This window comes from Pecten maximus, chromosome 15, assembly GCF_902652985.1.
Source record: "Pecten maximus chromosome 15, xPecMax1.1, whole genome shotgun sequence".
NCBI lineage: Eukaryota > Metazoa > Mollusca > Bivalvia > Pectinida > Pectinidae > Pecten > Pecten maximus.
The window spans coordinates 17,208,082-17,457,507 of record NC_047029.1 but is presented as its reverse complement, the minus strand read 5'-3'; the positions used below and the strand labels follow the sequence as shown (position 1 = coordinate 17,457,507).

The window sequence follows — 249,426 nt, the reverse complement described above, 5'->3', positions numbered from 1 at the left end:
GGGGAACCCCTACCTGGGGAATTCCCGCCTTTTTACACCTCGAATCCTACGCCATTCTATTTTCAGTAGAAGTGTATATTTTTGATTTTCCAAACCTCAAGACCCTACACTTTATTCTCGTATATAGAAAGTACCCATTTCATATGTTATTTACTCAGGAAAACAGCTACAAACCTAAGAAACACATTTTCCTCAGGGACTTGGTTCGGGTGAAACACCGGCTGATTTAGTTGTGCGAGTCCTTTATAAGACTGCTAACATGGTACGGGTCGTGATATTCGTGTTTTTGTTTAATTTTCTTTTCAAATGGATTGACTTTAATCATATTTCATTGCCAACTACCTGATTACATTGAAATAGGCATAAACATAAAATAGGCATTTAAAATATAGACACTGGTCTATTTCCTGTTATACCATCTTTGCCTAAGGAATTTTAATAGTCCGTCAACCTGTTGACCGTTGGTAATTAGATGGGGGGGGGACACGTCGGGATGCTAGTCCGTGAAGTAATCAATTCACCACGCCCGTGGCAGTAATCGTCTGTCCGGCTCCCGTTCATGTTTATTGTCCCTGTCAGAGAGGTATTAATCGCCTCTCATCCGTATTACCCACTACAAATGGCTGGACCCGTCTGGGAGTTCAAGCGATGCCCCATCTATATTACACATGGTCAACATTTACTCGCGGCTAATTGTTTTTCTAAGTGTTGTGCACATTTGTAGTAGAGTGATTTAAATTTAATTTATCATGTTCTCAGTTACATTGGCGCCCATGTAGGGACCCGGGAAAAATACTCAGCCTTGCTCCACAAGCATCGCTGTTACCCCTGGAAACGCGAGGACGAGTTCTTTCTTGTATCGATTTGTGGAATAATATAGCTGGAACTGAGTACAGTGTATCAAGGTATTCTAAAAGTAAGTATCGTTAGTTTTCCTCTTCTTTGATTGAGAGGCCATACATTACCCATGATGCATTGCTACGTCATTTTCCGGTAATTGATTTCCGTATTCTGCTTTAAAATTCCGGTTTCAAATATTTTGTAAACAAAACTAAATCTACTTGATATTATTTTGTGTTTTCATATTCTGAGTTGATTTCAAGCTTAGTTTGAATTTGTACTTTTGTTTATTTTCTCAGGTTTACTGGTAATATGATGATGATTATCTATACATCCTGTGAGTTATTGTGACAAGCATTTATTTTCTAGTGAATAACTTGAAGGCGGTTAGGTTATCGAGTTATCATACTTAAATTTATTTTTTCAGTACTTAAATTACTTGTAATTTTTTTTTTTTTGCGTTTAATTTTTTTTTCTACCTCGTACACTTAGCATATGTTTTCCCCTTGAGTACTATGTTTTGTTGCTAGATTATTTTGGGAACTTGTTCATCGCTTTGTAACTGGGTTATTATAGTGACTTAGTAGAGTTAAGTAGGATCCAGTATAGAGGTTTAGATTGAATAGATTTGTGTTTTGTGTTGCATGTTTTATGTTCCAATGTTACATGTTTCCTTTGGTGTTGTTTGTATCATTTATATTGAGTAACACATCACTGGTAAGTAAAATGGAAGACTTTACAGAGGATGAGGTGAGTCGCTTAGTATCATCTTTTAAGGAACTAGGTGTTAAACCCAAAGCTGATACTGCAACTGACTTGAAAGATTGGATAGAACAGTTTACGAAAGCAGCTGTAGTTAAGGAGACATCATCTCAGGGACTTAAGGAAACTGTCCGTGTTACTCACAATCCCAGGATTTCACCTTTTTCTAGAGAGGGAGGAAAAGGGGAAGCAAGCTTTGACTTATGGAGGTACGGAGTTGAGTGTTTACAGGAGGAGAAATCCTACCCAGATGATACCATTAAGCAGGCCCATAAGGAATTCTCTTAAAGGAACAACAGCTCGCATCGCCATGCGTTTAGGATCCAAGGCATCTGTAACAGAACTCCTGACAAAACTTAGGAAGTGTGTATGGTCCAGTGGAGGTGACTGAAACACATGCACTGATGGCGAACTTCTATGGTGCTAGACAGAAAGCAGATGAAGATGTATCTGCATTGGGCTTGTCGCATAGAAGATCTTTTGATGAAGGTAAGTGAGCACACCCCACTTGGTGGTACAGAGATTGATAGGATGCTGAGGAATGTGTTTTACACAGGACTTCGACAAGAGTTGAAAGACATCACTGGTCATAAGTACGATTCCATAGACGACTATGACAGACTACTCATAGCTGTTAGACAGGTAGAGAAGGATCACAACCGGGACAAGGAATTGCCAGACAAACCGAAGCAAGCTACGTCGAAGATGGCAGCCGCATCTACTGAGCCAAACCAGATACAGCAGATGCATGCAGTTATCAACCAGCTGAGTACTGATTTCACATCCTTCAAGGCTGACGCGGAGAAACGAGATCAGGATTTAAAGAAGAGACAACAGGCATGGGAGAAGAAAAACCAACAACAGCGTGGGTACAGACATACTGACGATGATCATCGAGATAGACAGTGGGATTACAGACAAGATCATGTAAGAGTCATGGTCAAGGGAACCGTGGACCTGTATGTTGGCGTTGTGGACAGCATGGCCATATACGCTACGACTGCAAAGTAATCATGGATCATAGCAGGCGAGATTTAAATGGATGAACTCCTGTGATGGCAGTCAGACCATGGGAGTTTATGCTCAAATGCCTGATAGTACTATGAAGACAGCCAGGAAGATTCCAGATGATTTGATTGGAGAAGGGAACGAGACTGAGGTGTTTGTGAATGGTTATCCTTGCAAGGCTTTACTAGACACATGTTCCACAGTGTCTACTGTAGGTGAGACATTCTACAAGAAATCACTAAGTCACCTGGAGTTATATCCCTTGGATGGTACCTTAAACATTGAATGTGCAGATGGTAAGTATTTACCCTATCTGGGTTACATTGATGTTTTGATTACAGGTAATGGATCATCTGAAGTACCCTGTCCATTACTGGTTGTACCAGATAGTGCGTATACTATCCGTATACCCATTTTACTTTGAACACATGTGTTTTGTCGAAATTTTTGGATTTCTGTAAGCAGGAACATGGTGCGAGGTTTCTACAGACAGCCAACTTGCATACACCATGGTATCTATCATTCAGGAGTATGGTCCTGCAGGAGAGACAGTTGAGGAGTTTGGGTACCTTGGGACTGATTCGGAGCAAGGAAAGTGATCCGGTTATGATAACACCCAACAGTAGTATAGTGGTACGTGGATATGTTAGTAAAGGACTATCCTACCCGAGAGTCTGTGCAGTATTACAGCCAACTGAACATTCTGCTGTCCCAGATGACTTCGAGATTTCACCAACCTTGGTAACTTATACAGCAGGACATGGACATACTGTTGATGTACATATTTCAAATGTTACAACAATGACTGTTGTACTACAGCCTAAAGCTGTTATATGTGAGATGCAACCTATATCCGTGATAGGACCCTGTACTGTTCCTAAGGATGTTAAAGGAGAGCGTGCAGATGTACTTGACCAAGTATCCATTGACAAGACTTACCTGGCAGATGATGAGATTGATAGAGCAACAGCTTTAGTTCTCCAGCACTTGGATATATTTTCCAGAGGAGATCTCGATCTTGGCCATTCCGATGCTGTCAACCATAACATTGACAGGATTGTCGACCGTTTAAGCAGCGTCATCGTCGCATCCCACCTGGCATGTTGGACGAAGTTAAGGAGCACATTCAGCAGCTCTTAGCTTGTGATGTTATACGGCCGTCCCACAGTCCTAGGTCTTCAAATGTGGTTCTCGTCCGTAAGAAAGATGGTAAGCTGAGAATGTGTGTTGACTACCGCCAGCTGAACGCACGGACTACCAAGGATGCATATGCGCTTCCACGAATAGAGGAGATTTTAGACACATTGAATGGAGCCACATACTTTAGTGTCCTTGATATGAAATCAGGATATCACCAAGTTGAGATAAGGGAGGAACATAAACAGAGAACAGCTTTTACCGTAGGCCCCTTAGGATTTTTTGAGTACAACAGAATGCCGTTTGGACTGTCGAATGCGCCAGCAACCTACCAACGATTAATGGAAAAGTGTTTGGGAGATTTACACTATAACATCTGTTGCATATACTTATTAGGCTACCTGGTGATTTTAAATTGTTTTCAGACGAGCCTTGACAGAGACTTCCAAGGCCTGTATTAACATCTGCAGGTCCGTCAAGATATGTATTTGAAATATTACATTTAAAAACTGACGAACCGGTTTGTCCGCATAAACGAACAGGCCCTAAGCCTACATATAGTATTTTCCAAGACCTATGAGGAACATGTGGAGCGTCTGAACAGAGTGTTCAATCGTCTTCGAGAGTGCGGGTTAAAGTTATCACCCAAGAAGTGCCACTTGTTCCAACAGAAGGTGAGATATGTAGGATACATAGTGTCAAAAGATGGTATAGAGGCAGATCCGCAGAAGGTCCAGAAGATAGAGACATGGCCAACACCAACCATCCCGGAGGAGGTACGTTCATTTTTGGGTTTCGCTGGATATTATAGGAAATTTGTCAAGGATTTCTCTGCCATTTCAAAACCTCTGTCGGAACTGATGCCAAAACCCTCCAAGTCTAAGAAGAAAGGTGGAAAGTCAACTGTTGTGGAGTCATGGAAATGGGGTGAAGAACAGGAAAGAGCATTCACAGAGCTTAAGGAGAAGTTATCTAGTCCACCCATTCTGGCCTATGCTGACTACGCAGTACCATTCGAGCTACACACTGATGCGAGTCGTAAAGGTCTAGGAGCGGTACTTTACCAGAAGCAGGATGGACAACTCAGGGTTATAGCTTATGCTAGCAGAGGTCTAACCAAGGCTGAGAAGAACTATCCTGTGCACAAACTAGAATTTCTGGCGATGAAGTGGGCGATTTCGGAAAAGTTTCATGATTATTTGTACATGAATCCTTTTGTGGTATTGACTGACAACAACCCCCTTACATACATCCTTACCAGTGCCAAGTTGGACGCAACAGGTCATCGCTGGCTGGCAGCCATTTCATCATATGATTTATCTATCAAGTATCGTCCTGGAAAGAACAACTCCGATGCTGATGCATTATCACGGTTACCTGATGAACAACCTGATGAGCCACTACAACAGATTAGCAAAGACACTATAGCTGCTCTTTGTAGTTCATGCCAACAACCGTTCGTGGAGAGTTTATCCATGTCAACCGATGTTGTGAATCAGCTAGACGAGGTTTCAACAGATTTGAACTCTATGACGATGAGAGATTGGAAGAAAGCCCAGCACAGAGGTGTGAATCTATCATGCATCATGAACCATCTATTAGCAGGAACAACACCAGTGCGCAGTCAATTCCCTGTATCGCGTGAGATGTCTACTCTTTACAAGAACTTTCCGAAGTTTACTATAAGGAATGGAGTATTATTCCGACGAGTTACCGTGGAAGGAGAAGAGAAAATGCAACTGGTACTACCTGTTAGTTTTCACCATGACGCATTGGGTGGACTACAAGATGACATTGGCCATCTAGGACGTGACAGAACTATGTCTTTAGTGAGATATCGTTTCTTTTGGCCGGGAATGACAACAGATGTTGCACAGTATATACGTAAATGTGATAGATGTCTTCGAAGATCACCAACAACCCATAGGACACTAATGGTAAGTATTCAGACTACACAGCCCCTAGAATTGGTGTGTATAGATTTCTTGACCTTGGAGCCATCGAAAGGAGGATATAAGTACATACTTGTTGTGACCGACCATTTCACTCGTTTTGCGTCAGCTATTCCAACTCGTAATATGTCAGCGAAGACTACTGCAGAAGCATTCTACCAGCAGTTTGTGGTTCACTATGGTCTTCCGCAGCGTATTCATTCCGACCAGGGAGCCAATTTCGAAGGGCGCATTATACGCGAGATGTGTAACATTACTGGCATGACAAAGTCAAGAACATCACCATACCATCCAATGGGAAATGGATTGACAGAACGCTTCAACCGAACTCTCATAGGAATGCTAAGAACCCTCAAGCCGAACGAGAAACATGATTGGAAAAGTCATATAGGACCGCTCGTCCATGCATATAATTGCATTCGTCAGGAAACTACTGGACATTCCCCATTCTTCCTCATGTTTGGACGAGAGCCTAGATTGCCTATAGATCTAGTATTTGGCCTAGAGAGAGGTAGCAGTCATGATTCCTTACCAGTACGGAGGCAGCTAAAGATGCTCAAGGTCGTCAGAAGGTCAACTACGACAAAAAGATACGTGGAGCAACAGTATTGCCAGGAGACAGAGTATTAGTGAAAATACTAGCATTTGAGGGAAAACATAAGTTATCAGACCGCTGGGAGGAAGATGCTTATGTGATGCTTAATCAACCAAACGAGGGAATTCCCGTGTATGAAGTACAGAAGGAAAACATATCTAGTCGGAAACGGATCCTACACAGGAACCATTTAATGCCCATAGGAGGGATAACCGAAGAAAGACTGGATGTAGTAGAAAGGACAACCGTTAAGGACAAACCTGTTCCAACACCAAGGTATAGAATACCTACCAAACAGATTCCTGAAGAAACAGACGGTCAGTCGGATGACTCTGAAGATGAATCTGGGTATGAGGTGGTGCATGTCGTTCATCAGGATGAGTTAGGAGATGATGTATCATCTGCATCATTCAGGGACCTAGCTTCGGTGGATTCAAGTGAGTCCAAGACGCCAGTAGACTCAATCATTGCAGAAGACGAGCCCGCTGCAGAATTGGATGATGATGGTACCACGAATCAAGAATCTGATGACGATCAAGTTGAACAGGAATGTATGCCAGAGGAGCCACGTCGCTCTGGGAGGAATAGGCAGCAACCCGCCTGGATGACCTCGGATACTTATGTGATGGCAACACAGGGTGAACCTGAATGGATGCAGAAGATCCGACTACTTCAGACATTGAGTTCAGAGGGAACATTCAGCAATTCTGAGCCTGAGGTAACTAAGGCTATCATAAACATTTTAACTACAAAGTGACGAGGACGTCATTTTTTTATGGGGGAAGTATGTAGTAGAGTGATTTAAATTTAATTTATCATGCTCTCTGTTACACATTGTTATTTACACATTTAAGCCACCGGAGCGGAAGGCTCCGGTACAGGTGTGCACCGCTCCGGCACCGCTCCGGCAGGGCTCCGGTAGCGCTCCGGTAGGTTTTGGTATAAAAGGGGTGAAAGCGAGAGCGGAGGTGGAGTTCAGTTCAGTGAGTTCGTGGAGTTAAGAGAGTTAGTTGAAGTTCGAGGGAGAGATCGAGTTGGAGTGCCTAGGTGTTACTTTGCTTGATGTTGCTACATGTACGTATGCTGATGAAAGCGAGAGCGGTGTTGCCATTTATTTATGCTCTGTACACTGCTGATGTTGCTGAATACATAGACTGAAACTTAACGACGGTGTTGAATTGTGATTCTCGACGACCCACACTATTTATTTCCAAACTCGGGTATTGTGGCGGGTGTCTGACGCTACCTCGACTAGTTCCCCGGCTATTTTCGCTACAAATATAAGAATACCTACCAATATTTATTGCTGTATTTAGTTTAAACTTTATTTTATTCAATAATCTACATGGCGATATAATACATGCAATATTATTTCAAAAAGGATTCAGAAACAATTTCTAAGTACTTATGTAAATCTGTCTCCTTGTAGACATAAAGTAGCTATGGAACAGTACTGACAATACTATTTGGATATATATCATAGAGCATTTAATTACATTTTAACATGTGCATGCAATATAAAGAGAAAGTGTGCAGGGGATTCTCACATATACTCACATATCTCTTATTTTTGCATTACGCGTTTTGTCTGCATACACCTTCCCTTTTCCTTTTTGCTCGCTGTCGCGATCGCGTACCCCAACATCATCTTCCGAAAACTCCTCAATGTCGTAGTCGCGTTCTAAGTTTACGCTTAAATAGAAGCTCAGCAGGGGTTACACCTGTTACTGTGTGAGGGGTTGTCCGGTAACTTATCAAAAAGTTGTCAATTTCCTCTCTCCAGTTGTTTTTAGCTCACCTGCCCGAAGGGCAAGTGAGCTTATGCCATGGTGCGGCGTCCGTCGTCCGTCCGTCCGGCCGTCCGGCGTCAACTTTTTTCATTTAAACAACTTCTTCTCAATAACCAAGAGGCCCAGGAACTTCATATTGGGCATGTAGCATACTGGGGTGAAGAGCTTCCAAGTTTGTTCAAATAATTGACCTTGACCTTCATTCAAGGTCACATGGGTCAAATAGGCTATAATCTTCAAACGACTTCTTCTCAATAACCAAGAGGCCCAGGGACTTGATATTGGGCCTGTAGCATGCTGGGGTGAGGGGCTACAAAGTTTGTTCAAATAAATAACCTTGACCTTCATTAAAGGTCACATGGGTCGAATAGGCTATAATCTTCAAACAACTTCTTCTCAATAACCAAGAGGCCCATGGACTTGATATTGGGCCTGTAGCATGCTGGGGTGAGGGGCTACAAAGTTTGTTCAAATAAATGACGTTGACCTTCATTCAAGGTCTTATTGATCAAATAGGCTATATTCTTCAAACGACTTCTTCTCAATAACCAAGAGGCCCAGGGACTTGATATTGGGCCTGTAGCATGCTTGGGTGAAGGGCTACAAAGTTTGTTCAAATAAATGACCTTGACCTTCATTAAAGGTCACATGGGTCAAATAGGCTATAATCTTCAAACGACTTCTTCTCAATAACCAAGAGGCCCAGGGACTTGATATTGGACCTGTAGCATGCTTGGGTGAAGGGCTACAAAGTTTGTTCAAATAAATGACGTTGACCTTCATTCAAGGTCACATGGGTCAAATAGGCTATACTCTTCAAACAACTTCTTCTCAATAACCAAGAGGCCAAGGGACTTGATATTGGGCCTGTAGCATGCTAGGATAAAGGGCTACAAAGTTTGTTCAAATAAATGACATTGACCTTCATTCAAGGTCACATGGGTCAAATAGGCTATATTCTTCAAACAACTTCTTCTCAATAACCAAGAGGCCCAGGGACTTGGTATTGGGTCTGTAGCATGCTTGGGTGAAGGGCTTCCAAGTTTGTTCAAATAATTGACCTTGACCTTCATTCAAGGTCACATGTGTCAAATAGGCTATAATCTTCAAACGACTTCTTCTCAATAACCAAGAGGCCCAGGGACTTGATATTGGGCCTGTAGCATGCTGGGGTGAAGGGCTACAAAGTTTGTTCAAATAAATAACGTTGACCTTCATTCAAGGTCTTATTGATCAAATAGGCTATATTCTTCAAATGACTTCTTCTTAATAACCAAAAGGCCCAGGGACTTGATATTGGGCCTGTAGCATGCTGGGGTGAAGGGCTACAAAGTTTGTTCGAATTAATGACACTTGACCTACATTTAAGGTCACAGGGGTGAAATCGGCTTAAATCTGTAAACAATAATTTTGCGATAGCCAAGAGCCTCCTAGACCAGATATTAGGCCAATAAAATGCTGGAATGAAGGACTAGAAAATTTATTGATATGAATAAACCTAGCTTACTATGATAATCAGCATAGTATCTGTAGAAATGACCTCAATCAACTTCAAAGTTGCTGTAGAGCCAGGTGAGCGATACAGGCCCATTGGGCCTCTTGTTCTCAATTTGCGCGATCCTGACGCGTTTCAATAAGGAACGATTTTGTCTCTCAACTTCCCCATTAGCTTGAGGCCAAAGGGGGTAACTCGTCTGTGTTCAATACCTTGTTTGATTAAGTACTCTGCAAACACTTCACTGATGATCTGTGGTCCATTGTCCGTTGTTATGGATATAAGAAGTCCATGGGTCAATAACATCTTCTTTAGACTCTGTACAATGCGGTCAGCTGTAGTTGACCTCATTATGTTAACCTCGAAATATCGACTGTAGTAGTCCACAACTACAAAAAAACTTTCTCCTGATGGAAGCGACATAAGGTCTGCTGATACACGCTGCCAAGGACCTGTTGGTAGTTCCGTAGTTTTAATCGGTTCAGGTGCCTGAGGCCTACTCACCACTTGACAGGCATGACAAGTTTTACAAAAGTTTTCCACATCCTTGTCAATTCCGATCCACCAAACTTAAGTACGAATCCTACGTTTCATACATACTATTCCCGGGTGTCCCTCATGTGCTATCCTAAGAACTCGATTGCGCATGTTCTCTGGAATGACGATTCTTGTACCCCGTAATACAAGTTGTCCTATAATACAAAGTTCTTCCTTTATGGGCAAATAATGTTTGTTTTCCATTTTGTGCCACTGATTGTTCCGAATACATTTCCTCAAATCAATCAGTTCCTTGTCCAATGCTGAGGCTTCCTCAATTTCACGAGTAGTCATAGCCCTTGGAGTGGAGTTGTGAGCCACGAATCTAACATACTCATCCTCTCCTGATTTGAAGTTGTCCGTAAGGCTACACGAGTTGTCTCCCTTGCCTTTGTCATTTATCAACCTGGACAAACTATCAGCAATGTTCTGACTTCCTGGTATATATTTCACAGTAAATCTATAGGGCTGAAGTCGAAGTACCCAGCGATGAATCCTGGCACTCGATTTACCAGTAGATAACGCGGAATAGATACGTTCCAGTGGTTTGTGGTCTGTATGTAGTTCAAACTCTGTACCATAAAGATACATATGTAGGCGCTCGCATGCCCATACTTACCCTAGAGATTCCCGCTCTGTCTGAGAGTATCTACGTTCTGTACTGGTCAAGCTTTTGCTGATGTAACATATTACTCTTTGTTCTCCGTCGATTTCTTGTACAAGAACAGCACCCAATCCGACAGGACTAGCATCAGTGATCACAATGGTCTTCTCCATCAAAATAGCCTAATGTCTCTGTATTGGCCAGTCTTCCTTTCAACTCACGGAATGCTGTCTCCTCAGATTTCTCCCACACAAATGGTTCACCTTTTTTAGTTAGTCTACTCAAGGGCTCAGACACTGTAGATAGATCAGGGATAAATCTTCCGACATAGTTAAGTCCCAGAAAGCTTCTTACCTCCCCTGGACGCTTATTTTAATAGAGAGCAAATCAGATTAATTTTTTCGATAAGTTTTATTCAATTTGTGTCTCTTGAAATACGCACATGTTTGAAATGTGTTTTTGGTTATCGAGGATATTTAATATAATGGACAGAAAGAGAGAGGTTTGCTGAACATTACGGATACGATAAACTGGTGTATTCAACAAGGAATGTGAAAAGTTGCCAGGCGGGCAAAGCGCGGTTGAATGCTGCTGCTGTTTTTTTTTTTTTTACAGACTTCAGGAGAAATCTCAAAAAAATTCTTGTTAAAAAAATTGAAGATATTGCGTGTTTGTAGCCTCGCCCTGACCCATTGACTGTTTTAATTATCAATTGATTATCACATTCATATATTCGACTATGGCAAATGTTTGTAAAGTCTCCATGCATGGTAGCTGTGTATCGATGATAACGATGTATACCCACCTGACCATATAGTAAAAGTTAAGATATATATATCTAATATATTAATATGAAGAATTAATTTTTTTTTACAGTTTTAAGTGTATAAAATATGTCATGTAATGACTTCCGGTTCCGTGATGAACGAGTGAAGGCAGGCTTGCACGTGGAGGAGCTAAATTCCCCCAGGAATGCCATATGTGTCTAAGAAAACTAAAAACAATAAGCCTCTTGGTCGCGGTAACATCTCTCAATATATGCTGAGAAGTTCAACCAGTGGTGACAGTGACGACAAACAGCGTGTGAACGCAAAAAATACACATCGACCAGAGACGAACGATTCCAAGATGGCGACTGGGGAGACCGTAACAAACCAGGACCTAAAAGACTTGATTCTGAGCTCTACTGGCAAATTATCTAGCCGCATTGAGGAGGTAGTGAGGACTTTTGGAAAAAGAATTGAGAGTCTAGAAGAAAATTATCGGAAAATTGACGAAAAACTGTCCAAAGTTTCCTCTGAACAGCTTGAGATACAGAATAGCCAGGTTTTCTGCAATGACAATTTCGAGCGACTAAGTTCTCTGGAACCAAACGTTTCCAAGCTACTTCAACGCATTGAAACACTTGAGGCAGAAAATAAGTATCAGGAGGCTCGAAGCAGAAAGTATAACCTTCTGATATATGGTGTCCACGAGACAAAAGACGAAGATACAGAACACGTGGTTAGGAATTTTCTGAAGGAAAATTTGGCCATGGACAACGCGAGGGCAGACCAAATGTCCATAGCGAATACACACAGAATTCCAAGGAATCCAAATACTTTTATTATGGATTCAGCTACTGACAAAAGGCCAAACGCTATAATTGTGAAATTTATTCGAATGAAGGACAGAAACGCCACACTGGCAGCTGCTAAAAATCTCGATAGGAATTCAAAGATGTCGGTGAGAACGGACCTACCAACCGAGCTGAAAAAAAGACGATCTAAACTTTCAAACATTGCATACAAAATGAGGAGAGAGGACAAGCTACAAACTGCGATAAGAGAATCGGCGAACGATGTCTGGCTTGAATTCAGGAAGGAGCGAAGTGCCCAATGGACGAGATTTCGCGATAGTACAACGTAAATGTGAATGAAGGACGAACACGCGTGTGTCGTGGAGTAAATCTAGTCCTCTTTAACAAAACAACTTTTGTTTATAACAATTTATTCCATTTATTCGTTTATGTCCCCACATGTTTTCAGTTTACAAGACGTTAATCTACTTCAAAAATGGCGCTTTTATTTGTGTTATGGAACTCTCCGGGAATGGTGAATAGGAAGGTATTGGCAATGGTTTCCGGTCAAAACAAACCGGCATTGAGACTGAATACTTTACACACTTCATGATAATATTTATGACAACGTTTATGTTTTAAGTAAGTCTAACTTTCAGAATATGACTGGTCGCATAGACAATTATCTCTCCTCTTTCTGAAAGGTATATTTTGTCTATTGAGACTTTATTTTAGCCCACAATTGTTAATGAAGTGGGAAGATCCCCGTGTATATATACGATGTGAAATACTTACCTTATGTGAACAATAGATAGTCTAGCAATATTGAAACTACCTTTTCTAAAAATAGAGTTGTCAGTGCCATCTGGCGACGTTTTTGGCATTGCTACTATGATAGTCAATATATATGCTATCGTATTTACAAACAAAGAAACCATGTATATGTGATGTAAAAGTACAGGAGGGTCTAATGTAAATTCTTACTCAATATAATAGATGACATACCTGAGCCTTGGAGCTCTGAAGGGAAAAAAAGAAGTCATTCTAGCCTTGATTTAAATAAGTTGTGTGGAATAATCTGAATACACAAGACGGTTTTGTTTTTTCTACAAATTATTTTTAAAATGAATAATTCAAACTTCAATCAAAGGTTGAATATTCAATAAGTTAATTAAATACAAGTTGGTCCTCACAAAGTATGTGAACCTCCAAGTGTACGTCATATCAATATGACTTTTCTTGCTTCATTGAAAGAGTCAATGAAGAGGGAGTGTGTGAAATACGGAATTAGAATGATATATTTTTTGTCTTTGTATGTTTTGTATGAGTGTGTGAAAGAAGTAGTATATTTAGTTGCCACCATGAAAACTTGTTCTAATGTAAACATCATATTTAAAATTAAACCAAATGGATAGTGTTAATATTATGAGTCTAAACTGCAGGGGACTGCGGGATGCAAACAAACGTAGAGATGTTTTTAATTATTTAAGGAAAAAAAAATTCTCTCTATACTGTCTCCAAGACACGCACTTCACAGAATCAGATGAAAAATTAATTCGATCGCAGTGGGGATATGAGTGTTTATGCAGTCATGGTACTCATAACTCGAGGGGAGTGTGTATCTTAATAAATAATAATTTTGATTACAAATTAATCTCTGTTGATGCAGACAAAGATGGTAACTATTTACTAGTGAATATATTGATAGAAAATAAATTTACAATTACTTTAGTGAATGTCTATGGACCAAATAGAGATGATCCAGATTTTTACAAAACATTGAAAGGAAAAATATTAGAGAAAGAGGAAGAATTTATAATTTTATGTGGTGATTTTAATATGGTTCAAGATTATGATTTAGACTGTCTTAATTATAACTCGAGAAATAATGTTAGGGCTAGTGAAGAGCTACAAAACACTGCAAATGACTTCGGCCTTGTAGACCCCTGGAGAGTCAAAAATCCAGATTTAAAATGCTACACTTGGTTTAAAAAGAACCCTATAAAAAAATCCAGACTAGACTTTTTCCTTATTTCTTCCGAGCTGTTAACAAACATAGGTAAAACAGATATAATTCCAGGTTACAAAACTGATCACTCAGCAATCACCTTGCAAATAATAATATCTGACTTTAAACGCGGTAGGGGATTCTGGAAGTTTAATAACTCCCTCCTGAAAGATACTCTTTATATAAATAAAGTAAAAGAAACCATTTTGAAAACAAAACAAGAATATGCTCTGCCGGTTTATAATATTTCAAATATACCAGAGATAGACCCATCTATGTTTCAGTCATCACTCAATGACCAATTATTTTTTGAAATGGTTTTACTGAATATACGATCCATGATTATATCTTATTGCTCTAAAAAGAAGAGGAAAAATAGGGAAAGACAGATACAATTGGAAAACCTTATCAGAGTCACTGAAGAATTAACTCTAGACAACATTGACCCTAATCATATTCTAGTAGAGATTTTAACTGATCTTAAGTCCGAGTTAGAGGACCTCCGGGAAAATCAAATGAATGGGCTGCTAATAAGAGCAAAGGCTCAGTGGATCGAAAGCGGTGAAAAACCCACAAAATACTTCTGTAACTTAGAAAAACGTAATTATGTTAATAAAAATATCACAAAAATAATCCAGGGGGATGGTAAAATTATAAGCGATCAAGATGATTTGCTGAACGAAATAAAAAACTTTTACGTAAATTTATATGCAAGTAAAGATAATGAATTAGAAGAAGTTGATTTGGATACTCTTCTCGGGGATTATGAAGTGCCTAAAATAGACAATGAAACTAAATCAGAGTTTGATCGACCAATTACCATGAAAGAACTAGCTCATTCAGTTAAATGTCTTAAAAATGGCAAAAGTCCCGGCCCAGATGGGTTTACAACAGAATTCTATAAGTTCTTCTGGATTGATCTCAAGTTTTTTATCACGAACTCCTTAACTATGGGTATTCAAAAAGGCGAGTTATCACTTACACAAAAGCAAGGTGTTGTATCTCTACTACCTAAGGGTAATAAACCTAGAGAACTCCTAAAAAATTGGAGACCAATATCTCTTCTTAATGTCTCCTATAAAATACTCTCTAATGCAGTTGCTTATCGATTAAAAGATGTTTTAAACAGTATAATACATGAAAATCAAAGGGGCTTTTTAAAAGGTAGATTTATTGGTGAAAATGTTAGACAAATTTATGACTTAATGCAATATGCAGAAGAGAAGGAGATACCTGGTTTATTATTATTAATAGATTTCGAAAAGGCCTTCGACTCTATTTCATGGAACTTCATAACAAAGGTTTTAACATATTTTAACTTTGGTAATTATCTCAAAAATGTTATCCATACTTTATTCCAAAAGGCATCTTTATGTGTTACACAACATGGTTTTTTCTCTCAATTTTTTAATATTGGTAGAGGATGTAGACAAGGCGATCCGCTGTCACCCTATCTTTTTATTATGTGTGTGGAGATACTTGGCATATTAATAAGAAATGATAAAGACATAAAAGGCATCAAAGTCGGTAATAAAGAATTCAAGTTATCGCAGTATGCTGATGATACTGGTCTCACATTAGATGGCTCAGACAAAGCACTCAAGAAAACTTTAGATCTTCTTACTCAATACGCCAAATACTCTGGGTTAAAACCCAACATCGAAAAAACAAAGTGTATATGGTTTGGAACTAAAAAATTAAGTACGGATAGGATATGTGCTAATAATAACCTTTCTTGGTCAAATGAACCATTCACGTTCCTAGGAGTGAAATTTAGTCCGAATCTGTCAGAGCTTGCTGACTTGAATTACTGTGACAAACTTAAAGAAATTAAAACTCTCATTCACATATGGTCAAAGAGGTGTCTTAGTCCAATAGGTAGAATTACAGTTGTTAAAAGCATCATTCTTTCTAAATTAACACATTTATTTATAAGTATTCCAAGACCTGATAAGGACTTTGTAAAAATCCTAGAAAGACTTTTATACAATTTTATATGGGGCAGGAAAAACGACAGAATCTCGAGAAACCTGATAGTTCAAAATTACAAAGATGGCGGTCTTAAAATGGTTCAAATTGATGCTTTCATTAAATCCATGAAACTATCCTGGATAAAACGCCTGTTAACAAATGAGAATTCATGGACCTACCTTTTTGAAGAAGTGATTGGCGAATCAAAATTTACTATTATTTCATATGGGGCGGACTATTGGAGAAAAAAGTCGAAATCTATTAAAAATCTGTTCTGGAAAGAAGTCCTTGAAAATATACATTGTTTTTTGTACCTTCCATGCAACGAAGAAAGTGTTTTGTATCGTCCCTTGTGGCACAATCCAGAAATAAAGATTGATAACAAGACCTTACATTTTAAACAATGGTCACGAAAAGGAATATGTTATGTGTATGACTTATGTAATGACCAAGGTAAATTAATTGAAAACTATGAAGAATTTTGCGAAAAAGTTTCTTTTTCACCAATACTAACTCAGTTTTATGGCATCAGGAATACCATTCTGTCTAAATGGCCTTTTCTGAGAAATTATAATTCCACTATTATACTTCCACATTGTCAAAAGTACATTTATCACATCTTAACAAATAAACAACGAGGACTCTCGATATATAATCTTTTTATTAAAGATTTATCTACAAACGATAAATACAAAGTCAAATGGTCACTTGAACTTGATATACATCAAAATCAATACTGGTGGGAAAAGATTAACTTTATAATATTTAAGTTAACCTCGGACTCAACACTTCAATGGTTCCAATACCGAATTACTCACAGAATCATTAGCACAAACAAATACCTGCGTATGATAGGTGTAATTAACTCGCCTGTATGCTCATTTTGTAAAGCAAATATAGAATCAATAATCCACTTGTTTTGGGAATGTACTCTTGTTACAAAATTTTGGCAAGAATTCACCACATGGGTAGAAAACAAAACCGGGAAAACTCTGAGTTTGATTAATTCAGATGTTATCCTTGGGAAAACGGACAACGAAATAAACAACATAAACTTAATTATTGTTTTAGCAAAATTGCACATATACAAGCAAAAGTATAAAAATCATCTGCCTGCTCTATTTATATTCAAAATGGAACTGGAAAAACATTACAAAATTGAACAGTACATTCATAGGAAAAATATGACTGTCCAAAAATTTGAAAAACGATGGGTTGATTTGAAAGCACTTGTAACGTAACAAATCAAAAAAAGAAAAACTTGTTATTGTTACTTTTAGAACTCTATTACTGTTAAAGTATGAGTCTGTGCATGTAAGAAGTCTTTATGTATGTTTTTGTTTTCTGTTTTTTGTATATCTACATGTATAAAAAGTTTTCTTCTGAACTAATATGGCAATATCCTTACCTGAGGTATACCACAAATAGCTATAGCAACACAATAAAAATATATATATATATATATATATATATATATATAAAAGAGCATGTTCTATCAGCCACATTACACAATGAGATAATATGATATCGTGATGAACACTTTCATTTTATACGATTGCACGATTTAATGTATTGGGACGAAACTGCATCTGAGGTATACTTCATGTATTGATGAGCGAATTTTTTATTAAGCGTATGAAAAAGTGTAATTGTTGCGATTAAATATACACCAATATTATGTATTGCTACGTGTATGCATATGTATGGAAGAAAATAAAAAATTTTGAAAGATAAAAAATATGTCATGTAATAGTATCATGAAAACAGATATACTCAAGTATATGTATGGTATTGCACATTACAGCAAAATGTAAGGTTTGTCATTATGTAATTACGTACAATCAGATACATATGGTTCTTTTTGTGAAAAATCATAGTATATGTATAAGAAAATACTGATATATTATAGCCGTACACAAGATACATTATATCATTGAATGCCAGATTGGGACCGCGAGTTTCACGTGCGGCTGTACACATGGTATATGTATTTTTTGTAATGCACTTTCAGTGTGACCCGGGGTAGCCAGGACGCATATGCATCCAGCTGTGTAACAGTTGTATTATGTTTTTCATCAATTATTTCCAAGTATTATATACGTAAATCTAGTTTGGATATATGTAAAGCACTGCTTACAGATGTCTACTTGTACACGTTTTCAGACTCCCTCTATACACGAAGAACTAATCTCCTTATAATTATGGCCGTAAAAAGCAACATTGGGGTTCATGTGGGCTCGCTAGTACATTATATATCTATCAAACAGTATACAGTAGCTTGTGTGTACAAGTTTATGTCCTCGCGGACATACATTACGTTCTTCCGTGAAATGTACGCGTAAAATCATTAGTACGTGTACAGATGGTCTCGCGTCTGCGTGCTTACATTTCTCATTATACTCTAGGAGCAAATATTGTATGTTAGATTGTATGTTTGAAACCCCATATATATATATATAACCGCATTAGTATGTATAAAACTTACCTATTCCCATATGCTCTCGATAATGTTCTATTTTTTTTTCATATGCATCATATCTCGCCTGTGTTTTATGTTCCTTTCTCTATCCCTTCTCAACTCTACTGTGTCCCTAATTACTTGTAGTCTCACCTGTCCGCATAAACATATTGTTCACGTTTTCAACACATGTACGTTCGAAAGTAGGAGAATGTCAGATCGCATCCGACATAGTCGTGAAATTTTTGATAATGGGTAATTAGTTTAATGTGTCATAGGATTGCGATCGGACTCTTCTACATTAAAGCGCATAGTTTGTCTATGAAAAAAACAAATATTTGTGATTAATATTTCAGTACAACTTAGTAATATTATGAAATGCTCTAAGTATTTTTGTAAATTGTCCTATTATACATGCAGATTTATTTAAACAATAACGTATTTCCTATCATCTTGATAACATTAATACGTATGTGTATGGATGTTGAGTTAAATCCAGGCCCTGGCATTAATGGTATGTCCATTTTTCATTTGAATGTTCGTAGTTTTCGTAATAAATGAAGTTATATTGAGGATATAGCAAGTGAGTATAGTATTATATCTCTTACAGAAACCTATCTCGATCACAGGCGCTTGCATAGAAAATGCGATATTAAAAAAAAAAATTGATATGACAGTGGTATGTGTAATCTGTTAAGCTCAAGTGAGCTTAACAGATTACACATACCACTGTCATATCAATTTTTTTTTTAATATCGCATTTTCTATGCAAGCGCCTGTGATCTCGATGATAATATCTCTATGTGTGATATTAAATTGGAAGGTTTTACAGACCCCTTTAGAGCTGATCGAAATTTTGCGGTGGTGGAATCTTAGTTTACGTTTCTGAACAAATTAAGGCAATTAGAAAACCAGATCTAGAATTCCCCAATGGTGAACTGATATGGCTACAATTAGATTTTCCTCAGTACTCTATATTATTGTGTACTATCTACAGACCCCCAAACTCAACAAATATATTTTGGGAACAACTATATTCATCTTTAGTATCAGCAATAGACTCGTGCCCAAATATAATTATTGTAGGCGATATAAATGTAGATATGCTTACAGTCAACCGACATGCAGTTTTAGATTTAATGGCAACCTATGGTTTAAGAAATGTTATTCATGCCCCCACTAGAATCGGCAATACGAGAGCTAATCTTCTTGACCCAATTCTTTTGTCAGAACCAATTAAACGTATCGAATCAGCAGTTTTACCTATAGATAGAAATATTAGTGATCATGAAGCTTGCTTGGTATACGTTGATATAAATAGCAACTTATCCTCTTCTTATAAGCGCGAAATATGGTGTTATAAACAAGCGGATTTTAATGAATTTAATAGATTGATTGATGCCTTTCCGTGGGATGAATTATTATTACAGTCGATAAATGCAAATGAAGCTTGCACAAATTTTACCAAACATTTTCTAATTATGGCCAGGAAATGTATCCCCACCAAAACTGTTAATATAAGACCCAAAGATAAACCGTGGATGACGTCAGAGTTAAGAAAAATTTTATTATCCGTTACAGAACACTGCAAAATAACATGAGTTACAAAATCTGTGTAGAAAAGGCCACAGTGGTGACATAAAAGCTGAACATTACTTACCCGAACAGTTACAATCAATTTCATTATGTATCCAATATTATAAAGACAATTTGGATGACGGAAAGCTAATTGCCATAAATAATGAGGTTTAAGACCATCATGCAGCAATAAAAATCCTGTGAAGTCTGCGTCATTAGACATTCTATGCAACCAAGCATTAGTTTCATAATTTGATACAGATTTATAAATCAATGACTTCCAGAGTATTTTGTTTGGAAAGCTACCATCATCAAGAAAAAGTACAATATATTCATATCAGTTATACTTCTTAAGTATTCTAACGATATCGGGTATAAAACCGTTTTGACTACAGTTGTTCACTATGTACATAAAAAATCTCGAAATGAATACTCTGCAGATTAAGTTATTTCTGTTCATTCTGCAGATCCTACCTAAATACAAAAGTTTTTTAATATCAATGTACGCTTCTATAGAGAGCCATCCAATCAAGGAAGTACACATATCAGTTCTTGTTCTTTTTCCAAAACCTTGAGTTGACTTTACAATAAAGTGTTGAGCTCTTTCTAACATCAATAATTCAGTATTTGAAAGTACCCACAGTTCACATCCGTAGAGTGCAGATGGGTATACTTTAATTTTTACAATTTTAGCAATAGTTAAAGGGTTTAATGCGCATTGATGTGCCCCAGATCGTAAAAGGGCCATAGTGCCACTTTTTAATTTAGTGCATGCTTGTTTTGTTCTTTCAATGGAATTGTGTTTATCATTTAATAAGATGCCTACATGAGTAATCTCCGAAACAACTGGCAATATGTTATCATAAAAGCGTAAAAACAGTTAATGGTTATGGTTCTTTTATTTGAAAATACAACAACTTTACTTTTTGAAGCTGAATACAAAAATCGCCATTTTCGACTGTACGATTCAAAAATAGTTAACATTTTATTTAAACTTGTAATATTTGTTTTACTGAACATATATCGTCTGCTTTGGTTGGAATATTTACAGTTTTATCGATAATCATAGCGCCCCTACCACATCTTTCTACTTCATCCAATAGATCATTAATAAAAATTAAGTACATTTTGGCTGAGAGAGCCCCTCCAAAACTGTTAATATAAGACCCAAAGATAAACCGTGGATGATGTCAGTGTTAAGAAAAATGATTAGAATACGTGATAGATTACACAAGAAAGCTAGAGTAAACAGCCGTTTGACTGATATTGTAAATTTTAAGCGTGCACGAAATAGAGTGAACAACATAAAAACATACGCGCGGGAATCCTTTTATGAAAATCTAGATAGTCTTTTTAAAAATTACGTCTCTTCTGATCCGAAACAGTATTGGAAATTATTGAGAAGAATTTTCAAGTCTAGTAGTCACTCTGTAGAAATTCCACCTCTTACTGATCCTCTAAGCGGAAACATAATATATGATGATAACGAAAAAGGAAAATTTATTGAACAATTATTTTTCATCTATAAGTAATTTAGAAGATTCAAACATCTGTGTTCCGACTATCGATCTTAAAACAAATTCCTCTATTAGTACAATAGATATTACTCTAGAAGAAATAGTAGATGTATTGGAGGTACTGAAATTAGGGAAAGCCTCAGGTATAGATGGCATTAGTCACCACATGTTAAACTATACAGCAAAAACTATATGTAAGCCATTAAGAATTTTATTCAATAGAACAATGTCAGAGAGTATGTATCCAGACCTGTGGAAACAGGCTCTAGTTATGCCTGTATTTAAAAAAAGAAGAAAAAGACTTGCCGTCAAATTACAGACCTATATCATTATTATCAGTAGTAGTAAAAGTCTTCGAACGTGTTATTGTTAAACATTTACATAATTATTTCTTAGAAAATAATCTATTTTATAGTAAATAATCTGGTTTCCTGCTCAGTCATTCAACGGTACATCAGCTTATGGAAATTTACCAAAATATATGTCTAAATATGGAAGGGAAAAAACATACATGTATAGTTTTTTGTGATATCTCAAAAGCTTTTGATAGAGTATGGCATAGAGGTCTTATAGCAAAACTTAGGTCATATGGTATTTCAGGAAAACTTGTACAGTGGTTAGAAAATTATATAAGAGACAGGAAACAAAAGGTTTTTATCCGTGTAATCAAACTTTGAAGGCAGGTGTTCCTCAAGGTTCAGTGCTAGGACCCTTGTTGTTTTTAATTTTTAACAATGATATTGCAGATAAATTACAACGTGTGTCTAGACTATTTGCAGACGACACATCTATGATGTATTCCTCTTCTTCCTGTATTGAAATTGAACGTGTAATAAATCATGATCTGAAATGTATAGACGATTGGTCAAAACAATGGCTTGTCACATTTAATCCTAACAAAACAAAAGTATCATTTATCTCTAACATAACACATGATTATGACTTTGAGTTACATTTCAATGAAACTATTCTTCAATTTTCAGAAAACCATAGGCACTTAGGTGTTACGCTTAGTTCAAATGCCAAATGGAATGATCATATAGAAAACATCTATTAATCAGCGTTAAAAAAAGTCAATGCATTGAGAAAGCTAAAATTCTTAGTAAACAGAAAAATACTTAGTAAAACATATTTATGTTTCATATTTCCAACCTTGGAATATGCTTGTGAACTTTGGAGTGGGTGTTCTCAATACCATATAGATCTGTTAGAAAAAATTCAACTCGAAGCAGCTAGAATTGTTACAGGACTGCCTCGATATGCTAGTAAACAATCTCTTTATTATGAAACTGGTTGGGAAACTTTGAAAAGTAGGCGAGAAAGAAGAACACTTAGTTTATTTTATAAAATGCATAATAAAATGACTCCTCCATTAATAAAATGACTCCTCCATACTTCTATTATTTATTACATGGTTTAGTTGGTGAAAGAAACCCATATTCATTGAGAAATAATAGCAACTATATTATCCCCTTTTATAGTTTAACAAATACTCGATTATCTTTTATACCAGCTACGACTAGACTTTGGAACAATCTCTCGGAAACTGACAGAAACCAGCCATCTCTGAATACTTTAAAAAAACATTCCCCCCCCCCCCCCCCCCCCCCGCCTTATACTTTTCTTAATTTTCATAAATGACATTGTTAATAACATTAGCTGTGCCATAAAACTGTTTGCTGATGACACATCTCTGTATGTCATCGTTGAATCTCCACATCTTAGCGCTAACCTGTTAAATGATAACCTTAGTAAAATTAACGAATGGTCTAAAAACATGGCTTGTTAACTTTAACCCTTCTAAAACTCCAACAATGACCGTAAGCAAAAAAACTGGACTGATCATTTACAGCACATTATAAGTAAAACCTCTAAAAAACTTGCTGTCCTTAGAAATCTCAAATTTAGCATTGATCGGAAATCCCTTCAAACTTTATACTGTTCATTTATTAGACCTTTACTAGAATATGGAGACATTGTCAGGGACAATATAACATTAGGCCAAAGTAAATTATTGGAAAGTATACAACTTGAAGCTGCTAGGATCATTACCGGGGCTACAAAACTTACAAGTCACGACCGCCTATATTTAGAGTCTGGTTTAGATACTCTTGTTAACAGAAGAAGAAAACATAAAATTATTAAATTTCATCAGATGGTTCATGACCAATGTCCTACCTACTTAACAAACTTGCTTCCAGCTCGCCACTCCAATATCCACTCCTACAACACAAGAAGAGCCGACTCCTTCAAATTAATTCCCTGCCGAACTAATCTCTTCAAAGACTCTTTCCTTCCCTCTTCTGTTGTTCTGTGGAACGCACTCCCTGAGGTCATAAAAACTAACCCCTCTATTATTAATCTTAAAAAATTCCTCAATGCTGGCACTGAAACCGTACCCCTATATTACTATCGTTGTAAAACTAGACACAGTCAGATTCACCACGCACGACTCAGGATGCATTGTAGTTCTCTGAACAGTCATTTATATATACGCAATCTAGTTAATAGTCCCCTGTGTTCATGCAACTTATCTGACGAAACTACAGAGCACTTCCTTCTTCACTGTCCAAACTACGAGGTTCACTTTTTGTCATTTGCGAGTTGCGAGTTACAAAATGCGAGTTGCGAGTTGGAAAATGCAAATTGCGAGTTACAAAATGCGAGTTGCGAGTTGGAAAATGCGAGTTGCGAGTTACAAAATGCGAGTTGCGAGTTGCAAAATGCGAGTTGCGAGTTGCAAAATGCGAGTTTCGAGTTACATAATGCGAGTTGCGAGTTGCAAAATGCGAGTTGCGAGTTGCAAAATGCGAGTTGCGAGTTAGCTCATTACATTTTCACATTAGTGTCTTCAACATTTAAATATAAAAATTAGCACATCATATCGCAGAATACCAGCAATTGGCAATTGCAATAGATATTGTATATACGACTTATCTGGTATACTATATGTATATGTACGATGACCGATAGCAGCCTGGCACTAGAAAGTAAACAATATCTGACCTTACAGTTCCCCTTTATGTCATTTTGTGTCACTTTATGTTCCCCTTTTTGAGCATGGGAAAAAAATGTCTGTAATTTATTTGACAGTCAGAAAAACAACACTTACGAACGTTGTACGTTTACGATCAGTTTTGCTATTTATGAAAAAAGATGACCGAGTGCATGAGACAATTTTTATTTTCTAATGTAGAGTTTCCTGTTAGCGCAGATTTTGAAATAAAAATTGCCGGATGTCAGTGCATGGGTACTTCGGCAGAATTAGTTAATGGCCTGTTTTCACCTGATAATGATTACAGATGGCATTACATTGCATTCATATCATTCAGGCGCGGATCCAGGAATTTGAAAAGATGGGGGGTCCAGTAATCTAGTGGTAAACAATTTTCCTCGTTCGAAAAGGGGGGGGGGGGGGGGGGGGGTGTTCTCTGACCCCAGGAACCCCCTCCCCCTCTTGGATCGGCTAGTGTCATTGTTCAGTCCAATATCAAGGCTTTAAACAAGGCATACATGTGACGGGATTAAATATTTACAGGCCACATAAGTGTTGAGAGACATACCAGCCAGGGGGGGGGGGGGGGGGGGGGGGGTGTTCTCTGACCCCAGGAACCCCCTCCCCCTCTTGGATCGGCTAGTGTCATTGTTCAGTCCAATATCAAGGCTTTAAACAAGGCATACATGTGACGGGATTAAATATTTACAGGCCACATAAGTGTTGAGAGACACATACCAGCCAGGATACTGGAGCTGGACAAGTCTGGTTTGTTTTCAGATAAAACAATGCGACCATTAATGTACATGTAGTTCAAACATTTATATTAGATATACTATCTTCAATAAAATAATGGGGAATTGTATTGTATGTTAATTCTTAGGGCCTATTTTAATACAGCACTTAACTGTGCCACTCTAAAACGTCTTATCCCTTGGGTGTAATGGTAATGGAACATTCTATTATCATGGGTTATAAATACGAGGTCTAATATCCTTATTTCTTTCCTCAGAATGATCAACCGGCAACACGTGGTTCCATATCTTTAGAATTGAATCGCAATTAATTAAGGAACTGGGATATTAATTATATAAATATTCACAAATTGCATCCTGATAAGACGACTCAGTATCTAAAATTCTACAGAGCCGACAATGTCGAGTAATTTTGATCTACCTATAAAAAGATAAGACTTTTGCACAAATATAAAATAAGTTAGATACTCTCTGCTTTTAACGCCCTCCAAAAAAAAAACTTCCTACTAATAACTTTTTAACTTAAAATAATCTCGCATTTTGCAACTCGCAACTCGCATGCATCCGCCCATTTGTTTTGATATCTATTTCCTAGGTTTTAACGATAAAATGAAGCATACGATGAAAATCAGAGGCTTTCGGGAGTTGTATGCTTTAAAGACTAACATTTTGTAATGAAAACATAAATAATGGCATTTTGTAACTCGCAACTCGCATTTTACAACTCGCATTTTGCAACTCGCAACTCGCATTTTGTAACTCGCAACTCGCATTTTGCAACTCGCAACTCGCATTTTGCAACTCGCAACTCGCATTTTGCAACTCGCAACTCGCATTTTGCAGCTCGCAACTCGCATTCTGCAACTCGCAACTCGCATTCTGCAACTCGCAACTCGCATTCTGCAACTCGCAACTCGCATTTTCCAACTCGCAACTCGCATTTTCCAACTCGCAACTCGCAACTCGAAGAAAAGAAACCCTCCCAAAGAACCAGCACATCAGAATTCAATGTTTTAGAAACTTACCTCCCGACTACAATGTTAACATTGTATTATATAGTAACCCTGATATGCCAGACCAGTATAACGAAAATATCTTTGATATTGTTCAAACATTTATGATACATTCTAAAAGATTCTAGAGTCACTGGTACACGTCTAACATCGCATTCTTATAATGTGTGCTTTTTTATATGCGCAATATCTATACGTACCGAAAACACCATACGATTCCATACCACAGACCTGGTTACCGATATAAGGTTGTAAAGTTGTAATACAATTATTTTGGCTAATACATGTGCAAATATATTTATATAGGTAAATCCATGTAACAGTTTCCTCTTCTCAACCCCACACGCTTTCCTCCCGGTACGACGATTTACCCCAAAACACCCAAAACTACCCCAAAACACCCAAAACTACCCCAAAACACCTTAAACCTACCCAAAAACACCCTTAAATGTTGAGATAAACGCATTATCATATTAAAAATGGGTTTAAAAAAGTTTTTTGCCGACTTGATAAACTACGATTTTGATTTTTGATTTCTTGTTCGTTATTTCAAGACACAAAACTACCCAAAAACGCACAACAACTACCCAAAAACACTCCAAAACACCATAAACCTACCCAAAAACACCCTTAAATGTCGAGATAAATGCATAATCATGTTAAAAATGGCTTTGAAAGAGTTCTTGGTCGACTTGATAAACGACGATTTGGGTTTTACAATTTCGAAGCGCCCTATTCGAAGGGGCATAACTCTAGCCTGTACTCTTACAACACGGCCACGTGGTTAGTTCTTGTGTCATAAGCCGACCTTTATTTTTTGAACAAATAAACAAGTTCTTGTTCTTGATTCTGATATTGCTTTAATATTTGTAAATGAATTGAAGTAAATCTGTTTTTATTTTTTTATTTTTACTACTTACTTGTTTTTCATATTTCCATCGTAATTTTATTTTATTTTTTATTAACGCTTGGCATCTATATCAAAACTCTGTATATGGTACGCTCCATATAGGAAATATATAGAAAGTATTGGAAACAAACGTGAACACGTGCCTGCAATTAATGCGAATTAGATAACAATTATGTAAGGGCTGAATAAACTTTTTGAGTTATATTTGTGAATTAGTTATAACAAGTGCTACCAGGGACATAATGTTCTGTTAAAACTGGCCATATATAACATGTAACATCTTATTAATTTTCTATTATAACGAGCCGTATACAACTTGTAACATCTTACTATTTTCTATTATAACGGGTCAAATACAAAGTGTATCATCTTACTAATTTTCTATTATAACGGGTCATATATAACATGTAAAATCTTAATAAGTTTCTATTTTAACGGGTCGTTGTAACATGCATAGCATTTAAATAACGGGCCGTTTATAACATGTAACGACTTACATCATATAGCCTTTATTATTATGAGGGCATGGTTTGTTGCATACCAATATTTATTTCAGTTATAATACTTCTCTGCTTCTAGTAATAGAAGTTTAAAATGCAATTCATACATGATGTGAAATAAATTCTGAAAATTTAGAATTTTTACTAGCCAAAACAGCAATGGATACGTTGCAAATCTACTTCGGAAGATACCGCTTTTTGTGATTTTCGGATCATTTGTCCGAACTTGATAAAACTTGTCCATGAAAGATTAGTAACTCCCAGGCAAGATTCATAGAGTAAATTTTTCAACATCGTGGGTATATGAATGAGCGAACTTAGGTTAATTATTCTATAGGCAAACCTTTGATATACGAATTTGTTTTGCTTGTAGGGAAAACGAAACTCACAGAATTCCAAAAATAATGTATTTGATTTCAAAAACTTGAAAATATATTCCCTATAGTATAAACGCTATTCTTAAAGAAATTCAAGCTCAATTTTCGGATTTTGTTTGAAGTGTATGCAAACCAAACGCGTCAACTCACAAGCAATTATCGGCGCGTGCCGATTAGAACACCAGAAATCGCAGACACCTGTGGTGCAGTGACAGGTGTGACGAGCTTGTGGACCGTAATTTCACACCTGGTAATTGTTTAGCGGTATACTAACCCACTCAAACTTGAGAATTCGTAATTCTCCGAACATGTTTATATATTTCTTAAAGTCCTGTTTTAAGAGAAGACAGGATTTGCGACACACGAATGGAAAGTAAAATCACAAGGATCTCAATCACTTCACGATAATTACACAATTACAAAAAGAAATGATTTTTTTTTTTAAATCGTACACTTTAATCATTGCGAGTTTAATAAGCTTTAGTATTAATTATGATTAGTCACGATGAACTAAATTGTAAGTTTTTTTATCATAAAAAACGGAGCTAAAATTATGGTTTTAATAAGTACCTTATATATGTACCTGCACGAAAACTATCAATAATATTATAATTGTTGCGAAGCACTTTTATATTATTTCACTGACAACGATCGTATATATGTATATCTTTCTCAAGCATTTAATCGTTGGTAATCCATGAGACAATGGCATGTTAAAATAAGGGATAAAATCTGGTGTGTATAAGTACGTTGTAGGCTCCAACACTGGTTTTCATACGGGAGAGATATCGTTAGTCAGTATAATAATAAGTCTATTGTAGATCATGATGAATCTATTTATTAATTTCTGAATTAAGTGACCTTCACGACAGGTGCAATTCGCGTACTTCGATGTGCGATATTTCGGCACTCGGTGAACAGATTTTGATGCGGTTCGCGACATTCTTCTTTGGTGGTTACATAGAATAACATATTTGAATATCGTTTTTCGTTCCAGGTACACTTTAATGACGCGAGTGGAGAAAACAATTACCGAAACTAAATATACACGTCTCTGCCGAAACTGAGAAATAATGCGGTTTAATTAAATTGGCATTATTTTCGAGGAATGGACCCAAATATATGTTCTTCATTGCACAACTATATCATACGTAAAATATTAGGGTTTTAAATGACCGAGAAATATCTAAATTCATTTTTATTCATTCGTGTTTCGCGGTCCGATTGCCGTCTGAGTTGAATATTAATTTAACAGTTCTATATTTTAATGAAAAAAGCATGTGTTATAATTCCAACATCCTCATTCTGCAAATTCTACATGAACTTGTAAAATACGAAATCAGAATCAATAATAATGATTCAATATATTATCCATGGTTATACATATTACACAATATGCAAGAAATAATAAGTGCAGGATACAGTACTTTACCTTGATGATAAGTAAGATTATGAACTATATATGATCAGAGACTTGTGATATACAAGTCTCTGATATGATTGACTACTCAGATTCATTTTCTGTATGAAATATTTGTTTACTTTGCTTTACTGGACAATAAAGACATTCAACATATTTCAACTATATATATTACTCCATCCTATTCTTTTAGCTGCCTAATACATTCACAGATATGGATGGTAATTTCTACAATATTTGAAGATCAATTTCTCACACCTGGGGAGATGATTGACATGCCTGTATATATCTAATTGGCCAGTGTATTGAAAGATTTCCTGAGGCTATACCTGAACTGTCCGGTAATAAAATGGTGTCACATCTGTATCAGCAGGTGTGGGCAGAGAGAGGAGGGGGATCTTTTTCACTTTCACTTTATTCACTCTAAGCCTGACAGCTCATAAGCATACTAAAAGATTACATCATATGATTTACAATCCTTAATATATAATACAAATTAACGAAAGATGGACAGCATTGATATAATTACTTTACATATACAATAGATCTATCAAAATATATCATATTGAAAATAAATATTAAAGTAAAGTTACAGATGTTTAACGTTTCTGAGCGGCAATATCGAATGGATAAGTGAGTGGGGTATACAATAGTGTAGTCAGGGGATAGACGGCTATAATGTTGGTAAACTGATATGAGTGAAAATAATATAAGCTAAAGCTGTGATCTAGAACGTGCTGTAAAACACAATTTAAAGTACTTCCCGAAATTAAAGCTCTTTCCTATTACGTACTTTGAAGGTTTAAAGATAAAGTATGATTTATCATTTTGTATCGGATAAGAAAACTGAGCTAGTTACACTTCTTTTGCATTAAAACATATTTACTTGTGCAATTAATATTGAGTACAAAAAAGTTGAATGCAAAGGTAATCAAATCATGTTTTTATTTCCTGTTGATTTAACAGTATTCGCAATAATACATACAAGCTGTTACAAATCCATTTCTTCTGAACTAGTTTTACATTAAATATTCCATAATTACATTACAATCATAGTAAATATTATATATCTAACATGATATAATATAAGCAATATTAAGACCAAGCTATTACAGTCATAGAACATTTTACCAAAATAACATATCCAATATACTTATTTTAAACCATAAGTTGTACAATATTATAAAATTGGTTATTTAACAGAACGCTTAAATATAGACTCTAACTGATAAAAGAGGGCAAAATATCACCGAAAACGTAAACAACCCTGGTGTTTACTATCATTTGTATATTCAGTCTCAGTTTCCCCGTATCGAAGTTATACTTTTAATATGGTGATCTAGACTGCTATAAAAACAATTTTGTAAGCATCAAATATTGTCAAAATTTGTTTCGTGATAATTTATGTACATATATTTTTCGTACAAACTAAGTTAGCTACATATTATTGGTTTCCGCGTGTCTGAGCCATACTTTATGGTCGTCTATAGACCGATACTAGCTAGATTAGTAATATTTCAAACTTTTTGTTTGAATACCTTTAAATATGTAGTATTTCTATATCAAACATATTGCAGTATAAATGCATAATTTTATGTATAGTTCCAGTATTAATATGGTGTTCGCTATGTTATTGGCAAGCATTATATTTCCAGTTTTAGATTCATATTATGATAATTGATAATAATTACTCTTTGTAATCACATTTATGTATGTGTATCGTTGTCATATTTCCGATACAGATGTGATAATCTTGCATTATTTTAGCTATAAACAGTGTTCTCTTAATAAATTAAATGTATCTATCCATATAATTTCAATAAGTTCGGATGAAATTCAGACTTTATTGACACATTTTTTATAGGTTGCATATATTATTGTTTAAATGTATATTTTTAAACGCTATATTATCATTATTGTTGTGGTGATATATTTAATTTTATTCTGAATAAATGTCAAGAACTGGATCCTCAGTTTTTTTTTTCTTATTCTTCCACGAGGTATGTTTGAAGTCTTTGCTTGTTACAGCTACCTCCCTTCGAATATACTTCGTTTCAATTTCAGAACTGAGAACCGAAATCAGCACTAATAAAGTTGGCTAAGAATCTTTTAAATGTCATAATTAAACTTGCCATGCATTTATCTCGACATTAAAGGGTGTTTTGGGGTAGGTTTATGGTGTTTTTGGGTGGTTTTTGGGTGTTTTTGGGTAAATCGTCGCGTCAAATATAGTCTTTGCTTGTTAGAGTTACCTCCCTTCGAATATACATTTTACAATTTCAGAACTGAGAACCTGAATCAGCACTAATCAGGTTGGCGAAGGAATAAATGTCATAATTAATGTTGCCATGCATTTATCTCGACATTTAAGGGTGTTTTTGGGTAGGTGTATGGTGTTTTTGGGTGGTTTTGGGGTGTTTTGGGGGTAGTTTTGGGTGTTTTTGGGTAAATCGTCGCACCCCCTTTCCTCCCCTCCCCCGCACCCCCTCACTACCTGTATTAAATAATGTAGTCCACTTTGTCAGTACCGTCATTTTGCCAATATGTTACAACTTATGGAGACAGATTAATATAAGTACACTGTACTTGTTTCTGAATCCGACCATTTTCATTTATGTTGCTGTACTACATGTTGTATTGAATCACAAATAAAATACAATTTAAACTAATCCATTTGAAAGGAAAATTAAACAAACCAACAGGTTAGCATCCTTATAAGGGAGGTAACCCCTACTTAATTTTGTACATTAAACCAATGGACAAAGACCGGTAGATCTACGTAGAATCATTATAAAATGTTAAAAACATATTTTTAATAATACGTTATTGATGTAATAGATTTCTATATTGATTTGTGTAGAATATATTGGTAGATTTCGGTGGATTTGGGTGTATTTGGGTAGATTTGTAGATGTGGGTAATTCTTTAACCGCTTCCGGAAGTATTGTTACTTACAAACCGGAAGTGTTATTTGTTTTTAAAAAAATCGAACGGAATATTATTTGTAATTTTCCGTATAGTTTTTCATTTTCGTTCATACTTGTACACCAAAACACTTCTCCTTTCATATTTGAAGCTGTTAATCGCCAAACTAATGAACTATACCTTTCCACAAAATGAATTTTTTGTTTCGTTTCGTTTACTTATGTCACGGATTACGCATTTCCTGGATACGACGTTGCTAGGAACATCAGACTGTTGATTGTGTTGTTGCCCAGTGGAGTAGGTCTATTTGGTACAACCACAGTCAAACTAAAGATGTCTTCGTTCACAGTGTACGATCTTATTCCCACAGAGGAACTTAAAAAACAAAAACCACCTAGGTAAGTTGATTTAATTGTTAACAAATTGTGAAATAGCAGTAGATTCTAGCATGTTATGATATTTTTTTGTCGACGACAACATCACTGAACATGTAACGTTACCATCGACATCGTTGACAAACATAAATGCTCTGTTAGTATGTGTTTTAACTTTTATGCGAACTTGCATGTCAGCGCCATCAGGGGAAATGTTTATTATCTACAGGCGACCTTTGTTGATCGCAGCTATCTCATTATTCTACGTTTTTTTTATGCGAAATGATAACTGAATTATGCAAAAAGCATGGCTCTTATAAAGTCTGCTGTTTTTATATATTACCTTAGTCTAATCTTAACACATATTTAAATATATATGTAAAATAAAACCGTAAGTATTGTCCATGTGATTTAATCCATGATACTTAATTAATCTTATCTGTTTACAGACATGTATCCAAATTCAAGCTCAATGTCAAACAGGAACAAAAAGATAACAGAGCCAATCACAAAACAATGGGACAGGCTAATGTACCTGTTCCCACCACAGATGATTACCTAAAGAAGCGGTCAAAGGAACCAGTCCTTCCCGACAGTAAGTATGCATGTTTGACACAGATTTATTTATGTATACTGAGTATAGATTTCTATATACATGTGTAAAAGTTCAAGGAGTAGTAGTGTGTAGCCAGCCGGGATCGAACCCGCAACCCTCTGCTTACTGGTCCGCCGCTCTACCGACTGAGCTAAAGGGAAATTCCCCCTAGCTGGAAGCTAGAAGGTGACCATACAACTATGTACAGTATTTACAATTAAAACCCAGCCTGCTACACATGTACGTTTGTATATAGTTCACATAAATGATAGAATCACGATTCACATTATAGCTGCTTTGCGATCTTTAGCTCAATCACATGAGCACCAGACTATCAGTTTTGGGGGTTGGAGGATTAAAAATCCTGAGACCATCCCATGGTCTGGGGCTCCCTAGTGGAGGCGCAATACTCGCTTCCATGTATGTGTGTAATTTGTAAACAACTGTAACAGGAAAGTGAGCAATGTACTTCCACCTGGGTGACGTAATATTAATATAAAAATATCCATTTCTTAATTTTGCAAGATAAAGATTTGATAAAAATGCAGTAGTTCGATTTTTATCTGAGACGATACATGTATTTTGTGTACATTGAACTTTGAGGATTTCCTTTGTACACATTAGATCAAGAATTTTTAAATATTGGTTGAAATTAAAGCATCCAGATAATTTTTTACTCAAAGCATGATATGATGACATGTTGGAAACTAAAGATCCTTGGATTCTTTATTTAAATCAGTAACTTTGAACTGTCAGTCTTGGGTAAATGTTTCAAGAAATCAGTTACTGTTCTGTTCAATTTTATAGTAATGTACTCAAACAACGTCCTTTTTGACAATTTCCTTAAAGAATATTTATGAAGGTTATGAAGGAAATGTATTTGATGTGGTGAAAATGTTACGCAGACATTCGTATTGATTGATTAAAACATATCATTTTAAATACTATAGTATCTTTAAACGTATTCAGTTACTCAAAGTAGAAAATATAAAAGAACTTAACAATTTAGGAAAATATTTATCACTAGCAAATAAACTAAAGGAAAGATTTTTTATAAGACTTATATATTCATTTTTAAAGATTATTTCTTTGTTTCCCTGTAACAAATCTGACTAATTAGCTTATTGAATTATAAATCATGTAAGCGTGGATGCCTTTGTCCATTAATGTTATATACTATTTTATCCAATGAGTTGTAAAACTTATGGAATAAAGTTGAATTTAATACAGTTGTTTAATGAATAACGGAATCATCACTGGAGTACATGTAACCAATTCACTGTTGTAACCCAATATATTAATGTAAAGTACTCCCACATCACAAAACCTTTGGTAGATAGTGTGTAAATAGTGATTTAATGCGACACACATTTGGTGTTATTAACGTTAGTTATACTATCATATCGGCAGCAGTGAACCTGTGACGTAGGAGGCTGACCGACCTCGTTATCAGAATGAAATTTTGCATATAGGTCAGTTGTCCAGATGGGCCATTGCTGTGCCCTGTATCTCAGCGTGTATATACACAAACCCAGGAGTGTGAGAGTAATATGACTGGTTTTCATAAAACCAACCTATAGACAACTTTAACCTTTTTGTGTCTAAAACCCTTTATCCACTTTGTCAGTACCGTCATTTTGCAAATATGTTACAACTTATGGAGACAGATTAATATAAGTACACTGTACTTGTTTCTGAATCCGACCATTTTCATTGATGTTGCTGTACTACATGTTGTATTGAATCACAAATAAAATACAATTTAAACTAATCCATTTGAAAGGAAAATTAAACAAAACACGAATATCACGACCCGTACCAACAGGTTTAGCAGCCTTATAAGGGAGGTAACCCCTACTTAATTTTGTACATTAAACCAATGGACAAAGACCGGTAGATCTACGTAGAATCATTATAAAATGTTAAAAACATATTTTTAATAATACGTTATTGATGTAATAGATTTCTATATTGATTTGTGTAGAATATATTGGTAGATTTCGGTGGATTTGGGTAGATTTGGGTGTATTTGGGTAGATTTGTAGATGTGGGTAATTCTTTAACCGTTTCCGGAAGTATTGTTACGTACAAACCGGAAGTGTTATTTGTTTTTAAAAAAATCGAACGGAATATTATTTGTAATTTTCCGTATAGTTTTTTATTTTCGTTCATACTTGTACACCAAAACACTTCTCCTTTCATATTTGAAGCTGTTAATCGCCAAACTAATGAAGTATACCTTTCCACAAAATGATTTTTTTGTTTCGTTTCGTTTACTTATGTCACGGATTACGCATTTCCTGGATACGACGTTGCTAGGAACATCAGACTGTTGATTGTGTTGTTGCCCAGTGGAGTAGGTCTATTTGGTACAACCACAGTCAAACTAAAGATGTCTTCGTTCACAGTGTACGATCTTATTCCCACAGAGGAACTTAAAAAACAAAAACCACCTAGGTAAGTTGATTTAATTGTTAACAAATTGTGAAATAGCAGTAGATTCTAGCATGTTATGATATTTTTTTTGTCGACGACAACATCACTGAACATGTAACGTTACCATCGACATCGTTGACAAACATAAATGCTCTGTTAGTATGTGTTTTAACTTTTATGCGAACTTGCATGTCAGCGCCATCAGGGGAAATGTTTATTATCTACAGGCGACCTTTGTTGATCGCAGCTATCTCATTATTCTACGTTTTTTTATGCGAAATGATAACTGAATTATGCAAAAAGCATGGCTCTTATAAAGTCTGCTGTTTTTATATATTACCTTAGTCTACATTTAACACATATTTAAATATATATGTAAAATAAAACCGTAAGTATTGTCCATGTGATTTAATCCATGATACTTAATTAATCTTATCTGTTTACAGACATGTATCCAAATTCAAGCTCAATGTCAAACAGGAACAAAAAGATAACAGAGCCAATCACAAAACAATGGGACAGGCTAATGTACCTGTTCCCACCACAGATGATTACCTAAAGAAGCGGTCAAAGGAACCAGTCCTTCCCGACAGTAAGTATGCATGTTTAACACAGATTTATTTATGTATACTGAGTATAGATTTCTATATACATGTGTAAAAGTTCAAGGAGTAGTAGTGTGTAGCCAGCCGGGATCGAACCCGCAACCCTCTGCTTACTGGTCCGCCGCTCTACCGACTGAGCTAAAGGGAAATTCCCCCTAGCTGGAAGCTAGAAGGCGACCATACAACTATGTACAGTATTTACAATTAAAACCCAGCCTGGTACACATGTACGTTTGTATATAGTTCACATAAATGATAGAATCACGATTCACATTATAGCTGCTTTGCGATCTTTAGCTCAATCACACGAGCACCAGACTATCAGTTTTGGGGGTTGGAGGATTAAAAATCCTGAGACCATCCCATGGTCTGGGGCTCCCTAGTGGAGGCGCAATACTCGCTTCCATGTATGTGTGTAATTTGTAAACAACTGTAACAGGAAAGTGAGCAATGTACTTCCACCTGGGTGTTGGACCTTACATTCTGCTTGTCAGTCTCCATCTCTACAAACTAAGCTTTGTTAATATTGTGTCTATTGATTTATCAACACGGCTGTTGCATAAACTGAAAAGTAAAACAATCCAATCAATTATGTGTGACTTTTTATCTAGATTCATACTGCATATTTTAAGCAAGATATTACAACCTAAAACAATGTGGTGATATTATCTTGATTAAAAGTAACAAAAAATAATGCATTAGCCATCAGTTTCTTATGCATAATCTGTTATTATCATAAAGATATGTTACCGAACGACACTTTTCTTTCTCTGCTGTTTGTGCATGTGCTCCAAAAAAATCCTCCCCGTTGCCAGTTTTGCTGCTATGGCAATTAATCTTTTTTTTTCTTGAATTCTGTTAATATGATATCTTTTCTTAATGCTGGTCAATAGTGCAGTTTAAGGTCAAAAGACTTACATCAAGAATTCATCTCATCTCAACAACTACTAATACAAGAATTTCAATCAGTGTTATCGTCTCAATACATTTTGATACTGACGAAAAATCAGTTGCCATAAAACAAAATTAAAAAAATGTTTACAAAATCCTATGATTATAAACCACTTCTGTGATACCAGAAAAGACTATTTTTTAATTAATCCTGAATTTCTTTAACAAATACAGAATAACAAAACATTTTCATTTTGCAGAAACCGGGTTCAAATACCCTGATGAGGAGAGGCGAAGACCAGCTGTACCACCTAAGGACAACACTCCACTCATGGGTCTCAAAACGAACAAGAACTTCATCACAACCAATGCTGTACAGAATATCACATCTGTACCGAAAGCCCCTCAAAAGATCTATTGTGACACCAGGAATGGAGACAAAAATTACCTTGATCCTTCTGGGCTGGAGCCAAAATACATTCATAAAAAGGTGTGCACTTATGTATTTTGATAGAAAAAAATGATTTATAATCGATTATCATGTTTTGAGATGATGCATATTCTGGTCCTTTGATTAAAAGTATCGTGAATGAAAACTTTTTGGAACTTGCATCCTTATAATGTTTGAGGTTGGGGAAAAAAAGCCAAATGAAAACACATTAATACTAAGATTCTCGGAAGAAATGAAAAAAATAAAAAAAATTTGGGTGATATATTATCCAGATGTTCATGAAAATGATATTAAGAAAAGTTACATTGGAAATTACTTTTCATTGCTTTGAAATATTCCATTGAAACTGTCAATAATGTATATTTGAAATTTTCTTCAAAACTTTTCATCCCTATTTATCAATCCTAGACAATTTTTCATGTGACTTATTATTGTGGGTCTGTGAACCCATGAAAAATTGCTGATTGACACAAAGTCAGTGTCACTTTTCTCCCTCACCTGTGTAAAACTCGAAAGTTTGAGAAAGGTTTATTTAGCTTCTTATCTTTGAATTAATGGACTTGTTTGTGAGCAGGGGCTTATTATTTGCAGATAATTTTGGTATCCTCATATTTCTTGGCTCATATCAGACCTATCATTACACAATTTTCAGGAGTACGGAGACACACCAAAGTACCTAGTTAAACGTAAGGATGAGATGCAGAAAGCACAGGAAGAGTATGATGCTTACATTGCGGAGCATTTCCGTCGTGGTGCCATGAGGTCTTTAACTGAGGAAGAAAGACAGGCAATATTGAAAGGTCTACAGGTTAACTGGGAGGATATACACGAACAGTACCAGAGCCTTTCTGTTGTTACAGACACAGCACCAAAGAAAAACCGCAAGGAAAGAATGGAGGCAGAAATGAAACAACTAGAAAGAGACATTGAAACATTTGAAAGGCACAAGGTCATCTACATTGCTAACTGAAATTTCTTGATCAAATTTGGACAATTTTAATCAACTATTTATTAAACAGGTTCCAAATTGTAAAAAACAAAAACTTGATTCAACAGGAGAGAACAAAAAATCTTAACTCTGATTTTGGAAATGTTGGCACTACAGAAAAAAAAATCACAAATACATGGATTAATAGTTTTCAAATGATATATTCATTGATTCATTGTTTAATGTTCAGACAAGTGTGGGTATTATAATCTGGGAAGTTTACCATGAGAAATACAATATGAATGTCTGTACATACGGTAAATGTCACCCTGAATAGTAAGGTGTGGCTAAAGGTAGAGTTCACTTTAACATGTACATATTCTTATGTGTATTCAACAATACATTTGTAAAAATATTATGTAAATAAATGTCCCGTCTCGTAAGATATGTAGTTAATTCATTTATGTACGCATCGTAAAAAACTGATAAAAACTCCGGAGAAGTAACTTGGCTTTGACTCCGTTAAATAATTAAGTCTCAACATACATGTATAGAAATTCAGACTGAGAGCAAAAAAAAAAAAAAAAAAAACAAAAAAATAACTGAATGAAACAAAAAGTCTTTCTTTGAATTAATTCTATTTTTTTTTTTAAATAATTTTTCTTTTGCTTCGTGACATACCTTACAATAGTGCTTCATACTTGGTTTTCACAATGATTGTGATTAGGACATTAATAAATGTGACTTTAATGAACTTGACCTTAACAATGATGACCATAAATCAGCAACTAACTTGAGAAACAAGAAATATTTACTGTATGTTTCACCGTGAACATGTCCTCACTTTTTGTTCTTCAGAAATAAACAATCTTAAAATTTCAAAATTATAAAATCTCTGGAAGTCATTCTGAATACCAAATCAACCTCAAAGGCATATTGCCTTGTAACAATTATCTATGTCCCCTAATTTTCATAGAGGCTTTTCCTATTGCATAAACACAGTCCGACAGACAGACCACAGTTAAAAGGCGATTCTAAAAAGTTCAACATTAATGTGCTTTAAACAAAAACAAAACAGAAGAAATTTTACAAGAGGCCCAGTGGGCCTGGATTGCTCACCTGGATATTTCGGTAATTATAGCGAAATACCCTGGGCCCCCTTTCTCCCAACCCAAAGGAGCCACATCCTTCAATTATGCAGCACATCACATTGCCAAATAATTCTCCAGACCAACTTTTGTCAAAATCCACTTAGTTAGGACTAGTAGCATTTCAAAAAGATTTACCCTTTGGGCCAGGTGAGCTAAAAAATGTTAATGATATTATTATAAAGGGCAATAACTCTGTAAGTTATAATAATTACCAGTTTCGAACTTGTCCAAGATCTTGTTGATATATGGCTACATGCAAAGTTTCATTCAATTTGGTTGATATTTACTCCAGTTATCACGTTCGCAAGGTCCAATATTATGCAAAGGGCAATAACTCTGGGAGTTACTGTCACATAATTTCCATTTTTGAACTCGTCCAAGGTCTTGTTGATATATAGCTGTATACAAGGTTTCATCAAATTTGGTTGATATTTACTCGAGTTATCGTGTTCAAAACGTCCAATAATGTTAAAGGGCAATTTATCTGTAAGTAACAGTTGAATAATTTCCATTTTGGAACTCGTCCAAGATCTTGTCGACATATGGTTGCTTACAAAGTTTCATCAAATAGGTTGGTATTTACTCAAGTCATCGTGTTCACAAGGTCAAATAATAATATCATTACAAAATGCAATAACTCTGTAAGTTACAGTCAAATAATTTCCATTTTTGAACCATCCAAGATCTTGTTGTGGTTGTATACAAGGTTTCATCAAATTTGGTTGATATTTACTCGAGTTATCGTGTTCAAAACGTCCAATAATGTTAAAGGGCAATTTATCTGTAAGTAACAGTCGAATAATTTCCATTTTGGAACTCGTCCAAGATCTTGTCGACATATGGTTGCTTACAAAGTTTCATCAAATAGGTTGGTATTTACTCAAGTCATCGTGTTCACAAGGTCAAATAATAATATCATTACAAAATGCAATAACTCTGTAAGTTACAGTCAAATAATTTCCATTTTTGAACCATCCAAGATCTTGTTGTGGTTGTATACAAGGTTTCATCAAATTTGGTTGATATTTACTCGAGTTATCGTGTTCAAAACGTCCAATAATGTTAAAGGGCAATTTATCTGTAAGTAACAGTCGAATAATTTCCATTTTGGAACTCGTCCAAGATCTTGTCGACATATGGTTGCTTACAAAGTTTCATCAAATAGGTTGGTATTTACTCAAGTCATCGTGTTCACAAGGTCAAATAATAATATCATTACAAAATGCAATAACTCTGTAAGTTACAGTCAAATAATTTCCATTTTTGAACCATCCAAGATCTTGTTGTGGTTGTATACAAGGTTTCATCAAAGGTTGATATTTACGCAAGTTACAGTGTTCACAAGGTAATTGTTGACAGACTGACGGACCAGGTGAGCTAATAAAAAAATAAATACACAAACATATTTGGAATATAACAATATTTTATTGAATTTATTCCATGCAATACAAGTGTTTTCAATTATTTTGGGAATACTTGGAATATTTGTTCAATATTCAATCACAAGTGAAGTGGTAATATAAGCTCATAAGGTCCTGAGCAGTCCAGAACATGATTACTTAGGACTCTTCAACAGTCCAGAACATGATTACTTAGGACTCCTCAACAGTCCAGAACATGATTACTTAGGACTCTTCAACAGTCCAGAACATGATTACTTAGGACTTCCAAACAGACTGACACATGATACTTAGGACTCTTTAACAGTCCAGAACATGATTACTTAGGACTCAACAGTCCAGAACATGGTTACTTAGGACTCAACAGTCCAGAACATGATTACTTAGGACTCCTCAACAGTCCAGAACATGATTACTTAGGACTCAACAGTCCAGAACATGATTACTTAGGACTCCTGAACAGTCCAGAACATGGTTACTTAGGACTCCTGAACAGTCCAGAACATGATTACTTAGGACTCCTCAACAGTCCAGAACATGGTTACTTAGGACTCAACAGTCCAGAACATGGTTACTTAGGACTCCTGAACAGTCCAGAACATGATTACTTAGGACTCCTGAACAGTCCAGAACATGATTACTTAGGACTCCTCAACAGTCCAGAACATGATTACTTAGGACTCAACAGTCCAGAACATGATTACTTAGGACTTCCAAACAGACTGACACATGATTACTTAGGACTCCTGAACAGTCCACAACATGATTACTTAGGACTCCTCAACAGTCCAGAACATGATTACTTAGGACTCCTCAACAGTCCAGAACATGATTACTTAGGACTCGATCCTCAACAGTCCAGAACATGATTACTTAGGACTCCTTAACAGTCCAGAACATGATTACTTAGGACTCCTCAACAGTCCAGAACATGATTACTTAGGACTCTTCAACAGTCTAGAACATGATTACTTAGGACTCCTCAACAGTCAAGAACATGATTACTTAGGACTCCTGAGCAATCCAGAACATGATTACTTAGGACTCCTGAGCAATCCAGAACATGATTACTTAGGACTCCTGAGCAATCCAGAACATGATTACTTAGGACTCCTCAACAGTCCAGAACATGATTACTTAGGACTTCTCAACAGTCCAGAACATGATTACTTAGGACTCCTTAACAGTCCAGAACATGATTACTTAGGACTCAACAGTCCAGAACATGATTACTTAGGACTCCTCAACAGTCCAGAACATGATTACTTAGGACTTCTCAACAGTCAAGAACATTTTTACTTAGGTCTCCTCAACAGTCAAGAACATGATTACTTAGGACTTCCAAACAGACTGACACAGGATTACTTAGGACTCCTCAACAGTCCAGAACATGATTACTTAGGACTCCTCAACAGTCCAGAACATGATTACTTAGGACTTCCAAACAGACTGACACATGATTACTTAGGACTCCTCAACAGTCCAGAACACGATTACTTAGGACTCCTCAACAGTCCAGAACATGATTACTTAGGACTCCTCATCGGTCCAAAATATTACATACTTTATTTAGAGCTCCTGAGCAGAATCTACCAATACCGAGAGCGTGGACAACTTAGAGATCCTAAGCAGTTTAGAAAAAAACATCCATATATGCATTGATTAATCTATATGAGCATTTTGTTTTTTGGAAAAGAACAAGTTAATGTACGGGTTATAAAGCCAAACAAATCAAATTGGAAATGTCCAGAGTTTTACATGTTACAAGAATGTATATATCAGTGGTATATATTATATGTTTTTATATATATTGCACATATTCTGTGATTATAACTGAGGCAACATTCATCAGAGATAGGATGGTTCATGAAACACATTCTCGTTTATCTGGTGATTTTTTTTCATTTTCATCAGTTGTGTATCTTGCAGTAAAACCTGTTATCAAAGAAGCATACTCCTTTAACACAAAATTCTATAACAAATAATTCTATTCAACAAATTCAACAAGTTGGATCATCGATTATACTTTAAGTATGACAATCAATGGCACCTTTAATGAGAGAGGTTATAATAAGAAATAATGATTTAGATAACACATTGAGCTTTGGTTTACCCATTAAGGGACCATATACCATCTTATAAATATTTCATTATGACCAGAGTATTTCTTTATAAATCAAAATCAAAGGAAGAAATGTTTTGTCCCGGGGTTTTTAATGACCATCTTGTAGTCTACAAAAACAATTCTGTCCAGTGAAAAAAAAAATGATATTAGAAATCTTGGTATGTTTTTATTAAGTTAACAAGTTGAGGGTACAACAGATACAGGGCAGTGACAATTAAGCTAAAAGGCCCAGTATAATAGACATAAATCTTTTGAAATTATTGTTTTCAATTTGGGCCACATACGGTTACACGAAGCATAGTTAATATCACAGCAATGATGTTTTCGCTCTTTTCCCCTTTTTACCTCCTCTCGTTAAGGTGTGTTACAATTAACATGAAAGTAACCATTTTTATCAATTAATATAAACGCCTAACAGGATTAAAGGTGTAAAATCAGCATTTTGCTGAAATTGACAACACGAAAAATCAACCATGTGGAAATAAAGTTATACATCATCACAATTAACATACCAATACCTAGTTAATTGTGAATAAATTTACCAATTTCAGTTGTATGTTACAAAACACTGGTAAATGACAAAAAAAAGAAATAGAAAAAAAAATCCATGAACTTTTTAAAATTCAAACAGTTCCATATTTCAAAAAGCAGACATCAATCTCAGTCAGTCTCTGAAGCTGTTTTCAGCACTTGAAACCAATTGTACATGTAAGCAGAGATTGGACTACCAACATCAGGGCAAAATTTTATTAGATCTTGACAAAATTTTATTAGAATGAAAGAGAATTAACGAAGGTCTTGAAACAGCGACTTTTGTAAATAATCTATGAAGAGACTGTAAAGAATTAAAGCTCAAAGGATTAAACTCAACTTAAGGGGATTGTCACTGAAGTGTGCTTTAGAAACTATATATCCTACATTAACACAAATAAAGGAGAAATAAGAAACTTGTTTATCAAATGCATACATCATTGGCCAACAAAAATAACATTGCTATCAGGTAACTTTTTAGGGGGAATGGAATGCAAGGTTTTTTTTCCATTTTACAGATGAGGGATTTAAAATCTTCATTTTTCTTTTGAATAGTCACACCACAAGTAACCTTATATATATATATATATATATGGATTGCCTCGAAAATTTAACAAGCCTCATTGTCCACACTGTTTGAATTACTTCTTTGCCCCATATATATATATTCCTTTATTCTTTTTCAATGGATATAAAACTAGGGAAAAATAAAGTCTTTTTAAAAGTTTGAAACAAATAAGGTTGAGTCTGAAAATCAGGTATTCATGAGCAAGTCTTAAATTTCATGAATAAACGCTAAATATTCATGAATAAATCCTAAATATTCAGGAATAAGCTTTAAATACTTGTAAATGTATTCGTTGATAAGTCTTAAATATATTAGTGAAAAAATCTAAGTTTAAAACCCAAGAGACCTTATCAGATATAAATATTAATATTTAAGGGTTCTAAACATAGAATTTGTTTTGCAAAAATGTCTACAATTTCTTCTACATTTACTTTTTGTTTTGAAATGTGATTAACTGTTATATTTGATGCATTTATAAGTATTGAAGTATTGAAGAAAAAAATGTATTAATTGTTTTGCAGGACTTGTCATATTTCCTGATTTGCAAAGAAAGGACCAAATTAACTGGTTACTTTGTATTGGTAGTCAATGTTCTAAATATAAAGTCGGACTTCAGTCTACAAAAGTTCATACATATAAGTTACATTAATTCAATAGGATACAAAGAAAACCATCAAAATCCTGAGAAAATTACACGCATTATATTTTAGTAATGCTTGTAGAATGTTATAAAAACTTAATTGTTCTGAATGTTACTAAAACATTTGGGAAAAAGTCTTCAAAATTAGAATGACTTTCATAAAATTACTCAATTCATTCTTACTAGCATGTTACCTGGTACCTTACAGAGAAATTTTCAACAACATTTTGGCAAGCATATTATATACAGACATACACTGTAACATATAGCAACAATTCTGTGAAAAAATCAAGTTATCTTGTCATTTAAGCAATGAACAGTGGTTTTAATGTTGTTATTGTCGATATGGCAGCAAGATGTATGGTGGGCAAATGGCATGGGAACCCGTTAGGGTTTCCATGCTACATTTGCCCACCATACATCTTGCTGCCATATCGACTATAACAACATTAAAACCACTGTTCAATACTTATATTTACATTGTCTTACCATTTCCGTCAACTTTGAATAAACTGAACCAACAAAAAAAAATTAAAAATTCACGCCTTTTTTAATGTCACATGACCCACTGGGTGTTATAGCCTGAGGCACTGGGTGTTATAGGCGTATGGTGGCAACTGCCTCTTAGCATTGTTTTTATGGGGAAACGCAGAGCAAATGTAAATATATGAATGTACAACAGAACTTACGCTGATTTTTTTTGCTTCAGTGACGAAGCACAACTAAATCATGCTGATGTGATAGTCTAAGATTGTCAACATATCTCATACATTTCTTTGTCCTGACTATTTTTTCTAAATTATGAAGACAATATCATGATAGAATAGTAAAAATGTATGTTTGTAAATAAGAAACAGTATCAGTTCCAGAGAGTGATTAAAAATTTTTTTTTTTCAACCTGTCCGAAGAACTCTGTATGTTATCTTATTATGTCAGTATTCTTTGTTTTTATTTTAAATCTAAGAAACTGCGACCTATACAATATTTATAGATAGTGGATGAAATCTCCAACACTGATGGCATCAGATATGCTATACATAGCATAATAGATTTAAATTGAGAATGAACATCCTTTTGAAATTTAAAGCTGAAACATAAAGCTATTGATTCATATTGAAGTTAGTTGAGTAAAAGTGAACATATCAAAGGGTTTCATCATGAATTATGATTAAAGCTACAGATTACACTACCGGGTAAAGTGAACGCCTGTGGAAATATCAGGTTTGTGCTGTTGTGTTACCATGACGCCAGATACCACGGCCGATACCACGGCAGATACCATAGACAGGTTTGATTCATTTTTGATGAATAACATCAAACAAAATGGCATAGTAAGGACTTGAAAATCCAGCCATAGTTATTCCCCTAAAAATGTGGCCAATTACTGACTCTGTTACTAAATTCAGTTCAAGTAAAAGTAAACATAATTGATTTCCTCATTTTGAATCAAGCTTCCTTCTCCCTTGTGTACCAAATCTCATGATTTATTAAAGTGAAATCACTGCGTCCGCTTGTGATCAAACCCGGAACCTCTGGCTTACTAGTCTAACGCTCAACCGATCGAGTTAAGAGAGAAGATCTCTGTAGCTGAGCGGTATATTGCGGCTAGTATTTACCTGAGTAACACTTGTATAGAATTGGGTTGAATAAGCTAATCAGATTTGTAATAACAAATTAGCTAAATATCAAAATTTGAAGGTAAAAAATGTGAAAAATTGGCAATCTTTAGATGTCATGTTGTATCAGAAATTACAAAACAATTTCACAATTGCATACCAGTATATATATATAAATATATGATTTTCAAACTGAAAAACAACAAAATTGTCTTCTCTACAACAATATGTCCACCAACACACAAAATATCTGGTTACAATACTAACTTAATTTTAAATTATTTCTAATCATTCTACATGTGTACATACGTATACATGGTACCAAGTTCATTAATTTAGCTTTCACTCAACCTTTTCAAGGCTATATCCTACCTTATATGAAATATTTGTGAATTATGCTAAGAGTTATCTCCCCATGATTTTTTTTACCTAAAACCATGATAAAGGAAAACTATGTGACAACTCAACTTGGCAATGTCATATGTTTCTTTAACTGGTATTTTAACTGGCATTTTAACTGGTATTTTGAAAACAAAACAGCCATATTAGTCAAGTTATTATATCATATGTAAATTCAGAAATATTTCCATCTTGGACTCTTTCAGTATCAAATGCACTGTAATGATATCAACAAAATTAATTTTGTGATTTTGTGGCAATTTTAAAACTGTCTTTAATGATGGTTAGGGTCAAAATAAACAGAAGAACTGGAGCAGAAGGAATGATTAGATATCTTTATTTCTATGCCACATTCACCTATCAACGTCCTAATTATTTAAATAGTTTGGCCAGATCTTGGTTTTAAAATGAATTCAAATACATTCTCAATACTAAAATGGACAATTTCGAATACATATGTACCTTTCAAATTTAAATTAATGACAAAGAACTAAAATTTGATGTCAGCATTTTTTAAAGGTAGATCACTTTAAAATTACATAATTGTCATGTTCTAATGTTTAAGCGATTTGAACATAAACAATTCATCATAAATATTACTCATCTGTTTCATGTTGCACTTTCCATGGTTGTGTAATTATCTATCAACTGAAGAGTTAATTTACAATAATCATGTGAAAAATGATACCTAAAGAATATGTTGAAAATAATATTTTTTAAAATAAAGAAAGAAAAAAAAATGATTTAAATGCTGTTAATTTTCAAAATTAACAATGCTTTATTTTCACATTTAACACGTTAAAACACTACTGTATAAGGTACTGTAAATGTGTATATTTCAGAGGGTATCTTGTTTTTGTGCAGCATTAGAAATATTGTGGAAAATACTGCTGTATTTACTGACGATACACTATAAATTGTGTTCTATTAATATAGAATGAGTAAACCAATCCATTAGTGATCATATATGTTATATTCAATACTGAATGAAGAGTAAAAAGAAAGGCCTCAGATTTTACAACACATATACAGCCAGCAAATTCTGACAGTAAGATAATTTACATTGAAAATTTGTGGAATCACTTATTTACCATATTAGCTCTGTAAATTGTGTAACCGGGTACATAAATGCATTAAAGAGTCAACAAAAATTCTGCATGAAAATTAAAAAAAAAAAAAATCAAAAAAATCATGTAGCATATGCTCACAGTAAGATGATTTATCTAGAAAACTGCAATTACAGTCAATCATACCAAACTGGATTTGTAAGTTATAGAAATTTACATAAATGCATTAATGGCGCAAACAAAATTCTGCAAGAAAAAAGTTAAAAAAAAAAAACAACAAAAAAAACATACTAGCTTGTACAGGTGTATCATCTGACCACAAAAAAAATGGTGATTCTCACCAGTCCTGGCAAATCAATATTATCACAGTTCTCTTTTCAAGAAAATGCCAGAACAGAGTAATCTTCCCTTTTTTCAGAGACTTTATATACAATAAATCTGTTCTTGCTAGTGGCAGAGTTATGTGCCCTTGTTTTTTCTATCCTAGGTGTAGATGGCAGTGTGTTAGTGAGGTGGAAGAGGGTTTGTTCCGTCGTTCAGGGAGAGTTGTGCGAATCCTATAAGAGCTTTATCACAGGGAACCTCGTTTGGACCACAACCAGAATTCTGAAAAGAAATTTCAAAGATGATTCCCTCACATTTTCAGTGCAGATAGTTATTTTTTAACAAAGCATTGTTTCTACACATCACATTTCATTTTACAACAAATTGTGAAACAAAGGGTGAATATGACCATAACAATGTCATCTTTACCCTTTGACTACTCAACTTTAAGGCCGGACTCTTGTATTCCTCGTGGAATCCGTCGGCTGGGTAACACAGTACCACACTTTCTACACGGATGTTGAGTCTCCCACCTCCCGTATAATTGCTAAACAAGTCATACCAAGTTATATCAATCACGGTTGTTTGTTTGGACGGGAGCTTGTAAGGGGTCTTAGTGTGGGAGGAAACCAGAGTACCTAAGGAAAACCCATGTGATCTGGCAGGTGACCTTGTACCTTTTCACGTCTGATCAGGGAATCGAAGCCCGGCCGCCTGGGTTACCACTGTGCCACCGTACCAGCCTACTTTTAACACTACTTTTCTTGATATCATCTATAGTGTTAAATTTTAACAGGGAATTTCCAGGCAGATGTTTGAAAATAGGAAACACACATGTCTTTTTTTAAGTATAAACATTGATATATTGTAGACAAAGAAAAATGTAAAACAATGGAGCAGCAGATACGTTATAGAGTAAGTTCGGGTATTATCGGACACTTCCAGCCGTCAACTCAATCTGCCAACTTGCCGACCGTATTTACCTCTGTACACTTCGAGCAACCTTCAGCGTTACCAATTTGCTTGTACAGCATTCGGAAGCTTTTGGGGCTTTGCGAACAATTCGTTGAAATAATGACTGGAAATAGGTCAACATTCTGACTGGGTGATATCGGACAGTAGCTGGTAGTATCGGACATTGATTTCGGGTATGATCGGACAGTAAATTAGCTGTAGGGTATCATCGGACACTGTCTGGGTTTTGTTTGTTTTTTCCCTATTACTGAAATGAGGATTATAGCCCCATTGATTTATAAGCATGGATGAATTGCATATAACCAATGCTCCTTTCGTTTCCTTATTTTGTCTTATGAATATTCAGTATTCATGAGTTATATTCAACCAATGGTCACATGCAGTTCCATACTACAGCTGATCTATATATCTTTCGAACACTTTTAACAGCAATGAATCAAATAATGATTATTTATGACGTGTAAACAACATAGAATGTAATGAGTATGATTCAGTTACATGTTACTATATTTATTACTTTGTGATAATATAAATAACACTTTGAATGCTATAATTAGAGATAGTGCATTAGCACTGAAATATAACTAGATACACCCTACATTAAAATATCTTCTGCTTGGAAATATATCATGATTTTAAACAAAGATCAATATTGACTTTTACTTTAAATGTTAGAATTAAAGGAAACGTCTCGGAAACTTGGAAATACACAACAGTTGTCACGGTTTGGAATGTTAATCCTACATGTTCTTTGCTTTCTTATTCTTTTTTTTTCAATGTTCTCAGTTTGACGTTTTAGGGAACAACCAACCAATTGAAAAAATATATTTTTGAAACAGCCCCTGTGTATAGAAAGTTGAGCCAAGGATAAAATGTCTGGCAGCCACTGATTGGCCAGTATGTTATGAAGCGAGAAAATAGATATGTAGCCTGATAGGTAACTATCAATAAGAAATGTTGATATTAATTTCGTAAGTCCGATTTATTTTTTTCCCAAAAGTTCAGGTAATAACAATTAACAGGTAAACATTTCAGATTTTTGAGAATTTTTACTGCAAAATTCACCCATTTTCAAAATGGCTACCCTGGAGAAAATTTGAGCTGAAGGACCCAACTTTTTTTTTTTATTAGGTATTATATCAGACCCTAAACTTTTGTTATAAACCATAATTGTCATATTGAATTCAAGAATTTGAATGAAATACTCCAAAACGTTAACACTTAAGTCTATGGGAAAACAATTGGTTGGTTGGTCTCTATAGCAAGCTACCGCATATGACATTTTGTGCCATCCAGCGTCCCTGGAAACCAGATGATGGGACCGACTAGCACATTTTCGGATGGGATTCTCATCTTGGAGGAGTTGTAGCAGAATTTAGAGAGGAAGTTAGATTCAGGGGGGATTTATAATGAAAATATGACCCATGTAGAGTTACAAGGAGGACCATAGACTAGGGAAGATACGGACATACATTTTGTATTTCAATGGTAGCGGTATATAGCGTGACTCGGGGTCCGATGGTATGTCTGGTTGTACTGCTGGCATTACCCCGGTTCAATGTATGGGTGTGTATCTGGTTGTTCTGTTGTCACTACCCCGATTCGGTATTCGGTGATGTGTTTGGTTGTTCTGTTGTCACTACCCCAGTTCAGTGTTTGGTGATATATCTGGTTGTTTTGTTGTCACTAGCCCGCTTCCGTGTCCTGTGTCTGTGTTTCGACTCTTTTATCTAAGTTATGGCTCTAATCCTGATTTTTTTCTCGCCCGGCCCTTTTTTCCTTCATTTTTTACAAAAAGTCCAGAAATTAGGGGGTGGAGGAGAAAACATTGAGTTATCTCCCCCTGATATTTATTATATATCTTATTTGTTTATATTTCTGAGTAGCACGATATCTATACTCGGCTATTAACCAAAAGCCATCACTTTAAATTAAAAGCTTATCAAGATATTAAAATTAACATTTCATAATTAATTCAATTTTAATGTCGTTTTCTCTTAAGAATTTCATCTCCGGTACCGATAGAAAAATTTGCCTACCAGCCTTAGACTTGCAGTCAGGCACTGCATATTTTGATAGCATATCCTATGGTTCTATCCTGTTCCAGAAAAGTTATATTTGAAAAATGTGAAAGATGCTATAGGGAACAACCAACCAATTGAAAAAATATATTTTTGAAACAGCCCCTGTGTATAGAAAGTTGAGCCAAGGATAAAATGTCTGGCAGCCACTGATTGGCCAGTATGTTATGAAGCGAGAAAATAGATATGTAGCCTGATAGGTAACTATCAATAAGAAATGTCGATATTGATTTCGTAAGTCCGATTTATTTTTTTCCCAAAAGTTCAGGTAATAACAATTAACAGGTAAACATTTCAGATTTTTGAGAATTTTTACTGCGAAATTCACCCATTTTCAAAATGGCTACCCTGGAGAAAATTTGAGCTGAAGGACCCAACCTTTTTTTTTGATTAGGTATTATATCAGACCCTAAACTTTTGTTATAAACCATAATTGTCATATTGAATTCAAGAATTTGAATGAAATACTCCAAAACGTTAACACTAAAGTCTATGGGAAAACAATTGGTTGGTTGGTCTCTATAGTTTATTTTATTCTCTCTTTTCCTTCTGTTCCACTTTCTCTTTTTCCCGTTTCTCCTAAAAATTCTCTTCCTGGTCTGTTTTCTTTTTCTCATATATTTCATCCGACGTCAATAAACGATGTGTCGTTATTTTTTTCTTAGTTATTTTTTTGTCGCTGTCGACTACAGGTGGCGCTGGTAAATCAAATATATTGTCGATCTCAGTGTTCCATGACACAAAGTCCGACTGACTGATCTGTGCTGGTGGTTATTTCTATCTTGCCTGTAGTAATTAAATCTAGTAACGCCCCTGCGTCGTCTAACTGTACAAAACCGTTCTCATCTGCAGTTGCAACGACAGAAAATGCTGCGTCGGGAGGTAATAAGTCAGGTTCTGCCGATACAGCTGCAGCTGGAGTCAATGGCAAGACTCCTTCAGCGGGAGATGACGGTGTCACCGCTTCCGTAAGATCTTCATGCACATCAGACTTTCTGTCAAAAGGAGCAGAAGGGGCAAATGCAGAGGAAGGGATTTTGCTGGCATCAAAAGGATGCGTGGCCATTCCCATTTCGTAACGATATTGCTCGGTGACTGGCTCATAAAGTCACTGCACGTTTTGTTGTATTGTCTTTGGAACGGACCAAAGACAGTCTTATCAAGAGGGTTAAGATATTGGGTAGTATGTGGAGGAAGGGCAAACAGTGTTATGTGGTTTTGTCGCGCTATCTCAATTAGACCGAGAGTTTCGTGTGAGCTGTGGCTGTCCAGGATAATAATTTTGGGTCACTCAGGGCCGCAATGTTTAAGGAAATGGTCCTGGAACCAAGATACTCCCAGGATGTCCTCCATCCATGCTTTTTTTTGATAGTTGTATTTCCTCCCTTCTGGGCCTTCTTTTACGCTGTACGACCGAGTCGCCTTTTCAGTCAAACCTTTGACAATTACAAGTGGTGGAATGTCTTCACCAGCAGCGTTGATACACGCAAGAACACTGACCCCATCTCTAGTGTTACCAACCCTTCCAGGTACATTACGTTGTCCCAATTCAGTAAGTACTTTTGATGGCTTGTGGGTCAGCGAAACGTTTGTTTCATCAATATTCCATATTTGTTTTGATTTGTTTTGCAGGCCGAGATTAGCTAATGTTGTCCCTAAGTCTTCAAAATACTTTTTTGTCACTTGAATGTTCAACATCCGAGCCCGGACATTATTAAGTGGTGTCGGTGACCTTAGTGTGATCTCAGGATGGCGTTTCCTGAATCCCTCCAACCAATCTTTACCAGGAACACCATTTCGGAACGGCGTCTTCAATTTCAAGGCGGTCGCAAGCCCAGCCATCTTAAAACACAGATGCGCCAAATCCCATCTTCCCGGCAACAATGATTTTTTCTGTCACCCTTTCCTCTACCTCGAGAGGAAATACTGGTTGCTTCCCGGGTGACGCTCCTTCCTCTACACGTCCAGTCAGACAATCCCCTAATGTTGATTTTGGCACCTGGAAGTGCTGGGCAGCTTTGCTCCATACCATAGTATTCGCTCTGAGGGCGCTAACAGCGTTGTCCAGACTTTTTGTGTAATATTGACATCGCTTTCCCTTTCCTTTTTGTTGCATTTTTTTTATCAATCTGAAGGTTAAAAAGATACATATTAGTGATTGGTTTCATCAAATTTTTACATTATTTCATGATCACCATAGGGAGAGAACACTCTGTTTTTCATATCAACATTCGAAATTAAGGGTAGACGCATTCTATCTGTGCACTGGGGTTAATTGCACTTTTACCAACTGTGACGTCACCAACATCAAAGTACGCAATCTAAAAGTACATGTGCCCTTTAATGGTGGGTGTGACGTCGTATTTATAGGAGGATGAACACGTCGCCAGAATACAATATAAAGGTCGTGGTAAATTTGTTTCATTGTAACATTTTAGCTTAACCGTTATTTGACTTTTGAAACTTTTGTGAACATCACTTTGAAAGATTTTTTTATCTGGTTCTGAATATTTGATAAATGAACAGGGCGTTTTTTAATGAGTACTGTTTCGAATTGTAGCATCAAGTTTCTTCAGGCTATTGTGTAGGGTCCACAATCGGGTGTCCGATATAACCCTTCAAGTGTTTGAAGGTAAAGTTTTCCTTAGGGGTTTATCGGACAGTTTTTAAAATGGGAATATTTGCTTTGAAATGACATTCAACACCATAAAACAAGAAAAAATCATTAGTTTAATTTCTCAACATTTCTGTAGTTACTAACTTAAAATCATGTCAAAAGAAATTACACAGTAGCTATGAGGCATATACTCACTGTCAGTGGAATACAGCAGACGCTTTTTTTCGGTGAAACCGGAAAAGAGGTGTTCCGGGTGTGTGATGCAACAAATCAGCCAATGAAAGAACGCATAAATATAGCACATAATGTTCCCGTATGAAACAGAAACCAAAGCAATACACAACGTAAATGAACAAGATACTACGAAGTAATTTTAATGCTACAACAACACAGGCTATCTGCATTGAAATAGAGGTGTCCGATATAAGCCGTATGTCCGATAATACCCGAACTTACTCTATATATAGAGGTTACATGAGTGATTGTTGGATATGGAATTTATTTCACACTCGTAAGTTATTTTTTAAAAGTTACAAAAGACACAAGCTTTAGCAAATGTCTTTTGAAACTTTTAGAAAATAACTTACGAGTGTGAAATAAATTCCATATCCAACAATTACGAGTCGTGTAACCCGGTTTTTTCTACCACAATAATATCAGCTTGAATCAAAGGGAAACCTGGCCAAGTATAATTTCGCGTATGCAAATAAAGCGACAGGTGACATTCAGGACCCAGTGATGTGACGTCATTCGATTATCAATGACGTCAATAACAATTACAGCTTGGGTCAAAGTTCAAATTCTTGACCAATCAAAAGTCCGGAAGGTTATATACCACTAGTGGTATATAACATATATTTATCCAACAGTCGTCAAATTCACACACTATACTTAGACAAAAAGAAAATATTTCGTTATTTGATAAGTTCACAAATGATAGATTCTTATTACAGGAGGTAAACTTAATAAGGAATTACATTATAAACTTTCCAGTTTTTATCTCATACTTTGATTTTAAATGTCAGTAGTCTCAATTGTTTTTATTTCCACATTTGTGTACCTTCAATATTTTTCGCCTCAAGCAATACAGGTGGGAAAAGGAAATAAAAGACTTTTGCAATATTTCTTTAATACTTTCTGATAAGAACTTACCAAAGCAAACGTGACAGACTTGACATCAGGATAGTCCTGTATTTTTTGTAGATTGGCAGCAACTAGAAACAAGAAACATTAAAATTATATCCCCACACAGCGATAGCTAAACAAGAAGTCATGTATGTTGTATGGAATGCGAATTCCTGTCTCTCCTATATTGAGTCTATAAATAACTTAACTGGATTTCAAATTTTGAGGTTTTAATAAACTACAAAATCCACTAAAATTTCATATGATGAATTTTTAAATTGAAAAAAGTTTTCTTAGTTGAAAGCAGGTCTCTGGAGTTATACAAGGTACATTGTTGTGGTGATTGGAATTCTCGACTTTAGAATTGGGACATATTCTATATGTCTAACGGTTTATACCTAATGATGGACGATATGTACAAACACTATTTTTAATTCCTTTCATAGGTGAGGCAACAAAATCCATAATATTACATAATTTATGGAAACAATTTACAGGAGAAACAAGAGATCCCAGAGGGATCTTGGCGCCCACCATTGAATGATCTTTATAGGTTCCATGTCAGATCGATCTTTTCTCTACTTTTCCCTTCCTCTAAGTCTTACTAATCTGTGTAAATTCAGAAACAGCCCTCTAGTACTTTTCAAACAAGGGGAACCTATATATAAAATTTAAGATTTAGCGATAATGGCTGTCTGTCAGCCATGTTGTTTTCGGATTGGTCCCAAAATGCAACACCAGGGACCAAGGGGAACGTACATATGAAATTTGAGAAAGATCCCTTCAGTACCTTCTGTAAAATAGCGATAACAAACTTCAATTGTTAAAATACAAGATGGCTGTCTGTCAGCCAGGTTGTTTTCTGACTTGTCTCAAAATCCAATATGCATAACTAGGCACAGAGGGCAACCTACAAATGAAATTTCAGAAAGATCCTTTCAGCAATTTCTGACAAATAGTGATAACAAACTTCAATTGTCAAAATCAAAGATGGCTGCCTGTCGGCCATGTTGTTTTCCTATTGGTCTCAAAATGTAATGTGCATAACTAGGCACCGAGGGGAACCTACATATGAAATTTGAGAAAGATCCATTCAGCACTTTATGAGAAATAGCGATAACAAACTTTGATTGTCAAAATCCAAGATGGCTGCCTGTCGGCCATGTTGTTTTCTGATAGGTCTCAAAATGTAATATGCATTACTAGGCACCAAGGGGAACCTACATATGAAATTTGAGAAAGATTCCTTCAGTACTTTCTCAGAAATAGCGATAACAAACTTCAATTGTCAAAATCCAAGATGGCTGCCTGTCGGCCATGTTGTTTTCCGATAGGTCTCAAAATGCAATATGCATAACTAGGCACCAAGGGAATCCTACATATGAAATTTGAGAAAGATCCCTTCAGTACCTTCTCAGAAATAGCGATAACAAACTTCAATTGTCAAAATCCAAGATGGCTGCCTGTCGGCCATGTTGTTTTCTGATTGGTCTCAAAATGCAATATGCATAACTAGGCACCAAGGGGAATCTAAATATGAAATTTGAGAAAGATTCCTTCAGTACATTCTCAGAAATAGCGATAACAAACTTCAATTGTCAAAATCCAAGATGGCTACCTGTCGGCCATGTTGTTTTCCGATAGGTCTCAAAATGCAATATGCATAACTAGGCACCAAGGGAAACATACATATGAAATTTGAGAAAGATCCCTTCAGTACTTTCTCAGAAATAGCAATAACAAACTTCAATTGTCAAAATCCAAGATGGCTGCCTGTCGGCCATGTTGTTTTCCGATTGGTCTCAAAATGCAATATGCATAACTAGGCACCAAGGGGAGCCTACATATGAAATTTGAGAAAGATCCCTTCAGTACTTTCTCAGAAATAGCGATAACAAACTTCAATTATCAAAATCAAAGATGGCTGCCTGTCGGCCATGTTGTTTTCCGATTGGTCTCAAAATGCAATATGCATAACTAGGCACCAAGGGGAGCCTACATATGAAATTTGAGAAAGATCCCTTCAGTACTTTCTCAGAAATAGCGATAACAAACTTCAATTGTCAAAATCCAAGATGGCTGCCTGTCGGCCATGTTGTTTTCCGATTGGTCTCAAAATGCAATATGCATAACTAGGCACCAAGGGGAACCCACATATGAAATTTGAGAAAGATCCCTTCAGTACTTTCTGAGGATTAGCGATAACAAGAATTGTTTACGGACGGACGGACGGACGACGGACCACGGACGCAGGGCGATTTGAATAGCCCACCATCTGATGATGGTGGGCTAAAAACCTACAAAAATCATGATTTAGTACAATTGTAACAACCTAAACAATTGTTCATTGTAACTGGGCTGTTACAGAATATTGTTTCTTAAGTCATGATAGTTTTAACCTCCAACCATCAAAACTGAACATCTTATATTTCCTCCAATAAGAAGCGAGCAAATGGCGGACATTTTTTCAAATCCAGAAATAGAAGTCAAAGTCAGAAATCAGAGGCAGCGGTGGCCATCTTGGATGCTTAACAGGGTAAAAAAATGTAGGATGAACAACAAGATATCATGAATACTTATGTTTATCTTTTAATACGTACCAACAATCATATCTTTTCCATTGACTAACCCAGCTTCCACCATTTCATGTGACACACTATCAGCGGTATCTGTAATGTGTACACAGAGAATTTCATACAGCTACTAGCTTGATTATCTATTATAACTTCTCAATTCTTAATATCACACAGGTAAATATTTCTATCTATAACTTCTCAATTCTTTATATCACACAGGTAAATATTTCTATCTATAACTTCTCAATTCTTAATATCACACAGGTAAATATTTCTACCTATAACTTCTCAATTCTTAATATCACACAGGTAAATATTATATTTCTATCTATAACTTCTCAATTCTTAATATCACACAGGTAAATATTTCTATCTATAACTTCTCAATTCTTAATATCACACAGGTAAATATTTCTATCTATAACTTCTCAATCCTTAATATCATACAGGTAAATATTTCTATCTATAACTTATAAATCCTTAATATCATATAGGTACAAGTATTTCTATCTATAACTTATAAATCCTTAATATCATACCGGTAAATATTTCCATCTATAACTTATAGATCCTTAATATCATACAGGTAAATATTTCTATCTATAACTTATAAATCCTTAATATAATACAGGTAAATATTTCTATCTATAACTTATAAATCCTTAATATCATATAGGTAAATATTAAATATCAGTTTTGCCCGCCGAGGGTACAATGGTTTCCAATTAGTCACGGAAAGTACTGAATTTTACCATCAATAAGATTTCAAATAAAAACATCTATATAATATAAATTTAATTCTTTATTTTTTGTTTTTAAACTTTTGTGATCCTGTATTGTTTCCATCCTTGATGTTTAACTGAAAAGATTTCTGCTGAAAATATTATCTACAAACAGGTATTCCTTAGATAATCAACAAGCTTTCTTGAATCTATAGATATTACATCTGTATATTATATTTTATTCTCCAAGATATATCTGCATATACTATTTTATCTATATTCCCATATCTCAGAACAACATAACATTTCGTACAGAAACTCATACCGACCTTGACCGGGAGTGAAATCAAACTTGATGTCATTCAACTCTCGTTTGTCATTCCTATAATACAAACAAAAAACATTTTGTTGCGACTGTTTTTTAAATTTGATGGAATGATACTGATATAGGACAAATCTCATCAAGTCCTTATAACAATACATAATGTATACCATTATAAACCACATCAAAATCTTATAAATGATGATAAGACAATGCAAAGCATGGCATTATAAACTGACTGCACACTGATGTATGTCAGAAAGATTTTAATAAAATTTGAGGTACCGATCGATTGTTTTCTCAATGGAACTCAATGTATATTAATTTTTTTAAACACTTGTCTATATGACAAACAGCTTACCGTAATCTTAATGGAACTCAATGTATATTTTCAAACTGTATATTTTTAAACACTTGGCTATATGACAAACAGCTTACCGTAATCTTAATGGAACTCAATGTATATTTTTAAACACTTGTCTATATGACAAACAACTTACCGTAATCTTAATGGAACTCAATGTATATTTTTAAACACTTAATATCTATATGACAAACAGCTTACCGTAATCGTAATGGAACTCAATGTATAATATTTAAACACTTGTGTATATGACAAACAACTTACCGTAATCTTAATGGAACTCAAATGTATATTTTTAAACACTTAATATCTATATGACAAACAGCTTACCGTAATCGTAATGGAACTCAATGTATAATATTTAAACACTTGTGTATATGACAAACAGCTTACCGTAATCCTAATGGAACTCAATGTATAATATTTAAACACTTGTCTATATGACAAACAACTTACCGTAATCTAAGTACTAGGTTGAGAGCTGATGGCTGTGAACTGGCATCTCCCTGTCAAAAAGTCAAGAGAAATCTTCTACTGTACAACTACATACATATAATGTATAAAAGAGGATGAAAACAATTATAGTACATTAGGGGTACTTTAATCTAGGATTAGGGAAATAATACACATTATGAAATTTAGGAGAAATGAAGGGGCGCAGGGTCTTGAATTATTTTAACATTTTACATTTATTCTTTGCTATAATTCTTACATATTTCATAAAAATTTAGGGGATTTCCCTTGCTTTGGAGAATTTGTATATATTAGAATTAACACAATGGAAAATCACTATGGATCACTCTACCGTGAGTTTAATAAAGGATATTCTGTCATTGTATTTCCAGTAATTAAGTGGTGTTCTCATGTCCAGCTTTGGGTGAGTGACAGACTACATAAATGTATACAATATAGGCCCTTATATGATTTTGTTGAATAGTTCATAAAGGTGTATAGCATTGTATAGTATTGTTGGTTTGATTGCCCTGTAAACGGCCAGGGTCATTTCGAGGAAGGTCTCCGTGTAGAAGTTGGTGGCTACCTCACTAAACAACATATGGCCAATGATAGCACAGGCTGGTACATTTCCCAACTTCTTGGGAAACACAAACAACCACAGGGAGCGAGCGTCAAACCATGCACATTGGATCTTCCCCTGAGGTTACCGGTACATACATAGGTATGGGTAATATGTTTCTCTCCTGTTTTAGGGAAACTCCGCCATTATAGGAGGTAACCTCAGCAAAACAAAATTGACAATTACATCACAGATATGCCCATAACAGGACCCACAGGCATCATGCACGCTCCTTCTATAATCCAGTCGCTTGAGTCATATGGGTTCATGAGATATCTCGTGCAAAAGTAATTTGAAAATGGTCAAAGGCAGCCTTTGACTTTAAACAATGACCATCACCAACAAAATCTAATTAAGGGCTGAACTTGACGGTGACATTGTGTTTGGAATATGAACTATGCAGTTAATCTGTCAAGAAATTCACAAGATATCTTGTAGAACAGACTGGCAAATGGACGAAGCAAGGAAGGACAGAAAGACAAAGTGATTACGGAATATGTCAATTAACTAAGTAGGGGAGTAGTTCTCTTCACTTTGTAGATTCACTCAGTGGGTTAGCACACTTCGCAATGGTATATCGCTCGACTCACCCCTGAACTAGAAGTTGAAGGAGTCGTGGAAGCGGGGGCACTTGTAACATTTTGTTGACTACTGCTAGGTGGCGCTGGTGTTTCTTGAGCATTAGAGGCAATCTCTGTCTGAGAGAGTGACTTGCCAGGTGATTTGGCAGGTGACGCACCGGGAGCTTCTGAAGGTGGAACAAGTTCAGCAGTCGCCTGAAATAAAAAATAATGTTAAACAATTTCATTTACTGTATTTATCCTAAAGTAAGCCTTTTCCCTAGTGTAAAAGTTTAGTACCGTATTTATTCCCAAGTAAGCCACCTTCCCTAGTGTTAAGGTTTAGTACAGCATTGTATCTATCCTCAAGTAAGCCCCCTCCCCTAGCGTAAATGTTTAGTACTGTATTTATCCTCAATGAAGGCCCCTCCCCATTGGTAAAAGTTTAGCACCATATCTATTCCCAAGTAAGCCCCCTCCCCTAGCGTAAATGTTTAGTACCATATCTGTCCTCAAGTATCCCCCTCCCCATTGGTAAAAGTTTAGCACCATATCTATTCCCAAGTAAGCCCCCTTCCCTTGTGTAAAAGTTTACTACCATATCTGTCCTCAAGTATCCCGCTCCCTTAGTGTAAAAGTTTAGTACCATATCTATCATCAAGTATCCCGCTGCCCTAGTGTAAATGTTTAGTACCATATCTATTCCCAAGTAAGCCCCCTCCCCTAGTGTAAAAGTTTAGTACATATCTATCATCAAGTATCCCCCTCCCCTAGCGTAAATGTTTAGTACCATATCTATCCTCAAGTAAGCCCCCTCCCCTAGCGTAAATGTTTAGTACCATATCTATCCTCAAGTATCCCCCCCTAGCGTAAATGTTTAGTACCATATCTATCCTCAAGTATCCCCCCCCCCTAGCGTAAATGTTTAGTACCATATCTATCCTCAAGTATCCCCCCCCCCCCCCCCCCCCCCCCCCCCCCCTAGCGTAAATGTTTAGTACCATATCTATCCTCAAGTATCCCGCTCCCCTAGGGTAAATATTTAGTACCATATCTATCTTCAAGTATCCCCCCCCCTCCCCCTAGCGTAAATGTTTAGTACCATATCTATCCTCAAGTATCCCGCTCCCCTAGCGTAAATGTTTAGTACCATATCTATCCTCAAGTATCCCCCTCCCCTAGCGTAAATGTTTAGTACTATATCTATTCCCAAGTAAGCCCCCTCCCCTAGCGTAAATGTTTAGTACTATATTTATTCCCAAGTAAGCCCCCTCCCCTAGCGTAAATGTTTAGTACTATATTTATTCCCAAGTAAGTCCCCTCCCCTAGGGTAAATGTTTAGTACCATATCTATTCCCAAGTAAGTCCCCTCCCCTAGTGTAAAAGTTTAGTACCATATTTATTCCCAAGTAAGCCCCCTCCCCTAGGCTAAATGTTTAGTACTATATCTATCCTCAAGTATCCCCCTCCCCTAGTGTAAATGTTTAGTACCATATCTATTCCCAAGTATCCCCCTCCCCTAGTGTAAATGTTTAGTACCATATCTATTCCCAAGTATCCCCCTCCCCTAGGGTAAATGTTTAGTACCATATCTATCATCAAGTATCCCCCTCCCCTAGTGTAAATGTTTAGTACCATATCTATCATCAAGTATCCCCCTCCCCTAGCGTAAATGTTTAGTACCATATCTATCCTCAAGTAAGCCCCCTCCCCTAGTGTAAATGTTTAGTACCATATCTATCCTCAAGTAAGCCCCCTCCCCTAGTGTAAATGTTTAGTACCATATCTATCCTCAAGTAAGCCCCCTCCCCTAGTGTAAATGTTTAGTACCATATCTATCCTCAAGTATCCCCCTCCCCTAGCGTAAATGTTTAGTACCATATCTATCCTCAAGTAAGCCCCCTCCCCTAGTGTAAATGTTTAGTACCATATCTATCCTCAAGTAAGCCCCCTCCCCTAGTGTAAATGTTTAGTACCATATCTATCCTCAAGTAAGCCCCCTCCCCTAGTGTAAATGTTTAGTACCATATCTATCCTCAAGTATCCCCCTCCCCTAGTGTAAATGTTTAGTACCATATCTATCCTCAAGTAAGCCCCCTCCCCTAGTGTAAATGTTTAGTACCATATCTATTCCCAAGTATCCCGCTCCCCTAGTGTAAATGTTTAGTACCATATCTATTCCCAAGTATCCCGCACCCCTAGTGTAAATGTTTAGTACCATATCTATCCTCAAGTATCCCCCTCCCCTAGGGTAAATGTTTAGTACCATATCTATCCTCAAGTATCCCCCTCCCTTAGTGTAAATGTTTAGTACCATATCTATTCCCAAGTATCCCCCTCCCCTAGGGTAAATGTTTAGTACCATATCTATCCTCAAGTATCCCCCTCCCTTAGTGTAAATGTTTAGTACCATATCTATTCCCAAGTATCCCCCTCCCCTAGGGTAAATGTTTAGTACCATATCTATCCTCAAGTATCCCCCTCCCCTAGTGTAAATGTTTAGTACCATATCTATTCCCAAGTATCCCCCTCCCCTAGTGTAAATGTTTAGTACCATATCTATTCCCAAGTATCCCGCTCCCCTAGGGTAAATGTTTAGTACCATATCTATCATCAAGTATCCCCCTCCCCTAGTGTAAATGTTTAGTACCATATCTATTCCCAAGTATCCCCCTCCCCTAGTGTAAATGTTTAGTACCATATCTATTCCCAAGTATCCCGCTCCCCTAGGGTAAATGTTTAGTACCATATCTATTCCCAAGTATCCCCCTCCCCTAGTGTAAATGTTTAGTACCATATCTATTCCCAAGTATCCCCCTCCCCTAGGGTAAATGTTTAGTACCATATCTATTCCCAAGTATCCCCCTCCCCTAGTGTAAATGTTTAGTACCATATCTATTCCCAAGTATCCCCCTCCCCTAGGGTAAATGTTTAGTACCATATCTATCCTCAAGTATCCCCCTCCCCTAGGGTAAATGTTTAGTACCATATCTATCCTCAAGTATCCCCCTCCCCTAGTGTAAATGTTTAGTACCATATCTATTCCCAAGTATCCCCCTCCCCTAGTGTAAATGTTTAGTACCATATCTATCATCAAGTATCCCCCTCCCCTAGGGTAAATGTTTAGTACCATATCTATCATCAAGTATCCCCCTCCCCTAGCGTAAATGTTTAGTACCATATCTATCCTCAAGTAAGCCCCCTCCCCTAGTGTAAATGTTTAGTACCATATCTATCCTCAAGTAAGCCCCCTCCCCTAGTGTAAATGTTTAGTACCATATCTATCCTCAAGTAAGCCCCCTCCCCTAGTGTAAATGTTTAGTACCATATCTAACCTCAAGTATCCCCCTCCCCTAGCGTAAATGTTTAGTACCATATCTATCCTCAAGTAAGCCCCCTCCCCTAGTGTAAATGTTTAGTACCATATCTATCCTCAAGTAAGCCCCCTCCCCTAGTGTAAATGTTTAGTACCATATCTATCCTCAAGTAAGCCCCCTCCCCTAGTGTAAATGTTTAGTACCATATCTATCCTCAAGTATCCCCCTCCCCTAGTGTAAATGTTTAGTACCATATCTATTCCCAAGTATCCCGCTCCCCTAGTGTAAATGTTTAGTACCATATCTATTCCCAAGTATCCCGCTCCCCTAGTGTAAATGTTTAGTACCATATCTATTCCCAAGTATCCCCCTCCCCTAGTGTAAATGTTTAGTACCATATCTATTCCCAAGTATCCCCCTCCCCTAGGGTAAATGTTTAGTACCATATCTATCCTCAAGTATCCCCCTCCCCTAGTGTAAATGTTTAGTACCATATCTAACCTCAAGTATCCCCCTCCCCTAGCGTAAATGTTTAGTACCATATCTATCCTCAAGTAAGCCCCCTCCCCTAGTGTAAATGTTTAGTACCATATCTATCCTCAAGTAAGCCCCCTCCCCTAGTGTAAATGTTTAGTACCATATCTATCCTCAAGTAAGCCCCCTCCCCTAGTGTAAATGTTTAGTACCATATCTATCCTCAAGTATCCCCCTCCCCTAGTGTAAATGTTTAGTACCATATCTATTCCCAAGTATCCCGCTCCCCTAGTGTAAATGTTTAGTACCATATCTATTCCCAAGTATCCCGCTCCCCTAGTGTAAATGTTTAGTACCATATCTATTCCCAAGTATCCCCCTCCCCTAGTGTAAATGTTTAGTACCATATCTATTCCCAAGTATCCCCCTCCCCTAGGGTAAATGTTTAGTACCATATCTATCCTCAAGTATCCCCCTCCCCTAGTGTAAATGTTTAGTACCATATCTATCATCAAGTATCCCCCTCCCCTAGTGTAAATGTTTAGTACCATATCTATCCTCAAGTATCCCCCTCCCCTAGTGTAAATGTTTAGTACCATATCTATCATCAAGTATCCCCCTCCCCTAGTGTAAATGTTTAGTACCATATCTATCCTCAAGTATCCCCCTCCCCTAGTGTAAATGTTTAGTACCATATCTATCATCAAGTATCCCCCTCCCCTAGTGTAAATGTTTAGTACCATATCTATCCTCAAGTATCCCCCTCCCCTAGTGTAAATTTTTAGTACTATATCTATCATCAAGTATCCCCCTCCCCTAGTGTAAATGTTTAGTACCATATCTATCATCAAGTATCCCCCTCCCCTAGTGTAAATGTTTAGTACTATATCTATCCTCAAGTATCCCCCTCCCCTAGTGTAAATGTTTAGTACCATATCTATCCTCAAGTATCCCCCTCCCCTAGTGTAAATGTTTAGTACCATATCTATCCTCAAGTATCCCCCTCCCCTAGTGTAAATGTTTAGTACTATATCTATCCTCAAGTATCCCCCTCCCCTAGTGTAAATGTTTAGTACTATATCTATCCTCAAGTATCCCCCTCCCCTAGTGTAAATTTTTAGTACTATATCTATCATCAAGTATCCCCCTCCCCTAGTGTAAATGTTTAGTACCATATCTATCATCAAGTATCCCCCTCCCCTAGTGTAAATGTTTAGTACCATATCTATCCTCAAGTATCCCCCTCCCCTAGTGTAAATGTTTAGTACCATATCTATCCTCAAGTATCCCCCTCCCCTAGTGTAAATGTTTAGTACCATATCTATCCTCAAGTAAGCCCCCTCCCCTAGCGTAAATGTTTAGTACCATATCTATCATCAAGTATCCCCCCCCCCCCCCTAGCGTAAATGTTTAGTACCATATCTATCCTCAAATAAGCCCCCTCCCCTAGCGTAAATGTTTAGTACCATATCCATCCTCAAGTATCCCCCTCCCCTAGTATAAATGTTTAGTACTATATTTATCCTCAAATAAGCCTATCTAAGCCCCTAGCATAAATGTTTCTCACTTTGGGGTGGTCTTATTTGCGAACAAGTTTTAGCTTTCCATTTGTAAATTGATTCTGTATAAGTGAAGGGGGTTTATTTGTGGATTGATATTCCTTCTGAATCATAACCGACATTGCATTTCCAAATTTCTCTAACAATTGATATTGAACACACAGTCTCTACTTTACCTCGTTATTATCTTTTTTCTTAACACGACGTTTCTGAAAAAGGAAAAACAAAGTATGTTATAACAATGTACTGTCTTGTTGGTAGAACCTTTATATGTAGTAATTGTTTTAACTCAGGAAAGTAAAACTACTTGATACAACCAGGAAACGATAAGAAAACTACTGGATACAACCAGGAAATGAAAGGAAAACTACGGGATACGACCAGGAGTTTAGTAAAACTACTTTATACAACCAGGAAATGATAGGAAAACGACTGGATACAACCAGGAAACGATGGGAAAACTACTGGATACAACCAGGAAATGAAAGGAAAACTACTGGATACAACCAGGAAATGATGGGAAAACTACTGGATACAACCAGGAAATGATGGGAAAACTCCTGGATACAACCAGGAAACGATGGGAAAACTACTGGATACAACCAGGAAATGATAGTAAAACTACTGGATACAACTAGGAAATGATAGGAAAACTACTGGATACAACCAGGATACGATGGGAAAACTACTGGATACAACCAGGAAATGATAGGAAAAACTACTGGATACAACAAGGAAATGATGGGAAATCTACTGGATACAACAAGGAAATGATGGGAAATCTACTGGATACAACCAGGAAATGATAGGAAAACTACTGGATACAACCAGGAAATGATAGGAAAACTACTGGATACAACCAGGAAATGATGGGAAATCTACTGGATACAACCAGGAAACGATGGGAAAACTACTGGATACAACCAGGAAATGATGGGAAAACTACTGGATACAACCAGGAAATGAAAGTAAAACTACTGGATACAACCAGGAAATGATGGGAAATCTACTGGATACAACCAGGAAATGATAGTAAAACTACTGGATACAACCAGGAAATGATGGTAAATCTACTGGATACAACCAGGATATGATGGGAAAACTACTGGATACAACCAGGAAATGATGGTAAAACTACTGGATACAACCAGGAAATGAAAGGAAAACTACTGGATACAACCAGGATACGATGGGAAATCTACTGGATACAACCAGGATACGATGGGAAAACTACTGGATACAACCAGGAAATGATGGGAAAACTAATGGATACAACCAGGAAATGATGGGAAAACTACTGGATACAACCAGGAAATGATGGGAAAACTACTGGATACAACCAGGAAACGATGGGAAAACTACTGGATACAACCAGGAAACGATGGGAAAACTACTGGATACAACCAGGATACGATGGGAAAACTACTGGATACAACCAGGAAATGATAGTAAAACTACTGGATACAACTAGGAAATGATAGGAAAACGACTGGATACAACCAGGAAACGATGGGAAAACTACTGGATACAACCAGGAAATGAAAGGAAAACTACTGGATACAACCAGGAAATGATGGGAAAACTACTGGATACAACCAGGAAATGATGGGAAAACTCCTGGATACAACCAGGAAACGATGGGAAAACTACTGGATACAACCAGGAAATGATAGTAAAACTACTGGATACAACTAGGAAATGATAGGAAAACTACTGGATACAACCAGGATACGATGGGAAAACTACTGGATACAACCAGGAAATGATAGGAAAAACTACTGGATACAACAAGGAAATGATGGGAAATCTACTGGATACAACAAGGAAATGATGGGAAATCTACTGGATACAACCAGGAAATGATAGGAAAACTACTGGATACAACCAGGAAATGATAGTAAAACTACTGGATACAACTAGGAAATGATAGGAAAACGACTGGATACAACCAGGAAACGATGGGAAAACTACTGGATACAACCAGGAAATGAAAGGAAAACTACTGGATACAACCAGGAAATGATGGGAAAACTACTGGATACAACCAGGAAATGATGGGAAAACTCCTGGATACAACCAGGAAATGATGGGAAAACTACTGGATACAACCAGGAAATGATAGTAAAACTACTGGATACAACTAGGAAATGATAGGAAAACGACTGGATACAACCAGGAAACGATGGGAAAACTACTGGATACAACCAGGAAATGAAAGGAAAACTACTGGATACAACCAGGAAATGATGGGAAAACTACTGGATACAACCAGGAAATGATGGGAAAACTCCTGGATACAACCAGGAAACGATGGGAAAACTACTGGATACAACCAGGAAATGATAGTAAAACTACTGGATACAACTAGGAAATGATAGGAAAACTACTGGATACAACCAGGATACGATGGGAAAACTACTGGATACAACCAGGAAATGATGGGAAAACTACTGGATACAACCAGGAAATGATGGGAAAACTCCTGGATACAACCAGGAAATGATGGGAAAACTACTGGATACAACCAGGAAATGATAGTAAAACTACTGGATACAACTAGGAAATGATAGGAAAACGACTGGATACAACCAGGAAACGATGGGAAAACTACTGGATACAACCAGGAAATGAAAGGAAAACTACTGGATACAACCAGGAAATGATGGGAAAACTACTGGATACAACCAGGAAATGATGGGAAAACTCCTGGATACAACCAGGAAACGATGGGAAAACTACTGGATACAACCAGGAAATGATAGTAAAACTACTGGATACAACTAGGAAATGATAGGAAAACTACTGGATACAACCAGGATACGATGGGAAAACTACTGGATACAACCAGGAAATGATAGGAAAAACTACTGGATACAACAAGGAAATGATGGGAAATCTACTGGATACAACAAGGAAATGATGGGAAATCTACTGGATACAACCAGGAAATGATAGGAAAACTACTGGATACAACCAGGAAATGATAGGAAAACTACTGGATACAACCAGGAAATGATGGGAAATCTACTGGATACAACCAGGAAACGATGGGAAAACTACTGGATACAACCAGGAAATGATGGGAAAACTACTGGATACAACCAGGAAATGAAAGTAAAACTACTGGATACAACCAGGAAATGATGGGAAATCTACTGGATACAACCAGGAAATGATAGTAAAACTACTGGATACAACCAGGAAATGATGGTAAATCTACTGGATACAACCAGGATATGATGGGAAAACTACTGGATACAACCAGGAAATGATGGTAAAACTACTGGATACAACCAGGAAATGAAAGGAAAACTACTGGATACAACCAGGATACGATGGGAAATCTACTGGATACAACCAGGATACGATGGGAAAACTACTGGATACAACCAGGAAATGATGGGAAAACTAATGGATACAACCAGGAAATGATGGGAAAACTACTGGATACAACCAGGAAATGATGGGAAAACTACTGGATACAACCAGGAAACGATGGGAAAACTACTGGATACAACCAGGAAACGATGGGAAAACTACTGGATACAACCAGGATACGATGGGAAATCTACTGGATACAACCAGGAAATGATGGGAAATCTACTGGATACAACCAGGATACGATGGGAAAACTACTGGATACAACCAGGATACGATGGGAAAACTACTGGATACAACCAGGAAATGATGGGAAAACTACTGGATACAACCAGGATACGATGGGAAATCTACTGGATACAACCAGGATACGATGGGAAATCTACTGGATACAACCAGGAAATGATGGGAAATCTACTGGATACAACCAGGATACGATGGGAAATCTACTGGATACAACCAGGAAATGATGGGAAAACTACTGGATACAACCAGGATACGATGGGAAAACTACTGGATACAACCAGGAAATGATGGGAAAACTACTGGATACAACCAGGATACGATGGGAAATCTACTGGATACAACCAGGAAATGATGGGAAAACTACTGGATACAACCAGGAAATGATGGGAAATCTACTGGATACAACCAGGAAATGAAAGGAAAACTACTGGATACAACCAGGAAATGATAGTAAAACTACTGGATACAACCAGGAAATGATAGTAAAACTACTGGATACAACCAGGATACGATGGGAAATCTACTGGATACAACCAGGAAATGATGGGAAAACTACTGGATACAACCAGGAAATGATAGGAAAACTACTGGATACAACCAGGAAATGATAGTAAAACTACTGGATACAACCAGGAAATGAAAGGAAAACTACTGGATACGACCAGGAAATGATGGGAAAACTCCTGGATACAACCAGGAAATGAAAGGAAAACTACTGGATACAACCAGGAAATGATAGTAAAACTACTGGATACAACCAGGAAATGATAGTAAATCTACTGGATACAACCAGGAAATGATAGGAAAACTACTGGATACAACCAGGAAATGATAGTAAAACTACTGGATACAACCAGGAAATGATGGGAAATCTACTGGATACAACCAGGAAATGATGGGAAAACTACTGGATACAACCAGGAAATGATAGGAAAACTACTGGATACGACCAGGAAATGATGGGAAAACTACTGGATACAACCAGGAAATGATGGGAAAACTACTGGATACAACCAGGAAATGATGGGAAAACTACTGGATACAACCAGGAAATGATGGGAAATCTACTGGATACAACCAGGAAATGATGGGAAATCTACTGGATACAACCAGGATACAATGGGAAATCTACTGGATACAACCAGGAAATTAAAGGAAAACTACTGGATACAACCAGGAAATGATAGTAAAACTACTGGATACAACCAGGAAATGATAGTAAAACTACTGGATACAACCAGGAAATGATAGGAAAACTACTGGATACAACCAGGAAACGATGGGAAAACTACTGGATACAACCAGGATACAATGGGAAATCTACTGGATACAACCAGGAAATGATGGGAAACTACTGGATACAACCAGGAAATGATAGTAAAACTACTGGATACAACCAGGAAATGATAGTAAAACTACTGGATACAACCAGGAAATGATAGTAAAACTACTGGATACAACCAGGAAATGATAGGAAAACTACTGGATACAACCAGGAAACGATGGGAAAACTACTGGATACAACCAGGATACAATGGGAAATCTACTGGATACAACCAGGAAATGATGGGAAACTACTGGATACAACCAGGAAATGATAGTAAAACTACTGGATACAACCAGGAAATGATGGGAAATCTACTGGATACAACCAGGAAATGATAGTAAAACTACTGGATACAACCAGGAAATGATAGTAAAACTACTGGATACAACCAGGAAATGATGGGAAAATTACTGGATACAACCAGGAAAGGATAGTAAAACTACTGGATACAACCAGGATACGATGGGAAATCTACATGATACAATGACTGTAAAATACTACCCTCTCAGCAATGGCCGCGATGCCTTCCTCAGAGTTCTCATCAAAGTCGTCATCCGACCATTCCCAGTCTCCATCCTCAGTCTTGCGTAGTCTTCCACTAGAGCCTGGTACACGCTTCACCTGTAGTATAAGACCGACACACACTGCTTCATATAACAACAATGAGTGGCAACAAGGCCAAAGGAATTACTAATAGTAATATGTCTGTTTAGGGTTACATGGTTCTAATAATACTGACGGTAGGAAGATAACTAGCCTTTTTCTATCACGTCATACGACCATGTCATAAAAATCATTATACACACTATCATGACTTCACTATGAATGTGTTGTGTCTGCAGAGAAACCATTGTATTATCTAAGTCGAAATTCACCTGTCTAATTTAGAAATAAATTTGAAAGTTTTTACTTTTATTTTCATAAAGACAAGTTATGTGATAAACAGATTCTTACACTCTTCATTATGCAATATGGAATTTACTAAAAAAAGTTTTATATGCTATTCGTGTAAAGGCTCATAGATATCAAATTATTGAACTCACCTATATATAACTGTACGGTATTTGTAAATGTCTGAAGCTTTTGAGAGATACAGCATACATTTACCGATTCTAAATACTAGTAACTAGATTCAACATAATGGTAAAGTGTAATGAAATTGCAGAAAATTCTTAACCCCTTGTTAAACACAGTGTTTGTTTGATTATTTGCTTAAATGAAGAACTGGATTACCTTCTGTGGTTTCACTGAGGGACCTTCCGACAGTAAGGTTTTGGCAAGAAAAACCTTATCCTGAAATGTCAAAATAGGATCAAGGTCACTTATCGGAACAAACTATTCCTGCATGCTACTGGCATTATATCAATACCCTTAGCCTCCTGATAATTAAAAGGAATGAACTTTTACATTGATATTTGGCTTGTTTGACTGCAATGACTTAGTAAGATGAAAGTGGGTCAAGGTCATTTATTTGATGAAAAGGATATATGCAAGTGGTATATCAAACTGATCATGCCTCTAGGTGGAAAGAACATCCATCTATCATTTTAGTAGATCTAATATCCATATATTGACCCTAATAGTTTAAATCATTTTCTAACAATATACATAGAAAACTGTAAATTCATGTAAAGTTCTATTTCTGCCATGAGGTAATTTGGGCTATCTGGCTTAAACCAAATGACATATATGTAACGCTGGTGAATTCTAGCCGCAATATAACACTCGGCTAGAGAGATCTTCTCTTTAGCTCGATCGGTTGAGCATAAGACTAGTAAGTGATCAGAGGTCCTGGGTTTGATCCCTAGCGGAGGCAGTGATTCAAATTTAATTAATCATGCACTCTTGTTACATATACATATGGTCCATACAATGCATTCCTTTATTGACTCCAGTTCATATCATTCTACACTGTTATATATCTGTGAAGCTCTGTATTGATCATTTGTTTGCTTTGTTCATTACCTCGTAGTTATTTACATACCTAGGTGTATAATTATATTCCCTATGTCTACCATAAATATCTTCTTTTGTAGGAGTGGAAAAATGCACGGCCAGACCTGGGTTCGAACCTGGGACCTCCGAACACTAGCCGGATGCTCTACCAACTGACCTACGTGGTCACCAATGATCGACCCGGTCCAGTTCCACTACACTTTTACATAACTTTAACAAAAGATTTCTTTTTCTGCATTGATATTTTCCATATACATGTAACTCTTCAATTAGGAGGGGAAAAAATGGAATGAATGAAAATGAAAAATATATGACAGATAGACGTAGAGCTGCTAGACTCCAGGTGCCTGGTCTTACTATAGGTAAGAATAAACCATTCACATTTTAATTTCATGAATTGCATGCCGTAGGATTAACAAGAATAAATAGTGTTTCTTACTTTGGCTTTTTTGAAGAATTCTAATTTGAGAAGTTGCTTGGCAGTAGGTCTGAAAAGAAGATTGTTTTGTTTTGAAGGAGAAGATTAAAATGTATAAGTACATAATTAACTTACAAGTACATAAGATTGACCCTACCCTACCACATGTTTCGTACACTCCAGGGCCATAAATTTTATTTATTCAAAAAAGGGTTACATATAACTGATGATCATAATAAGATGTGTCATTACTCTCTGCTACTTGCTTAGAGAAGAAGATTAATAAAGACTACCCCCCGACACACACATTTTTAACGTACTTGTTCCCACCCCTCAGGCCCCTGGGGGCAAAATTCAATAAATTTCTTAAATTCAGTTCTTCATGTCACTGGGAGACACGAATGTACTAGTTTTTTCATATTTTCTACTAATTCTGAAATTTTCACCAATTTTACCAAAAAAGATCTAATTTAACCCAACCCAGTCCATTTTTTCAGCAACGTATCTAATTATGAATTTTCATGGCTAATTTTCGACGGTCAAAGCTAGTTCTGTGAATCATATCCAATTTAACATGACCACCGTCTAATTATATCGAGCTATCTAGAAATCATGAACTTTACACTATTTATTTCATGACTATCTAAAAGTTTCTTATTTCGACGAGATTTCCCCCGACAGTCTAGAAATGTCCGACAGGATCTATTTTTTTCTCCACTGACGCTAATTCTGCTCCTCGAATCTAGTATTGACGGAGCAATCCAGTTTTCGTGAAAATCGCCTAATATTAAACGTCATGACGAATATTGCGAGATTCGCCTCGGGGGTTCTGTCGCGCGGCAATACCAGCACTGCCAGCCGTAGACTACTTTACCTGGACAGCAGCCATCCGTGACCATCGAGTCCCGCGGCTAGCCTCGACTTGGGAGCGCTCAGCCGTGAAGCGGTCCTACCATAATCACCTATACGGTGTCGGTACCAACTCGAATTAAGTGTTCAAGCTATAAATATGCGATACATACATGATAAGATACATACATAATGTATATCACATGATGTATATCTATATTTCTGATATCACATACGATACATTCACTTTTCTTGCAGATTGTTCCAGTTAAATTTTCATTAAATGTGCTGCATGTACATCAATATCATAAGACACCTGTAAAAATAAAAGTATTACATTCACAATGCGACGATTACATATTTATTGTTATTTAATTGAGGCAAATTTTGTATCAATAAACGATTAAGTTGCGTACTTACCGTACGTTTAAATCTGTTTTTACCCAAGAATCATATATATATACTGTTGTAAATTTTAAGCATGGGCAAACGTTAGCCAAGTTCTGTTGTAGTAATTTGAAATTGAAAATAGAGACAGGCCGGTATTCTCGTTCTCCCTTAGCATTACATGAGAGGAAATGTATTTTATGTCAGTCAGGATTAGTAGAAGACGAGCGCCATTTTTTAATTGACTGTGAGTTTTATTCAGATATTAGGCGAATTTTATTTAGTGAAGCAAGCAATTATTGTCCAAACTTTTTAGAATTAAACCCATATGAACAATTTCATTATCTTATGACAAGTGATGATCTTCAGCCTATTTTAGCTTCTTCACTCTATCTGATGTATCGCAGAAGATCCTGTTTTACCTATATTTAACAGAACTTTTTACTATATTGTGTCTCATAAGTCTGGATGTGAATATAATTTTAATGCAACTTGTAAAGTTTTTATGACTTCTACTGTATTTTATATATCTGTAATATTGACACGTGAATAAAATATTTTGTATTGTATTGTATTAATAAAAGAAAGAATATTGTATCGAAAACCTCTTGTCATCCACTTCACAAGGACACCTGGACAGTTGTTGATTACAAGGCCTGGGGCATTTCTAAATTGAACCTGCTGGTTGGCTTCCTGCCTTAGGCGAGAGCACAGGTAAATCCCCGCCCTCTTTTTGGGATGAACTATAAGCTGGTTCTGTATTTAACATGACAAGTATATTAGTCCTACAATATAAGACTTCGAATGTACAAACGTTATCTTTTACGTTTATTGTCGGGTATCAACATTTTTGTTATTTGCCAAACCTCTAAGTACATCTTCTTTGGAACAGATGCCTGCATCAGAGACCTATATATCAACTATATACGTCCCTGGTTATATATAGAGGAATATTGTAATTACCAATGGGTTAACACTATCCGAGCTCTAATATATACAAGCTTACTAATAAGAAAATTTGAAACTGTATGCATCACATCGATGAGATTAGAGACTTGTGATATACAAGTCTCTGATGAGATATAGAAAAACAACTAAACCATAAATCCTATATAGTGTCTCCGATATTCTATAGATATTTCTTACTGAATATTGAACTGTTTTTTATTATCCATACATTTATAATGACGCCGAGGGTATAATATGTATGCATTTCATGTAACTTCTCTGTGCATATTTTGTTGTGTATAGTGTGACCAGTATAGTCATTATGAATCAAACATGAAATAGAAGATTTGTGAAAAAAAAAGATGTGTTGAACTATCATGTCTTACGTTTGACATAAAGAAAACAACTGTGTTATATAATAAAATCTTTCAATTCAATTCAATTCATTTATTACTTTAAACCTTACGGTTTATCAGTAGTATTATCAGCAAAGCGTCGTCGTTCCAAGCCGATGTTTTTAATTCAATTTGTGAAACACCTGATAATAATAATATGTTTATAATATGTACTTATGGGCCGTATGGCCTAAAGTCAATAAAGAATTTGAAAATTGATAAAACGTTTCGTGTTATTAAAGATATTCTTTCCTTATATATGATCAGTGATAATCCTATATAGCTTTATGGATTCGTACGTGCTAACTTCGGAATAACATATATTGATATCAGAGAATTTGAAATTGTGTTTTACAGCACGTTCTAGATATCGCCTGAATTAGCTGTTTTTGTTTTCACTCTTATCAGTTTCTATGTTTTCAATATGACTACACTATTGTATACTCCACACACCACTCATTCATTCGATATTACCGCTCAGAAATGTCATAACATCTGTATCGTCATTACATTGTATATTGATGCTGTCTATCTTTCGTTAAATTGCATTTTAAAAATAGTGAAGATAAAAAATTGTATGCTGTCATTTTCAGCATGCTTATAAGTCGTAAGGATTGAATTGAATAAACATTTCAAACAAAAACAAGACCGGTCTATAATCCTTTAATTAATTCGATCGCTGTATAGAAAACCAAGGTACCGCTACAAAAACTAAATTGTACGGGTTAATGCCGGGGGCTAAGATCTCGCAGCGGTTGCTATGACTACTCTGTGTGTCAAGCGACCGCGATCTACTACCTGTTCACCTGTCGACACGGGTGACCAACTCAGACTTTTTATCTATGTCAGTGGCGTAGGAAGTCGGCAAAAAGTGGGGGGGCAATTTTTTTTTACGCACTAAACTAATCGTATGCCATCTCCGCAAAATTAGGCAATAATTATCATTTCAACATCCAATGATAATTTTGATAATTTATGTAGTACAAAATAAGTTATTTACGCAAATCAGGATATATTATTTATGGCAAAACATGAATCACCAGGCCCGGCCAGGATTTTCGAAAGGGCGGGGGTCCAGTAATTTAGTAATAATGCGAGCGCCGTAGGCGCGAGCCGATTTTTTTTTGCTTTTTTTTTTTTTTACGAGGGGTCTGAGGGGCCGCCCAGCGGGTCCAGGGCAGCGCCCTGATAGGGGGTTCAAGGGGGTCCAAGCCCCCCGCGGAAAATTAATATAGCACATTTTCAATAATTCGGGATCAGGCGCGGATCCAGGAGTTTCCGAAAGGGGGTCCAATAATTAATTGATCATGCGAGCGCCGTAGGCGCGAGCCGATATTTTTCCCCTTTTTGCGAGAGGTCTGGGGGCCGCCCAGCGGGTCCCAGGGTGGCGAAGCACCCCTGCGGATCTGCAATCGAAAGGGGGGGGCAGTAATTTAGTGATAAAGCGAGCGCCATAGGCGCGAGCCGAATTTTTTTTGTATTTCCTCGTACCTGTCGGTAATTAGTATCACTCTATTCACGTTAAAACCGCGCATTCTTATTCATGTTGTGTTTCTGTCTTGTTCTCATTATGAACTCAATTAACTTCACAAATTATCATCAACTTATTGAATCTATGTGATGAAGTTAAGCAAAATTTCGTATTAAGATATAAATATTGACTTACCAGGCTACTGCAGACGACCGACACACAGGTCTGAGGATTGATATACTAGTATAAAAGTCGGAATGTTCCGGATGTACAAGATAAAGTTTTTATCGTTATATATAGAAAACATTATCGGTTCGAAAATATACAGATATTTATCGAAATGAATATATAAATTCGTGTTAATTCCCCTTTTTTAGGTTTTGGATGTCAAAAAGTGGGGGGGGGGGGGGGGGGGGGGGGGGGGGGCAAAAAGATATGTTTGCCCCCCCCGCTGAAAAAGTGGGGGGGGGGGGCAATTCCCTTGCCCCCTTCTGATATGATTTTTGATTTCTTTTGTAGAAAGTAAAAAATAAACTATGTTTTTAAAGAACATGTAAAGTGAAAGTTGTTTTATTTATAGCGGGCATATGTGTCCTACAAACACCACACATCTGTCACGTCCCGGAGGTTCACAAACAAGTAGAAATTACAAACGTTAAATACCTTAAATAAAAGACCCGGATTTTACAACTTACCATCAGTCTATTTTTTTTATGATTTTTACGTACCAGAAACCCCAAGCTATATATCTAAAAGTACGCTACACCAGCAAGAACTACCGAAGAAGTCCGATAATTATTAAACCCGTATTAACTTAACAATGTGACGCTTAATTAAGTATCATACGACTATTGACTAATTTGTGTGTAATCAACCCAGTTCTTGCGATCACTGCTTAATATGTAAATGTGTATGTAATTAATAACATGCATCTTTCAATGAGTGTATTTTCACGTAACGGTGTTACAAAGCCGATATCCGTGTTTACCCAATACAAGTGTTCATGATGTTAATTACCGTATTTGAGATTGATTAATTATGGTATCACGTACTGTATGTTTGTGCGTAAATTCTTGCTAATTACGAAATAGCAATATGTGTTCCTATAAAAGTTGCCGTCTGTAAAATAACTATAATAGATATTGTACGTTAAGTTGATAAAAGCAAGACCAGGCTATACTATAAAATCCTTTAATACTGTAAAGTTTAAAAAGGTCGTAGAGAAAAAGTAATGTACCGTTATAAAAACAAAAGTTACACTTTGTAACACAGGTAAACACCCGGGGCTATGTCCTGGCAGCGGTCGCTATGACTACGCACAGTGTCAAGCAATAGTCTGTACAGCTGTCGACACGGGTGACTTGCCCCGACATTTTTTCTCCTCGTGGTGAAAAAATCGTCCGGATTATTGCGGGAAATTTACTAATGAAAAGTACGTTCCGTTTCCAAAATGGGCTTCCAGAATCGGAATCCGAATTTCCTGACTGGTGAGTACAAATAACGTTACGGAAATCCGTTCCCGTGCATTTCCGTCCGGACTGCGAGTTTTCCGGACTATCGGCGTCCGGATTATCGCGGGTCCACTGTACACTGAATGGTCAACAAATGATAAACGTTCTGCCTGATGAGAGTCGCCGAGCGATGTGTGCGACATCATAGGGATTCCATTAGTTCTATTTCTAAATAATAAGACAATTTAGGCAAACTTGCTATAGATATGCAAGATATTTAAATATGTTTTCTTACATATTCCTTGTTGGAATCATGTATAAAGTAAAAATGTAATTTACCTAAATATACAAGCAAATATAGGTTTTTTTTTTAAAACATATTTTTTATTGCTTCAAATGTAGGCATGAGGATTGGGCAGAGGTTATACAACTTATTAAAGCCCCCTCCTCCAAACATTTTTACAACGATGTGACACAAAAAATGGACATTTACATTAATTTTACGATTGACAAATTAGAAAGGAAGACTAAAGAGAGAAAGTGAAAGGAATACAGATAATTATACAAAAATGAATTTATGTCTAACAAAAATATTTGATTTACACACAATAACATAATATCTGCCTAGAACAAACTAACTACGTTTGCACGCTCCTTCATCTTATCATTGTCCTTTCATGCTCATTCCTTAATCGTTCTCCTTTTGATAATCAAGCTCCTGCTAGGTAATATAATATAGATTTACAACAGGGACATAAACCCCCAGTAATTGCATGTATGACATATAGATATTAGACCTCTCATTTTATGAATACTTGGGTTAATACAGTAATACTGTGGGATGCATTTTGAACGAATAATTTTCATTTCAATACGTTAACATAAATAGATGATGGAACTCGTCTCCAATACTTTCGTTGCAAAAATCTCCTTTATATATATATTATACCACCTTCCTGTCATGATACGAATTTTTAAATTAGACGTATGAAATTTAGTTAAATGTAGTGTATTTATTTCCGATAATATTGTTAATTGTGGAAGAACGAATCGTCTGTATCATTTGAGTCGGTACCGACATCGTAAGTATAGGTGATTATGGTAGGACCGCTTCACGGCTGAGCGCTCCCAAGTCGAGGCTAGCCGCGGGACTCGATGGTCACGGATGGCTGCTGTCCAGGTAAAGTAGTCTACGGCTGGCAGTGCTGGTATTGCCGCGCGACAGAACCGCCCGAGGCGAATCTCGCAATATTCGTCATGACGTTTAATATTAGGCGATTTTCACGAAAACTGGATTGCTCCGTCAATACTAGATTCGAGGAGCAGAATTAGCGTCAGTGGAGAAAAAAATAGATCCTGTCGGACATTTCTAGACTGTCGGGGGAAATCTCGTCGAAATAAGAAACTTTTAGATAGTCATGAAATAAATAGTGTAAAGTTCATGATTTCTAGATAGCTCGATAGAATTAGACGGTGGTCATGTTAAATTGGATATGATTCACAGAACTAGCTTTGACCGTCGAAAATTAGCCATGAAAATTCATAATTAGATACGTTCCTGAAAAAATGGACAGGGTTGGGTTAAATTAGATCTTTTATGGTAAAATTGGTGAAAATTTCAGAATTAGTAGAAAATATGAAAAAACTAGTACATTCGTGTCTCCCAGTGTGTCTTAGTGATGTTCTATATTGAATTTGGTCAAAATCGGCTGAAAGATTAAAATGTTTTGATACACAATCACTTAACAAATTTAAGTACACAATATTGATGGCACAGCATGTAGGAGTAGAAAAGGATATCTTTAAAGATGAACCCTTTTTTGACATAGCTTTTTAGCCCCACTCATGTCAAAGTCTATCAAAATTGGCCCAGTAGTTTTGAAGGAGAAGATTAAAATGCAAAAAGTTGATAGATGACAGACAACGAATGATGGTCGCCACACTACAACATAAGCTGACATACCCTTCGGACACACACTGACTATTTATAACCATGGCATTTAATTATCCTCAGCAACATTACCACCTGAAGAGTCACGGTTAATCTCGCTCAGCATTGTATGCCAATCAATAGCTTTTACCTTTTCTCCGGCTCTTTTTTGAGACACTCTGCAACCATTTTACGGAAGACTTTACTGTAGGATTTTGTACTGGTCTTTGTCCTCAGCGGACGTGTCTAGAGTCGGCGGCTCATTCTGCAGGGTCAGCATCAGCACCTATGTATCAATACAGATCTTCTATGTTTGAAATCAATCTTGAATTGTAAGATAAAGGGTAACTTAATGGCTCCTAATATAATAACCAAACTTTATCTATTTCATATCATTTGCAAGACAAGCTATATCAACATTACTTGATTGTTGGCCCTGAGGAAATCAGGGTACCTGGAGAAAACCTACAAACAAGATATAGTGAAACAGGTGACCCTATACCTTCTTTCATCGGATCAGAGAATGAAGTGAAAGACCGGTGTGTTACCACTGCACCACCTCACCACCATGTTCCCAAACATAACGTATGGTACGGAAATCAATGAAGGGGAAACGTTTAAAAAAATAATTAGTAAACAACAACTTGTATTGTTTTGATCCTAACTTTAACAACTTGTACTGTTTTGATCCTATCTGTAACAACTTGTACTGTTTTGATCCTATCTTTAATGTCTTCTACTGTTTCAATCCTATCTTTAATGTCTTGTCCTGTTTTGATCCTAACTTTAACAACTTGTACTGTTTTGATCCTATCTGTAACAACTCGTACTGTTTTGATCCTATCTGTAACAACTTGTACTGTTTTGATCCTATCTTTAATGTCTTGTCCTGTTTCAATCCTATCTTTAACAACTTGAACTGTTTTGATCCTATCTGTAACAACTTTTACTGTTTCGATCCTATCTTTAACATCTTGTCCTGTTTTGATCCTATCTTTAACAACTTGTCCTGTTTTGATCCTATCTTTAACGACTTGAACTGTTTTGATCCTATCTGTAGCAACTTGTACAGTTTTGATCCTATCTTTAACATCTTGTCCTGTTTTGATCCTATCTTTAACATCTTGTCCTGTTTTGATCCTATCTGTAACAACTCGTACTGTTTTGATCCTATCTGTAACAACTTGTACTGTTTTGATCCTATCTGTAACAACTTGTACAGTTTTGATCCTATCTGTAGCAACTTGTACAGTTTTGATCCTATCTTTAACATCTTGTCCTGTTTTGATCCTATCTTTAATGTCTTGTCCTGTTTTGATCCTATCTTTAACGACTTGTCCTGTTTTGATCCTATCTTTAACAACTTGTACTGTTTTGATCCTATCTTTAACGACTTGTCCTGTTTTGATCCTATCTTTAACAACTTTTACTGTTTTGATCCTATCTTTAACAACTTGTCCTGTTTTGATCCTATCTGTAACGACTTGTCCTGTTTTGATCCTATCTTTAACAACTTGTACTGTTTTGATCCTATCTTTAACATCTTGTCCTGTTTTGATCCTATCTTTAACAACTTGTCCTGTTTTGATCCTATCTTTAACAACTTGTACTGTTTTGATCCTATCTTTAACATCTTGTCCTGTTTTGATCCTATCTTTAACAACTTGTCCTGTTTTGATCCTATCTGTAACAACTCGTACTGTTTTGATCCTATCTGTCACAACTCGTACTGTTTTGATCCTATCTTTAACAACTTGTCTTGTTTTGATCCTATCTTTTAACAACTTGAACTGTTTCGATCCTATCTTTAATGTCTTGTCCTGTTTTGATCCTATCTTTAACGACTTGTCCTGTTTTGATCCTATCTTTAACAACTTCTACTGTTTTGATCCTATCTTTAACATCTTGTCCTGTTTTGATCCTATCTTTAACGACTTGAACTGTTTTGATCCTATCTTTAATGTCTTGTCCTGTTTTGATCCTATCTTTAATGTCTTGTCCTGTTTTGATCCTATCTTTAACAACTTCTACTGTTTTGATCCTATCTTTAACGACTTGAACTGTTTTGATCCTATCTTTAACGACTTGAACTGTTTTGATCCTATCTTTAATGTCTTGTCCTGTTTTGATCCTATCTTTAACGACTTGTCCTGTTTTGATCCTATCTTTAACAACTTTTACTGTTTTGATCCTATCTTTAACAACTCATACTGTTTTGATCCTATCTTTAACAACTTGTCCTGTTTTGATCCTATCTTTAACAACTTGTACTGTTTCGATCCTATCTTTAACAACTTGTCCTGTTTTGATCCTATCTGTAACGACTTGTCCTGTTTTGATCCTATCTTTAACAACTTGTACTGTTTCGATGCTATCTTTAACAACTTGTCCTGTTTTGATCCTATCTGTAACGACTTGTCCTGTTTTGATCCTATCTTTAACAACTTTTACTGTTTCGATCCTATCTTTAACATCTTGTCCTGTTTTGATCCTATCTTAAACAACTTGTACTGCTTCGATCCTATCTTTTAACAACTTGTACTCTTTTGATCATATTTTTAATACAGAATTTAACCAATTTTACCTTCATTGGGGGATATTTGTGGTAGGGAGCTGTTCCTATAGCCAGTTCTATAGCAGTTATCCCAAAACTCCAGATGTCTGCCTTGAAATCGTACCCTGTCACCTGAAATAGTCAAAACATCACAATATTACTAACATTAATATCTCCAATTGAATCACTATCATACATATTAAGTTTTAACTCAGTAATAACTCCAAATTTTAAATTTTATTTCTCAATGAGGATCAGAAACATTTTTTTCTAGTATTAACATGAAAAATTGTAATTTCAGGGCTAATCCTGTGTTCTTATCAAGGGTTATTTCACCAAAATTGATATCACACTTGAGGACATGAGAAATAAAGAAATTCTACAAATGCTTGGTGCTGGAGAAAGCACATTTATTATATATGTTGGCTAGAATAACTAATCACATATTTCAGTAGTTCACAGCCAGGAGTTGTGTTGGGTAGTTACAGGAATAACCCTAATCATCAGTTTATCAGTATATAATTCTATTTTGCATCTATTGTTACTATACATACATGTACATTATTTGTATATATATAAATATAGAATAAAAAGTCAAACACAGATCTGCTGTCTCCCTAGTACTTTCGCGGCTACATTGTGCCGTTCTTCAGTAGCCGCGGAAGTACTAGGGAGACAGCAGATCTGTGTTTGACTTTTCATTCTATTATTATTTACCGTCACATGGACACTTTAACTTTATTCTATATATATATTACATACGTAGAGACTTATTTGACAGGATGAACTGCATGTATACCTGTTCCATAACCTCCGGCGCCATCCAACAAGGAGTTCCCACAAAAGTGTGTCGGACAGAATCACGAGTCATATCCTTTCCTGTAGCCAGCCATGCACTCACACCAAAATCTTAGAGAAAGCAGAAGACCTTTCCAAAGTTAGCATAATACATATAGATCAATATTTAACTGAAACTATTACCTGATGTAAAGTTAAGGCTAGTTAGACCAGAGTTGTTAGTTTATAAAATAAGGACTGACCTAATTATCTTCTTTCATTTTCAGATAAGCTTCGACAAAGTCTTTCAATGCATGTATCAGCATTTGCGAGTCCATTAAGATTTATGTCTGAAATATGCTACATTTCAAAATTGATGTATCAGGTGTCTGTCTAAAGAAAACAGCCTCTGTATATATTCTGATGTTCAGTGGTAGTAATATTTCAGGCCTTTTTTTTATTCCATAAATCACCATAACCAACTGAAGAAATACTCCTGACACAACACAGAGTTGTAGCATGTAGTGTATGCACTTTACACAGTCGCCTATGAATGTTGACTTTTTAAATGCAATGGAGAAGTTTTTTGTCATAAATAATGAGAATATAAAAATGAATTTTAAAATATGTTCATGTTTGGGTTTGGTATTTTTCAACAGCATTTAAGGACGGCCTCCCCAGCAGCGAGATGCATGCGTGTGGTGAGTGTATGTGCTGGCAGATGCAGTATATACATTGTAGGTAAGAGGATACCAGGTATATATTCTTTTAAAGTAGTTTATAAATAATTGTGATAGCTTGATCAGCAACCTTTACCTGCAACATAGACAGAACCGTCTTGTCCTAGAAGAATGTTGCCAGCTTTGATATCACGGTGAATCTGGCCGTTGTTATGGAAATATTCTAGGCCCTTGAGAACCTCTTTAAGAATGGTTGCTATGACAACTTCATCCAGGACTCCATTTTTACATCCTCCAGATCGCATACGACTTTTAATGATATCTAACATGGAACCTGTGAATAAAACACAAAATCTGATTTATAGCAGAATCTGTATTCTCAAGAATTCATTTTTATAGATAACAGGTCCAAAGGATTTTCAAGAAAGGGGTCTCAAAATACATTTGTGTATGTAAAATTACAGTAAAAATATTAGATACATCATGTCACGACCTGAATTATTATTCTGTACTGAAGGCCCTGCAGAGCACATGTTTTAAACCAGTTTCTTGGCAATGCATAAGATACAGACATCGAACCAGGTTATTTGTTTCTGAAGTAATTTTTTTTTTTATCAATAGAGAAACAGTCCAAGGAAACTTGCCTCCACTGCAAAGCATCATGATGACCCAGAGTTCTTCCTTGACAACAAACGAAGTATGGTAACCAACCACATTCTCATGTTTACACTGGCTCATTGCTTGGATCTCTTTCTGCAACATTTTTAATCAGATATACTCAAAACTGTCTTCAAACTTAAATCTTAAATCAGATATACTCAAAACTGTCTTCAAACTTAAATCTTAAATCAGATATACTCAAAACTGTCTTCAAACTTAAATCTTAAATCAGATATACTCAAAACTGTCTTCAAACTTAAATTTTAAATCAGATATACTCAATACTGTCTTCAAACTTAAATCTTAAATCAGATATACTCAATACTGTCTTCAAACTTAAATCTTAAATCAGATATACTCAAAACTGTCTTCAAACTAAAATCTGTTGAAAAAAGTCCTTAATGATAACATTTAAAATTACATGTTAGGAGATTTTCTGAAATAAGAGGTTAAAACATGGGAACAAGGGGGAAAGTGCGGGGGGGGTAGGACAATACCTTAGGAAAGAAAGCTAGATAACATGTATCATGAAAAGTGAAAGACAGAGGGAGAAACAGAACCAAAACGGGAGAGGACAAAAGACCGCAATAAAAACGCCCACGTGACCAAGACAGAAAAGAGAAAAGGAAAAGAACGAAACGAAGAGAGAAAAAAAGAGGAAGGACAAGAAAGAAACAAGAAGGCGAAGACAAAAAAACCCGAGGAAAGAAGAAGAAAGAAAAGCAAGAAAAAAGAAAGGGGAGCGAAAAGGAAAGAAAAGCCCGAAAAGGAAAGAAGGAGAAGGAAAAAGAAAGACAAGACGGAAAGAAACCCAGGAAAAAACCCTGGAAGGACAAAGACCCGAAGAAGAGGGGGGAAGAAAAGAACCCGAGAGGAAAGGAAAGAAGACAAGAAGGAAGAAAAAAAAGAACGAGACGGACCAAGCCCAAAAAAAAAAAAGAAAAAAAAAAAAGAAAACGAGAAGAAAAAAAACAAAAAAACCCAGCGGGAAAAAAAAAACAGAAACCAAGAACCCAAACAAGGAAGGAAAAAAAAGCAAAGGAAGGAAAAAAGAAACGGGAGGAAAAACCAAATCAAGAGGACCCAAGAAAAAGAAAAAACGCCGAAAGGAAAAGAAACCAAGAGGAGGAAAGAAAGAAAAGAGAAGGAAAAAGAAAGAAAAGAGACGGAACCAAGATGAAAAGGAAAAGAAAATGAGGAATAAAACCAAGAAGGCAGAAAAAAAGACCAAAAAGCAAAAAGCCCGAAGACAAAAGAAGGAAAACAAAGAAACGAGGACGGACAAAGAAAGCAATACAAAAGGCCAAAACCCAGATAGAAAAAAGAAAGAAGGGAAGGACAAAAAACCCCCCAAAATCCCGGAAAACCAAAGCCAACGAGGAAGGAAAAGAAGCAAAGAACAGAAAAAGAAAAAAAAACCCGGGAAAAAAAGGGAAGGAAAGAAGGAAAAAACGGAAAAGAAAAAAAAGAAGAGGGAAAGGAAAAAGAAAAGCCCCGAGGGGAAAGAAAAAAAGAGGACGGAAAAAGGAAAGCAAAAAGGGGAAAAACGGAAAAAAAGAGGGGGAAAAAAGAAAGGAAAAAGCGGAAAGGAAAAAGAAAAAAAGAGAAGGAAAAGAAAACCCCGAGGAAGGAAAAAAAAGGGAAAAAGGGAAGGGAAAAAAACCCGAAAAAAGGAAGAAAAGAAAAGAAAGGCAGGGCGGAAAGAAAGGGAGGAAGGAAAAAAAAAGAAAAGAGAGGAACCAAAAAACCCCAAACCAAAACCCCAACACCAAAACCCCCCCCAAAAAGACCCCGGGGAAAAAACCCCAACACCAAAAACCCAAAACCCAAACCCCAACCAAACCCCCCCCCCAAACCCCAAAACCCAGAAGGGCCAACAAAAAAACCCCCAAAAACCCAAAACCCACCAAAAAAAACCAAAAAAAACCCCCAAGGGACCAAAACCCCGGGGCAACCAAACCCCCCCAAAACCCAAAACCCCCAACCCCAAACCCCAACCCCAAAACCCCCAACCCCCCAAAAAAACCCCCCCCAAAGAACCCCCGAAAAAACCCCAAACAAAAACCCCCAACCCCAAAACCCCCCCCAAAAACCCCAAACCCCAAAACCCCCAACACCAAAGCCCCAAAAAACCCCCGGGACCCCAAAACCCCCCAAAAAAACCCCCCCAAAAACCCCCCAAAACCCCCAAAACCCCCAAACCCCCCCCCCCCCCAACCAAAACCCCAAGGGAACCAAAACCCCCCAAAACCAAAAACCCCCCCCCAAAAACCCCCCGGGGAAACACAAAAACCCCCGGTCCCAAACCCAAACCCCCCCAAAACCCCAAAACCCCCCCCCCAAAAACCCAAAAACCCCAACCCCCCCCCAAAAAACCCCCAACACCAAAAACCCCCAACCCAAAACCCCAAGCAAAACCCCCCAACAAAAACCCCCAACGGCCAAAACCCCGGGAAAAAAAAAACCCAAAAAAAAAAAAAAAAAAAAAAACCCAAAAGAAAAAAAAAAAAAAAACCCCGGGGAGGAAAAAAAAAAAACCCCAAAACCCCCAAAACCCCAAAAACCCCCCAAAAAAAAACCCCGAAAAAAAAACCCTTTCCCAAAAAAACCAAAAAACCCCTAGACGACCAATACTAGACGATGACCAAAACTCGGATACTACCAAGAAAGCCTTCCGAGAACGGACCAAGAACGCCTCTAGAACGTACAATAATCCGCCTAGGACGGACAAAACTCGCGGAAACTTACCAATAACTCCCCTATTACTTACCAATAACTCCCCTATTACTTACCAATAACTCCTCTATTACTTACCAATAACTCCCCTATTACTTACCAATAACTCCCCTATTACTTACCAATAACTCCCCTATTACTTACCAATAACTCCTCTACAGTAGTATTACATTTCTCCAGGTTGATCCTCTTGATGGCACATTTCTCCTGCCGTGGTTTACAGAAAGCTGCCTGTACTACAGCTGTCGCACCAGCACCTAAACACATACACATGATCTATATATCATACAGAATACAATAAATATACAGGTATACAAGATTTCGTCAAAATCAGACAACGTCTTTAAGTATAGATATTTTTACAAATTTAAAGTGCATCTTGCAATTAACCATCCCTCCCATCTATTTCCATTAAATCCCATTTAGCAGTACAATAATTGTAATAGCTCCCATTGACATTTTAAAATGTTTAGCCAATCAGAGGCTGCAGCGGCGGCCATCTTGGATGTTTGACCTAGAAAAAAAAACTAAAATGCACAACTAGACATCATACTGAGTATGGATGCAACATGAGCATCACTCTGGTAGTTTCCGAGTATGCCAGGGTACGTAGGCTCAGACAAAACAGCCGAAGAACAAGAACACTGACACATGCCCTGCTTTGGGTCTACGTAAGTCTTAAGGCTAAATGTAATAATTACAGGGTTACAGTGACATTAAACTATAAGTCCTATGTTCCTAAACAACTTTTACTAGTGTCTCATTAATGTCAACAATAATTGGGCCACTCATTATACAACTTTATCATCATTCTTAGGAAAAGCAAACTAAAAATGTCTACAAGCATTTAACTTGAAGACAGATTCAAAGTTCATATTAAGGAGCACAAAAATTAACATCAACTCAAATTAAAAAAATTATAGTTTGACCTTGATCTCTGACCAAATAGCCTGAAGCTTAAAATTTAGTCAGTTAATTTTTTTGGTACCTTGTTTGAGTCTGACCAACTTTGCTTTATGATATCCAAACAAATGTTAACTAGCTGAGGGATGTAAACTTTGACCTTGACACTTGACCCAATAACATTAATTGTGACCAACATGCTTCATGATGTCATAACAAAATGTTTACCAGTTAAGAGAAAAAATATGAGTTTTAATGTTAAAATCCAAGATGGCTGATTAGTAGATCTCCTATGTTATAATTTCAGACTCTACCTCCTGAGACAAAGAAGCATGCTCTGTTAGTAGAGTGACAGAGACAATATTATACACTATCTACAAGACATGCCAACACATTACTTTTACACTACTCCCACCGTTTTTTTCTTCAGATTTCCCAAATCTCTTCAGATTTCCCAAATCTCAGCCGAGACTCTCAATACTACAAAAACAGAATTTCCAGGTGGGTGCCAATGTAAATCAACAGGGAAAAGAATTTTCCTGACGAGTACCCCACCAAGAATCTAACCCGGGTCTCAAGCATTCTAATCCACAGATTATCTACCTCTGAGCCAAAGAAGCATGCTTAAACACCTGAGTGACAGAGATTGTAATAATAACACTTATATACAGCCACGCCATCCTTTTCCTTTTGTAGCTGAACTGGACCGAGTGCCAGTCACAAATGGTTAGATATCCTTCAAGAGTTCATGATCAGAGGACACTGTTTCAATACTCTGTATATTTATTGATTTTTTTCTCTCCTGTAACATTTTTGCCTATGGATGATGGAGGTGGTCTCATGTATGTGTCTTCCGGGTCAAAGACTTTGTTGAAGGAAAGAGGAATGTAGAGAAACTGGACTAAACTGTGCACAGATGAGCTGGCAGCTCAAACTGTTAGAGCATATTTCCGTCTAAGAGTTAGCAGGAATCAGATTTCAGCCCTGCATGTGCTGTTCGTTGCATTCTTTCTCTCCTGTTACACATTTTATTCTTTATTAAATCACTTAAAGATGCTGATGCTTTGACTTTCAGTGATGGTTAGCAATTCCAGTTAACAGTTCAAAATCATACCTCCATAATGGGCAACTTTGTTTAAAAGAAAAAAAAACTCAAGGAAGTTAACATTGGGTTTAAAATGTTCATATCAAGTTCTAGATCTTAGTCCATTATGTCTGTGATGGAGACAAGATTTACTAGTTTTCATTTTAAAAGTAGCTTAGTTTTACCAACAAAATTAATTGGAGAAGAACAGCCACCTCTATTATTGCTGCTTTGGGGTGAATAAGTGTGTGCAGCCATCACCGCTTGGTGAGTGATGGTTGACCATGCACATGTACAGGTTCTTTGGAATGTGAAGGTGTGCACGTTCACACTTTAATATTCTGTTTTTGGACTTGAATCAAAAAGATAGGGATCCTGGTTGACCCAGTGATATACAAGTATCAGGAATTTCATCATAAGTATTCACAGGTCAGAGATAATATTTACACAGGATCATTCAATTTAGCTAATTATGCATGTAAATCTCGTCTTCAAGCAAACTTAGTGTTTGTAACAAATATCTTTGTTCACACTGTAAATAAATATGTTGTTTGTGCACATGTTATATTACCAAAACCTATTTCAATCTCATAGTCGTCTGTAGCCCGAGTTTCCTCTGGCCCTGACACCATGTCTGGTGTAGGGCCAGATCTAGAGTGCACTACTATATGAAAACGTGGAATTCTCAGACACCGTTTGGTGTCGCCAAGATTTTGGTGCAAATACAATAAAATCAGGTGTGACATAACACCTACCTTACATATATGGATAAATGAGATATTTATTTACCCCAGAACACCCATTTAGTCCTATCTTGGTGTTTTATTCCGTCAGTATAGACCCTCACTTTATTTTATGCATGGTGTCAGGCCCAGACTAGGAAACTCGGGCTAAGTCGTCTGTTGATGATAATCCCCAGATATGTTCGAGCCTAGATTCGACTTATTACTCGTCATATAGACTCTAAAACTGAGACAAACCTGGAAGAAGTCATCTATTAGTCTAAAATTATATAGACTCTAGCTCCTAAGTAGCAGTCACAGTAACAGTCCCGTACATGAATGTACATTGTATGTCTACATCTGCATTCCCGTACCAGCCTGTTATAGTAGGAGGACTATTTACACATCTTTTCAAAACATAGATTTAAAATCTAAATATAAGATATATCATCGCATTTATGACAATAGACCTGGAGGGCGAATATTACTAGTATCACCACAAGACGATCAGGATGGAAATCAGTGATGCATCATGCTGCCTGTGACCGATTTGCTGTCGAGCATGCCACACATAGGTTCTATCTTAACGTCCTATGGTAGATATATGTGCACGTCTCAGACATGCAGTGCTCTCAAGTAATATCAATACATTGTTGTCTAGTCTTAGATAAATACCAATGACGTCCTTGAGCTCGTAATCATCCTTGCTATTCGACCAGGGGACCGATTCTGGTTTGACTTCAGCCATTTTCCTTCTTTTCGGAACTTATTTAATAGTTGGTAATAAGTGGTAGGTAAAATCCGAGAAGTACCGGAGATTCAGACGGAAGGCGGAACTTGATGAAAGCCGCATGCAAAATGAAAGTAGAAAAAGTGTAAAACGTGTTTTACGTTTATCAGAAGATGTTCAAGAAGGCAGGGGCGGCGGAGATAATTCGATCTCATCAAAAGGATGATCTGCATCTGTCCTATCTGAGGAGTTCTATTTCGGATATTTCACAATCAATTTTAGGTGATGTTGGATAGGAATTGACCTTTAAACAGTTAAACTTCACAGCAGACATGTCGAACGTTACATTATATATTCTATATCAATTCATGAATCGGTTAACTTTTTTGACCAAGATGATTCTGATATTTTAGCATTTATGCTCGGTAATGTCAATGAAATTACAGAAAAAATTAGCAGTCAGACGTGCCCTAATATAGCAAAGCTTATCATGCCGATGTAACACATTAAAAGCAAATAAGTATGTAAACTACAGTTGAAGTTCATTTCGCTTAATTATAGATTATGTTTGTAAATCATTGTCCATATATGTGAATTTCTTTATCTCTTAATATGTACTGATTTGTATATGTAATTTTTTTTTCTATACCTCTTAATATGTATTGATTTGTATATGTAAATGTTTTTGTAGAAAAAATCTGACGAGGAAATAAAGATTCATTCATTCATTATATATTATATCAATTCAATGTGTGTATGCTCTTTCATTCTTAAAGTATAAATGCCTACAAATACATCTACGTGTAATTCTTGATGCACTACCAGTATAAAGTGCAATCAATCTGTTGACTTATTGGGTATTATCATCATACTGGAGGGTTTGCTGATATATACAATAAATGTATACGTAATGTACATGTACGTCTCTGGCTGACGGGAATGACGTACTAGTTCATCTCTCACAACTGAATATAATGTTAGTTTGTAAATCAAGTCCAATGCCCTTGTAATACTACAACGACCAGAATGGGAACCTGAATATCTGAATTTGTGATAATGTTTTGCCAGTGGACAGCTAGTGAGTGGGTCAATCACAGTGCAGGGATCGACACTAACAGTAGCCCAGCAGCCCTGAGCTGCCAGAAATCTGGTCGGGTCTACATTGAGGAATATAGATTATATCTTTTGTTTTATTGCTCTTAAACTTAAGCATCTTTCTTCACGCTTGGATTTTTCTTACTTCCTTAAATCTCTATTTCATTGAATCCAAATAAGCACAGCATTAACTGTAGATTCTCAACCTAAACAACTTCTCAATGATACAATCAGTGTAATTACTATAATACATTCAATATTGTATTGAAATTTTTAAGTTACCTATACCTTATCGAGACGGAGCATAATATTTTACATTGCATAGAAAGTACAGGGAAATTAGCTGGAACACTTAATATCTCCGACATAGTAGATTTATCTTTGAATCCAAAATCATCACAGCATTGACTTATTATATTTGTAGGACCCAGACGATGGCTGAACTGGAAGAAAGAGCTTGATGTTGGTGCTGATCTGGGCTATTTTTTACTGACCACATTTTCAGGTTTGTTGGAAGGAATAATGAAAAATCCTGCCTGCTCGGGCACAAGCTTAGTGACCACTCACTCTCTATACAGACATCCTATATGATTGGGCTAAATGAAATTTCCTGCTTATCTAGGCTAGTAAGGTGATCTAGCTGTACTCTCCACTTTTACACAACTCCCTCCTTCACAAATTCTCAATCTTCCATAGCTTGCACTTGGTATGGTCATAAGTTCTAAATCTGTTATAGGAAGGAGTAATGAAAAATGTCCTGCCTGCTCTTGGGCACAAGCTAGTGACCTCTCACTCTCCAAGGGAAGTTCCTGCTAGACTGTGCTAGTAAGGTGACCATGCTTGATACCAAATGTCTATTGATAACAGCGAAACAAGATAAAACTTTTTGCTTTGAAAGGATATTTTCATTTGATATTATTTTCAAAAAAAATTAACTGAATAATTTTCCTCCTTGAACAGGGGAATTGAAAAAATGTCCTTGTTGACTTGCTTCCTTTTCATAAAAAATAAAATATGGTATTTGATATTATGGAAAATATGTTATTTCGTTACCAGGCTTTCAAACTATAGGAGAGGAATATGTCAACATTATACAGGTGGATCCTACAAAGAAGTCTGTACCGTCGACATGGGTAAGTGTGTAGATGGCATTGTACCGTCGACATGGGTAAGTGTGTAGATGGCATTATACCGTCGACATGGGTAAGTGTGTAGATGGCATTGTACCGTCGACATGGGTAAGTGTGTAGATGGCATTGTACCGTCGACATGGGTAAGTGTGTAGATGGCATTGTACCGTCGACATGGGTAAGTGTGTAGATGGCATTGTACCGTCGACATGGGTAAGTGTGTAGATGGCATTGTACCGCCGACATGGGTAAGTGTGTAGATGGCATTGTACCGTCGACATGGGTAAGTGTATAGATGGCATTGTACCGTCGGCATGGGTAAGTGTGTAGATGGCATTCTTCACTTGGCCTTTCTGGTTTGAACATTTTAACACTTTGACCATTTTTTTTTTTTTTCAAAAAAAAATAAATTAAGGTGCCTTCATATAGCTGTCATATAGTGATGTGTTGAGAGCAATCGTTCTCTCTTCCCTATACTTCAAAATGCACAGGCAACAGGGAATTATGTCTATTGGTTACTGCTAGTTATTTCCCCACTAATGGCCAATGACCCCCAAGGTTTTTTCCTACAAAAATTCAAAATAACCTTTTCTCTTAGTGGCAGCCTCAGAAAAGCTCTACAGAGCTTATGATGCTAGTTGAACTTGTAAACAGCATTAACTTCTGTTTTCTTTCCTAAACTCTAATGGCATGAAGAGATTCCACAAATTAAGTAGCTCCCGAAACAAATGTCAGTGTATCTCTACATTGTCACCCAGTAGACATAACCTTGGTATGCATTTTATCTTTGATAACCATTTTGCTAATACAGGAAGTGTTGGTGATAATACCGGAAGTGTTGGTTATATTTGCCTCATGAAAATTTATCAAGAAGGCACATTTATACATTTATCTTTACCAGTGATGGTGCATTTTGATCCTTTTTAAATTGAAAATCATGACAGGTGACTAAAAATTCTTTTTTCCCCCATCTAATTCTTCTTAATATTCAAATGATCAACACTTTAACACTAGCCCTCCACCTCTGGGTTGCGAGTTCGAAACCTACGTGGGGCAGTTGCCAGGTACTGACCGTAGGCCTATGGTTTTTCTCCGGGTACTCCGGCTTTCCTCCACCTCCAAACCTGGCATGCCTTAAATGACTCTGGCTGTTAATAGGACGATAAACAAAATAAACCAAACCATGTGGAGAAGAACATGTACCACATCACCCCTTCTGTAAGAGAAAAAAATTCATATAATCAAACATTTTTTTTAAATCACCTTACAGAGGCGAAGCTTCCTGATTCTCCTCCATGTCGGTACACCCTACATGCTTCAGCGACTCCTGGACTGGTTTGAGCGAAGACTCCGATCTCCTAGGTCACATGATATACCTGAGGACAGTCGTATATTTCTGCTGAAGTGTGTTCCTGTTGTACGTGAGAGTGTGACTTTTCTGCACCGATTACACCTGGCTGCTTTCTATCTTCGCGGCCTGTTTTACCATATAGCTAAACGAGCTTCAGGCGTACAGTATGTAAGTACGTACTTGTGAAACAGATGTTTTTATGTTTTGTTTTTTTTACAGCAAGGTCTTTTATCATTTGAACGAGAAAATAAAAGTTTGGAGGATTCAGGAGGAGGCCGGTGTTTATGAAAATGAATTAATTTGATTAATCATAGGAAAAACATTCTACCTTTCAAAACCCAAGTATGTTCAATTCAAGTTAATTGATATATATATGTTACACTTCCTATGCTATATTTCTGGTTATTTTACAGTTGAAATATGACTTAAGTAGACAGGCCCCTGATGTAAAACTTCAGAACAGCTTCCGTATCCTGGGCTGGTTGTCAATAGCACAGCTGTGTGGAAGTCTTGGTATTAGAATATACCAGTATTACTCGGAACGGAAGAAAACAATGAAGGAGTTTCCACAATTCCAAGACGAAGAAAGGTGAAAATGTGCAAACTGTGATCAGGGTTTACAAATATGTTTTTAGTCCCCTACCTCAGCACTCTAATGGCTTCATTCTCTGGAGGATGTTATTCAAACTTCACACAAAAATACAAAGAAGCATGATATCTCGGACAAGACTCAGTTTCAGATTTGTTGAGTGAAGGTCACCATTACTATTTTTAGAAACTCATTTGTCAGCACTCTTAACTAGTGGCTTCATTCCTTGAAGAATTTCGCACAATATAATATAAAGGACTTTAATTTTAGAAATTGTCAGCACTCTTGCAGTTTCATTCATTGGTGGGGAATTTGATCAAGCTTCATGCAATTATGAAGGACCATAATACTGTAGCTCGGGCGAGTTTCAGAGTTGTTGGGTAAAGGTCAAGGTCAGCAATACTTTTTTTTGAAAATCCTGGTCACACTCCAGTGTCTTTAATTCATTCCCTGAGGAATTTTGACCAAATTTCATGTAATTATAAAGGGCTAAAATATCTTGGAAAATTTTGAGTTACAGGGTTTTGTTGGGTCAAGGTCAAGATAATGTTAAAATTTTTAGAAAATCCTTGCCAGCATTCAAGCACATTTAATCCTTGAGGGATGTCGATCATACTTAAAGCAAGTTTGAGTTTCAGGGTTGTAAGGTCATGGTCACCATTAAGGTTTTTAGAAAATCCCACTTTGATTTGATATAATTCTTCTGTCATAATACTATAACATTACAGTTTTTGTAGTATTACATTAAAATCAATTGTATACTTTTCTTTTTCCTAAAATAACATCTAAAGGCAAAATCTTTATAAATCATTACAGTGTTATAGCTAGAGGGGCTGGTAGCTAGGGGACATGTGGTTGCTTATTTATAGAAAATGACATCTTTTCTTAGTTCATTGTGGATTTCGATAAAAATGTTAAAACATGCTTTCTTCCTTTACATTATGGAAAACACTTCATACTAAGCTTTTATTGTACCTTCAACAGGCTTGCAGATGCTCTAATGGACCCAAAGAGGAAGTGCTCTCTATGTTTGGAGGAGAGAAAGTCAACCACAGCAACTCCTTGTGGCCATCTGTTTTGTTGGCACTGTATCCATGAGTGGTGCCAAAATAAAGTATGTAACATATAGTGTGTTAAAATGTTCAGGAATTATTCAGATACTTATATTATAGTGTCATGTTACTTTTAAATATTTTATATCTTTGGAATTATGTTTTCATTTTAATGTCAATGTTGTTCTGCAGAAAGTCTCAATTTTAGATTAGCAAACAATGATTTTGGTGTTGATAAGAATGTTGGTCAAAGTCTAAGTTATATGAAATACGATTTACCCAGTATAAAAAATGGCCACCATTTCTCTTAATTGAATTGGGCAGTGTGTCAAAAAAGCCAGAGTTAATAGAAAGTAACGTTAATTTAACCAACACTAAGGCTGACAGGTGGATAACATTAATTCAGATAAGGCAGTGTGTCACTACCAGGGTTTAATGTAAGAAACCTGACTTTACTGACACCAAAAAATATTATTATTTTGTCAGATTAAGTAGTGTGTCTCTATTCTGAGGGTTTATACAAATAAACCTGACTTTGCTGACACCAAAAGATGTGATCATTTTGCTGATCATTTTGTTGTATTAAGCAGTGTGTCAGTATACCAAGGGAATCAATACTACATATAAACTAGACTTTACTGACCCCATACAGATAAAGCCAGATGACTTGTCGGGTTAGACAATGTGTTGTTGATCGAGTCAGCTGAGATACACATATAAAATCATGGCCGACACACGATTAATGTCCTGAATATCAGGCGTCGGTAAAGCTTTCTTTTCACTCTGACTGAATGTACTCAATTTCTAGTTTGAATTCGCTAACCAGGCACACAATTATCATATGCATGGTTTGAACATTGTCAATAAAGCATGTAATATGATTAGCATAGTGAAATCTGTTTTCAGTACATGATCATAATTGTACCTTTTGATATTGATTTGTGAGTGTGTCCAGACCTTAATCATGGATTACAAATAGATACTGTACAGATTGTGTAATGGGTATCTCTACTAAGGAAACAGATGTCATAACAACAGGTATCTCTACTAGAGAAACAGATGTCATAACAACAGGTATTTCTACTAAGGAAACAGATGTCATAACAACAGGTATCTCTACTAAATAAACAGATGTCATAACAACAGGTATTTCTACTAAGGATACTAAGGAAACAGATGTCATAACAACAGGTATCTTTACTAAGGAAACAGATGTCATAACAACAGGTATCTCTACTGAGGAAACAGATGTCATAACAACAGGTATCTCTACAAAATAAACAGATGTCATAACAACAGGTATCTTTACTAAGGAAACAGATGTCATAACAACAGGTATATCTACTAAATAAACAGATGTCATAACAACAGGTATCTTTACTAAGGAAACAGATGTCATAACAACAGGTATCTCTACTAAATAAACAGATGTCATAACAACAGGTTTCTCTACTAAGGAAACAGATGTCATAACAACAGGTATCTCTACTAAATAAACAGATGTCATAACAACAGGTATCTTTACTAAGGAAACAGATGTCATAACAACAGGTATCTCTACTAGGGAAACAGATGTCATAACAACAGGTATCTCTACTAAATAAACAGATGTCATAACAACAGGTATCTTTACTAAGGAAACAGATGTCATAACAACAGGTATCTCTACTAGGGAAACAGATGTCATAACAACAGGTATCTCTACTAAGGAAACAGATGTCATAACAACAGGTGTCTCTACTAAGGAAACAGATGTCATAACAACAGGTATCTCTACTAAATAAACAGATGTCATAACGTAAAATCCTGTCTAAGCCCCTCGGTCATGTGTGTCTGAGTCCAGTTATAAATAGATACAATGTATGCCTGTTTGATATTTTGCATTTATGGCCCTGGATGCAGGGTAATATGAAGGTTTGTTTACCCGAAGGCCCTGTGATCCTGGTCGCTCAATTGATATGATTCCAAGTCAATGTGTTATTGACAGTTTCTTTTAGAAACTCTTGGAAACAGTTGGCATGTACATTTGTTGATATTTTCTTGTTCTGAGCAATCTTGTTTTGCAGAATTTTATCTATTTCTGCTTTTTTCGACTGCACGAAAACGTTTGCATTTCTTTTCATCTGCCATTTGTAAATAACTGGAAGGGAGACAACTCCTCGCAACAGAATGTGGGGGTCACCATGGGGGCACGCGGTCCAGGGATATTTATCTCACTGGCTCACGCCCCTCAGGGAGATATGATGTTTTGTCCCCCTTCCACGTGATGTGTTTCGGCTAATCACAGGCACTGTTATAAAGATGAGGTATAATAATGTTGTTTTGTGTATTTCAGCTCCAGTGTCCATTATGCAGAGAAAAGTTGTTGCCTCAAGCGTTGGTGTTTCTTCAGAACTTTGACCCACCATGAAGTGAGGAACAGAATATTTGCTTGTTGTACCAGTGTATATGGACGCATTTGGCAGCTTAATGATGGCTCATCTGCCGGCCATTTTTAATTTTACCAAAAATGGCGAACTTGGTTGAAAAATCACTGAAATAGTAATACTAGTGTCTACATAATACTTATTAGCTCACCTGGTCCGAAGGACCAAGGTGAGCTTATGCCATACCGTGGCGTCCGTCGTCCGTCGTCCGTCCGTCGTCCGTCTGTCCGTCAACAATTGACTTATTTGACTTCTTCTTCATAACCGCTGATCAGAATTTGAACAAATTTGGTCAGAAGCATCCCTATGGGTAGGGGACTCAAAATTGTACAAATGATGGGGCTGACCCCCTGGGGGCCTCTGGGGTGGGGCCAAAAGGGGTCAATTTGGAGCTATTGATATAAACGACTTCTTCTCTGAAACCAAGCAATGCCTATCGCTCATATTTGCCAGGTAGCATCACTATGGGGTGGGGATTCAAAATTGTACAAATGATGGGGCTGACCCCCCAGGGGCCTGAGGGGCGGGGCCAAATGTGGTCAATCCGGCTATATTGATATAAACAACTTCTTCTCTGAAACCAAGCGATGGCTATCACTCATATTTGCCTGGTAGCATCATTATGGGGTGGGGATTCAAAATTGTACAAATGATGGGGCTGACCCCCCAGGGGCCTGAGGGGCGGGGCCGAATGTGGTCAATTTGGCTATATTGATATAAACGACTTCTTCTCTGAAACCAAGCAATGGCTATCGCTCATATTTGCCTGGTAGCATCATTATGGGGTGGGGATTCAAAATTGTACAAATGATGGGGCTGATCCCCCAGGGGCCTGAGGGGCGGGGCCGAATGTGGTCAATCCAGCTATATTGATATAAACGACTTCTTCCTATCTGAAACCGAGCAATGGCTGTCGCTCATATTTGGCTGGTAGCATCACTATGGGGTGGGGATTCAAAATTGTACAAACTATGGGGCTGACCCCCCAGGGGCCTGAGGGGTGGGGCCAAATGTGGTCAATTTGGCTATATTCATATAATTGACTTCTTCTCTGGAACCAAGCAATGGATATCTCTCATATTTTACTGGTAGCATCACCTTGGGGTAGGAATTTGAAATTGTACAAATGACGGGGCCGACCCCCCTAGGGGCTGAGGGGCGGGGCCAAAAGGGGTAAGTTTTGCAAACTTGAAATAAACGACTTCTGCTCTGAAACTAAGCAATGGATATCGCTCATATTTCCCGGGTAGCATCCCTATGGGATGGGGATTCGAAATTGTACAAATGACGGGGCTGACCCCCCCAGGGGCCTGAGGGGCGGGGCCAAAATTGGTCAATTTGTTTAAACAACTTCTTCTCTGAAACAAAGCAATGGATACTACTCACATTTGTATGGTAGCATGGTTATGGGGTGGGGATTCAAAATTGTAAAAATGTTGGGGTTGACCCAGGCCGCCAGGGGCCTGAGGGGTGGGGCCAAAAGGGGTCAATTTGGCTAAATTGATTTGAACAACTTATTCTCTGAAACTTGGCAATGGTTTGACTGGTAGCATCCTATTGAGGTAGGGATTCAAAATTGCATAAAGGAAGGAGCTGACCCCCAAGGGGGCAGAGGTCAGGGTAAAAAGGGGTCAATTGGTCTAAACAAGTTCTTCTCTGAAACTAAGCAATGGATATCACTCACATTTGTGTGGTAGCATCCCTATGAGGTCGCGCCAAAAGTCAATATCATTTCATGGATTAATGCACTTTTTGGAATTTTCAGTATTAAAATAAAACCAATGTACATGTACCCATATAAAATGCTTATGATATATATTGACATAGCAATACCAGCGACAAATATACTTCAGCATCATTCTTGTTTCATATCTCATGAAACCAGGTGAGCGATACAGGCCCTCTGGGCCTCTTGTTTATCACAAGTTTGATGTTTTGTATGTACAGTTGTATTGTAAATTAAGTTATTTTCTTACCCAAGCTTTTTCATTTATCTTGATTCCATTTACAAATGTGCAGAATTTTTTTGTCATAATTGTGTAAAATAATCTAGAAAAATGAAGTAATATTGTGAATGTTAATGATGTGTGGAATTTTTGATAAGACATGTTTAAGTTGGCTCATCCTGAAAGTGATGTTTACCAACTGTCCTGATGTACACCACACTTGGTGAAGTCTGTACATGTTTACCAACTGTCCTGATGTGATGTACACCACACTTGGTGAAGTCTGTACATGTTTAAGTTGGCTCATCCTGAAAGTGATGTTTACCAACTGTCCTGATGTGATGTACGCCACACTTGGTGAAGTCTGTACATGTTTACCAACTGTCCTGATGTGATGTACGTCACACTTGGTGAAGTCTGTACATGTTTACCAACTGTCCTGATGTGATGTACGTCACACTTGGTGAAGTCTGTACATGTTTACCAACGGTCCTGATGTGATGTACGTCACACTTGGTGAAGTCTGTACATGTACGCCACACTTGGTGAAGTCTGTACATGTTTACCAACTGTCCTGATGTGATGAACGCCACACTTGGTGAAGTCTGTACATGTATACCAACTGTCCTGATGTGATGTACACCACACTTGGTGAAGTCTGTACATGTTTACCAACTGTCCTGATGTGATGTACGTCACACTTGGTGAAGTCTGTACATGTACACCACACTTGGTGAAGTCTGTACATGTTTACCAATTGTCCTGATGTGATGTACGTCACACTTGGTGAAGTCTGTACATGTACACCACACTTGGTGAAGTCTGTACATGTTTACCAACTGTCCTGATGTGATGTACGCCACACTTGGTGAAGTCTGTACATGTTTACCAACGGTCCTGATGTGATGTACGTCACACTTGGTGAAGTCTGTACATGTACGTCACACTTGGTGAAGTCTGTACATGTTTACCAACTGTCCTGATGTGATGTACGCCACACTTGGTGAAGTCTGTACATGTTTACCAACTGTCCTGATGTGATGTACGTCACACTTGGTGAAGTCTGTACATGTACGCCACACTTGGTGAAGTCTGTACATGTACACCACACTTGGTGAAGTCTGTACATGTTTAAGTTGGCTCATCCTGAAAGTGATGTTTACCAACTGTCCTGATGTGATGTACGCCACGCTTGGTGAAGTCTGTACATGTACGCCACACTTGGTGAAGTCTGTTCATGTTTACCAACTGTCCTGATGTGATGTACGCCACACTTAGTGAAGTCTGTACATGTTTACCAACTGTCCTGATGTGATGTACACCACACTTGGTGAAGTCTGTATATGTTTACCGACTGTCCTGATGTGATGTACACCACACTTGGTGAAGTCTGTACATGTACACCACACTTGGTGAAGTCTTGTACATGTTTACCAACTGTCCTGATGTGATGTACGCCACACTTGGTGAAGTCTGTACATGTACACCACACTTGGTGAAGTCTGTACATGTTTACCAACTGTCCTGATGTGATGTACACCACACTTGGTGAAGTCTGTATATGTTTACCAACTGTCCTGATGTGATGTACACCACACTTGGTGAAGTCTGTATATGTTTACCAACTGTCCTGATGTGATGTACACCACACTTGGTGAAGTCTGTACATGTTTACCAACTGTCCTGATGTGATGTACACCACACTTGGTGAAGTCTGTACATGTTTACCAACTGTCCTGATGTGATGTACGTCACACTTGGTGAAGTCTGTACATGTACACCACACTTGGTGAAGTCTGTACATGTACACCACACTCGGTGAAGTCTGTTCATGTTTACCAACTGTCCTGATGTGATGTACACCACACTTGGTGAAGTCTGTACATGTTTACCAACTGTCCTGATGTGATGTACGTCACACTTGGTGAAGTCTGTACATGTACACCACACTTTGTGAAGTCTGTACATGTACACCACACTTGGTGAAGTCTGTACATGTTTACCAACTGTTCTGATGTGATGTACACCACACTTGGTGAAGTCTGTAGTACATGTACACCACACTTGGTGAAGTCTGTACATGTTTACCAACTGTTCTGATGTGATGTACACCACACTTGGTGAAGTCTTGTACATGTTTACCAACTGTTCTGATGTGATGTACACCACACTTGGTGAAGTCTTGTACATGTACGCCACACTTGGTGAAGTCTTGTACATGTACACCACACTTGGTGAAGTCTGTACATGTACACCACACTTGGTGAAGTCTGTATATGTTTATCAACTGTTCTGATGTGATGTACACCACACTTGGTGAAGTCTGTATATGTTTACCAACTGTCCTGATGTGATGTACACCACACTTGGTGAAGTCTGTACATGTTTACCAACTGTTCTGATGTGATGTACGTCACACTTGGTGAAGTCTGTACATGTACACCACACTTGGTGAAGTCTGTACATGTACACCACACTTGGTGAAGTCTGTACATGTTTACCAACTGTCCTGATGTGATGTACACCACACTTGGTGAAGTCTGTACATGTTTACCAACGGTCCTGATGTGATGTACGCCACACTTGGTGAAGTCTGTACATGTTTACCAACTGTCCTGATGTGATGTACACCACACTTGGTGAAGTCTGTACATGTACACCACACTTGGTGAAGTCTGTACATGTTTACCACACTTGGTGAAGTCTGTATATGTTTACCAACTGTCCTGATGTGATGTACACCACACTTGGTGAAGTCTGTTCATGTACACCACACTTGGTGAAGTCTTGTACATGTACACCACACTTGGTGAAGTCTGTATATGTTTACCAGCTGTTCTGATGTGATGTACACCACACTTGGTGAAGTCTGTACATGTTTACCAACTGTCCTGATGTGATGTATGCCACACTTGGTGAAGTCTTGTACATGTACACCACACTTGGTGAAGTCTTGTACATGTACACCACACTTGGTGAAGTCTGTACATGTACACCACACTTGGTGAAGTCTTGTACATGTACACCACACTTGGTGAAGTCTGTACATGTACACCACACTTGGTGAAGTCTGTACATGTACACCACACTTGGTGAAGTCTGTACATGTATGCCACACTTGGTGAAGTCTTGTACATGTACACCACACTTGGTGAAGTCTGTTCATGTACACCACACTTGGTGAAGTCTTGTACATGTTTACCAACTGTTCTGATGTGATGTACACCACACTTGGTGAAGTCTGTACATGTTTACCAACTGTTCTGATGTGATGTACACCACACTTGGTGAAGTCTGTACATGTACACCACACTTGGTGAAGTCTGTTCCTGTACACCACACTTGGTGAAGTCTGTTCATGTACACCACACTTGGTGAAGTCTTGTACATGTACACCACACTTGGTGAAGTCTTGTACATGTACACCACACTTGGTGAAGTCTGTACATGTACACCACACTTGGTGAAGTCTGTTCATGTACACCACACTTGGTGAAGTCTTGTACATGTACACCACACTTGGTGAAGTCTTGTACATGTACACCACACTTGGTGAAGTCTGTACATGTACACCACACTTGGTGAAGTCTGTACATGTACACCACACTTGGTGAAGTCTGTTCATGTACACCACACTTGGTGAAGTCTGTTCATGTTTACCAACTGTTTTGATGTGATGTACACCACACTTGGTGAAGTCTTGTACATGTACACCACACTTGGTGAAGTCTTGTACATGTACGCCACACTTGGTGAAGTCTTGTACATGTACACCACACTTGGTGAAGTCTGTATATGTTTACCAACTGTTCTGATGTGATGTACACCACACTTGGTGAAGTCTGTTCATGTTTACCAACTGTTTTGATGTGATGTACACCACACTTGGTGAAGTCTGTACATGTACACCACACTTGGTGAAGTCTGTACATGTACACCACACTTGGTGAAGTCTTGTACATGTACACCACACTTGGTGAAGTCTTGTACATGTACACCACACTTGGTGAAGTCTGTACATGTACACCACACTTGGTGAAGTCTGTTCATGTACACCACACTTGGTGAAGTCTGTCATGTTTACCAACTGTCCTGATGTGATGTACACCACACTTACCGTTATGTGTATGTCATATGATATATTGCGTTTTATCATTTTTCTTATTTTCAAAAATGAGCTTTTTCATTACAGTGAAAATAGCAGTTCTGTCAAACTATTAATAATCTATTTGAAACAATTTGTCTTTCAAATTACCATTCATACCATACAAATTAACCATAGAAGATTAATATCGCTAAAGGCTACATAAAGAGGATAATTATTAATACAATACTGTATTGCTATAAGGGGATAAAAGGGAGGATGAATGAATGAGAGGGTGGTTGGAAACACAGTTACTGTACCAAACACAGAACAGAATTTATTAAAACTATAAAAAGAAAAAGTTTTATTGTTTTTTATTAAATCATTCACTATATCTAAACCAGGCTTCATAACCCATTCAACATTCCATGATTTTCTCAGTTTAGAAATGAAACTAGAAGATGATTATAAGACATGAATGTCCCCTGCTGCCACTTGGCACCCCCCAAAACAGTTTGGTGAGGATCACATCAGCAGTTCCTGAGATTAGCATTAACATTGCATAAGGACGGGATGGGATTGGTCGGACACTGTAAAATGCTGTTATTCTTAGCAACTTGATGATGTCAAAGATCTAATGTTTTAGTCACATGACCGTTATTGCTGTACCATAGTTTCAAACATATGTAGCTGTGCTCCGAAGACGGCCTAGCTCCCTTAGGCTGAAACATGTCAGCACATAGGATGTAAATCAAACATTACGTTTTGCTTTCCCTGATGAGCGCTGTTGAACACCATTGAGGTATCCACCCTCGGATCCCTACTGTCACTATGGAACTGAATTCCTTGGAGGGACGTTGGACCTCCAACCCTGTTGTTGACCAGTGATGGTCAATATTGTTGTTATGGAAAAAAGGATGGTCCAAAGTAGATCACAGTAGATCAAATCTGCACTCTCCCTTCAGAGTTGAGGCTTGGCAGTGGTCCGGTAGGTTGTCTGCTCCTACTGTTCCTTTTGTGATGTCATAACTTCATTGAGCAATGTCATTTTAAATATCATATTCAGATTTTGAATCTTTAATGTCTTTATAAGGCTATAGATGTGTAGCGTCACAACTAGACCCCATACTGAACCATTACCACAGGGTCTCAATACATTATTATGATCCAGAATGAGAACACTTATCAAAATTAACCCAAGGTTCCAACCCCTACATTACATCTTCGAATTAACCCTAGGTTCCAACCCCTACATTACATCTTAAAATTAACCCAAGGTTCCAACCCCTACATTACATCTTAACATAAACCAAAGGTTCCAACCCCTACATTACGACTTAAAATTAACCCAAGGTTCCAACCCCTACATTACATCTTCGAATTAACCCAAGGTTCCAACCCCTACATTACATCTTAAAATTAACCCAAGGTTCCAACCCCTACATTACATCTTAAAATTAACCCAAGGTTCCAACCCCTACATTACATCTTCGAATTAACCCAAGGTTCCAACCCCTACATTACATCTTAAAATTAACCCAAGGTTCCAACCCCTACATTACATCTTAAAATTAACCCAAGGTTCCAACCCCTACATTACATCTTAAAATAAACCAAAGGTTCCAACCCCTACATTACATCTTAAAATAAACCCAAGGTTCCAACCCCTACATTACATCTTAAAATTATCCCAAGGTTCCAACCCCTACATTACATCTTAAAATTAACCCAAGGTTCCAACCCCTACATTACATCTTAAAATTAACCCAAGGTTCCAACCCCTACATTACATCTTAAAATAAACCCAAGGTTCCAACCCCTACATTACATCTTAAAATTATCCCAAGGTTCCAACCCCTACATTACGACTTAAAATTAACCCAAGGTTCCAACCCCTACATTACATCTTAAAATTAACCCAAGGTTCCAACCCCTACATTACATCTTAAAATAAACCAAAGGTTCCAACCCCTACATTACATCTTAAAATAAACCCAAGGTTCCAACCCCTACATTACATCTTAAAATTATCCCAAGGTTCCAACCCCTACATTACATCTTAAAATTAACCCAAGGTTCCAACCCCTACATTACATCTTAAAATTAACCCAAGGTTCCAACCCCTACATTACATCTTAAAATTAACCCAAGGTTCCAACCCCTACATTACATCTTAAAATTAACCCAAGGTTCCAACCCCTACATTACATCTTAAAATTAACCCAAGGTTCCAACCCCTACATTACATCTTAAAATTAACCCAAGGTTCCAACCCCTACATTACATCTTAAAATTAACCCAAGGTTCCAACCCCTACATTACATCTTAACATAAACCAAAGGTTCCAACTCCTACATTACGACTTAAAATTAACCCAAGGTTCCAACCCCTACATTACATCTTCGAATTAACCCAAGGTTCCAACCCCTACATTACATCTTAAAATTAACCCAAGGTTCCAACCCCTACATTACATCTTAAAATTAACCCAAGGTTCCAACCCCTACATTACATCTTCGAATTAACCCAAGGTTCCAACCCCTACATTACATCTTAAAATTAACTCAAGGTTCCAACCCCTACATTACATCTTAAAATTAACCCAAGGTTCCAACCCCTACATTACATCTTAAAATTAACCCAAGGTTCCAACCCCTACATTACATCTTAAAATAAACCAAAGGTTCCAACCCCTACATTACATCTTAAAATAAACCCAAGGTTCCAACCCCTACATTACATCTTAAAATTAACCCAAGGTTCCAACCCCTACATTACATCTTAAAATTATCCCAAGGTTCCAACCCCTACATTACATCTTAACATAAACCAAAGGTTCCAACCCCTACATTACATCTTTAAATTAACCCAAGGTTCCAACCCCTACATTACATCTTCGAATTAACCCAAGGTTCCAACCCCTACATTACATCTTAAAATTATCCCAAGGTTCCAACCCCTACATTACATCTTAAAATTAACCCAAGGTTCCAACCCCTACATTACATCTTCGAATTAACCCAAGGTTCCAACCCCTACATTACATCTTAAAATTAACCCAAGGTTCCAACCCCTACATCAGATCTTCGAATTAACCCAAGGTTCCAACCCCTACATTACATCTTAAAATTAACCCAAGGTTCCAACCCCTACATTACATCTTAAAATTAACCCAAGGTTCCAACCCCTACATTACATCTTAAAATTAACCCAAGGTTCCAACCCCTACATTACATCTTAAAATAAACCAAAGGTTCCAACCCCTACATTACGACTTAAAATTAACCCAAGGTTCCAACCCCTACATTACATCTTCGAATTAACCCAAGGTTCCAACCCCTACATTACATCTTAAAATTAACCCAAGGTTCCAACCCCTACATTACATCATCGAATTAACCCAAGGTTCCAACCCCTACATTACATCTTAAAATTAACCCAAGGTTCCAACCCCTACCTACATCTTAAAATTAACCCAAGGTTCCAACCCCTACATTACATCTTAAAATTAACCCAAGGTTCCAACCCCTACATTACATCTTCGAATTAACCCAAGGTTCCAACCCCTACATTACATCTTAAAATTAACCCAAGGTTCCAACCCCTACATTACATCTTAAAATTAACCCAAGGTTCCAACCCCTACATTACATCTTAAAATTAACCCAAGGTTCCAACCCCTACATTACATCTTAAAATAAACCAAAGGTTCCAACCCCTACATTACATCTTAAAATTAACCCAAGGTTCCAACCCCTACATTACATCTTAAAATAAACCAAAGGTTCCAACCCCTACATTACGACTTAAAATTAACCCAAGGTTCCAACCCCTACATTACATCTTCGAATTAACCCAAGGTTCCAACCCCTACATTACATCTTAAAATTAACCCAAGGTTCCAACCCCTACATTACATCTTAAAATTAATCCAAGGTTCCAACCCCTACCTACATCTTAAAATTAACCCAAGGTTCCAACCCCTACATTACATCTTAAAATTAACCCAAGGTTCCAACCCCTACATTACATCTTAACATAAACCAAAGGTTCCAACCCCTACATTACATCTTAAAATTAACCCAAGGTTCCAACCCCTACATTACATCTTCGAATTAACCCAAGGTTCCAACCCCTACATTACATCTTAAAATTAACCCAAGGTTCCAACCCCTACATTACATCTTCAAATTAACCCAAGGTTCCAACCCCTACATTACGACTTAAAATTAACCCGAATGGTCTGACCCCTACATCACTTATTACAATAAACCCGAATGGTCTGACCCCTACATCACTCATTACAATAAACCCGAATGGTCTGACCCCTACATCACTCATTACAATAAACCCGAATGGTCTGACCCCTACATCACTCATTTCAATTAACCGGAATGGTCTGACCCCTACATCACTCATTACAATTAACCGGAATGGTCTGGCCCCTACATCACTCATTACAATAAACCCGAATGGTCTGGCCCTAGATCACTTTTTACAATAAACTCAAATTGTCTGACCCCCTACATCACTTATTACAATTAACCGGAATGGTCTGACCCCTACATCACTCATTACAATAAACCCGAATGGTCTGACCCCTACATCACTCATTACAATAAACCCGAATGGTCTGACCCCTACATCACTCATTACAATAAACCCGAATGGTCTGACCCCTACATCACTCATTACAATAAACCCGAATGGTCTGACCCCTACATCACTCATTACAATTAACCCGAATGGTCTGGCCCCTCCATCACTCATTACAATAAACCCGAATGGTCTGGCCCCTACATCACTCATTACAATAAACCCGAATGGTCTGACCCCTACATCACTCATTACAATAAACCTGAATGGTCTGACCCCTACATCACTCATTACAATAAACCCGAATGGTCTGACCCCTACATCACTCGTTACAATAAACCCGAATGGTCTGGCCCCTACATTTTGTACATCACTCATTACAATAAACCCGAATGGTCTGGCCCCCTAGATCACTTATTACAATAAACTCAAATTGTCTGATTTCCCTACATCACTTATTACAATAAACCCGAATGGTCTGACCCCCTACATCACTTATTATTGATAATAAGTGACCTAGAGGTTGGACCCAAGGATTAAAGTTTCATTCTGGGTGATATATAAAGGAATGTCGCTGTGGCTGAATTTATCCATCAAGTTTCGATATGATCATGTGATTCAGTAGTTGTTGAGAATTGGGGACAACAAGAATTGTCTAAGGGAAAATATGTCTGTCAACATTACAATTCTGTATGTTTATGACATTAGCTCAAAAACGTATTGATATTGTGTAGATTATTGTGAGGGAAGAGATAACCAAGCTCGTAAGTGTTATTTTTTTTTTTATGCGGAGGGACATTGATGAAAAGGATTTTAAAAGCCCTCCATCTAATGATGGTGCAGATCGACCTGTAATAATCCCGATGATCCGCTCAACATAGATTAAAGAAACACATAAATTGATTACAAATATATATTTATAAATCCACAAAGTGACAAACACACATGATAACAACAAACAAGAAAGCTATTTAGTGGACCTGTCCATGACAGAAACAACAAACCGTGATTATAAAAGCCAAACACACATGTACACACGTTAGGTGTTATAGGACAGGTAAAAACGTTAACACTATCGTAAATAATCATCACAGACTAGAATAGGCTTTAGAATATGGTTAAAACACTCCAAAAGAATAGAAAATCACACTAAAATTTGTGATTTTTCAACAATTAAATATAGTTAATAGCATGACAAAATTTGCGTCAATTATATGGTATGACAAATTTGCATAGTTAAATTCAGTCAAATATTTCATGGTATGACAAATTTGCATCAATTAAATTCAGTCAAATTGGCAACTCCAAAAAGTTTTCCAAACAGTTTCAACAAGATATATATTCTTGAAATTTCAATGTCTTTGCACACTGGGAAGCTGATGCCATTTAAATATTTACAAGTCACATACTGCCTTAAGTGAAAAAAAAAAAACAGTTTTCAGTATTATTTTTCTGTGGCTTGTGTAAATTTTGGTGTGCTATAATGTTTTAAATTTTTCAAAGCTACACAAGGAATTGATCTTATTAAGGCTGTGTATTTCTTTTTTGAACATGTGCCTTCTAAACTTCCTTTCCAGGATAATAAACAAATGGATATATCCATTTCAAATAGTTCTACAATTCAGAAAAAAAATCATTACAAGACAAGTATATGACATTTTACATGTTTCATTCACCAAGTAGCATATTTATCAAGTTTTGACATAACTAGATAATCTTATAATAAGTTAAATGTAAAAAAATATTCAATTAAAATTCAAGGGAGATAAGTGACATGTGCATTTTAGATATATAGCAAGAGTAGCATATGAACTTATATATAAGCATGTACCTTTAAAATAATTTGATTCGTTTTCTTCTCAGTTCAAACTTCAAATAGACCAGAAAGAAGAGAGAAATATAATATATATCAAAATTATATAAAGATGTATCCATCACAGGTTGACCAGACTAGGATAAAAGGCAACATTTAAGGATTTCTGTATATTAAGTACATAACTGGGATAATATAAGACAAATTGTGACATTTTGTGTTCTCAGATTTCTTTTACTTTTCAGTTCCTCAGACATTTTTCTTAGAACTGAAATTTCTGGAGTTCTAATTAATGGATGGCAGCCATAGTCAAGAAGAGTGCTATAGAAATCCCTCAAACATCACATGTGTCAAATGCATTTAAAACAACTTCTTCAGATCCAAAATCCTATACACCAACATTTTTTTAAAACATGGTTCACTAGAGGAAGATTAGTTAATCCACTTTCAAAATCAATGAGGTCTAATGTTGAAGCCTTGAATGAGTACTTGGCCATCAGCTTGAAGTTGTCATGGGTGTTTGTCAAATAAATGACATATATTGGGCCAGTTTGTAGGTCACAGATGCTAGATGACATTTTTAAGCACCACATTTGATCACTGGTTAGTGATAAATTCCCCAAGCAATGTTAACTAGTACACTAACTAGTACACTGGACATAGGAACAAACTAGATTTACAGGTACACAATATGTGAGGAACTGAAAAGTAAAAGAAATCTGAGAACACAAATGTAAAATGTCTTATAAACATATACAAACCAATATACATGTATAGCTGTCAATTCTGATGTAGTTATAAAGTCGATCTCTCTACTGTGACCCCACAAGCTTCAATGTAAGAACTACATTTCACCAGCCCAGTATGCTACAAAATGTAATATCTTCACTTTCTCATCCAGAGGTAGATTTGACTTCCCACAATATTGCAATTCTTGCAGTTTTTTTCTAAGTACTAAAAGGTATATGAGTAAAGCCAATCTAAACACACAAAGGAGATGGAGATGTCAGATCCAGGTTACAAACCAAGACCCGTCCGAGTACTGTAAATGAGTATTAAAATAGAAGCTTCATTAATACTATAGACAGACATAAAGAGATCTGCGTAAAAAATGTTCTTTGTTTTCCTTTTTTTCTATGTAAAACAAGAGTATAGCTTACAAACACCTTAATACTCTCATTAGAGAAAGCTTATTCTCACCAGAGTAAGCTTATTCTCACCAGAGTAAGCTTAATCTCAACAGAGTAAGCTTATTCTCAACAGAGTAAGCTTATTCTCACCATAGTAAGCTTATTCTCACCATAGAAGCTTATTCTCACCAGAGTAAGCTTATTCTCACCAGAGTAAGCTTATTCTCATCAGAGTAAGCTTATTCTCAACAGAGTAAGCTTATTCTCACCATAGTAAGCTTATTCTCACCATAGAAGCTTATTCTTACCAGAGTAAGCTTATTCTCATCAGAGTAAACTTATTCTCACCAGAGTAAGCTTATTCTCACCAGAGCAGGCTTACTTTCAAAAATGTTTTGAGTATTGATATAAAAATTACAAAAAAAAAAAAAAAATGAAAAGAGAAAATAAAGTTCTTTATGTCTATTACAACATATAGAATTATAGTAGTGAAATTAAGATAAATATTGATTTATATTAACAACAATCACCATAATGCGTATCGTGGTCTTGTGTAAACTTGTTTTGCTGGGGAAGGTTAAGCTTTCTATTTATAATCAGTAAAGGTGTTGAAATATAGCTAAGGATCACCTTTAACTAAATCTATCCATTGTTACACCCTGGAATTCCACAAATGCTGGGATATATCTCTGTGTATATGAAAGTGTTTGTATCCAATTGTTACACCAAATGGTTGAGAGTTATATCTCCAAAGCCTTACCAATAGCTTGGTGACCAGTAACATATATATTACTAAAAGTTGACTCTGTATTTTCCCGGAATGCTGTGACAATTTAAGATTAATTAATTACTTTTGATGCCAAACAGGGCCGGGGGCACCTTCCCAACCCAGTGTGAATTCCTTCACCCTTTGAGGAGTTAACTTTTGTGAACATAGAAATGATATCAACCGATCTGGTAACTTTTTGGGGGAAATCATTGTCAGATTTGCACAAATTTAACATTAACATATATATAGGTATATGGAAAATATTTCCAAAATATGGAATTAAGTATTCACATATGTACACCTGTAACTAAACTTCAATGTTAATTCTGTGATTGAACTGAATGTTCTACCCAGCTGTATGAATGGCCAACACTAATAATATGCAGGCTTGTGTCCATCCATCCAGTAATTAAGTAACCATCATAACTACCTATCCTACTCCATGATGGGCCACTTGGTTTAAGACTTGGATAAAAAGCTCTACAAGAAAATGCTTTAGAACCAAGGTGATCACGATGTTGTGGATTAATATTCTCACTGTAATGATTGCAAGTACACGTAACAAGCTTCACAAACATAGATGAAATAGACGTATAAATATACATGGTATTACATGTATTGTAAATAAATAAAAACAACTTGCACCTTATAAAAATAATTTTGTAAACACATTTAAACAAATATATTTCTTAAAAATAAATAATTTTATTATCAAAATATTCATTTTTCAACACACAACATTTCATTTGTTAACAGTTTAAAACAGAAAAAAAATAACAAAAATGTTTGAATAATATTAGAGCTAAGGACACCGTTTTTTTTTCTTTGTGCTTATAATTTTATGGTTTTACAAAAATAAAACGGTTGAGGACATAAATTAATAAAAAAAACAGTTCTAAAGATGTTATTTTGAGATAGATTATGCTTCTTTTGTGAAGTGTTACTCGGATACAAGACTAGTATAAAATGGTCTATGAGGTAATTTCCATAATGTATGGATATGAAACATTCTGTTAAATATTCAAATTCTATTGGAAAAACATTCATTAAAAATAGAATATGACTTATCAATCACAAAAATAGCAAGAAAAAAAAAAGAAGAAAAATGCACGAAAAACTTTTCAGAAAATATTTCACAAACTGTGCAACTTCAGGTTCATGTATACGCTATTATGCAACCAATTGAAAAACAACAATCTTAATTTGAATAATTAAAATATTCTTAAGGATTTTTGCAAAGTATCCAACTTGAAAAAATATTTCAATCCTTCATTCATTAAAACATATTTCACAATTTAATGTGTAATCATTGTCTAAGTACAAAAGTTACCTTGAAACATGTTATTTAATGAAAATCATTGATAAAAATAAGCTGTCATCAAATGATTTGTTTTATGATATTCAATGCATACCTAGTAGGTCAATGTTTTAATAATACAACAACAGTAACTTAGTGTTACAAAAACTAATAAAAAGAATAAAAAAAAGCATATCAAACATGTCTTGTTAAAGCTGCTACATTAACTTGTTGTGAAATTAAATTTGTAATGGAGAACAGCTGAAAACATAATGGAAATATAAACTGTAAGGCAATTTTATCAAAAAGTCAGTATTATTTCCAAAAATTTAATGGCTTGTCCATTTTATGATAATTTTTAAATCTTATTTTATATCTTTTTTCATTCTTTTCAGGGAATAAAATGTGTGTATTTCACAATCCTTGTACTTATAATCCTATAAAACTGGTATAAGGTATTTAAACCAATTCAACCTCTCAACAACAAAAAAATAGTGAAATTTGTTTGATGTGAAAATTCCTTGTTATTCTTTTAAAATCATACAGATGATATATAAATATCTTTTTCCAAGAAGGAAATAAAAATACATCAACATAATGTATTATCAGACGATATTTTTTCTATTTGCAAAACAAACATAAAGCCCTTAGTCCAGGGCCTATTTTAAAGAATGTTGTTGATATACATGTAAATATGTTGACCACTGGGCTAGATGTACAAAGTCTCAAACTTAAAATATCTATTATAAAATAAGCAATAAGTCTGAAACTTTAAATACCTATTATAAAATAAGCAATAAGTCTCAAACTTTAAATACATATTATAAAATAAGCAATAAGTCTGAAACTTTAAATACCTATTATAAAATAAGCAATAAGTCTGAAACTAAATACCTATTATAAAATAAGCAATAAGTCTGAAACTTTAAATACATATTATAAAATAAGCAGTAAGTCTCAAACTTTAAATACATATTATAAAATAAGCAATAAGTCTCAAACTTTAAATACATATTCTAAAATAAGCAATAAGTCTGAAACTTTAAATACCTATTATAAAATAAGCAATTAGTCTCAAACTTTAAATACCTATTATAAAATAAGCAATAAGTCTGAAGCTTTAAATACATATTATAAAATAAGCAATTAGTCTCACACTTAAATACATATTATAAAATAAGCAATATGTCTGAAACTTTAAATTCCTATTATAAAATAAGCAATAAGTCACAAAATTTAAATACCTATTTTAAAATAAGCAATAAGCTATCTTCCAAATACTGACATTTCGGGAAAACTCTTAAAAACTTCAAATAAAAATATATCAAAATATTCAAAAAATTCATGCTTATGTAAAAGACATGATATCTAGAATTAAATCTGCAAACAATTGGCACTCACAAAATTACCACATCGAAACTTCTAACTATTATGCTGACACAATGTTGCTCTACTAGAAGCTTTGGGCCGAGTGTGATAACATGAACAGACAGTTTCAGTAGTTGATTTAAAACATGTATTATGCATTTGATTAAAAATGTTGCAAAAACTCCAACTCAATAACTTTTGCATAAAAATACAGCAAATGTCTGTTAAATATACTTAATAAGACATGTATCTATATATATACATAGCAGACAATGTTTCTACTGTATTTTACAGGGTATTTATAAATCAATGCTTGGGAATAAGCCTACCACTCATTTGTTCACAGCCCATATTTGAGGATTAGCCCTGCTACGTTAGGGGTTTATATACATGTACAAATCTTGATACACTATTTAGCTTTCTTTAAGCACATTATTATTCTCATAATTTTGTAAAAAAAATGCAGATACAAGTTAAACTAATGACTTTTGAGGTTGATCTTGTTAACTAGTGTTTAATATTGGAAAATAACTGATAGAAATAGTCCTACCAATTTTTTGTTGTTTTTTTTAATTTTGTTTTTAAGTTTGTTAAAATATCATATCACCAAAAACACTGGAAAATGTTTATCTCAAATACCACAAACAAAATTATGATGAAGAAAACTACAAGATTTGTATTTCTTTCACAGAACATGTATATGGGCATGCAACTCTAAGTATAGGAAATAACAAACTAATTTAAAAAAATTTCGTTGGAGATATATAACAGTGTTGGGACATTATATAATTAATGCCTTAATTTCTGCAAAACAATATTGAAAACACAGACATTCATGAAAAAGTAAATTCTTACTACATGTACTTGAATTGTTACACTCTTAAATATCTTGTTTGACAGTTGTCAGTGCACAGTTTTATAAACTTATAATGGCAATATGTCATAATTTTATAGGAATGATTTTTATGCTAAAAAATTGTCAAGAATTTCCATGGCTCAAAATTTGATATACATGTATATAGTAACACATGGTACACTCTGTAATTTTTGAATTCATTCAACATAAATAACCTGTACCAACATGCATTCATCCTATCAACTGATTGTCCCAAGTAAATCTAAATTGATAATGTTGTAGAAAAATGAAAATTTAAATATTCATTTGAAAAACAAGTCCTTCTAAAATTATTAATTGATATATCAATATTAGTTTGACAACTGTTAATTAAATTTAAAAAATTCAATACTTTGACAGCTGGTATTTAAAATAATTGATTGTAAATGCATATCTTATTCCAAACAGTTTGTAGTTAAAATTCATTTAATTTAGTAAATCATAAGCTTTACAAAACATCCTATCAATTCTTAAAATGTAAAGTTATATATCCCAGCTTTTGTTCACATTAACGCACTACAAATAAGAATTCACCCTGAAATGACCTGGGCGAATAATGCTTTGTTTGAATGTGTTTTCAATGTGATGTTTTAACGATTTGTACCACAGTTTTGTTCCAATCTTGATATTCTTCATTTTACTTCTGCTGGTCGTAATCAGAAATCATTCTATTTCCTGTCGCATGCAATTGAGGAGAGAAACCTTGCCTTGGCCTGAAAATCAAATGAAAGATTTTTTTTCAGACAATTTAAATATATTTTTAGCATATTGACTTTTTTGATACACAAGTATGTCTTTGAGTCGGGGAGTATATTTGATTCATTCAATACTGTGCTTGACTGATTTCAAACAGATTGTGTGATTGTTAGGTTTACTGACACATGAATAGCCATGCATGGTCTTTTTGAGGTGGGACTACCATGAACAACATGGCTACCTTACTGAACAACATTTGTGAGGCCCTCCACTTGCTATCCAGAGAAAATATGTCCACACACAAGCATGATAGTCTGCGATATAAGCTTTCTGCGAAATACGAACTACCTCAGACAGAAATCACCCACGCAACTCGGATCATCATCAGCATAGATGCTCTACCGAGCTAGTGAGGTCCTTATTTAGGCTGCAACATTCAGGGTTATATTAACTGAATGTTTGAATAATTTGAAAGTAGAAAAAGAAGAACCACCACAGTTACAGGGTAAGTGATTCAATGAAGTGCTATCAATAGATGTATTCTAAGAAATATAAACAAATACAGTGTTTAAATTCAAAATTCAAATATTGCACCTAAAAATAATCATATTTGCTTTTGTTTACATTACTATATATTTAACACTGGTTTGAACTCAAGTCAAAAGTGTCTGACTCTACCGTGAATTATTTTGAGAGTACGATAAATTCAAGTCAGAAGTGTCTGACTCTACCGTGAGTTACTGTGAGAGTACGATAAATTCAGCTCAAAAGTGTCTGACTCTACCATGAATTATTTTGAGAGTACGATAAATTCAGCTCAAAAGTGTCCGACTGTACCCTGACTTACTGAGAGTAGGGTAAATTCAAATCAAAACTTTCTGACTCTACCGTAAGTCACAGTGAGAGTAAGGTGGGTATTCAGTTCCTGGCAGTGTTTGACTCAACTGAATTAAACTTTATAAAGATGAAGTTTGGTCAAATCTACAGAAGGAGATATAAACCTTTCAGAGATCATTTAACAAAGTAAAAGTATCAAGCATTTGTAGTACCTCTCGTGATGGTAGGCATGGCCCTAACAGCTCAAGCATCAAAGTTTCATCTAGGAGAGTTTCTTCAAAGTCCTTCATTGAAAGCTTTGAGTCATGGTCATGATCCTGTATAGAGACAAGAGCTGGTTAACACATCTATTCTCAAATAAGCCCCCCTTCTTCATGTTTGCAGATAACCGATTTCAGAATAGTAATATGCAGAATATATAAATATGGTACTAAACTTTGATATTAGGGGAGGGGGCTTATCTGAGGATAAATATGGTACTAAACTTTGATATTGGGGGAGGGGGCTTATCTGAGGATAAATATGGTACTAAACTTTTATATTAAGGGAGGGGGCTTATCTGAGGATAATACTTTATTAGAAGTTACATGGCATGATTTAATCTTTATCTTTTACTACAATGTCAATGTTTCATTTTCTAACAATTTGAGGAATACCAGTAATCAGGGACAAAAATAAACGAAGGCTAATCACTTATGCAAAATTAGTCAAATCAAAATGCCTCTCAGGGAAACACACTTATATATACATTATACCATGATTATAAGATTATTAAGATTCAGAAAATCTGAGAGAAAAAATGTAGAAAGAGGTCTCTGCACAAATATCAAATACTGAAATAGACAAAAGATATTAACCTTTGTAAATTATTATAGTCACATCAAATTTCCTTAATAGGAATTGCAACTATATATCATTATTATAATGTGAATAAAATTTCAAAGAGAACAGTCAATAAATGTACGAGGAGATCTCCACGCAAACAAAAGTATGCTGGATTGACAACGCTATGCCATAATATTCCTGTCAAATTGGATAGGCGTCTCATAATTACCGCTTTTTTCAGGATAATTTCTATCATATCTTTAATTCCTTCATCGGGATCCTCTTCTATTTGTATCTAAAATAAAGAGTGTAACAAATATATAGCAAAATGCATGGAGTTATCTGAAAAATTTAAAATATCATGAGTATATTCATTCAAATAAAAGTTATACATTTTGAAAATGAACCCCTTTTGTCACGATGTTAATTGCCTTAAGGTCAATCAATACTGTATTCACTTGCCTGTCGTAAGACAGCTTTATGATATCATTAATCATTAGATTTATATATATTACTTATAGATTTAAGGGGGGAATGCTACCTAACTTTGACTGTGACATGGAGACTTATAAGGATGTAGTCTATCTTACTGTGACAAGGAGACTTATAAGGGTGTAGTCTATCTTACTGTGACAAGGAGACTTATAAGGATGTAGTCTATCTTACTGTGACAAGGAGACTTATAAGGATGTAGTCTATCTTACTGTGACAAGGAGACTTATAAGGATGTAGTCTATCTTACTGTGACAAGGAGACTTATAAGGGTGTAGTCTATCTTACTGTGACAAGGAGACTAATAAGGATGTAGTATATCTTACTGTGACAGGGAGACTTATAAGGATGTAGTCCATCTTACTGTGACAAGGAGACTTATAAGGGTGTAGTCTAACTTACTGTGACAAGGAGACTTATAAGGGTGTAGTCTATCTTACTGTGACAGGGAGACTTAAGGATGTAGTCTATCTTACTGTGACAAGGAGACTTAAGGATGTAGTCTATCTTACTGTGACAAGGAGACGTAAGGATGTAGTCTATCTTACTGTGACAGGGAGACTTATAAGGATGTAGTCTATCTTACTGTGACAAGGAGACTTATAAGGGTGTAGTCTATCTTACTGTGACAAGGAGACGTAAGGATGTAGTCTATCTTACTGTGACAAGGAGACTTATAAGGATGTAGTCTATCTTACAGTGACAAGGAGACTTAAGGATGTAGTCTATCTTACAGTGACAAGGAGACTTAAGGATGTAGTCTATCTTACTGTGACAAGGAGACTTATAAGGGTGTAGTCTATCTTACTGTGACAAGGAGACTTATAAGGATGTAGTCTATCTTACTGTGACAAGGAGACTTATAAGGGTGTAGTCTATCTTACTGTGACAAGGAGACTAAAGGATGTAGTCTATCTTACTGTGACATGGAGACTTAAGGATGTAGTCTATCTTACTGTGACAAGGAGACTTATAAGGGTGTAGTCTATCTTACTGTGACAAGGAGACTTATAAGGATGTAGTCTATCTTACTGTGACAAGGAGACTTATAAGGGTGTAGTCTATCTTACTGTGACAAGGAGACTTAAGGATGTAGTCTATCTTACTGTGACATGGAGACTTATAAGGATGTAGTCTATCTTACTGTGACAGGGAGACTTAAGGATGTAGTCTATCTTACTGTGACAAGGAGACTTAAGGATGTAGTCTATCTTACTGTGACAGGAAGACTTATAAGGATGTAGTCTATCTTACTGTGACAAGGAGACTTATAAGAATGTAGTCTATCTTACTGTGACAAGGAGACTTATAAGGATGTAGTCTATCTTACTGTGACAGGGAGACTTATAAGGATGTAGTCTATCTTACTGTGACAAGGAGACGTAAGGATGTAGTCTATCTTACTGTGACAAGGAGACTTATAAGGATGTAGTCTATCTTACTGTGACAAGGAGACTTATAAGGATGTAGTCTATCTTACTGTGACAAGGAGACTTATAAGGGTGTAGTCTATCTTACTGTGACAAGGAGACTTATAAGGATGTAGTCTATCTTACTGTGACAAGGAGACTTATAAGGATGTAGTCTATCTTACTGTGACAGGGAGACTTATAAGGATGTAGTCTATCTTACTGTGACAAGGAGACATAAGGATGAAGTCTATCTTACTGTGACAAGGAGACTTATAAGGATGTAGTCTATCTTACTGTGACATGGAGACTTATAAGGATGTAGTCTATCTTACTGTGACAAGGAGACTTATAAGGGTGTAGTCTATCTTACTGTGACATGGAGACTTATAAGGGTGTAGTCTATCTTACTGTAACAAGGAGACTTATAAGGATGTAGTCTATCTTACTGTGACAAGGAGACTTATAATATAAGGGTGTAGTCTATCTTACTGTGAAAAGGAGACTTAAGGATGTAGTCTATCTTACTGTGACAGGGAGACTTATAAGGGTGTAGTCTATCTTACTGTGACAAGGAGACTTATAAGGGTGTAGTCTATCTTACTGTGACAGGGAGACTTAAGGATGTAGTCTATCTTACTGTGACAAGGAGACTTATAAGGATGTAGTCTATCTTACTGTGACAAGGAGACTTATAAGGGTGTAGTCTATCTTACTGTGACAAGGAGACTAATAAGGATGTAGTATATCTTACTGTGACAGGGAGACTTATAAGGATGTAGTCCATCTTACTGTGACAAGGAGACTTATAAGGGTGTAGTCTAACTTACTGTGACAAGGAGACTTATAAGGGTGTAGTCTATCTTACTGTGACAGGGAGACTTAAGGATGTAGTCTATCTTACTGTGACAAGGAGACTTAAGGATGTAGTCTATCTTACTGTGACAGGGAGACTTATAAGGATGTAGTCTATCTTACTGTGACAAGGAGACTTATAAGGATGTAGTCTATCTTACTGTGACAAGGAGACTTATAAGGATGTAGTCTATCTTACTGTGACAAGGAGACTTATCAGGATGTAGTCTATCTTACTGTGACAAGGAGACTTATAAGGGTGTAGTCTATCTTACTGTGACAAGGAGACTTATAAGGATGTAGTCTATCTTACTGTGACAGGGAGACTTAAGGATGTAGTCTATCTTACTGTGACAGGGAGACTTATAAGGATGTAGTCTATCTTACTGTGACAAGGAGACGTAAGGATGTAGTCTATCTTACTGTGACAAGGAGACTTATAAGGATGTAGTCTATCTTACTGTGACAAGGAGACTTATAAGGATGTAGTCTATCTTACTGTGACAAGGAGACTTATAAGGGTGTTGTCTATCTTACTGTGACAAGGAGACTTATAAGGATGTAGTCTATCTTACTGTGACAAGGAGACTTATAAGGATGTAGTCTATCTTACTGTGACAGGGAGACTTATAAGGATGTAGTCTATCTTACTGTGACAGGGAGACTTATAAGGATGTAATCTATCTTACTGTGACAAGGTGACTTATAAGGGTGTAGTCTATCTTACTGTGACAAGGAGACTTATAAGGGTGTAGTCTATCTTACTGTGACATGGAGACTTATAAGGATGTAGTCTATCTTACTGTGACAGGGAGACTTATAAGGATGTAATCTATCTTACTGTGACAAGGTGACTTATAAGGGTGTAGTCTATCTTACTGTGACAAGGAGACTTATAAGGGTGTAGTCTATCTTACTGTGACAAGGAAACTTATAAGGATGTAGTCTATCTTACTGTGACAAGGAGACTTATAAGGGTGTAGTCTATCTTACTGTGACAAGGAGACTTATAAGGATGTAATCTATCTTACTGTGACAAGGAGACTTATAAGGGTGTAGTCTATCTTACTGTGACAAGGAGACTTATAAGGATGTAGTCTATCTTACTGTGACAAGGAGACTTATACATTGTGTGTTAGTGTCAGTTAATCCATTCTATACATTATTTGTTAGTCTGACAATAACACAATGTATAATAGAATGGATTAACTGACACTGACACACAATGTATAATACAATGGATTAACTGACACTGACACACAATGTATAATAGAATGGAGTAAGTGACACTAACACACGATGTATAATAGAATGGAGTAAGTGACACTAACACACAGTGTATAATACAATGGAGTAAGTGACACTAACACACAATGTATAATAGAATGGATTAACTGACACTAACACACGATGTATAATACAATGGAGTAAGTGACACTAACACACGATGTATAATACAATGGAGTAAGTGATATACACACAATGTATAATACAATGGAGTAAGTGACACTAACACAATGTATAATACAATGGAGTAAGTGACACTAACACACAATGTATAATAGAATGGATTAACTGACACTAACACACAGTGTATAATACAATGGAGTAAGTGACACTAACACACAGTGTATAATACAATGGAGTAAGTGACACTAACACGATGTATAATAGAATGGAGTAAGTGACACTAACACACAGTGTATAATACAATGGAGTAAGTGACACTAACACACAGTGTATAATACAATGGAGTAATTGACACTAACACACGATGTATAATAGAATGGAGTAAGTGACACTAACACACAATGTATAATACAATGGAGTAATTGACACTAACACACGATGTATAATAGAATGGAGTAAGTGACACTAACACACAATGTATAATACAATGGAGTAATTGACACTAACACACGATGTATAATAGAATGGAGTAAGTGACACTAACACACGATGTATAATACAATGGAGTAAGTGACACTAACACACAATGTATAATACAATGGAGTAAGTGACACTAACACACAGTGTATAATACAATGGAGTAAGTGACACTAACACAATGTATAATACAATGGAGTAAGTGACACTAACACACAATGTATAATACAATGGAGTAAGTGACACTAACACGATGTATAATACAATGGAGTAAGTGACACTAACACACAGTGTATAATACAATGGAGTAAGTGACACTAACACACGATGTATAATACAATGGAGTAAGTGATATACACACAGTGTATAATACAATGGAGTAAGTGATATACACACAATGTATAATACAATGGAGTAAGTGATATACACACAGTGTATAATACAATGGAGTAAGTGACACTAACACGATGTATAATACAATGGAGTAAGTGACACTAACACACGATGTATAATACAATGGAGTAAGTGATATACACACAGTGTATAATACAATGGAGTAAGTGACACTAACACGATGTATAATAGAATGGAGTAAGTGACACTAACACACAATGTATAATAGAATGGAGTAACTGACACTGACACACGATGTATAATACAATGGAGTAAGTGACACTAACACGATGTATAATAGAATGGAGTAAGTGACACTAACACACAATGTATAATACAATGGAGTAAGTGACACTAACACACGATGTATAATACAATGGAGTAAGTGACACTAACACACAATGTATAATAGAATGGAGTAAGTGACACTAACACACAATGTATAATACAATGGAGTAAGTGACACTAACACAGTGTATAATAGAATGGAGTAAGTGACACTAACACACAATGTATAATACAATGGAGTAAGTGACACTAACACACAATGTATAATACAATGGAGTAAGTGACACTAACACACAATGTATAATACAATGGAGTAATTGACACTAACACACGATGTATAATACAATGGAGTAAGTGACACTAACACACGATGTATAATACAATGGAGTAAGTGACACTAACACAGTGTATAATAGAATGGAGTAAGTGACACTAACACACAATGTATAATACAATGGAGTAAGTGACACTAACACACAATGTATAATACAATGGAGTAATTGACACTAACACACGATGTATAATACAATGGAGTAAGTGACACTAACACACGATGTATAATACAATGGAGTAAGTGACACTAACACAATGTATAATACAATGGAGTAAGTGACACTAACACACAATGTATAATACAATGGAGTAAGTGACACTAACACAGTGTATAATAGAATGGAGTAAGTGACACTAACACACAATGTATAATACAATGGAGTAAGTGACACTAACACACAATGTATAATACAATGGAGTAAGTGACACTAACACACAATGTATAATACAATGGAGTAATTGACACTAACACACGATGTATAATACAATGGAGTAAGTGACACTAACACACAATGTATAATACAATGGAGTAAGTGACACTAACACACAGTGTATAATACAATGGATTAACTGACACTAACACACAATGTATAATACAATGGAGTAAGTGACACTAACACACGATGTATAATACAATGGAGTAAGTGACACTAACACGATGTATAATACAATGGATTAACTGACACTAACACACGATGTATAATACAATAGAGTAAGTGACACTAACACAATGTATAATACAATGGAGTAAGTGACACTAACACACAATGTATAATACAATGGAGTAAGTGACACTAACACACGATGTATAATACAATGGAGTAAGTGACACTAACACACGATGTATAATACAATGGAGTAAGTGACACTAACACACAATGTATAATACAATGGAGTAAGTGACACTAACACACGATGTATAATACAATGGAGTAAGTGACACTAACACACGATGTATAATACAATGGAGTAAGTGACACTAACACACAGTGTATAATACAATGGAGTAAGTGACACTAACACACAATGTATAATAGAATGGAGTAACTGACACTGACACACGATGTATAATACAATGGAGTAAGTGACACTAACACACAGTGTATAATACAATGGTGTAAGTGATATACACACAGTGTATAATACAATGGAGTAAGTGATATACACACAATGTATAATACAATGGAGTAAGTGATATACACACGATGTATAATACAATGGAGTAAGTGACACTAACACACAATGTATAATACAATGGTGTAAGTGATATACACACAGTGTATAATACAATGGAGTAAGTGATATACACACAATGTATAATACAATGGATTAACTGACACTAACACACGATGTATAATACAATGGATTAACTGACACTAACACACAGTGTATAATACAATGGAGTAAGTGACACTAACACACAATGTATAATACAATGGTGTAAGTGATATACACACAGTGTATAATACAATGGAGTAAGTGATATACACACAGTGTATAATACAATGGAGTAAGTGATATACACACAGTGTATAATACAATGGAGTAAGTGATATACACACAGTGTATAATACAATGGAGTAAGTGACACTAACACATGATGTATAATACAATGGAGTAAGTGACACTAACACACGATGTATAATACAATGGAGTAAGTGATATACACCAACTTACATGTACTAAGGAGTTCTTGAGAAACTGGAACATTTCTTCTCTTGATATGAAGCCGTCTGCATTCTGATCATACACTTTGAATGTGTCTAAAATACACAAAGATAAAAAAAAATACAAGCAAAATTACATAAATGATAGTTAGTATTGTATCATCTTCAGCAATCACCGGAACAATTGTGACATTAATAATAGGGACAGTTTGATTACAGGACAATGATATAACATTTGTTACTGAAGTGTGATAGACAATGTTGAGTGGGCTTAATATCTGTGATGGACTTGTTGTCAGATAAATATGGCTGACAAAAGATGACTTCACTCCCACAAAATTGGCTGCTCCATGATTAGGCAATAGAGTTTAGGATTTATTCTTACCTGAAATAACATAAGATCTATTTGTGGGTTTTTCAAATAATGAGCGAAAATGAAATTTTAAACGATGCATGTCTAAACAATTCTCCTTGAGTGAAAATAAAATTTTAAATGATGAGGTCTAAACAATTCTCCTTAAGTGGTTTTGAAAATATAAAGGAAAAGAGTGACTTTTAAAGTCCTAACACAAAGTTGTTCACTGTTGTCTTTATTTTATTGAATGATCATATCTTGATCATGATGTCAATGAAGCACTTTTTTGTAAGAAACTTACATTTAATCTGCTCCTCTACAGAACCCCTCAGAAATATGGAGAGACCAAGAACCCATTCTTCTGCACTAATATAGCTATCAGCATCAACATCAAAAGCTCGAAAAACTGTAAAAAATATATTTATCACATATTAACATAATCTCTTCTAACTGAAAGATTCATATTCGATACACAGTAGGAATAGACTGTATCATTTACATATTAAGTCCAACACTGTCCAAAAAATGATTTTAAATCGCAGTCAAGTAATTTCATTGAGAATGAAGGTCAAGGTCAGTGGACCTGAGCAGAGGTGGTATTTTTTTTACTTCACAGGCTTATCCGACAGTTGCTAGGGAAAAGATTAATAGAATCTTTAACCCCTTTTAGGGTGAGATATAGGGGGATCCCAACCCAAGGGGGGGGTTGTTAAATTCCCAAACACTCAGCAAGCCTCGTGTTTGGGAACTTAAATCGTTCCCCAAGAGTGGACGGTGGATGACTGTTGTGATAATTAGGCTGCAGCAGATGCTTTACACCTTACGATTCATTTTAATTTCTTTTGTTAATAATACTGATATATAACATTCAAACGTTTCGGGTCAGGTCATAGTGACTTCACCCTATCAAGAACAAGAGCATGTTCAAAGAGCACGTGTAGCTTGTCTTTTCCCTAGGGTGAGATAAGAAAATCTCACCCCGGTAAAACTGTGGATATCCCTGTCCAGGGTAAGAGAAAAATTGATCTCACACACAGGTAATATAAAGACAGCCAGCACGAGCTACATATGACGCTGCTCACAATAATGTTACATCTATGGGGCGCCATTTTACTATTTATTCCCATTTGGTGATATCACCTATTCAAATAGGTGATATCACCTATTCAAATGAGTGATATCACCTATTCCAATTGGTGATATCACCTATTTGTTTCATTAAGTGATATCACCTATTCGAATGAGTGATAACACCTATTCAAATTGGTGATATCACCTATTCGTTTCATGAAGTGATATCACCTATTCGAATGAGTGATATCATAATATATGAGTACAGACCTACATCATTGATGGTAACCCCTCTGTCTCTCTCCTCTCTGAACACAGACCTACATCATTGATGGTAACCCCTCTGTCTCTCTCCTCTAGGAGTACAGACCTACATCATTGACGGTAACCACTCTGTCTCTCTCCTCTAGGAGTACAGACCTACATCATTGATGGTATCCCCTCTGTCTCTCTCCTCTCTGAACACAGACCTACATCATTGATGGTATCCCCTCTGTCTCTCTCCTCTCTGAACACAGACCTACATCACTGATGGTAACCCCTCTGTCTCTCTCCTCTCTGAACACAGACCTACATCATTGATGGTATCCCCTCTGTCTCTCTCCTCTCTGAACACAGACCTACATCATTGATGGTAACCCCTCTGTCTCTCTCCTCTCGGAACACAGACCTACATCATTGACGGTAACCCCTCCGTCTCTCTCCTCTCTGAACACAGACCTACATCATTAATGGTAACCCCTCTGTCTCTCTCCTCTCGGAACACAGACCTACATCATTGACGGTAACCCCTCTGTCTCTCTCCTCTCTGAACACAGACCTACATCATTGACAGTAACCCCTCTGTCTCTCTCCTCTCTGAACACAGACCTACATCATTGACGGTAACCCCTCTGTCTCTCTCCTCTCTGAGCACAGACCTACATTGGGAAGCTTAAGTCACCTCGAGCTCTGGAGTTGATAAAAATGGACTTCGACCATCAAATACTGTTTTAGTCTCGGATTTACCAATTTGAAATCCATAAGTGAAATCTCAGATTGCTTTTACATTCGATACTTAAAATGAAAGTAGAATACTTCTGAACTGTTTGTCATTTCAGAGAAATAGGTCACACAAAAATGGCTGTGCTGGTTGAGTTGGTTGAAGTGATTATGAGGCAAAACCTAACATTAGCTTGTTTCCGCAACAAAGATTCCGTAAGCAATAATTAGGTTGCATGTTTTAAATCAGTCGATAGTGAAATACTTGTACAAAGTATATAACATGAACATATGATTCAACAAGTCACCGGAACAGATATTAAAGTAGGCCAATTCATCGGGAACAAATTAAATTTCCGAGACAAGTTTCTTCTAACTAAAGTTGTCAGATGTCTAATAAGAATACAGATCAGTTATTACATGGAGAGAAAAAAACCAGTAAATTGAGTACAATTTAAAAACTTAGAAACCAAAAATAAACTGGGAGAGTAATTCACAGGAATCTTACATACAGATGGAATGTATAGAGAATCGCGATGTGGTTTATCAAGAAACATAAGGACATCACAGATTAATGATCTAAGAGTTAAACTTATATATAGTATATCAATCCCTCATGCACAGCACCTATGAGTGGCCTCCACACTTTGATTTTTACAGAAACTGTGAATCTGTCCGGATAGTTCATATAAATATATTAATCAGTGTTTTGAAAATAACCAGAAAAATCTTTAAAAACATCAAAATGTATTTTGCAACAGATGTAACACACTCACCTTTCGCCTCAGACATGAAAAGATATATAGGGTACGTCATCTAAGCCACTACATTGAGCCAATACAGCCCATCACTTAAGTATACCGGTAAGTTGATAAGCATAAGTTTGTATTTCTTGCTTCATGATTTTTTTCAAAATAGAAACATAATTTTCTTCTTTTTAATTGATTCCTGAATTAATATACATATACAATAATATATTTCTGAATTTATAACTTTATCAATTCAAATAACAATATTAATTTCAGACTAATAATCACTGACTTGCTATAACATTGACAGACTCATAACTATGATATCAGCAAAAGTCAACACATTTAGTATTAAGGTAGACTTACTTCGATCTATCAAGACATCGTCTGTCATTCTAAATTCTGCATAAAGAACATCTGTAAATCTTTGTCTTTCCATTTTTGTTATGTCCGATTTTCCATGAGAATCTGAAGATATTTTCTCATGCATTTTTAGTAAACGTTCAACTTCTGGGATTGAAACTGAAACAGAAATATTCATATGAAGATCAAAGTTTCTATAATATTATATAGAGGATATCTAACAGTGTCTTCAGTAATAACAAATATATTTCACGAGTGGGGCTAATATTTTGATATTTTTCACGAGTGCGCAGCACAAGTGAAAAATATCAAAATATCAGCCACACGAGTGAAATATATTTGGTATTACTGAAGACACTGTTAGATATTCTGTTTATTACATTTTTTATCAACGAAAAACCTACCCCGTAGAAAAATATCAAAATATCAGCCACACGAGTGAAATATATTTGGTATTACTGAAGACACTGTTAGATATTCTGTTTATTACATTTTTTATCAACGAAAAACCTACCCCGTATGCTAACTAGGCCTAATGTAAACAAAACAAGAGATCCCAGAGGGATCTTGGCGCCCACCATTGAATGATCTTTATAGGTTCCATGTCAGATTGATCTTTTCTCTACTTTTCCCTTCTTCTAAGTCTTACTAATCTGTGTAAATTCAGAAACAGCCCTCTAGATCTAGTACTTTTCAAACAAGGGGAACCTATATATAAAATTTAAGATTTAGCGATAATGGCTGTCTGTCGGCCATGTTGTTTTCCGATTGGTCCCAAAATGCAATACCAGGGACCAAGGGGAACCTACATATGAAATTTGAGAAAGATCCCTTCAATACCTTCTGTACAATAGCGATAACAAACTTCAATTTTCAAAATACAAGATGGCTGCCTGTCAGCCAGGTTGTTTTCTGACTGGTCTCAAAATCCAATATGTATAACTAGACACAGAGGGCAACCTACAAATGAAATTCAGAAAGATCCTTTCAGCAATTTCTGATAAATAGCGATAACAATCTTCAATTGTCAAAATCCAAGATGACTGCCTGTCGGCCATGTTGTTTTCCGAATAGTCTCAAAATGCAATATGCATAACTAGGCACAGAGGGGAACCTACATATGAAATTTCAAAAAGATCCCTTCAGTACTTTCTCAGAAATAGCGATAACAAACTTCAATTGTCAAAATCCAAGATGGCAGCCTGTCGGCCATGTTGTTTTCAAATTAGTCTCAACATGCAATATGCATAACTAGGCACAGAGGGGAACCTACATATGAAATTTCAGAAAGATCCCTTCAGTACGTATACTTTCTCAGAAATAGCGATAACAAACTTCAATTGTCAAAATCCAAGATGGCTGCCTGTCGGCCATGTTGTTTTCCGATTGGTCTCAAAATGCAATATGCATAACTAGGCACCAAGGGAAGCCTACATATAATATTTGAGAAAGATCCCTTCAGTACTTTCTCAGAAATAGCGATAACAAACTTCAATTATCAAAATCCAAGATGGCTGCCTGTCGGCCATGTTGTTTTCCGATTGGTCTCAAAATGCAATATGCATAACTAGGCACCAAGGGAAGCCTACATATGAAATTTGAGAAAGATCCCTTCGGTACTTTCTCAGAAATAGCGATAACAAACTTCAATTGTCAAAATCCAAGATGGCTGCCTGTCGGCCATGTTGTTTTCCAATTGGTCTCAAAACGCAATATGCATAACTAGACACCAAGAGGAACCTTTATATGAAATTTCAGAAAGATCCCTTCATAAGTTTCTGAGAAATAGCGATAACAAACTTCAATTGTCAAAATCCAAGATGGCTGCCTGTCGGCCATGTTGTTTTCCGATTGGTCTCAAAATGCAATATGCATAACTAGGCACCAAGGGGAATCTACATATGAAATTTCAGAAAGATCCCTTCAGTACTTTCTCAGAAATAGCGATAACAAACTTCAATTGTCAAAATCCAAGATGGCTGCCTGTCGGCCATGTTGTTTTCCGATTGGTCTCAAAATGCAATATGCATAACTAGGCACCAAGGGGAACCCACATATGAAATTTGGGAAAGATCCCTTCAGTACTCTCTGAGGATTAGCGATAACAAGAATTGTTTACGGACGGACGGACGGACCACGGACCACGGACGCAGGGCGATTTGAATAGCCCACCATCTGATGATGGTGGGCTAAAAAGTAGTTTCCCCTGTCCAGGTGCTGACATATATGTCGGGCTTTCTGATTGGTCAATTATTTTGGTATTTTCTAATCATTAATTTGATTGGTCAAATCAGCAAAAGTGATATTTTTCACTAGTGAAAAATATCACTTTTATAGAATGAATAATTTTTGATATTTCACTGGTAAAAATGTAATAAATTTCTTTGTTTTCCAATTTGATTTACAAAAAAAATATTTCACATAATATACAAAGACATGTCCTAGTACAGACTCATTAAATGATTATGATTTTGAAATAAACAGCTTATGATACATTGGATTCATTTTTATGTTTTTTAATCACAAACAAATGATTAGCAACTAGAAGATCATCCATTAGTGACATCACTATATGCCTCTGTCTGGAATTGCACATGAGCTTTCTGACTAATTTTGTACACAAATTAAAATGGGCTAACGTCTAGACCTGATGAATATACCAAATGAACCATACAGAGTAAGTATCAGGGATTTTCCTACAATTTTTCAACTTGGTCCAGGGTCCATTGAATTAGGAATTTCTACGCGACAAAATGTGAAATTGGGAAAAACAAGAAATAGTGAAATTCATACAGATTTCAGTTTTTCTTTGATGAATATTGCCTTTATATTTTACCAGGATGATATATTATAAACGAGGTTTGGCATTTAATTTAACAGCATATTTAATGTTTAATTGTACTTGTAGAATTTCACTTCATCCATGCAGCTTGGATTTAATTTGTCTTACCTTACTAGTACTATATCAATCTCATGTATTATTTTGAGTCTGGTATAGAGGACTTTAAAAGTCCTGAACCAGAAATAAACTTATCTTATCTTCTCAAATTTCAAATAAATAATCAGGGGCTAAAACCTAATTAATGCTTGGATATCTATTTGATATCATTTAACCTTATATCACTTAACTGAAATGGTTGATGGATTTATACATTAAAATCAATTTATCTTTATTATGCTTATCTATTATTTTTTTCCAAATCTGTTTCATAGAACATTTTTTATGGTGAGATGTTCTTATCAATTTGTGTTCAAACAAACACAGAATGTTTAAGGTGGATCATGACACATGTACTCCCCATATTACGCCAACATAAATATTCAATATCATCAAATACAATAACGGAATCCCAAAAGAGTATATAAACATTATATTTATGCCAACTAGTTGATATCAATAAATGACTGATGTTGATCAGTAATTGGCAAAAAACTTGTGTATGAAATTTGAGAAAAGTTGACTAGCTGACGAACGTTTGTTCTGAATGGCGAGGCATGTGCACAGGTAACCAGGGCCGTTTTCGTTTTTGTGAACCAAGCGGTTGGACCAGTAAGACTGGTGTTGTTCTTTTATGAAATAAAGACTGAAATAAAAACTGACAAACCGATTTGTCCGTATAAACGAATAAGCCCCAGGTCATCTGTGTCAATTAAGACACACCTGGAATAAGTCTACACGGGTTAGCCACACACTTCCCTATGTCTGTTTAACTTACAAAACTTTTTTGTGTAAGTAATGTAAAACTAAAGAATTCAGATAGCTGATCTAAAATGTCATGCCAGGTTTTTGTAAAAAAAAACAATGTGAAAAATATGGCAAGCACATTTTAAGTTGTCGTTTCATGGAGCAAAAGTGATCCAGGAATTTTCTAGCTTATATATTAAGATATCTTATATCTGTATGACATACCTTGTATATTACTAAGATATCTTATATGTTTATAAGATATCTTATTTAAAGTTTATGAGCTACAATGTATCTTAATATGTAATATATAAGATATATCTCAATATCTCATAAAAGATATTTGTTTGTTTTTTTGTTTGTTTTTGTTTAATGTCCTATTAACAGCCAGGGTCATTTAAGGACGTGCCAGGTTTTGGAGGTGGAGGAAAGCCGGAGTACCCGGAGAAAAACACCGGCCTACGGTCAGTACCTGGCAACTGCCCCACGTAGGTTTCGAACTCGCAACCCAGAGGTGGAGGGCTAGTGTTAAAGTGTCCGGACACCTTAACCACTCGGCCACCGCGGCCCCGATCATCAAAGATATAAACTTTTCTTTATAAGATATCTTATATAATAAATCATATAATATGGCTTGCCATAGAAAAAGCTGAAATTAGACAGTTTATATGGTTTTACATGAATAGCTGTTCTAATTTGATCATTTCAACCAAAACAAGCTTGGCACAACATAGATGAACACCAATACAATGATAGTATTGTAACTCGTTTACAAAAACAAATAGTTTAGATAAGCTTTCTGAATTCTATAGTTTCTGATTATATACCAATTATAAACTAGGTCATTTTATCTTATTCAAATAATTAAATTCTATATTGAAATATCTGTTTTTAATGTTTCTGTTTATATATCCCTTAACAAATATATCTACGTACATGAAAACATTTTGGTGGGGTTAATCAATTATTGATTACAGACCGTTTGGTTATTTCTCAAATCTTTCTCGGCACAAGTATATTGATAAACCACATACATGTTTTTCATCTGACAAAACTCCACATTCTGTTTTTGATGGTGTTCCTTATCTGTTCTGCCCCTTTCTATCTTTATTCCCTTCTTTGTTAAAATACAATATAAGTTAATTAAAATAATCTGTTGTGGGACAAATTTTGTATATATTCCCTTGTTACGGAAAGGACGTAAGTAAGTTGTACAACTTTTGTCCAATCCAAATTTGTTTTTATCTGCAATAAAATTGATTTAAACTAAAATGTATATACTGAAGCACCTTAATCTTTTGCACATGAAATATGTATCATTAACATGCATGATCATTACATAAAAGTGCCATTAGATTTAAATATTACACCGGGATGTTTATGTGACTTAAATTCATTATCATCTGATATGTATTTAGTGATGTAAAGCGATAAGGAACCAGACACACGATAAGAACACCGAATTTAAAATCAAATTTAAAAGCCACAGTAGAATCCTAAATCATTAACTATTACCCACATAACTTATCAGTCTGACAAAACCACGAGGTTCGGATGTATAAATTACCGCATGATATTCATGATTAGGTAGTAGTGAACATGTATATATCGTATTGTAATTTTCCGTTCTTTTCCTGAAAAGTCATTAATTGTACGTTGTTAATATAAACAATCAGCGCAAAGTTAACGCATTGTCGTTAAAATCTACAGTTTAACAGTCAGTTACGACTACCACAAAACCCCCAAGCTTACACTTACAGTGGCTCTTTCGGTGTAGTTCTGCGACAAATTTCGATCTATTCCTTGCTTTTGCTTTTAGACTCTCCATTTTTTTTTGCGATAGACGACAAACTGGTGCTGATAACAGACACTATCAAAACATAAACAGTAGGATGTGCCTGGGTAAGAGACAGGTGCTCGAAAACAAACGAAGCGAACTCCGTAAAGATTAATATTTCAATAATTCTGTTTATTTTTGGATATCTCACATATTATTCCTTAGTAGTAAGCTTACTTGATTTGTGGATACATAACTTTGTCAGGTTTGAGACAAAATAACATTAAAAATCTTTTTTATTCTTTTCGTTTCAATAGAACAAAGTTTAAGTGTTATTTGTAGTTACTATGAGAATTACGCATGCGTCGAGTAAACAATACAGTAGTGGTTGTTTCCGTTCGACGCTCATCGGGGATCGATATTTCTTTTTATTTATGACAAATGTTTATAACGCCAACAATGTTACAATACTTATTTATACGCGATGTATCTATAAGTGAAATATGTGTTTATATATTTTTTTTTTCAAAATGAAAAAAACCCCAAACAAACCGAACCAGAGACCTATATACTATTATAGTATATAGGTCTCTGACCGAACCAAACAATTTCAGAAATCTCTACTGTAATTATAAACGTCTACAATATTAGAAAGTAACCTATGGTAGCCCATGAATCAAGGCACCATTAATGACTAACTCGGACCGATAGAATACGGCTGTTTCGTCGGAATTTCATGCGTGATGATAATGTTATATTAATTCAAAACAATATAATATATGGTTATACGCGTTAATTTAGAGTTTTTTTTTTATTTTTGTTTTTATTATATATAATTTGATCTCATTATTTCAAATGTGGTTTTGATATACATATATGTGAAATGGATATTTGATATGAAATTCTAAAATGATATTTTGGTTAATTATTATATTCTGATAAAGAAATATTTCTGGCCATTAATTATGAAATGAAATATGATAAAGTATAACCAGAAACATATATAGATCTATGTTTTTTGTATAACTGTATGCCATTCTCATAGCGAAAGACTATGCACATGTAGTCTTCTTACATGATGATGATTTCACCGATATATTATTTTTTTCAAATTATCAAAATGTAAGAATTACATAAATATTAATGAGCTAATAAAGAGCTTGTTACATTATATCATTTAACGCCATAGATTTGTTTACATTAGACTTGAAGGTACCTGGAGAAGGCGAATTTCTAAAATTGTTATCGAGAAGTCGTTCCAAAGTTTTGAAGCAGAAGTAAAGAAAGTGTTTTTTGACAGTTGTAAACGAGATTGTTGTTCTCTAAATAAATGTGCATTTCGCTGATTATAAGGAGCTACATTTTCAAAATACATTAATTTGGCAGTCAGTCGATGAGAAAATAAGGTGCCTGATTTTTAACTATAGAAATAGTTAAAGACAGTTTTCACGCATTTCTTCTCTTCGCAAGAGGTAACCATCCGGTTTCATCATGGGCGGGCCGCCGAAAGACTATGTACACGTAGTCTTCTTACATGATGATGATTTCAACGATATATTATTTTGTTCAAATTATCAAAATGTAAGAATTAAATAAATATTAATGAGCTAATAAAGAGCTTGTTACATTATATCATTTAACGCCATAGATTTGTTTACATTAGACTTGAAGGAACTTAGAGAAGGCGAATTTCTAAAATTCTCGTTCTGACTATTCTTGCATTTTTTTAGTTTATTTTTTTCTTCTAATTACAATGAATTTGTTGTCTCGTAGTCGTCCCATACTTCGCAGAGAACTAAGAGACATTTTATCTAGTGAATTTCTATTTAAATCACACATCACTCTGATTTTATTTTGATTTTGATTTTTGATTTAAACATATTTTATTGCCTTTTCATAGCAAGGGGATTGGGCAGAAGTTATACAACTTATTCAAAGCCCTTTCCCTACAATATAACATTGGTATTTATACACAAAACGCAAAATGGCGTAAAATACATTGCCTCACACTCTCATATAACCACACTTATAATGCACGAGAGAGAGAGAGAGAGAGAGAGAGAGGAGAGGAGAGAGAGAGAGAGAGAGAGAGAGAGAGAGAGAGAGAGAGAGAGAGAGAGAGAGAGAGAGAGAGAGGGGAGGGGGAGAGATATGGTGTCGGTGAAAGGTCTGTACTAGGTGCATCGTTGTTTGTTTTAATATAGTGTCGGTTATTTCAAAAATGATTTCCTATCTTGTATTTTTTATTTTTGTCTTTTTTTTCTTCTTCGTTTGTCCAGCTGTTATAAGGGTGGAAAGTCTCAATAATATGGGGGGGGGGGGGGGGGGGGATAGATATAGAATCGGTTGCTGAGGGTCACCGTTAACCTGGGCGGTACGAGTGTCAGGAGGCAATAATTGACGGGATTAGACATAGCGGTGCTTGCCTCGGGAGGGATTAGTAGCTGTTCTATGGAGGAGTGATCTGTACTTAGTCTACCTGAGGAAACAAATCAAGAGTTACCCCCCTTCATACTTATCTGGGAAAGAATTACAATTAAATTGATCTCATTATTACGGAAGAGCATTAGTACGGAAGGGCATTAGGGCCATGAAGCAAAAAAAATAAATTCATTTTTTCGTGTTAATAACTCGAAATTTCGACTTACTAACTCGAAATTTCGAGATAATAACTAATAACTCGAAATTTCGAGATAATAACTCGAAATTTCGACTTAATAACTCGAAATTTCGAGATAATAACTCGAAATTTCGACATAATAACTCGAAATTTCGACTTACTAACTCGAAATTTCGAGATAATAATTCGGAATTCCAAGATAACTCAACAGGTTTAGCTTAGATTATTTAGTTAAAGCATGATGGAGCAAGACAAAGAAACACGGGTTCGAACATACTTTAATTTAGGATTAAGCAACAAGGAGATTTTGATATGCTTAGCAACACAACATAGGATAATGATCAGCTCCCGGACCCTTAAAAGAATAACTAAAAAGTGTAATCTGTACAGAAGGAAAAGTGACCACTGTCTTGTTGAAGCTGCGTTGTTCATAACGCGAGAGTGTGAAGGTTCTGGCCGTCTTCATGGATATCGCTGGATGCATTTAAAGTGTGTTCAGAATGGAATTAATGTTTCTCAAAGGACAGTACGTTTATTACAAGGTTTAATAGACCCGGATGGGTTAAAACAAAGAATAAAACGACGTTTAGTTAGGCGACAGTATCGTTGTTCAGGACCAAACGCATTATGGCATATCGATGGTTATGACAAACTGAAACCTTATGGTATATGTATTCACGGATGTATTGATGGATTTTCCCGGCAAGTGATTTGGATGGAAGCGTGGAATACAAACAACGACCCAAAGGTCATTGCTGGTTATTACATCAGATCAGTTCAAAATAAAGATGGATGTCCAGAGCGATTAAGAGCAGATGCTGGAACTGAGAACGGTTACGTTAGACAAATGCAGTCGTTTTTACGTGAAGATCATGTTGATCGCTTTGCTGGAGTACGCAGTTTTATGTATGGACGAAGTACCGCAAACCAAAAGATAGAAAGTTTTTGGTGTATATTTCGCAAAGAAGTAACAGCATTTTGGATGGATTTGTTCAAACAGCTTCAGGACGATAACTACTTCATTGGCGATTTCTTAGACAAGAATTTAATTCAATTCTGCTTGATGGATTTAATACAGGTAAGATTTATCGAACGAACAAAGATTTGTAAATCATCCTACATGATTTACTCAATACCAACATTACAACTCGTATTTCATACAAATATTTTGTTAAAATAATACTCAAGAAAGAATAAGCTGACACAGCTTTATATATGTTACATGTACGTACATATATATGGTTTGTTTATTTTAGCGCTACTAATTTATATAAGCTGCTTATGGAATCACATTTTGTCTCTGAGCGATATGCTAATGTGGACGACAATTAATACACACATGTTCATGTTAATATGCATGTATTCACAATGGTGGCATAGTCGATAAGCTGTCAGACAAATTTTCCGAAAATCGAAAGTTCGTTTTTCTTCAAATTTCATTTATGATATGATCGAAAAAAGTTTAATTTTCATGCCGGTATGAATGAAAAGCTGTTACAACTAGGGCTTCATGGTCAATATGGATGTAGCCGATTTGCATTCATGCCGGCATGGAAATTAAAACAACGCCGTTCAATCCATATATTTACATTTTTACTATCTTATTTCTTGAACAATTGGTTAATTAACAGCGTTTGTTATTGTACCGTCCTTTAAACGAAAAAGGTGGAACAGCCACAATTTGAGTAAGATTGGTGCCAATAATTTACCGTAGTCATTTGAGCGTTTGACGCGGGTCGTTCTCAATTCTATCTGAAGTGAAGCGGCAAGATTAATATATTACGTCATAAGTTATTCACGTGAATTGATTTATTCCTACTGTATTCATGCTGTATCCATAGTCTAGTGTTTTGTTGTTTTCAGTTGATATATTCATTTAGAATAAAAACAATCAGAATGTAGATATATAAAAATGCCCTGCCTTTTAAACAGCCTAAATATATATACCCTGGTATAAGGTATATCTGTGAAGAAGTAAGATTAAGAGTGAGTTTGTTTCCGAGTCAGCAGCATATCAATATAACAATATAACAGTACAAATGTACAAGAAAAGAGGCATAAATATATATATTTCCTGAGGCCATATCAATGCTTTTCTCTATGTTCAGAGCAAATGAAAATTAAGTTGATATATCACCTTACTGAAATACTGGACAATTGCAGCTCAGATACTAGTCTAGCATAACAGATACATTTTCATAATTAGATATATATCTCTATGCTACAATCCGTAAGCTTGACACAACCAATTATCTAATCTTGAAACATATCACTATTCTTCACTTGGAAAACCGAATACTTTTTAAAACGCTAATGGAATTTTAATACTTTGTAATATATGGTGTTTCATATTTCACAGATTTGGTGGCATTTTGTTCAATTAACATACATGTTTCTATTACATTGCAGGCCGATATTGATTCCACAATTACTGTATGGAACTGTCATCGAATTCGACCGTCAAAGATGACAGCGTTACCATGTGGACGTCCAGCCTTGATGTATTCTATCCCGGAATTGTATGGAGTTGAAGACGGTTTAAAGGCAGTTGAACAGGACAAATTAGAAATCTGCGAATCAGAATGTCGAATGAAAGATGATATTCCTTGTGACAAGGATGTGTTTGACCTATGCAATCTACTTGTGAATGAGAATGAGTGGAACATCCCTGTCGATCCCTATGAAATGTGTGATTTATACATACAATTAAGAAATCAGATCAAGAATAGTATCTAGATAAGTAACTTTTCTTTAGCTTTTTGGATAAATATTATAAACATATGCAGTGAAAGTGATGTTTTCGGTATTTGAAATCATTGAATACTCTTAACGTGCTACTATACAGCGACTGACTTGTGCGACCACGCAATTTGTAGTACATTTCTCAAAGTCAATCTTTAAAGTAAATTCTGCCTTGAAGTTAGGTTAGGACTAAATATCGACCATTGAATATACAATTGTAACTAAAGATTTGAATTGTAATAAAAAATTGCATTGCACTTTTTTGCTACTAGTAGTTTTGCCTCACATTGAAAGAAAATCGTTCAGTTTTATGTGTTTACACTCATTATTAACAATGGAATAGGAAGTTATATAGAGGTTCCACAACAAGTTGTTGTTGGATATGGTATTTTTTTTCATACCAGTGGTTTTTTTTCAATTTTCCAAAGGGATGAAAGTCACGAGCTTTAGCTAGTGTCATTTGTAACTTTTGAAAATTAACCAACTCAAGTGAAACAAATATCATATCCACCAACCAAGAGCAATGGGATCTGTTTCTAACACAATCTCAATCGAAACAGCGGAAATGTGACCTGAATTGTGCAGGGCTAGCGTAGAAACATAACACATATAGAAAAAAATAATTTCAGGAGAGTAAATAAAGTAAATAAAGGCCTTAAAATAATGAAACTACAGTAGTTCTTTTAACTTAATATAAATGAACCAGGGACTAAATGCGCCTAAACATTCACGCTAAATAATGAGGTCTTACACAATCAGCACGTACCATTGAACCAAGTGATTGAAAAGTAGTTCCGGTCAAGTTCACCGTGTCAGCCAATAAAAACGCGTCTAGAATTGAATCCATATTTGGTTTATTGGTTTTGTTTATACAATAGTAGTAATTATTAAAATCTATTAGATGACACACAACACACACACACATGCTGCATCTTTTAAATTTAGTAATATATACAGTATGCCAAAAAATGAATTAAACTGCATCATACAGTTGTTTCGCAAAACCCCTTCAACACCTTGGGGGATGAACAACACCAACTCATTGTATAAGCAATCTTAAATCAGAATAGTTTTACTTGTTACACTTAACGTCGAGCAAAATTTAAAACCCGACACAATTTGGAGTAAGTAATTTGAAGTCAATATTTGGATTCCGAATAATTGTTTCAAATGAATGGAGCCATACATTGCAAATTAGAAAAAGGTAATTCCAAAAATATAATTCAAAGTGAACGCATACATTAGGGAATAGTAGCATTCTAAAGCATCCCAATTCAGGAACCACTCCTTCCGTTGGGGTTAAATCAAGATAAAGTGAAGATAAAACTGCCCAACCTTTAACTTTCAGACTAAATGTGAAAGAAACAAGAGACGTAAGGGACCTGCATCGCTCACCTGGTAATTATCTCATATTTGTAACCTTTTACTGGTCTAATTCTAAAGAACACAAAGTTTGAAAACATTTTCCCCCCAGTAACATTGAAGGTATGTCAAAGTAATTGTTCATGAAACATATTGCTTCACTCCTTTCAAGGTACCTTTCAGCAAAGTATCATGCTTCTAGGCTTTCTGGTTAATCAGAAGATATGTGTACGTCCCTTATTGGCTGGTTTTCCATAGAGGTTTACATTAGCATAAGGAAAATGTTATTTCTAGGTAGAATATGTACCATGGAGGTTGGCTGTTTAACACGCGAGATTCTTATTAAGCGTCTTTTTGAATTCAATTTGTGTCACTTTAGCAGAGGATTTGTTCCTGACATTGTTAATATTCTACAAAAGTATAATTTGTATCATGTTCTCGATGTATACTTGAAAAATGGTGTGTTTCCAAGCAAATGTCAATGGAAATGTCTAGTCAACAACCATGTAATACACTATGAACAGTTTAAATTGTGTGAAAGAATGAATGCTGACAGTGATTTTTCTCGCTTTATTCTTGTACATAAGAACATACAACCATGTACAATATGGAAACTTGCTCTCAGGTTTCCACAATACAGTTTATCTTTTAAGAAAGTTGTTAAACTTTGTGTTGATATGCGTAATAGTGAAAATATACATTTACATATGTCATTACTGTGGATATATGTACAATGACGATATCGCTCATTGTGTACTGGAATGTTCGCATACAGAACCATTACGTGACCAGCTCTAGTGCGAACCCAGTACTGTAAAAGATATAGATTTCTTATTTTATCTTAACGCAATGTCAAATTACCACTTAATTCACGTTCTTCTTGGTGGTTTTCTCAATTATGACTTAACACCTTATGAATTAGAGGAATTTAGAATAAAATCCATAGTTATTATATCTAAAATTCTTCAACAAAGTGGTATCATATAACTTATATTTATCCTTGATGGAGAACTCTGTGACCAATACAGGATATATATACATGTATATATTACATTAGTTGACCAACATTGTCTACACTTTTCCTGATATACTGCATTGTATTGGACAATTAACATGCACGATTAGTGCAACTCACTACTAGTCTGATTACTGTATTTGTTTGATTGTTTGAACTTATCTTGTAAGGTGTACAAGATGCTATTTACATTGCTGTGTGTTGTATGTATTATTGCACACACTATGATGATAATGTAGTACGGGGAGTGTATGTTTTCTATTTTGAGTGATAGAATGTATGTCATTAAATATCACCGTACGATTCTATTTGCCCCTGTTATATTCCTGTGTTGTGTATTGTGAACTGCGCATGTTATTATATCATTCTATAATGTTTTTATGTCAAAGCGTGTATCACTATGTAAGGATGTAAACCCGAGTGTGAACGAATTTTCTTTTCTTTCTATGTTGTTTGAGATTTATGTGTATTTTGTGTTATTTCTATTGCTCTTCAAATTTGGAGGAAATAAAGAAATAATAATGAATACAATTTGTTTTACTAACGACATATAGGCAAATGCAACACAGAATGTAAATATATGATTATATTGCGTGTCCATACCTAATCACACTCTCATCAGTTAACAGCAACACATGATGGTGTGTGTGTTCCCACTCGCTCATGTGTATCATAATATACACATGTCAATACACGTAATATTTCAAACATGCACTGAAACACTCGCTTACTTATTCCTTAAATCATACATATATCTATATAAACTATATATACTCGCGTCAGAATGCATATACGGGTGTACACGAGTTTCTCCTTGTATATACACGTAAAGACGTGTACGTGAACTCTCATTTATACGAATAATTATACGCATGCATACACACACTGTACAAATTCGACTACTTAATTCATATATGATATATACACAATTATGATAATGAATAACATCAACCATTTCAGATCATGATGTTGTGTCAGTGATCACAAGTTAATCAGCACTAAAACTTATAAAGATCATTTTACCATCTCAGATCATTACCAGAAGTTAATAAGTGCTGAACTTATAATGATCATAGAATAATTCAATAATATTTTGTTGTAAGTTTGCTCTACTAAATGATTATTAACTTGGTTCCGGTTTGGCGTCCTCCACCTGCAGGCATACCAATGTGAACGCTAGTAAAATCACTTACATGAACAAGACGACACAATTCGACCCCTTGTTGTGATTGGCCAAGTTAAGGGCCCCTTGTTGAATCCGTTCAGTTTTGAGCCTGAATAAGTGGAAAACAAAATGGCCAACAGGTGGTCATCTTGGATTTTGACAGCTGCAATTTGTTATCAATATTTCTAAAAAATTGTGGACGCCAAAATCCCTCTGTGATCTCTTGTCTTGATCAATCAGTCTATTTGGTATTGTTCTACCTTCAAAATAGAGCAAATTATTTTCTAAATTCTCCTAATTTTCTTCTGTTTATCTCTCCTACCATTCCCTGTTACAATACAATTTTTTATACAATACAGATTATCTTTTTATACTAAACAAATTATATTTTTAAATATGTCTCAAGTACACGTATTTGCTTTGTTGCAGTTAGACGTACATGTAGAACCATTTTAGGTATACATTCATACGAACATACCATATTGTTAAGCAATCTATGTTCAATTATTTTTGTGTGTTTCTTTTAACATGCCATTGTCTAATTCTGAAAATGGTGTTTGGAAGTATGGCATGCATGAACGTAATATATTGTGTGCGAGTCTGCGTATGTGAATGGGTGCAAGCACTACACATATTATGTATGTGTATGTACATGTGTGTATATATATGTATGTGTATGTATGGGTATAGGTATGTGTGTATATATATATGTGTGTGTGTGTGTGTGTGTGTGTATGTGTGTGTGTATGTGTGTGTGTATGTATGTATGTATGTATGTTTGTTGTATGTATGTAAATTATGTGTATACATGTATATATATATATATATTTTTTTTGTTCCACAACACTTCCATTTATTGTATGTTTATTTGTAATATAACGGTATTGAACATATACCCTCTCAAGCACATTTATGGGGCATTTTAAATTATATTATCACCCCATTATTTCACGCTGTTTCTATTCTCACATATACTCAATAGCAATGTATTACCATGTGTATATATGTTACACTTTTGTTTTTGTTTTTTTCTGTTATCCATGTCCCATCTGTCTCAGGTTCAGCTGCTCCTATTCTGAAATCTTACGTCAGTTTATTCTCCATAGAATCCCTAGTTCTTAGCCCATTGTATATGTTTCTCCTTTCACTTGAATCTATAACATGACTGGGTGTTAATATCACTTTATACAGGGCAAGAATAGGGAATTTCTGTGGTACGGCGCGCAGATTACAAATTAAATTTAATCTACATACAGTATTGCTTGTCAATTTGCTTATCATCTTTAAGGAAAAGGCATTATTATTGTATTTCTTCATTAACTTTTGGTATTCTTCTTCTAGCTATCAGAATGAAGAAACACACAGTCCTCCCGAACACTACAGTTATAAATATACACTGGCCATTTTGATCTTAATCATTCACTGCTCTCTATTATTAAGCTCCATGTCCATCCTTATGCTGATCCTCGCAGGTGATATACACCCAAATCCGGGTCCTTCTTCCACATCTAGTGTTTCGTCTGCATCAAATTCTACCAATCCCTTTCCTATTTTACAAGAAGATCGGGTCTCGGGATCCTTACTATCAATTGCATGTTTAAACGTCCAAAGTATTAGAAATAAAATTGATATCCTTGAGGCAGAGTTCACTAATTTAGATATATTGGCTCAAACAGAAACTTGGTTAAACTCGGACATAGCAAATGATGAAGTAATGATACATTCCTTTAAAGAACCCTATCGAAATGATAGACAATTACGACAGGAGGGTGGTGTAGCAGTATATGTCAAACCGGAATTAGCTTCTAAACATAGATCCGACCTTGATGTTCCGGAAATTGAGTGTATCTGGATTGAAGTTAACTTTACCAATACTAACTTCCTCATAGGTACTTTTTATAGACCTCCGAACTCTCCTTCATCAACATGGGAAAAAATTATGTATTCAATTGACTTAGCAATGAATTGCAACACTAGTGGTGTCTTTATAACTGGAGATTTCAATGACAACGTTTTACCTAAGCCTAGTAGATATATAAATTTACTGACAACCAATTTTAATTTTAAACAATCAGTAAATGACCCAACCTACTTTACTGAAACTACATCGTCGGCTCTTGATCTATTTCTAACAAATAACCCAAATGTTATCAAATCAGTAGTTGTGGGGGACCATTGCTTCGGTAATTATGTTAGATATCATTGTCCTATCTTCATTACAGTTAACACTCCTTCCCGACAAAAACGTACTATCAGACGGAAAATTTAGTTATACGACAGAGGCGACTATAATTTACTTAGACAGACGCTTAACGAGACGAACTGGGACGTTTTACTACACGATGACGACCTCGACCTGTCCATAGAAAATTTTTCCAAAGTAATCCTAGATGCTACTTCTAATTGTGTACCCAATAAAACTGTATTTATTCGCAAGACTGACGCTCCTTGGATGCACAATGAAATCAGAAAACTTATTCGGAAGCGCAAACGTACCCATAGCAATGCTAAACGAAGAAATACGCCGGAATCATGGCAACAGTTTAAAAATTTACGAAATCGCTGTGTATCATTAGTTCGTGTGGCTAAGGCTAATTTTCGTGATAAAATGCTTCAATCATTGCACAACGAATCGAATCTAAATTCAAAATCTTGTTGGAATAATCTTAAAACTCTATGTGGGTTTAACAAATCCACTGACATACCTATACTCAAAACTAATGACACTTACATCGACAACGACATGGACAAAAGCGAGGCACTGAATGACTTTTTTGCTAGACGATGTTTTCTTGACGACAACAACACACCGTTACCACCTATTGACGGACGAAACAACATCGTACATAAACTCGACATAATCTCTATTACAACTGAAGACGTAAAAGACGCTATTTCACAATTAAATGTTAATAAAGCTGTCGGTCCTGATCTTATCCACCCACGTATTCTTAAAGAAGCTACCAATCAGTTATCCCAACCGTTATCAAAATTATTCAATATATCATTAAGACTAGGCCTGTTCCCTTCAAAATGGAAAGTTGCAAATGTTATACCAGTTTTCAAAAAGGGTGACTCTTCTTCTGTAAATAATTATAGACCAATATCCCTATTGAGTATTTTAAGTAAAGTCATGGAAAGATGTATTTTCAAGTATCTCTATAATCACTTACACACTAACAGTATATTAACTAAACATCAGTCAGGATTTAGGCACGGCGATTCCACTATAAACCAGATGGTAGACATAACTAATAGATTTTATTCGCCAATTGATGATGGCAAAGAAATTCGGGTTCTCTTTTTTGACATTAGCAAAGCATTTGATAAGGTATGGCACAGAGGTCTTCTTCATAAATTAGAATCTATAGGTATCACTTACAAAGCCCTACAATTTTTCACAAATTATTTACATGGACGTCAACAATGTGTTGTTATAAATGGTGCTTCTTCATCTCTTAAAACTTTGTATGCTGGAGTTCCCCATGGGTCTATTCTGGGACCAATTTTATTCTTAGTTTTCATTAATGATATTGTTAATGAAAGTACTTGCGATATTCGTCTTTTTGCAGATGACACAACACTTTCCATTGTAGTAGATAATCCCATCGCCGACTCTGAACTTCTCTCTTCTGACATAACAAAAATTTCTAACTGGGCTAGTTCTTGGCTTGTTGCATTTAATCCTAACAAAACTGAATCATTGATTATTTCCAAAAAACTTTACAAACCTTTTCATCCAACTCTATATATGCTTAATACCCCTATTTCTGAAGTTGAACACCACAAGCACCTAGGTTTACATTTTAGTAATGATGGAAGATGGGATGAACACGTTGATACAATAATTAATAAATCACAGTCAAAACTTGGAATTATGAGAAAACTAAAATTTTTATTAGATAGATCTTCTCTAGAAAAAATATTTATATCCTTTATAAGACCCTTAATTGAATACGGGGACGTGGTTTGGTCTAACATCCCACAAAACCTTTCAAATTTATTAGAAAATATCAATATTGAAGCCGCAAGAATCGTCACTGGCTCGACACGTCTAGTTAACACTGACAAACTTTTACGAGACGTAGGTTGGGATACACTTGAGACAAGACGTAGACACCATCGACTGATATTATTTCATAAAATGTATCATAGCCTAAGCCCTTCTTATTTGTCGAACCTTATTCCTCGTCTTACTGACCATCGCTATCAGACAAGACAGGCTAGAAATATACCTACAATCCTCTGTAGAACTGCAACATATTTCAACTCATTTCTTCCTTGTGTCATTCGCGAATGGAATGCATTGCCTGAACATGTACAAAACCTAACGGTCCCACAGTTTAAATCATATCTGTCTAGAAATAAGGTACAAGTTCCAAAATATTACAACAGTGGAAGTAGATTGGGTCAGATATACCATAGCAGATTACGACTTGGCTGTAGCAGTCTCTCACAACACCTCTTTCTCAAAAATATTACTGATAATCCTATTTGTCACTGCGGTGAAGTAGAATCTCATGAACATTTCCTCTTTCATTGTCCCCAATATACTCGTATTAGAAGAGAAACAATAGATACCCTCCCTTATAATGTTAACTTAAAGTCTGCTCTCTGTGGGGACAGTACTCTTCGTCCAGATCAAAATGAAGACATATTCCTTACTGTTCAACGTTTTATTCTAGAAAGCAAACGCTTCTCAAATTGATATAGTATATCAAGAGCTCGGTCGGGTGATTCTTGGAGCTTTATCTGTCTTTCAATGGCATCATATCTCTAAATGTAATATATATATAACATGTTTATCATAATAATGTATTAAATAGAATATGCGCCAACATGTATCATGTACATACTGGTACTGACACAGTTGGGACATGGATTAAGATTTTGAATTATGATTTTCATTATTACCTAATTTTTCTGGTTTAAACTTTGTATTAAACTTACCATATCCATGCTCTTTTGACTTACCGTCGCCTGTATATATTTTGCTATTTCTTTTATAAGGAGACGAATTAATATAAGCTTTAGGCTTGTTTTCGAATCCTTACATTCATGTCATGTGTACAACTTTGCTGTTTACAAAATAAAATACTGTTTAAACCAAACACAATACAACATAAAATTATAATTTAACTCATTCCATTTAATAATTATTCACAACGAGAAAACCTTTTTTTTTCAAATATGTATGTGTGTATTTCGGCACAAATTGCATGAAACTTGTAGAAAAACTAATCTGATACTTTCTTAATCAAGAAAAGTAAAATAAGCACCTATATCATCTACTGTTAAACGTACATGTAGTGAATGAGCGAATAGGGAAAATTGGAGATAATATCTCATTTACATATTTAAATTGCTCATTCAAATATGGTGTAAAATTTGGGCATAATAACATTTAAATTTTTTCTGATGTCTGATCTAGCCCCACATCCTCCCTTTGGTGCCATTCCTATAAAGGACTACTTACAACCTGAAATCATGGTAAAGTCTCATTTACATATTTGTTACTGTTAATCTTAAAATAAATTGTAAAATATTTACCAAAAGAACAGGTCCGGAGTTATATATGCGCATAGAGTACAAAACTCACTATTGGAATTTTCCTCACTACATGACAGTTGGCAAGATGCAGAAATGAATCAATATTTCGAAGGAAACTGTTTTGCTTTCAAACCAAGTTTAGTCGCCTCTTACGATCATGCAATGGGGGCAGCAGGTACAATTCTTACGCCCTACCTGCAGGGCAGCTTTCAAACGTTAGGTGAACGTTACTACATGTATATAATATGCTAAGGAATGTTATTGAATATAATGAAACACAGCTTTCTGAACGCAGATAGACACAGAAATCTATTTTCAAATGTACAAATTTTGATATTATATATGTACCCGCTGTCTGATCTTCGATGAAATTAGTAAATTAATGTATTTTTAAATCATTAGGTTTGCACACCAACACTGTCACGAATGTTTTGCCATATATATCAAGGCTGCTAAATAGTCGGATTAACGTCTCCAAACGAGACCAAGTGTGATTTTCCTGGCATGCCTGGGTTGTCACATGAACACGTCTCCCTGGTATTTAAGCTTCTGAACTCTGACCCCTATCTGAGAGAGTGTCCTAGGCTCGGCTATAACCGGAACAAGGACGTTAATCTCCATCAATCAGCCCCCATCTGAGTATAACGATAATCGTTATAATTCCAACTTTAACTTAACTCTAGAACACATGTCGTGCTATGTTATGACCACCGGTACAGTTGAAAGATTCATTTATATTAAATTCAATTCAACTTTACTGGAACTTTTATAACTACAACTTTACTTTTATATATAGATAGATATCTACACATACCGTCATGAAAACATCACTCAGGTTTTTGGTCTTGATTTCTTTCTTTTACAGCCACAGAAAAGGTATTGCTTTGCCCAATGGACTATGGTTATGTACGTATGTCTAAATGCTGTACAAGGCTCGTCGTTTGAAAATAGGACAACGTAACTATTCGGACATCGTTAAATGACGGACTTAAATTGCCCAAGACTTAACTGTATATCTCTACATACACATACAAAATAACTTGGCTACGCGCATGATATCGTAGACAAGTGTAGTATTTTCCCCTATGTAGCGACCCTTTAGAAACCCTGTCTGATCTTTATCAATTATTTCATCCAAACTTGATTTAAGTCGTTGGGCTATAGTCCCAGAAGCTTATTTATAAACAACATTTAACAAAGATATTGGCCTCCAGTTTTTGATGAAGTATCTAGGTTTATCTCCCTTTGGAATGCAAGAGATAATGCCTTGTCGTTGTGATATATATAAAACCCGAGTACTGTAACCTAAATTTATCGACCGAACAACAAAATTGCCTGAATATTTAAAAAAACAAAAAAAACAAAAAAAAAAATAATAATAATAATCGTTAAACTCTACTGTATAGCCATCTATACCAGGACATTTGTTATTTTTTTCATATTTATTGAGGTTTTCCCAGCTTCTTCAAAAGTAATCAGCCCTTCCATATTTTTTTAATCATGTTTATTAATTTTGTTGATATTAAAAGATTTTAGAAGTTCATTTAGATTAACATTTTCTTAATTAGTATTAGAATCATACAGTTTTGCATAAAAGTTACAAACTTCTTGTAAGATATCCCCCTGATTTGTTTTTATTTTCCCATTATCCAATTGTAATTTTGGTAATATTTTAGAAGTAAAATTTCTATTTTCTAAATTGAAAAAAAGATAGGTTGTTCTCCCTCTTCAACCTATTTGACTCGAGATCTAATAATACTACCTGTTGTTTTACTTTCCCTAATAGACTGCAGTTCTTTCTTTTTCATTTCTAAGTCTGTGATGTTTGGTTCATCTTGCTCTGAATATGTTTCTTAAGATTATCTTCCCTTATATTCTATTCTAATATTTTATATGTTGAGTGTGATATAGTTTTACCACGTATTTGCATAAGTAATGTTTCAAGAAGTAATTTATCATCTATAGTAAACAGGATATCAGCATCTGGTATGTTATCCAGATAATAAATAAATTTTTTATAATTATTTAGGATGAATTGACATGATTCCACATGAAACACTTTGAAAGTGAAGATAATCATGATAATAAGTTCTACATGCTTCTTGTAATGTGATGAGTAAAGGATATTTGATTCCAATAAAGGTAGAATTTACATCCATTTTTGGGTCTCCAAGAGAGCTTTTCTAGAAACTACTTGGCTGATTTCAACTATTTGACAGAAAGTATTCTTGTGGGGAGCTCCATTATTAGGTCATCTGAGACGAAGCAATGGATATCGCTCATATTTGCCTGCTAGTACCCACTCGCGAAAGGGATTCAAAATTGTACAAATGACAGGGCGGACCCCCAGGGGAGCTGAGGGGCAGTGCGAAACGGGGTCAATTTGGCTGAATTGATATAAACAACTTCTCCTCTGAAACTAAGAAATGGATATCGCTCATATTTGACTGTGAGCATCACCTTTGGGTCAGGATTCAAAATTGTACAAATGGTGGGGCTGACCTGGGGGGCCTAAGGGGCGGGGTCAAATTGGCTAAATTGATGTAAACAACTTCTTCTCTGAAACTAAGCAATGGATATTGCTCATATTTGCCTGGTGGCATCCCCTTGGGGTAGGGATTCAAAATTGTTCAAATGCTGGGTCTGACCCCCAGGGGTCATGAGGAGTAGAGCCAAAAGTGGTCAATTTGTTTAAACAACTTCTTCTCTGAAACTAAGCAATGGATATAGCTCATATTTGACTGGTGGCATCCTTTTGGGGTAGGGATTCAAATTGTACAAATGAGAGGGCTGGCCCCCTGGGGTGTCTTAGGGGCGGGGGTCAAAAGGGGTCAATTTGGCTAAATTGATATAAACGACTTCTTTGAAATAAGCAATGGATATCTCATATTTGACTGGTTGCATCCCCTTGGGGTAGGGATTCAAAATTGTAATAAATTTGTTTAAACAACTTCTTCTCTGAAACTAAGCAATGGATACAGCTCATATTTGACTGGTAGCAAACTTTTGGGGCAGGGATTCAAAATTGAATAAAAGAAGGAGTCAAGTTTTAAGTTTTAATTTAGGTAAGAATTGATTCATTTAATTTGTTTCCCAGGACATAATCGAGGTTTAGATTTTTGGGCAAGTTTATTTTATGGGTGCCATGCAGAAAGAAGGTGACTTTTTTGTATAAATGCTCTTTTAAGGTCTATCAAAGATATGGTAAAGAAATTTTGCAAAAATATTGAATTTATTGGCTGAATTTCTTTATTAGAATGTATTTTATGGTCCTTTGTGGCGTCTTATTGTATATAATTTGTTTTCGTTATTATTCTTTCTTTTAGGACATCCTGGTGTACCATGTGTCTCCATTTACTGGTTTCTGGACAGCCTGACAACAAACTGTATTTTAAAAATGGAGGATTACCTCATTGAATTCGATGAGAAACCTTTGCTTGATTTATAATAAATCAGGACCTGAGGTCCTAGCTTAGCAGCAAAATAGTGATAAAAGAGAGGTAACCTTTTGAAATTATAACATCTTGTTGATAATTCATATTTATATTACAGAGCAACCAGATGCAAGGGCCACAACAGAGTAATTTGGTTTGGTTTGGTTTATTTTGTTTAACGTCCTATTAACATCTAAGGTCATTTAAGGACGGCCTCCCGTGCGTGCGAAATGCATGCGTGTGGTGAGTGCGTATGTGTGTTTTGGGAGGCTGCGGTATGTTCGTGTTAAGTCTCCTTGTGATAGGCCGGAACTTTTGCCGATTTATAGTGCTACCTCACTGAAGCATACTGCCTAACACACCCTGCAGCACACCCCATCCGGTCACATTATACTGACAACGGATGAGGTTGAGGATGATGAAGGTGATAGTGACTACGTCCCAGAAAGTGAAAACGGCGATTAAAGCAGCAATGAAGATGATGAATGTATACAGAAAAAGGAATCTTATATACTACATGGAGAACAGTATACTACAAATACCGCAGTACTCCCGAAGGAAGGAGTTGAACAGGGCATTGTTGACAGTAATGAAAACGTGTCCAATGAGGCCGACATATCTTCTGCATCTACTGTGTATCCTGCAATTAAACCAGAAGTTTTGATTCAAAAACGTTTAAATCCGGATGGAGGCAAGTAACAGAAATATTTCTCCTGCTTAAATTTTGAAGAGTTAGTAACTAAACTGCCAAGGGCATCTTGAAAGAGCGCATCCATTCGAAGACAAAGTGAAAGAAGCTCTTCTATTACAAAAAAGGTCAAATGAAAGACGTCGTGCGTGGCTTGCCATTCAACAAAAAGGTAACTACCAACATAATTACAACGTTCTATCAAAAGGATGTGGTATGCTTATTCCAAAATACCGATGCAGACCAGACCAAAAGAAAGCTGTTGGCGATTATGTTCCATGCTAGTTTTGTTTTGGACTTTATGTTAAAACAGATCTGTGGAAGTATCGGAAAAACTATAGGGAGATACATTCCAGGACAAATAAAGGTACAATTCCAAAGAAGAGAGGAAAACCTATCCTAAATGGCAAAATGTTGCTGCCAAACACAGAGGTCAGTGAGGATGTATTAGCAAAGATGAGAGAAGGTGAAGTTAAATACGTAATTAAAAAAGACAGGACACTGTTGGAATTTGCAAACAGATTGTATGAACAAAATGGACATTTACAACACCGTCATTGTACAAAGATTAAGAGAAATGGCAAGGATGTTGATAGATTTGAAAGAAAAATGCGCCACCATCGACACTATCGAGAAGTGTTTAGATCCTGCCAATTTGGAAGCACAGCTGTGAAATGTGTAGCTGGATTTGATGTCACTACCAGCCAACACACCACACCTAATCTGCCTTTAAGAATAGGCTTGTAAAGTGTTCCAAGCTTTTGAAAACTCAAAGTATCATAACGAGCAATGTGGATCTCCGAAAAAAAATGGATGGATTTCTTGAACTGTATGAAATTTAATGGAATGTTAGGATAGCAGCTAAATGTCACAGTACCCTACATGTGGCCAAATTCAATAAACCCCAGTTACTGCCTGTCACTAAGGATGTTCAGAAATTGCACAACTACTTGAAACTCGAATCAGAGAAGCTTCGCAAGGGCTGCAAGAAGGAGGATTACAGAAGATTTATGGAAATATGCCTGGCACAACTCATATTGTTTAACCGGAAAAGAAGTGGAGAAGCAGAGAGAATAAATATCACAGATTTCAAAAACTCCATGATTGACACCGAATTGGATGAAGATATATTCAACTCTTTAACATCATTGGAAAAGGAAATTATCAAATCTCACAAAAGAATAGAAATTGTTGGTAAGATGGGAAGCAAAGTTCCTGTTAAACTGACTGATGACATGCTAGAAAATATAGACTACCTCCTCAAGATAAGACCAGAAATGGACATCACATCTGACTTCCTATTTGGAAAGCCAAACTCATTTCCCGTCAGAGGATCAGATGCATTGAGGAACATGGCGTTTGAAAGCGGAGTGTCAAATCCAAGTTTGTTGACATCTACTAAGCTAAGGAATCAACTTGCCACATTATCTAGTATTCGGATTGAACGAACATGGCCAAGATGCCCTTACCAAGTTGATGGGCCATGACATTCGGGTACATAGATCATTCTATGAACTCCCAGAAAACACTACACAACTCGCTAGGATTTCAAAAGTTCCTCATAGCATCAATGAAGGAAAAGCAGTTAGTGGTGTAGATAAACTTGATGTCACACATGAAGGTAAGTTTTTTTTTTTACATACTTTATGTTATAGATTTAGGACTTGACTATTTCCTGTATAGATCACTAATTAATATGATACGCTGAATTTGTAGTTTGATAAGCTGAATTTGGACTTCTGTTCATTATATAGGCCTCTTTTGGTTTTCTTGTTTCCAAACATTTTACAAAATTTAAGCTTTCAAATCTTTTGACTTCAAGTGTACACCTACATTACCAAATGTACCAATATCAATATAGTTATAATACCCTGAATATATACGAAGTTTAAGGTTGAGAGGGGCATACTGAAATCAGTCTGCTTGTCCATAGATAGTCTCTTGTCCGGCTAGTTTTTAGCTCACCTTCCAAAAGGCGCCATCTTTAATTTTGTCAACTGAAGTTTGTTAACAATATTTTTCAGAATATACTGAAGGGATCTTTCTCAAATAACATATATGAGTCATTATCAGAAATTGGCCGATTTTGTGACCACGCATTTTGAACAAATTTAATCTGATGAGATATAATACTTGCTCTTCCTATCATTTTTTTCTAACAAAATACCATTATTACTAAAATGATGATATAAAATTATGACATTTTATTGAGAAGTTTTTAAGAAAAAGTTAAAATATTCCAAAAATTGAAATCGTATGTTGTCCATTGGTAGTGTTGCCCAATTGTTGAAAGAATTTCTTAAAGTTTCTGAAATGATATTAATGCATGTATATATTGTTTGGCAATTAAAGCTTTTCAAATTTAAATATATTTTACTGTTTTTTCTGTTTAAATCGGGGAAAATAGTATCCGAGATATCCATGTCTTTCATGTAACCTCACTACAATTTGGTTAAAATGATAACTTGCTGAAGTAATTACCATGATGCATTAGAAGCAGTTTCAATTCCTGTACAGACTTTGGTTTGGTTTATTTTGTTTAACGTCCTATTAACAGCTAAGGTCATTTAAGGACGGCCTCCTATGCGTGTGATGAGTGCGTATGTGTGTTTTGGGAGGCTGCGGTATGTTTGTGTTAAGTCTCCGGATCTTTTGCCGAAGACACCCAGCAGCACACCCCACCCGGTCACATTATACTGACAACAGGCGAACCAGTCGTCCCACTCCTAATTTGCTGAGCGCTAAGCAGGAGCAGCAACTACCATTTTTAAAGACTCTGGTATGTCTCGGCCAGGGGACAGAACCCAAAGCCTTCTTCACAGGGGCGAACGCTCAACTAAAGGCCAAAATTGAGGTATTGTCACGGGAGACATTAGGAAGAAGAAAGTTGTTAAGAAAGAAGAGAAAAGATAAGATCCCAAGTTTAGTCGCCTCTTACGATCATGCAATTGGGGCAGCAGGTAGAATTCTTACGCCCTACCTGCAGGGCAGCCTGTACAGACCAGCATGGCATACAGACAGCATTTTACAGACCAGCATGGCATACAGACAGCATTTTAAAACAGCGAAAAAAAACCCAACTTCCATCCAATGTAAATACCCTACCCATGCGTGCATTTTGAATGTCTGTGATGTTACCATGATTTTGGCAAAAGAAAATCTTGTAAATGATATTTTGAAATTTGTCAGAACTATTACAGTGATTGAAAGTTTATTTATAACCTATGAATCTGTATAAGCATTAGCAATTTCAAGATGAGCTAGATTATTATGATAAATGTCTATGATGTTACTGTCTGTGGTGTTACACTTGCCAAAGGTGGTACCTCCGCACCGAAAGCTGGCTTCTTCTTCTTCTTCTTCTTCTTCTATTTCTTCCAGGAAAGACAGTCTCGAGATGACGAATGGAATGACAAGATTCTTTTTGGTCTGGCATCCCGTTTCAAATCAGGAAGGGTAGCGTCTAAGACCACCTCAACATCAGTTAGACCTTCCCAGCCTGACGAAACGGCAGTTATCAAGACCAATATGCCAGCACCTCCAGCACATACACCTGCACGCCAAATAACACAAACATCAAAGCCGAGGGTCAACAACCACAGATGGACTGTATCACAGCCGTCAGACCTAAATAAGATTGCCGGTAACACCAATAAACGGCCAGCAACCACACCACCCCAAGACCAACGAAAACCGAAGGTAAAACTACACAGATTAACTTCCTTAAACAACACGTAGTCCAGCAAAGGCTCAAATGACCCTATCCATGGTCATAATAGGTACGACGTTCTTGCGGACGACAGTGAGTTTGGTGACAGCAATGCTGCTGTTACCAGACAACCTACACCAAGTAGTCCTGTCAGTCCAAAGAGCGTCCATCACGAACCTGGATAGTGATCAGCAATACGAACAATTTTATTATACAATGGAACATACGCGGACTAAGGGCAAATTTAGAAGAGTTTCAAAATTCATCAAAAGAATTTAGACCTGCCTTATGTTGCCTGCAGGAGGTCATGTTAAAAAACCCAATTACTTTTAGAAATGTATCGCCCTACAATAGCATCGCAACGGTAGGAAACAGAGGTGGCGCAGCTGTAGCTGTCCAAAAAACTATTCCTCACAGAATTATCATGTTAAACAAAAATTTAAAGGCTGTTGCTGTCTGTGCGACTTTACACAGACAAGTAACTGTCTGTTCAATTTATCTTCCTCCCGAGTATTGCTTTCACTTAATAACCTCGTCGTAACTCACAGCACCATACATAATTCTCGGAGATTTTAATGGGCATAGCAGTCTGTGGGGCTCCCCGAACACAGATGAGAGAGGAAGACGTATTGAGGAATTTATAGATAAAAACAACTTGTGTCTTTTTAACAATAATACCCCATATCTACACTCTGCTACAGGCTCTCGTACCCACATAGACCTATCATTATGCCATCCATCCATTTTACTCGATTATGACTGGAGGGTAAATGATGATCTATGTGGGAGTGACCACTTCCCTATTTTTCTTAAGAATATTGGGACCCCTCTTGATAAACCACTTCCTCGATGGAATGTGCACAACGCAGATTGGGCCCAATTCCAACACCTGTGCAACGAGGAGCTTACTGTAGAAAAATTCACTAACCTCGATGACCCAATTAAAACATTCACTCAAACGATAACTTCTATTGCCACAAAAACGATACCAAAGTCCGTCCCAAAACCTACAAGGTTCCTTTTATCTGAAGAATCTTTTATCAATAGATCCGGCCGAAAGGCAGCTCTAAGACGATTCTTGACTTCCCCTGCAACTGAAAATTACAATAATTTTAAAATTTGGAGGGCGAAGGCTCGGCGATCTTTCAAGTCCGACAAAAAGAATAGCTGGAAGGAATACATTTCTAAAATATCTTCAAACACATCATCTAAAAAGATATGGGATCAGATACGAAAAATAAGTGATAAACGAAAAACAGCACCAGCATCCCATCTTATCAACAATAACCAAATTTTCTCTTCTAAATCTGAAATTGCAAATGCATTTGCTAAAAATATAGCCCAGAACTCATCCGCCAAAAATCACTCAAAAAAATTCCAAACTTTCAAAAAAGACAAAGAAAAGAAACGTTACAGAAAGTTACAACAAGCCTTTCGATCTCCCGGAGTTGCTTGAATCGCTAAAAAGATCAAACGATTCAGCAGCTTGGTCAGATGAAATTCCGTACCGATTCCTGAAACATTTACCAGAATCATCATTACGATGTCTCTTATATATTTTTTAATCATGTATACGCTTCGTAAGATCCCCGAGTCTTGGAAAGAATCTACAATTATTCCAATTCGAAAACCTGGTAAGGACGCTAATGAAAATGAGAATGCATTTGATGAAATTGAATGTACTGTATAGTAGTACACATGTAAACTGTATCTCCTGCTTTTCAAACTGCATGACAGCAACATACGGGATAAAGACAATAGTGCGGCTTATAACTTTTCGCTAATCGCGAAAAATTGGTCTAATTTTGGTATTTGAATAGCTCTTGAAAAAGAAAAGTAATAGGTATTTCTTAAAAGCAGTTGTGAAATAATGTTCAAGCCCAAGCAGACTTACGTGTCTGATACCGGAAGTACAGTTATATATGTCCCTGTAGGCACTAAATGATGCATATATATATATATATATATATCGGGCCGACCATCACTGCGCCATTGAAACGTTCTTTTTTAAGAACGCCGATGTGGCGCAGCGGTATAGGCTGCGGATATTTCTGGCTAGGCGATTGGGTGCCGTAGATCGTGAGTTCGAGGCCCGGTCAGGGCACGAGTCAAACAGTTGTCTTTCTTCGTCATTTGTGTTTCTAAGCTATATCTATTTATTAGCACATTGTATCATATACACTATGTGTTGGTGATCCGAAGATAAAGATTTGAATTTCCTGTCGTAGTTGTACCGAGATGAATATATATAATATATGTACAATTCGTATCCATGTATGTAAATACATTGCGATCCAGGTATTCTATATCATCTTATAGACGACTTCCACAATGATCATGTCAGGGTATCGGGCCGACCATCACTGCGCCATTGAAACGTTTTTTTAAGAACGCCGATGTGGCGCAGCGGTATAGGCTGCGGATATTTCTGGCTAGGCGATTGGGTGCCGTAGATCGTGAGTTCGAGGCCCGGTCAGGGCACGAGTCAAAAAGTTGTCTTCCTTCGTCATTTGTGTTTCTAAGCTATATCTATTTATTAGCACAATGCATCATATACACTATGTGTTGGTGATCCGAAGATAAAGATTTCAATTTCCTGTCGTAGTTGTACCGAGATGAATATATATAATATATGTACAATTCGTATCCATGTATGTAAATACATTGCGATCCAGGTATTCTATATCATCTTATAGACGACTTCCACAATGATCATGTCAGGGTATCGGGCCGACCATCACTGCGCCATTGAAACGTTCTTTTTTAAGAACGCCGATGTGGCGCAGCGGTATAGGCTGCGGATATTTCTGGCTAGGCGATTGGGTGCCGTAGATCGTGAGTTCGAGGCCCGGTCAGGGCACGAGTCAAAAAGTTGTCTTCCTTCGTCATTTGTGTTTCTAAGCTATATATATATATATATAGAATAAAGTTGAAATGTCCATGTGACGGTAAATAATAATGAAATAAAAAACCAAACACAGATCTGCTGTCTCCCTAGTACTTTCGCGGCTACATTCTGCCGCTCTTCAGGGGATAATGCGGCTACATTCTGCCGCTCTTCAGGGGATAATAATCATCCCCTGAAGAGCGGCAGAATGTAGCCGCGAAAGTACTAGGGAGACAGCAGATCTGTGTTTGGTTTTATATATATATATATATATATTTATTATTTTGCTGTTACGTTGGCTATTGTATGATGTGATAATATAAGCTGCGTTAAGAAATAACGACACAAGAGTGAAATGATCGGGTGAACAGTTTGACATACAAATATAAGCAAACAAATCAAGGAAACTAGCCATTCTCCGACATGTCCTTGTCACTTTCGTCACTTAGATGCAGTTCTGCAGGACAATTTGACGAATCTGAGTCGATGTGATGGTCATCATTTGATGCCTCAGGATCATACGTACATATATGGGTGAATATTTAATGTGTAAGAGACCTCGGGTATCTCGTCACTGTCGCTACAATCAGAGTTGTATACGTGTGCCGTTGCGAAGTTTCCTATGCTCGGCGATTGTCATGTATGACAGACAGGCCAAAAGTGAGGCATTGTCAAGGGAGACATTAGGAAGAAGAAAGTTATCAGGAAAGAAGAGAAAAGATAAGATCCCAAGTTTAGTCGCCTCCTACGATCATGCAATGGGGGCAGCAGGTATAATTCTTACGCCCTACCTGCAGGGTCTGCTGCTTCTAGTGACTGGGGAGGGGTCATTAAGTTCTGCACCTGAAATGTAATCGTGACACCTAGAGTAATTTGGAAAAAAATGTTTTGGATTACCTTTCGTAGCATTAAAAATTAGATAGAATTTCCTTCCCTGTAACCTTCAACCACAAACCAGTTTTGGTATTATAAATATAGAAAATTGTAAATATATAATTAAAATAATGATACAAATAAAACATGTAATTACATTATTTTCCCTTGCTCGTCGACTTCGTTTTTCTATCCTCCACTTTCTTCTCAAGGACATGTCGTGCACCTAGGTTGCTTATGTTTTCGCTTTCCAACTTCAAGATCTTCTTTGTACTTTTCCTTCCTTTTTTGGAGTTCTCCCTTCTTTCAGGGTCTGCATCACGCCTCATTCGATATTTTCTTTGCTTCTCAGCTGCAGAGAGGCCCATTCTTTATAACCTGCAATATTACATGGATAGGATAAAAAACAGTATTGACTGTCTGTGGTGTTACCATTTTTGTCATGTAGTGTATTTTGTAATTGAATATGCATATTAATTACATGATATTGTGTTCTAAACAAACAGTTTGATTTATTCACAAAATTAGAAAGATGCATATATAAAGAAAGTTGTAATAATAAGTATGCTATTCCATCACTAAATTGTCTGTGGTGTTACTCATGTTGTATTTAACATTGTATGTTAATAGGACGTTAAACAAAATAAACCAAACCAAATTTAACATTGTTCAGACCGAGTACACATGCTAAAGTAACAGTTTCACTAATCATAGTGCATACTATGTCATAAACATAGCACTATAATAGGAATAGGAAGGGCGAAAGAATTGTACCTGCTGCCTCACTTACATGATCGTAAGAGGCGACTAAATTTGGGATCTTATCTTTGTTCTTCTTTCTGACAACTTTGTTCTTCCTAGTATCCCCCCCTTGACGGTGCCTAACCTTTAGCCTTAAGTTGAGCGTTACATGAAAAAAAAAAAAAAAAAAAATAAGTTGAGCGTTCGCCCCTATGAGGAAGGCATTTGGTTCTGTCCCCTGGCTGAGACATAAACCAGAGTCTTTTTAAATGTGTAAGTTGCACTCCTGCTAAGCGCTCAGAATTTCGGGAGTGGGACGACTAGTTTGCCCATTGTCAGTAAAGTCAGTATAATGTGACCGGGTGTGGGGTGTCTTGCTTTGTGTCTTCGACAGTATGCTTTAGTGAGGTACGTTGCAGGTAGTACTATATATCGGCAAAAGTTCCGGACTATCACAAGAAGATTTCCGGACTATCACTGCCCTGCAGGTAGGGCGTAAGAATTGTACCTGCTGCCCCCATTGCATGATCGTAAGAGGCGACTAGATTTGGGATCTTATCTTTTCTCTTTCTCACCAACTTTCTTCTTCCTAATGTCTCCCTTGACAATGCCTTTAGTTTAGCGTTCGTCCCTGTGAGGAAGGCTTTGGGTTATGTCCCCTAGCCGAGACATACCCGAGTCTTTAAAAATGGTAGTTGCTGCTCCTGCTTGGCGCTCAGCATATTAAGAGTGGGACGACTGGTTCGCCCGTTGTCAGTATAATGTGACCGGGTGGGGTGTGCTGCTGGGTGTCTTTGGCAGTATGCTTCAGTGAGGTAGCACTATAAACCGACAAAAGTTCCAGCCTATCACAAAGAGACTTAACACGAACATATGCACTCGCCACACGCATACATGTCGCACGCACTAGAGGCCGTCCTTAAATGACCTCAGCTGTTAATAGGACGTTTAACAAAATAAACCAAACCAAACCAAATGAACACACCGATGACAATTTACATGGACGCGTACCCACAAAAAAAACCTTGTACCAACATTAGAAAACAAGACCAAATACATATGTCACGGTATCTACAATTGCACACGGACCTGGGTTTAAAAATCACAAAAAATCACAGAATTCTGCAATTCAAACAAAAACCTTGGTTAAGCTCGTACATATATTTCGACACATCCAAAAGGGCTTCGTGGAAGAACGAATTCGAAATTTTTTTTTTAAACTCATGAGTAATGCCGTTTTTGGAATGACCATGGAGAATGTGGGATCGAGAGTCGACATCAAGCTGGTTCATACAAACAAAATTTAAATATATATATATATATGGGGCAAAGAAGTAATTCAAACAGTGTGGACAATGAGGCTTGTTAAATTTTCGAGGCAATCCGCCCCTTTATCAAAACACAAAAAATACAAATAGAATCTAGATGCTCTACTGGCTGGCGACCAATTCTCGCCACATTTTGCACGTTTTTCGTCATACACAAAAATATCGTAAGCAGATCCTCAACGTACCTCATTTGTTTGAAGTATATCCCTTGCCCTTTCATGTATAAAAATAAAAACAAATTCCATGCGCATGCGCCGACAGGGGAGCAGTTATTGTAGCCTGTGTTTAACACCTAGTTTCCGGTGTCACAGTACCAATTCTCGCCAACTTTTTAAAAAGCGTAAAAACAATCGAAAAAATCCGCATTTTGCTTTCAACATGATCAATATAAGTTACTTTGTATCTAAATGCTTCTTATTTTAATAATCTTGACAGATTGAACAACATTTTTTGTGATTTTAAACGGTTTGTATCGGAGTCTGATTGATCACGTTTGCAGAAGTTCCCGGAACCTGTCGGAATGCTACTTTCATTTTCATTTTATTTGTTAAACTTATACAAAATTGTATCCAGAACGTAATCAAATGGTTTTTGATTACATTTACTTACATTTCTGACATGAAATAAGGTCAAAGTCAAAAAGTCATGCAGTTATTCTAGTAGATTGTCGCTAAACCACGGACCTAAACGAGAGAAGCAGGTGCGTGCGGAACATCGTCACGTGCTGATTCAATTTACGCTGTCGAAGTGATCAGGAAGGCGAGCTTTACACGAGTTTGAAAGCAATCCATGTGCAAATTTTAGGTGAGTTTGTTATTTTGGAGATGTTAGTTTTTATTTTTGCCTTTTACAGCAATAGATGGTTTCAAGATATTAGCAAAAGCTCTAAAACTGGACAAAATATCAGAAATTTTAAAAATGTTAATTGAGGAAAACGGCGATTGTAGATTGCAAATTTTCATTAAAATTTCAACTCAAAACACAAACTAAAATAAACAATTAAAATAATTTACAAAAAAAAGAACACTGCATATTTACCTTTGTATTGAAGAAGTTTGGAGGGTTGGATCCTATATATTGGCCTTTATTAGTCCCCCACCGGAATCCGGGGGGGGGGGACTATAGGTTTGCGTTGTGTCCGTCCGTCCGTCCGTCCGTCTGTCCGTCCGTCCTTCCGCACACTATTTGTCCGGGCTCTATCTCCCATACTATAAGACACTGGAACTTCATACTTAGTGTGTGGGTTCCCTGTGGGAAGGCGGTGTGTCGCATACAAAAACCGGGTCACTGTGACCTATATTTTGACCTCTGACCTACATTAAAGAAAAAGCTTGTCCGGGCTCTATCTCCTACACTATAAAGCACTAGAACTTAATACTTAGTAGTATTGTTCTCTGTGGGAAGGCAGTGTGTCGCGTACAAAAACCGGGTCAATGTGACCTTTATTTTGCTATTTTTTGACCTCTGACCTACATTAAAGTAAAAGTTTGTCCGGGCTCTATCTCCTACACTATAAAGCACTAGAACTTAATACTTGGTAGTATGGTTCCCCGTGGGAAGGCGGTGTGTCGCGTACCAAAACCGGGTCACTGTGACCTATATTTTGACCTCTGACCTACATTAAAGAAAGAAAAATTTGTCCAGGTTCTATCTCCTACACTATTAAGGATTAGAACTTTATACTTGGTAGTATAGTTCCCTGTGGGAAGGCGGTGTGTCGCGTACCAAAACTGTGTCATCTACTCTGCAATTCCCATCCAAACCATATTGGAAATCAACATACCACAAATAGAAGCAGTTGGAATCATCACTGGCAATTTGCTGCTTGGATGCATATATATACCTCCTAACACATCTTATAACCATTTAAATTCAGCTATATTACAGTTATTCAAGCTATGCACAACACAAGCAAAGTTACATAAGTGTACAAACATTCTTGTTGTTGGAGATTTCAACATGGACTTCGCAAAGATGGACAGCCTTCAAAAATCTTGTAAACTTCACCAACTACTGACCACGCCTACCCATTGCCTTGGAGGAATTCTTGACTTGGTCTTCTCATCCAAATTATTCCCAGTGACAAACAAACCTGTGTTCTTCTCAGATCACCATTTAATCAATATACAGTACTGTTGAATTCAATGTAAGCATAACAAACAACATCTTGTTATTATTATTACAATTTCATGTCTATTGCAGTAAAACCTGTCTATAAAGGATACCCAATAGAAAAACTAAAGGTGTCCTTCATAGACTTGTGTCCTTTATATAGAGATCATTTATAGAGTATACCTACAGTGTACATGTATTTAGTGAGAATGGGATGGTTCCTGTATAGAAGCGGGTCTCTGTAAACTACATCTTCACCTTTCAATACATTGAAGAAAATACATGACCTTATTGCATCTCGAGATTCACACTCATTGCTATTGGATCTCGAGATAACAACCCGGTGGGGGACTGTAATTCGTTGAATTATCTTGTTTATTATGATGCAAGTGCTTATAACACGTATAAACTATAGTTGCAATGCAATAATTTTCAGGAATTTCCGTTATCTCATATAATATCTGTATCCTGACCTTCAGTGACTAGTACCCATACATTCATTCAGTACAGCTTGACCCATTTTATTCCTTTGGTTTTTGTCGCACCTTAAGCAGTTTTTAAACAATTCCATTTAATTTAAACGATAGAATAATTTGAAAAAATACAGCAAAGTTGAAAAAAGTGAAATGGGAACAAGGACATTCACAGGGGCATTCTGGTTGGCAATAAAGATAGGATATTATGTTCAGATTAAAGTGTATATTTATTTACGAAAAAAAATTGCACTGTCACATCTGACAAGTATTTCCCTTGCAATGAACCTTGAAATTTACTGGAAATGTGTGGAAAGTGTAATTATATATATATAAGTAACTTGGATCTAAGACAACCAGTTACACCTGACTGGGGTGTCCCTATGGTGTATGTGGCATTTGAGAAAATGTACATATGTATAAATTATGCGAATTAATAGACAACAGCTGGGTTAGCGACTGTTGTGTCACCCACCACAAGCATTTTGTCATGTACGTTAGTTGATTTGTGTAGATTAGAAATCAAAACCAGAAATGAAAAAAATATAAAATATAGATATGTAAGCAAAGCAATAATGTGTGTTATATGTACTATGTTGCAGATTATTCCTCTCCAGCATCAAGACATGGTGCACATTTGAAGATGAAAGTGTCATCCTCCAAGTCTGCCTGGCTGAGGCCAACACACTCTGGGTGGTACCAAATATCACATTGGCAGCACTGTACCCAGAGAGTTTCTTCATCCTCATTGTCCAAAGGGTCACTCAGCAAGCACACTTTACATTTGTAGACTTCTTTCTTATTGGTTTTTTGTTGCTTTCGCGGTCGTCTGACTTTTTTCTCATTCTCTTTTTGCTGTTTCTTTTCCTCTCTCTCTCTCTTTCTCTTAACTGTTGCCTCTTTCTTGTTTTTTTCTTCAGCTGCTTTTTCCTCCAGTTGCTGTAAAAAACTTCCACTCGTTATTACTCTTGACTCGGTGACAAGCTTTCTCCTGGCAACATACGGTTTAGCAGGTACAGGTTGAAAAAGATCAGCCATCGCTTGAGGTATAAGACCCTCTGTTACAAGTGGGTTACCCCCTAGAAAAGTTCCACACTCTTTACAGATAGAAGTGGAAGAGGAAGCTTGTGATGAAGTAGAGGACTTTTCAGACGATGACGGTGCCGAGGCAGAGGGCAGGACAGAGGTAGAGGGCGGTGCCGAGGTAGAGGGCAGGACAGAGGTAGAGGGCGGTGCCGAAGTAGAGGGCAGGACAGAGGTAGAGGGCGGTGCCGAAGTAGAGGGCAGGACAGAGGTAGAGGGCGGTGCCGAGGACGAGGACAGTGCTGATGTAGAAGACAGTGCTGAGGTAGAAGGTTGTGCTAAAGTAGAAGGCATTGCTGAGGTGGACAGTTCCAATGAAGAGGATTGCTGTGATAAGGGAGAGGGTATTGTAGGAGATGATTGTGCTAATGTGGTGCTATGAGATGGTGTAAGTTGCGTTTTATCTATTGCATCAGGGTTGAGTGGATAGATACCTGCTTTTCTAAAGGCCTGTTTCACATTTCCAGGTGAGCAGAACTGGTCAATGGCTTGTGACAGTACAGCAGGGAATCTGGCTTTGTTTAAAACTTGATGTTTATTGACAAATCCAAGGTTCATAGCAAGGGAGTTTAATTTAGGTTTTAATGGACCATTAATTTGAACGTCTAAAGGTTGCAAAATGAGGGTGGTATGTGGAGGTAACCCTACCAGTTCAACACCATTCTCTCTTGCCAGTTTGATTACATCTACATTTATATGGGAGTCATGATTGTCCATGATAAGGAGGACTGGACGCTCATTGCCACAATTAGGAATAAATAAATCCCTAAGCCATGTTTTGAAAAGCTCCGAGTCCATATAGCCGGTTTCTGAATATCCGAATAACCAATTTGGTGGAACACCATCCTTGTAGGAGGTGTGGGGAAGTGATTTTTCGAATATTAAAAAGGTAGGAAGGACTTTGCCATCAGCCGATATGCATAGGTGTGCTGTTATATGGCCTGTGTTTAGTATTTTTTCTTCTGGTAGCAATGTTGCCCCTTTACCCCAAAGACTTTCTGTTTGCTTTTTTCTTTTCCCGACCACCCTGTCTCGTCACAGTTGAAAATACACTGTGGCTTCCTTTGTAGGCCAAGTTTTTCAATGGTGTCGGAAAGAAGACCAAAGTATTGATTCATGACATTTTGGTTGGCCATCCTACTTCTCCCCCTGTCTTGGGCCTCGGATTCCCTCTCTGATAGTTCAGGGTGCCTTTTCAAAAATCCCCGGAACCACTTATCACTGGGCCCTTTCTCTATATTGAACCTGGTAGCCCTATCATCCCTTTTACATAGGACATTGATATACTGGCGTACCATTTGCCTATTCATAGGGAAACTTTGTCTGGACATGTAAACTAAATAGTTGGTCAGGGCAGTCTCCTCTTCTGATGTCAAAGTTGAATCCAACCCAGGTCTGAATTTCATATTTGTGCTCTTAACATGGTCATCTGAAATGCAAAATTGGTTCAAATCAATAATTTGAAATTTTTGAATTGGTTGAAGGTTTACTTATTTATGAAATAATCACTGATAAGGATTTCCTCAAATAATTAATAAATTGGAAAGCATACAGTTTGAATGAAACTTCCAATTGTCCAATAGGTCTTCAAGACCCTAGAAGTTTTTTTCTGGAAAAAGTCTTGAAAAAATCAAAAGCCATGAAAATCCCTTACAAACTTACAGCTTCTTGAAAACTTTTATTACCTAGTATTCAAAATCTGTATGACCATTACAGATGCAATATCATGTAAAATTTAGTTAAATTGTACACAATGACATTCAATAATTACATTTCAGTTTTTGTGATTAACTTGAATAAGCAATACCTAAAGTTTTCCTTGGAACATTAAACTCCCTTGAAGCAGCACTTATTGACATCTTCTTGTCATGCACTGTGGCAATGGCAATCCTCAGGGTCTCTGGTGTGTACCCTCTGGATACTTTAGAGTATCTCAACATTTTTCCTAAACAGTTTAAATATTAATGGAGTTTGACAAAACAAAATTAATTTGTGAAATTTTATCGAGGAATTAGAACAAACAATACAATATATGCAGGTGTTATAGAAAAAGAAATTTTAAATTTGAAAATCAAAGCAAATAGTTCATAATTTTAATTGCAAATGAAGTAAACAACAACAAAAATATTGATATAATTATGTGCAAGGTATATTTTACAACCTGTTGTACATTATTTCCCATTTAGCAGTGTGGAGACGTATAAAGGGGAATAACTCCCACAACTGTAAAATGGTCAATCGATAAATAATGATTTCTCCCCTGGATTGTCACGTGATATACCGCCATGTTGAAACGTCACAGAACGAGCGCGTTTTTGCAGAAATCTTTTACAACACCACGGACAATGTCTCCACTCATTTTGCATGAACCACATCATTATCGGGACACATGTTTCATTTGTGAAACTTATTTTAACGTTTCAAATGGACTTTTAGGAACAAGTGACAATTTCTGGACATAGCAGGCATAGTAAGGTAAAGTTTGTTTACATCGTTTGACGTTTGTTATTTTTAGTACGAGAAACCACGTGACCCCCCTGGTGATCAGCTGATTTCAAATGAGGTTCTTAAGGGTATTTACCTGATAATTTTCGTTCTGGACGATAAAACTTGGTAATATTTTGCTGGATAGACGATCGTGGTTTGCTTTCTTCTTGCGTTAGAAAAAATACGCGAAAAAGTAACGCGTTTTCATTTTGCACGTGAGTTGGCGAGAATTGGTACTTGGCGAGAATTGGTCGCCAGCCAGTAGATCTACAATCACATAATATATATAAGAAGTACTGGAAATACAATAAAATACAATAAGAATAATGTTTTAGTAACTGGAGAAACAACAATGAACCCTTCGGCAAACGTGGGCCGAAGGCGGATACTAGCGTGACTGATAACGTGTTCAACACTAGAACGCTATGCGACCAACGGCAGAGATATTTTGAATTCCCCCGCACGTGAAAGTATATCGAAGAGTTCAAAGACGATTCGTCCCTAAATACTGCTAGTGGACGACATTGCATTGATATCAGATTTCAGAATAAAAATGTTGCATTATCGTCTCTACAGTGAATGATTAAATATCGTGTACAAAGTCTGAAAAACTTTTGAAAAATATCTTTTAGATAATTAGAATTATAGAAAGTGGTGTGAAAAAAACTACTACGAATATTTATCAAGACTGAGAATAAACATAAGAAATACGAATGCCGAAGTGTCCCTACAGGACGCTACGGGAAACAGACGGTTCGGGCCAAATCGGACCAAGATGTTGTTGCATGATGGCGGGAGGCGACTAAATGTGAGTCTCAAAGAGCAATAATGAATTGATGCCCAAAAAAGTACAGCAATTATGAAAATTTTAACAAATTGAATCATTAACTACATGAATTGTCAAATATAATGGTCACCTGGAGAATACACCCACAAGAGGTCCTTCAACGTTCGTTCATACCCCGAGGGTAGCAGGTTTGGAGATTGGTAATCCAGTATCTTTCTCTGGAACGACGTTTCGTTTCATTCCAGGTAGGACAGTGATCAATGGCGACCTCCTGCATATCCTTCCAACTATGACTAGGTAAATTGAAATGCCTTGCCACAGGAAAGTCTGGTCTGTTTTGCTTGATGGAGCAACGGTGATTGTTGATTCTGATGTTGAGCTTTGTGCTGGTCTCCAACATACTGCATTTTGCATTTTTTGCAGGAGAGGAGATCTACAACATTGGCTGATGTGCATGTCAGTGTTTGTAAAATGTGATAAACACGGTTGTTTATTACACATTTACACGTGTCTGTGGACTCCGTGTATGGGCACAATTTGCACGTTTTTTTGCTGCATGTGTTGAAGGAGCCTGTTGTAACGACAGAGGCAGATGAATGTAATTTGCTGCCAATAGGCATGATAGGCCAATAACGGTGGTTCTGGAAAGATCCGCTTGAGTGTAGCTGACGACTTAATGATGCGCCAATATTATGTAAAATGGAAGAAATTGACGGCAAGTTAGGATGGAACGTGACCACACAAGGAACCCTTTGTGTCGGAGTTCTGACTTTGTATTCTAGAAGGCTGGCTCTGTCAAGTACCCTGACTTTGTCTAGTTCCTGATCTATCAAAGTAGATTTATATCCTCTAGCAAGAAGGTGTGATTTAAGTTCTGAGCATCGACGTTCGAAGACTATCATCGGACACTATCCGTCGGATACGTAGAGCTTGGGAATAGGGAATGCTCTTCGTTGTGTGCGAGGGATGACAGCTGCACGGGCGGAGATACTGGTGCGTGTCCGTTGGTTTGGAATAGAGGTCTGTGTTTATTTTTCCGTCAAGTAAGGTTGAACTGGTGTCTAGAAATGTGTTAGTTTCCGTGGAGACCTCTGCAGTGAATTTGATTGTTGGATGGAACGTGTTTGCGTGATCTATAAATTCATCGAGTGATATCCGGTTCGAAGTCAATTTGATTTCAATATCATCGATGAATCTGAGCCAGCTGAATGGTTTAGTTGGAGCAGATGCTAAAAGTTGGGATTCAAGATGTCCCATAAATACATTAGCATATGAAGGAGCCATCTTAGTGCCCATAGCTGTACCACTGACCTGCAAGTAGTTTTCATTGTTAAACTGGAAGTTGTTGAGTGTATATATACAATAAAAAAGTTATTTGATCCTTACGGACGGAATAATAATTTTAAAACAAAAAAACTTAACGTTCTCTTAGTGCTTTCTCTCCATCTTGGGAGTTCTTCAGAGAGGTTTGTTTATTTTGAACTCATTATGACGTCATTAACATAGCAACAATCAACAATGACGGCACAACAAAACTGTTCCAGTCAGAAACATATAATTTATAAAGATAACTCTATTAATTAATTATTTTAAGAAAATTAAACCGAAATAGTACTGTTCAAGCTAGGCTTAAGAAGTCTGATGAATTCAGATTCTTTTGCCTCACGCTTGATTTGATCTGCATCATTCATTTGATAAATAGGGAAAATTTTTAAACTCTCCATTAGAACATTCGTGAACATGTTTACTTACAGGTAAAAATCTTAAATGATCGGTCCGAATGTGTTGTCTTATGTACCGTCATTCTTGTACGCAGTTCCGTACCAGTTTGACCAATATAAAAATTAGAACATTTGCTACAAATTAAAACATAAATTACGTTGCTAGATCTACATTTCATATTCCTTTTAACTTTAAAATTGAAACCGTTTTTTAATTTAATTTCACTTCCTTGTATGATATAGCTGCAAGTACCACAACCGGGTGTATTACATTTAGAGGGGCCGAGTGGTTAAGGTGTCCCGACACGTTAACACTAGCCCTCCACCTCTGGGTTGCGAGTTCGAAACCTACGTGGGGCAGTTGCCAGGTACTGACCGCAGGCCGGTGGTTTTTCTCCGGGTACTCTGGCTTTCCTCCACCTCCAAACCTGGCACGTCCTTAAATGACCCTGGCTGTTAATATGACATTAAACAAAAACAAACCAAAGTATTACATTTAGATACACAGACATTATATAAGTTCTGACTTCCGAATCTAGATCGAGTTAAGATTTTTAGGTTGTCTTTTACTATTTATATGAACACACCTATCTAGATCATTTTTCATATGCTCGCTTCCTCTTTTCATGTCCTCACATTTATTACGAATAACAGGAAACATGTTAAAATTATGAGGATTAAAAGTCGAAATGAAAGGAGTTATACAGGTCTTTGTTTCTGCTTCACGAGTACGGGATGTAAAAGGTCCCTTTTCTATGGCCATACGTATCCCATTCCAAATTAATTGGTATGGGTATCCTTGAGATTTCAAGTAAAGGGTAAGTTCTTCAAACCTGTTCCTTACATTAGCTGGATCGCTGACAATAGTGACGATATGGGATTGCTAAATTAAAAGGAATATTTACCTTAATATGTTTTGAATGGCTAGACCAAAAATTTAAGTAATTGTGCGAAACCGTAGGCTTAGCATACAGATCAGTAGAAATAATGTTATCTTTCAATATGACCAAAACATCCAGAAAAGGCAATGAAGTTTCATTTGATTCCATAGTATAGCAAATAGAAGGATGCAAAGAATTTAGATCATTAAAAAAATCATGAACATTTAGTTCATCTGGCCATATGATGAAACAATCATCAAGAAAACGTAAAAATTGTTTTCTATCAAATTACGGTAATCATTTCCATGCTTTCTCTCTATAGTATCATATAGTGTCTCTTCCAGATAACCTAATACTAATGTCGCGTATGTAGGTGCGACTTTGGTTCCCATAGCGGTACCTTTGGTCTGACGATAAAATATGTCATTAAAGCAAAATACAATGTATGTTTCTTTTCCATAGCATCAAGCATGAACTTCCTGTTAAAACGTGGATTTATTTTATAAGGTCATTTTTTTAACCAATATTCTATGGCTTCTAGTCCAAGTTCGTGGGGTATATTAGTATACAAACTCACAACATCAAAAGATGCAAGTTTTGATTTAGGTTTAACATGGTAAGGAAGATGTTGCAAGAAGTCAAAATCATCCTTAATGTAACTTTTAACTGAACTAGATAGTGGCTTTAATATTATATCCAAAATATGACTAAGACGTTGAGTACTGCTGTTTGGACCGCCAGCGAAAGGCCTGAATTTCAAATCGTCAGGATCTATAACCTCAACATACATCGAATTCTTCTCTTATAGCATTGTTAATAGTTTCACTCTTATGTACTTTTGGCAAACAATAAAAAACTAGTGTTACGGGAAAATAAAGTCAAATATTCCCGCTTTTCATCCAACTTAACACGAACATACCGCAGCTTCCCAAAACACACATACGCACTCACCACACTCATACATGTCGCATGCACGGGAGGCCGTCCTTAAATGACCTTAGATGTTAATAGGACGTTAAACAAAATAAACCAAACCAAATCCAACAATACATTTTTGTTCTGTTTCTTATTTAAGTCATTTATTAACTTACAGGTAGAAGTGTCATCCAATAACATATTTTGTAACATGCTTACAATAAAAATCAGTGTTCATAATTCTACCGCCCCACCTTTGTCTGCTTCCTTAATGACTATAAAATTATCGTTTTGTAAGTCTTTCATAGCTTTGTTTGTTTAAAAGAAAGGTTGCTTTTAACCCGCTTATTACCTCCTTGTTGAACATCAAGGAGAAATTTGTTTAAAGATGCAATAGTGTCTTCTAAGATCTTATTTTTACCTTTTGGTGGATTGTAATTAGATTTATTTCTAACCAGTGGTATTGGTTCATTTGTGTTGCCTTCTTCACTGTCATCGCTACGAAAGAACTTAACATTTAAACGTAATCTTCTACAAAATTCCTGAATATTACATTTTAGTTCATTCTTATTTGATTTTGCAGGCGTAGGACAAAATTTTAAACCCTTACCTAATAACTCCGGTTAGACAGATTGATTTCCTTTGGCATAGAAGTTATGGTATTATTCACTTTTGGTTCGTTTCATTTATATTGATTCTTAACTGTCTCCCTCCGCCTCCTTTGTTTTCGATTTTGACATGTCCTAAAAAACGATTTCTGCTCACTGCTTTTCCTATTAACGTTGTGTTTGTGGTAGGTTGTGTGTTCACTTTGTTTCCGTCTTTCACTTTCCGTGGTGGATTCACTCTTCTTTCAGGCAGTGCGGAAACCTTATCGAATGTTGTTCTCATTGTGCTTCCGGTATGCCTTGTCGGGGTGTTGCAGTAATATTCCGGGGCGAGGGTGTTACAACAATTTTCCTTGGTGGGGTTGTAGTAGCATTCTTCATAGACTTTGGAGTTGCAGCCGCTTGAGCATATGTTTTCTGTGTGGTTTCTGGCGAGTATATTACGGGATCTGAAGACACGGTAAAGAGTTGCTTTGCTGTTGTGCCGTGGTTTTGTGTGCTATATTCCAAAGGGGTGTGTTTGATGAATATGCTTTCTCCGTACGTTCTTGGATAATTTTGTTGCCATGACGACTTTTTACTCAATATTCCTAGTGATTTCTCCTCTTCTCGTTTACACTCTTCCTTCCACAATGAAAAGAGAATTTCGGCAATACCAACAGAACTGTTTGCTGATTTTGTTAATATCATCTCTTGCATTTTGGAGTCAAGATTATCATACCTTTTTCTTGAACGGTTACTTTTGTTAACCATTATCTTCATTTCGGCTTCAAACATCACTATACATTTATGTAGCTGCTTCAGCGCGTATTTCCTGGTCTTCAATATGTTCCTCCGGAATTAGTTTCGGTCTAAATTTCCGCAGAAGAATTGGAATACTTCTGTTGATATACACCTTCAATGTTTTGCCAGTATGCCTTAAATGACCTTAGCTGTTGATAGGAGTTTAAACGAATCAAACCAAACCAAACCAATCACGTAATATCAATTTTTATTTTGCCTCTAAAGCTTGTCTATCAATTGACAGGAAACGTTCAAAATAAATCCTTCCCGTTGTATAGTACGGTTAAAACAATTGGCTCAGCATTATAAGCAAGTTGAATTTCTTTTACATAATCGATTACAAGAGTCATTTCTATTATCATAAAAAATAGTACATCAATGTGGACACTTCCCGTATCAATCCCATGTAGAGCTTTTGTACTCATCCATTGTGGGAGTACGACTGAACTAAGAGCACAATACAGCATAAACTATATACAATTTTGTGGTTAAGTACGGGATACATTTCAATATCTTTTTTTATCTCACGATTGCTTATTGTAAACCGATGATCATACTGCTAAATTATCTTATCCATCTTGAAGATGATGGGAGTCGAATGGTACCACCGTGCTGTTAAGGTTGGAATACTATACCGGCAGCTTCACTTCGTGCCACGTTTTCTCCCACTCTTAATAGTATTATCTTTCCTATTCAATTCACATGGCCTGTTCGGGATGTATCGAGTGGAACCATTAATTACTTGATTTAATTTATCGCATGTTTCATCTTTCGAAGTGGGTTGGTGTTTGATCGTTCCGATGAGAATTCAGGGATCGTTGAGACCTCAACAATACTACTACTGCTAGTTGGGAGGGCCTTTCCAGACAAAAGCTTAATAACAGCATTGTTCTGTGTATCATTGCGTTTTCCTCACAAGGAGACATAACACGAACATACCGCAGCCTCCCAAAACACACATACGCACTCACCACATGCATGCATGTCGCACACACGGGAGGCCGTCCTTAAATGACCTTAGATGTTAATAGGACGTTAAACAAAATAAACCAAACCAAACCAAAGTTTTCCTGTTTGTTTTGGCATTTCAATAGGTGTTATTTGTAGTTGTTGTCTTAGCGTACAGGGTTTACCGAGTATATCACTGTGAGACTAATTTAAATGCGCCATCATATTTTGTATTGCTTGTAAGATAAATGTTTATCAGTGAAAAAACGCAGAGAAGACAGAAAGAAGCTGAATAAATCAAATATTTAATATTGAAACGCAATTATTATTTCGTAAATTGTACTACGTTTTCAAATGATAAGTTAAAATTTACTTCGATTTCATACATATAAAATTGCCAAAGACGTGACATACGGTCCGTTGCTAGGTGCTTACATTTGTTCAGGTATGATTTACGACAGAGTTTGCACACAGCCTGTGTCATGTCGAGCGGTTTTTTTTGTCGTTGGTTCTCCTTAAAGAAACCAAAATTGGCAAATTGTCCAAGACTTCTGGTAATTTTTCGACCCTAGGTGGTCAAATATCTTCGGTAGGTTGTACGGATAGGCCGACATTTTGATAAAATTAAAGTACAAACTAATATGTATATTTGTTTGCGGCAACTACGGTATCGCTAAATACGGAATTTTGACAAAGCAGAATCATTACTTCTGTGATTTAATCATACATAATTATATTATATAGTGTTTTTTAAAAGTATTTTGTGTGTCTAATATCTTATTCCACTCATAATATATAGTTATTGGAACAATTTCCGGATTCACCCTACTTTTTCATGGTTTAGTAACGCCCAAAATGATATGTAAAACGCTTGGGTTTTTTACACACTTAAAACGATGTTTTTATACACGCTTAAAACGATTGCCGATATGGCGGTGATCTCAGAAGTAAAGCAATGAAAAATAACTAAAAAAGTAAGTTATGTTGTATTTATTGCTGAGCCGATTATCGATTATGAGATTTTGCAATCGATTGTCGTAAATCGGTAGATTTATCAACTAGCTGCAAGATGTCCCGGATGAAAACAATTTTTGCTGTTGCAATTTTGATCCTATAAATAAGTCTACAGATTGCACCGGATGTAGGCGGTACCGCAGGAGATTCAGTCTGTTTTGGAAATTCAGTTTTAATATATATGTGTGGTCTAATTTGCATTATAATATTGCAAGTCCAGTTTTGACACAAACTTCTGGTTTAAGAATATTGTTCTTCGCAACTCTTTTAGGTGAACATTTTGTCCTGACGTATTTGAGCGCGCTGACCTTTGGAAATGTCTAGTCTATCTTCGGATGAATTTAATTTTTGCCTCAAACTCACCAAGTTTCTCAGACCTGAGAACATATAGCTACATGTACTTGCGCCTCATGATCAGTTACCGTAGCCTTCACATGGCCATTTAGTATACAGACGTTAAAGATGTTGATTAGGTCCACGAGACAGGATGTTGTAGGGGACGACATTCTTGATTTTATTTACATGTAATTAAAACAATGTCTTATCTATAAATGCACGATGTAAAATGCAAATACTATAACGTATAGACGAATGAGAGGGGGCGCGGTATCTCATAAAATATTGAGCAGATATTTTGAATATTCACATCAAACCAGCTGATATTTGATAATAATATCAGAATTCGAGGTCATAACAACATGTACAGAAGTCATTGTAACAAAGAACTAAGGCGAAACTCTTTTACACTTAGATTGTTCCATATTTGCTCTATTTGTGGTTCATGTATGAAATGGAGAATTTTGGTTTGGTTTATTTTGTTTTACGTCCTATTAACAGCTAAGGTCATTTAAGGACGGCCTCCCGTGCGTGCGGCGTGCGACATGCATGCGTGTGGTGTGTGCGTATGTGTTTTGGGAGGCTGCGGCATGTTCGTGTTAAGTCTCCTTGTGATAGGCCGGAACTTTTGCCGATTTATAGTGCTACCTCACTAGAGCATACTGCCGAAGACACTCAGCAGGACACCCCACCCAGTCACATTATACTGACAACGGTCGAACCAGTCGTCCCACTCCCAATAAGCTGAGCGCTAAGCAGGAGTAGCAACTACAATTTTTAAAGTCTCTGGTATGTCTCGGCTAGGGGACAGAACCCAAGGCCTTCCTCACAGGGGGCGAACGCTCAATTGAAGACCAAAAGTGAGGCATTGTCAAGGGAGACATTAGGAAGAAGAAAGTTGTTTAGAAAGAAGAGAAAAGATAAGATCCCAAATTTAGTCGCCTCTTACGATCATGCAATGGGGGCAGCAAGTACAACTCTTACGCCCTAGCTGAAATGGAGAAACCGTCCGGGCGTTTGAAAACTTTAAGCCGGCGTCAATCAAATTCATGCTATTTCAAAAATATGTTAATAGCGTACATTGGTTTGATGTGTGAAACAAACATACTGTGTTACTAAAGCAATGCATGTCTCCTACCGGCATCCGCTAAAATAAAACTAGTAACAGTGACCTTGACCCCGAAAACCATAAAACTTGAACCTGTCCGAGATATTACGGTCCTTTATCATTGTTTGTGAGTTTAATCAAAATTCCTCAAGAAATGAAGCCGCTAGAGTGCATATATTGAAGTCCTTACTGTTCACGTTATGCCATTGTTCACAACAAATTATCTTCAATGGATGATAATCGAATGATGACGCCAAACTGACGAAATCCTTGCCTCTTTAAGACATCGTTTAGGAAAAATTAACTTTAAGAAATCGAACGACAGCTGTCTGTATTTGGAAGTCTTGAAAGCAGTAACGTGCAGATATTTTATTTAATACAAATGGGAAGATGGAGGTGGATGTCTAGTCATCAGATACCACACTTTCATCTGAAAAAGAAAAGAAAATAATGTGTATATATTTTGCTATCAACACTGATATATCAATATTATGCATTGATGGCCCTGGATGCAGGGTGATATGAAGGTTTGTTTACCTAAAGGTATCATATTTCCCGAGGGCTTGACCACGCGCCTCAGGAAGATATGATGTTTTGCCCTCCTTCCACGTGATGCGTTTCGGCTAATCACATGCACTGTTATAAACATGAGGAATGATAATATGTATGGTCAGCAGTACGCGTTACAGTGTGATAATTTTAGTGTCACGATTTAGTTAACGTTATTGCCTATTCAGAACATCATAAGAATTATACTAAAAACACAAGTTATTAAAACTGTTCAAAACAAATCAAGGGCTTAATCCTTTTAGGATATGTCAGTGATGTGAAAGGTCTTGGGCTCTGATACCCATAAGGCAATCATAAAACTCGAAATAGATTTTTTTAAAAACCTACAATGATCTAACATAGGCACTTTACGTATACCAGACTATGAAACTCAAACACAAAAATATATATATATGCTCTCAGTTCGTATTCGAAGTATCATCAACTCATACAATACCTGGCATTGTCAGGGATATATCAATGGCCCCAAGTCGACAATATTTTGATTCTTTAAGCTGAGAAATAAGTTGGTCATCAACCTTACTGGAGCGGCATTTAGATTTGATGTTGGCAATAAACGTCTCCAAGCCGCTGTAACAGCCAGCATCTTCTGAAACAACTTCCGGTTCCTGCATAGGTTGCATGTTTTCGATGATGACCTTTCCAAAGATTGGCTCATCTTTTACATCACTCTTGTCTTGAGTGTTTTCATCCTTTTGTTGTATTATGGGAAATATTTGATCGAACACCTTGTAACTCGCACTGTTTGGTAAAAAAGTTAATTCCATTGGTTCTACTTCCGGGTCAAACATCCCGTCAAGCCTCACCTGAAATAAAATAGAAAGTAAATGTTCTTGATACACTTCCGTTTCCTTTCCTTGTATACAGGTCATTGTAGATACTATTGGTATGGAAAGGCCGATGCATAAAGCTGCCTCACTGAAGCATACTGCCGAAGATACCAAGCAGGACATCCCACCCGGTCACATTATACTGAGAACGGGCAAACCAGTCGTCCCACTGTTAATATGCTATGCGCTAAGCAGGAGTAGCAATTACCATTTTTAAAGGAACATTAATAACTTTGACTTTTTCACCATGTACCACCTACTTCCGTTTTCAATCCAATATGGCTGGTTTTAAAACATTCGCTGCAAACAATAGACTTAGCGATATATCAACACAGAAGTCCGTAATTTATGCACTATATTCAGGAAATCGTTTTGCACATGCATGCGCTCATAAAATTTGTATCCATGATGAATGTGAATGCTTAATGACGTAAAATTGTGCTAATCAGCTAGGGGTCAATGATAAACTTTGTACAGTGTATTCAAATCCGCAACGGCGGATGTTTACCTTTTCGTCCTTATGTACATATAAGTCCGAGATGCTGTTTAACTGTGTAAAATACATGTATATCTACTAGCATATTACATTATTGACAACAAGGTGTGTATTTCAGTCATTAAGAAAAAGAAATATATTAAAAACGTAATAAAAATAAAACGATAACAGGTGAGCGATTCGGGCCCATTTAGCCCTTATTATGAAATATTTCACTCATTTTCTCATAAAGATATTGATTTCGAGTATTGCACTTAAGACACGTCAGTAATGGTTTGGTTTGGTTTGGTTTATTTTGTTTAACGTCCTATTAACACCTAAGTTCATTTAAGGACGGCCTCCCGTAATTGCGACATGCATGCATGTGGTGAGTGCGTATGTGTGTTTTGGGAAGCTGTGGTATGTTCGTGTTAAGTCTCCTTGTGATAGGCCGGAACTTTTGCCGATTTATAGTGCTACCTCACTGAAGCATACTGCCGAAGACACCCAGCAGCACACCCCACCCGATCACATTATACTGACAACGGGCGAACCAGTCGTCCCACTCCTAATATGCTGAGCGCTAAGCAGGAGCAGCAACTACCATTTTTAGCTCACCTGCCCGAAGGGCAAGTGAGCTTATGCCGTGGCGCGGCGTCCGTCGTCCGTCCGTCGTCCGTCCGGCGTCAACTTTTCCATTCAAGCAACTTCTTCTCAATAACCAAAAGGCCCAGAGACCTAATATTGGGCCTGTAGCATGCTGGGGTGAAGGGCTACCAAGTTTGTTTAAATGAATAACGTTGACCTTCATTCAAGGTCACAGGGGTCAAAAAGGCTAAAATCTTTAAAAGACTTCTTCTCAATAACCAAGAGGCCCAGGGAGTTGATATTAGGTCTGTAGCATGCTGGGGTGAAGGGCTACCAAGCTTGTTCAAATGAATGACCTTGACTTTCATTCAAGGTCACAGGGGTCAAATATGCTAAAAAAAAATTAAACGACTTCTTCTAAATAGCCAAAAGACCCAGGGACTTGATATTGGGTCTGTAGCATGCTGGGGTGAAGGGCTACCAAGTTTGTTCAAATGAATGACCTTGACCTTCATTCAAGGTCACAGGAGTCAAAAAGGCTAAAATCTTTAAACGACTTCTTCTCAATAACCAACAGATCCAGATACCTAATATTTGGCCTGTTGCATGCTAGAGTGAAGGGCTCCCAAGTTTGTTCAAATGAATGACCTTGACCTTCATTCAAGGTCACAGGAGTCAAAAAGGCTAAAATCTTTAAACGACTTCTTCTCAATAACCAAGAGGCCCAGGGAGTTGATATTGGGTCTGTAGCATGCTGGGGTGAAGGGCTACCAAGTTTGTTCAAATGAATGACCTTGACCTTCATTCAAGGTCACAGGAGTCAAAAAGGCTAAAATCTTTAAACGACTTCTCAATAACCAACAGATCCAGAGACCTAATATTTGGCCTGCAGCATGCTAGGGTGAAGGGCTCCCAAGTTTGTTCAAATGAATGACCTTGATCTTCATTCAAGGTCACTGGAGTCAAAAAGGCTAAAATCTTTAAATGACTTCTCAATAACCAAGAGGCCCAGGGAGTTGATATTAGGTCTGTAGCATGCTGGGGTAAAGGGCTACCAAGTTTGTTGAAATGAATGACCTTGACCATCATTCAAGGTCACAGGAGTCAAAAAGGCTAAAATCTTTAAACAACTTCTTCTCAATAACCAAGAGTCCCAGAGACCTAATATTTGGCCTGTAGCATGCTGGGGTGAAGGGCTCCCAAGTTTGTTCAAATGAATGACCTTGATCTTCATTCAAGGTCACAGGAGTCAAAAAGGCTGAAATCTTTAAACGACTTCTTCTCAATAACCAAGAGGCCCAGGGAGTTGATATTGGGTCTGTAGCATGCTGGGGTGAAGGGCTACTTAATTTGTTCAAATGAATGACCTTGACCTTCATTCAATGTCACAGGGACCAAACAGGCTAAAATCTTTAAACGACTTCTTCTCAATAACCAAGAGTCCCAGGGAGTTGATATTGGGTTTGTAGCATGCTGCGGTAAAGGGCTACCAAATTTGTTCAAATGAATGACCTTGACCTTCATTCAAGGTCACAGGAATCAAAAAGGCTAAAATCTTTAAACGACTTCTTCTCAATAACCAACAGTCCCAGAGACCTAATATTTGGCCTGTTGCATGCTGGGGTAAAAGGCTACCAAGTTTGTTCAAATGAATGACCTTGACCTTCATTCAAGGTCACTGGAGTCAAAAAGGCTAACATTTTAAAACGACTTCTTCTCAATAACCAAGAGTCCCATAGAGTTGATATTGGGTTTGTAGCATGCTGCGGTAAAGGGTTACCAAGTTTGTTCAATTGAATGACCTTGACCTTCATTCAAGGTCACAGCGGTCAAAAAGGCTAAACATTTTAACAACTTCTCAATTACCAACAGTCCCAGAGACCTAATATTTGGCCTGTAGCATGCTGGGGTGAAGGGCTAGCAAGTTTGTTCAAATGAATGACCTTGATCTTCATTCAAGGTCACAGGAGTCAAAAAGGCTAAAATCTTTAAACGACTTCTTCTCAATAACCAAGAGTCCCAGGGAGTTGATATTAGGTCTGTAGCATGCTTGGGTAAAGGGCTACCAAGTTTGTTGAAATGAATGACCTTGACTTTCATTCAAGGTCACAGGAGTCAAAAAGGCTAAAATCTTGAAACGACTTCTTCTCAATAACCAAGAGTCCCAGGGAGTTGATATTAGGTCTGTAGCATGCTTGGGTAAAGGGCTACCAAGTTTGTTGAAATGAATGACCTTGACCTTCATTCAAGGTCACAGGAGTCAAAAAGGCTAAAATCTTGAAACGACTTCTTCTCAATAACCAAGAGTCCCATGGAGTTAATATTGGGTCTGTAGCATGCTGGGGTAAAGGGCTACCAAGTTTGTTCAAATGAATGACCCTGACTCGCATTCCAGGTCACGTCGATCAAGTATGCTTAAATCTTTAAATGACTTTTAGCGAAAAGCCAAAGTGCAGAGAGACATTATTATATTGGTCCTGTAGCATGCTTTCAAATAACTGCAGGATCCATATATGAAAAGATCACTGCATTGCAGGTGAGCGATTTGGGCCCATTGGGCCCTTGTTAAAGACTCTGGTATGTCTCGGCTAGGAGACAGAACCCAAAGACTTACTCACAGCGTCAGTAAATACCACCCTCAGATATGAGTTAAATGTTTAGTAATTTATGTTAAAGTATGGATTTGAAAGTTCTGTCCTTATGGTCAATGCTAGGAGCAAACCGTTTAAACATCAGAAATTGAAGTTAGCAAATTCCAAATGAACCTAATCAGTAAAAATAGATAGAAAAGAAAATGTATTTGCGGTATGATTTAATTTTGGATATTATATCAGTTTGTTCTTTCGTTTAATAATTACGGTATACACTGTACTTGGTATATTTTATCAATTTGTCCGATAATGCAATAACTATTGTATATTTAGGTTATTAGAGCAGTGTGTTGAAGAAGTTTTTATAGCATGACATACCTTTTATAAATATTTGGTTTAGATATTGAATATCGATAGGGGTTTAACAGATACCAACAGCCAGGGTTACATAAGGACGGGTGTCAAGGAGACACCAACAGCCAGGGTTATATAAGGACGGGTGTCAAGGAGACACCAATAGCCAGAAGTCGTATAATGACAGTGTCAAGGAGACATGTTGATATAGATTGCTAACACATGATAATATTGATATCAATATTATATTACGTTTTCATATGTAGGCATCGGAGATGGAAATAAATGTCGAGGAACATAATAAAAGTATCATAGGTGACCAGTTAAAATCATAAATCAGCAAATAATCAATTACGACTTGGGATATGTATGTTGTTCATTACGTCTGCAAAATATGTTACTGTCTTCATATAAAATGTTTGAGGACATAAACTCCACACAAACAAACCTTGCTACCATTTATTGTAACGAAGAGATGAACTGAACTGGTTTTTTTAGATAATGATAAAGTTATTATTATATTTGTATGAATAAATCCATCCAAAGATATTGCATACGCATTATACATAGAAGTAAAATCCTTATCAACTTACCCGTAGTTTCTCATTTTCGGATAGAGTTTCTTGTAGTGTACCTTTTAAGGCATTTGCTTGATAATCATTTGACGTCCAATGTTTAATCCGTTGCTGGACCTTTCGTTTAGTACAACATTCTACAACGATGGAGTAGGATTCTGTCCTCGTGTCGGGGCTTTTGGCCATGGCAAGGAATACCACCTTTCTTCGTTTCTTTAGAGAGCGGGTAGCTGCTAGTGTTACCTCATCGAAAGATTGTCTCACCATTTTTCTACTGGCACCGACATAGCTGTTTAACATAGAACCTATACGTTGATATATATAAGTTCGAGTACATGGACTATATGTCCAAACACACTTTTCTATTATATAATCTAATTTAGAATGAGTTAATGACGTCACGATCATAGTAACAAATAGATGTCTCAACAACTCTATAATTAATATATTTTAAGGAACAGTATCATGATTTAGTCTATTATTGTCCGAAGCTTTTGAATTAAATGATTTAATAGATGACCCTTTCTTGTAATCTTAATAAAAACCACGCAACACTTACGTTGAAAAATGTGACACTTGAAATTTTGTTGATTTGCATGAATTGCCCAAAGCTGTTTCAATCAAAGTCCATTGTAATGTTTTCTCTGAGGTTCTGTCCGACAAACCAAGGATCACCACGTCATCCGAGTTCGTGTTAGGCGCGACTGGAAGTTCGATCTGTAAAAAGTATATATTTTGTTATATTGCTATTACTTTTAAATTGTTAGCACACAGGGTTCTATACATGTCCTATCCATGTCTGCCCTGCAGGTAGGGCGTAAGAATTGTACCTGCTGCCCCCATTGCATGATCGTAAGAGGCGGCTAAATTTGGGATCTTATCTTTTCTCTTCTTTCTTAACAGCTTTCTTCTTCCTAATGTCTCCCTTGACAATGCCTCACTTTTGGTCTTTAGTTGAGCGTTCGCCCCTGTGGGGAAGGCTTTGGGTTCTGTCCCCTGGCAGAGACATACCGGAGTCTTTAAAAATGGTAGTTGCTACTCCTGCTTAGCGCTCAGCATATTTGGAGTGGAACGACTGGTTCGCCCGTTGTCAGTATAATGTGACTGGGTGGGGTGTCCTGCTGGGTGTCTTCGGCAGAGTATGCTTGAGTGGGGTAGCACTGTAAATCGGCAAAAGATCCAGCCTATCACAAGGAGACTTAACACGAACATACCGCAGCCTCCCAAAACACACATACATAATGTACGCACTAACCACACGCATGCATGTGGCACTCACGGGAGGCCGTCCTTAAATGACCTTAGCTGTTAATAGGACGTTAAACAAAATAAACCAAACCAAACCAAACTATACATGTAATATGGCTTTTTCGTTAATCTCATAAAACACGTGTTATAACACTATTGTATCTTTTTTTTATTATTATTATTGGCGCATGATTATCCATCATGATAATAACTACGGATTCGCGCGATTGTCTTCTACCCTGTGAACGAGATGCATACATATCGCATGTGTGTTTTGGGAGGCTGCGATATGTTCGCGTTTGTCCTTGTGAAAGCGTTGAATTAATGCCGACTTTAAAGTACCACCTCACTGAAGCATATTGCTGAAAACATCCATCAGTACACCCAACATGCAACTGACAATGGTGGAACCGGTCGTCCGACTCCCCAAAATACTGAGCGCTAAGCAAGAATAGCAACAATAAAATCACAAGCACAACACTTACATCAATGGGAGCAATCGGCTGTTGACCGTCTTCCATTTCGATATCGAGTATGTTGGTCATCAACAGAGGTTCGTCATCATTATCTTGGTCGTCATTGGCATCACTGCTGTCTGTGAACTAAAATATTCACTGTCCATTCAGTTAAAATACACAAACATGACTAAAAAGGACACTCAAGTGTCAATACCTTTTTGCATAGGTAGTCTTCATATACAATGATCACTCAGGGTTACAGACGAAGATGAACTTTTATAGTCAGATAGCTTTCATAGAGGCTTTGATAGAGGTTGGATAGGACACTCATGGTTTGCAGGCGAATATGGCTTTTATAAATAGGTGGTTATATTGAGAGGTTCATATATAAAGACCAATCAGACACGAACATACCGCAGCCTCCCAAAACACACATACGCACTCACCACACGTATGCATGTCCCACGCGCGGTAGGCTGTCCTTAAATGAACTTTGAAGACGAAAGCATGGATGTTCATATAAATTGATTGTGTTACATTGGTACCTGTCTCGTGCGGCCTATATTATACGAAATATTGTGCACTGATCATCATGTTTGTTTCTGTGCTAATTTTTCACTATCAAAAAAGTCTCATTTCATATTTTCTAAAGTTTGATACAAGGTTACACTTTTGGGAAAAAATTACGATCGATATTAATGTTCATGTCCAGATATTGGAACTCTTCAGTGTTTTAGAGTAAAAAAGGCGACATAGAAACGAACAAACATCACTACACAAACGCAACGAATCGTAATTAATTAAATGTATTATTTTCAGATAAGTTTCAAAGACATACTAGATGGAACTTTTCTAGTTTGTACGTTTAATATTTTTTGCCAAAACCACAGCCTTCATCGTTGCCATGCCATTCAATCCCGGCTTCTATCAGTAATGTGTTGACAAAGTGAAAGTAGAATTCTTACTATATTTCATCAATTAAAACATTGTAAACTGACAAAAACACTGCAAAATGCAAAACGTAGCCTTCGTGTCAGGCAGTGCAGATACAACGTGGAACCTGTAAACAATGTGACGTCATCGGTATGTTGAAGTTGCAACAAAGTACAACAATGTATATTTTACACGAATACACTAATGAGTGAGGCGAAACATTAACAGTGGTGCGTAAGGTCAAATCCAATTTAGGAACAATCTCAAATGAAAGTAAATACGTCTGACTTTGAGATCATAATCTCGACCATAACACTTTCCCATGATCTTTATCGACCGGCATCTCTCGAAACCTTGTGCTGATATTTTTCCCGTCAGTAGACGACATCTGTCACGGCAATAGTGGAAAAGGGAACAAAGCCTTGAATATCGAATCAATTGAACATATAATGTTAGTGAAAAGAGTAGAAAAATCAAACATTATGCTAAAACTTTGCTGGGAAAAAAGATGTTCAAAATCAATAAAAAATATATTTGGATTTTTTCAAAATCCACATTCAATAATTTCACTTCTGGGGTAAATAGTATAGCAGGCCCTGCCTTAAATTTACTAAGAATAGACGTAAAAGTTTTGATAAAAACAATTTAATGTTGTTAAATGGACGTTTTGTGAAGTTTATGATTTCTATAGAAAAGGATATAAAAAGGGGTAGCTCCATATATTCTTTCGAATTTCGAATGATTGGGCAGTTTTTCCTTTGGAAAATACGTAGGTAGGGTTACCCTGATTGTCGAGCATGCCTTGTCTGCTCGCACAGTCAAACATTTCTAATTATATAATTTAATTTTAAAAAATACAGGGTATCGTTTCACAAAGCTTCGGACCTTACGAACGTTCGTAATTTACGTCGAAATCGTACGTTCTCCCGGTAAAATATACCACTCTCTAACTTGAAGGAAAAAAAGGACGACACTTTTGAGTTGAAAATTGTACGCCGCTCTTGTTCACGAGTCCCGTACACAGAAAATGAGTTTTATTTTGTTTTATCAAAACATCTGTATTATTGAGTGGAAATAAGTTTTTCTGTAAAATTGCAATATTATATTGTTTATCATGCGGTTAAACAAACAGTAACAACGCAATTTACGCTGATTTTTCACACTGCTCATAGATAAACGTAATTATCTTAAAATAGACTAACTGTTGGGACAGTCTGTGAATATACGTACAATTAGTTGCATGACAACGTGTAATTTGCCGGCATCTCGACATTCAAAATTCGGTTTCCGCCGCGAAACAATCGCTCCCAAGGCATTGTCGTTCTCTTATTCCAATTTGTAATCGAGAACGACGTCATTTTCTGTTCAAAAGGGCATGCTTGCGTATTTGAAACGGTTTTCGTAAGTTACGACAGGGTGGATATGGCGTGAGGTTACGCATGTTTTTTACGTTCGTTCGGAAGTTACGCATTTTTACGTTCGTTCGTAAGTTACGTATTTTTTTCTGAAACGCTTAGTAATTCCTCAATCTGACTTACGCAAAATTGATTTGTATTGAAAACGAATGCCACTGCAGCCTACCTCTATATTCAGGACTCCTGGACTTTCGAATGCCCTTTCCGGTATGTATATTTTTGAGTTCGGTTCCATATTCGGTTTTAAAACAGCTGGTCTGTCGGTGATGTTGAATGATTCTTTTTGTGCAGTTGCTATAAGGGCAAACGACTTCAGTTGAGAAGAGGAGAGGTCCTTCGTGGTCAGGACGATTTCCACCTTTGTAACCTTTCAACAATGATCATAAAGAACATTAAACCAAAACTAAAACAAACAAAACCAAAAACAACACAACGTTTTACTCATGCCATTTACCACGTTTTATATTCAAAATGAAATGATCGCTGGAAGAATTTGTTTAATAATAATGATGTTAATGCGCACAATTTCCGTTCCTTGTAAAACATATATATTTATTTCTAAGTGATGAGCATTGCTTTAATATGAGAAACTCACTGCATTAGTTGTCAAATTACTATACAAGCCATTTTTTCACTGTCGCGTTTTTCTTTTGGCATTTCAAGTATGTTCTATAAAGTGTATTTAAAAAAACTAAATAAACAATTTACATAAGTCTTCAAGTGTCGTTTAAAATCGACTGGACAAAATGTTCGTATTTCACATGTAGTGTATTATTGAAACCAGGGTAATAAAATCAAGAGTTCGGTTGGTTTGGTTTGGTTTTATTTGTTTAACGTCCTATCAATAGCTAAGGTCATTCAACGACGGCCTCCCATGGTTGCGATATGCATGCGTGTGGTGAGTGCGTTTGTGTGTTTCGGGAGGCTGCGGTATGCTTGTGTGAAGTGTCCTTGTGATTTTGCCATTGTTTATGATGGCCTTTGGATGCAGATTTTCAATGTGTTGTGACGGTGCATGTGTATATACTTTAATTGTGCGGTTGTATTGATCAGGAATATGCCTTTTGCATTATGTGGTGTCATTTTATCACGTAATTGTCTGCTTAGTTTCAAATATTCTATTATTCTGACTTGTTACATCGGGTAGACACGTGTGTGTTTGAGTACATCCGAGATAAGGTCTGTTTTTCTTTTTTCAATACTGCAATATATTATACTGCCAGTTACTTTACAAATTTGGTATTAATGCAAATACTATTATCTTGTAGCAAGCCAGAGAAAATAGATGCTATTAAATATTTTCACGGGAACAAACAATTAGCGAACATACGCGTGAATATCTTTAAATAATATCTAAATATTTCATTAAACGATAAATACCAATGATGAAAAAAAATATATTTTTTTTTACTATAAACGATATACATTTGCTTGTCTGTCTATTTCCGGAACACCCATTTTCCCGTCGAACGACTGCTCATCTGAAGATTTGATGTCTAGACATTCATTCATCCTCAAGATACCATCGACTGTAATAGCCATTTTTACCGAAGTCTTAGGGAGGAACCATGCCTTGTACGCGATGATATCCCCAAACAGTCTGGCATTATCAGACAGTTTGGGAAGACCATGTGCAACATCCGGCCTTGTCCGTCTTATATACAACACGAATGGACGCTTCATTGGAATGTGTTTCACGGAGATTTGTAAGTCTGGAAAATCTATCTGACGCATAGATTCATCTTCACTTGGCTGGAGGGAATCGTCTATGATGGGAAGTTCACTTTCGTAAGTATGTTGTAAACCGTGAATAATTTCTCTGTTTAAAATATACAAAATTATATAAATATTATAATCATTTTGGAGTTAACTTATCTACAGCAATGTAACAGGATGATTAAATAAAGAGGTTCACTGCTTTGTTTAAAATTCGTTCATGTCTATTTTGATTTTCCTGACTTTTGGCCCCTAGCTTTGGCCCATAGCCTTCGGCTTTCGACGAGTTCTAGGAGATAACAGATATATAACAAAGTAACACACATGACAATGGGAGACACTTTTATGACTCGTGCCCTGACTTGGCCTAGAACGCATTATTATCAACGGCATCTGATCGCCTGGCTAGAAATACCCACATCTTATACCACTGCACCACATCCACACCAGGGTCAGAAAATGATATTATGTTGTTTTATTCAAGATTTATATCTTTGTTTCCGAAGTTCATTCAATTGTCGTTTTAACTGTCTCCATTTGTTTCTGTGAGGTCCTTTCAATTTTGCGTTTAAGAACATTCTAAACGTCTCTTGGATATAATTTTATCTAATATATAATCAAAATATTTTCATATTTATATTTTTACGCGGCAGCTTTTATATATACATATTTTTACAGTCTATGTATTGGAATAGTAGTAAAGGAAGTTGAGTAAGCCGAAAAAAACATACAAGTTTTCCTGAACCCATAGAATAGATAATTATAAAATTACCCATGCTTAAGTGCATCACAGGTTTTCTGCTGATCCGCCATAATTGCTTCCAAACTTTCTTCTTCGATCCTCTTGCCATGACTTTTCATCTAATATAGAATGGAAATAAGTATTTTACGTAAGACAAACTATCGCCTTTCCAAGTGAATTGCTTCAGAGAATTGACGTTAACTTTTGTATTGTTTTAAGGATTGCTGACCTTAGCTTTCCTCCACGCTGTATCTGTTGTTATAGCCGGAGACCCCAGAAGTACTAAAGTCTGAACAGCCTCCAGGTTATTGTTCTTCACCGCAAGTGTTAACGGCATATTCTTCATCTAAACAATTAACAAAATCCAGGAGGCAGTGTATGACACAGAACATCACCACTCGAACAATATGTTTATTTCCATATATTAACCTTCTGAGTGTTGCTTCTTTATACGAACATACCAAGAGAAAACAAACAAATGACCATGAAGACACTATGAATACAGTATCAAGACATCGTTTCACGTGCTAATTTTCCATACAATACAACAATTAAATATTATAGAAAGTTAAGTCTCCGTTTTATTTCCGTAAATCACATAAAATAAATCTTATTTAAGACTAATTGTATTTTATGTCATTTAATTTTGAAAAAAGGTAAACGATTGCATGTTGCATTGGCGGGATCGCTCGCGACTGTTATATTTATTTTGCGTCGTTTTGTATAAAGCTATCAAATCTTAAAAATGACTCTTTATGTTTTTTATTCCAAATCATCCTATTCTTAAACTTATAATCCGAATGTTTTGGGTTTTTTTTCATTTTCATTGCGGTTATGGATAACAGTAGTTACTACATAGAATCGTGGTCCAGCCTGTATCGATAATGAAGAACTTCAATAAAACTAGAATATTATTTATACCAAGCAAACCTCGTGATATAGCGGTGTACTCACGTTGTCCATTGCTGCTAAGTTGGCACCAAGTGCTGCCAGCATTACCATTATGTCTATATTACCAGTGGATGTTGCCTTGTGCAAAGGAGTCTGGTCGACCTTACAAATCGGACAATATGAGACTTAAGAAACAACGCATGATCTTTTTTAGCATATAGTAATATGAAATGATGTGTTCTTTTTCTCATTTAAATATTCTGTTGAAAATGTCCATGTTTCCTCGCATAATATTTTCTGTTCAGTAAAATGATCAGAGACAAAGTAACTGTTAGTATTTTAAAGGTAATCACATTTAAGCGTTTGTCAAGATGAAAGCACCGCTGCATTATAATCGCACAGATATCAAACTGTACAATGTTTTTTCGAGAAGCACTGTAGATGGACCAATTCATCATCGCGCAAGCCTGTTTAAATTCAATTACGCGGGGAAAAAATTCAGTGCGTCAAAATACACATCATCCATTCAACGGTTGTATAATTTTATCAAGCACAATAACCACACATTATGATATAAAACACCTACTTACCCCATCTCTGGTATTAACATCCATGTTCTTCTCCATTATCAGCTGTCTAGTGATATCGGCGAGTCCGTTGGAAGCAGCATAATGCAAGCATCCCATTCCAGTCTAGCGCCAAAAGATATTAAACTGACGCATCAAGGCTATCTTATACAAGATATTATCGTTTTATTAGATTTCTATTCAACAATTAATGGTAAATCTCTTATCCTATTTTATTTCCGCTTACTCCAAAATTACATTTCAACAAATAATATATTTCAATATTATTGAAATAATCAGGTTTAACGAACATCTGTATCCGAACAATATCATTTTTTCCTACCTGGTATACATTACAAGTGAACCTGCATTAGTCATGGCATTCTTCATATCTATTGTCATAGCTATGAAATAATACATGTGACAAACAAAGCAAAGCTACAATAGTATTCTTTAGAATTTTTACCTAATAAGATGTTCCTACATCATCTACCAAAACTTGTGCATTTTTTCGGGTACTCGTTTTCTTCTAACATTCAAACCTTCTGCACGAAACGACCTATGCTGACATGCCTGAATTAAAGAAGATTATATTTGTTTAGTTTTATTAAATGATCTCTTCACATTATATGTTAAACATACCGTGTCTGTAACGGTGACATCAATGTCGCTTTTTCGTAACTTTCGCTTAGCTTCATTGACATCCTGTTGGCGAATTGCTGCTAAAAGTTGAGTTCCAAGAACCTTAATTAATGAAATAGAGAGTGAACTTTCTGAACTGAAAGGATATCTTTGATCGTGAAAATTCCTGAATTCACATGATTCACAATTCTTCATTATCAGAAGAGTATTTATCTACATTTGGGAAATATACATGTTTAGGGAAAACAGGCTGATAATTTTAGAGAATAAAAAGTAGACATAAATTTCTGAAACGACTTCAAGTGTCAGTCGAGCGACCGCTTAGAAAAAGGAACTTAAATTGTATATTTTCCCCATGACATTTCAAGAACATTTCTAGGATTAAAGTGCTTTTCAAAGTATATTTATACTCCGTTATGTACAACATTTCCAGAGAAATTATACATTTTAGGAAGCAATTAAAATATTAAGGAAGTTAAATTATTCTATGAATACATTTAACTTATTTTAATTACAGATATATAGCACAAAAGCTGGTAGCGTGTGATTGACTCATTTGTTCACATTCTATATATTTTTTTTCCAAATGGCAATATTTCACTTGGATTCCATTTTCTCAATTACCACGTTTATTTTTTATATAACCTTAATGACATGAAATCCTATTCAAAATGGCGATTTGTGGTCCTATGCCATAATGATGTTGAACGTATCATTTTAATAATTAATATTGTCATATTTAATTTAGATGCACGTATAGAATAGAGTGTAATCAAAACAGTAATAATCACGTGATTTTGGACATGGTGATTTTTTTTCTATTTGTCAACGCGTCTGCTGGCGTACAATTTTAGATAGTCCTGTCTTGTTTGAGTTTAAACACATATATTATAATTTCTCACGATTTCTCACGATATTTTCCAACATTTAGTAATCATGATCATTTTGTATTCCCTTAGAAGAAATTTAACATTTTATTTGAAGGCAACTAAAACCAACACGTTGCACAGTCCCTTTATAAAAGTGTGGTTCAGTAAGAATTTCATGTTCGACACAGATGAATTACATTAGATAGATCAATCAAAGTTTCTCCCATCGATGCGGTTTCTCGTTGTAAGGTGATCACCAGTTACGGACAGCAGTTACACCTTTATCATCAGTTTACATCTGTAATTACAAAACAAATGAATTTGTATTTGTTAATGATCTTATATTGCTTCATATTCGATATTAAAGCTATCGAATCCTAAACTACACGTGTATGTTTCCTTCAGCACCATATTGGAGTAAATAGTAATCCAGCGAACAAAATGTACCTTGTATGTATTACATATTCACATATTTATCACATCCGAGATATGTGCAACTCAATCGAGGAATTGCGATTGTAGTTCATACGAAATCACACCAACGCTTGACTCAAAGTTCATCTTAACGTGACCATGATCGCGATACCTTCAGATGTTCATGCGTGCCACGTGGTAAACGGAGCCATAAACAGAAGATATGAATACGGAAATTTATCTAAGTTTTATCAGTTATGTATTTTTGGGTATGTTTCGAGGATACTATGATTGGTTTGGTTTGGTTTGGTTTTATTGGTTGAACGTCCTATTAACAGCTAAGGTCATTTAAGGACGGCCTCCCGTGCGTGTGACATGAATGTGTGTGGTGAGTGTGTATGTGTGTTTGGGAGGCTGCGGTATGTTCGTATTAAGTCTCCTTGTGATAGCCCTAAGTTTTACTGACAACGGGCGAACCTGTCGTCCCACTCCTAATATACTGAGCGGTAAGCAGGAGTAGCAAAATGGTAGGTTGTTTATGTAACAGAGTACAAACAAAACCGATAAAGTACGGGCTAGACTTAGATGCAAAATTGAATTTAGGAATAAATGAATAAAATATTGGAAACAACTAGATCTTACAATTGTGACATATTCCATAAATGTAAATCTTTATATATGAATGTTGAAATGTAAAACATACTTTTCCGAGGGTTAGGGTTTATCTGTCTTCCCAGTGACGTGGTAGATATCAAGCGCTCTAGACTGTTTGGTTCTGATAAGAATTTTCTGAAGCAAGAATTAAGTCCCAATCAGTCAACATCAAACATCATTATCAATGCATGTTTGTTAATGAATGAACTACACAATTCCTTGTTGAAAAATGCAGCTACTCTACTTAACTAAGGAATGTAAACGTGTGATTACCCTGTTTACCGCTGTTATCGGGTGTGATAACAAAACCTAACCAGTGAGTAGAATGAAAGACTTTGGTCGACCTTGTCATGAGATAAGTGATAAGAAAAATATATATTTAAAAAAAACTAATCATGTACCCCGCTATTTAAATGTTATCTTGACCCTCTCGCTTATCAGGAAGTAAACCATGTCTAATGTCTCGTATGACTTTTATAGACACTGTCCCTGGATGTAATCGCCGAGGTATACCCTGATTTACTTTCATCTGAATGATAGCACGGCTCAGTATATACAAGTGCTTGGCGTTCTTTAAATCCATAATAGAAATTAGGTATTACATTACGAGGTTATGGTACCTCCCAATCCACATTTTATTATAACATTTGATCTATTTCTAGTTTCCTCCGTCGCCACCTATAGGAATCAACACTGCCCTTAGCCCCGCTGACGAGTGCTAGAATGACGAAACATCTGTAAAACACAGTTAAATGTTTTGTCCTACTTAACCTCGTTCTCGATATTGGAGATAGCAGTGCATCTTTGATATTGAATAAAGGAATATATTACAGAAATATCATAGCAAGAAATGGGTCAAGTTTAAATTTTTTTTATGAAAAAGGTTGTATAATTGTGTAATCTTTTTTTCTTTCCTTAAAAAATCATCGTGATATTGTGATTAAGTAATTAAGCCAGCAATTCGCTATGTAATGTCATCTGAATGAGAATGTAAAATAAATACATCCAGTTTGTAACTAATTGAGATATGGAATTATTTACCACACCGACAGTGTAACGATCCTTTCAATTGGTTGATAGCCATCTTTGTTGAGTGAAAGTACAAACGAAGGCATGCCAGAGGGACAATGCCCTGCAATTATAGTTTGGTCAAGGGCAAGAGTTATGTTTTGTTTTATTTATATTCATTTAGGCTGGTTATTCTACGCTAGGATGTACAGTGAAAATTGAAAACGTTTGGGGGTCACCTGTTTGTCCAAGTTCTCCGGTTTCCTTAAACAGTAAGACACCTCGCGTGCTTCCATCCATCAAGAGTTTTAATATAAGCTGATATACATGTAACTTGTTTCGCCATTGTTGTAAAATGAATAAAGTTCATATTTCCATTTGATAATAAACCAAAATCATCGAACTTTTTCTCAACAGAACTTTCTCCGTAATCACACCCATGATCTCATGTAAAGAAACCGAATATTACATAACCACATGTCGGTATTAATAAAATGTAGCACTCTCTTACAGCTAATAGTACAGAACATTTAATTTCGTTTCCAACACACTTGTATTGTATTTAACAGGGGACAATTTTTGCATGTTATTTACTTGTTCTCAAAACTGATAACTTTTGTTTTTTTCCTTCGATTTTATATTCCATACGTAATTATTTCGCCTTAAATAAAATCATATAATATACGGATTTAAAAAATCTTGTAAAAGGTTTCACATACCTGTTGAAACTCTTGCTGCGTATATCACGTAATGCTATCGAGCTCTTGTTACACAGTGTAATTTGTATGTTGAACTGATTAATGATATTGACTTCTGGGTGTTGTTATACCCCAAATTCACCGAAATTACATTGGGGCTGTCGAGGTGTCAGGTGGTATCTGATAGCCATAACCAGTTAGAATTTTCTAGGCGTTTATTTCTACCAATATAACATAAATGAGATCAATTTAACAGAATGATATTAATTAAAAAAATGATTTAAACATGAAAATGTTATATTAATTCAAAACAAACACAAAAAAAAATAAAAAATAAAAAGTTATTTAACTTTGGTAGCCCTCGTTAGCCTGGAGGGAAGTAAACAGAGCATTCACAGGAAGAAAAACACTATAACACAATCTCATACAAATATATATAGGAAACAAACTTAGGACATCGATACGTAAATAAAGTTGTAATTCCTACTCCAAGTCGATACAACGAGTACAAAATATAGACCAATCTTAAAACAAAACATGGGGCAGAACACATTTCCTCACCAGGGCGAACGGTCAATTAACGAACAGGGACAGAACACTTGCCCTCACCAGGGCCACCACTCAACTAGCAACCAAGAGGCAGAATACTTGCCCTCACCAGGACCAACGCTCAAATAAAAACCAAGGACGGAAGACCTTTTCTCACCAGGGCGAATGGTCAATTAACGAACAGGGGCAGAACACTTGTTCACTACAATATATCCACATCCTTACCCGATAATGAGGACTAAATTGTCTCATACCGATTTAAGAATGCACTAGAAAGTCATTGATCGTAGTGTCACCCTAAGACAGGTATTTTTATAAGGTACAAGTCATTGTCGTAAATAATAACTAGATATCAGTAAATATATTTAACATAACAGTTAGAATTGTTTTTTACAATACATATTTTCACAATTTATTATGATAAAGATATATTTCCGTATAATATGTTTATGCACCGTACAGCTGTTTCGTCCTACTAGGTTTCATCAGTGATGTTAAGGGAGGCGATCAAAAATGCGTAGGTGAGTAGGTCTATGAATAAAAACGTGACAAGCGACAGATAAATGTTCGTGTTTAAAATGTACATGTAATTTAACACTGTCAACCGACAACAGGGTAAGAACATTTTAGCTAACATTTTTAAACCCCAAATTAATATAATTTAAACGATAGCGTAACAAATGACAAAAGTTTGCTTGTCATTCATTTTTGATTCATTTGCATAGACTCTATTGCGTTTAAATCAGCTTTTATTAAAAGGTACAAGTATCTTGTGAGTCTTTTTCACAATTCTTCAGTCATCTGTAATCAACTTTCAGAGTGAAACGGTCATGTGGCTGTGGTAAAGCTGGGGTATACAAACCGTTGTTATTATATAAGTCAAATAACAATATTTTGAATAAATTAAGTTGATGGCCAGTATGGTAATGACGTACATGAGTGTGTTGACATGTTGAACCCGGAGTTGACGTCAGTATTTAATGCTTACATGTAAGTGGCCTGCAGGTTACGTACGGAGACGTCAAATTACCAAATCAGTTTCCGCGTCACTACAAAGACAACAACATACATATATGTGTAACATGTATATCTGGTAGGCATAACGTGTATTTCCTCTCCACATCGTCAGACGAAATATGGCACTGTTAAATACACTGTGTTTACTTCTAGTAAGTATTTCATAGCAGTCAGTGTACTGCTATTGTTAATATATCGTGGATATATGACAAGATTGTGTTTATAGTAATGTAATGTTATGGAAAATAATTAACATCTACTATAAAGCTGAGGTATTTGTTAACTACACAACATTCCTGAAGCGACGTAAAAGTTTATTTATTGTAGTATAGGAAATATAACGTTATTAATATTAACATATAAATATCTTAATTTGTCATCATTTTTCCACCTTGCTTTCTCTGTTTATTGTTTTTCTTCTGTGCTGCCACAGGTGATGGTTTACTCGGTACAGACATACTATTACCGAACCTACTGTACTTCTAGTTCGGACTGCAGACGGGGCCAATGTTGCAGGGGAAGGGAAGGTCAGGTTATAGGAGGCGATACCACTCTCACTCCACAGACAGGTGATCAAAAAAGACTTAATTGATAATCTAACGTAAAAGTGCAAATACAAATGATTTTTTTGTCTATACATTTTATAAAGTTTTCTTTTTTACACTGCTGTTATTACTTTATTGAAACTCTCAATACTTTATCTTAGACATTCCAAATGCACAGTTTCTATTAGTACTACCCTCAGATGTAGAATTTGAGTTAGAATCATATCCCTATTTATAATGAAATTAATACCCAAACACTGATACCCTGAATATGATAGAACAGCTGATTTTAAAGTTTCAATGAAGTATTTAAGAAACAAAATGCATAGCATGAACTATGAATATACGTGGTTTGACTAAGCAATTTATCAGATAAGAATGGATTAGTTACAAGAATGGGAGAACCAGCATACCTTGTCTATTAATTATTCAAACTCTCGTGCTTTTATTCAATATACAATACTATATATAGTTCGACAACCCTGCTTGACACGAACGAAAGATTCACTTCCTACCAAGTTACTTCGCATACTCGGTATATCTCGCTCGAAATTTTTCATGACACTCCGACTTCGAGATAAAGAACTTTGACTATTTATCTACTGAGTAGAAACATCATATTCAGTCGCCTAGGTCTTTCGGAATTCAATCAACTCATCTAGGTTTCATCTCATCTAAGCTTCATCACAACTAAGCTACATCTCCACTAAGCTTTTCGTGTTTGACAAACGAACCTGTTCAGATGGTGAACTGATAATTGTTTAAAGCTTTATTTGATGTAGAAACCCGTTTTATGTAAATTTTATAATTACAGGTATTTGTGCCACGTACAATAACGACAGGCAATTGTTGGATGACGGATGTGGTTGTGGATGTGCCAAAGGCGAGTAATTTACTATACATAGGATACATCACATTGACAAGAAATTACAAAAGTTACTTTCATTTCTATCTTTATTGGTTGTTTTAAATCTATTAAATGAAAAAATACTTAATGATTCACTGACTGAATCTCAAATTCTCAACCAGTGATATAACTGAGTAAGATGTTGATCGATCGGCTCTTTCTTGTTTCTGTAAAGTGCATGCCTACGTGTCCTGTGTATACGTGGAACAGATACTGGGTGGTTTGGGTGGTTTAGAATACGCTTCTACTTATATAACCGCTGAACATAATAAGAATAGTTCGAATTAGAATTAATATAGCTGAAAGCAGGTAGTGATTACTATAGGTTAAAGAAAAAGAGCAAATTGAAGTAATCCAGCACAGAGGCATGCTTTATCAAAATTATAAACATGAAAAGAGGACATTGATAGCTGAGTGATTGTTTTTTGAGATTCTAAACGATATATGCTCCAGTTGGGGATTCAAGCGGGAAGGGGGATCGCCATAGACTTTATGTAAATATATCTACTAATGTCCAGTTGCTTAAGATATGCTAACGAATATAAACCTACATTCTGAAAATTGCCCACGGACCTACATATGCAAATACCTAGAACCTTTGCCGAGGTTCCTGATAAATATCTGATATTTACATTTTACTCTTGTTTTCAGGTTCTCTGTGTTACCGCGAAGTAACTGGCGTATGTTGCGCTCCCTTTACTTGCCAAGATGCTGATTATGTTCGTGAAAGACAAGCATTTTGGAAAAACTGCATTAGGGACCCAAACTGTCAACTTCCGCCTGTTGTCAGACCACAAGAAGGGGAATTGACACGCAAATAGATTTCAGTCATAATGCAGAACTGTATGAATAAACGGTAATCATATTTTAGCGTTTTCACGCTATACACTGAATTATAATTAAACTTATTGTAGTTTCTTTACATTACTCTGTTTTCTATGACAAGTAGCGTCGGTATGTTGATATTACACTATTATTTTAAGATTAGGTCCAGCGCTTACCTTTGAGTGTGCTATAATACCTGTGTTTGTAGTATGTCAGTGAATGAACAAATCTGAGTTTAAATGTAGACATCAAATATTAATCTTACACTGATCAATTCATTAATGAAATGTTTTCTGTTCATGAGTTTCATATGTAAATAAACCAATCTTAATAGATAGTAATTGATTGTAAATCGCTGACAGGGGTATGTGTGGTGACAGATGTATGTGTAGTGACACTCTAAACCTTTGTTATAATAATTTTTAACACTTTCGACCGCGTAAAACATGATGGGACATACTTATCGAGAGAGAAAAAACACGAAAATGAAATGTATGCATTCATTGTACAAAATAAATTTAATCTTAATAAATATAAGTAATTTAAAACACAAATGATATTTTCACACTATGTTAAAGAGGTTTACTTCTTTGACATGGATAACATGAAACTCAATTCCACATCATGAAACAAACGCATTCACGTATTTTTTTCAAGAATCATTCACTTGACTTGGAAAGACAATGTACATATTAACATACAACAAAATATTTGAGCAACAGGCTTTGTATATAGGTTGACATTGAAGACATCGAGTACAGTATTAACATACATTAACATTCAAGTCATGTCATGACGAGAGGGCATGTTTATTGCAAGACATAATTAAAATAGACTTGATTAATATTTTCATGTTTCGACAAAATTAGATTAATTCTATGTAATATATGGAATTAACATTGTTGTAAAATATTTGTCAAACCCACAATATATCATTATTGGTATTCTCGGTAAATCTAATCATGGATATGGATGTACCGCTTGACCTTGAGCTACTGAAAGTTTGCTACGGCAGCGTGAGTAGAAGTAGATATGTCTTGAGATGAGTTGGACAATCAAAAAGTAAATGAACTAAAACCAAACAGTAAAAAATTAACAAACTATGTAAGAAGAAAAGAAAATCGCATCACGCAACAATTTTGTAAGACTATACACTCTAACATCACATATGTTTCTACTGGCATTGGTTTGTTGTTATAATTAACATAGTTAATATATACATTATTGTATGTTTTAAATTAATTGCAGTTGTGCATTTCTTCTGAAAACAATGTACAATGGATCAAAGTTTAAAGGATACACATTTATGGCATTTTGTATATAGGTTTTCATAATAAACTATTACGTTTTCAATAATTAGATAATTACTTCTTTTCATTTAGAAGATTTCATTATACCTTAAGTATCATGACCACATATATAGTTGGTTGCCCGGTGGTCAATCAACATGGGTATATTGTTTGTAAATAGACATTAATTATCCAATTTCAACAGAAATAATGAATTTATGTTACAGAATACAAACAATATATCAACCACATACAGCATGTATATTTGCACACACTCCATCAAATTATCTGCTCTATAAATCATATTGATAACATTGTGTGGTGATAGATGTAGGGGTATGTGTATTGACAGATGTATGTATAGTGATAGGGGTATGTTTGGTGACAGGGGTATGTGTGGTGACAGGTGTATGTGTGGTGACAGGGGTATGTGTGGTGACGGAGGTATGTGTGGTGACGGAGGTATGTGTGGTGACAGGGGTATGTGTGGTGACAGGTGTATGTGTGGTGACAGGTGTATGTATGTTGACAGGTGTATGTGTGGTGACAGGTGTATGTATGTTGACAGGTGTATGTGTGGTGACAGGTGTATGTATGTTGACAGGTGTATGTGTGGTGACAGGGGTATGTGTGGTGACGGAGGTATGTGTGGTGACAGGGGTATGTGTGGTGACAGGGGTATGTGTGGTGACAGGTGTATGTGTGGTGACAGGTGTATGTATGTTGACAGGTGTATGTGTGGTGACAGGTGTATGTATGTTGACAGGTGTATGTGCAGTGACAGGAATATATTTGGTGACAGGGGTATGTGTGGTGACGAGTATGTATGGTGACAGAGGTATGTATGGTGACGGGGGTTTGTGTGGTGACGGAGGTATGTGTGGTGACGGGGGTTTGTGTGGTGACAGGTGTATGTGTGGTGACAGGTGTATGTGCAGTGACAGAAATATATTTGGTGACAGGGGTATGTGTGGTGACGAGTATGTATGGTGACAGAGGTATGTATGGTGACGGGGGTTTGTGTGGTGACAGAGGTATGTGTGGTGACGGGGGTATGTGTGGTGACAGGGATATGTGTTGTAATGGGACATACTAATCGAGAGAAAAAAACTCGAAAATGAAATGTATGCATTCATTGTACAAAATAAATTTAATCTTAATAAATATAAATAATTTAAAACACAAATGATATTTTCACACTATGTTGACATGGATAGCATGAAACTCAATTCCACATCATGAAACAAACGAATTCACGTATTTTTTCAAGAATCATTCACTTGACTTGGAAAGACAATGTACATATTCACATACAACAAAATAATTGCGCAACAGGCTTTGTATATAGGTTGACATTGAAGACATCGAGTACAGTATTAACATACATTAACATTCAAGTCATGTCATGACGAGAGGGCATGTTTATTGCAAGACATAATCAAAATAGACTTGATTAATATTTTCATGTTTCGACAAAATTAGATTAATTCTATGTAATATATGGAATTAACATTGTTGTAAAATATTTGTCAAAACAACAATATATCATTATTGGTATTCTCGGTAAATCTAATCATGGATATGGATGTACCGCTGGACCTTGAGCTAATGAAATTTTGCTACGGCAGCGTGAGTAGAAGTAGATATGTCTTGAGATGAGTTGGACAATCAAAAAGTAAATGAACTAAAACCAAACAGTAAAAAATTAACAAACTATGTAAGAACAAAAGAAATCGCATCACGCAACAATTTTGTAAGACTATACACTCTAACATCACATATGTTTCTACTGGCATTGGTTTGTTGTTATAATTAACATAGTTAATATATAATTATGGTATGTTTTAAATTAATTGCAGTTGTGCATTTCTTCTGAAAACAATGTACAAAGGATCAAAGTTCAAAGGATACACATTTATGGCATTTTGTATATAGGTTTTCATAATAAACTATTACGTTTTCAATAATTAGATAATTATTTCTTTTCATTTAGAAGATTTCATTATACCTTAAGTAGCATGACCACATATATAGTTGGTTGCCCGGTAACATGGGTATATTGTTTGTAAATAAAGACATTAATTATCCAATTTCAACAGAAATAATGAATTTATGTTACAGAATACAAACAATATATCAACCACATACAGCATGTATATTTGCACACACTCCATCAAATTATCTGCTCTATAAATCATATTGATAACATTGTGTGGTGATAGGGGTATGTGTGGTGATAGATGTATGTGTATTGACAGATGTATGTATAGTGACAGGGATATGTTTGGTGACAGATGTATATGTGGTGACAGGTGTATGTCCGGTGACGGGTATGTGTATTGACAGATGTATGTATAGTGACAGGGATATGTTTGGTGACAGGTGTATGTATAGTGACAGGGATATGTTTGGTGACAGATGTATATGTGGTGACAGGTGTATGTGCGGTGACAGGTGTATGTGCGGTGACGGGTATGTGTGCTGACAGGGGTATGTTTGGTGACAGGTATGTGTGGTGACAGGGGTATGTTTGGTGACAGGTGTATGTGTGGTGACAGAGGTATGTGTGGTGACAGGGGTATGTGTGGTGACAGAGGTATGTGTGGTGACAGGGGTATGTGTGGTGACAGGTGTATGTTTGGTGACAGGGGTATGTGTGGTGACGAGTATGTGTGGTGACAGAGGTATGTGTGGTGACAGGGGTATGTGTGCTGACAGGGGTATGTGTGGTGACAGGTGTATGTTTGGTGACAGGGGTATGTGTGGTATGTGCGGTGACAGAAGTTTGTGTTGTGACAGGGTTATATCTGATAACAGGTGTATGTGTGATGATGGTTATATGTGGTGACGGCGTATGTGTGGTGACAGGGGTGTGTGGTGCCGAGGGGATGTGTTGTGACGGATATATCTGATGACAGGTGTATGTGTGATGAAGGTTATATGTGGTGAGGGGGTATATGCGGTGACAGGTGTATGTGAGGTGACGGGGGTATGTGTGGTGACAGGTGTATGTGCAGTGACAGGGATATATTTGGTGACAGGGGTATGTGTGGTGACAGGGGTATGTATGGTGACGAGTATGTATGGTGACAGAGGTATGTATGGTGACAGGGGTATGTGTGGTGACGAGTATGTATGGTGACAGATGCATGTGTGGTGACGGGGGTTTGTGTGGTGACGGAGGTATGTGTGGTGACGGGGGTATGTGTGGTGACAGGGATATGTGCGGTGACAGAGGTATGTGTGGTGACAGAGGTATGTGTGGTGACGGGTATGTATGGTGACAGATGTATGTGTGGTGACGGGGGTTTGTGTGGTGACAGGAGTATGTGTAGTGACAGAGATATGTGTTGTGATGGGACATACTAATCGAGAGAAAAAAACTCGAAAATGAAATGTATGCATTCATTGTACAAAATGAATTTAATTTTAATAAATATAAGTAATTTAAAACACAAATGATATTTTCACACTATGTTAAAGAGGTTTGCTTCTTTGACATGGATAGTATGAAACTCAATTCCACATCATGAAACAAACGCATTCACGTATTTTTTCAAGAATCATTCACTTGACTTGGAAAGACAATGTACATATTAACATACAACAAAATATTTGAGCAACAGGCTTTGTATATAGGTTGACATTGAAGACATCGAGTACAGTATTAACATACATTAACATTCAAGTCATGTCATGACGAGAGGGCATGTTTATTGCAAGACATAATCAAAATAGACTTGATTAATATTTTCATGTTTCGACAAAATTAGATTAATTCTATGTAATATATGGAATTAACATTGTTGTAAAATATTTGTCAAACCCACAATATATCATTATTGGTATTCTCGGTAAATCTAATCATGGATATGGATGTACCGCTTGACCTTGAGCTACTGAAAGTTTGCTACGGCAGCGTGAGTAGAAGTAGATATGTCTTGAGATGAGTTGGAAAATCAAAAAGTAAATGAACTAAAACCAAACAGTAAAAAATTAACAAACTATGTAAGAAGAAAAGAAAATCGCATCACGCAACAATTTTGTAAGACTATACACTCTAACATCACATATGTTTCTACTGGCATTGGTTTGTTGTTATAATTGACATAGTTAATATATACATTATTGCATGTTTTAAATTAATTGCAGTTGTGCATTTCTTCTGAAAACAATGTACAAAGGATCAAAGTTCAAAGGATACACATTTATGGCATTTTGTATATAGGTTTTCATAATAAACTATTACGTTTTCAATAATTAGATAATTATTTCTTTTCATTTAGAAGATTTCATTATACCTTAAGTATCATGACCACATATATAGTTGGTTGCCCGGTAACATGGGTATATTGTTTGTAAATAAAGACATTAATTATCCAATTTCAACAGAAATAATGAATTTATGTTACAGAATACAAACAATATATCAACCACATACAGCATGTATATTTGCACACACTCCATCAAATTATCTGCTCTATAAATCATATTGATAACATTGTGTGGTGATAGGGGTATGTGTGGTGATAGATGTATGTGTATTGACAGATGTATGTATAGTGACAGGGATATGTTTGGTGACAGATGTATATGTGGTGACAGGTGTATGTGCGGTGACAGGTGTATGTGTGGTGACAGGTGTATGTGCGGTGACAGGTGTATGTGTGGTGACAGGTGTATGTGCGGTGACAGGGGTATGTATGGTGACAGGGGTATGTGTGGTGACAGAGGTATGTATAGTGACAGGGGTATGTGTGGTGACAGGTGTATGTGTGGTGACGAGTATGTATGGTGACAGAGGTATGTGTGCTGACAGGGGTATGTGTGGTGACAGGTGTATGTGTGGTGACGAGTATGTATGGTGACAGAGGTATGTGTGCTGACAGGGGTATGTGTGGTGACAGGTGTATGTTTGGTGACAGGGGTATGTGTGGTGACAGGTGTATGTGTGGTGACAGGGGTATGTGTGGTGACAGATGTATGTATAGTGACAGGGGTATGTATAGTGACAGGGGTATGTGTGGTGACAGATGTATGTGTGGTGACAGGGGTATGTATGGTGACAGGGGTATGTGTGGTGACGAGTATGTATGGTGACAGAGGTATGTGTGCTGACAGGGGTATGTGTGGTGACAGGGGTATGTGTGGTGACGAGTATGTATGGTGACAGGGGTATGTGTGGTGACAGGGGTATGTGTGGTGACAGGTGTATGTTTGGTGACAGGGGTATGTGTGGTGACAGGGGTATGTATAGTGACAGGGGTATGTGTGGTGACAGGGGTATGTGTGGTGACAGGGGTATGTGTGGTGACAGGTGTATGTTTGGTGACAGGGGTATGTGTGGTGACAGATGTATGTATAGTGACAGGGGTATGTGTGGTGACGAGTATGTATGGTGACAGAGGTATGTGTGGTGACAGGGGTATGTGTGGTGACAGGGGTATGTGTGGTGACAGGGGTATGTGTGGTGACGAGTATGTATGGTGACAGGGGTATGTGTGGTGACAGGGGTATGTGTGGTGACAGGGGTATGTTTGGTGACAGGGGTATGTATGGTGACAGGGGTATGTGTGGTGACAGGGGTATGTATGGTGACAGGGGTATGTGTGGTGACAGGGGTATGTGTGGTGACAGAGGTATGTGTGGTGACAGGTGTATGTGTGGTGACAGGGGTATGTGTGGTGACAGGGGTATGTGCGGTGACAGGGGTATGTGTGGTGACAGGGGTATGTGTGGTGACAGGGGTATGTGTGGTGACAGGTATGTGTGGTGACAGGGGTATGTGTGGTGACAGGTGTATGTTTGGTGACAGGGGTATGTGTGGTATGTGCGGTGACAGAAGTTTGTGTTGTGACAGGGTTATATCTGATAACAGGTGTATGTGTGATGATGGTTATATGTGGTGACGGCGTATGTGTGGTGACAGGGGTGTGTGGTGCCGAGGGGATGTGTTGTGACAGGGATATATCTGATGACAGGTGTATGTGTGATGAAGGTTATATGTGGTGAGGGGGTATATGCGGTGACAGGTGTATGTGAGGTGACGGGGGTATGTGTGGTGACAGGTGTATGTGCAGTGACAGGAATATATTTGGTGACAGGGGTATGTGTGGTGACAGGGGTATGTATGGTGACAGAGGTATGTGTGGTGACGAGTATGTATGGTGACAGAGGTATGTATGGTGACAGGGGTATGTGTGGTGACGAGTATGTATGGTGACAGAGGTATGTATGGTGACAGGGGTATGTGTGGTGACGAGTATGTATGGTGACAGATGCATGTGTGGTGACAGGGGTATGTGTGGTGACGAGTATGTATGGTGACAGAGGTATGTATGGTGACAGGGGTATGTATGGTGACAGGGGTATGTGTGGTGACGAGTATGTATGGTGACGAGTATGTATGGTGACAGAGGTATGTATGGTGACAGGGGTATGTATGGTGACAGAGGTATGTATGGTGACAGGGGTATGTGTGGTGACGAGTATGTATGGTGACAGATGCATGTGTGGTGACGGGGGTTTGTGTGGTGACGGAGGTATGTGTGGTGACGGGGGTATGTGTGGTGACAGGGATATGTGTTGTAATGGGACATACTAATCGAGAGAAAAAAACTCGAAAATGAAATGTATGCATTCATTGTACAAAATAAATTTAATCTTAATAAATATAAATAATTTAAAACACAAATGATATTTTCACACTATGTTAAAGAGGTTTACTTCTTTGACATGGATAGCATGAAACTCAATTCCACATCATGAAACAAACGAATTCACGTATTTTTTCAAGAATCATTCACTTGACTTGGAAAGACAATGTACATATTCACATACAACAAAATATTTGAGCAACAGGCTTTGTATATAGGTTGACATTGAAGACATCGAGTACAGTATTAACATACATTAATATTCAAGTCATGTCATGACGAGAGGGCATGTTTATTGCAAGACATAATCAAAATAGACTTGATTAATATTTTCATGTTTCGACAAAATTAGATTAATTCTATGTAATATATGGAATTAACATTGTTGTAAAATATTTGTCAAAACAACAATATATCATTATTGGTATTCTCGGTAAATCTAATCATGGATATGGATGTACCGCTGGACCTTGAGCTAATGAAATTTTGCTACGGCAGCGTGAGTAGAAGTAGATATGTCTTGAGATGAGTTGGACAATCAAAAAGTAAATGAACTAAAACCAAACAGTAAAAAATTAACAAACTATGTAAGAACAAAAGAAATCGCATCACGCAACAATTTTGTAAGACTATACACTCTAACATCACATATGCTTCTACTGGCATTGGTTTGTTGTTATAATTAACATAGTTAATATATAATTATGGTATGTTTTAAATTAATTGCAGTTGTGCATTTCTTCTGAAAACAATGTACAAAGGATCAAAGTTCAAAGGATACACATTTATGGCATTTTGTATATAGGTTTTCATAATAAACTATTACGTTTTCAATAATTAGATAATTATTTCTTTTCATTTAGAAGATTTCATTATACCTTAAGTATCATGACCACATATATAGTTGGTTGCCCGGTAACATGGGTATATTGTTTGTAAATAAAGACATTAATTATCCAATTTCAACAGAAATAATGAATTTATGTTACAGAATACAAACAATATATCAACCACATACAGCATGTATATTTGCACACACTCCATCAAATTATCTGCTCTATAAATCATATTGATAACATTGTGTGGTGATAGGGGTATGTGTGGTGACAGATGTATGTATAGTGACAGGGATATGTTTGGTGACAGATGTATATGTGGTGACAGGTGTATGTGCGGTGACAGGGGTATGTGTGCTGACAGGTGTATGTGTGATGAAGGTTATATGTGGTGACGGAGTTATATGCGGTGACAGGTGTATGTGAGGTGACGGGTGTATGTGTGTTGACGAGTGTATGTGTGGTGACAGGGGTATGTGCGGTGACAATTATATCTGATGACAGGTGTATGTGTGGTGACAGGTGTATGTGTGGTGACAGGTGTATGTGCGATGACAGGTGTATGTGCGATGACAGGTGTATGTGCGGTGACAATTATATCTGATGACAGGTGTATGTGTGGTGACAGAGGTATGTATGGTGACAGGGGTATGTATGGTGACAGGGGTATGTGTGGTGACAGGGGTATGTGTGGTGACAGGTGTATGTATGGTGACAGAGGTATGTGTGGTGACGGGGGTATGTATGGTGACAGGGGTATGTATGGTGACAGGGGTATGTGTGGTGACAGGGGTATGTGTGGTGACAGGGGTATGTGTGGTGACAGAGGTATGTGTGGTGACAGAGGTATGTGTGGTGACAGGGGTATGTATGGTGACAGGGGTATGTGTGGTGACAGGGGTATGTGTGGTGACGGAGGTATGTGTGGTGACAGGGATATGTTTGGTGACAGGGGTATGTGTGGTGACAGGGGTATGTGTGGTGACAGGGGTATGTGTGGTGACAGGTGTATGTGTGGTGACAGGGGTATGTGTGGTGACAGGGGTATGTATGGTGACAGGGGTATGTGCGGTGACAGGGGTATGTGTGGTGACAGAGGTATGTGTGGTGACAGGGGTATGTATGGTGACAGGGGTATGTGTGGTGACAGGGGTATGTGTGGTGACGGAGGTATGTGTGGTGACAGGGATATGTTTGGTGACAGGGGTATGTGTGGTGACAGGTGTATGTGCGATGACAGGTGTATGTGCGATGACAGGTGTATGTGCGGTGACAATTATATCTGATGACAGGGGTATGTGCGGTGACAATTATATCTGATGACAGGGGTATGTGTGGTGACAGGTGTATGTGTGGTGACAGGGGTATGTGTGGTGACGGAGGTATATGCGGTGACAGGTGTATGTGAGGTGACGGGGTATGTGTGTTGACGAGTGTATGTTTGGTGACAGGGATATGTTTGGTGACAGGGGTATGTGTGGTGACAGGTGTATGTTTGGTGACAGGGGTATATGTGGTGACAGGTGTATGTGTGGTGACAGGGGTATGTGTGGTGACAGGGGTATGTGTGGTGACAGGGGTATGTGTGGTGACAGGTGTATGTTTGGTGACAGGGGTATATGTGGTGACAGGTGTATGTATGGTGACAGGGGTATGTGCGGTGACAGGGGTATGTGTGGTGACAGGGGTATGTGTGGTGACAGGTGTATGTGTGGTGACAGGTGTATGTGTGGTGACAGGGGTATGTGTGGTGACGGGTGTAGGTGTGGTGACAGGGGTATGTGTGGTGACAGGGGTATGTGTGGTGACAGGGGTATGTGTGGTGACAGGGGTATGTGTGGTGACAGGGGTATGTGTGGTGAGGGGGTTTATGCGGTGACAGGGGTATGTGTGGTGACAGGGGTATGTGTGGTGACAGGGGTATGTATGGTGACAGGGGTATGTGTGGTGACAGGGGTATGTGTGGTGACGGGTGTAGGTGTGAGTATTTGAATACAGGTCTACATACGTTTTGTCTGTATCAGCTAGTTTGCCTATTAAAAGTACTAAGATTAGTAATGTAAGTAAAGTTATTATTGGCACTCTCCTGTATACTGTGACGAAAATTTACTGAGTGACACTCTTCAGCTGAAGATACCTATTCTTCATGAAGATATTAGGGTGAGCCAATTTGACTTCCAGAAAGATCTATCCCGCTCTCGCGTCCAGAAATAAAACCGTTGGCGATGATTTCGTTTGCATCACGAGATGATTGAGCCCATTGCAGTCCTTCGTTATTAGCTCTTATACCACGGTTCATTGTCTGATTCGAAGGAACTGTTCTTGTCTCCTGCTCTACCGACTTTGGTTTCGTCTCGTCTTGATCAATCATGCTGTTATTGGTTGTAGGATATTGTCCGTTAGACCAATGTGTTTTTGATGTTAAAGACCTTTTCTGGTCAAATGCACCTGATGTTAGACGATGTCCTTCCTCAGAACCATATTCAGTATTTTCAACTGGATGACGGATTTCTTCGTCACCATTTAGTATCTGCTTGGGAGTAGTTTGTTCTAGATCCGGATTCAACGACCCTGATTCCTTTTTCTGGCCTGATTCCATGATCGGAGAAGATGCAACTCTTTTGTCAAAATTCGAGAAGAAATAGTTTATATCTTCGTTACAGGTCACCTCCATATCTGTCAACGCCAAACTGATTTTACTCACGAAAGACATCCTGTTATTCTGGTGAATGTCTGATAAAGTGTTTGCAAATAAGTCGACGTTTCCTGCGGTGGAATAGTTTCTATAATAGAGAATCAAAAAGGAATGATGCTAAAAAATAGATGTAAACACTAACACTGCTAACAACATAAACAAAATTTGTTTGGAGCACATTTGTCGGTTTAAGTACATGTCACAATCGCATAACTTGACTTACAAATAACGATTATCATAATATTTTGTGACATTTACATCTACAGAACACAAATGTAATTGTGACGTTATAATCCTGATTTTTCTGATAAACTTTAGTCGTGTCACCTGAATAGATTTCAGGGTTTCCTTAATCTGTTGAAATATAAAGGAAAGTAGGGAAAATATCGTATTTCTAGTTCAACTAATTCGAAATAATGATGAATGTAACAAACTAATTGAGATCACTTGTAGTTTAATACAGTCTGGTGCAGTAGTAGTCCCGTTTATTTTTTTAATTAAAATACACACACAAACTCCGTATCATTGATATCAGGATTGGATTAATATATGTGTCAGTTATCAGTATATCATTCGTTGATAAATTTACCTTCTGTGACCCAACATTTCCAGAAGTTTTTTCCTTGTCTCTGGCTCTTTAAGTCCCTTTCCAAGACGTCGCAACGGATCGTCGCTTGACCTCCTGTGTTCAGCCTAACAACATGGAGGATTGAGGATAGAAAACATAAAACGGTAATACAAAGGTACATCTAGCGATATTTGGATACGAATAATGATAGTGAATGAAAACACGTCATTTCGTTTTAATTTATTAACAGAAATTTAGAAATGGTGGTTCAAGGAGATCTCAACACCTTTCTATGCCAATTGAGAGGTATATACAGTAGAGCCAGACATTTCAATAAATAATCTGCATTTTAGAGCCATGTCCTTTTTGAGAGAATGTGTGTATGACGCGAGGAATAGATGTCACTAAACATAAATTACACGTCAGTACTTACAAAAACAGGTGAACCCTTCACGCAGAATTCCGGATGCAATCTGCTTTCTTTTCTCTTACTCCGATCACTATGAAGAAAGTTAATGACATCAATGGTAAAAGCGACATTGCCAATGAAATGCTCCTCGCACTTCATTTTCCATTGAATACCCCCATCATCTTGAAGAAGGTGATATTTGTTCACGCAATCGATTGACGGAGTTTCGTCCATAACCTGAAAATGAAGGCACAATGTTGCTGTACAACACACGCCCGTCCTATAACATGGTGACATACATCCATTCCAATGTAAAAATATATCAAAATACAAGAGCGATGCGGGCAAACGTGACACGATATTAATTCGCCGTGTCACTTTCTGATAAAATCATCATGCTGTTGTAAACAAAGGAAAATACAATATTGACACACATCTACAGGCAGTTAACTATTGTGAATTTAAAAGATTTTCACGTTTGATATACATATTCAGAATTTTCACCATTCATTTAATTGAACATGCTAGTTTTAATAAATATATTTTTATTTGAACGTTTAAAGTATGTGCTGTATTTATTAGATATTGATTGCAGTTTGATCATTCGGCATATATCTCCATTTGTATTTATTCAACATTTCAGGTGCATTCATACTAAGGCGTTACGTGTATATAGAGATACCTGTTCCTCTTTGTAGAGGACATCATCCCGGCCTTTATTTATCACATGGACCCATTGTGGTGGAGGTGTGAGTCTGAATCTTAGTCCTGTGTTCTCGTCAGTCTTTAATATCTTAATCTCGCTTCTGTCGATTCTCCTGAAATTTATTTCCTCCATACCTCTTTTGCGCTCCTGTACCAAATGAACGTAATGATTATCTTTTATAAGAATAGCACTATTCATACTCAACGATTATTCTTATTTGATTTCCGAAGTAAGATCTTTATTTTGTTATATTTTGAAATGTATTTTGAAAAGTGTTTTACAAACACACCAGGCGACCTCCCCAAAAAGAACATCAACACTACCACTTCGAAACAGCTTTGTAGTGGTTCAGTATTAACCGTGCCTAGGCCAGTCTGTATGGAAATTACATTTTACGATCCCGAAGTTCGCACCCTGTAGATTTCTATTTTCCCCTGTAATGTTAGATTTTGTATTGCAATATCAGATGGAATGCCTCCTTATACAAACTAACATTCTTAGTATTTTATATACTTGTATAAAGAAGTACCGATTTTTCTAGTAACCAAATACCTCTCGGCAATCCAGCAGCATTTCGTATGGCCCAAGAAGTGGCATCTTCACGTGAATGGTTGTTAACCCATCAAGACTTCCCTCTCTTACAAATACTTCGGTCTCTAACTTTAATTTAATTTCTTCCTTACAAGCGGTGCAGTAAAACAAAGAGAAATGTCTGGTATATACATGTACACAAGTGTTTCTACCCTCTGGGATTATATAGAATATATCCAAATCCGTCTGACGGTAACACTCTACGAAAGGTATATTTTCCATTGTCTTTGGTTGATTTTTATTAGTTTCCATCCAATGTACTTTCAAAGAACTCGACATGGCTGGAACACATAGCGGAATTTCTGTAATCGCATAATCGTTAAGAATCACGTTTTTCCCCACATGAAATTCGGGTACTGGCGATACCAACATCCTGTTATCTTCTATATCTAAACACTTACAGAGTCTTCCTAAGTCGGTGTGAACAGAACCACTTAATGTGAAAGAAGATCCAGGGCTGTCTTTGAAATTCCCCATACAGAAAGAAAGTTTAATAGCTGACTTCAAAATAGGAACTTCCAAATTTTCTAAACTAATTTCTTCACGAATTTTCCAATGTTCATTTAGAAAATTTGTTGGTGGAATTTCAGCATCTGCGTGGTCAATGTTGACATTTCTGGTGAGATCTGTGTCCGTCTCTTCAAATACTTGTCGGTGCTTTTCATCTCTTCTCGTAAATTCGGTATCGCTTGCGGGTTTTGCTGTATCTTCAGTTAGTCCGATCTTGTCACTTGTTTCAGACAGATGATGTGTGAAATTGCAATCTGATCTGAGATGTGCTGACAATTCCGTTACGAACCTGTTTTCTTGTTCTAAATGGACTTGTGATTCTACATCCCTCGGTGATAAAAGATTTTTTTCCTTTTGATAATAGGATTTTAAATCTTTCTTTTGGCTTTCTTCATTGAAATAGCTACCTCTATTTCCGTACTCCACATCTCCGCTTCCATAGGAAGACGATATAGAACGATTATAAGGAGCTGAGAAAAAAAAAGTTCCTTTGGAACTACCTGGATCATGTTCTTTACAAATATCTTTGTTGTATGTAATCTCGGATTTACTATTCAATGTACCTGTCACCGAATTGAGTTCTCCGACAATGTTTGTTAGTTTTGTTGATGTACATGGTACTTTATTTGATTTATTTCCCATTAAATCTACATCAGTTCCCTTCCTGCACTTTACAATTATAGCACAGATGCTTATCATTAGAATGACTGCTCCAAAGAAGGAGTATAAAGGCAAGTGTAGGCTAACCTCTGAAAAAAAATAACAAAATATTTCAAGAACGCTTTGAACGTACATATAAACTGCGCTAAGGATACATTAATTTAAAATAAAAATAGTCGTAAGTATCATAATCGATTTATCATGTGAAAACCTCGACATGTGACCTTGAATGTGATGATAATTTCCTAGAAATCTTAACTAAGGCTTTATGTAAAGATGCTACATTTCTGAACAAAGTGTACGCAGAATTATTTAAAACAATAGTCGACTTTTGTTTGGACGATTTAAAACAAGAACTGACTGCTGTATCGACGATTTAAAACATCGATTGTTGTATGGACGATTTAAAACAAGAATCGACAGTTGTTTGGACGAATCAAAACAAGAATTGACGTGTATGGACGATTTAAAGCAAGAATCGATTTGTATGGACGATTTAAAACAAGAATCGATTGTTGTATCAACGATTAAAATAAGATTCGATTATTGTATCGACGATTTAAAACAAGAATCGACAGTTGTATGGACGATTTAAAGCAAGAATCGATTTGTATGGACGATTTAAAACAAGAAGCGACTGTTGTATGGACGATTAAAAACAGGGATCGACTGTTGTTTGGACGATTTAAAACAAGAATTGTCTGTCTACATTTTCGACTTCTTCTAATAGACCCCTGAACCAATTTTAATGAAATTTTGCAGAACCTTTCACTGCCTAAGGTCAACCAAAATTGTGAATTATATGGTCCCCACTCTAAGGGGAATGAGGGTCGGTTTGCCAATACATTCATTTTTGTAAGTAGCAGTGCATACACTGTTGGCAATGTAGCATGTTTAGTGAAGTATAATCGGCACATGAGGATAGAAATTGCGAATGGTAGTCTTCATTTGACAGCTGAAAAGGACAGGATGCCATAACACCTTTTAAAAACGCTGTAGATGGACCCATGTGATGTCGATTGTCGAATAACATGACGTAGATTCCATAGACCGAAAGCAGTGCTTACTACTTTGTTGTAATGTGCGAAATATTTATGTTTCTCTGTGTTAAGATTTAAGCAAAAAGTCACGTTTGTGAATTACATGCATGCGCTGAAGTTACTAACATTAGGTGTGTCTGATGATCATTTTATTCTCATTTTGACAGTGTGAATTAACCCAGGCTTTACGTAGCATGGCGGGTGTCGTCGATGAAGCAGAAAATACTTACCCTTCCGGAACATCTGGTCTCATAGTATTTGTATTTTCCAAAGGTATTGTTTGTTCCTGGCTGCCATTGTTTTATCGATTTTTAGTTAGAAATACAGTTTGTGATTGTCCTATATTGTTTTACGAGGATATCGCAGTTATAATAATGACTTACCTGTGTGAACAGTTGTTTTTATTGTTGTACTTGTTGAGAAGGTTGTGACATTTTCAAAAGGGTCGACACTGGATTCCATCGTGGAAGTGACTGACAAATCCACAGGTTGGATCATTAAAGGCGAAAGATTGAGGTATGTATCCCGAATGTGTCGAAAGGATATGGAAAATCTGATTGCACTATAATATAATCAAAAAGACGTATTATATTGATGTGACAATTTTAAATGTTCCTTCTTTGTGTACCGTAAACGAGCATATTTAAGGTACGTGTAGTCTTATTTCAGCGCTTTTCGCGGTGAAAGTATTTTTGTAATATTAGTATGCTTTCATGCTAGTCTCTTTTAAAGTCCTTTGATTTAAACATATTTTATTTGTCAAAACACAAATGGGATTAGACACAAGTATAAAATCCGTCTTTCCCCGTATCACATAAATGATGAAATGAAATATACATGCCCGAAAATAATAAAGACAATTGATGATGATATGAACATGTAAAAAATAGCTATGAGATAACATTTACCATATACATGTACCTATGTCATATTATGAAGTCACTGTACCCGCATGTCTGGATTGAATATGAGTTAATTTACAATGTAAATATATATATTAAGTGCATTTAGCTAAATTGCTTGCTCTAATAGAATTTCCAATTCATTGTTATTAGGAGCAACAATAGTGAATGCTGCACAAACACACAAAACGTGCTGCATGTATTACAAATAAACTTCAGTTATCAGAGTAAATGACTATATTACTGATTAACATATTCATATGTATACATGTATGCAATTACAGATAATAGAAATAAATATACCAACAGATTATTAGCTTCGATAGACTATTGAAATACATTACATTTAACAGAAGGAAAATAGTTTTTGCACTTGCGCTCTAATAACTAATAGCTTTATCAGTAAATAACATATTAATAACAACCTATTCATTAGTTTTCATCCTGATAGCCAATTGACAGAGTATACCGCAGACCGCTAGACTCACTACACAATAGCACCGCACCAGGAATGTCTGTTCTTTCTTTCTGTACCACATCACATATTCCGTCTCCTGTAATTTCGAGCTTTAAACTCACTGCTGGTGCGGACGCAGTGAACCATGTCAACTTAGTATCAGAACGCCACCAAGATGTTAGGTTAATTGTATGTTAGCTGAATTAATTAATCAAAACGTTTAGTATGGCCAATAAAGTCTTTGACTAATCAAAATATAGTACGGTTTTCGTTTTCAGAAAGCATGTCAGAACGAATAGCAACATATCTGTTGATATATCAAGTAAATTCACCACGTTAGTAATTTTGTGTATCAATATATTTCTAGAAGCCACAAATAATGGACATTCTAACAAAACATTTTCTATACCATCAGAGCATCTACACACAGGCGACTCGATTAAATTAATACGTTTTAGATCTGCACTTAAAGCGCTACATTTAAACCTAAGCCTTGTATGCATGATGTTCAATTTGATCACCTAAAACATAAAACTTTGGAGCATATTCTCCTTTTAAAGCAATTTTACTTTTAAATGTAGAAACAGTATTACATAAGCGGGATTGAATATCAAGATTGTTCCAAAGTTTTATTGTATCGGGTATAAATGATCTTGGAAATGCATAATTATTTTGGTTCCTCAAATTGTAATTACTAACAGTGTGTACTGGATTGGGCATAATGTCAAGTAAATAGGAACGGGTAAGGTTATTGTGTATTTTGTAAAATAAAGTAACTTTACGACGATTACCTAAATTATCCGATCCTGTTTCATAATATAAACTTTGTCGACTTGTGAAGATAGGGAGACCAGTGACAATTCTGGCAGCTTCTAACTGAAGTTTCTCAAACTTGTCTGAATTTATACTATTACATTCACCCTATAGTGCGCAAGCATATTCCAAAAGAGGTCTTATAAAAACAGTGTACAATTTTGACAATGTATCTCTATTTAAAGTAAATTTTATTTTACGACCGACTGATAATTGTTTTAAAACTGATTTGACTACATTGTTTACATGTACTGTCCATTTACACTTGTCATTTAGCGTTGCTCCTAGATGTTTGTGGTTTGAAGATATCTGAAGTGGTGTATTATCAAATGTCAAATTTATATTTTAAGGGGTTGTAGAACAATGGAAACTACGACATTAGTTTAAGAGGGATTAAAATTTACTTTCCATTTATCAGCCCATTCTTCTATCAGCGCAAGATTGTGATTCATTACTTGAAGAAAATGATAAGGATGTATCATCAGCAAACATTCTTGCTAGTGAAATTAACTATCCGATATATCATTTATAAACATGAATAAATAAATAACATAAATAACAAAGGACCAAGATAAGAACCCTGTTGAACACCTGCTTTTAAATGACCAATAGAAGAAGTAGAATTACCTAAAACTACCTGTTGCCCCTGTGCCAAGCACTATCAAAAGCTTTGCACATGTTTGGGTTTTTTTATTTTCTAATGCTGAGCAGATATTATGATATATTTCAATCAGTTGGTAAACAGTCGAGTGTCCTTTAACAAAACCGGATTGGTATTCATATAATAAATTAGTATCTAGTAAATAGTTATGGAGGTATTGATGTATAATTCTTTCAAACAGTTTACCTACAGTGCTTAGTAATGAAATAGGTCGGTAATTAGAGGGTAGGAATCTCTCATTTTTCTTAAATAATGGTAGAACAGTAGCCAATTTCCAGGCGGAAGGAAATTTACATTCTCTTAGTGAAAGATTAAATAATATATGAAGCGGTTCACAAACTGTTTCTGCAGTGTTTTTCAACATGTTGTGGCTTATAAAGTCAACCCATGTTGCCTTGTTCAATTTCAAAGTTTTCAGAATATCGAGAATATCAGTTCTGGTAATTGTTATTGTATGAATTGATGAATTACAGCGGGATTGGAAACTAGGGTTATCTAGATCGTCACCGATATTTGCTATTGAACAGAAATTGTAATTTAAAACATTTGCTTCACTTTCATCATCATGTACTGATGAATTATTTTCAGGGTTATACAGTGTAGGAATAGTTTCTGCGTTTGCTGATTTCCCAATCAATCGGCGCATAAGTCGCCAGTAAGATTTTGAATCAGAGGCATCTAGTAAATATATCAAACCATTAACATAAGCGAAGAAGGATAACTTAGCTTGCCTTTTCATGTTGTTCACTTTATTCCTTTGATCTTTCATTTCATTTTTCAAACTATTAATATTTTTATTGTTTCGAAATTGATTGTGTAATCCGTTTCTTTTTCTGATTTCAAGCCTTAGTTTGGATGTAAACTAAGGTTTATCATTTTTTCTAATAGTCACTTTTTTCATTGGTATACTAGTTTTAGCAAATTCTAAGAAATTAGATGTAAATAATTCTCAAGCTTCATCTAGACTAAAAGCATTGTTTAAAACAGCATCCCAAGGAAAGGCTCTTATCAAGGAATTAAATAACACAAAATCAGCATCTTTATAAATCCAAACATTACGTTTTAAAGTTTAAGGTTTTTTTCTAAATAATTCTAAAACAGTAACAGTGGCGGCGTGACCACTCATTTCATTGGCAACCGGCAAAACAGAGGATTCAAATACTTTAACATTGTCACTAACAAGAACAAGGTCAATCAGAGTACTATTATTTGCAGTAATACGTGTTGGTTCCATAATAACATTGGTCAAGTTAAAGAGCATGAGAATAGCATGGAGTTTATTATTAGATACAGAAATAAAATCAACATTGATATCGCCTTGTATCACTATATTAGTACATGACGAAAATGCCCTATCAGTAGAATTTTGAAATTCGTCCCAAAAAAGAGCGCTTGATATGCCCGGCGGGCGATAAATTGTACACAATGACATGGTAGCTTTTTTCAGTGATTAATTCTAACCAAATTATTTCACCACTCTTAAATTCCAAATCTAGTCTTCTGTTGTAGTGAATATCATTAGACACATAAACCATCACACCACCACCGTAGCTGTTTCTATCAAGTCGTATATGTTCATAAAACCCTTCTATTTTTAAATCTAAATTTCCATAGTTTGAGTCAAGATGAGTTTCAGTAATAGAAATTACTTGATATTCATGTGCTAAACATTCTATTGTTACAAAAACTTCTACTATTTAGATGAAATAGCGACAATTCCCTATTACCTTCCGGACCAGGATTCGTTTCTATATCATTACAAAGAAAAAGTATAAGTAGTAGAATAAGTGTTATGCCATGCTTGGTAAAAACGATTGTAGAGTAATAAAGACATAAGTCAAGTATAAGTAAAAACGATTGTAGAGTAATAAAGACATAAGTCAAGTATAAGCCTTCAATATAGAAGGCAGTAAAAAACCTATGTCGAGCAAGGAAAAATAATCCTGATCTTTATCGATTTTTTGAGGATGATATAGCACTATAACATTTCATGTAGTGAAAACCCTATTGTCGCCTTATACAAAGCTATATCAATGAACGTCTAGGTACACAAACGACGTTAGTGGGCGGCTATATAGTGGCAGTGAATGGAATTCTAGCAGACATGCTTGGGCACAAGTGATAAAAATGTAATGAGCAAAAGCAAACAAAAAAAAATTAAAAAAATATATAGAAATGATAAAAAGAAACACAAGAAAAAAAACAATATATACAAAGAAACTCAAACTCAAGTAACGAGTTAACACATGAGGAGATCAATATATTGGTGCATAACAACACACACAACATTTTTTTGTAATTATGCTTTTATTCAGTTTTTCAATGCAATATACATTATATTTTCATATTATGCATGCTCACACGTGCACATATACACGAAATATAGAAACAAAATACTTACAAATCATCTAATTCACACACACACAAAACACCCAGCTCACAAAAGCTATATTGAAGTACACACATGAAACAGCATATATATTTCAAAAGCATGTATAGCATGTATATTCGAACACGCACACCTCCCCCCACCCCCCACAAAACACCTTCACACACCACACACACCCACACACATTGATATCAGCATGTATATTTTCACAATCAAGATTATTTACATACAAATACCTAACCTACACATAAACACTTTTTACCAGCAAATTTTACAAGTTACAACATACAGACATTAATGGATCGAAATTTCAGTATTTTGTTATCTTTCAATAGGGAAAAACGAAGTGACATCAGTAAGGATTAAGTACATTGCATTGATTTTGTAAAAAAAAGAAAGAAGAGGAAGTGACTAGAGATTATACTAAGAAAGAGGACTGTAATCACAAAAGATAAAGGAGAGAAAGTATAAGAGAGAAAGAGAAGCTAAAAGAAGGAAAAGGTTTGGGCGAGATGGAGGAACTCTATGTAGACAACAGACAATACTGGAATATATAATAATTTAAAAGCATTTTTTTCCCGGCCAATAAGAAAAAAAAACTGTCGAACTAAGAAAATGACAAAAGGATATAAAATGAAATATATAACAATGGATAAAATAAAGTATGACACATTATAGTTTAACTAATTTATCCCATTTCCTCCACTCATTTTAAAATTTATATTTAGCTGTTTCACCTTTGCCAATTGCAATGTATTTTTGAATCATGTAATTATCTTTTATAATATTGACAAGAGCAATAATGTTTAATGAATTGTGTAAGCATCTAGTTCTATAAATATATTGTTTAATAGTAATTATAATTTCATTATCTACTCTATTACTGGGAAGGTAATTTTCATGCAGAATGCCAAAAAGAAAAGATTTCTTATTCACTGAAAATGGGATCAAAAGAGCTTCTAATAATGTGTCAAAACTTTCCAATAATCTTTGTACTTCTTCACATTCCCACAGTAAATGAGTAATTGTCTCTATTTCAGTGTTGCACAAAGCACAAAGAGGGGAGATAACCATTCTAATTTTAAACAGGAAAGAGTTAGCTGTGAGAATATGATGGATTACTCTGAACTGAAACCACTGTAATTTTGTATTTCTTGTAACAGCGAAAGGCATTTTGTAGATTTTACTCCATGTCAGATTGTCTATGTTGTCAAAAATTATGTTCCATTTCCTAGTGCCAGATGGTATAATAAAATCATAAAAGAATAAAAAGTTTTTGACCCTTTACTTTCCCTTAGAATAAGTTGTAGATTTATTGGTATATATGGGTAGGAAATTTCTTGACCATGTGTATTGTATGTAGAAAAAAAAATCTTTAATAGCAGATATTAGACCTCGATATTGTAAAAAATTTGTATTCACTTGGTATAGCTGGATAAATTCATTGTATGAGAAGAATAAACCTGCTTCAACATCTTGTATCAAATCATTTATAATCAAAATGCCTTTCTTGTAGTAGTTTTTATAAAATATCACTTTTCTGTCTACCTTGATTTTACTGTTGTACCAAATAGGAGCTAACAACACATTTCCCGGAAAGGTTTTTTCACAGTATTTTACACACAATAAATACCAAGACTTAAAAACATCACTCCAAAACTTGTTATTACATTTCTCTTCACATACTTTAATACATTTTGGACCACAATTTGAAAGAAGATCTGTATCAATAAATGTCTTAAGTATTACCTGCCACTTCTCACTCTTCTGATAAAGTCTTCTAATCCAGGTTAGTTTGAGAGAGTTAATAAAATCATTAATGTTTATCATCTTCAATCCACCATCAACAAAGTTTTGAATTATAACATCTCTTTTTACTTTGTCTGTTTTCCCATTCCATAAATATTCAAATAATATTGAATTGAGTTTGTTTACAAATTAGTATCTGGGTTAGGTAATGATATAAAAAGATGGTTGAATTGAGATATAAGTAAAGATTTTATTACATTAATTTTTCCATTGGTGTTAATGATCTTCTGTTCCAAACTTTTATCAGAGATTTTAATCGAGTTCGTTTTTTGTCGAAGTTTAGTTTTGGAATATGATGGAGATTTACACTGAATTCAATTCCTAACAGAGTGAATTTTTCCTTACCCCACTGTAAATTTAGTTCAGGCAGAAAAGAATCTTCACTATACTTTTTACTACCAATCCATATCACTTGAGTTTTACCAATATTCATTTTCAATTAGGAAATTTTTGCAAATCCATTAAGTTCTTTAACTGATTCCTTAAGTGATTTCTCAGATTTTATCCTATTTGCAATAGTACCAGATGCTATTTTGTAAACAATATTCAATAGTGATATAGGTCTCCAATTTTTAATGAAATGCCTAGATTTGTCTGCTTTTGGAATACAGGTAATTATTCCCTGTCTCTGAGTTATAGAGAGTTGCCCTGAGTGATAGCCAAAATCAATTGATCTTACTATAAAATCACCCAATTTTTCCCAAAAACATTTAAAAAATTCTGTAGTAAATCCATCCGATCCTGGGCTTTTATTATTTTTCATTTTTTTCAAAGTTTTCCCTGCCTCTGTGAGAGTAATTTCCTCTTATAAACTATCTGACTCATCAAATGATAATCTAGGCATTTCATTATCATTGAGGTAATCAGCTAAGTTTACATGCTGCAAGTTTTCTTCTGTAACATTAGATTCCCCATAAAGATTTTTATAGAAAGCACAGACTTCTTCCAAAATATCCTCCTGCTTAGTTATGACGGTGTTATTATCAGTTTGTAATTTTGGTATAATTTTTGAAGTATAATTTCGATTCTCCAAATCAAAAAATATAACTGGTAGGTTTTTCCCCTTCTTCTGCCCATTTAACCCTTGACCTAATAGTAATACCTTTCATCTTGTGTGCTCTTATCTTTTCTAAATCATTTTTCTTACTATTCAATTCATCTATATTAACATTTTCTTGGACCTCAAGATGAAGGATTTCCTTTTTCAGAAGATTTTCTCTCAAGTTTTGTTGTCTTTTCTTATATGAAGCATACGAAATAGTTTTACCTCTTATTTCCATAAGCAATGTTTCCAGAAAAAGCTGATCATTTATTGTAAATTGAATCTCAGAGTTAGGAATGTTTTCTAAATAGTTCAAATGATAGACTGGTAAGCTATATTGTTTTCTCACATCATTTATACAATTGTTAACTAAATTCAGAAATTCTTGATCATGTAAGAGTGAATTATTTAGCTTCCAAATTCCCTTACCTCTTTTAAATGCATTTAATGTAAATGTTATCTTAGGCACTGAATGATCTGATCTATAACCTGGATCGATACTGGAATGATGAATACTAGCTAATAAACTTTCTGAAACAAGAAAAAAATCTAGACGAGCTTGTTTGACTGGGTTCTTTTTTCTCCAAGTATATCTTCTCACTTTGTCATGTTGTTCTCGAAAAATATCTATTAGACCACAACTGTCAATAATATCCTATACTTTTTCTCTGGCTCTTGGATTGTTAATGTTTCTGTATGTGTTATCATAATCAAGATCAGGGTTTAAAACAAGGTTAAAATCTCCACAAATAATCACATGCGTACAGCCAAATTCTTCAATAGTGTCATAAATTTTTGAATAAAAATCAGGACAGTCCTGGTTTGGCCCATACTGTATATATTTATTAGTATAATGTGTGAGGAATCTATTTCTACATCTAATACTAAAAAATTTCCTGTTGTGTCTTTCTGTTCCTTGTGAACTTTAAACTCAAAGTTATTTTTAAAAAATATTGCTACAGCACGTGAGTTTCCACGAAAAGATTAAAAATATGAGTCGTATCTCCATTCGTTTCTGATAATCTCTTCATTTTCCACAGTAAAATGAGTATCTTGTAAACAATAAATATTGTTATTAGTATCCCTGAAAAATGAAAAAACATCTTTACGTTTTTCTTTACTCGACAGTCCCTGCACATTAGCCGAAACAATACCCACACCCTCCACTTTTCCATTATTTAACTAGCAGCATAATGTTCCACCAGTTTCAGCCCGAGAAGAAATAAAGTTTGGCACGACGAAGAAGTAGAGCGAAGGAAATGTAACATCAGTGAGACAAAATAACTGAAGAAGGAGTAAAACATATTACACACACAACTTACATAGAAGTTTAAATGTTGAGAGCATGACAGTTTCGTATACTACCAATAAGCAAAATATAGTCTTTGTGCATTTATGCGCAATGAAACTTTTGACGATACTTGGTAATAACGATAGTTGGTAGTAACATGTAGAAAGTTGCCAGGATTACTGCATTATAGTAACACTTTTTTTTCAAATACTAGAACCACGTTAATTTGAAGAAGGAAAAATGATAATGAAAACTTAAATTATATAACATATAAAGGTGTGTGTCAATATACTAATACTATTCTGAGGTGTGACACAATATGCATTTTCATAAACTGTTGCTGTATATGTAATGAATGATGACATTTTATATAAAACTATATGTTATACTGAAGGTTTGACACAGTATGAATGTTGATATACTGTAACTATATTGAATGATGACATTTTATACGTGTGTATATACTATACTGAAAGTTTGACACAGTATGAATGTTATTATACTGTAACTATACTGAAAGTATGACACAGTATGAATGTTAATATACTGTAACTATACTGAATGATGGCATTTTATACATGTCTCTATACTATACTGAAAGTTTGACACAGTATGAATGTTAATATACTGTTACTATACTGAATGATGGCATTTTATACAGGTCTATATATTATACTGAAAGTTTGACACAGTATGAGTGTTAATATACTGTTACTATACTGTTAATATACTGAAAGTTTGACACAGTATGAGTGTTAATATACGGTTACAATACTGAATGATGGCATTTTATACATGTCTATATAATATACTGAAAGTTTGACACAGTATGAATGTTAATATACGGTTACTATACTGAATGATGGCATCTTATACATGTCTATATAATATACTGAAAGTATGACACTGTATGAGTGTTAATATACTGTAACTATACCGAATGATGGCATTTTATACATGTCTATATACTATACTGAAGGTTTGACAGAGTATGAATATCAATATACTGTAACTATACTGAATGATGACATTTTATACATGTCTATATAATATACTGAAAGTTTGACACAGTATGAGTGTTAATATACTGTTACTATACTGAATGATGACATTTTATAGATGTCTATATATTATACTGAAAGTTTGACACAGTAAGAATATCAACATACTGTCACTATACTGATTAATGACATTTTGTACATGTCTATATAATATACTGAAAGTTTGACACAGTATGAATGTTAATATACGTTTACTATACTGAATGATGACATAGTATACTTGTCTATATACTATACTGAAAGTTTGACACAGTATGAATGTTATTATACCGTAACTATACTGAAAGTTTGACACAGTATGAGTGTTAATATACTGTTACTATACTGAATGATGGCATTTTATACATGTCTATATACTATACTGAAAGTTTGACAGAGTATGAATATCAATATACTGTTACTATACTGAAAGTTTGACACAGTATGAGTGTTAATATACTGTAACTATATTGAATGATGACATTTTATACATGTCTATATACTATACTGAAAGTTTGTCACAGTATGAATGATAATATACTGTTACTATACTGAATGATGACATTTTATACATGTCTATATACTATACTGAAAGTTTGACACAGTATGAATGATAATATACTGTTACTATACTGAATAATGACATTTTATACATGTGAATATACTATGCTGACAATTTGACACATATGAATGTTAATATATGGTTACTATACTGAATAATGACATTTTATACATGTCTATATAATATACTGAAAGTTTGACAGAGTATGAATGTTAATATACTGTTACTATACTGAATGATGACATTTTATGCATGTGTATATACTATACTGAAAGTTTGACACAGTATGAGTGTTAATATACTGTAACTATACTGAATGATGGCATTTTATACATGTCTATATACTATACTGAAAGTTTGACAGAGTATGAATATCAATATACTGTAACTATACTGAATGATGGCATTTTATACATGTCTATATACTATACTGAAGGTTTGACAGAGTATGAATATCAATATACTGTAACTTTACTGAATGATGACATTTTATACATGTGTATATACTATACTGAAAGTTTGACACAGTATGAGTGTTAATGTACGATTACTATACTGTGACTATACTGAATATATAGGCTACACTAAAGTCCTTATGTATGTAGATTATTGAAGTGTAACAAGGATGGTGAAAAGTATTTTTAAACGTATATAAAATTGACGTGGCATACATCTGTGATTCATCATGCAGTTCGGGTAGAATATCGGTGTTAATTGTGTTTTTGAGACGACCCTTCAACAAATCGTCCTATTGTGAGTTGGCGCGGTGTCGATGTCAAACATTTCTAGAACCGTATTACATAGTTTGTGTTACATAGAAAACTGTTCCCAACTCGAAGATCATATAACCTGACATTTTCACATTACCAACCTTTCACAAGGCTACATTTTTTATATAAAGTATTTTACATCAGTGGCTATATTATCTAAGCTATCCTTCATTAGTTACGAGATTGTTTGTTGATATTACTGTATTAGGCTATCTTTCTGACATTGTCCATGATATTAAGAGTATCATAGTTTATTTATCATGTGCATGTATTTATAATCCATGTATGTATTAATGGGATCCGGGTATTCATATCATCTAAAAGACAATTCATTGTGTCACTACGATCATGTCGGTACCGCGCCGACTAACACTGCGCCATTGAAACATTCTCTAGAACATTAAAACTGTAAATAAAATTGAGCTTTATGATTTTGGTCTCTGGGATATGTCTGATTCCCTAGTATTAGAATTTAGCTTGGCGATTCTTCACAAAAGAATCTTATAGGGTTTGGTGGCCAATCTACATTGGTATTTCTGGCTAGGCGATTAGGTGCCGTACATCGTGAGTTCGAGGCCCGTTCGTTATGTTGAGATACATTGCTGCCAAGCAGACACACTTTCTCTGATGTTTTCTCGTTCCCATAAAATTACAGATAAATATTACCCCACTAAGTTATGTATGACTCGGTGTATACATGTATTACTATATAAGTATTAGTAAAAAATTGAATATTTAGTCAAACTTACACGATTCAATCAGGCTATCTCCGTATCCACCATTTTGTCACCGTTTAGATTGTAATTTACTTCCTCGTAAACCAGGACGTATATTAACAGTCTGATCATGCTATTATATTGGTGTGTAAATTTAAGTATTACCTAAGTCTACGGTGAAATTGTACATAATGAACGTACTGCTCGGCCTTTGTAGTCTTTTAGACGTCTGCAGCACGGATCGACTGTGTCTCATTGTCTTGTGACACGAATATGCTCGGTCTATACAAAATGGTTCCAAATTGATTCAAACTTATATTTGAATACAGTGCATGTTATTATACTCTGTTAACACAGTAAGGTAATCCAGGGACGGTGTAATTTATAAAACCCACGTCCAGGCTTACTCGGAGATCTGTTGGGAATAACTACGTCATGGTACCCTTGTACGTCTATGGGATAGATACTGGCTTCAGTGTTTACTTACTTATGACGACCTAACGACCAATCAACGCTGTCAAGGTCATTTGGGCCAAAATATAGTTAACATATAACATAGTTAATACAAACAGGAAAAAGTGGAAACAAAATCAAACGAGACATCTTAAATAAGCAAACAAAAAACTATATGGGTAAACTCATGTATCCAGTTTAAAATATCAATGTGGTTATGCTACTCATATATTGTGGTAAAGAGCTGTTAGATACTTCAAAATAGTGTATGTAAAATATAATAATCTTCTTATGTGTTTTTTTTTGTGGTATAGATTGTAGATGTTGTAGTTGTAGAGTTGAATAACGATGAAGTCGTAGAGTTGAGGTTCCTCTGTTTATTGGTGCAGGTGGGTATATGATGTGTCCGTACGCAGACGGCTAAGAGCGACCATGTCCGTGCAAAGCACGGCCGAAGGACCGACGTGTCCGTGCAGACGGGTAGGAATGACCATAGTTTCAATGGAAGGCTACTCTTTTATAATGATCATGATGTGCATTGGCCGGACAGATAGATTTCCCCTAACTTAATATGGTTATGGGGTTCGTGACCTGAAGTCTACATGTAAACACCACATTAATTATAACTACACAAAGATAATTGGATACAACCAGTATTACATGAACATGGGTTAGATAACATCCAAGTTGTTTATAGAACCGAGGTCCATCTAATTATTGGCAAATTAGCTAACATGTGTACATGTAGATATGATTATTTACCAGTTCTAAGTATAATTATATAAACTTCTACTGAACATATTACAGTACATTTCGTTTCTATGCAATTTAAAAGATTTCAAATTAGATATAATTTGACATCAAGCGTAAGCGAAATAGTCGAAATTAACACTTATTTTTAACAGGTAGATTTAACAGGTTAAATCAAAAGTTTAGAGAACCGAGGTCCATCTAATTATTGGCAAATTAGCTAACATGTGTACATATAGATATGATTATTTACCAGTTCTAAGTATAATTATATAAACTTCTACTGAACATATTACAGTACATTTGTGTAAACGATTTCGAAGGGAATTTTTTTATTTGTTATACATATAGTAACGTTTTCTTGTTGGCTGTAGATCGATGTAATCCAGTAAAAAATGTTTAACTATAATTGGTTCGTTGCATGCCATGCACTGATGCTTCAAAAAGTAAGAATGTGTTATATATGTATGTATGAGAAGACAGCTATCAGGAACATAGGGAGAGAATGGCATCATGTTGGACGTTTGGTTTGGTTTGTTTTTGTTTGACGTCCTATTAACAGCCATGGTCATTTAAGGACGTTGTTTCAATGGGGTCGAAACGACCGGTGACGGTTTGAACTTCCGCCAGACAACGCTGTCAACAGTAGCCTCCAGAGCTCCGTGTCGCTATTGTCCAACTGAAGTAGCGGTTGGGTTCGTTTAAGGATAAGCTCGTCTTGGAGATTGTCTCGGTAGCCAGGCGCGTAGCTGCCTATTCGCGTACACATCAGTTTAAAAAAAAAAAAAAAAAACACAAACAAACAAACAAACAAACAAAACAAACAAAGAAAGAAAAAACTGTTATTTATATGAGTATATGATATAACTAATCATTACGTGGCAGGGAATGCAGGATAAAGTGGGACAAAAAAAAACCCGAGGACCTGTTTCTTAGTAAGAAATTTCAAGCTCGCCTCGCAGGAACCATCAGCATCAGAAACAAGTCATGAGTCTGAGTGAGTGTCGTACGCTCGTCTATATCCGGAACAAGGACGTCAATCTCCACCAATCAACCCCTATCGGAGTATAATGATAATCGTTATAATTCCAACTTTTAACTTAAACTCTAGAACACATGTCGTGATATGTTATGACCACTGGTACAGTTGAAAGATTCATTTATATTAGATTAACTTTACTGGAACTGTTATAACTACAACTGTACTTTTATATATAAATTAATTTTACCTACACATACATCATGAAAACATCACCCATTGTCGCAATGATCATCCCAAAACGTCGTGTTACCGTAACGCGACTTAAATACAAGGTAAATCTCAGGTTTTTAGTCTTGATTTCTTTCTTTTACAGCCCTTCCCACAGAAAAGGTATTGCTTTGACAAAAGGACTAGGGTTATGTACGTATGGTTATTGAACACATATTCGGACATTATGTAAACGTGTTCCAAGCGTGCAAAATAAGGTAAAGTCAACACAAATTATCGTTCTAAATGCTGTACAAGGCTCGTCGTTTCAAGAAAACAGGACAACGTAACTATTCGGACATCGTTAAATGAAGGACTCAAATTGTCCAAACACTTAACTGTATCTCACAATACGGTACTCATCCATCCCTCATTTCATTTCTCTGCATACACATACAAAATAGGTTGGCTACGCGCATGGTAGCAAGTCTACTGTCAATCGGAAATTACCCAAAATGTGATGTATACCACCTACAGTGTACAGGAAATATGACACTTACCACCTACAGCGTACCGGAAATTACCCGAAATATGACACTTACCACCTACAGCGTACCGAAAATTACCCGAAATATGACAGTTACCACCTACAGCGTACCGGAAACTACCCGAAATATGACACTTACCACCTACAGTGTATCGGAAATTACCCGAAATATGACAGTTACCACCTACAGCGTACCGGAAACTACCCAAAATATGACAGTTACCACCTACAGCGTACCGGAAATTACCCGAAATACGACAGTTACCACCAAAATATGACAGTTACCACTTACTGTCTACCGGAAATTTACAGTGTACCGGAAATTACCCCAAATGTTATACGAAATATGACAGTTACCACCTACAGCGTACCGGATGTTACCAGAAATATGACAGTTACCATCTACAGCGTACCGGGTGTTACCCGAAATATGACAGTTACCACCTACAGTGTACCGGAAATTACCCAAAATATGACAGTTACCACCTACAGCGTACCGGAAATTACCCGAAATATGACAGTTACCTTTACACTGTGTCGGATGTTTCCCAAAATATGACAGTTAGCACTTACAATGTACCGGAAATTACCCCAGATGTTATCCGAAATATCACAGTAACCACCTAAAGTGTACCGGAAATCACCCGAAACATGACAACTATTAATGAGTGTTTATCTGAATTGCATTGTGTAAAGCCAGTGAACATTGTACACATTTATTCCAGATGTTTGTATTTTATATACAAATACTTCTATTCCCGACATAAATACAGATATCTGTATTTTAATTAGAAATACTTATATTTGAAACAAACGCCTTGCCATATACATATGTATAAAAATAAAATATTTAAAATTGAGTTTCTATAAAAAAGAAAAACAGTTAAATATGAAATAGAGATATATTTCTTTAAAACTGGGATATCTCTATATAAAATAAAAATGACTGTATTTGAATTTTATATATCTCTATTTTGAATAGAGATACTCATCGGCAATCGTTGAAGATATTTATTCAAATACAAATAGGCCGACCTTAAATATATATATCTTAACTACATATAAAATTGATACCTCTCTATTTTTTAATTAAGATAATTTTAATTAAACACAGATCTGTGAATAAATTATAAATCTTGAACTTTCTTTAACTCTTGTTGAATAGAGTGTATTATCTTAAAGTGACGAAGCAACTGTGTGGGGATTTAGTTTAATATTCATTATGCTGAATACAATGATCAATTATTAAATGTGTTATTTATTTCATTTATTCAATCCCCGTCGCTGTCTCTTGGTATGTCATATTGCAATTTATGCAAATCTGATAACGTAAATAATAAATCATGAAATCCAAAGTACATGTAAGTATCTTTTGCACCTACCATCCAGATGTTGGTATTTCATTCGGCTCTATTGGTCGGCTTTCTAGTTAACGTCACTGACAAGTCCTAGAAGGACGAAACACCCGTATGCTATGTTTATTTCAATTACAGGATTTAATAATCCTCTTCACTGGACTTGAAATAATGTAAGATATTCATGTGGTAATTCAGCGATATCGACTAGGAAGTTTCGTTGAATCAATATTTAAACAGTTCAGATTGATATTTCAGCTCTATGATTATATACTCGGTTTTCCCAAATTCATCTAGTCTATGTTTGAAACAGTTTGTATTTGGTGCGGATATCACAGATTCTAGCAGATTTCTGGTGTCGACTACAAAGCTTTGTGACTATGTGATGTTTGAAGCAGTACGATCCTAGCTTATTGATGAGACGCGGACGAGGAACTGTGGCAAAGCCTTCGTATTAATCCATATGTATGCAACCAATAACATGTCCATTGTGAAGTGCTTGCGACCATTTGTCTGAAATTTCAAGTAGCTGAAACGAAGTAGACCTTGGATATGAAACCATATTGTTTTGCATTATGATATTCCCAGGGATTGTAAACACCAATGACCTCAGACTGACATGACGCGGTAACTCCCATATTCGCATTTGCCATCCTCCTTGTGTGTGGCGCAAACTAGATCTAACCTAAAAAATATATATTAGCTCATACTTTATTCTATTAATACTAACCAGAAGCAAGAAGCCTGTGGCTAGATTAAAATTCGGTAAAAATGACATCCTGGTGTTCATTCATGATAAAGACCACTGGGGTGTAATTTTTACCTAATTTTAATCTAGCTCTCCAAAACGTCTGAAAATGTGATGTAGAGGGACCTGGGAATTTGTTACAGCCTTTGTGTATTTGGATATTACCTAGAGTACATCACTGGGACCTGAGATTTTTTTAAAGTGGCGATCATACAGCTATCAATGATAAATTATGCAACGCCTTGTTGAAAAGCGATACACGTGCGCTATACAGGCCCGTTAGTCCTCTTGTTCTCTAAAACGTTTGAATGACTCCGATGCCAGGAACAATATGGCGGTTACAAGTAAAGGTTATCAAGGCACCGTCTGGTTCCAGAGGGAATTCGCTGTTCCTTCTAAAAAGAGAGGATGTCATCTCCTTACAGACGAAGTACTAGCTAATGTTCCGGAAATAGCAAACATCAAAATCGGGCTACTTAACCTGCATAGTTAGTATACCCGAAAAAAACGTATACATATCCAGGGACATGTGCAGATCAGCTTTATCTGTTTATTTATCAGTTCAATCGTTTCTCTTGATAATATGAATGAAGGCAAAGCCTTAGAAGAGCGCAGCTATGACAGTAATCACTCACCGTTAATCATTAAAGTTTATGAACATGTACGTGTATACTTGGACATATCGCAGTGTGTATATACTACCACATTTTAGAAATTCAGACTCATTTCTTTTTTTTTTGGGGGGGGGGGGGGGGGGGGGGGGGGAGGGTCTTAACTTAAAAGAATGACACACAAAATATGCTACAAACTAGGCCAAAATATAAGAGGTGATTATACCCTCCCCCCATTTAAAAAAATCTAAATCTAAACGTGTAAACACATTGTAACATAAACTATGTATTACATCTATACATCTGTACATCTATACATAGGCCTATATCAGCTGAAATTCTTATTGTTTGTCCTGATGTGACTTTCATTGTCTTAATTACTTTGCATTGTCTGATTCCAAGCGATCGTACATATTATATCCGTGATGACATGTGCACTGAATAATGACATCAGTATTCTACTGCCATATTTCATATGTTACTAAAAACGTAAAAGGGCAGACAATGCAACAATATTCCCATGATAAATATAACAGGAAAGCGAATATATTGACTCCAAGAGGGATTGAACCCGCGACCCTCTGCTTACTGGTCCGTCGCTCTACCGAATAAGCTTAAGGGAAATTTCCCCACTTGAAATCACTATGTACACTATTTACAATTAAAACCTGCCTCACTATTCCTCACTTTTCAAACGTGTTTGCCCCGAACACACATTAACCCAGGTTTTATCCCCGACGAATCCTCTCATTTCCCTATAGCTTGCACTTGGAGTGGTCAACCGATGTAACAGAAACGCAAGTAGTGTGCCCCCACCGGGATGGAGCCCGCGACCACTGCATGGCTTAAATGGTCAGCTGCTTTACTGACTGAGCTAAAGGAAGCTGGAAGGCAATCGTATCAATAAACTAGTTACAATCAAAACTTGCGAGGTATATCTATATCATCTTTTATTTTATGCATCTGTTGGGTTTTGGTTTTGTTTTTAGGTTAAAGCATGGACATATATTAGTGTGTGTATATCTAAGTCCGTGGTTGAAGTAACAAGAAGCAAAATCACTCGCTTAGACTATTATTTGAGATATTTTATAAGCATGATATTTTATTAAGAAAATACAAGTTTTGATGAAATTTTATGATAAAAAAAAAATGCAGCAACTACTACAGTTAATACAATCTATACCCACTTTGGGTACAAATACAGAAGTTATTCGTTTCCCGTAAAATATCACATATTTCACAGAAATCTGGACTACGAAAAACTCGTAAAATATATGCGCTGAGAAAGCGCGGGAATCAGTGGCATAATCTTTGACGTTGAATTCTTATGACGTCACGCTTGACGACAATACAACACCATTCGGTGTTCAACTCAGTAATATTTCAGGGTTTTCGGTTGTAACCTGGAAAGTTGTGCTTACAATGCTGTTATCTAATGATAATGCAATTAAAAACTGTTCTATTTAACGCACATATGCAGCAAAATAACCTCTTATTCTACGCTCGCATCCAATTTGATCAGCACCGAAACTTGGAGGGTTCCGATTTAGGTAACCAACGAAATATCTCAAGCCAATCTAATTCGCAAAATACATTTACCTCGTCCGTTAAAAGAAAAATAGAAATGGTAGCTTTTAAATGAATCAGGCCTTTGACATGGGTTGTGTGGATATTTCAAGAATTAAGTAATTTGAACTAACTTTCAGTTATTTGTTTCGACGAGAGAGAAATCTTTCAGATCTCGTCGTGTAGGGAACGAGATTTCAAACATGGCCGCCTCTACTGGAGGCGCGCAATTTTTCCCGCGGGACACGATTTCAAAGTGGAAGGGGTATAGAATTGATTGAAAATATAGCTTATACACCTGTTGTCTGAAAGAGAGCTTCGCTCTTGCGCCCTTCAGGCGCGATGAGCTGCGCTCTTATGAACTGACGCTGTTGCCCTGATGACATGCTGTTATATTGATATACATTTTTAGGTCACCTGAGACGAAGTCTCAAGTGACCTATTCTAATCGCCTTTTATCCGTCGTCTTCCGTCGTGCGTTGTGCGTCCGTAAACTTTTTACATTTTCGACTTCTTCTCCAAAACCACTGAACAAAATTCAATGAAATTTCGCAGAAAGTTTCTATGGCTGAAGGTCAACCAAAATTGTGAATTATATGGTCTCCCCCCCCCCCCCCCCCCCCCCAAGGTGCCTGAGGGGTGGGGCCAAAAAGGGTCAAATTGACTAAAACTTCAAAAATCTTCTTCTCTACTCTCTCATTTGGTAGAATCAAAAACTCTACATAGATGGAAGGTCCTTATGGTGTTTTACCAAAACTGTGAATTTTATTACCCTGGGGTTTCATGTTTGCCCCCTGGGGAGGGCGTTAACTTTACTATAGTTTATATAGGGAAATCACATTTTTGGCTATTATTTGTTGGATTTGTATTGGAATTTATTCAAACCTGGTTAACATCATCAGCGTTGGATAACAGTTTGATAGTACACATATGTTGGCCCTGACTGACCTCCAGGGGCTGACGGGCGGGGCTAAAAAGTGTCAAATTGACTGAAATTTCAAAATCTTATTCTCAATACCTATATAAGATAGAATCAAAAACTTTTCATATTCATAGAAGGAATGGTTTTATGGTGTTTTGCTTGAATTGTGAATTTCATGACCCTGGGGTTTCACATTTGCCCCTTGGGAGAGGGTAAACTTTGCGATAGTTTATATAGGGAATTCATATCTTTGACAATCATTTGTTTTATGTCTATTGGAATTCATTTTAACTTTCTTAAAATTATCAGCAAGGGATGACAGCTTAATATGCACATGTTGGCCCTGACTGACCCCAAGGACTGATGAGTGGGGCAAAAAAGGGTCAATTAAATTAACTGAAATATTTCAAATCTCAGGTGACCGTTAAGGCCCGTTGGGCCTCTTGTTGTATGTACATTGTTTTTAACTAGGCCTACAATATTTTTACTTTCAGTAAAGCACACATCAGCCAGTCTGTGTTTAAATGAGGTATGTACACTTTGAAAGATAAATTTAATTGGTCGGAGATTCCTAATCACAATATCTTTACAAATTTAAATTTCAGTAGTATCTGCTCAATAACTAATTTTATACACTAAAACTCATGAACAAACTTCCACTGTATTTCATTTATAATTTATGATAATTACATCTTTTTATTTATATTACATTTCTCTTGGAGACAATCCAGCAGCAGATGATTAGGTGTGTAGGGATTGACCTACAAAATGTAGCACGAGCTTCCTCTGGCCCTGACACCATGCCTACACCAGACTGAGACATGGTGTCAGGGCCAGAGGAAACTCAGGTTAGGATTGACCCAACCAGCTGTTTCTGTATTACAAATATTTAATAACAAATGAAAAAGATATTATAGTTTGTAACTTGTGGAAACATCAATTTCGAGTTCCGTGTTATATATTTATACTTATGATTTGTTTTGACATAACTCCAGGTATGTCAAATAATATAAATGACATAACATTGTAACATAATAATACTGTCATATATATTGATAAATTGAAGCTAAAATGAAAATTTTACTTGAGGACCCCTTTGAAAATAAACTGTTCTCCAGCTTTTATGGGCTATCCTTGGTAGAAACTAAAATATATCAGTATTTGGTGCTAATTTTTCTGATAGTTCTGTGATATGTACCTTTATGTAATATGTACTTAATTATGAAATCAGTGACAATTGTAAACTACTTGACCATTCTTTTACCTAAACAAATATCAGTATTATTAGCATTAACTACAGTTTTTAAAGTGTGGATTAATGTCTCATTCTTTTAATAAAACAATGTTGCTTTTTGTGTGTGATGTAATTTCTGTTTCAAGTATATTGTAAACTATCTCATATTGGGATTTGCTTGTACATCAAATGAATCATTTACATGTAAATTGTTCTTTGTGTGTCCTCTAATCTTATGTTTCTGTTTGAAAACAATTTCTTCTGCTCATATCTAATAAAATCTGTATTGTTTCCCCACAGAACTGGGACCCAGATGTCAGGTAAGTTAGGTTAGATTTAATATTGACTAATGTTACCAAGGTAAACATCCTATCAGCAGCTATGGCCGTTTAAGAATGGACTCCCTGTGTACAATATGCATGCGTGTGATGACTGTACATGTGTTTACAGAGGCTACCATAACAAAATCCAACCAATAAACATCATTTCATGGTGCTGAAAATTTCTTATAAATATGCAATCAAGAACAGGTAAACTTAGTTTCCTATTTGAAACTCCTGAAACATTGTACATAACATGTACATTTTTATGACAAGTAACTGTCAGTTTCAAAATCTGAACTAGAATCTCCCGTTAACTTCAGTAAAATTGTCAAATATTGATCCCAAAGTGAAGTTTTTATTGTATGTATTTTTCCATGAAAATGAGTTAATCGCAATACATTATGTTGTAATAAGATTTTAAGTAGCAAAATGATTTAATGTAGGTGACATAAGAAGGTTTTCATAACATGAGATTTGTAGATTTTCCTTCAATCTTCAGCAGAACTTTCCTTCATGGTTCCTATATTATTTATTTGCAGAGTCGATATGGAAATGATGCTTAACAAACTGGTACCTGATGTAAGTAAAGTGATTTTTTGGCCCCAATGACCTTCACAGTGTTGATAGGTCTTTTAGAATTAACGACTAACTGACTAACTAGGATATTCCAGTGTTAAGAAAGTTATGGGAAAATATGCTGTAATGTGCTGTAGTTATTTCCCTTAGAATATTTACTTCTCGCTATTAAACAGGTGATTAATTCAATCAAGCAAGTTTTTTTGGATCATTTAGCATGGAGAATTTAATGTCTCTCTCATCATTTCCTTGAAGTGTAAATTGTATTTCTTTTGACAGAGTACACCTTTCAAACACTCCTGCGAAGGTCCTGACGATATGGTAAGAATATGTTTTAAGACAAAAATCTTATATTGATATTTTTGACTATCAAAACAATTAATAGCAGAGTTTTTCATACCAATCAATATCCATTTGTTGTCTGTCCTAACATATGTAGTTATATATACAAATGTACATTGTAAGTTTGTCTTTAATAATGTGTTTTTTAGCCCACCATCATCAGATGGTGGGCTATTCAAATCGCCCTGCGTCCGTGGTCCGTCGTCCGTCCGTCCGTCCCTCCGGACGTCCGTCCGTCCGTCAGTCCCTCTGTTTGGGACCAATCTGAAAAAAACATGGCCGACAGGCAGCCATCTTGGATTTTGACGATTGAAGTTTGTTATCTCTATTTCTGAGAAAGTATCGAAGGGATCTTTCTCAAATTTCATATGTAGGTTCCCCTTGGTGCCTATTTATGCATATTACATTTTGGGACCGATCGGAAAACAACATGGCCGACAGGCAGCCATCTTGGATTTTGACAATTGAAGTTTGTTATCTCTATTTCTGAGAAAGTATTGAAGGGATCTTTCTCAAATTTCATATGTAGGTTCCCCTTGGCGCCTTGTTATGCATATTGCATTTTGGGACCAATCGGAAAACAACATGGCCGACAGGCAGCCATCTTGGATTTTGACAATTGGAGTTTGTTATCGCTATTTCTGAAAATGTACTGAAGAGATCTTTCTAAAATTTCATATGCAGGTTCCCGTCTGTGCCTAGTTATGCATATTGCATTTTGGGACCAATCTGAAAACAACATGGCCGACAGGCAGCCATCTTGGATTTTGACAATTGAAATTTGTTATCGCTATTTCTGAGAAAGTACCGAAGGGATCTTTCTCAAATTTCATATGTAGTTTCCCTTTGGTGCCTTGTTATGTATATTGCGTTTTGGGATTGATTGGAAAACAACATGGCCGATAGGCAGCCATCTTGGATTTTGACAATTGAAGTTTGTTATCGCTATTTCTGAGAAAATACTGAAGGGATCTTTCTCAAATTTCATATGCAGGTTCCCCTCAGTGCCTAGTTTTGCATATTGCATTTTGGGACGATCAGAAAACAACATGGCCGACAGGCGGCCATCTTGGATTTTGATAATTGAAGATTTGTTATCGCTATTTCTGTGAAAGTACTCGAAGGGATCTTTCTCAAATTTCATATGTAGGTTCCCCTTGGTGCCTATTTATGCATATTACATTTTGGGACCAATCGGAAAACAACATGGCCGACAGGCAGCCATCTTGGATTTTGACAATTGAAGTTTGTTATCTCTATTTCTGAGAAAGTATTTAAGGGATCTTTCTCAAATTTCATATGTAGGTTCCCCTTGGCGCCTTGTTATGCATATTGCATTTTGGGACCAATCGGAAAACAACATGGCCGACAGGCAGCCATCTTTGATTTTGACAATTGGAGTTTGTTATCGCTATTTCTGAAAATGTACTGAAGAGATCTTTCTAGAATTTCATATGCAGGTTCCCGTCTGTGCCTAGTTATGCATATTGCATTTTGGGACCAATCTGAAAACAACATGGCCGACAGGCAGCCATCTTTGATTTTGACAATTGAAATTTGTTATCGCTATTTCTGAGAAAGTGCCAAAGGGATCTTTCTCAAATTTCATATGCAGGTTCCCCTCAGTGCCTAGTTATGCATATTGCATTTTGGGATCGATCGGAAAACAACATGGCCGACAGGCAGCCATTTTGGATTTTGACAATTGAAGTTTGTTATCGCTATTTCTCAGAAAGTACTGAAGGGATCTTTCTGAAATTTCATATGTATGTTCCCTTTGGTGCCTAGTTATGCATATTGCATTTTGGGACCGATCAGAAAACAATATGGCCGACAGGCAGCCATCTTGGATTTTGATAATTGAAGATTTGTTATCGCTATTTCTGTGAAAGTACTCAAGGGATCTTTCTGAAATTTCATATGCAGGTTCCTCTTGGTGCCTGGTTATGCATATTGCATTTTGAGACCAATCGGAAAACAACATAGCCGACAGGCAGCCATTTTGGATTTTGACAATTGAAGTTTGTTATCGCTATTTCTCAGAAAGTACTGAAGGGATCTTTCTGAAATTTCATATGCAGGTTCCCCTCAGTGCCTAGTTATGCATATTGCATTTTGAGACTAATCAGAAAACAAGATAGCCGACAGGCAGCCATCTTGGATTTTGACAATTGAAGTTTGTTATCGCTATTTCTCAGAAAGTAATGAAGGGATCTTTTTAAAATTTCATATGCAGGTTCCCGTCTGTGCCTAGTTATGCATATTGCATTTTGAGATTAATCAGAAAACAACATAGCCGACAGGCAGCCATCTTGGATTTTGACAATTGAAGTTTGTTATCGCTATTTCTGTGAAAGTACTGAAGGGATCTTTTTCAAATTTCATATGTAGGTTCCCCTCAGTGCCTAGTTTTGCATATTGGGACCAATACGAAAACAACATGGCCGACAGACAGCCATTATAGCTAAATCTTAAATTCTATATATAGGTTCCCCTTGTTTGAAAAGTACTAGAGGGCTGTTTCTGAATTTACACAGATAAGTAAGACTTAGAGGAAGGGAAAAGTAGAGAAAAGATCAATCTGACATGGAACTTATAAAGATCATTCAATGGTGGGCGCCAAGATCCCTCTGGGATCTCTTGTTACATTGCGAGTTTGTCTTTAATAATGTGTTTTTTACATTGTAAGTTTTAAGAGAATCAAATAACTCAGCCTCAGTGGTACTTAGTGTTGTATCTGACCAGGTGTTATATAAAAACCAGTTAATTAGAGAAGCCAGCGGTCTGGAAATTATATGTTACTGTGGACAGATTTGCTGCAATTATTCAAATTTTATCGAAACTTTTTTTTCAATTTTAACAAGATTTCATTTACTTTCAATATGTCAAATGGATTAGACATCAGGCCAAGCCTATGTAATTCCTTTCCAAATCATTACAATCAAAATTTATATCTACTGTTACAAGTAAGGGAGATAATTTCAATTTATTTTTTTATGTAAAAGAAATTCATTATATCAATTATTGTCATACCATTAATGCAGATTTATTGATGAGCTACTACACAGATTCTGTGGGAAACAGGTCATGAAGTCTCTGTGTATAAAAACATTGAGCGTTTACCCAACAGAGATGCATGTCAATTCATCAGTAACTCTAAAGGTATTTCGTATTAGGACTCTAAAGGTATTTCGTATTAGGACTCTAAAGGTATTTCGTATTAGGACTCTAAAGGTATTTCGTATTAGGACTCTAAAGGTATTTCGTATTAGGACTCTAAAGGTATTTCGTATTAGGACTCTAAAGGTATTTTGTATTAGGACTCTAAAGGTATTTCGTATTAGGAGAGTTTTAGTTTGTAGGATAAATTTTACTCAATGTTTTGAGTTCACTCATATAATATATTAAGTATAATGTGATTATAAATCAGTATTATAATCTACCTAAAGCTATTGTTGTCACATAACAATATCCGTCCAGTCAGTCAAAAATTGATATTATCGTTGTTTAATTATAATTTTAGTACATTAGCCTGATTTACATCAAAAGTAGATATATAATGTTAACTGTAAACTGTCATGTGGTTAAATTATGACGTTTCTTCACAATCTCTCATTTTTCTTTCAGCCAGCACATGTCAAAGCTGCATTTCTTGGTGCTTCTGTTAATGTTCCACTAACGGATGGAAAGCTTAACCTGGGCACTTGGCAGGGAATCTGGTTGTGTGAACATCGAAATCACGCAGGTAGTGTTAAAAAAAATGGATACATGAGCTGTTGTATCTTGTATTAATGTATAATTTATTCATGAATTATTTATCAAATTGCAAAGTAATGTTGAAAAGTAAAAAGTTATAAGGGAGATAACTCATACCTAGCTATTGTGAAAATGATGACTATTTGTTGTTGATTTAGAATCAAATACTATGATTCAATCATCATTGATGACTAGGGACACATTCCCAGCCTGTGATGTAATTGAATGTGTAGGTATCGAGTACCTGTGCACTTTTTTTATTTCCTTTAAAGAAGTGTTCAAAATTTTTTGTGATAAAATGTACTGGTGTACTCCGTAAAATGATCAAATATATAGAAGTGCAAATGAAAAACTACATATAGGTAGAATTGGAAAACTTCAAATAAAGAAAATGGATGGTTGAGAGACATTTTTGTCAGTTATTTGGTAGTGATATGAGAGAGAAAGACTCTTTCATTATGTGTGTATGTAGGATAGGGATATTCCACCCTCGGAATCACAAAATATGGTAAAACCACAGGAAAGCCTCGGGTTTCACCACATTTTGTTTCCCTTAGGTTGAATATCCTATCCTACCTACTCGCATATGAAAGAGTCCCATAATATCACATACTTCACAGGGTGAGCCCGGGGTTGTTATAGGGACGGGATGAATCAACCTCACACAGGTTAGGGAAGGACAGCTGCGCGCGCATGGCTCAAGCTTATACCGTAAAAACTCGTGTAATTTCGTGAAATAAAGTTTACAGTTGGGGGTGCGCAAATTATATAGGTAGAGACGTTTTCAAGTTTTCAAAAAATAGTCCATTCTCAATGCCCGCCATCTTGGAAAACAACAAAAATTCCCGTTAGGAACTTGAAGATTAATAAACATACACACAGCAATTTATTCTTGTTAAATATGTCGGATAATGAAGTGATGTATAGCTACCTACTATATGTGTTGATATTTGAGTTAATTAGGGATTCAACACAATTAAATAGAAATCAGTTCTGGATAAACGTAACTAAAGATGATGCAACAGCGCCATACTCAAGTCTTCAAAGTTAATATTGATTTTCACAAATTCCTTATAAAAAGGAGCTAGTACCTTGTATTGACATGACCTTTTGTTAAGTATTTTCAGGTGAAATTGAAATGTAAGATTGAGTATCAATCAGATGTACATTTGTATTTTGGTTAAGTTTATAAATAAATGTTAATTTAATTTCATTACAGGAAAAAGAAATCTGGTTGCTACAGTACAAGGAGCATTGAAATAATACAGAATATAATGAAGAACTTTTATTGTGACAATGGAACATTTATTGTAAAGTTGCGAAAACAATCCAATGTGGTTTGCTTTTTGTTAATGGCCAGTGCTTCCAGAATCTTACAAACCATGCCCGATTTTGATGGTGTTTCCTGCGTAATGATACGTAACAACCTTGTGAACAGTTCTAAAGTTTGGTGTTTTCTGCAATGGTAAATGCCTAGACTTTAACTGCTTACCATTAGGCTGATAACCTCGATCTGATGTAAATGAAACTTTTGATGCCACTTTTTCACAACTTCTGGGCAAACGTTTGTGATACATGAATGAATGATATGGTGTTCTAAAATCATATTTTAAGTAATGATATATTTTATGATATTTGTTCTATCTTTGACATGCTAAATCTCTGGTCTATTTTAGAATGAATGCTACCATACACATTATACATGTGATTTCTATTAGAGATAATATATGCTAACTTTCAGGTTAGACCTGGGATTTGTGTCGTATTAAAGGATTTAACAGGCAAGCTTCTGTCTACATTGTTCACATGGTTTCTTGGTTAGAGTAAACCGTATGTGGTGTATACCTTAGGCTTACATTTGATACCTGTCATTTGTGTAGAGTTAAGGATGTATGCTACCTTACACACAATACCTGTCATTTGTGTAGAGTTAAGGACGTATACTACCTTACACACGATACCTGTCATTTGTGTAGAGTTAAGGACGTATACTACCTTACACACGATACCTGTCATTTGTGTAGAGTTAAGGACGTATACTACCTTACACACGATACCTGTTATTTGTTGTAGAGTTAAGGATGTATGCTACCTTACACACGATACCTGTCATTTGTTGTAGAGTTAAGGATGTATGCTACCTTACACACGATACCTGTCATTTGTTGTAGAGTTAAGGATGTATGCTACCTTACACTTGATACTTGTCATTTGTTGTAGAGTTAAGGATGTATGCTACCTTACACACAATATATGTAACCTGTCATATGTTGTAGAGTTAAGGATGTATGCTACCTTACACACGATACCTGTCATTTGTGTAGAGTTAAGGATGTATACTACCTTACACTTGATACTTGTCATTTGTTGTAGAGTTAAGGATGTATGCTACCTTACACACAATACCTGTAATTTGTGTAGAGTTAAGGACGTATACTACCTTACACACGATACTTGTCATTTGTTGTAGAGTTAAGGATGTATGCTACCTTACACATGATGCCTGTCATTTGTGTAGAGCTAAGGATGTATACTACCTTACACACAATACCTGTCATTTGTTGTAGAGTTAAGGATGTATGCTACCTTACACATGATGCCTGTCATTTGTGTAGAGCTAAGGATGTATACTACATCTTGTGCACGATACTTGTCATTTGTTTTTTAGTTAAGGTGTATGCTTCATTACACGTGATTCTTGTGATTAGTTTTAGAGTTAAGGATATATGCTACCTTATGCATGATACTGTCATTTGTTGTAGAGTTAAGGATGTATACTACCTTACACATGATGCCTGTCATTTGTTGTAGAGTTAATGACATATGCTACCTTACATACGGTACCTGTCATTTGTTGTTGAGTTAAGGCTGTATGCTACCTTGCAAATGATACTTGTTATTTGTTGTAGAGTTAAGGACGTATGCTACATTTCATGTATTTGTGTAGTTTATGCTACCTTTCACAAATATACCTGGCAGTTTGTTTTAGGGTGAAGGATATTATGCATTTATGGCCCTGGATGCAGGGTAATATGAAGGTTCGTATTTCCCGAGGGCTTGCCCGAGGGAAATATGAGAGCTTTGGGTAAATAAACCTTCATATTACCTTGCATCCAGGGCCATAAATTGTTTATTATACCGAAAAATAATCAGTAATGATAATAATAATAAACAGAAGATTTTATTACAAACATGTGTGATCTCAGTTGCTCAATTTATACGATTCCAAGTCCAGGTGTTATTGTCAGTTTCTTTTAAAAACTCTTGGAAACAGTTGCAGTGTACATTTATTGATAGTTTTGTGTTCTGAGCAGTCTCGTTTTGCAGAATTTTATCTTCAAATGGATGAAAAAGTTCTGTTCTTCAGCCATTTGTAAACAACTGGAAGGGAGACAACTCTGTGCAACAGAATATGATGGTTGCCATGGGGGCATTCGCTCCGGGGAGATATGATGTTTTATTTCCCTGGCTCATGTGGCTGAGGGAAATATGATGTTTTATTTCTCGGCCACGTGATGTGTTTTGGCTAATCACAGGCACTGTTTTAAACATGAGGTATAATAAACCTGTCTATATACATGAAGTGCATACATTACACATCATACCTATTTATGTTAGATCTAAGGACATATACTACCTTACACATTATAATGATGGTATTCATGTAACTGTTAAGGATATATGCTACATTACATATCATGCATGGTAGCTATATTTTGTTTTTGTCCAAACCCTGAGTTAAGGAGACCTACCTAATACACATACATGTTATGTGTGATAGTTACCCCCCCTTGAGAAGAAAATTTTCAATTAAATAGAACTAAAAATGAGAAAAATGGATGTAGATGGTTTAGTTATCCCCCTTAGCGTATATTTGGGAAGAAAATTGTCATTTAAATACAACTAAAAATGAAAAAAATGGATGTAGACGCTTTAATTATCCCCCTTAGGGTATATTTGAGAAGAAAATTGTCATTTAAATACAACTAAAAACGAAAAAAAAGGATGTAGACGCTTTAATTATTCCCCTTAGGCTATATTTGAGAAGAAAATTATTATTTAAATACAACTAAAAATAAGAAAAATGGATGTAAATGGTTTAGTTATCCCCCTTAGGGTATATTTGAGAAGAAAATTGTCATTTAAATACATCTAAAAATGAGAAAAAATGGATGTAGATGGTTTAGTATGCACTTAAAGTTAGTTTAATGAGGAATTTAATTGTTTTGAAAATACAGAAATATTCAAACCTGAGCACTAACAATACTGTGCTGTCAAGAAGCTAAGATCAGCCATGTACAATGTAGGAAGATCAAAACAGTGTTAAGATTTCAGCAAAGTCAAAAGGAAAAAAAATCAAATGGAGACTGGACTCCATGTTATGTTTACACCATTTGATCTCGAATAATATTCAATTAATGTTTGAATCCTAGATTAGCTTGTTGATCAATTTCATGTTGGGATGAAGCCAAATAGAATAATTATATATTGATGATTACAAAGTCAGACTGCAGGCAGTATTTTTATTGTTTAGTTGTCTGGATATCTACATACTTTAAAACTATTCTGATCTTGGTTGACTTTTGAAATTTTGTACATTAATGATTTTGCATTAACTCAATATCGATGTAGAGAACAGATACAGCTGGGGCCTCATTTTGTCCTAATATCTTTTCAGAGTATGGACATAGTGTACTTTTGGCTTTTAGATATTATCACAAGTTTCTCCCTATTACAGATTTAAAGATTTTAGTTGCTATAAATTGGCATACATTGGCCAACTCAAATTTTATCACCTAGGCAAATTCAAAGC

General features: G+C 36.2%; 10 protein-coding genes across 23 annotated transcripts; 5 read left to right on the top strand and 5 right to left on the bottom strand.

Moving 5' to 3' along the window:
- Positions 1-32,935: 32,935 nt before the first annotated feature.
- LOC117344268 (enkurin-like) lies at positions 32,936-39,430 on the top strand. 2 transcript variants are annotated; one of them, XM_033906957.1, is made up of 4 exons: positions 32,936-33,103; positions 33,529-33,674; positions 37,867-38,096; positions 38,710-39,430. In XM_033906957.1, exons 1-4 carry the CDS (start codon positions 33,039-33,041, stop codon positions 39,025-39,027), a joined length of 759 nt encoding a protein of 252 aa, XP_033762848.1. In that variant the 5' UTR covers positions 32,936-33,038; the 3' UTR covers positions 39,028-39,430. The 2 variants fall into 2 exon arrangements, with proteins under 2 accessions (XP_033762848.1, XP_033762847.1); XM_033906956.1 differs by lacking the exons at positions 32,936-33,103; positions 33,529-33,674 and adding exons at positions 35,964-36,131; positions 36,557-36,702.
- A 6,541-nt stretch (positions 39,431-45,971) lies between these two features.
- LOC117344267 (serine/threonine-protein kinase OSR1-like) lies at positions 45,972-92,201 on the bottom strand. The gene is given in 18 exon segments (XM_033906955.1): positions 45,972-49,088; positions 55,632-55,693; positions 58,205-58,273; positions 59,232-59,284; positions 60,045-60,094; positions 61,254-61,439; positions 66,750-66,782; positions 72,026-72,145; positions 72,758-72,817; positions 73,920-73,968; positions 81,481-81,548; positions 81,550-81,615; positions 83,914-84,015; positions 84,683-84,792; positions 85,477-85,674; positions 85,985-86,093; positions 88,881-88,993; positions 92,121-92,201. Coding segments are annotated over 18 exon segments (1,623 nt in total). The 5' UTR covers positions 92,194-92,201; the 3' UTR covers positions 45,972-48,986.
- A 67-nt stretch (positions 92,202-92,268) lies between these two features.
- LOC117343552 (peroxisome biogenesis factor 10-like) lies at positions 92,269-99,957 on the top strand. The gene is made up of 7 exons (XM_033905964.1): positions 92,269-92,457; positions 93,695-93,775; positions 94,327-94,403; positions 95,671-95,919; positions 96,165-96,340; positions 97,325-97,454; positions 99,728-99,957. Exons 1-7 carry the CDS (start codon positions 92,349-92,351, stop codon positions 99,800-99,802), a joined length of 897 nt encoding a protein of 298 aa, XP_033761855.1. The 5' UTR covers positions 92,269-92,348; the 3' UTR covers positions 99,803-99,957.
- A 2,721-nt stretch (positions 99,958-102,678) lies between these two features.
- Positions 102,679-106,192, bottom strand: LOC117343551. 12 transcript variants are annotated; one of them, XM_033905955.1, is made up of 12 exons: positions 105,562-106,192; positions 105,471-105,502; positions 104,931-105,093; positions 104,642-104,665; positions 104,390-104,447; positions 104,231-104,312; positions 104,067-104,148; positions 103,871-103,984; positions 103,622-103,761; positions 103,163-103,274; positions 103,057-103,080; positions 102,682-102,893 (listed from the first exon to the last, which is right to left on the bottom strand). In XM_033905955.1, exons 1-12 carry the CDS (start codon positions 105,754-105,756, stop codon positions 102,732-102,734), a joined length of 1,188 nt encoding a protein of 395 aa, XP_033761846.1. In that variant the 5' UTR covers positions 105,757-106,192; the 3' UTR covers positions 102,682-102,731. The 12 variants fall into 12 exon arrangements, with proteins under 12 accessions (XP_033761842.1, XP_033761849.1, XP_033761852.1 ...); XM_033905960.1 differs by having other exon boundaries at positions 103,057-103,109; positions 103,193-103,274; XM_033905951.1 differs by having other exon boundaries at positions 102,679-102,893; positions 103,871-104,148.
- A 5,151-nt stretch (positions 106,193-111,343) lies between these two features.
- Positions 111,344-136,510, bottom strand: LOC117343635 (EF-hand calcium-binding domain-containing protein 1-like). 2 transcript variants are annotated; one of them, XR_004536047.1, is made up of 8 exons: positions 136,361-136,510; positions 130,921-131,076; positions 128,055-128,159; positions 127,409-127,494; positions 120,304-120,369; positions 119,462-119,566; positions 116,233-118,429; positions 111,344-116,193 (listed from the first exon to the last, which is right to left on the bottom strand). XR_004536047.1 is itself a non-coding variant. In XM_033906078.1 (7 exons), exons 1-7 carry the CDS (start codon positions 136,428-136,430, stop codon positions 118,385-118,387), a joined length of 633 nt encoding a protein of 210 aa, XP_033761969.1. In that variant the 5' UTR covers positions 136,431-136,510; the 3' UTR covers positions 111,344-118,384. The 2 variants fall into 2 exon arrangements, 1 of the variants encoding a protein (XP_033761969.1); XM_033906078.1 differs by having other exon boundaries at positions 111,344-118,429.
- Positions 136,511-139,714: 3,204 nt separating this feature from the next.
- On the top strand, positions 139,715-141,998 carry LOC117343145. Its single transcript, XM_033905464.1, has 2 exons — positions 139,715-140,077; positions 141,409-141,998. The coding sequence occupies exons 1-2, from the start codon at positions 139,715-139,717 to the stop codon at positions 141,733-141,735; spliced, it is 690 nt and encodes a 229-aa protein (XP_033761355.1). The 3' UTR covers positions 141,736-141,998.
- Positions 141,999-167,681: 25,683 nt separating this feature from the next.
- On the bottom strand, positions 167,682-169,459 carry LOC117343291. The gene is made up of 2 exons (XM_033905635.1): positions 169,303-169,459; positions 167,682-169,102 (listed from the first exon to the last, which is right to left on the bottom strand). The coding sequence occupies exons 1-2, from the start codon at positions 169,457-169,459 to the stop codon at positions 167,682-167,684; spliced, it is 1,578 nt and encodes a 525-aa protein (XP_033761526.1).
- A 30,093-nt stretch (positions 169,460-199,552) lies between these two features.
- Positions 199,553-201,922, top strand: LOC117344245. The gene is made up of 4 exons (XM_033906926.1): positions 199,553-199,704; positions 199,986-200,121; positions 200,912-200,980; positions 201,656-201,922. Exons 1-4 carry the CDS (start codon positions 199,672-199,674, stop codon positions 201,823-201,825), a joined length of 408 nt encoding a protein of 135 aa, XP_033762817.1. The 5' UTR covers positions 199,553-199,671; the 3' UTR covers positions 201,826-201,922.
- A 10,586-nt stretch (positions 201,923-212,508) lies between these two features.
- Positions 212,509-216,830, bottom strand: LOC117343215. Its single transcript, XM_033905553.1, has 5 exons — positions 215,541-216,830; positions 214,965-215,135; positions 214,307-214,519; positions 213,895-213,998; positions 212,509-213,393 (listed from the first exon to the last, which is right to left on the bottom strand). Exons 1-5 carry the CDS (start codon positions 216,786-216,788, stop codon positions 212,766-212,768), a joined length of 2,364 nt encoding a protein of 787 aa, XP_033761444.1. The 5' UTR covers positions 216,789-216,830; the 3' UTR covers positions 212,509-212,765.
- Positions 216,831-235,605: 18,775 nt separating this feature from the next.
- On the top strand, positions 235,606-247,804 carry LOC117343695 (UPF0047 protein YjbQ-like). The gene is made up of 7 exons (XM_033906164.1): positions 235,606-235,771; positions 238,877-238,911; positions 239,917-239,936; positions 240,479-240,518; positions 240,795-240,836; positions 244,485-244,602; positions 245,833-247,804. Exons 1-7 carry the CDS (start codon positions 235,615-235,617, stop codon positions 245,874-245,876), a joined length of 456 nt encoding a protein of 151 aa, XP_033762055.1. The 5' UTR covers positions 235,606-235,614; the 3' UTR covers positions 245,877-247,804.
- Positions 247,805-249,426: the final 1,622 nt, after the last annotated feature.

What these genes read in the sequence shown, in the direction of transcription:
- LOC117344268 (XM_033906957.1), top strand. Translation starts at nt 33,039, where the DNA reads ATGTCTTCGTTCACAGTGTACGATCTTATTCCCACAGAGGAACTTAAA. An exon ending in AAAAAACAAAAACCACCTAG is followed by an intron (nt 33,104 to 33,528) that starts GTAAGTTGATTT and finishes ATCTGTTTACAG; the next exon opens with ACATGTATCCAAATTCAAGC. An exon ending in CAAAATACATTCATAAAAAG is followed by an intron (nt 38,097 to 38,709) that starts GTGTGCACTTAT and finishes CACAATTTTCAG; the next exon opens with GAGTACGGAGACACACCAAA.
- LOC117343552 (XM_033905964.1), top strand. Translation starts at nt 92,349, where the DNA reads ATGTTCAAGAAGGCAGGGGCGGCGGAGATAATTCGATCTCATCAAAAG. An exon ending in AGTCTGTACCGTCGACATGG is followed by an intron (nt 94,404 to 95,670) that starts GTAAGTGTGTAG and finishes ATCACCTTACAG; the next exon opens with AGGCGAAGCTTCCTGATTCT. An exon ending in CAATTCCAAGACGAAGAAAG is followed by an intron (nt 96,341 to 97,324) that starts GTGAAAATGTGC and finishes TACCTTCAACAG; the next exon opens with GCTTGCAGATGCTCTAATGG.
- LOC117343551 (XM_033905951.1), bottom strand. Translation starts at nt 105,756, where the DNA reads ATGTACAAGACTTCACCAAGTGTGGTGTACATGTACAAGACTTCACCA. An exon ending in TCACCAAGTGTGGTGTACAT is followed by an intron (nt 105,094 to 105,470) that starts GTACAAGACTTC and finishes TGTGGTGTACAG; the next exon opens with GAACAGACTTCACCAAGTGT. An exon ending in CTTCACCAAGTGTGGTGTAC is followed by an intron (nt 104,149 to 104,230) that starts ATGTACAGACTT and finishes CAGTTGGTAAAC; the next exon opens with ATGTACAGACTTCACCAAGT.
- LOC117343635 (XM_033906078.1), bottom strand. Translation starts at nt 136,430, where the DNA reads ATGGAGAGTCTAAAAGCAAAAGCAAGGAATAGATCGAAATTTGTCGCA. An exon ending in TGTAGAGGAGCAGATTAAAT is followed by an intron (nt 127,495 to 128,054) that starts GTAAGTTTCTTA and finishes TGTGTATTTTAG; the next exon opens with ACACATTCAAAGTGTATGAT. An exon ending in TCAAGAACTCCTTAGTACAT is followed by an intron (nt 120,370 to 127,408) that starts GTAAGTTGGTGT and finishes TCTTTATTTTAG; the next exon opens with ATACAAATAGAAGAGGATCC.
- LOC117343145 (XM_033905464.1), top strand. Translation starts at nt 139,715, where the DNA reads ATGGAAGCGTGGAATACAAACAACGACCCAAAGGTCATTGCTGGTTAT. An exon ending in GCTTGATGGATTTAATACAG is followed by an intron (nt 140,078 to 141,408) that starts GTAAGATTTATC and finishes ATTACATTGCAG; the next exon opens with GCCGATATTGATTCCACAAT.
- LOC117343291 (XM_033905635.1), bottom strand. Translation starts at nt 169,459, where the DNA reads ATGGTACGCCAGTATATCAATGTCCTATGTAAAAGGGATGATAGGGCT. An exon ending in GGCCCAAGACAGGGGGAGAA is followed by an intron (nt 169,103 to 169,302) that starts GTAGGATGGCCA and finishes TACTAAACACAG; the next exon opens with GCCATATAACAGCACACCTA.
- LOC117344245 (XM_033906926.1), top strand. Translation starts at nt 199,672, where the DNA reads ATGGCACTGTTAAATACACTGTGTTTACTTCTA. An exon ending in CACTCTCACTCCACAGACAG is followed by an intron (nt 200,122 to 200,911) that starts GTGATCAAAAAA and finishes TTATAATTACAG; the next exon opens with GTATTTGTGCCACGTACAAT. An exon ending in TGGTTGTGGATGTGCCAAAG is followed by an intron (nt 200,981 to 201,655) that starts GCGAGTAATTTA and finishes TCTTGTTTTCAG; the next exon opens with GTTCTCTGTGTTACCGCGAA.
- LOC117343215 (XM_033905553.1), bottom strand. Translation starts at nt 216,788, where the DNA reads ATGATAAGCATCTGTGCTATAATTGTAAAGTGCAGGAAGGGAACTGAT. An exon ending in TCCTCTACAAAGAGGAACAG is followed by an intron (nt 214,520 to 214,964) that starts GTATCTCTATAT and finishes CTTCATTTTCAG; the next exon opens with GTTATGGACGAAACTCCGTC. An exon ending in TGAAGGGTTCACCTGTTTTT is followed by an intron (nt 213,999 to 214,306) that starts GTAAGTACTGAC and finishes CCATGTTGTTAG; the next exon opens with GCTGAACACAGGAGGTCAAG.
- LOC117343695 (XM_033906164.1), top strand. Translation starts at nt 235,615, where the DNA reads ATGGCGGTTACAAGTAAAGGTTATCAAGGCACCGTCTGGTTCCAGAGG. An exon ending in AACTGGGACCCAGATGTCAG is followed by an intron (nt 239,937 to 240,478) that starts GTAAGTTAGGTT and finishes ATTTATTTGCAG; the next exon opens with AGTCGATATGGAAATGATGC. An exon ending in TGAACATCGAAATCACGCAG is followed by an intron (nt 244,603 to 245,832) that starts GTAGTGTTAAAA and finishes ATTTCATTACAG; the next exon opens with GAAAAAGAAATCTGGTTGCT.